The 272,865-nt window shown below is 57.2% G+C and overlaps 11 protein-coding genes across 22 annotated transcripts in view; 6 read left to right on the top strand and 5 right to left on the bottom strand.

The window, feature by feature from the left end:
- Positions 1–17,618, top strand: part of ALKBH5 (alkB homolog 5, RNA demethylase) — a 19,638-nt gene extending 2,020 nt beyond the window's left edge. The window contains exons 2-4 of the mRNA XM_040974511.1: positions 5,311–5,391; positions 15,349–15,504; positions 16,129–17,618. Coding sequence (XP_040830445.1) covers positions 5,311–5,391; positions 15,349–15,504; positions 16,129–16,306 — 415 coding nt within the window. The 3' untranslated portion in view covers positions 16,307–17,618. The remainder of the gene's footprint in view (positions 1–5,310; positions 5,392–15,348; positions 15,505–16,128) is intronic.
- Positions 17,619–27,994: 10,376 nt separating this feature from the next.
- LLGL1 (LLGL scribble cell polarity complex component 1) lies at positions 27,995–41,291 on the top strand. Of its 4 annotated transcripts, XM_040974509.1 has the most exons (23): positions 27,995–28,104; positions 30,352–30,449; positions 31,996–32,077; positions 32,170–32,300; positions 32,857–32,868; positions 32,925–33,071; positions 33,149–33,311; positions 33,393–33,528; positions 33,657–33,711; positions 33,803–33,957; positions 34,037–34,260; positions 34,450–34,517; positions 35,161–35,314; positions 35,388–35,492; positions 35,809–36,101; positions 36,329–36,476; positions 36,575–36,728; positions 38,762–39,057; positions 39,364–39,628; positions 39,918–40,032; positions 40,154–40,260; positions 40,348–40,468; positions 40,547–41,291. In XM_040974509.1, the coding sequence occupies exons 1-23, from the start codon at positions 28,024–28,026 to the stop codon at positions 40,623–40,625; spliced, it is 3,189 nt and encodes a 1,062-aa protein (XP_040830443.1). In that variant the 5' UTR covers positions 27,995–28,023; the 3' UTR covers positions 40,626–41,291. The 4 variants fall into 4 exon arrangements, with proteins under 4 accessions (XP_040830443.1, XP_040830442.1, XP_040830441.1 ...); XM_040974508.1 differs by lacking the exon at positions 32,857–32,868 and having other exon boundaries at positions 32,913–33,071; positions 38,765–39,057; XM_040974507.1 differs by lacking the exon at positions 32,857–32,868 and having other exon boundaries at positions 32,913–33,071.
- A 7-nt stretch (positions 41,292–41,298) lies between these two features.
- On the bottom strand, positions 41,299–52,810 carry FLII (FLII actin remodeling protein). 3 transcript variants are annotated; one of them, XM_040974504.1, is made up of 30 exons: positions 52,680–52,810; positions 51,844–51,954; positions 51,626–51,697; positions 51,145–51,225; positions 50,833–50,918; positions 50,577–50,738; positions 49,961–50,064; positions 49,654–49,829; positions 49,402–49,559; positions 49,204–49,288; positions 48,946–49,096; positions 48,632–48,768; positions 48,305–48,517; positions 47,518–47,697; positions 46,637–46,719; positions 46,456–46,530; positions 46,027–46,110; positions 45,768–45,939; positions 45,376–45,480; positions 45,105–45,296; positions 44,749–44,937; positions 43,780–43,919; positions 43,474–43,708; positions 43,243–43,397; positions 43,103–43,163; positions 42,885–43,013; positions 42,710–42,816; positions 41,817–41,922; positions 41,677–41,742; positions 41,299–41,551 (listed from the first exon to the last, which is right to left on the bottom strand). In XM_040974504.1, exons 1-30 carry the CDS (start codon positions 52,740–52,742, stop codon positions 41,417–41,419), a joined length of 3,813 nt encoding a protein of 1,270 aa, XP_040830438.1. In that variant the 5' UTR covers positions 52,743–52,810; the 3' UTR covers positions 41,299–41,416. The 3 variants fall into 3 exon arrangements, with proteins under 3 accessions (XP_040830438.1, XP_040830439.1, XP_040830440.1); XM_040974505.1 differs by having other exon boundaries at positions 48,632–48,765; positions 52,680–52,762; XM_040974506.1 differs by lacking the exon at positions 50,577–50,738 and having other exon boundaries at positions 48,632–48,765; positions 52,680–52,762.
- Positions 52,811–54,160: 1,350 nt separating this feature from the next.
- Positions 54,161–56,680, top strand: MIEF2 (mitochondrial elongation factor 2). Its single transcript, XM_040974503.1, has 3 exons — positions 54,161–54,851; positions 54,941–55,100; positions 55,188–56,680. The coding sequence occupies exons 1-3, from the start codon at positions 54,708–54,710 to the stop codon at positions 56,222–56,224; spliced, it is 1,341 nt and encodes a 446-aa protein (XP_040830437.1). The 5' UTR covers positions 54,161–54,707; the 3' UTR covers positions 56,225–56,680.
- Positions 56,681–58,716: 2,036 nt separating this feature from the next.
- On the bottom strand, positions 58,717–87,212 carry TOP3A (DNA topoisomerase III alpha). 2 transcript variants are annotated; one of them, XM_040974501.1, is made up of 19 exons: positions 86,812–87,212; positions 78,495–78,554; positions 78,215–78,288; positions 77,798–77,873; positions 77,366–77,474; positions 75,953–76,096; positions 75,697–75,867; positions 75,184–75,284; positions 74,439–74,513; positions 73,368–73,450; positions 70,519–70,726; positions 68,486–68,671; positions 68,254–68,383; positions 63,613–63,726; positions 63,366–63,531; positions 62,493–62,636; positions 60,882–61,004; positions 59,739–60,421; positions 58,717–59,238 (listed from the first exon to the last, which is right to left on the bottom strand). In XM_040974501.1, the coding sequence occupies exons 1-19, from the start codon at positions 86,992–86,994 to the stop codon at positions 59,054–59,056; spliced, it is 3,015 nt and encodes a 1,004-aa protein (XP_040830435.1). In that variant the 5' UTR covers positions 86,995–87,212; the 3' UTR covers positions 58,717–59,053. The 2 variants fall into 2 exon arrangements, with proteins under 2 accessions (XP_040830435.1, XP_040830436.1); XM_040974502.1 differs by having other exon boundaries at positions 58,717–59,261; positions 59,750–60,421.
- A 148-nt stretch (positions 87,213–87,360) lies between these two features.
- SMCR8 (SMCR8-C9orf72 complex subunit) lies at positions 87,361–97,556 on the top strand. Its single transcript, XM_040974498.1, has 2 exons — positions 87,361–90,147; positions 95,319–97,556. Exons 1-2 carry the CDS (start codon positions 87,734–87,736, stop codon positions 95,770–95,772), a joined length of 2,868 nt encoding a protein of 955 aa, XP_040830432.1. The 5' UTR covers positions 87,361–87,733; the 3' UTR covers positions 95,773–97,556.
- Positions 97,557–98,756: 1,200 nt separating this feature from the next.
- SHMT1 (serine hydroxymethyltransferase 1) lies at positions 98,757–120,129 on the bottom strand. Of its 2 annotated transcripts, none has more exons than XM_040974499.1 (12): positions 119,991–120,129; positions 113,651–113,768; positions 113,079–113,224; positions 109,049–109,164; positions 108,661–108,821; positions 105,407–105,488; positions 104,925–105,137; positions 104,480–104,596; positions 103,550–103,672; positions 102,143–102,259; positions 99,634–99,744; positions 98,757–99,416 (listed from the first exon to the last, which is right to left on the bottom strand). In XM_040974499.1, exons 2-12 carry the CDS (start codon positions 113,744–113,746, stop codon positions 99,244–99,246), a joined length of 1,455 nt encoding a protein of 484 aa, XP_040830433.1. In that variant the 5' UTR covers positions 113,747–113,768; positions 119,991–120,129; the 3' UTR covers positions 98,757–99,243. The 2 variants fall into 2 exon arrangements, with proteins under 2 accessions (XP_040830433.1, XP_040830434.1); XM_040974500.1 differs by lacking the exon at positions 119,991–120,129 and adding an exon at positions 119,294–119,341.
- A 21,776-nt stretch (positions 120,130–141,905) lies between these two features.
- PRPSAP2 (phosphoribosyl pyrophosphate synthetase associated protein 2) lies at positions 141,906–176,231 on the top strand. The gene is made up of 12 exons (XM_040974497.1): positions 141,906–142,012; positions 148,469–148,544; positions 148,759–148,908; positions 149,959–150,011; positions 152,881–152,947; positions 155,202–155,374; positions 157,328–157,443; positions 169,082–169,137; positions 170,628–170,776; positions 171,914–171,984; positions 175,409–175,555; positions 176,006–176,231. The coding sequence occupies exons 3-12, from the start codon at positions 148,790–148,792 to the stop codon at positions 176,162–176,164; spliced, it is 1,110 nt and encodes a 369-aa protein (XP_040830431.1). The 5' UTR covers positions 141,906–142,012; positions 148,469–148,544; positions 148,759–148,789; the 3' UTR covers positions 176,165–176,231.
- A 6,778-nt stretch (positions 176,232–183,009) lies between these two features.
- Positions 183,010–228,550, top strand: SLC5A10 (solute carrier family 5 member 10). 2 transcript variants are annotated; one of them, XM_040974490.1, is made up of 15 exons: positions 183,010–183,123; positions 187,727–187,798; positions 188,089–188,193; positions 188,432–188,491; positions 189,220–189,324; positions 193,827–193,932; positions 194,179–194,259; positions 195,215–195,420; positions 197,554–197,689; positions 222,407–222,514; positions 223,851–224,001; positions 226,214–226,382; positions 227,823–228,038; positions 228,192–228,249; positions 228,364–228,550. In XM_040974490.1, the coding sequence occupies exons 1-15, from the start codon at positions 183,010–183,012 to the stop codon at positions 228,468–228,470; spliced, it is 1,794 nt and encodes a 597-aa protein (XP_040830424.1). In that variant the 3' UTR covers positions 228,471–228,550. The 2 variants fall into 2 exon arrangements, with proteins under 2 accessions (XP_040830424.1, XP_040830425.1); XM_040974491.1 differs by lacking the exon at positions 222,407–222,514.
- On the bottom strand, positions 195,336–216,357 carry FAM83G (family with sequence similarity 83 member G). Of its 2 annotated transcripts, none has more exons than XM_040974488.1 (6): positions 216,039–216,357; positions 215,782–215,990; positions 205,348–205,515; positions 199,778–199,902; positions 198,082–199,372; positions 195,336–195,891 (listed from the first exon to the last, which is right to left on the bottom strand). In XM_040974488.1, exons 1-6 carry the CDS (start codon positions 216,352–216,354, stop codon positions 195,496–195,498), a joined length of 2,505 nt encoding a protein of 834 aa, XP_040830422.1. In that variant the 5' UTR covers positions 216,355–216,357; the 3' UTR covers positions 195,336–195,495. The 2 variants fall into 2 exon arrangements, with proteins under 2 accessions (XP_040830422.1, XP_040830423.1); XM_040974489.1 differs by having other exon boundaries at positions 215,782–216,011; positions 216,066–216,357.
- Positions 228,551–229,468: 918 nt separating the features above from the next.
- On the bottom strand, positions 229,469–247,244 carry LOC121152439 (GRB2 related adaptor protein). 3 transcript variants are annotated; one of them, XM_040974494.1, is made up of 5 exons: positions 247,073–247,244; positions 241,613–241,710; positions 238,570–238,692; positions 231,323–231,491; positions 229,469–229,757 (listed from the first exon to the last, which is right to left on the bottom strand). In XM_040974494.1, exons 1-5 carry the CDS (start codon positions 247,148–247,150, stop codon positions 229,569–229,571), a joined length of 657 nt encoding a protein of 218 aa, XP_040830428.1. In that variant the 5' UTR covers positions 247,151–247,244; the 3' UTR covers positions 229,469–229,568. The 3 variants fall into 3 exon arrangements, with proteins under 3 accessions (XP_040830428.1, XP_040830429.1, XP_040830430.1); XM_040974495.1 differs by having other exon boundaries at positions 229,469–229,754; XM_040974496.1 differs by lacking the exon at positions 238,570–238,692 and having other exon boundaries at positions 229,469–229,754.
- Positions 247,245–272,865: the final 25,621 nt, after the last annotated feature.

The raw sequence follows: 272,865 nt of genomic DNA, 5'->3' as shown, positions 1-272,865 counted from the left end.
CAGGGCTTGCCTCCCTCCACACCCACCTAGCACTCCTGGGGCGTCCATCCCGAGCTGCTGAGGGAGGCTCCCCATTGGGCCTCGTCAGCAGTGCTGCTGTGGGCTTTGGGGGCTCAGCTTCCTTGTTGGGGGGCACTGTCCCGGCTTGCTAACATTCCTGGCCTCCGGCCCCCTAGGAGCCCAGGTGTGTGCTGACATTGCTGTGTATCAAGCCGTATCATTCCGCTTGGGAGTTGCTGATCTGGGATTCTAGAAACCCCCAGCTAACTCTCACAGCACCTGCTTGCTCCCTGGGCAGGTGGGTTGACACCTGCTTGTTAGGCGTGCCTCGGGTCAAGTCCTGCCGGTCACCTGCGCTGCCCTCCTCACTTCCTGCTCTGGGTTCTGACCCCAAGGTGGCCACTCTGTACCTGTCCCAGGCCACACGGCAGGAATGCGGCTGGTGAGGCTGCTGGGGGGCAAGGGTTGACTCGGCAGGGTCTGCCCATCTGTGCGAGCAAGGCCTCCCCGATCCTTCTAGAAGCGCTCTGGGCTCCTTCTCTACCCAGCGGTGCAGCTGGTCCTTTTGTAATCTTCCCGTTGGGGGCCTGGGTGTGTGCCCTCTTCCTGGCATCCTTCAGGGACACTACAGCCTCCTCTCCTGTCTGTCAATCCACCCCAGGTCCTTCTGTTTCCTGTGGGGTGGATTGGGTAGATGAAAGCAGACTCCAGTTGGGCTAATTAGAATAATTACCTCAAGACTAATTGCTTACTTGCAGGCAGCTTTAATCACTGCCGTGTCGTGGTCTGTGGTATGGTGGCCACATGCCTGGAGACCTGGGCCCTGGCCACCCGGCAAGGTAGAACTGCCTGATGGTCGAGCCCTGGAGCCGCGACTCTTTGGGGTTGGGTGGGCTGATCTCATTCAGCTGTTTGAAAGCAAAATTTAGCTTCCTGTCTTAAAATAGTTGGGAAAGTAGGGCAGATAGGTCCTGGGCTGCATCGCTCACGTCCATGGGCCAGGGTAGAGCTGCCTCGTCAGGGGGAGCCCTGGGTTGGGGCATTTGCTGCCCTTGGCACTGCCCGGCCTGCTGGGACGGCTAGGGGCCATGAAGTCAGCCCACGGCAGGCAGTCAGCTTAACTCCTGGTGCCCAGAGCCCTCCGGGGAGACGGGCCGTAAAGCATTGCAGGGTGGCTGGCCACTTGGCTGGGCAGTGGTATGCAGCCATGTCTGGGGGCTGGGGTGTGTCCCCCAGGACAGCTTAGACCTTGTGGTCAGGAAGCACAGGTGGCCTTCTAATCCTCGTTACCTACGCCCCATGCCACAGGAGTTTGCTGGCAGGCTTGGTCACAGCTCAGTGCTCCTACCTTCTTTTCTGGGTCTCAGCATCCCTCAGCTGTGAGACAGGCCAGGGATGCCGGCCTGGAGAAGTTGCAAGGTTGAGAAGTGTCACCACACGTGCTTGAAGTTTACCTGGAAGTGTCAGGAGCTGAGCTGCCCTCCCTGGCTAGCTCCTGGCTGCCTTGGTACCTATGGGGTCGGAGCAGGTGGCCTCTGGGTTCGGTAGAACCAAGGGCGTCTTATCCTGTTAATACTGTGTCTTGTGGGAGGCGTTACCCCTCCCTGCTAAGCCCCCGGGAGGCCTGGGAGGGGTGAGCAGGCTAGAGGAGCTCGGGGTGTTTGCATAGGATGGATAGTCCAGCACCCAGTGTGTGGAGGTGAGTGGGTCTGTAAAGAGATTTGTCATGCAGGGAAGAAAGTTCCTAACAAGGTCGAATGTAGTGGCTGAGCTGTGTTGGGGAAACTCAGCTTGGGGCTGGAGTCTGCTCCCCCAAGAGTCGCTGAGGGGCCAGTGTTGCGGTGTGGGGCACTGGGGAGCTTGGTGCCTTTGAGGCTGGCATCCGGTCTGAGGGCCTGTGAACTCTGCCGTCCAGTGCTCCCTGCTCCTGTGCCGGGGGGAGCAGCGCCCCCACGTGGGAGAGCTGAGTGCAGCGTTAGGGCAATCACTGTAGCCATTTGCTGTAGTGAAAGATCTCTCCCTGTCTCTGTCCCTCTCTATCAAACAAGTAAGGTTTTTATTTTTTTTTTTTAATTACTCTGGGGTATAGACCAGTGGGCAGCACACTTGATGCCTGCAGGATGCTGGGCGTCGTTGCTGGTGGCTGGTGGGGGGACTCGGGCCAGGCAGAGCTGGCCAGCTGGCCAGCACGCGCTGTTTCCTCCTCTGCTTGTCCTGTGACAACAGCAGAGCACTGGAACTTTCCTCCCATCCAAGGGTAGGTCTGAAGCCCGGGTGAAGTCAGCTTCCAGCTGGCAGCTGTTGCTCTTGCAGTGAGTGGGTTCCTTAGCCTTGTGCCGGCTGTCAGCTGCCCACAGCTGGGCCTGGAGAGCCACCCTCCGGCAGGAGCGTGATACTCTGGGGAAGAGTATGCTGTGTCACTGCGGCCAGAGAGTTCGAGAAGATCAGTGCTACTGAGCGTGCAGGTGGGGTCAGTGCCAAGGTCGTCTGGGCCTGCGCAGTCCTCCCTCCGGGGTAGTTCCTCCTGGCAGGAATCTGGCAGGCTTGTTATTTATTCTAGAGCCCTTTGGGGGGCGGGGCCGGAGTATGGAGGCAGGCCTCTGGATTTGCTCCAGAATTGCATTGCAAAAAAGAAGTGGCTCCTTGTTGGAGGTGGGAATTCAGGGCCTTTGGTTGTGCCTGTGGCACAGGCCCACACGCTGATAGCTGTTTGTTAACAGCAGGAAACAGCGTGCCTGGAGCCTGGACCAGCTTCTGCAGGTTCGTGCCTAGAAGATCCGATCAGCCTTTAGGGAGGGGATTGGGATCCTTCTTAAGACTGGGTTTGATCCCAGACTCTCACTCTGCCAAGTGTGAAGTGAGAAGAACTTGAGATGAGATTTAGTACTCCGGGCTCTGGAAATCTGCTGCTGGCCAATCCCAGGGGGGCAGGCCGGATCCTGTTTCCTTAGCAGGTGCTAGACTCAATACCCAGCCTGGGCCCAGGGCTGGGTAAGTGGTAGTGAGGTGCCAAACACGCTGCATTATCTTATTTGTTTGTTTATTTTTTTTAAAAAAAGATTTATTTATTTATTTTATTGGAAAGGCGGATATACAGAGAGGAGAGACAGAGAGGAAGATCTTCCGTCCGATGATTCACTCCCCAAGTGAGCACAACGGCCCATGCTATGCTGATCCGAAGCCAGGAGCCTCTTCTGGGTCATATGGGATCCCGGGCGTGCAAGGCGAGGACCTTAACCACTGCGCCATCGCGAGTGGCCCTATCTTATTTAATTTTAAGATTTATTGTTGTTGGAAAGGCAGATTTACGCAGAAACAGAAAGATCTTCCTTTGGATGGTCCACCCCTGAAGTGGCCACAAGGACCAGAGCTGAGCTGATCCAAAGCCAGGAGTCAGGAGCTTCTCCTGGGTCTCCCACGCGGGTGCAGGGTCCCAAGGCTTTGGGCTTCCCAGGCCACAAGCAGGGAGCTGGATGGGAAATGGAATAGCTGGGACAGGAACCTGGTGCCCTCATAGGATCCCAGCGCGGGCAAGGCAAAGATTCAGCCATTGAGCCCTAGTGCCGGTCTCATTTTGATTTTCATAGTGACCCTGGAGGGAGGCCTCCCACTGAAGCCTCTTCTAGGCTCTGCCCTTTCACATTTTGTCAACTTCGGGTGACGGTGGAGAATATTTAAGTTACAAAGCGTGAGACAACAAATGACCCAGAGTCCTCTGCTGCCCATAGCACAGGTGAGCGCACGGAGGCTGCAGCTCTGTGTGAGTGAACGCGTCCCAGCCCAGAGTCCCAACTCCCTCCTGTGCGACACTTGTCGCCTGGTGGATATGAATAGGTGTTACCTGACAAAAGGCCCTTTAGTTACTGCTTAAATGAGGTCAGCGGGTTCCTCGCTGTGGTAGTCTCAGGGTTTTGCAGTTTCAAGAAGTGTCAGTATTCCGTGTTTTCCCAACGGATTGGACTGTGGGCAGTTGTCTCGAGTCTCCTGTGCGATAAATGTTCAGAGGACACGCTTGAAGAACTCTGGGCTCGGAACATCCTGGTCTGTAGAAACCCCTGAAAGCAGTGTACCCCAAAATCCGAGTTTCATGTGCGAGGTGCTTCCCTCCGGCCCCGCTGCCTTGGTTCTTGGGTCTTCCTGGCTCTGAAGTCCCACTCAGCCCTGTAGCCAGATGGCTGGGCCAAGGCCCCGTCCCAGAGCTGCGCAGGTTTGTGGCCCGGGGCAGTCTAGCGTTCCCAGCAGGTGGATGCCTGCCCTCCGCTCCCACGGGAGGTTTGGGAAGTGCAATGTGCCGCCAGCGTTTCTAATCGGAAAGCCCCTAGCTGAGAAGGGGACAGTCATGTACCCGGAACGTTTGTAATCTTGTCACTTGTGGGGGAAAAAAAGTAGATACTGAGTGTGATGGAAATTCTTGAAATATCCCAAACACAGCTGTTCTGAAATTTTGGATCCCCCTTCCAAATGGAGGCATTCGGAGGACTAATTTCCTTTTGGCACAGGGTAGTCCGAGTTCTCTGCGGCGACTGAGTGCTGCCAGCAGCTGCCCTGGCTTCCCACGTGTGCTGAGGGCTGAGAGGGGAGGAGACACGGCCCTCGCCAGTGCTGGCTTCAGTCGCTGCAGGCCCCAACGCCGCTGAAGTTAGACCTTCTTGGAGTCTTCTGTTATTTTTATTTCATTCAAAAGGAAAGGGGTCTTCCATGCATTGGTTCGTTTCTCGAGTTCCTGGCGGCAGCCAGGGTAGGCCTCAGCCAGGTACCGAGAGCTGCCCTGAGGGCTCCCGTGGGCATGGCAGGGGCCTGGGGCCCCAGCCTTCTGGGGTGTGCACGTTCCAGGAAGCCGGCTTGGAAGTGGAGGAGCTGGGACTCCAGCCAGGCCCTCCAACGTGGGATGTGGGTGGCCCAGGGCGCGGCTGCACCTCTCATGGGCCTCTCCCTGGAGAGGCTCATGGTGTCGGTTGGCTTGTTTGCTGACTGGACAGGCGGAGTGACAGGGCCCTCTGTCAGCTAGCTCTTTCCCCACATGGCCATCATGGCTAGGGCTGGACCAGGCTGCATCCGGGAGCCTGAAACTCCGTCTGGGCTCCCGAGTGGCAGGGCATGTTAGTAGGGACGTGGATAGGAAGTGAAGCAGCTGGGACTTGAACTGGCAGAGTCACTGGCAGCATTTTCACACCCTGTGCCACAGCCTGCTTCTTGACGGGTTCTCGGGATAGTTTCCTGGGGCTTCACGTGGTGTTCCCCCTCTGAGGTACCTGAGCTCCTGGGAGCCCTGCTGGGTCTGCATGGTCATGTGTTGTGTGTTCTTTGCAGTGGGTATGCTGCTGATGAGATCACGCACTGCATACGGCCTCAGGACATCAAGGAACGCCGCGCCGTCATCATCCTCAGGAAGTAAGTGCTGCCCGCTGCCCCGGGGCGCCGACGCAGCAGGGTGGGACCCGGGGTGCCCCAGGGCTGGGTGGGACCTGGGATACCACAAGCCTCAAGTCCTCCTGTTTGCTTTCTCTAAAGGTTAAGCTTCCTTGTCTTTTTCATCGGGAATTCGATTCTTTGGCTGTTTGGGGAGATAAGGACTGAGCAAAAACACATCTTGATACTAATGGACATTCTTGAGATCAAATTTGGGGAGCATTTCCACTTTACCCCCTAGCTTTCCTCACCTCTTTGGCTCTTATTTGCCACTGGTCTCTTGGTGATTATTTTTGGACTGTGCCTTAGCAGCTTGCTTCACAAACACCTGGTGGTTCCCTCCTGGGTGGGCGGCCACAAGCCAGGTCTCCGCAGGCTTGCGGTTGTGCCTGTTCTGCCTGAGGAGGAATTGGAGAGGTCCTTCCTTGGCGAGCAGGCACAGCCACCCAGACATGGCATCCAGCAGATCTTGTTCTGAAGGGACTCTGAAAGAGGACAGGCGGCTTCCGGGGTCACACGGAAGGGCCGAATGATGCCTGGCTTGAGCAGTTGTCAGCGTGTGGTCATTCATCCTATTATTTCAGATCTACTTCATCGGATTTCCATACTTTTCCCTGGTTTCTTTTTCCTAAGGATTTACTTATTTTACTTGGAAATCGGAATTGAGGTAGAGAGGAAAAAGACAACAGAGCTTCCAGCTGCCTGTTCACTGTCCAAGTGGCTGATGCGGCCAGAGCTGGGCTGGTCTGAGGCCAAGAGCCAGGAGCGTCTCCCAGGTCTCCCAGGTGTGTGCAGGGCCCGAAGATCTGGGCCATCCCCCGCTGCTGTTCCGGCGCACGAGCAGGAAGCCAGATCTGAAGAGCAGCCAGGACATGAACTGGCCCCCCACGGGATGCTGGAGCCATAGGTGGAGGATTAGCCTGTTGAGCCTCTGCTGGCTCCCGTCTTACCTGCCTTCCTGTGTCGTCCCCCACATTGCCCGCAGATGTTACGTAGATTCTTGGCTTGCCTTATTCTTAAATTGAGCGATGAAGAGTAACAGGCAAGTCAAGAGCTTCCTCCCACTGGCTCTCTTCCTCAGTTGCCTGCAGCAGAAGGCTTATACCAGGCCAGGGTCGGTTCTCTCGACTGCGTGTGAGTTGGTGGCAGCTCGGTAACTCGAGCCACGCCACTGGCTCCCAGGATCTTGGCCTTAGCAAGAAGGAGGCTGAAGGATCCGACACAGGCCGTGGGGTGTGGGGCAAGCATCCTTACTGTGCAGTAACCACTAGGCCAGACACCTGCACCAGTCCTTCTTACTCTTGACATTGGTTGGAATTCTGGCTAACGATTTTTTTCTCGCATGTAAATGGATTATGGGTTTTAGGAGAGAAACCCAGAGATAAAGTGCCATTTTTGTCACGTACCAGGATACATGCTGTCCCGTGGCTTAGCACTGTTGAGGTTGGTGACCAGGGTAATGAAGCGGTTGTCTGGCTTTTCAACATAAAGTTGGGTTTTCCCCTGTCCACAGTGGGCTTCTGGGAAGAAAGCCGGTCCGCCCAGCCCCACAGTTTAAAAAGGAAAGCTGGCTCTACCTTCCCAAGAGAGGAGTATCCACACAAATGACTTGGAGTTCCTCCTGGGGTGTGTTTATTCTCCCCTTATTTAGCAATTTATGCATCATGGGCATTTATTTTACAAATTTTTCTAGCTGTGGCCACTTTGAGCTCTTCTCAGTTTTTCTGGCTTGACTGCAGCTGGGCTAGGCAGAAGCCAGGAGACTGGAAAGCCTTCAGATTTCCCACATGGACGGCAGACTCGGGCTCGGGCCGTCTTCCCTGCAGGGAGCAGGATCAAAAACAGAACACCAAGAACTCCGAGCTAGTGTTCCAGTGTGGGTTGCAGCGTGACCTGCTGTGCCACCAGACCAGCCCCTTGCCATCTTTTTAACTTGAGTCAGTAACTTGCGCATCCTGGCCCCACAGGAAAGTGGTCTGTGAGTATGAGAGACCTTTGGCATGCCTCTACTGCTTGGTCAAGTCCCAGTTTCCCCGGGAGTCTTGTGACAGTCCTGAGGTAGGGCTGCCCTGGGCATGTGGGACCTCCTGACACCTGACACTTGGCGGTTGGCGGTGCCGTCTTCCAGCCTAAGAACATTCGCAAGCAGACAGAGGAACGGTTTTAATGTCCCTTTGTACTGTGTTTCCCGGTACTTTTCGGCCCTGGCCAAGACCGAGTGAGCATCCGGAGTAGAGCTGCCTTCGGATCTCCAACCCCTGGTCGCTCCGTCTCACTAGCCAGGTCCGTGCAGGCCGGGAGCCCGTCTGGAGCTAGAGTGGCCGTTTCCCAGGAATTCCCTTCCAGCCTCACCGCCACTCAGCCCAGACAAACCTGCTGGAGGTGCAAGTGGGGATGGCACAGCTGTCGTGTCCGTCCTGCCCTGGCCGCTGGGCAGGTGGCCCTCGGCTCGGCGTCTGCACTGGCTGGCGGGATTAGCGGTTGTCATGGAGGCTGCTCAGCCATCTGACCTGACTGGGTGCAGCACCCTCCCACTGCTCTCTAGCATGCCCACGTGGCATGGCGTGGCGCAGCCCAAGCATCTGGTGTGAACTTGTCGTATCTTCTACTCTTCATTTTATTTAAAAAAATTTTTTTTAAACATTTTATTATTATTATCATTTTATGATACAGTTCCATAGGCTCCTGGCATTTCCCTTACCCGCTCCCCAATTCCCTCCTCCCCCACCTAGTTCCTCTATATCATTACTAAAATATAGTTCTTCCTACACAGTCATATGTCCATCATTGTGGGTATGGACGATGGCAGAGAGTCCAGCATCCTATTGTCAAGATATAGTGAACAGTTTCATTGTAAGTCCATCTTTGTCTGGAAACAGAAATGCATACCATACTGCATCCTCACATCTGGATGTTAGTCTCCATTTCACAGCTACTGTACATCCCCTTAAACGAGAAGCCACAAAATCAACATCAGGGAGAAAAAAGAAATTAACAACACCAAGAAGTTAAATAACATGCTACTAAATGCCTAACGTGTACCTGAAGAAATTAAAATCAAGAACCTTTTTGAAGAAAATGATGCTACTGTATGTCATTGAATGATTTAATCAGAAGAAAGTGTTTTGAAGAGCTGAAACTAACCAAAAACATCAAAACCCATGCGATATAGTGTCTGCTGATTTTTGTTGGTGAGGGTGTCTCTTCTAGACAGTAAAGAGATGGGTTTTGTTTTTTTTTTTAAATCCAGTCTACTAATCTATGACGTTTGATTTACCTTAAGCCATTTACATTCAGAGTTTAATATGTATGGGTGGTAGTTTGGTGCTGTCATTTTAGGAATGGGTGTTCATTGGTTTAGTCTTCTGTTGTCATTTTACTGGGATGTTCTTCCCATTTGCCTTTGGTTTTGGTAGGTGCTATTCCTCTTCTCTGTCGAGAACATCTTGAAGTATCATTTGTAGGGCAGGTTTGGAAGAGGCAAATTCTTTTAACTTTTCTTTACTGTGGAAGAATTTTATTTCATTTTCAAAGACAAAAGAAAGCTTTGCTGGATATGTTACCCTAGGCCGACAATGTTTTTCTTTTAGAATCTGGAATATGTCACTCCATTCTCTTCTTGCCTGTAGAGTTTCCTGTGAGAGATCTCCTGTGAGCTTAATTGGCCTTCCTTTATATGTCAATTGATTTTATTCATGTGCACATTTAAGGATCTTTTTCTTATGTTCAATTGAAGAGAGCTTGATAATCATGTGTCTTGGTGAAGATCGCTTTTTTTTTAAAGATTTATTATTATTATTATTATTATTATTATTATTATTATTATTATTGGAAAGGCGGATATACAGAGAGGAGAGACAGAGAGGAAGATCTTCCGTCTGATGATTCACTCCCCAAGTGAGCGCTATGGCCGATGCTATGCCGATCCGAAGCCAGGAGCCTCTTCTGGGTCTCCCACACAGGTGCAGGGTCCCAAAGCTTTGGGCCGTCCCTTGACTGCTTTCCCGGGCCACAGGCAGGGAGCTGGAAGGGAAGTGGGGCTGCCGGGATTAGAACCGGTGCTCATATGGGATCCCGGGCGTGCAATGGGAGGACCTTAACCACTGCGCCACTGTGCCGGGCCTGAAGATCGCTTTTGATCAAGCCTGTTGGGAGTTCTGTGCCCCTCCTGGATCGTGTTTCCCAATTCTTTCTCCAGATTAGGGAAATTTTCCTTTATTTCATTCCTTTATTTCCTTTAAATACATTTGCAAACTTGGCTGCTCTTTCTGCACCTTCTGGGACTCTCATAACTCTTATATTTGGCCTCTTAATAGTGTCTTTCAATTCTTGAATACTTTTATTGGCCTGATCCAGCTCTGCTTCTAGCTTTTTGTTTGCTTCTCCCTGATGACAGGAAATATCTTCCAATTCTGAGATTCTTTCTTCTGCTTGCTTCATTCTATTTTGGAGACGCTCCATTGTGCTTTTAATTTGCTCTACTGTGTTCTTAATTTCTGATATACCAGCCTTGATTTGCTTTACTGCTTCCTTAAATTCTTTGAACTCTTGTATGTGCTTCTCATTGTTGATCAGAAGCTTTCAAATGAGTCTTATGGATTCTGTGTCCCCCATTTTCTCAATGTCTTCCTCATTTAACTCTGAGGTTGGCATGGGGGTTTGCTCCTTTGCAGGGGAGTTTTCAGTAATATTCATTGTGCTTTTGTCTCTTCTTTTGCTCTTGGCCATTGTACTTTTGGTTAGCAGAGTCTTCTCCTTGGGGCAGGTTTCCAAGCTGTGACACCCACAGGTCTACAATGCAATTTTACTTGTTGAAGTTATACACAGCTATTTGCTTGTAGACACTTGTGCCACTACCTTCAGCGAGTTCCAGGTCTGGGTTCTTTTGTTATATTTCCACCGTGGTCTCCGTAGCCCCAGCTCCTGGCTCACCACTCTCCACATCCTGTGATACCGTGCTGAGGCTACACCGTTGTTTCTGCAACCTTTCCCCCACTTCTGGTTGGAGCAGGTCCCAGGATTAGAGAGACACCAGGTGTCCTATATAATTAGGTTGTTGGTGGCGCCGATCTTGTCGGAACCTGTTGGACGTTAGGTCTGGGTGCCACACGGACCTATTTTGACCCTTACGATGCCACAGTCGGTATTATTTTCCTGCGGGACCAGTGCAATCCACTGAGCTCAGTGAGTTCTCGCGAGCTCAGCACATGCGCAGCTCACCGTCCTCTGCTGTCTTAAAGCTATTGCCACAGTGTACAAAATGGCACCTGACATACCACTACAGTTCTTGATCTGCTGGCCATCAGATCTGAGGGCTACCCAGACCTGTCTTGGGTGGAACCTGCAGAATGCCACGTCAATGCAGCTCACTGAGTCAGAAATGAGTTCACTCCCAGCTCAGCGTATGCTCAGTCCTTTCCCTTGCCTTTGCCTCCTAACACGAAATGGCGCCCAGTTCAGCTCTGTGGGGCTGACTGGGCTCTGAAATCCACCCTGTTCTCACACTGCCCGTCTGGGATCTGCTGCTCTCTCTGCTCCTGGTCAAGTCAAACGGACCAGCAGGACGGACAGTTCTTTGTCTGGGTTCACCTCCCAAGCTTCCGGTGAAAGTCCCTTCCCACCTGGTTGCTGGTGGAGTTCCGGGTTCAGATCGCCGTGCTGTAGTATTAGTCACTGCTGTGACTACACCACACTGCTGTGGAGTTCAGATCACCGTTAGCTGAATGCTGCTGGAGTATCAGCCACTGCCACACCACACCATTGTGTCCGCTGCTTTCCTGTGTCTGCCAGTCTCCAGGTACCCCTCTGCTGTTGTTCTGTCCTTTTCTATTTCCTGGAATGTGTCCTCTCTGCTTCATCCTGATTAAATGTTTTTCCGTCCGTTTAAACGTGTCCTTACCCTATTCTGCCATCTTGATTCTCCTTATTCTTTTTTTTAAAGACTTATTTTATTTTTATTACAAAGTTAGATATACAGAGAGGAGGAGAGACAGAGAAGATCTTCCTTCCGATGATTCACTCCCCAAGTGAACGCAACAGCCGGTGCTGTGTCGGTCCGAAGCCAGGATCCAGAAACCTCTTCCAGGTCTCCCACGCGGGTGCAGGGTCCCAAAGCTTTGGGCCGTGCTCATCTGGTTTCCCAGGCCACAGGCAGGGAGCTGGATGGGAAGTGGAGCTGCCGGAATTAGAACCAGTGCCCATATGGGATCCCAGTGTGTTGAAGGCGAGGACTTTAGCCGCTAGGCCACGGCGCTGGGCTCTACTCTTCATTTTGTTTAAGCTTCATGTATGTATTGAAAGGCAGAGTAGCGGAGAAGGGAGAGAAGGCAGAGATGGGATTCAGAGAAAAATCTTGCATACAGCTGTCAGGGCTACGCAGGAAACTGGCTTGGAGGTGGAGTGGGCCTGGAACCAGGCGTTGCTGGTGTGAGATGCAGGTGCCCCAGCGCCTGTCCTTCACTCCCAGGACGGCCTGTGGACTTGTGTCCTTGGCTCTGGAGGCTGCATGGCCTCGGGGTGTACCCTCTCAGCCAGCAGGTCTCCAGCTCCTCAGGGGACCTACCTGCTCCCTGCGCACACACACTGATGGTCGGCTGACAGAGCCCTCACACAAGACGCATCCCCAATGCCCCCGCCCTACCTCCCAGCCTAGACACTTCCCTTGGCGCATTCCCCACATCCCCATTCTGTGCAGGTGGAGAGGTCCCTGTGGGGCCCAGGACAGGACCCCGTGCAGTGTGTGTTCAGAGTTCAGATGGCGAGGGACAGAAGGGAGCCTTGTGGCCGCAGCCGTGCCCAGATCACAGCAGGAGAGGCACTGGGGTACCTGGCTGCCGAGTGCCTTCTGCGGCTGTGCTCTGGGCACGGAGCCTGGCCCTGGTGTCGTCATAGGGAGCAGTGCCATTCTTGACTTTACTGGGAATATTTACAAAGAGGAGACACAGAAAGATTTTCCATCTGGCGGTTCACTCCCCAAGTAGCCACAACAGCCAGAGCTGAGCTCATCCGAAGCCAGGCAGGAGCTTCTTCTGGATCTCCCATGCGGATATAGGGTCCCAAGGCTGGACATGAATTGGCACTGTTATGGATCCTGGCGCTTGAAGAGGGAGGATTAGCCGATTGAACCATTTTGTTGTCCTCCCTCCGCCGCCCCACATGCACGTCTTGCCCAGTTGGGACAGTGAGACCGGGGGCAGGTGCTGGGCTTGTGCTTCTGTGTGTCTTCTGCAGCCCTGCGTGCTCGCCTGTGCGTTTGCGATGGTGACTGGCCCTTCCTGGTGCTGGGGCCAGGCCACCATGGGGGCTGAGCTCAGTGGAGTGTAGGGAACTCAGTATGGCATTACATAGCCCAGGGGGAGGTGGGGGCAGACTTGGTATCTGACCCTCTTGCGTCCTGAAGGATGGCATCAACCCCTCATCACTGGGCCTGAGCTGGGAGACCCTGTGTACGTGGGGTGCTGGTCCGTAGAGCCCTGGCTCCTGGGCGTGCTCACGTGTAGTATGTTTGGAGAAAGCCCAGTGCCCTGGATTTGTTACAGGCTGGGGTTCCAGGGAGTCGGCCTGAGTCCAGGACCACGTGTTTGGAACTGTGTCCCTGCTCAGGAGATCGCCTTCCTGTGCTTTGAGGCCCTGCTGACCACAGCAAGCTGCTGCTCTGGGGAGCGGGAGGCCAGAGGGCCTGGGGACTGGCCTGCTCTTCCTGGAAGTCTTGACAGGGGCACTGTGGCCTAGGGGCCCGGGTACTGGGGGAGGGTGGAACCAGGAGTTGGGTAGTGGTTGGCTGTAGGCTGGGGACTGACCTCTCTCTGGCTCCCGTGGCCCGTATGCAGCTGGCTTCCGCCTCCCCAAAGTGGGGGTGTTGCTGCAGTGGAGCACCCCTGCCCCATGTGCATCTTCTCAGGAGCTTGCCCGAGAAGGACGCCAGACACGGACCAATCCCATGCCTTCCAAGTCCGTGTGCTGCTCCTGCAGCATCCTCCCGAGGCCTAGACCCAGGGGCTGCTCTGTCCTGACACCCTGGGGGACGCCTGGAGTGGTGGGGGGGGGCGTCGGCTAGCTGAGCCTCGTTTTGTGTTTCTGGTGTTTGCTAGACACAGGCTCCAGTCTGTAAGATGGATCTTGATTCCATTGCTGGCTGAGGAGCCCCAGCTCCCAAACTTGCTGTTAGAACTCCACACTGGTCTCTGCTGAGCTCCTGGGAGCCTGCTTGTGAAAAGGGGTTTGCTCTCAAGTTAAAGCTCCTGGTGGGCTCTGGCTAGGGTCCAGCTCTGTGGTGAAGGCGGAGTTTCTCCAACTGCTGTGAGGTGGGCTTGTGGCAGTCCCAGGGGATGTGCCGGGGCCTCTGGGCACCAGCGCTTGCGTGGCTCCCACAGTAGGTCAGAAAGACCCTGCCTGAGGTCGCTGCGTGGGAGAGCAGTACCTTTTGCTGCTGTCTGGCAACCAGAGGCCATGTCTTCCAGAGGCCATGTCAGCTGGGCCCACCTGTGTCTTAGCGGTCCTCGGTCTGTGGCAAGGTCCACTTCCGCTGCCTCTTCTGCCCAGGAAGGACTGGGGTCCTCCTTAGGGCTATCTGGGGTAGAATGTACCCCAAAGGTGTGCCATTTGGTTGGAGGCACAGGTTGTCGTCGTGGTGGCTCTGCTGTTCTCTTCCCGCCCACCCCTACCCCAAGGGCACAGCTTTGGGGGAACCCCAGCAGGGCTTCCTGGAGTACCCAGGAGCCATCCTGCCCTGAGCAGGGTTCCTGCACGCACACAGTATGAGGTCCTGGCTCTGGGAGTGCAGGAGGAAGGACCTCCTTGCACAAGGGAGTCCTTCCCAGCAGATGGGATGGCTGATGTGGTGGTTGGGCTCTGCCACCTCCTCCTTGTGGCTCAGGCCACTCGAATTCACAGCCTCATATCTGGGTCTCGCTCCATACCACCTCTACCCAGGTAGCCTAGCTTTGAAGGAGTCCTAGACCTTTAGAGCCGGGCCATCTCCTTGGTTCAGATGGGAAAAATGGCCTGCCCCCAGAGTGGCAGGGCCGAGACCAGGTCCTCAGGCACAGCCCAGGTGGACCGGCTGGTGAGGTCAGAGCAGAGTCAGGGCTAGCTGCCCTTGCAGCCGCTCTGCCCCCCAGCTGGGCCTGAGATCATCAGGTGAGTGATGCCCAGGGACCCCTGCCCATTTTTTCAGGGTGCTTCCTGCCCTTGTAGGTGAAGTTCCGGCCGGGCTTATACTTTCCTCTAGTAAGCTCGAGGCTGTGCGACTTGTCACCTGTTGGACCCAGTTTTCCCATCTGTTCACAGCAGGCCAGCCGGCCGTGGGGAGGTGGGGGGAGGTGGGCAGCTGTGTGGGCCGGCTGCATTGTTACCAAGGATGTTAAGCAGCTTAGCCAGGGCCACCCGGGTTTCCCTCCCGCTTGTCCTCAGCATTGTTGTGAGGGGTGACCTCTAACTGCCCGAACTGCCTGTCCAGGCTCCTCCATCTTGCCCTCTTCTGACCATCCTGAGATCTTCCTTTCCAGGGGTTTGTTCCTTGATCCTTGCACTGGTGTGGGGACAGAAGCCCTTTGACATTGCTTGGTTGGTGTCCTGGAAGGAGCGGTAGCATCCAGGTGGCTGTGGCGGGATGGAGCCAGGCTGGCCGCTGTGGAGTTGGCTTGGGCTACCCCCTTCCATCAGTGTGTCTGCTCCAGCCCTCTGCTGGTGTGCACTGGGCCCTTCCCGCGTGGGTTGAGGAGGGGCTGGGACACAGTGCTGAGAGCCAGCTGGGAGTCTCCAGCAGGAGGGTCCGTGTCCCTGCTCCTCAGCCTGCACTACTGAGGCAGTAGCCCGGCCTCTGGTGGCACCACGGGGAGGCTGGATGGCTGCCACTGGCCTGCCGCCGGGAGGCTTGGTCTGAGGGGGCCCCGAGCGTCACTGGACGCCCATTGGTGACCTACTGTGTTTTCTTTTCAGGACCAGACTAGATGCTCCCCGGCTGGAAACCAAGTCCCTGAGCAGCTCCGCATTGCCACCTAGCTACATCTCGGACCGCCTGTCAGGAAACCACAGGGACCCCTCTCTGAAGCCCAAGCGATCCCACCGCAAGGCAGACCCAGACGCAGCCCACAGGTACGTGGGCCTGGCTGCAGGGGGAGGAGAGCAGGGGCCGGCCCTTGAGGCTGGGTCCCCTGCGTGGATGGGACCCCTTGTCTCGTTCCTGGTGAGTGCCTTTGTCCCACCAGAAAAGGAGTCAGGCAGAAAGCCTGACAGGTGAGAATGTGTCGCGGCTCTCAAGGAACTCACCCAGGCCAGCAGCTCTCCCAGGTGTTGGCGCGGGTGATAGGAGGGTGTCTCGGGACTGGACAAGTGTTGAACCAAGGGCCATGTTCAGAAGTAGTGGAAGGTTCTGAGATAGTTCATGTTTGAGACAACACCGTGGATGGAAAGGACGTGTGGGCAGAGACAGCGGAGGCAGGAAGAGGGCAGGGCTGGCCTTGTGGGCAGAGAAGAGTGGAGTGGTGTTGGCTGTCACGGAACTGCCAAGCTGTGGGGACATGGGGAGCGTTGGGAAGTGTTGGGGGCTTGTGCAGGGTCTTGCTGATGGAATAGGGCAGGGGCCTTCTGTCACAGCCTCAGCGGGCATCCTGGGAGCCAGGCAGATCGCAAGGGGGGTCACTGGGGAGTGTGCCAGAGGACTAGGCTGGCTGCTGGCCTTCCTGCCAGCTGCCCGGTCCTAGCTCTGTCTCCCTGCAGGCCGCGGATCCTGGAGATGGACAAAGAGGAGAACCGCCGCTCGGTGCTGCTGCCCACGCACCGGCGGAGGGGCAGCTTCAGCTCCGAGAACTACTGGCGCCAGTCCTACGAGTCCGCGGAAGACTGCTCGGAGGCAGCGGGCAGCCCTGCCCGCAAGGTGAAGATGCGGAGGCACTGAGGCCCGCCGCCTCCCTGGGAACTCTGGCTCATCCTCACCAAGCTGCCCCTTTGTGTTGAGGGTTTGCTTTATGTTTCTGTTGGTTTTTTTTCCTTCCTTGATCCTATATATTGTTTCCTTGGTTTGTTGCCTGTGAAGGCTGACAGAGCGGAAAGGCCCAGGAGCTGGGCGCTCGTGTTCTTGATTTTCCTCCTTGGCAGAAAGGCTGTTGGTGTGTGTAGGGGATGGAGGCTCGCTGCGCCGGGGGAGCCAGCAGAGGTGTAGGGGCTGTGTCAAACTGGGTTTATTTAAAAGAAACAATGTTTTGGTTCAGAAAATCCTTGTTTTGCTTTCATTGTAAATCTGCAGTTTCTAAAACAGTTGCTCCTCCTGCCCACTCCGTTGTTCCCTGCGCCGGGTGGAGGTGCCCGGGGTGCCCGCCGTCCCCTCCCCTCGCTGCACTCAGGCCCCGGAAGCTCACACACACGCTCTCTCCTCCTGCCATGGCAGAGCTGTTCAGGTTGGCAGGCTGGGGGTGCCCAGTGCCTGCTGCCTGCCCGCGGTCCTCGGGCCGCTCCTCTGCGGCACGTGCGTGCGGTTGTACAGTTAGGGTTGCCACATCGGGTCAGTTTTAGGAGTCGTTTTCTAGCTAGAAAAGACGCGTGTCCTTCCAAGTCTAGCATTTGGGATATGGGAAATTGTTGTGGTGTGTGGTAGGGCTTTGTTTCGAGGGGTTTTTGTTTTTGTTTTGTTTTGTTTTTTCTTTGGTCTCCTTTGCCTTCTCTCTCTCTCTCCTACTCTGGCCAGCTTGGGCCTTGCCCCCCCTTCATCCCTCTCGAAAGGGGCCTGTTCTGCCTGCCTGCCTGCAGCCAGCACAGGGCGATCGCCCAGGCCTGCGAGCGGGGTCGGTGCCCCTTCGCCTCAGGGGCGTGGGAGCTGGGGAGCGGGCTTAGAGAAATAACAGAAGGAAAAAAAACAAGTGCTAGTTCCTCCCACTTAGATCTGCGCAGGTGCAAGGCTTTGCTCTTCCGGATTCATGAGGGACATTTTGGCAGCCGGAGCGGGGACCCTCCTGGCAGCCGGGGGCTCGGCACGGAGGTGGCAGAGTTCCGGGGCAGCCACCCTCACGGAGCCCCTGTCCCGGGGGCCAGAACTCCTTTGCCAGCGTGGATTCCTCATGTCAGGACTGCATCACTAAAGCAGTTGCAGTTTTATTTTTTTTACAGCTTTTTTCCCAAAAAAAAAAAAAAAAAAAAAAAAAAAGGTTTGTAGTTGTGTGTGCAGCACTTTGCCCTGATATGTGTGCTCTACAATAAAAACCAAATCTAATATATTTTGAAACGGTTGTCTGGTGCTGTTGTCAAAGCAGGCTTGCGCTGAGTGCTTCCACGCTCTGGGTTTTTCCTCAGTTTTATCAGTGCCCACCAGCCACCCCCGTGGGTGGTTGAAGCTGGACTTGCCCACTGCTCTGTGTCCACTCCCAGGAGGGCGGGGTTCGTGAGCCCAAAGACCGCTCTCTGCTGACTTCTAGAAGCGTCTCTCCCTGGGCGTGGCCGTAAGGTTCAGCGCCAGAGATGGAAACTTGGGCACGGACTCAACGTGGATGTGCGAGTGGTTGCGCTCAGTAAACAAATCCTTGCTCATCGGCCCAGCCCTCCCGGGGATCCCCACAGAGAGCACAGCAGCTGGGCCCCGCTCTCGGAGCGGACAGCCTGGAGCAGGCTTCTTGAGAGGGGTGAGGGCTTGAGTCCCTCCGCCTCTGTGACCCGCGCATAGGACCCAGACAACGGCTTGGGCCTGGGATCTGCCCCACTGTGTCCTGGCGCTCAGAGGCAGTCTGCTTGGCTGCGTTCCTGCTGTGGGAACCCGCACAAGTTGCTGAAGTGCGTGCTGTGTGACCGAGCAGGCTTGGGCCTGGCATGGGCTCGCTGGCCCAGTGGGCCTGCAGGGTCATCCCTCGGCTGGGCGGGCAGTAGAGCCGGTGCCCTGGAGGGGAGATGGACACCACCTGAGTGTTGGCCACACTGGCTGCTGCGGTGGAGTTGGGCACCCCATCCTGGGCCTAGCCAGTTGTTCCTGGGGCACAGGACAGGGCTCAGTGAATGGCTGTGGGACCTTGGCAACACTGCTTTTATGGCCGTGACAAAGTCAGGCCCACGCTTTGGGCCCAGCACTTCCCGCCCCGTGACTGGCTTTGGCCTGTCCACCCATAGCATGGCTCTGTGGCGCCCAGCTGTGTGAGCCCTCACTGAAGCCAGCTGTAGCTGCCAACTCCATGGCCACCTGGTCGAGAGCCTGCTCCTGCACCCCTGGCTCGTGGAGAAGACGGGCCCAGCTCACTCATCTGGGCAACATCGGAGCCTCTTCACTGTGCCAGCCTCAGCGCTGCGATGCAGACAGTCTGAAAGGCAGGCGTGTCACTGTGAAGGGAGTGCTGGGGCTGGCGTCAGGTGGCGGGTGAGACATGGCCTGGGGAGTCTGTGTTCCCTCGTTGGGCTGCAGCCTGGCACAGTCCTGGCTGGCTGTTAGCAAGCATCCCGAAAGTTATCTTGCAGGTGGAAGATCTGTCTCCATTCTAGGTATCCTGTCTCTCCATAGGATTGGATATAGGGTCCAGCAGGGTTTATTCACAGTAGTCTGCTCTTAAAGATTCGTAAAGGGGATTCAACGCAGTAGCCTAGTGGCTGAAGTCCTCACCGTGTGCACCAGGATCCCATATAGGCACTGGTTAGTGTCCCAGCTGCCCCGCTTCCCATCCAGCTCCCTGCCTGTGGCCTGGGAAAGCAGTGAAGGACGGCCCAAAGCCTTGGGACCCTGCACCCACGTGGGAGACCCGGAAGAGGCTCCTGGCTCCTGGTGTCGGATCTGCTTAGCTCCAGCTGACTTTCCAATAAAAATCTTCAAAAATCGTTCCTCATGCCTCCTGAGACTCCTGGTCCCGGGAGGTGACATCCACAGGTGCCAGTAGTTGGGACCTGATTGCTTTGGGAGCGGAGACACGGCCTACTGCTGCCCTGCTGTTTCTCCCCTGGTGACCCCACTGTCACGTCTGATAATCCTCGAAGATGGGGAGCTCGCCACCTCGGCTCGTCTCCGCCATGCCTGCCAGTGAACGCCGGACGTGTTGGTGAGTGTGGCGTCATGGGCAGGCGTGGCAGCGTGGGTGGGGAGTGCGGCCATGCGTCACAATGCCGTATTGATTCCATTGTGGAAGTGCTACTGTTCTATTGAGTTAAATTTGCTATTTAACTTCACCCGCTTCCCACAGCTACTTTCTTTCTTTTTATTGGAAAGTCAGAAACACAGAGAGCAGGAGAGACAGAGAGAAAGATCTTCCATGCGATGATTCACTCCCCAAGTGACCGCAATGGCTGGTGCTGAGCCAATCCGAAGCCAGTAGCCAGGAGCTCTTCCGGGTCTCCCACGCGGGTGCAGGGTCCCAAGGCTTTGGTTCGTCCTCGACTGCTTTCCCAGGCCACAAGCAGCGAGCTGGGTGGGAAGGGGAGTTGCCGGGATTAGAACCGGTGCCCATATGGGATCCCGGCACTACAGGCCGAGGATGAGCCTGTTGAGCCTCGTGCCAGACCCTCCTGTATATAGTGTTTTAATCCTGATGGGTTTATCCAGTGCCTGAATAACAGTTCTGAGATTTGCCAGCTTGGCTTTAGCGGCCATAGGTTTCCCTGGGAAGACCCAGACCCAGGAGAGGCAAAGCCGAATGGGCATCTGTGTGGGCATCAGTGCCACTGCTGCTGAGGGGCTGCCTGTCGGCGGGGCGGGGCCTGCTGAGAGAAGGATGGCCGGGGCGGGGCCTGCAGAGGGAGGGACGGGCAGGGGCGGGGCCTGCTGAGGGGCTGCCTGTCGGCGGGGCGGGGCCTGCTGAGAGAGGAATGGCTGGGGCGGGGCCTGCTGAGAGAAGGATGGCCGGGGGCGGGACCTGCAGAGGGATGGACGGCCGGGGCGGGGCCTGCTGGGGGGGGACGGCGCAGGGGGCGGGGCCTGCGAAGAGAGGGATGGGCGGGGCGGGGCCCGCTGACGGACGGGCGGGGGCGGGGCCTGAGGCTGCCATGCTGCAGTTCAGTTCCCCTTCCCGTCCACGGTGGGGCAGCAGCGCCCGCGCCCCGTGCCTGGGGCTGTGGGTCAGTGCAGGGTCGCTCAGCTGCCTCCCTCCTTGGATCCCTGGCTCACTTCCACCACTCCTGGCCTCTCAGGCTCCTTTTTAAGGTTTCTTTATTTGATAAGCAGAGAGCTATTTTCTGTCCGGGAGTTCACTCCTGCAAGTGGCCCTCATAGCTGGAACTGCGCCAGGTAATGGCAGTAGCCTGGAACTCAAGCCACACTGCTTCCCCGGGCCAGTCAGCAGGAAGCTGGAGCAGAAGCGGAGCAGCCTTCCTTGCTTTCAGTCTCTTTATGAAATGGGCAGAGGATGGCACAGCAGGTTAAGCTATTGCTTGGGATGCCCCATATTCCGTATCAAAGTTCTGGTTACTCGGCTTCCACTCAAGCTTCCTGTCGCTGTGCCTCGCCTGTGAGTTAATGGACAAGCTGACCCACGGCTAACTACTGCAAGCATTTGGGGAAAGAACCTAAAGCTCGCTCCGACTGTCCCTGTGTGTCTCTCTGTTACTTGATCCTTGAAATAAATGAGCAAGTCTTTAAAATGGGCACAAGGCACTGGTGTTGTGGCTTATCGCGCTAAGCCTCTGGCTGCAATGCCGGGATCCCATGTGGATGCTGGTGTGTATTCCCGCTGCTCTACCTCCAATCCAGGTCCCTGCTTATGACCTGGGAAAGCAGCAAAGGACGGCCCAAAGCCTTGGGACCCTGTGGCCATGTGGGAGACCCAGAAGAAGCTCCTGGCTCCTGGTTTCGGATTGGTGCAGCTCTGGCCTTTGCAGCCACTGGGGGAGTGAACCAACAGATGGAAGCCCTTCCTCTCTGTCTCTCCTCCTCTCTATATATCTGACTTTCCAATATAAATAAAATAAATATTTATAAAAATCAGCATAGGATGAAGGGGATGGATGGCCAAGTTTTCTAGCACAGACTGTTTGGTGGGAACTAATATTTTAATATATGTGTGTGTGTTTTGCTTGTTTTTATTTTTGAAAGAATTAGACCTTGCATCTGCTGGTTCACTCCCTAAATGGTTGTGATGTCCAGGGTGGGGCCAGGCCGAAACCAGGAGCTTCTTCTAGCTCTCCCACAGGGGTACAGGGGCCTCAGCACTTGGGCTGCGCTCTGCTGCTGTCCTCGGACACATGAGCAGGGAGCTGGCTGTGAAGTGGAACAGCCGGGACTTGAACGCTAGCCAGCACTGCCGTGGTAGCTTCCCTTGCTGCAGGGCGGTGCTGGTCCCTAGCCGTGCATGTTAATGGACATTTTGCAAGTGAGAACACTGAGGCCCATTGAGGTGGTGGGGCACAGAAGCAGGACTGCTAAAAGTCCCTGTGCAGGGCAGGGCGAGAGGTGTCCCCTTTCGGGAAGGCTCGTCGGGAGGTCGGGGGGTGGATATCCTTCACCTGTGACCTGAGCCGCAGCTTCCCTCCATTTCAGGATGCCGGTGGACTAGCTCAGCCCCTCTCCTGCCCCCGCCCAACCTATGGGCTCCCTCCTCCAGGCCCCACGCGGGACACGTGCCCTTTGCCTGGGCTCTCTGGTTGGCTCCGGTCCTGCTCTCTGTCCCGGCTCCCCAGGGGTGGCACCAGACTCCCCAGCCACACCCTCTTCTTTCCGCTAAAGCAGCTGCCCATAACCTCCCCCAGGAACCTTTTTCCCTTGTGACTCACTAGCTTGCCCTTCCACCCTCTTCCCTCTGCAGGGAAGCGATCAGGTGACCTGGGGCAACTCACTTCTGTTTTTTTGTTTTGTTTTGCATTAAAGATTTATTTAATCGGAAAGGCAGATCAGATTTATACAGAGACAAAGCTCTTCCATCCACTGGTTCACTTCCCAAGTGGCTGTAATGACTGTGGCTGAGCTGGCCAGGAGCCAGGAGCTTCTTCTGGGTCTCCCACGCGGGTGCAGGGTCCCAAGGCTTTGGGCCGTCCTCCACTGCTTTCCCAGGCCACATGCAGGGAGATAGATGGGAAGTGGAGCAGCTGGAATACAAACCAGCGCCCATATGTTATTCCTGCGTTTGCAAGGTGAGGATTTAACTACTGAGCCATCAAGCTGGACCTTGATTTTACTGTCTATAAAAATGCAACTGGGTCCCAATGCGGTGGCCTAGCAGCTAATGTCCTTTCCTTGAACACACCAGGATCAATGGGCATATGGGCACCGGTTCTAATCCCGGCAGCTCCACTTCCCATCCAGCTCCCTGCTTGTGGTCTGGGAAAGCAGTCGAGGACGGCCCAAAGCCATGGGACCCTGCACCCGTGTGGGAGATCCAGAAGAGTCTCCTGGCTCCTGTCTGTGTATTGGCTCAGCACTGGCCATTGCCATCACTTGGGGAGTGAATCATTGGACAGAAGATCTTCCTCTCTAACTGTCCTCTTTGTATATCTGACTTTCCAATAAAAATAAATAAATCTTAAAAAAACGAAAGTGCAACTCTGCTCCCCTTTCCAGGATTCAAGGAGAAGAAGTGAAATCCAGCGTCCCTGGGGTGCCTCCCTCGAGGGCCTCCTTGGCAGGTGCAGGTCACCCGAGCTGCTCCTTGCAGCATCCTCCGTCACTTCCTGGGCCCTGGGTCCCTGAGCAGGACGTGTGGGTCACCACGATGGCGGTGTATCATTTTTTTTTTGTAATGATATTTTAAATCCTGAAAAATACTGAAGTAAAACCACACACCCACTCTCCACACATGTTTGCTTAAAATATTTGAAACCACACACACGCACACACACTTGAAAATGTGTTGTGAAGGGCTGGCACTGGCACAGCGGGTTAAGCTGCCATCCCACATGGGCAGTGGTTCAGGCCCTGGCCGCACCACTTTGGATCTAGCTTCCTGCTAAGGCACCTCAGGAAGAAGCAGCACCTAATGTGTTCCAGCTGCTGGGCACAGAGGGGTGCACGGTAACATCAAAAGCCCAGCCGGAGGACCTGGCAGCGTGGCCTAGCAGCTAAAGTCCTCGCCTTTCATCGCGCCAGGATCCCATATGGGCGCCAGTTCTAATCCCGGCAGCCCCGCTTCCCTTCCAGCTCCCTGCCTGTGGCCCAGGAAGGCAGTTGAGGACAGCCCAAAGCCTTGGGACCCTGCACCCGCGTGGGAGACCTGGAGAAGAAGCTCCTGGCTCCTGGCTTCGGATTGGCATAGCATCAGCCATTGCGCTCACTTGGGGAGTGAATCATCGCACGGAGGATCTTCCTCTCTGTCTCTCCTCCTCTGTGTATATCTGACTTTCCAATAAATAAATAAAAATCTTAAAAAAAAAAAAAAAAAGAAAGAAACAGCCCAGCTGTAGGGCTGTGCAAGATGTCAGGGACAGCCGCCTGTCTGAATATCAAGCACCGGCTACTCCACTTACAATTCACTTCCCTGCTAATGTGCCCGTGAGGCAGCTGTGCCTGCATCCCTGCCGCCCACCTGGAAGCCCCAGCTGGAGTTGCAGCCCCCTGACCTGAGCCCGCCCCAGCCTTGGGTGTTGGAGCTATTTGGGGAACACACCAGCAATTGGAGGTGTGCTCTCTGTGGCTCAGTCTATTCTTTAAAACATTAACAAAACAAGAAAGCTAAGGCTCAAGCCAGGTAGACCAGCAGGAGGCACATGGAGGCGTGAGGTAGGCAGGCAGCGGCTGGGCCCAGCAGGGAATACGTCCTGAGAGACGTTGAGAGTAGGATGTTCTAGGTGTGGAAGTAACCTCGGGTGGCGGTCCTGACATTGGCCTTGCGTGTTTGACCTTGCCAGGCCCTGAGGTCGCCACTGCCTCTGAATCATCCGGCCCTGACCGCATTTTACAGAAGGGATGGGCCCAGCGTGGACAGGAGCCACCCACCGAGGCCTTGGGATTCCGAGCTGGAGCTGAACTTGGGGTGGCTGAGGAGGAGGGCCGGGAAAGCCATCCCCACCCCGGAAATGCCTGAGATTGCTGAGGACCCTGCGTTCAAGTCCTTGCCTGCGCTCCCGCCAGCCTCCATGTTCTGCCGGAAGCCTCGAACCGACGCAGCCCTGTTCCCGTGGGCTGCGGCACTAATCACAGACCCGGGCTGCCCTGGCACGCAGAACAGGGGACAGGCAGTCATTAGTTCCTCGGGCCCTCCCAGCCTGATGGATGGTGCTTGTCTGGGTGCCATTCCTGACCCCTGCTGGGCCTGAGGGCTGGGCCTGGCTAAGGCTCACTTGTTTGTGTAAAGAAGGGTCCTGAATAGGACCCAGTGCAGTAGCCTGGTGGCTAAAGTCCTCGCCTTGAACGCGTCAGGATCCAATATGGGCACCGGTTCTAATCCAAGTGGCTCCGTTTCCTATGCAGCTCTCTGCTTGTGGCCTGGGAAAGCAGCCGAGGGCAGCCCAAAGCCTTGGGACCCTGCAGCCGTGTGGGAGACCCAGAAGAAGCTCCTGGCTTCAGATCAGCTCAGTCCCAGCTGTTGTGGCCACTTGGGGAATGAATCATCAAACAGAAGATCTTCTTTTCTGTCTCTCCTCCTCTCTGTATATCTGACTTTCCAATAAAAATAATAAATCTTAAAAAAAAAGAAAGAAGAAAGGGCCCAGCGGGGTGGCCTAGTGGCTGAAGTCCTTGCCTTGAACACCCCGGGATCCCATATGGGCGCTGGTTCTAACCCTAGCAGCCCCACTTCCCATCCAGCTCCCTGCTTGTGGCCTGGGAAAGCAGTCGAGGACGGGCCAAAGCCTTGGGACGCTGTACCTGTGTAGGAGACATGGAGAAGCTCCTGGCTCCTGGCTTCGGATCAGTTCAGCTCTGGTAGCTGTGGGCAGTTGTGGGAGTGAACCAGTAGATGGAAGATCGTTCTGTGTCTCCTCTTTTGAAAACTGGCCTTTCCAATCCAAATGATTAAAAAACAACAACAAAAGCAGGCAGATGTTCACCTGCTTGTTTGGTCTCCAGATGTCTGCAGCGGTCAGCGTGGGTGGGAGCCAGGGGCTCCGTCCGGGTCTCCCCCATGACTGGCAGGGTTCTCTCTGCCAGGGTATGCACTCGGCAGGAAGCGGGTGGAAGGTGCAGCGTTAGGGCTAACTAGCAGGGGCCCCCACACCCTGCTTGAGTCCTGCCTGGCCTGCTTCAGTCTAGCGCCCTGCTGATAATGTGTCTAGAAAGACTGCAAAGGGTGGTGCAAGGCCGCGGGCTTCTGCCACTGAAACAAGAGACTTGGCTGGAGCTCCTGGCTTGCCGACTGCCCCACCCTAGGGAATCAACAGGCACTCCTGTCTCTCAAATCAACTTTGAAAGAAGTTTTTATTTATTTATTTTGAAAGATATATTTATTTGTATTGGAAAGATGGATATACAATGGGGAGGAGAGACAGAGAGGAAGATCTTCCGTCTGATGATTCACTCCCCAAGTGAGCACAACGGTCGGTGCTGTGCTGATCTGAAGTCAGGAGTTCTTCCATTCGATGGCTCACTCCCCAAGCGGCCGCAACAGCTGGAGCTGAGCCAATCCCAGAGCCAGGAGCCAGGAGCCAGGAGCCGTGTCTCCCATGTGGGTGCAGGGTCCCAAGACTTTGGGCCGTCCTCGACTGCTTTCCCAGGTTACAAGCAGGGAGCTGAATGGGAAATGGGGCAGCCGGGATTAGAACTGGCACCTATATGGGATTCCGGCACGTGCAAAGCGAAGTCTTTAACCACTACGCTATCGTGCCGGGCCCTGCTTGTGCTTTGTTAAATGCATTTGTAAGGAGCTGAGTGGGACTGGAACTAGTGCCCATATGGGATGCCTGCATCACAGATAGTGGGCCAAATCTATTATTAAGAGAAAAATTTTAAAAGATTTTTATTTGAAAGGCAGTTTTCGAAGAAAGCAGGAGAGACACACAGAGAGGTTTCCCATCTGCCAGATTGCTCCCGAAGAGTCCACAGTGGCTGGAGCTGACTGATCTGAAGCCAGGAGCTTCTTCCAGGTCTCCCCTGGGCCATCAGCAGGAAGCCGGATGAGAAGCGATGCAGCCGGCTCATTTACTGGTGTCCATAAGGGATGCCATGACGCTGGTCCCATCCTTTATAGAAATTCAGAAAATAAAAGTCCTGCCGGAATTCTCACTCGGCCCAGGCTGGGACTGTGCCCGCTTCCTGCATGACATGTCCCCAAAAGTCAGATGGGCGGCCATGGCCTCCACCCTCTCCTCTCTCCGACCCCAAGACCGTGAGCCAGCTGACCCTGGCCACTGGGGGAGAGAACCAGCAGATGGCAGAGGGCGCTGCCTCCCTAACTCTCAAATAAATAATAAGGAAGTTGTGCAGTCAAGATGTGCATGCAGTAGCTAACATTTGCCAGGGTGAGGTTGAGAAGGAGGCCAGGGCGGAGGCACAGACGGCTGAGCTGGGTGTGCAGGAGGGGGCAGACCCCACCGCTGTCCAGCCGCCACTGCCCCCAATTCAAGGCCCTCTAGTCTTTAATCCCCGGACTCCCAGCTGGGCGTGGGGTGGACGTGGGCAGTAGGCTGGGGGAGGTCAGAGGTCAGCCCCTCCTGCCTGGACACAGCTGTCGGGCCGGGCCTCGCCCACCAAGCTTCTGGGACCTCGTCCAGCGGGGCCTCTCCTTAACTTGGCCGGCCGGACGGGTCAGCTTCCCGAGGCCTGGGCGGGGTGGAGGGAGGCGTGCTGGGGTCAGGATGAGTTCCTGGAGGCCGCCTCCTGCCCGACTGCCCTCCCGGGGTCCCCACGCACTGAGGAAGGGGGTCCCCACGCACTGAGGAAGGGGGTCCCCATGCACTGAGGAAGGGGGTCCCCATGCACTGAGGAAGGGGGTCCCCACGCACTGAGGAAGGGGGTCCCACTCACTGAGGAAGGGGGTTCCCACGCACTGAGGGAGGGGTTCCCCACTCACTGAGGGAGGGGATCCCATGCACTGAGGAAGGGGATCCCATGCACTGAGGAAGGGGTTCCCCACGCACTGAGGTCCCCACGAACTGAGGAATGGGGTCCCCACGCACTAAGGGGGTCCCCACGCACTGAAGAAGGGGGTCCCCACGCACTGAGGAAGGGGGTCCCACTCACTGAGGAAGGGGTCCCCACGCACTAAGGGGGTCCCCACGCAGTGAAGAAGCTGGTCCCACGCACTGAGGAAGGGGGTCCCCACTCACTGAGGAAGGGATGCCCTCCTGGCCCCACGAACAGGGCAAAGGCGAGGCTGAGGGGGAACGCCAGAGCAAGCCCTGGCCATCACTCGCCCAAAGACACAATCGGGAAACTGAGTCTGAAAATCGGGACCGGGCTGCCCGCCGCCCGCGGTCAGGTCTACTCCGGAGTTAGGAAAAAGCCGCCTCGAAGCCCGGGACAGGCGCCGCCGGCCCCTGGCAAAGCACGTCCCGTGCAAGCCGAGCTGCTGCTCAGGAGTCGCGGACTACAAGTCCCGACGAGCCCCGCGCCGCGGCGCATGCTCGCCGCTCGCGCCTCCGCTCGTCCTCCCGCATTGTCTGGCCGGCGGGGGCGGGGCGCCGGGCTCAGCGCGCTCGCCCATTGGCTGGGCGGCGCGTCCGTCGCGCGCCGCGCCCGCCCCCTGCAGGCCCCGCCCCGCGGCCCCGCGCCCCGGCCGCCTGGCGCCCCGCCCGCGCCTCCGGACCGGCGGGGCCGCGCGGCGCATCCCGCGGGCGGCGGCGGCCGGGCGCAAGATGATGAAGTTTCGGTTCCGGCGTCAGGGCGCCGACCCGCAGCGCGAGAAGCTCAAGCAGGAACTGTTCGCCTTCAACAAGGTGCGGCGGCCGGCGCCGAGGCGGGAAGGGGCGGGCCGGGGGCCCGGGGTCGGGGCCGCGTCGGGCCCGGGGGAACGGGGCGCCCCTCGCGGCCTACGCCCCCTCGCCGGGGCGCCCACTTTGCAGCCCGCCTCTCCGGCTCGCGGTGGGCCTCGCCGGCTCCGACGCTCTGCGGGTCTCGGGGTCTCGCCGGCGCTGACCGCCCCTCTCCCTGAGTGTGTGTGGGGGGCGAGGGGAGCCTCTCCCCGCGTGCATGTGGGGGGCGAGGGGTGCCTCTCCCTGAGTGTGTGGGGGGCCAGGGGTGCCTCTGTGTGCGTGCATATGGGGGGCGAGGGGGCCTCTCCCTGAGTGTGTGTGGGGGGCGAGGGGTGCTTCTCCCTGAGTATGGGGGGCCAGGGGTGCCTCTCCCTGAGTATGGGGGGCGAGGGGTGCCTCTCCCTGAGTATGTGTGGGGGGCGAGGCGGGCCTTTCCCTGAGTATGTGTGGGGGGTGCGTGTAGGGGGCGAGGGGTGCTTCTCCCTGAGTGTGTGTTGGAGGGCGAGGGGTGCCTCTGTGTGTGTGTCGGGGGTGAGGGGTGCCTCTCCCTGTGTATATGTTGGGCTGCGTGCCTGCTTCCCTCTCTCTCTGGGCTCTCCAGACCTCCCTAGCTCTGTTTCTTTCTCCTTTGCTTTTGGGAGCCCCCCACTTTCCTGCACGTCTTGGAGGACTTGGGGGGCAGTGCACACTCCTGTTTGTTCTGCAGATGCTGGCGTGGGGCTGGGTGAGCTTGGCCCTGCACCTCCCCAAGTCCCTATTTGGCTGTGTCCCTCAATTTGCCTAACTGTGAAATGGGAGTGTGTTGACTTGCCCGTGTGGTCTAGCAGAGCCAGAGCCCGCAGCAGACCCATTTCATTGCTAGGCAAACCGAGGTAGTGCACCTGGGACCAGGGCCAGGCAGTCCTGAGGGCCCAGAAGAGAGGGGGACCTTGCTGGCATCCTGTGTATGGTGTCGGGCCCTGGAAGCCTGGGGTACTTGCTCAGTGGCTGGAAGGGGTGGGCAGTGGTGCTCCCTGGAGGACAGCCCCCTGACGTCCTGACTTTGGTGGAGTGCAAACTCTGACCCACCGATGGCTGTGGAATGTGCTCTCCAACGTGGGGTCCCTCCTGGGGCCTCTTTACTCAGCCGACTGATGCACGCATGGGTGGGATTGGGGCGCCGTGAAAAACCGCAAGCCGAGTTTGGATGGGCATGGATAAGGCAGGGTGTGTGTGGGGTGGATGGGTGGCTTGGAGGAGGTCTGAGACCTCGTGAGGCCTGTGGGGTACAGGGTCCGCTGGTCCCGGGGAGCTGGGTGATGATGCCCTGGTCAGCAGAAGCTTCGGTGGCCAGGAGTGTGCAGTGTGTGAGCAGGTGAATTCTGTGTGCGTGCTGAGCTGAGCTCCGGGGTGGGAGCGAGGCAGAGGCCAGACACACAACTAAGCTCGTCTCTTCCTCCATAAGGTGGGGAGCGGATGGGGTACCCCTGCTGTCTGCCGGGGCCCACGTTGGCAAGGTCAGGTTCAGTGTGTGTCTTGCTGAGCAGGCGGTCAGGAGGCACTGTGTGCGGGTCTGGGATGTGAGTCGGAGCCCCTTGGGTGGGAGGACAGGCAGGGAGTGGGGCAGGACCCCTGACTCTGCCCTTGGCCCTCGAGGGCAGGTGCTGACAGCTTCAGGGCCTGGACAGGAAAGTGGCCTCTCTCCGGAGAGAGTCTAGAAGCCTGGGTAAGCTCGTGGTAGTTGTTAACCCCTGACCTCTGACCTCCCCAAACCCTGTGACTCCTGGCTCTGCTTCAGTCAGTGCCAGTGGGAGCAGGGTGCAGGTGGAGTGCAGGTGGGATCCTGGGCAGTGCCTCTCTGCTCGCTGCTGGGGCCTGACCTGGCTGGCAGAGCGGGCACTGATGGGGGTATCCAGCCCAGTTCAGCAGCACCAAGGCCCAAGATGTGGGGGAGCCCAGCTCCGGGGCCTGAGCGGGCGCTGGTGGGGTATCCAGCCCAGTCCAGCAGCACCAAGGCCCAAGATGTGGGGGAGCCCAGCTCCGGGGCCTGAGCGGGCGCTGGTGGGGTATCCAGCCCAGTCCAGCAGCACCAAGGCCATGGATGTGGGGGACCCCAGCTTCGGGGCCTGAGCGGGCACTGGTGGGGGTATCCAGCCCAGTCCAGCAGTACCGAGGCCCTGGATGTGGGGGACCCCAGCTCCGGGGCCTGAGTGGTCATCTCTTCTCCCATAGACAGTAGAACATGGCTTCCCGAACCAGCCGAGCGCCCTCGCCTTCGACCCTGAGCTCCGCATCATGGCCATCGGCACCAGGTCGGGGGCTGTCAAGATGTATCCTTTGTGGCTTGGTGGTCACGGCCTTGTTGGGGACCGCGCTGGGATCCCTGGGAGACAGGGAGATGGGGGCCGTCGGTTTACAGTGGCCACAGCTGCCCCTTACTGCATTTCAGTCAGCTGGTTATCCCTAGGCAACCCTGCCCCCCTTCCCTGCAGCCGGGACAGCGGTCTGGGCGGCGGTACCTGTTGGGGGTGGCAGGTGGGGCTGGGGGCCCTGGTTGAGTGGACGCACACCACGTGTGTGAATGTGAGGATGCGTGTGTTCAGCGAAGGGGGCTGGGGACAGTGCCAGGCTGGGCATGGTTGACACAGCAGGGCCCCCACCTGGACCCTGGCAGCCGTACAATGGGCTGTGTGAGCTGCACAAAGCCAGCATTTTCCCTGCGGGCCTGGGCTGCGGCTGGGGTGGCGGGGCTGGCCGGCAGCTGGATGCCTCCTTGCCTTCCCTGCAGGATCCCACCGCCGCTGCCCTCAGGGAGGCCGAGGTGTCGGGGGCTGGCAGGCCCTGGCCCACCCAAGGTGGCCCTCTGGGCCTCCTCAACCTGCTTGAGGATATCGGTTGGTAGAAAATGAGGCTGTGCTTTGGGAAGTGGGGTCCCGGGATCTCCTCACCCCGGGGCAAGGCAGGCCAGGCCGGGATGGACATCTGGACCTGCAATTGTGAACTTGCATGCTCTGGGGAGTGTGGCTGAGCTGCAACGGCCCTTCCGCTCCCGTGGACTCCCGTGGCACACACAGGGACCCCACACTTGCCCTCGGAGCACCCACTGTCTGGTTTTGCTACTGGGTGTCTGAAGCGGGGTGCCTTGGGCTTATGGAGCACCTGGGGCCTGCCTGTGCTCTCTGCCCTGCAGAGCCAGGCTGCAGACTGAGCCGCCCCTCCCCCTTTGCATCTCCTTGGTGACCCTGGTTCCCGCCCAGCTGCTCCGGGCCCCTCTTTTGTCCCTTCTGCCAGGCTTCTGCAGGGGACCCAGCTCCGACTCCAGGCAACAGCCTCTGCCCTGTCACCAGGGCAACCGTGCCGACCCCACCCTGGACTCTGTGTGTTGGGGGTGGTGGTGCCCAGGCCCTGCTCTGGCCTGGAGCTGCTGGGGTTGGCCTGCCCCGTGACCTCCCCTGGCTCCTGTCCGGCTGTGAAGCAGCAGGCTGGGGGCTTGCCCCTGCTCCTGGCTACCTGCCCTGGAGTTTGGCCCAAAGCTGAGGCAGAGGCGGCCTGCGCTCTGCTCTGCTCTCTGGCTTCCTTCCTGGGCTGGGCCTTGTCTCTCCGGCCTGCCGAGGACAGCCCGCGGAGCCCGAGGAGCCAAGCCCTTGCTGTGTGCCCGGCTGGGGCCGGCGCCCAACAAAGTGGGAGTCACTTGCCCACTTGACAGATGGGTCCCACTGAGATGAGCTAGGGGATCCCGTGGGCGTACAGGATGGGAGCTGCTTCAGAGAGGGAGGCCTACTGGGGTGCTCCTAAGAAGGAGAGGGGCCCGGAGCCCCTGTGCCATGGCTTCTGGTCTGTGCCTCCTTGTTGTTGCTCTTGACCCGTCCCTCTCAGCTATGGTGCCCCGGGCGTGGAGTTCACGGGCCTGCACCACGATCCAGCCACCGTCACCCAGATGCACTTCCTGCCCGGCCAGGTGAGCCTCTGCCTCCTCCCCGCGACGTCACAGCCCCATGTCCCACCTCGCCGCCCAGGCCAGCCCGGTTTTGATCTGTGCTGCCTGACCAGGGCCGCCTCCTGACCCTGCTGGACGACAGCAGCCTGCACCTCTGGGAGATCACCCACCAGCATGGCTGTGCCCGCCTGGAGGAAGTGCTCAGCTTCCAGCCGCCCAGCCGGGCTGGCTTCGACGGTGCCAGGTACCAGCATCCCTGGCCACGCCAGCTCCTGGCTTGGGGGCGGGGAGAGGGGAGCCGGCTGCGCAGGGGTCTGCCAGCCAGCAGGGACTGGGGTTCAAGCTGAGGCCGACCTGAGGGCGGGGAGTGGCTGCAGAGGCCAGGGCACGGGGCAGGTCTGCGTCCTGGAGACTGGCCCTGTGTCTCCAGGAGAGCTGGCCGGACCCTGTGTTGGAGGGGGGGCTCTCCTTCCCCAGCCCTAACCCTCCCCGGGCCCTTCGTGGGGTCAGATCCCACCTGTGGGCAGGCTGGTGGCAGTGTTCCCGGGGCGCACGGGGAGGGCAATGTCTGCCTGTGGTTCCTGGGCCCGGCCTGGGCCTCCTGGCGGGTGGGTGGAGCCCGGAGTCTGTCTCCAAGACCTGGGAAACCTATTTTTACCCCCCTCTTTGCCGGCATCCTGGTGAATAATTGAGCAGCCTAATTACAGCACACCATCGCCTTCCTGAGGTGCCCGCCTGCCCCCCAAGTAGGCCCTGGGGAGCCTGTAGTGAGCTGAGAGCCGCGGCCCAGCCCCTCCCAGCCTCCCTAGCAGGTGCACTGACCTGCCTCTCACCCCCTTCCCTGCGTCCCGTGCAGCCCTCTGCCCAGCCTCACCCGCATCACCGTGGTCCTGCTGGTGGCTGCCGGCGACACGGCAGCCTTGGGCACCGAGGGCGGCAGTGTCTTCTTCCTCGATGTCCCCACCCTGACGCTGCTTGAGGGGCACACGGTTGGTCCAGACGAGACTCTGCGCAGGTGAGCGCGGGCAGGCGGGCCTCCTGGTGGCCGCAGGGAGCCCCCAGCCGGCCGGCTCACCTGCGCCTTCCCCGCAGTGTGCCTGACGACTACCGCTGTGGAAAGGCACTGGGCCCCGTGGAGTCACTGCAGGCCCACCCTGGGGACCCCACCAAGATCCTCATCGGCTACAGCCGGGGCCTGCTCATCGTCTGGGACCAGGTGGCACGAGGCGTAGACCACATCTTCCTGGGGAACCAGGTAAGTGGGTGAGGCCCGTGCTCCTCGCCCGGGCCCCCATGGGTGCCCGCAGGCAGGCATTCACGCATGTCTTCTACCCAGCAACTGGAAAGCGTGTGCTGGGGCCGCGGCGGCAGCACCGTCGTCAGCTCCCACAGCGACGGCAGCTATGCGGTCTGGACCATGGATGCTGGCAGCCCCCTGAGCCTGCAGCCCACGGTGGCCAGCACGCCGTATGGTGAGCGAGCGCCGGGGAGGACCGTCTGGGCTCAATAGGGAAGGGACGGCCCGTGGGGCAGCAGAGCAGCAGTGGCGCGGCGGGCACGGGGAGGACCTGGCGGCACTGACACGCTGTACCCTGTGCAGGCCCTTTCCCCTGCAAGGCCATCGGCAAGATCCTGTGGCGGAGCTGTGCCACCGGGTAGGTGGGGATGCCCGTCTGCCAGGCCCGGGAGTGTCCCCTGGCGCCCGGGCGGCTCCTGAGTCATGGGACTCTCGACCCCCGCCCGCAGGGGCCACTTCACCATCTTCAGCGGGGGCATGCCCCGGGCCAGCTACGGTGACCGTCACTGTGTGAGTGTGCTGCGGGCCGAGACGCTGGTGACGCTGGACTTTACCTCCCGTGTCATCGACTTCTTCACGGTGCACAGCACGGGCCCTGAGGACGGTACGTGCAGGTCCGCCTCGGTACCCCTGTCGGTACACGGTGCCACCGGGCAGCCCTGACTCGCCTCCCTGTCCTGCAGAATTTGACGAGCCCCAGGCCCTGGCTGTGCTGCTGGAGGAGGAGCTGGTGGTGCTGGACCTGCAGACGCCCGGCTGGCCGGCCGTGCCTGCCCCCTACCTGGCTCCGTTACACTCATCCGCCGTCACCTGCTCAGCTCACGTGGCCGGTGTCCCTGCCAAACTGTGGGCCCGCCTCGTGAGCGCCGGCGAGCAGCAGAACCCCCAGCCTGCCTCCGGTGCCCTGGTGTGTGCTGGGGGAAACGGGGACCTCCGGGGTGGGGTCTAGGGGAGGGTATCTGGAGACCAACCTGGGATGGGATTGCTGGCAGGTGTACCTGTGGGTGCTTGTGCACCACCACCTTATGATGGTGGTGGAGGGGGCAGACTGTGTCCTGATCTTGTGCCCTGCCCTGCCTCTGCCAACTTCTCTTAGAGCTGGCCCATCACCGGGGGTCGGAACCTGGCCCAGGAGCCATCCCAGCGTGGGCTGCTGCTGACTGGGTAGGTGTGTGTGTCCCATGTGTGGGGGTCTGCAAACCCGCATACCCAGGCTGGGAAGGAGGCCATCCCAGGCCTGCTGGGGGCCGACATGCCCCTTGACTCAAGCCTGTCCCCCAGCCCGTGGGGGATTAGGGCGAAAACCCCTGTGGCCCTGCTCTGCCTTTTGGCTGGGAATTGGGCGCTGGCAACCCCAGGGCTCCACCCACTCACCGCCTGCCTGCCCTGGGACCGGAAAATCTAGGCTGGCCCACGCCAGGCTGCCCGGGGCAGGTGCTGGAGAGCTGTACCTGGGCCTGGCGGGCACTGACGTGTCCGATGATTCAGATCTGCTTCCTGTCCCGCCCTCCCGCTCACCCTGCCGGGACCCTCAGGCCCTTGGCTGCAGCATGCACTGCCCTGTGGAGGAACTTGTGCTTTCTATGCTGCTGGCAGCAGCCCCACAAGCTGGCCGCCCTCCATGTCCAGGGCACCCCCAGCCATGCCCTGAGGTCCCCAGTGCCCCTTCCCCCGGCCAGTGGGACCCTGGGCTGGCCACCCTCCATGTCCAGGGGCCCCCCAGCCATGCCCTGAGGCCCCCAGTGCCCCTGCTGCCTGAGCTGGACCCCAGCCCCTGGACCTGCCCTGATGTCCGTGCTGCCCACAGCCATGAGGACGGCACCGTGCGCTTCTGGGATGCCTCTGGGGTGGCCCTGCGGCCCCTGTACAAGCTGAGCACTGCCGGCCTATTCCAGACTGACTGTGAGCACGCTGACAGCCTGGCCCAGGCTCCCGAGGATGACTGGCCGCCCTTCCGCAAAGTAGGTCCCTCTGCCAGCCTCCGGGAGTACCCACAGCTCTGCCGGGTCTCGTCACTCCTCCTGTCATCCCCAGGTGGGCTGCTTTGACCCCTACAGTGATGACCCACGGCTCGGTGTGCAAAAGGTGGCACTCTGCAAGTACACAGGCCAGATGGTGGTGGCTGGCACCGCAGGCCAGGTAGAGCCGGTGTGCCCCCTCAGGGATGCTGGGGTGGGCCTGTGGGCTCTGGGCGGGACAGGCTGGGCTGAGGAGAGATGGGGTGGGCCCCTGGTAGGCCAGGAGTCAGTACCAAGTAGGGGGTGTGTCCTGTGGCATGGGGACCCTTGGGACTTGGTTGCTACCAGCTGATGGCAGGTTCTCGGTGTGTGCTGCCTGCCTGGGAGATGAGGTGCCGGTGCCGGGGAGCGCTTTGGATGGTGGAGAGCAGCAGCTTGTGCTCAGCAGGTGCTTGTCCAGGGGGACCAGGGACAGCCCTGTTGTGCTGTGGCCATAGGTGCTGGTGCTGGAGCTGAGCGACACACCCTCGGAGCAGGCGGTCAGCGTGGCCAGTGTGGACCTGCTTCAGGACCGGGAGGGCTTCACGTGGAAGGGGCACGGACAGCTGAGCCCACATGTGGAGCCTCTGCCCTGGCCGGCTGGTTTCCAGCCACGCGTGCTGGTACAGTGCCTGCCCCCAGCCGCCGTCACCGCTGTCACACTGCACACGGAGTGGAAGCTCGTGGCCTTTGGCACCAGCCACGGCTTCGGTCTCTTTGACTACCAGCGCAAGAGTCCTGTGTTGGCCAGGTGGGTGGGTGGGCAGCTGGAGCCCTCGGGAGATGGGGGCTGGGCCTGTGTCCACACGGGAAGTTTGAGTGTGTTAGATGGGATATTGAAGCTCTGTGAGAAATGACCTGGCGGCTCCAGGAAGGGTGTGCCAAGACCACTGGCTGCTGGGCCAGTGGGGCCCCCCGTTCCCTCGCTCCTGGGCTGGCAGGGGCCAGCATCTGTGTGACCGGCCCTGCTTGCCCCAGGTGTACCCTGCACCCCAGTGACTCCCTGGCCATGGAGGGGCCTCTGTCACGCGTGAAGTCGCTGAAGAAGTCGCTGCGCCAGTCTTTCCGGCGCATCCGCAAAAGCCGTGTCTCGGGCAAGAAGCGGGCTGCCAATGCCAACAGCAAGGTGAGCTGGGACCAGCCGCCACCTGGGAGCCAGGCCCTGGGAGGGTCGCGGGTGGGTAGGGCGTGGGGCGGAGAGCTCAGGGCCCGTCCCGCCTGCAGCTGCAGGAGGCCAATGCGCAGCTGGCGGAGCAGGCCTGCCCGCACGACGTGGAGATGACGCCGGTGCAGCGCCGCATCGAGCCCCGCTCGGCCGACGACTCCCTCTCGGGCGTGGTGCGCTGCCTCTACTTCGCCGACACCTTCCTCCGAGATGGTAGGGCTGTGGCGGGGGCAGCACCCGGGACTGGGGGCCCTCAGCTGGCCATCCGAGACGGGGCAGGGTGTGAACAGGTTGTGTGCCAGGCTGCCCTGGCCACCCACGTGCGCCATGCAAGACCACCTCAGAGCTGAACCAAGCGAAGGGGGCCCAGTGTCCAGGACAACAGCGGCCAGCCTGGGGGGTGCCCTGGCTGCAGTCTTGGGCAGCCAGCAGGCCCTGGGCGACCTGTAATTCTTCGGTTGACTTTTGACTCCCAGGTGGATTTTGAATGTGGACAGAAACAGGTCAGGAAGTCACCCATGTTGAGTGGCTTGCTCCGGACCGTGTCACTCGGCTAGCATTTTAATTTAGTTTTAAAAGTATTTTATTTGAAAGGCAGTTTACACAGAAAAGGAGAGATAGGGAGGTTGGCACGTCCCAAGTGGCCGCAGCGGCTGGAGCTGAGCCCATCTGAAGCCAGGAGCCAGGAGCTTCCAGGTCTCCTACACAGGTACAGGGTCCCAAAGCTTTGGGCTGTCTTTGGTTTCCCAGGCCACAGGGAGCAGGATGGGACGTGGGGCAGCTGGGACAGGGATTGGTGCCCATGTGGGATCCTGGTGCTTGCAGAGGATTAGCCTGTTGAGCCATGGTGCCAGGCTCTGGGCTGGTGCTTTGAGAGAGAGCCAGGTGCAGGCGCTTTTCAGACCTACTCCAAGCTCTGCCCCAAAGTGTCCATCAGGTCGTCCCACCATCTGGGTGTGGCTGACACAGGCTTGCTTTTTGTGTTTTTCTCTTTCGAAAGATACAAGTTTAGGGAGAGCCAGAAAGAGATTTTCCATTGGGCCCGGGGCGGTAGCCTAGTGACTAAATCCTCACCTTACATCCACTGGCATCCCATATGGGTGCTGGTCACTTCACGTCCCATCCAGCAGTCGAGGACGGCCCAAAGCCTTGGGACCCTGCACCCGCATGGGAGACCCAGAAGAAGCTTGTGGCTCTTGGCTTCAGATCGACTCAGCTCTAGCCATTGTATCACTTGGGGAGTGAATCAGTGGATGGAAGATCTGTCTCTTTTCTCTGTAAATCTGACTTTCTAATAAAATTACGTCTTTTAAAAAAAAATCTTTCATTTGCTGGTTCATTCTCCAAATGGCCATGACAGCAGGGCCAGCCAGGTCACAGCCTTGAGTCAGGAGTTCCGTCCAGGTCTCCCACATGGTGCAGGTCCCAGCAGCTTGGGCCATCCTCTGTTGCTTTGCTGGGTGAAGTTGGAGGGCGCTGGACTGGAAGCTACATTCAGCGTGCCTGTGTTGCAGGTGAGGGGCTCAACCCGTGTTTTTTTTTTTTTTTTTTTTGGAAGAGTTATTTTTATTGGAAAGTCAGATATACAGAGAGGAGGAGAGACAGAGAGGAAGATCTTCCGTCCGATGATTCACTCCCCAAGTGGCTGCAATGGTCAGTGCTGTGCCGATCCGGAGCCAGGAGCCTCTTCCAGGTTTCCCATGTGGGTGCAGGGTCCCAAAGCTTTGGGCCGTCTTCTACTGTTTTCCCAGGCCACAAGCAGAGAGCTGGATGGGAAGTGGGACTGCTGGGATTAGAACCGGCGCCCAAATGGGATTCCAGCACTTTCAAGGCAAGGACTTAGCCACTAGGCCACTGTGCCAGGCCCTCAACCTGGTTTTTAACTCAGGTTCACCCTGGCTGGGGCTGTCCCCTGGCACTTCAGGCTGGGCTCCCTGGAGGCTGTTGCTTAGCTGGGTCAGTTCTCCTGGATCCTGTGGCGGCCTGGCTTCTGCCACTGGACTCTGCTACAAGGAGGCTTGGCAGAGCTCTGCTGGTTCATGGGCCTTGGCCTCTGCTAATGGCCTGGGAACATCGGGTGGCATTGCAGGGTCAGGGGCTGAGGGTCCAGTAGGATGGGCCTGGTGGAGCGAGGTCCAGTTTGGGGCTCACGGAGGCACCTGTGCAGGCGTGCTGGCGGCTAGTCTAGGACTGACCTCGCTGTGAGGAGGTGGAGCCCCCTCCTCATGGCTTCCCTGTCCCTACAGCAGGTCATCATGGGCCCACCATGTGGGCCGGCACCAACTCGGGCTCTGTGTTTGCCTACGCGCTGGAGGTGCCAGCGGCCTGCGCGGGCAGCGAGCAGCGGCCTGAGCGAGCAGTGGAGGCCGTGCTGGGCAAGGAGGTGCAGCTGATGCATCGGGCACCCGTGGTGGCCATCGCTGTGCTGGACGGCCGTGGGCGCCCACTGCCTGAGCCCTACGAGGCCTCTCGGGACCTGGCGCAGGCGCCGGACATGCAGGGGGGACACGCTGTGCTCATCGCTTCCGAGGAGCAGTTCAAGGTGAGCCCAGGGCTGCCTAGGCCGTCCCAGCCTCACCACCAGATACCCCCAGGCCTTGAGTCACGGCCTGCTCATGTTGCCAGACTGAGGACCTAACCCAGCCAGCAGGCATCCCCTAGGGATCCAGCTCCCTCGCCTGGACACGCTGCCGTGTCCTGCAGGCTGTCAGGGTGTGGACATGGACACTGTGGTTGTGACCTCCTCCTGGGAGGAGGAAGCAGTGGGCACACCTGGCAGCAGGCAGCTCACATGAGGGCCCTGGCCTGCGACAGGCCAGCCCCTGCTCACTGGCTTCTTTGCTGTTAGGTGTTCACACTGCCCAAGGTGAGCGCCAAGACCAAGTTCAAGTTGACGGCCCATGAGGGCTGTCGTGTGCGCAAGGTGGCCCTGGCCACGTTTGCCAGCGTGGCCTGTGAGGACTATGTGGAGACCTGCTTGGCCTGCCTCACCAACCTGGGAGACGTGCATGTCTTCTCCGTGCCCGGCCTGCGGCCGCAGGTGCACTACCCCTGCATCCGCAAGGAGGACATCAGCGGCATCGCCTCGTGTGTCTTCACACGCCACGGCCAGGGTGAGCTGGTAGGATAACCCCTGCTCAGGGCACGGCCAGGGGGAGCGGGTAGGGCGCCCCCGCTCAGGGCACGGCCAGGGGGAGCGGGTAGGACGCCCCTGCTCAGGGCACGGCCAGGGTGAGTGGGTAGGACGCCCCTGCTCAGGGCATGGCCAGGGCGAGAGGGCAGGCACCCCGGCAAGGCTGTGGCCAGGGTTCGTGTGCACGGCACCAGCAGGCGAGCAGCAGGGCCTGCTGAGGGCAGAGGTGGCGGCGGCTCCCCTGACCGCTGGCTCTGCCACCCGCGCAGGCTTCTACCTGATCTCGCCGTCGGAGTTCGAGCGCTTCTCGCTGAGCGCCCGCAACATCACAGAACCGCTGTGTTCCCTGGATATCCGCTGCCCCCGGGACCCGCTCCGGGCCAGGTGAGTGCCGGGACAGCCCAGGGCCCAGTTCCTGGCAATGTGTATGTGTGTGTAGGGGCTACCTGGCCACCTCTGGCCACCTGCCTACGAGCCTCACTGCAGCCCTCTCCTGCCCCTGTAGGCTCCCGGAGTCCCCCAAGATGAGCCAGGCCAATGGAACCCCAGGCATCATCCTGGCCACCCCAAGTTGCGAAGGAAGCCCTGATCTCGCCTACAACCTGGGAGCTGGTGAGGGGAATGTGAAGTGGGGGGACAGGAGCGGGGAGGTGGGGTGCCAAGGGATCCCAGCAGGGCCTGACCACGTCCTCCTGGCAGATCCCCCAGAGCCCTCCGAGGCCGTGTTGTCACCCACATCCGTGGGCTCGGCCACCAGCGCTGACACGACACTGGACACGACAGGCGATGTGACGGTGGAGGACGTGAAGGAGTTCCTGGGGTGAGGCCCACTGCCTGCCTTGCCAGCCCCTCCCCGCCCCCCTGCCTGGACCCTTCTGATGGCTGCTGCGTCCCCCAGCTTTTCTGAGGAATCGGAGAAGAACTTGAGGACCCTGTCGGAGGACGAGGCCCGGGCCTGCAGTACCCTGATCAAGTGAGGTGTCACGGGCCCTCCCTGCTCCATGGCGCCACCCCGTCCTTGGCCTCCGTGGAGATCGGCTGCCGACTTCCTAGTTAGGGGTCAGGAAAGCAGAGCCAGTGGCAGCACAGCTGAGGTCACTGTGTTGTATGCCTGGCCTGCTGGGAGGCTGGCTGGGGATCACGGCCTGGGGGTCCCCGGGTGCCTGGTCTCTCCTGCGCTGGGCACAGAGGCAGCCAGCACCTTCCTTGCCCATGCTGAGGTCACGCACGGTCCAGCCAGCCCACGCCGTCTGCGACCGAGCACCCTGCCTTGGAGAAGCAGCTGAAGCGTCTCCCGTGATCCTGGCCCCTTAACACAGAGCCACACCTGCTAACCGGGGCCGGGGTGGGTGGCTCTGGCTGCTCGCGGTGGGGCCCCTCGCACAGCAGCTCCCTGCCCCTACAGAGTATTTTTCTAACGCCTGTGCTGGGCTCAGCAGTCATTTCTAAAACTATTTTGGTACTTGCTCCTGGGCCATCCCCCTGCTTGTGTGTGAGAGAGGAGAGGAGGGAGAGAAGCTGGGTGTGTGTGTGTGTGCATGTGCGTGTGCTTGGGGGGCATCAGGATGAGTTTCCCTGTAGACTGTACCCTGGGGTGTCTTTCTGTCAATTTTGTTAAAATTAGTGCTGTTTTAATATTAAAAATACTGATTTTTAATATTGAAAATAAAAGCATTTACTATCTCTTAGCACACCACATGTACTTTGTTCCAGGCAGGGGAGGGGGGCTCCGTGGGCCTGAGGCCCCGGGTGCGGGAGGTGGCGTGGGCTAGGCCGGGGCCTGGCGGAAGCTGCTCCAGGCGTGGAAGCAGCGAGTGAAGGCGTGCTGCTCGTTGCCCTTGCGGACCAGGCGCAGGCGCCGCGGCTGCTCGTTCTCCTTGGAGCGCAGGTGCTGGATGTACACCTGGGGGAGGAGGGCCGTGGGCCTGCTGTCCCCGGGCCGCCCGCGGCCACCCCTGGCCAGCCACAGTCACCCCTGGCCACCCTGGGCTGCCCGCGGCCACCCCTGGCCACCCCGGACCAGCTTACCTGGCAGGCCTTCAGGCTGAGCTTGATCTCCACCTGGCTGGTCTGGGTGCCCACCCACATGTAGACCTGGGGGGACAGCAGGGGATGGAGCACTGCCACGTCCCGCCCACGGGCGACGGCGGGCAGGGCCGGGGTCTCACCTCTCGGCCATTGTCCAGCAACATGATGTCATCGTCTGCCAGGTCATCTTGGCAGAAGTCTGAGCACTTCTCGGTCACGGCAAAGTAGCCCTTCTCGTTGGAGCACCTGCAGGTGGAGGTCAGGCTGAGGTCAGGAGCAGGAGCAGCAGGGCCGGACAGGGGTGGAGCAGGGCGGACAGGGGTGGAGCAGGGCCGGACAGGGGTGGTGCAGGGCCGGACAGGGATGGTGCAGGGGTGGTGCAGGGTGGACAGGGGTGGTGCAGGGCGGTCAGGGGTGGTGCAGGGCGGTCAGGGGTGGTGCAGGGCGGACAGGGGTGGAGCAGGGCGGATGGGGTGGTGCAGGGCGGACAGGGGTGGTGCAGGGCGGACAGGGGTGGAGCAGGGCGGACAGGGGTGGAGCAGGGCCGGACAGGGGTGGTGCAGGGCGGACAGGGGTGGTGCAGGGCGGACGGGGTGGTGCAGGGCGGTCAGGGGCGGACAGGGGTGGTGCAGGGCGGACAGGGGTGGTGCAGGGCGGTCAGGGGTGGTGCAGGGCGGACAGGGGTGCAGGGGCGGCAGGGGGCAGGGGTGGTGCAGGGCGGACGGGGTGGTGCAGGGCGGACAGGGGTGGCAGGCGGACGGGTGGGCAGGGCGGACAGGGGTGGTGCAGGGCGGACAGGGGTGGTGCAGGCGGACGGGGTGGTGCAGGGCGGTCAGGGGCGGACAGGGGTGGTGCAGGGCGGACAGGGGTGGTGCAGGGCGGTCAGGGGTGGTGCAGGGCGGTCAGGGGTGGTGCAGGGTGGACAGGGGTGGTGCAGGGCGGTCAGGGGTGGAGCAGGGCGGACGGGGTGGAGCAGGGCGGACGGGGTGGAGCAGGGCGGACGGGGTGGTGCAGGCCCTGCGCTGGCGCTCACCGGAACAGCCGCGTGTGCTTCATGTACTCGGCGTCGTCGTCGTAGGGCTTCTGGGCCCCGAGGCCCACCCAGAAGAAGTTCTCGGGCTCCTCCCCTTCGTTGATGACCTGTGGGGGCAGGGTCAGCCCCGCCCAGTGCCCCTGCCTGCCAGTCCCACCCACGCCCACGTCCTTACCTGCTTGCTGTAGGTGGCATCAAACATGGTATTGAGGATGTCTTCCGCCAGCTTGGCTTCCTCGGGGTCCGAAGCCCGGCCCACCCAGGCATACACGATGCCTTGGTTATCTTCACTCTCAAAGGGCACCTGTGGGGCACAGCGAGGCGTCCAGCACAGCCTCCCCACGCCCGCCCCGCCGCCTCGGCCCACGCCCACCCTGCCACCCACGCCCCCACCTTGAGGATGAAGCAGAACTCAGAGTTGAGGAGGCTGGAGTCGGTGTTGATCTGGATGCACCTGGGGGCCGTGAGAGGGGCCGTTGGCAAGCAGGCCGGGCAGCTCAGGGCCACCCGTGCCAGGCCAGCTGGCCACCCACCGGGTGCAGAGGGCGCTGCCGTTGGTGCGGATCTGGTAGAGGCTCGGCTGCAGGGCGCCCTGGGCGGCCTTCCTCTTGCCTCGGTGGATGACAAACTTCCTTTTGAAGTGGGACAGGAACTTGGGGTTCTCCTGCTGCTGCGTCATGCGCACCACCTACGGGGCGGGGGCGTCACTGCGGCTGTGCCCCGGCTGCCCGCTCAGGCCCGAGGCCCCAGCTGTGCCGCCTCACCTCCAGCTTGCCAGGAAAGAGGCTCTCGAACTTCTTCTGCAGGCTGAAGGTGAAGGTGAGCCAGCCCATGTTGGAGGCCTCGCGGCCCTGCCAGAAGTACACGGTGCACTGGAAGTCCTCCTCCGGCTGCTTCTCCTCGGCCTCGGCCTCCTCGCCGTCCTTGTCCTCGCCGCCCCTGGCCTTCTCCTCCTCCTGGTCGTCCCTCTTGTCCTCGTACTCCACGGGGACCCAGTACCTGCGCAGGGCCGAGGGGGCTGTGAGCAGGTGCGGAGTCCCCCAGGGAGGGGGGACGGGCCGGGGCGGCACCTGCACAGGAACACGTAGCAGTCCTGCGTGTAGAAGTGGCCGAACTCCTCCTCGGGCAGCCGCGCGAACTTCTTGCCCTCCAGCACGAAGCCCTCCATGCCGTCCAGGTCCTCGTTCCACTCCTCCATCAGCTGCTCGGCCTGCAGGCAGCACAGGCCGGCCCAGCACTGAGGGTGTGGCCAGGGATGGCCACGCCCCCAACACAGGGCAGAGCTAGGACAGCCCCGCCCCTGCATTGAGGGAGGAGCTGACAGCCCCGCCCCTGCACTGAGGGAGGAGCTGTGACAGCCCCGCCCCTGCACTGAGGGAGGAGCTCAGTGAAGGCCACGCCCCTGCATTGAGGGAGCTCAGTGACAGCCCCGCCCCTGCATTGAGGGAGGAGCTCAGTGACAGCCCCGCCCCTGCACTGAGGGAGGAGCTCAGTGACAGCCCCGCCCCTGCACTGAGGGAGGAGCTGTGACAGCCCCGCCCCTGCACTGAGGGAGGAGCTCAGTGAAAGCCAGGCCCCTGCATTGAGGGAGGAGCTGTGACAGCCCCGCCCCTGCACTGAGGGAGGAGCTCAGTGAAGGCCACGCCCCTGCATTGAGGGAGCTCAGTGACAGCCCCGCCCCTGCATTGAGGGAGGAGCTCAGTGACAGCCCCGCCCCTGCACTGAGGGAGGAGCTCAGTGACAGCCCCTCCCCTACACTGAGGGAGGAGCTCAGTGAAGGCCCCGCCCCCATGGTACCAAGGGCAGAGCCCAAGGACGGCCACGCCCCAAGCACACAGAAGGCGGAGCCAAGGACAATCACGCCCCTAGAGCAACGAAGGCGGAACAAACAGCCACGCCTCCCAGAGGGCGGAGCCCAGAGATGACCCCGCCCCCACGGCACCAAGGGCGGAGCCAGGAACAACCACGCCTCCAGAGCACCGAGGGCGGAGCCCGGGGACGCCCCGCCCCTGCATCCCAGCACCCTGCTCTGCCCGCACCTCTGCCAGCGCCATGGGCGGCTGCCGCGGCAGGAAGAGCGCCGTAAGGTCAGCTTTCATCTGGTCTTTTTTCTCAGCGTCCCGCTTCACCTTCCCGGAGAGGCCCGGGCCCTGCAGCACCGACTCGGCATTGCGTGTGTAGTCCACCGTCAACACGTCGTCCCAGTTTTTGAACTTGGCCTTGAAAACCTGCGGGTAGGGGAGGAGCAACAAATGGCCGCCAGCAGCAGGCAGGCCTGGGGTTCCAAGAGGACAGGTGTGGGGCGCAGAGGGGAGTGGGGAGCACAGAGGGCTATGGGGGGAGCACAGAGGGGTGTGGGGCGCAGAGGGGAGTGGGCTCCGGGCAGGCAGCGCACCTGGGCCTCGGTGCCCTCGAGGCTGCGGGTGACCGTGGCGTGGCGCGGCCGGTGCAGCATGCCACACAGCTCCTGGCCCAGCTTGAGCGCAGCTGCCCGCACCAGGCGCGGGGACTTGCGGCCGAGCCAGATGAAGACGTCAGACCCACAGTCCAGGATGTACACGCAGCGCGTGTCCAGGAGGCTCTGCAGCTGTGGGCAGGGTGTGGAGGACGGGTCAAGGCTGGCACCGTGCAGCTCCCACCCCGCCCCTTCCTTCCGGGCACCTCACCAGCCGCATGCTGGGCATCACTTCCACCTTGGGCCGCTGCTTGTGCTCCACTGACAGCTTGTAATTGATCTGCGGCAGCTCCAGGTAGCCCAGGCCCAGGCCCACCTGGCGGGAGGGGAGACACAGCAGAGCGAGATGTCCTGTGTTCTCTCTCAGCCCAAGCCGGGCCAGCTGGATGCCAGGAGCCCAGAACTCCATCCTGGCTTCCCACAACAGCTCGGGGCGGCTTCCGATCGTGCCCTGCCCCCTGCCCCCTCTCTAAGGTGTCCTTTGCAGCACACACGCCCTGGCCCTGCCTCCTGGCCCATCAGTCTCCCGGCCGCATACTCTGGCAGTGGAACAGGGTGCTCTCTCCCCTGCACCCCCGGAGCCAGGGATCCCGGGCGCCTCACCTTGTACAGCTTGGGCTGCGGCGGCCAGAAGTCGTCCGGCACGTGCTGTTTGATCTCCGAGGGCTCCCCGCCCAGCACTTCCCAGAACTCAGGGGGCTCCTGGCCCTGAACTAGCAGACTGATTTCCGCCTTGCCTTTCCGCTCGTTTTTGTTCATTTTCTCTGCAAACAGCCTGAGAGGAGAGGAGAGACCAGACCTTTAAAGTCCACCCTGTGACGCCCCCCCGCCCCGCCTGGAGCACCCCATGGCACCCTCATACCTGGCCTTGGTACTACTGCTCAATGTGGCCTGGCTCCCCCGCCACACGTAGATATCCAGGCCTCGGTCCAGCAGGAACACAAACCTGAAGCGGGCAGCAGGTGGAGGATTGCTCAGGGCTGTGCCGGGCTCACCCCCTGCCCGTGGGAGCTGGTGGAAGATGGGGGGATCCACTCCCTGCCCGTGGGAGTGGGCAGCAGATGGGGGATTGCTCAGGGCTGTGCTGGGCTCACTCCCTGCCCGTGGGAGCTGGTGGAAGATGGGGGGGTCCACCCCCTGCCCGTGGGAGTGGGCAGCAGATGGGGGATTGCTCAGGGCTGTGCCGGGCTCACTCCCTGCCCGTGGGAGCTGGTGGAAGATGGGGGGCTCACCCCCTGCCCGTGGGAGCGGGCGGTGGCCAGGAGGCCCCTGTCCAGGGGTGTGGGCTCACCTCGGGTCCAGCGAGGTCCCTCTCAGAGGCACGGGCTCCAGCTTGACATTTTTCTTCCCATAGACACGGTACATCCTGGGGGCCGGACAGCGAGGGTGGCTCACTGGTGGGCACCCCATGCCCGTGCCCTCTGACCCTTGCCAGCTGACTTGTCTGATGTTGCCCCCCCCCAGCCCCTCACCTGGTGACGTAGTGCGTGTCCTCCACAGTGTAGAAGCCGCTAGCTGTGCCGCCCTCGATATAGGAGATGTCGTTGTCAAACACCTGTGTGAGGGAGCCGTTCTTGAATCGCTGGGGTGTGCCTCCCCCCATCCCCCAGAAAGACCACCTGTCGGGGAAGGTGCAGAGCTATGCCCAGAAAATGCAGGTGCCGCGCGTCCCGGTGACATGATTAAACATCTGGCGTGTGTGGGGCAAGCGAGCTAAGCTCTGCCCGTGACAGGGGCAGCCTCCTGGCCGCAGGTTTGAGTCCAGGCTGCTCTACTTGCATTCCAGTCCCTGCTGTGACTTGGGAAGGCAGTGAAAGATGAGAGAGAAGCTTCTGGCTCTTGGGGAGCCATTTGGGGAGGGAACCAGCGGATGGGAGGTCTCTAACTCTGCCTTGTGAATGAATCGGTCTCTTTTAAAGTCCTGGATGGCAGGCCCGGGGAGGGCTGGGATGCCCCAGCACGCGCGTGCAGCAGGACCACGCAGGGCTGGAAACCTGGGGCATGGGGAAAACCGCTGGGGCTGTGTGCGGCCAGCAGGCAGGGTCCTGGGGCTGTGTGCGGCCAGCGGGCAGGGTCCTGGGGCTGTGTGCGGCCAGCGGGCAGGGTCCTGCGGCTGTGTGCGGCCAGCGGGCAGGGTCCTGGGGCCGTGTGCGGCCAGCGGGCAGGGTCCTGGGGCTGTGTGCGGCCAGCGGGCAGGGTCCTGGGGCTGTGTGCGGCCAGCGGGCAGGGTCCTGCGGCTGTGGTCCTGGCCTTGCCCACACCGCTGGTCCGGGCTCTCGGTCACTCCCCCAGGGTCTGGCTCCCTTGTGTGGAACTGGCACCCCGGCCACCTGGCCCCGCGTCGCCCCCGCACCTGCAGGAATTCCTCGCTCTCGTCCCCCATCTCCTCCCGCACAGTGCGGCACTCGGCGCCCAGGTAGTTGCGCAGGTTGACGGCGTGGATGGCTGAGCAAGCCTTCTTGTCCAGCGTGGCCTCCCCGCCGATCCAGTAGTAGATCTCCCAATTCAGGGAGCCGCTGTCGTCCAGGAATGTCTGCAGGTGGAGGGGACGGTGGGGTCAGCCTTGGGGGTGCGACCAGGTGGAGGGGACGGTGGGGTCAGCCTTGGGGTGCGACCAGGTGGAGGGGACGGTGGGGTCAGCCTTGGGGGTGCGACCAGGTGGAGGGACAGTGGGGTCAGCCTTGGGGGTGCGACCAGGTGGAAGGGACGGTGGGGTCAGCCTTGGGGGTGCGACCAGGTGGAGGGACAGTGGGGTCAGCCTTGGGGGTGCGACCAGGTGGAGGGGACGGTGGGGTCAGCCTTGGGGGTGCGACCAGGTGGAGGGGACGGTGGGGTCAGCCTTGGGGGTGCGACCAGGTGGAGGGGATGGTGGGGTCAGCCTTGGGGGTGCAACCAGGTGGAGGGGACGGTGGGGTCAGCCTTGGGGGTGGGACCAGGTGGAGGGGACGGTGGGGTCAGCTTTGGGGGTGCGACCAGGTGGAGGGGACGGTGGGGTCAGCTTTGGGGGTGCGACCAGGTGGAGGGGACGGTGGGGTCAGCCTTGGGGGTGCGAGCAGGTGGAGGGACGGTGGGGTCAGCCTTGGGGGTGCGATGCAGGGGTGCGGCGGGCCCCCCCTCTCTCCCCTCCTCGCCCCCCTTGCCTTGAGCACGATGTAGCAGTCGGCCTCATAGAACTTGCCGTGGAAGGCCTCCTCCACCAGTGTGGGCACAAAGTTCTCGATCTGCCAGATGGTGAGGCCCGGCAGCTGGCCCACATCCTCCGTGAAGAACTCGGAGTAGTCGAGGCGCGGCTTCTCCAGGCCCTGGTCCCAGCGGCGCGCCTTGGCCGCCGATGCCCGCGCCTCCACGCTCTCCTGCGGGCAAGGGGAGGAGGTGTGTGGGTGGGGGGCTTCAGGGCTCACTTCCACCAGGCCACTGCCCAGGCCCTGGCACACACGGGCCGCTCTTTTCACTGCCACCTGACCCACCTCCTGCTTCTTGTTCTTCTCCTGGGCCACATCCGACATGCCCTTCAGCACCTGCTTGGCCTGGTCGTCCTGGGCCGAGTCCTTGCGTCTCCGCAGCCGCATCTTGCGGGCCAGCGGGTCCTTGGGCCCACTCCCTGCTGTTGGGCAGCGGGGAGCCCTTGAGCCCCCAGCCACCTTCGTCACCCCTCTGCCCTCCCTTCCACCCAGGGTCCCCGGAGCTTCATCCACCCTGTTTCTGGATGGGTAAGTTGAGTCTGGATGGGTAAGTTGAGTCCAGGGCAGGAAGGGGCCTGCCCCCAGTGTCTCCCACTTACCCGCTGCGGCTGCAGCGGCCACCGTGGCCGGGGAGGCTCCTGCCAGCCGCAGCTGGTTCTGCAGCGAGAAGTCGATGTTGTACCACTCGGCAGCGCGGTCGGCAGGCTTGGGTGGCATGACCAGGCTGGGGTTCTCGCGCACATCCAGGACCTGCGTGTGTATGTGTGGGGGCAAGGGCACGTGATGGGGCCCACCTCCCCAAAGACCCAGACCCTGCTCTGCTTCCGCCCACCCCCCGGGGCTGGCTGGGAGCTCACCTCGATCTCCGTCAGGAAGTGGATGGCCTCCGGGAGCGTTACCAGGCGGTTCTTGTTGAGCACAAGCTTCCGTAGCTTGGGGCACCTGCAGGTGCAGAGCCGGGAGGTGGATGGGGTGGCTGTGGGCACCCCCTTGCCCTGCCCCTGCTACGGATGCTCTGGGGGACCCCGCAATCACCCCCCGCCACAGGCCAGCACCTGCAGAGACTTTCCGGAATCAGTTCCAGGTTGTTGTTGGTGGCCATGAACTCCTCCAGGCTGCTCAGCTTGCCGATGCCGGAGGGCAGCCCGTCGAAGTCCAGCTTGTTGGAGTTCAAGTACAGCTTCTTGAGCTTGGTCAGCTTGCAGATGGCAGACTGCATGGGGCAGTGCGGGGGCGGGTGGTCAGGGCCAGGCCAGGTCTCAGGGGCGAGGGAGCCCCCCGCCTTCCCACAGCGGCCCCGCACGCACAGGCAGGGAAGTGAGCTGGTTGCGGGACAGGTTCAGGGTCTCCAGGTGCACCCACTGGTCGATGCACAGGGACAGCTCCGGGATCTGGTTACTGCTGAGGTTGAGGCGCCGCAGGCTGGGGAGGGTGTACAGGCACTCGGGCACCCTGGTCAGCTCGTTGCACGACAGGTCCACATCTGGCACAGCGGGCAACGGGGTGTGACCACAGTGACCCGTTTCCGACATCCGGCCATTCTGGGCCTGAACAGCAGGAGCTGAGATGCCCTGCACCTGCCCGCCCCCCGCCCACCCATCGGGCCTCCCCGACCTGCAAGGTTGCTCAGACTCTCCAGGCTGGTGGGCAGGTTGCTCTGGGTGCGCTGAGTGTCTCGTAGGTGTAGGGTCTGCAGCGCTGTCATGGCCGGGAGCTGCCTGTGGGGGAGGAAGGGACGGGTCAAGGCTGAGGGGGCACCCCGAGTGACCAAGGGGCAGTGCTGTCATGGCCGGGAGCTGCCTGTGGGGGAGGAGGGGACGGGTCAGGGCTGAGGGGGCACCCCGAGTGACCAAGGGGCAGCGCTGTAATGGCGGGAGCTGCCTCGGGGGAGGGTGGTTCAGGGCTGAGGGGGCACCCCGAGTGACCAAGGGGCAGCACTGTCATGGCCGGGAGCTGCCTGTGGGGAGGAGGGGACGGGTCAGGGCTGAGGGGGCACCCCGAGTGACCAAGGGGCAGCGCTGTCATGGCCGGGAGCCACCTTGGGGGAGGGTGGGTCAGGGCTGAGGGGGCACCCCGAGTGACCAAGGGGCAGTGCTGTCATGGCTGGGAGCTGCTTGTGGGGAGGAAGGGGCAGGTCAGGGCTGAGGGGGCACCCCGTGTGCCCTGGGGCAATGCCGTCTTGGCCGGGAGCTGCCTAGGCGGGGGTCAGGGTCTGAGGCCAGGTGCCCACCGGAGCTGGGCATGCATCAGTGGGTTCCCGTTGAGCACGAGTGTCTGCAGGTGCACCAGGCGGCGCATCTGCGGGGGCAGGCTCTCCAGGCGGTTGTGGCTGAGGTCCAGGTACAGCAGGTCCGTGAGGTTGATGAACAGCTGGTTGGGGATGGTGTCGATGCTGTGGGCGGGTGGGCAGGCAGGGCAGTCTGTCAGCGCCTGCACACCCCCACATGCCCGTTCCCCCCCTAACCCCCCCCATGGCAAGCGGGCACCTGTTGTGGCTGAGATTCAGCACCAGCATGTTTTTGGCGTTCTCCAGCTCCCGCGGGCACTCGGTCAGCTGGTTGTAACTCAGGTCCTGGCAAACGGGGACCAGCAGGTCAGGGGCCGTGCCCACCTCCTGCCCATGCCCACAGCTTAGGGTAGGGACGGTGTCAGGGCCACAGAGCCGTGTGGGGGCCTGGGCCGGGGAAGGTCGCTTCCCCACGTGACCTCAGGCCCCAGCTTTGCCCTCTGTAAGTGGGGGCAGACCGTGACGGTGAGTGGGAGCCGACCAGGGCTGGGCAGCCGGGGGGATGACTGACCAGGACGGAGAGGTCCTCCAGCTGGAAAATGTCATCGGGGACTCCAGAATTCTTCAGATTGTTGGCGCGAGCCACAATGGCCTGGTGTGGGGGGGATGTGGGGGGCAGTGAGCCAGCAGTCTATATCTCCTGCCAAGGTCACAGGGCTGCAAGTGGCAGAGCCTGGGGGTGGAAGCCGGGGCATCTGGAGGCCGCCTCCCTGACGGAGGCTCACAGGTTCTGCCCAGTGGGCTGGGGGTGTGGCTGATGTCACAGCCTTGCACTGGACAAAGCGCCCCCCAACCCCGCGGCTACCACTGCCCAGTCCATGGCACCAGCTGGGGTCAGGGCACAAGGCTCTCTGGCACCATTAGGGTCTGTGAGACTGACATGGATGGAGGCAGGCAGAGAAGCTGCCCCAGCCGCGACCCCCGAGGGGACCCATGGCCGCCCTTCCCCCCGGGGGGTGCCATGGTGTCCCTGTGAGCCGGCCGGCACTCACCCGCAGCGAGGGCAGGCTGGACAACTCCCCGTGGAGTGTGGTCAGGTTGTTGTGACTCACAGATAAGTGCTCCTGGACGGGGCACGGAGGAGCAGAGGCTCAGTGGGGGTGGGCGTGGTCCCGGTTCCCCGGCTGCTTGCATACCTCCCAGGACGGGGAGCTCCTTCCCTCCTCTGGGTGAGCCTGGTTCTCCCTGGGCCCCTCCGGCCCTTCCTCACCAGCTTCTGCAAAGCAGCCAGCTCCTCGGGCAGGTAGCAGAGGCCGGTGCGGTTCAGCTTGAGCCATCGCAGGCTGGTCATGGCCTTGACGTTCTCAGGGAAGTACCCGCCCTGGGCGGTGGGAGAGGGTGTGGTGAGGCTGCTGTGAGACACGCAGGCTCCCCTCGACTGCCCTGGGTGGCTCCCAGTCCCTGGGCGGGTGGCAAGCACAGCCTGGCGCCCCAGGAGGGTTTACATCAAACGGGCTTGCTTCGCGGAGGGGGGATCTCCTGGCACCCCCCGGGGTACCCCTGCCCCATCCTGCCAGCGGCACCCAGACAGGCTCCTCTCCCACCTTCCTCGGCACCCCAGAGCCCTGGTGGCGGCCTAGTCCCCAGTGCCCTTGGCCACATTCCCAGCTGCTGACTCAGATGCTCCAGGCACTCCAGGCCGGACACAGCTAAACACGGAGACCCCACGTGCGGACGGGTCAGACCCTCCGCTCCCCACTGCGCCCTCTGCTGCGGCGCACAGCCCAGCGGACCCAGGAGGGGCCCCTCGCCCTGCTGAGGACCCGGCCATCGCCCGGCCAGGCCTGGGTGAGCGCCCTTCCGGCCGTCTACACCACGGCCCGTCTCCGGGAGTGCGTGAGGGTGTGGGGGAAGCGACGGCCCCAGAGGCCGGGCTGGGGCGTGGAGTCCCGGCGCGCCACGCCCGGCCTGCAGGCCCTGCGCCCCCGCGCGGACGCTGGGCGGAGGCCCCGGTTCCGGGCCGGCCGGGGAGGCCCCGGAAAAGGCGATGCCGGCGCGGCTGCCGCCGGACGGGGGTCCCCCCCGCGCACCCCAGGGCCCGCGCACCTTGAAGTCATTGCCGCTGAGGTCCACGCCGCGCACGAACGGCAGCACCCCGGTGGCCTCCATGGCTGCGCCGCCGTCGCTCGCCCGGGGGAGGCCCGTGCGCCGGGGCGGGCTGGGCCAGCGCCGGCTCCGCCCCCTGCGCCCGCCCCTGCGCGCCCTGCCCGCGCCGGGCACCCCGACTTGTGCGGGACCCGGGAGGGCGCAGCGGCGGGGCAGGGGGCGTCCGGGCCCCACTGACCGGGACAGGCAGCCGAGGCCCGGTGGAGGCCCGCACCCCCGAGGGGACGCGAGGCCCGGGTGGGGCAGCCAGGCCCGGGTGGAGACGCGCATCCACAGGGGGACCCGCACCCCCGGGGGGCCAGCAGGTGCAAGGAGGCCGCCCCGCCACTTCGGGGTCCCCCCATGCTACCTGCCTGCGCGCCCACTACAAGGAACATGCGCTCAGGCAGCTTCCCGCACCCCACAGGCCTCCCATGACAGACGCACACGCGTCATCTCCCGGTCCCGCAGCGGGGGAGCCGCGGGTCGCCCTGGGACCCCCAGGCTCCGGGGACGCGGGGGATCCCCAGGCTCCGGGGACCCCCAGGTTCCGGGGACCCCCGGGCTCCGGGGACACGGATGAGCCCCGGGACCGCCAGGCTCCGGGACGCAGGTTGCCCCGGGACCGCCAGGCTCCGGGGACCCCCAGGCTCCGGGGACCCCCCAGGTTCCGGGGACCCCCAGGCTCCGGGGACGCGGATGAGCCCCGGGACCCCCAGCTTGTCGAGGGGATGGTGTGTGGGGGAGGGGCGTCACGAGCGCTACGCCTTTAAATCCGGAACGCAGGGCGAGTCCCGCCCCCGAGGCAGCGACGGGGCGTGGTCGCTCCGTCATTGGCTGAGCCTCCGAAGCCGAGCGCTCCCATTGGCGCTGGGGTCTGCCCGTCTGCGCTCGGGGGCGGGGCCTCGGCTCTCGGGCCCTCGGCGCTCCGTCGCCCGGAGGGGTCCCGGTTCTACGAGCCAGGTAGGGCCGGGGCCCGGCGGGCCCCCCGAGGTGTGGCGCACTTCCGGGGCGCTGGCCGCGCAGCGGGGAGGGGCGGGGCCTGCGAGGATCGCGCGTGGCCCGAGTTCGAGGCCCGGCTCTGCCCTTTCGCGTCCCCGGGCCTGGCCCGCGCCTGGGGGCCTGCAGGGTTGGGGTGAACCCTGTGCGCACCTTGAGCCCAGACAGCTCAGGTGTGTGTGCGCGCGCTGGGGGGCGGGGCGTGTTTACAATGCTTCACCAACGTGGCGAAGTGGGGTGCTGGCAGTGCCCGTCGGGGAGCAGGAGCTGGGGTGCCCCCGCCCCAGCCCAGGGCTGGCCCATGACCTCGCAGGCGCCGAGCCCCGGCTATTTTTGGTCTGGGGCAGAGGGACAGGTGTCCGGCTGGAGTCCCGAGCTGCCCAGGCAGCTGGCGTGTGTGTGCTTGGCAGCACCTGGGGAAGAACTGGGCGCCCTTGGCCTCGGCTCGGGGTCCCACCCCGGTACCGCGACCTCCCCCCGGGCCAGCCCTCCCCGGCCTGCCTGCACGGCCCCTCGTAGTTGTCACTTGAGGGCGGCCCCCTGTACCCCAACCTCGTGCCAAGCCTGCATTTCCTGCTGCCCCATCTTGCTGGACCTGTCCTGAAGCTTGGCCTTGGATTTGGGGGTTACCCTGTTAATATTTGGGGGTGACTCCTTGGGACCACAAGTTGTCGTGGCTCGCCATGTGGCAGTGGCACCTGAGTCGGGTGGCTTTGCTGTCCCCCCATGCCGACAGACCACCTGCTGGGGCTTGGGTGACATGTCTGCGAGGCAGAGGGGGGGATGGGACACTTGAGGTCGGTCCCCTTGGGGCTGCGTTATGCACAGATTTTGGGAGGACCTTAGCTGCTCCCATCTCCTTGCCCTATCTCACAGATTCTCCAGAAGCCCCTCCCTGTGGCTTTGACTCCCAGTTGCCCCACTGCACAGCCCCCACGCACCCCCTCCCCGGCTGCCCCCCATTCCTGGTTCTCTTCCAGGCCAGCCACCATGGCGTTCTCGCAGACGCGGGGCAAGCGGCGTGGTGACGAGGGCCTGGAAGGTGCCGTGGACTTCCTCCTGGCCAATGCCCGCCTGGTGCTGGGGGTGGGTGCTGCTGCCGTGCTGGGCATCGCCACGCTGGCTGTGAAGCGGGTAAGGTTGGGTAAAGCCGGGTGGGTTGGGGGATGGTGGCCTGGGGGCGCCCTGGCCCGGTGCTGGGCTCACTGACACTCTGTCTGCAGCTCATTGACAGGGCCGCCGGACCCCGAGATGAGGATGATGCTAAGGGGGACAGCTGGAAGGAGCTGAATCTGCTCAAGGCCGTGCCTTCCCAGCCCCAGCCACCGCCCGCTGCCCGCAGCCTGCCCGAGACTCGCCCCACCTCCTGCCCGTCTGCCCCAGGTGAGTGGGCGCCCCCCTGGGGACATCCCGGTGCGGGAAGTGGAGGGTGCGAGGGCGAGCTCCTGTGATTTCTGCCACCCTCTGCAGAGGGACCGTCGGATCCTGGTCCTCGCACGCCCAGCCCCCCGGCCCGGCTGTGCCTGACCCTGCAGGAGCGACTGCTGGCCTTCGAGCGGACCCATGTGGCCATCCCGGAGGCCCAGGTGGCCCTGGCCAAGCAGCTGGCTGGTGACATCGCCCTGGAACTGCAGGCCTACCTGAGGAACAAATTTCCAGAACTGCCCTTCGGGGCCCTGGTGCCTGGCGGGCCACTGTATGACGGGCTGCAGGCGGGGGCGGCTGAGCGCGTGCGTCTCTCATTACCTCTGGCGCTGGAGCCGGGTCTCTGGAACCTGGTGCCTGGTGCCGACACGGTGGCCCGGGACCCCCGCTGCTGGGCCGTGCGCAGGACTGGGCTGGAGTTCAGCCCCCGGGGCAGCAGCCCCTGGGACCGCTTCCTCGTGGGGGGCTACCTGTCCTCCCGGCCGCTGCTGCAGCTGCTGCACAAGGCGCTGACGGCCTCCGTCAACTGGCCGGCCATTGGCAGTGTCCTGGGCTGTGCCATCCGGCCCTGCGTGGCCTCGGAGGAGCTGCTGCTAGAGCTGCAGCATGAGTACCTGGAGCTCACCGTGGCCGTGCTCCCGTCCGTCACTGACGCCGACTGCCTCCTCCTGGCCTGGCCCCTTGAAGGCCTGGCAAGCAACCTCTGGCTGCAGGACTTGTATCCACTGGAAGCGGCCAAGCTGCGGGCCCTGGACGGCCGTGATGCCGGTTCTCGGCGGCGGCTGCTGCTGCTGCTCTGTGCTGTGTGCCGTGGCCACCCAGTGCTGTCTCGCCTGGGCCTGGGCCCCCTGACACAGGTGGTGCTGCGGGTCGGAGAGGAGGCCGTGGACTGGGCCGAGGAGGCCCTGGGGGAGCGCTTCTTGCAGGCCCTGGAGCTGCTGCTGTGTGGGCTGGAGCAGGCCAGCCTGCCCTGTCACTTCAGCCCTGCCGTGGACATGCTGGGTGGCTTGCGGGAACAGGACATCGACGACCTGGGCTATGCACTGTACAGGGGCCTGCAGGCACCTGAGACGCTGCTCTAGCCTCTTGGACGGGTCGGGGGTGTGCGGTGGGCTTGGTTTTTGCTTGCTTTTTAGCCGTAAGAGGGAGGCCCGGGCTGTGGCTCACGGTGTGTTTACCAAGCACGGCTCGGCAGGGCACCTGCCATGATCACCAGCAGCGAGTGTAGGGACAGTGGGGCCGGGCGGAGGCCAGTGGACTCTTCCTGTGCCTGAGCAGAGGACTCCATGTCCCCGGCCACCTGGCTCCTGTGAGCCGACTCCATCCGTGCTGTACCTCAGCCAGGCAGGGAGCTTGGTGGGGTCCCCTCGTCTACCACCCAGGGCCATGCCAGGCTGGCTCATCCACACTGGGCCCAGCCGAGCTCTGGGTTGGGACTCTGAAGCTGGCCGGGGTGGCACGGGCTCATTCCGCGTCTGGCAGCCTTCCTGCTGAGCAAAGCTTTGCCTTGAAGAATGTGAATGAAAGAAAAAAAATAATCACATGGGACTTGCTCTGCGTGTACTTTTTAAAATTTTTAGTGGAAAAGCAGATTTACGGAGAGGACAAACAGAAATATCTTGCATCTGTTGGTTCACTCCCCAACTTAACAGCTGGAACTGAGCCCTCTGGGTCTCCCACCCACCTGCAGGATCCCAAGGCCTTGGGGTGCCCTTGACTGCTTTCCCAGGCCACAGGCAGGGAGCTGGATGGGACGTGAGGCAGCTAGAAGTCAAATTGGCACCCGCATGGGGTATGGCGCTGCAAGGGGAGGCTTCTGATGGCCGTGTCCCGCCCCACTGGGCTGCTGGGTACTGCAGCCTGACCAGTGTGCTGAGAGGGCTCCTGTATGGGCACCCACTCAGCTACTGGGATCCCCTCTCAGGGGCCCCCTTCCTGCCACCGTCAGCACCGGAAGGTGGGGGATACACTTCCTTGGACAGGAAGCACGGACACCTGGCTCCTAGCAGGTGTGTTATGTGCAAGGGCAGATGACGTATGGAGGTTTGCAGGGGTGTGTGTGGTGGGGGTCTGGCCATCCTCATGGCCCCACAGTGGGAATAGGGTACAGAGCCTGCCCCCCCCAGTTCAGGGCTCACTTTGGTTAATGCCGCTGAGGCGAGGATGTGGGTCCCGTGAGCAGGTTCTGTGGGCCACTCACCTGCCCTTCACAAAGTTTCCTGAGGGGCTCTAGGGTGATGGGGGGCCGGTGCAGGATGATGGCTGGACAGGTGCCAAGGTCAGGTCCTGCCACTTGGTTCAGCCCAGCCTCCAGCAGCTGCTCCCCACCCCGTCGGGACTACCGGAGGCTGCAGGGGCCTGGCCAGAGGCCGCACGGCTGGCCATTTTCATGTCCCTTAGGTCCATCTGCAGGGAGCAGGAGGGGAAGTGGAGTAGTTGGAACTTGAACCTGTGCTCCTGTGGGATTGCCACTTTCCCTGCTACTCATGCCACAGTGCCAGCCTCTGCCAGCATGACCACAGTGCTGGCCTGACCGGGCCTTCTCTGGGCACCCACCTGCCTCAAGTAGCTCAGAATTTCTTCACACCACAGCCTCAATGGGGAAGGAGAAACCGTAGAGGACCTCCCATGGTCCTAGGCCCTGCCAGCTGCTGCTCTGCCCTCATCCTGCTAACATAGATGCCCCTGGCATCTGCCTGGTGAGCCCAGTGCCTCAACGTGTTAACAGAGCCAGGCCCCGGTGGGGAGGTCAGCTCTGAGGACTGCACCCACTCCTCCCCTGCCTGGGATGCAATGAGAACATAGAAGCAGCTCACCCCGGGGCGGGGGGGCCTGACACTGCTGGCAACACCTGTGGCCCAGGTCCCAGGCCCTCCTTGTACCTGGCTTGCCAGCCTCCTGCTGACGGGCACTCTTGGGAGGTGGCCGAGTTCCCTCCCCAGTCCTGGCTCCAGCAGGTGCAGGCGCTTTGGGAGTGCCTCGCATATGGACACTGCTGTCACCAGCAGAGAATGGGGCCATGGCACTGCCCCCTGAGCCCAGCCCAGCCTTCCTGGGGCCTCAGCCAGCCTAGAGTTCACAGCCTGTAGGCCCCATACCTCTGAGGCTGGTCTCTAAAGCGAGGGGCCTTGAGCCGGCGCCCACCCCAGCATGTAAGCCAGGTGGCCCCCAGGGCAGCTCAGTGGGCACCCTGGGAGTCAGGTCCCCAGTGGCCCTCTTGCAGTGCTAGTCCAGCAAGCCTGGTTCCTGGCCGGGGCTCTTCAGGAAGTTAGTGCTGCAGCCACCAGCAACCCCACTGCCAGGGGCATTATGATGGGTTTAAGGGTTCATGGCTGGGCACACCCGGTGTCTACCTGAGGAGTGGACAAATGGCAGATGGCGCAGCTTGAGCCCCGGGGCTGACGTTGTGGTTATTGTCCCCGAGGGAGAGTCCCATCATGGAGTGGGCGGCAGGGCCCACCTCGGTGGGCTCAGCATGGGCGTGTGTGTGCCTGTCGCAGGGTCTAAGACCACCCCACGGCATCAAGACCAGCTGGCACAGGAGATGGGGACGCAGAGGAGGAGAGCCCGAGGCGAGTGTCAGCCCACATCATCAGTGTGGGGCTGGATTCTTTATTAAGGCACATGAACCAGGGCAGCTCCCAGCTGCTGCAGAGGCGAGGTCAAGGCGGGAGCCAGCTTGGCATACCCCTGCTACCCGCAGGGCTGCGGTGGGAAACCTCCTCGTTCCATCCTCCACGTCCTCCTCCGCAGTGGCTGGCCTTGAACATCCGAGCCACATGCAGGCAGCGGGTCCAGCTGGAAGAGCTGGCTTCCAGTGGGCCATGGGACCTGGCACCCCTTACCTTGGGGGCCAACACTGTGCTCAGTGGGCTGTGTGGGGCAGGTGCCTGCTGCCCGCCCCGTGTTGCTCATCGGTTCTGCGGGCAGAAAGGCCGCGTGTGTCCAGGCTGGTGGCAGAGGCTGCACTTCCGGGGCTTCTTCACCGTGGGCCCTGGTGTGGCATCTGAGGAGTTGGCCCGAGGCCTTTTGCTTCTGGCTTCAGGCCCCTGGGCTCGGCCTCCTGCTCCCGACCAGGGCAGGGCTCCAAACATCCCTGTGGGAAAGCCAGGGGTGGGGCTAGGGGTGAGAACTGAGCAGAGGCGCTGAGAACTGCCCATGTCCCAGTTTCCTGGTCACACCCAGCCCCTGGTAGAGCTGCCGGTGTCCTCACCCAGCCGGCACCTAGTAACTTCTTTCCTGAACTCTGAGCCCACTGTCCTGCTGTGACCAGGGACCCACTGTGGTGAAGCAGGTTCCCGTTCTGCGCCCCTGGGTGAGGTCACAGCCACTCTGGGGTTACACTGGTGAGCCTGCAGGCTTGAGGCACATAAGGGGCAGGGAGGTGCACGCCTTTGTTCCAGTTCTGGCCGTTTCCCAGGGTGACACCAGGCAAGGTCACTTCCTTGGCCTGGGCCCCTAAACCCGTGACCAGAGCAGCTGCTTGGTGTGGTCAAGGACACATGGCCCGCCCGGGAGCACAGCTATGCAGGGCAGGGGAGTGGCACCTGACAGTTCACTTCCAGGCACCCCTCCCTCCTGCAGCTGCTGCCTCACCTGGGGGCAACGGGGCCGAGTTCTCGTCTGCCCACTGGAAGAAGCCACATTGCTGCTCGCGCGGCTTGGCGCATGTGTGGAACTGGCGCCCCTTGTTGGGTCCGTCTTTCTGCACGGTGCGTGTGACGGCAGGCTGGCTGCACAGGCAGGACGTGACGCCACCAGTGCCACCAAGGCCACTCGACCCACCCGGGGGGCCGCTTAAGCCTGGCCGGTGAGGCAGCGAGCCCCCTGGGGCTCTTGGGGCGGCAGGGGGGCTGCTGTCGGCCCACAGGAAGAAGCTGCAGCCACCGCTGGCGCACTTGTAGAACTGGCGGCCCTGGTTGGGGCCCTCCTTGCGCACCGTCAGCAGCACAGCCTCCTGGCCACAGTTGCAGGTCACAGAATTGCTCTCTCCAGCACCGCTGGCAGCGGCGGGCAGCAGGGGCGTTCGGGTCAGAGCCTTGGAAGGTCCAGTGGGCCTGCTGTCGGGGGGCTGGGGTCGGCCGTGCTGCCTACTGTCCATCCTGTTGAGGGCCTGGCTGGCCTGCAGGTGGCCGGAGGGCTGGGCCGCTCGGGGGGCGCCGTGGGAGACGCGCAGGTCCAAGATCTCCCGCAGGGTCTCATCGCAGCCGCCGACGCAGCCAACCATCTCGAGGGGCATGGTTGGGGGGAGGCTCCCGCGCTTGAACTTTAACCTCAACCTGGTCAGGATGCCAGAAAAGGTCACCATGAGCACCCCTCCCCGGTGTGTAGTGCAGGGGGCATTCCCTGCCTGTGAAGTCAGACGGTGGCTGAGCACCCAGATGCCCTGGAGGGGTACAGTTCTCCAATGCCAGGGGTGCTGAGTGGTCCCTGGGCCTGCTGGGGCATCGGAACTCCCCCCTCCCCACAGGCATGCTGCGGGGATGTGTCTACCAGCAATGCCACCCTGCCACCCGTCAGCCTGGCCAAGCTGCAGACCAGTACCACTCCTTCGCTACCCTTCGCTTTGGAAAACGGTTTTGTTTCTGTTGAGTCGGTAGGGTTACCTCCGGCTGCCCCACAGGCACTCGCTGCGAGGAACTATTCTAAAAGCCGTCCCCGCTGCAGAGGGAGGGTGCTCCTGCAGGGTGCGGGTGGGGAGCCTGGCCCCCACTGGACTTCCCACAGTGCCCAGCTCACCTGTACACAGGCTGCGGTTGACATACGGGACACACGCTCTCGTCCCTGCTGGCTTCCAGCACCGAGTCGGGAAACCAGATGGCCGATCGGCATTCGGGGAAGCCCACACAGCTGAGGTAGAACCTGAGGAGGAGGGGGGCAGGGGGTGACCAGGGTCAGAGTGCAGAGGTGGCGGAACCTGCTCGGGCTGCCTGAGGCTGCGGGCCACCTGTCAAGGACCCCCCCCCCCATCCACCAGCTCTACAGTGCCCGGGGTGGAACAGACCTGCTTCTGCTTAAAAGCAGCCAGGGGGCTGGTGCTGTGGCATCGTGAGTTAAGCCTCAGCCTGCAGCGTGGCATCCATACGGATGCTGATTGGAGCTGACTGGAGTTCCCAGCTGCTCCACTGATGATCCAGCTCCCTATTTGCCTGGCAAAGGGGCACAGGATAACCAGGTGCTTGGGACCCTGCACCCACGTGGGAGACCCAGAAGCTCCAGGTTCCTGGCTTCGGATGGGATCAGCTCCGTTCTGGCTGTGATGACCGTTGGGGAGTGAACCAGTAGATGGAAGATTTTCTGTCTCCTCCTCTTAACTCTTTCACTACATTGTTCAAGTAAATTTAAAAAACAAACCAAAGCAAAGACGGCCCTGTCATGTCCTCCGCTCTGTCACACATTCTCATGGCCCTTCCTGCTGACATCCCAGGGAGGTGCCTGAGCGACCCTGCCGTGTGGGGGTCGGCCGAGGCTGCATGACCTGGAAACCTACATGAGGGGCCAGGACAGAGGCCTGCCTGTCTTGGCCAACTTGAGGGTCTGTGTGGCCACACGGCCGGGATTTCAAGCTGAGGCTAAACTCCAATGATCTCAGTACAAACCCACAAACGCACAAGCAAGAGCTGGCTCAATAAGCACTGGAGGGGTAAACCCCATCCTTCCCGAGGGAGGCCCAGGACAGCAGGTGGCAACAGAGCTCAGGAACCAAGCCTCCCACAGCCGAGTACTGGCTTTGAGTGCTGGCTCCCCTCCGTGCCACCTCCCTGCTAACGCACTTCCTGGGAAGGAGCAAAAAATGGCGACCCGGGATGAGATCGGGGCTCCTGGCTTCAGTGTGGCCTGGCACCAGCCTGTCAGGGGTGTTTGGGGAGGGAACCCATAGAGCAGTGACTACTCTCTTTCACATTAACACCAACAATATAGAACTGAAAACAGAAGCATTTCTTCCTGTCATGGTTCAAGCACTCAGGCCACTGTCTGTTGCCTCCCCAGGCGGGCGCATTAGCAGGGAGCTGGCCTGGAATGGAACAGCCGGGAGCAAGCTGACCCTCAGACATGGAACTCCAGTGCTGCAAGCAGTGGCTTCACCCGCTCTGCCACAGCACTGCTCTGGGGAGACACTGCTGAAGAATTACCTGGGTCGTACAGCTCATCCGTGACGAGACAGATGTGGGCCCACAAACATCTGGACCTGACACCCAGCCCCCGTCACCCCCCCACACAAGGATACTGGCGTTCTATCCATAGGGGACACAAGAATTCCGGCCATGACTTAGTCCCCCACCTCATCGGAGGCCACACCCACTCCAGTGTCCTGCCAGCTCCAGCAAGCCGAGAGGGAGGGTCACTAACCCGCCATTCTTCTTGGCTTTAAGGACCATGTCCCTGTTGCACTGTGGGCACTTCCGGATTGGCTCAGGCAGGGATGGGTAGAGCTCTTCTGGCTGGGCCACTTCTGCCCCTTCTCCGAAGTACTGGGAGAGGGCCTCGTCCAACCTGGGGAAACGGCAAGGACATACCCCCTCACTGGATGCCAAACACCCAGGCACATCCCATGTGGGCCCCTGGGGCCAGCTGGAGCGTGAGGCGGGCACCTCCATTGCGGATCCCAGGCTGTGACCAGTGCTCCTGGCCACCTGCCGTAGCGTGGGCTCTGGAGTCTGAATCACGTGCTGTGTGGCTTCCACACACCCATGAGGAATGCTTTACAAAGGGTGGCACAGCCGGCCAGGCCTGCGGGAGGGGCCCCAGGTGCTCCGGGCTTCCGGAGGTCCAGGTTCCGTCATTCAGGCACCAATGTACATCCTCAGCTCAGCCCGTGGCCATCGGATTAGCCTCTGCTTGGGAGCCAGCATTCTTGAGATTCCATGTGTCAGAGGGGAAACGGGCCAGGACACAATGACCAAATGCTTATCTTGTGATAAGGCACGGCAGTGCCGCTGGAACGCGCTCCACACGGTACACGCTGCCCGCTCAAAGACCATCTGCAAATGTGCCCAAGAACAAACGGCTCACACGCAGCACTCGGGCTTGTGGGTTCCCATGCCAGGGGCACAGCCTGCTGGGGCAGGGCAGTGCGTGGGATGAGAGGAGGGCAGGGAGCCACAGCGGGAAGCGCGGCGGGAGGGGCCGCTGCTGGCTGAGGGGACCCCGACGGGGCTCACCCCTAGGAGCTCCGCCAGCCGTCCTTTTGACAGGAGGGCAGGCTCTGGCCCTCTCACTCACTTCTTGGCTTTGGCCACGGCTTCGATGAACACCTGCTTGTACTTCTGCACCTGCTGCCGTAGAACCACCGATTTGTCCTTCTTGCCCTCGCAGATCAGCTTCAGGTCGGCCTCCAGCTCGGCCCGGAGGTCAGGTTTGGACATCTCATAGCCCATGGAATCGTAGCCTGCGGCGCAAGAGCGGGCACTTCAGGAGATTCTGGGGAGCCCCACCACCGCCCCCACCAGCCACCTCCCTGGTCGCTCACCTTCCACGAGCCCCATGCCCAGGTGTCCGGGGAGGAAGCGCTTGTCTGGGGTGAGGCCAACGTACATGCGGGCTTTGATGGTCTCGATATGCTCCGCGTGCGTGGCATCCGTACCTGAAAGCCATGTCCCACCTCCTCTAAGACTCCGCAGCTTGTGGGTGCCTGGGTCACCCCAGAACCGATGGCAGCTACTCCAGGGCTGCATGAGCAGTCCCTGTGAGCCACTAGATAGAATGCCCACCCCCACATCTGCCAACCCAAACTCCCCCTCTCCCAGGATATATCTGCTTCCTTCAGAACCTAAAATACGGACACAACCAGTCGAGGCCCTCGGATGCCACTTCAAAAGACAGAGAAAGGCCAGTGATTTCTCAGTGTGCCAATGACGCTGTGGGACATAGCCGCTGGCACTGGATGGCAGCTCTCTGGCTTATGGGATGGGTAGGTTAGTTGAGATAGGGACATGCAAGGCCTACGCCCCTAACCAGCAGGAAGCAGCTACAGAAGAGAAGAACCGACATTCTTCAGCAACCCTGAACAGTGCTAAGTGTGTGTGTGTGTGTGTGTGTGTGTGTGTGTGAGAGAGAGAGAGAGACAGTGGTGCTGGCATCCCAGATAGGCACAGGTTCACATCCTGACCACTCCACTTTTGATCCGGCTCCCTGCTTATGGCCTGGGAAAGCAGCGGAGAATGGCCAAGTGCTTGGGACCCTGCACCCGTGTGGGAGGTTTGGAAGAAGCTCCTGGCTCTGCTTTGGCCACTGCGGTAGCCATTTGGGCATGGGAGACCTCTCTCAGTAGATCTGCCTTCCCAATTAAACAAACAAAAAAAAGAGCTTAAAAAGCAAACAGATAAATCAATCTCAGAAGGGGGACATGAACTAGGACAGGAAAGTATTAAGTTTAGAGTCTCTCATGGAAGCATACCTCCCCTGCCTTGTGTAATTCACTGTTACCTGTCCATCAAAGGACCCCTTCCCAGGATGCACTTCCCCTCACCTGGGACTTGGGGTGGGATCCTGTAACCCCTCCCCGTCCCAGGCTCCTGAGAAGCCCGGCAGCAGGGAGGGGCACTCTCTCTCTCTCTCTCTCCTGCGGACACAAGATGAAAGCAGAAACATCGCTCTCCCACCTTCCTCCTCCCTGCTCACTCTATCCCTGAATGTATGTCTGATATGGTCTCATAAAAAATTATTTTTATTGCAAAGTCAGATTTACAGAGAGGAAATAGAAAGATCTTTTTCATCTGCTGGTTCACTCCGCAGATGGCTGCAAAGGCTGGAGCTAAGCTGATCTGAAGCCAGGAACTTCTTCCGGGTCTCCCACGCGGCTGCAGGGTCCCAAGGCTTTGGGCCGTCCTCAACTGCTTTCCCAGGCCACAGGCAGGGAGCTGGATGGGAAGCGGGGCCGCCGGGATTAGAACCAGTGCCCATATGGGATCCCAGTGCACGTAAGGTGAGGACTTTAGCAACTAGGCTACCTCACAGGGCCTATATTCTCACTTTTTACACAAACTACAAAAACCAGAAAAATTTAAAACAACAAAAGCAAACAAACAGAACTCCAGAAAAAAGGGATCCTGAGTTCTGTTGCAACTTGTGAAGGCAGCAGAGTTTGTAGGTGGTCGCAGATCACCGTGACCTCACACTGCCAGAGCCCTTCCTGGCAGACAATAGCCGAGGGCCACACTGTGCCCTCCCGTCTCCCCGGCCCACTCCTCACGCCAGCCCTGCTTTCTTCCCCTGTTGCTGTTTGTGCACCAACATCAGTGGTGGCACCCAGAAACCTTAGCTCTGTGGGAGGCAAGGACACAGAACGAAAGCCACCTGCCCTCGCCCACACGGCCTTCACACCACTCAGGGCCCCTTGCCTCCCCTGCGCCCCCACACGGGTGTCACACCCCCGCTCAGGTCCCCTCAGCTCCCCTGCTTCCCACACTTGATTATTCCTCTCACCTGCACCACCCCAACACCCAACCTGTCCTCTGCTGTGGCCAAGGGGCTCTGCCCCCAGGGAAAGCGGGACAGAACGCAGCCCAGCATCAACAGGGACGTTCTGAGAAGACAGCAAGTGCTGGGGAGAAGGGGCCTTCCTCCTGGCAAGCAAAGCAGCAGCTCCTCTGAAGCCCCTGCGGGCCCTGGGGACTGTGCTCCCAGCACAACTGGGAGCGCTGATGACACACAACTGCGGGCACAACCGCACGTTCCAGCGGTGCCCACCGTGTGATGCCCACCGTGTGACGCGGGGATCAACGGCACGAGGTTGCTCGCCCACACGCTGAGACATGGCCCCGGGGTGGGCGAGCCTTGAGGCCATTACACCAGGAAAGGCAGTCAGTCGCAGCAGAAGCCATCTTGCACAATTCCATCCACGGAAGTGTCGAAAACAACCCAGTCTACTGTATCCAGAGAGGCGGCCTGGGGCTGGGAGGGCTGTCGGGGAGTCACTGCTGGAGGAGCCAGTTCTTTTCCGCAGGTGCGAAAACATCCTGACCAACTCTGTGAATGACGAGTCAAGCTGTGCGTTTTAGTGGATGAGTTGTGTGGCAGACAGATTATGTGGCTGTCCGTGCACCAGTGTTCAAACCCTCAGCCAGGCATGCAAATTGGGCTAGACATCTTTCCAGCCGCCCTTCGTCACAGCGGCCCTGAGCGTCCCTGCTTCGGGGCCCTGCTTGAGGCCCACCAAGGTGTGGGGGACATCTCACCATCTCTGAAGCCCAACTCCCCGGGCCTTTTCTCCACTAGCTCCCTACACAGCCCTCTGGGCTGGATTCAAGCTGCTGCTTTGGTGTGGCTCTTCCACAGACCAAGTCTGACAGCACAGACTAGGTCACACGTCTGTCCATGGTCCCTGTGTCACATGCCTGCCCACGGCCCATGGTCACACGCCTGTCCACAGCCCATGGTCATACACCTGTCCACGGCCGATGGTCACACGCCTGCCCACTGCCCCTGGTTACACGCCTGTTCTTGGCCCCTACATTACACGCCTGTCCACGGCCCATGGTCACACACCTGCCCAATGCCCCTAGGTCACATGCCTGTTCTTGGCCCCTACGTTACACGCCTGTCCACGGTCCATGGTCACACACCTGTCCATGGACCTTCACGTATTTCTAGTGCTCCAGTCACGGGGTGTGAATCCCCTGGGTGTGGCCTGTCTGTGCAGGCAGGGTTCCCGGATCTCCCACAAGTGGCCTGCAAGCTAAGAATCTGGGCTTGACGCTGCAGCAGGAAGCTGCTGCTCACAATGCCAGGCTGGAGTGCTGGCTGCTGTCATTCAGCATCTAAAAGGCAGCAGGTGACAGCCCCGGTGTTCGGGCCTTTGCTATCCACATGAGACGCAGCGTTTCCGGCTCCCAGCTTCAGCCTGGCGAGGCCCCAGCCGGAAGGATCGTCGAGGGCCAGCAGTGGACAATTCTCTCTCTGATGATCTGCTCCCTTCCCTGTCCATTTTTGTAAGATCTAGTTTAATTTGAAATACAGATTTACAGTGGGGGTAGGGGGAGGCAGAGCGAGAGAAAGATCTTCCTGGTTCATCAAATGGCTGCAATAGCTGGAGCTAGGATGGTCTGAAGTCAGGAGCTTCTTCTGAGTCTCCCTTGTGGGTACAGGGGCCCAAGGGTGGGCCATGTTCCACTGCTTTCCCAGGCCATTACTAGGGAGCTGGACTGGAGGTAGGAGCAGCTGGGACGTGAACTGGTGCCCACAGGGGACGCTGGTGTGGCAAGAGGCAGCCACAGTGCCAGCCCTCAAACTCTGCTTTTTGAGTAAATAAATAAATCTTTTAAAAGTAAGAATGGGGCCTAGTGTGGTGGCCCATTGGCTAAATCCTTGCCTTATATGCGCTGGGCACTGGTTAGTGTCCTGTCTGCTCCACTTCCCATCCAGCTCCCTGCTTGTGGCCTGGGAAAGCAGTAGAGGACGGCCCAAAGCCTTGGCACCCTGCACCCATGTGGGAGGCCTGGAAGAAGCTCCTGGCTTCGGATTGGCTCAACTCTGGCCGTCGTGGCTAGGTGGGGAGAGAACAAGCGGATGGAAGATCTTTCTTTCTCTCTGTAAATTTCTTTCCAATAAAATAAACAAACAAACAAACAAAAGTCAAAATGTAGCTGCTCATGGCTAGTACCACAGTCCCGCCTTATCCATACAGGGTGTGGGGAGGGAAGGGGACTCTGCTCCGCTCGGAAGGGCAGGGTGTCCACGGCTGTCACTTCAGAACGCAGACACACAGACCATGATGCTGACTCTCCCGGGTGTCAACTGTAGGTATCTGACTAGTTATTATTCAATAAGAGTAACATGGGGCCCCTTGAGCACCGTAGGCCTAAGTGCTCAGCTGAGCCCGAGCTGTGGGGACAGGATGGGAACAAGGGCAAGGCTACTGGTGTCAGCTGTGCCAGGAGACCTGGCAGGAGACCTCGGGCAGGTCCTTGTCTCTCTAACCCTGTCTGCCAGTATACAGTTTGGCCAGAGTAATAGCACAGGCAGGCAGAGAGCTGCGGCAGGGCTGGCAGGAGACTCCGTGCCTGTGTGCAGGGAAGCTCCCTGGCTGAGCTACTCCCTGACGCCAGGCCGCCCTGCTCGGGCTGAGCCGCTGCCCAATGCCAGGCCGCCCTGCTGGGGCTAAGCCACTCACCGATGCCATGCTTCTCCATGAGTGCGATCAGGTCAGCCTCGGTGAGCAGCTGGGGAGGACTGGTCTCCCCATCCACCATCTCCACGGTGCTGGGCTGGAAGCAGGTCCCACGCTCGTAGATGGGCAGCAGCTACAGGAAGCGACAGGTGCCGTCGTCAGGCCATTCCCTCCCACACGCTCAGACACAAGCTGGCCTGTAGTTCTCAGAGCCTCACGCCCGCTGCCCTTTCACCTTGTCGCTCCAGTGGTCGTAGGGATACACGTCCAGGTAGTTGCGGGCCAGGATCATGAGGCCGTGGGCCACGAAGCGCTCCTGGGCAATGTCAATCTCCACGGTGGTCTCCTGGCCCTGGGCATCTTGGGAGCAGCAGGCCAGGAAATGGCGAACGATGAACTCGTAGAGCCGCTGGTCGTCTCCCTGGGAGGAAGTGGAGTCTGACAGGTCCCTTCTCTGGGACAGCGGGCCCCTGCACCCACACGGGAGACCCAGATGAAGCTCACTGCTCTCACCTGGCCCAGCCCTGGCTGCTTCAACCATCTGGGGAGTGAACCAGTGGACAGATGAACTCTCTTTCTTTCAAAGAAAACATAGACTTGGCAGCAAAACACATCACTTCACACCGATAGGACCAGTCGGCAGCAAGAGGCCTAGCTGCCACATCCAAGCACAGATACAAGAGTGGGCTCTACCTTCTGACTCCAGCTTCTTGCGCGAGGACCACGGGAGGCAGCAGGGGAAGGCTGGGTAATGTGCTTCTGGCCCCTGACGTGCGAGACCTGGCTAATGTTTCCAGGGTCTGGCTCCAGGCCCCACCACTGCAGACAGCTGGGGTAGGTCCAAGGGCTGGGGACACATAACCTCTCCAACCATCTATTTTTAGGCTCATCAGATATAGAGACATCTTCCATCTGCTGATTCACTCCTCATATCCCATAGTATCCAGGACTGGGCCAGGCACAGGGTTTCACCCAAGCATCCTGACTTCAAGTCTGGTCTCCCACATGGGTAGGCGGGGGCCCAAGTACTTGAGCTAAGAACTTGACGCCCCCCCAGGGTGCACACTGGCAAGATGGACTAGAAGCAGAGGAGCCAGGATACACACCAGGCTCTCCAGCACTGCGTGTGGGCGTCCCAAGTGTGAATTCACCGTTGTAGCAGACACTTGTTTTTTTAAAAAAATGTATTCATATGAAAGGCAGAGATAGAGAAAAAGGGAGGAGAGGAGGGAGAAGAATGGAAGGGAGAGAGAGAAACAGCTTCCGTTCCCGGTTCATTTCCTTGATGGCTGCAATGGGTCCACCTGGGTCTCCCACACGGTGGGTGCCCAAGCATCTAGGCACACCAAAAGGGAGCACCCACACGGGATGCCAGTCATGTAGCCATCATCTCAATCAGCCATGCTACCACGCTGGCTCCCTGTTTTTTTTTTTTTTTTTTTTTATTTAACTAAATTTTAAGTTAGAAGCTTTTAACTTATTTCAAAGGCGGCGGGGGGAGGGGAGGCAGTAAGAGAGATGTATTTCCCATCTCTAAGAGTTCACTCCCCAAATGCCTGCAACAGCTAGGGCTGGGCCAGGCCGAAGCCAGCTGCCAGGAACTCCACCAGGGCCCCCTTGAGCCATCCCCTGCTGCCTCGGAGGACAGAAGGGAACTGGAGCTTGAATCCAGGCATGGCGAGCAGTGGCTTGACCTGCTGTGCCGAACAGCTCCTCTTAAAGAAGGTAACTTTACGAAGCTAGTGGGGCTACAGAAATGTGGTTCTCCGAGGCTGGTCAGCGGGACGCTGCAGGTTAAGTTACTGCTTGCAACGCTGGCATCCGAAACAGGCACCTGTTTAAACCCTGGCCACTCCACTTCTGACCTGGCTCCCTGCCAGCGGGCCTGGGAAATAAGAGCAGCATGGCCCAGATGCGAGGGCCTTGTTGCCACATGGGAAGCCCTGATGAGGCGTGCCTAGCTCACTTCTATCTCCCTTTTCTCTTTTTAAATACTTATTTCTTTGTAAGAATTAGGGTCCTTTCACCCGCTGGTTCACTCCCCAGATGGCCACGGAGGGTCCTTCACGCGGATAGTAGGCACCCCAATACCCGGGCCATGAGCAAGGAGCCGCACAGAAAGGTGAGTAGCTGGGAACTGAACCAGCACCAGATGGGTCGCTGGCTCTGTAGACAGCAGCTTAACTCGCTGAATCCCACTCCTGGCGTATCCTGCCAAGCCCAGAGAGCCTCCTGGGTCCTGTGGTCAGCACCTTTGGGGGAACCAACCTGTAGGCCGGTGGTGTGTTTTGTGGGGTGAATGGGAGGGTGCGCCTGGTCAGACTTGTTCCCGTTGCGGGGGGTGGGGCCGCCCCGTTCTAGGATGCTCTGGGCAAAGGCCCCCCAGCGGGGATCCTGGGTCTGCTGCTCCACCAATGCCGTCAGGTTTAGGTCTTTGGGGAAAATGTTTGTTTCTGTTCGGGGATAGCTGATGTACCTACAATACAGAGGAGCAAAGAGAAAAAACCAAATAGCTCCCTTCCTAACCTTAACGCTAACTCCTAACCCCGAACCCCAGCCTTCATCTACAAACAAGGCCCTGCAGACACCACCGCACAGGCTGCAGGTGAGAACTTCCCCCAGGGGAGCAGAGCTGAGCAAAGCGCTGCGACGAGGCAGGGAACGGGCAGCCCTGGGCCGGCTAAGGCCCAGGACTCAGCAGTGACCTCACGGCCCGCCCTAACCCTGGCCTCTCATGGGTTCGGTCTGCCAAACTGGCCCAGGGTGAAGGCCCAGGGCAGCATCACCCTGTCCTAACAGTAAGTGCTTCTAATACTGTCTTTCTTCTCATTTCTTTTTCTTAAAGGCTTAGTTACACAGCCAGTGCTGAGGCAGGTCATGCCAGGCTGCTGCCTGCGACACCTGCACTTCACTGGGTGCTGCCAGTTTGAGTCACAGATTGGACACTCTACTTTTTTTTCCTAGGATTTTATTTATTTTTTTTTTTTACTTGAAAAGCAGACTGACAAAGTCAGGATCTTCTACCAGCTGGTTCACTCCCCAGGTGTCTGCGATGGCCAGAGCCAGGAGGATGCTCCGCTTCTGTTCCAGTTCCTAGCTAATGGGCCTGGGAAAGCAGCAGCCGACCCAAGGGGCTTGAGCCCTGGATGAGAGCCCTGGATGGCGGTCTAGTTCCCTGCTCTAACCTGGCCCAGTTCTGGCTGTGGCAGCCATATGGTAAGAGAACCAGCAGACAGAAGACTTCTCCCTCTCTGTGTAACTCCATCTTTCAAATAAAGTAAATCATAAAAAAATATTTATATATTTACTTGAAAGGGAGAGCAATGGGGAGAAACGCACACACACATACACACACACAGATCTTCCATCACTAGTCCCCTCCTAGAACGGCAGCCACAACAGGGGCTAGGCCAAGCTGAACCAGTGTGGGTCTCCCATGTGGGTGGCGACGGCTATCCCTCACTGCCCCACAGGTGCACCAGCAGGGGGCTGCACCCCTTACTGCCTCTCACTGCCTCATAGATGTACTGGCAGGGGGCTGCACCCCTCTCTGCTTTGCGGATGCACTGGCATGGAGCTGGATTGTAAGCAGAGCACCTGGTACCTGAAGCAGGGCTCTGATACCACAAGGGGGCTTAACATGCGGTACCACAATGCTGGCCTCCTCAACATTTTTAAGGTGAATTTGATTCATTTAAAAAGCAATGTCACAGAGGGGGGAGAGAGACAGAAGTCTTTCACCTGCTTGTTCATGCCACCAAGGCCAGGCAGAAGGCAGAGCCTGGAGCGCCAGCTTTTCATCCAACATGGGTGGCAGGGACCCAAGCCCTCGGGCCATGTCCCGCTGCTGCTGCCCGAGGCACACGCCCCAGGAGCTGCTTAGAGGTGCCGTGGGAACCTGAACCAGTGGCCACACAGGACAGCGGTGCTGCGAGGCAGCGTGACCCTCCGCAGCCCACTGCAGCCCTTCACTGTCCTTGGCGGATGGGAAAGGGACCGCAGGAGGACAGTGTATTAGATCTGTAAACAGCTGTTTACAGAGAGGACACTGGAAGCCTTGTCAGTGTGGAGCCATGGCTAGTTGCAATCCTGTTCGTTAGGAAGGCTCCGGGAGCCAATATGGAAATGACCATGCCAGGAACTCCCCAACCCTCGGATTTAGATAACAGACCAAGGCAGAGGTGCTGGCAACTCCCTCTTGTTGCTGATACGTCAATGCCTCAAATCCTCCTCTCGACGCCTACATGGCCATCTGTCCTTAAAAGTCTGATGCTGGGCCCGGCATGATAGCGTAGTGGTTAAAGTCCTCGCCTTCTAAGCATCGGGATCCCATATGGGTGCCAGTTCTAATCCTGGCAGCCCTACTTCCTATCCAGCTCCCTGCTTGCGGCCTGGGAAAGCAGTTGAGGACGGCCCAAAGCCTTGGGATCCTGTACCCGCATGCGAGAACCAGAAGAGGCTCCTGGTTCCTAGCTTTGGGATGACTCAGCCCTGGCTGTTGTGGCCACTTGGGGAGTGAACCATCGGATGGAAGATCTTCCTCTCTGTCTCTCCTCCTCTCTGTATATCTAACTTTCCAATTAAAAAAAAAAAAAGGTCTGATGCTGTTAGTACATTTTGGCTATTGACCATCAGTCAGCAGTCCACGTGTGTGACTATCAGCTTCGTGCATCAAGGCCGTCGCAGCTGGACAGCGAACAGAAGACTCAGTCCAGTAAGACCACGCTGTGCACCTCAGCGACGTGCTGGCCGCTCAGACACTGAGACCGTGTGCCTTCACACAGCTCTCCCAAACGCAGCGGCCGCTGCACTTACAGCACAGCCCAACCTGGACAAGCCAAGGCGCAGATGCTCAGAGACACGTGTACCTAGTGGGGCCTCTCACGGCCCCGGGGACTCCCAGCTCTCGTCTGGCCCACGCCAGGACCTCGGGAGGGAAGAGTGTGGGTTCTTATGCTGAAGCACGCTTTCCGTGTAAGAACACAGCAATCCATGGCGAGCAAAGCTTTCCGTTTCAGGGCTGCAGTGCTAGCTATGAAGTCTTTTTTTCTCATGTCCGGTGTGTTTCATATTGTCAACACATTCCCAGTTTCTCCTCCCACACCCAGCACATTTACCCTTGCGTGTAGAGTTTTTCGGCAATCCTCATGGTCTCTTTGGCATTTATCCTCAGCTTGCGAGAGGCCAGCTTCTCAAGTTCCTGTGAACAGGTCAGCAGGCACGTGAGGCCCAGAGGACAGACACGGACAGCACCGATCCCTGCCACCCCGGCTGCCGCCAGACGCTGAAGGGGACAGACTCCTGGGTCAGCTGCAAGGTGCCAGACCCCAGCCTCTGCTTCCCACCAACTGAGGCGAGGCGGAATTTGCTGGGAAGCCGGCCACTCACGGGCCTGAGCACTGGGGAGTCTGACGAGGGAGGTGGGGACTGAGGCAAGAAGCCGCATTCTCCGCGGGCACTCTGCCCTGTTGCTACCGAGGCGCTGTGATAGCCACACCTAGGGGACGCCACCCGTGTCCTGCTAAATCCCTGGATGTAGCAGCCTGTCCTGTGGGGCCTCTTTGGTGGCCGAAGATGCTGGTGACTGCGTGTCAAGGCATACCTGGGCACTGAGAAGTGCTCTCTGCCTCCCCTGGGAGGGCAGCCCGGGACACAATAAAGGTGGCTCGGCAGGGCAGCCTGGGACACGCCGACAGTGGGGCTTAGCAGCACTTTCTAACCCACGGGTCCTCTTTGCTCAGCCTCCGATGTTACCCCTCCACAGGCCTCCTGCTGAGGCGCTGACTGGGGAGGCGCACCCCGGTAGGATTTACTCAGCTTTGAGAGTTTAAACAAAAAAAAAAATTCGAGGAATCCCATTCTAAGGTGGGTTCATATGAGATACTCAAAATGACATTTACAGATTACACAACTTGAGACAACAAGAAAAAAACAGGAAGACTCCAAAGCCGTGTCAGCAATTACGTAAGGACAGAGAAGTTGCAGGTCATCTGTCTTCCTCTTCTTGTTTCCTAACTGTCACACAGCAGTTACAGTTCACGTTAAAAAAAAAAAAACCAAGCCATCAGGAGAGCGTGCAAAGGCCCAGCTGTAGGCGGCGCGGCCAGCGTTTCCTTCCGGTGCTCCAGTGTGCACCGCAGAAGCCCAGGCCCAGGAACAGGAAACGATTCTCCCTCGTGCCTACATACCACAGTGTCCAGAGCTTGAGGCCGCCACTTGCTCTTCGGCTTGGACTTGACCTCCACCACAGTTGCTGTGGGATCCTAGAACACCCAAAACCGAGACACATCACAGCGTGCCAGTGGGGTCACCGCCAGACCCCACAGTCCATCCGGCGTCCCCTGGAGAGCCAGCACCGCAGGGAACGCCCGTGGCCCCCTTCCCAGCAGACCAAGATTTGAACAGTCCAGCGTTAGACAGGAAAGACTGCCTGTCTACTGCTTCACTCTGCCCAGAGCTGCAAAAGCAGCGGCTGGTGCAGGCTGGCCAAGGCTGGGCACACCCCCGTGAACAGGCACTGCGCCCACCATCTGTGGCCCTCTCCAGCACATCCGCAGGACACTGGGCCAGAGAAACAGCGGCTAAGGTCTGAGCTGCAACTTGACTCGCTGCTCAGCAATGCTGGCCCTTCAAACCACGACTGCCAGGGCTGCCTGGGTCGATGGTGCAGGGCAGGCTGTGTGCTGCCTGCTGATGACAGAGCTGCTTCAGGCAGGGGTGTCAGTCACGTGCTTCTCGAAGCTTCTGACTCCATCTCCGAGTTCTCTCCACAATCTGAGTGTTGCTTTTTTGCTTTCGGGACAGGGAGTGGGGGTGTTCTAACCTGCTACTCCTCCCAAATGGATGCCCTGAGACACAAACCCAACGCCAGCGATGCCCAGCATGGGTGTGCCAGGCGCTGCCCGGGTTGCCCAGGTCTCGGCCGTTTCTCACCTCCATACACAGCTGGTAGAGCACGAGGCACGCAGTGTGGTTGAACAGCCGGTGCCTTTTCCAGTGGAATTCTACAACACCATCTTCATGGTCGTGAGTGACTGTGTCGGGGGGGAGGGGAGACAAACAGCAAGGCCGTGACCAGACAGGAACAGGTCTGTGACAGCACAGGCCAGAGGAACAGGAAGCAAGGGAACGTCTCCGGGTAGCCACAGGAAAGAGTTGGTCTGGAATGCTGTGATGCTGTGGGACGCAGGGCAGCAGGACGAAAAGCAAATCGCATTTACATGACTCCTACCCGCGAGGGCAGTCCCCGGCCAGGAGCCTGGGACTCCGTTACGGGGTCCAGGACTAGAGCCACCCGCTGCTGCCTCCCGGGGTACGCCCTGGCAGGAAGCTGCACTCAGCGGTAGGGCCAGGACACAACCCCTAGGCCTCCAGCACCGAATCTCCAGGTATGCTCCCACAAAGCACGCTCCTCCCTTCGGGCTGTTGGCGGCACCCTGGGCATACCCTTAATCCTGTGGAAGACTTCGGGCACGAAGGCCTGGATGGCTTTGAACCTCTCCACCACGAAGCCCAGGGTCGGGAACTGGCAGCTGCCGTAACTGATGAGCTGCTCGGCCAGCACTTGGGGGAAGATCTTCTGCAGCCGCAGGGTCTGGAACCTGGTGAAGGCAGCTCCTAGGGGCCGGGGGACAGGCAAGGCGGGTGTGAGGACGCGGTGGCGGAGGAGGGCAGGGCTGGCCGCAGGCACGGTCCAGCTCACCGATCCTCAGGTCCAGCTCCTGCCGCACATCCACCGCTTCGCTCACCCGGCGGTCGGGCTCAGTCAGGTTTTCGCAGGCCATCCGCACGGCCCGGGGTGTGATCTCCGAGAAACGGGCTCTCAGCACTTGCAGGCTGGGCTTCACTGCGAACAACACAGAAGCAAACAGTACTGCCCTCCCTGTCCTGAAGCACTCAGGGCGTGGAAGCCAGCGGGAGGCCAACCAGCTCAAGAAGCTGTGTGAGCTGTTAGGGTTACGTGAAAGGAATGCAAGGTCTAAGCAGGAAAGACCACTATAACCTTTACACTGAGTGTTGGAAATGACAGTTGAGCAAGCTGGCACCATGCTGTGGCACATAAAGCTGCTGCCTGCAATGGCAGTATGCCGTACGGGCACCAGTTCGAGTCCCGGATGCTCCACTTCTGATTCAGCTCCCTGTCAATGTGCCTGGGAAAGCAGTAGAAGACGGGCCAAGTGCTTGGGCCGCTGCACCCATGTGGGAGACCCAGTGAAGATTCTAGCTTCGGCCTGGCCCGGACAGCCCTGGCTGCTTTGCAACCATCTGGGCAATGAACCAGAGAATGAAAGATCTCTTCCGGCCCCTCCAGCCCTTCTCTGTAATTCTCTCTCTCTCTTTTTTTTTTTTCCTTTTTAATGATTTATTTATTGGAAAGGCATATTTATAGAGAAGAAAGAGAAAAAGATCTTTCATCTGCTGGCTCACTCCCTAAGTGGTTAAAATGGCTGGAGCATATCCAAAGCCAGGAGCCAGGAGCTTCTTCTGGGTCTCCCACACGGGTACAGGGTCCCAAGGCTTTGGGCCGTCCTCGACTGCTTTCCCAGGCCACAAGCAGGGAGCTGGACGGGAAGCAGAGCAGCTGGGACATGGGCCCCAGGAGTCAGCAAGGTGAGGATTTTAGCCACTAAGCCGTTGCGTCAGGTCCTGTAATTCTGCTTTTCAAAGAAAAACAGCTTCAAGAGGACATTTTAGAATTGCTCCTTGTACTTGAGTTATAGTATCTGAGGGTGCCTCAAAGGAAGTTAGGCAGAATTAAAAGATAAACTTATTTGCGTGCTTAGCTGTTTCTGAAATGCATCGACACACGCACATCCCACTTGCAGGGAACCGCACGCGCCACCTTGAACTCACTGAACCCTCCCGGCAGGACCCAACCATGGGGAAGCCGAGGCTCTCGGGGGCCTGGTGATGGCAGCAGGACCGCAGATGACTCAAGAGGGAGACGGCGTGCGGGGCAGCCCAGCCACAGCCTGCGGTTGTGGACGCATCAAACACAGGAGGGATGCACAGAGGGGTAGCTTGGCCCCGGTCCACGGCCACGGGTGCATAAAGCACAGGAGGCCGCGCTCTCCACGGGCTCCCCAGGAGGGACGTGTAGTGGGGCAGCACTCACCGGCCTTACACACGTGGATGATCTCAAACCCAATGTTTTCACCTTCTCTGTCACAGTCAGTCCAGATCACCAGAGCTTGGCACTGCCTTGTCTCTCGTTCCAGAGTTTTCTGACGTGCCCGGTGGAGAAAGAGCAGTGAGAGAAGAATCCAGAGCGCCTAGGTGTCATGTCTACACTAGGGAGAGAGCTGACTGAAGAGCAGTGCGTGCCTGAGAGCGTGAGAAGCAGCCTCAGGCCGCGGGCTGCTGCAAGATGGGGGGCTAACACGACCACACCCACGGCGGGGGGGCAGGGGACCCCCAGCCACCTGGGCCTCACCCACTCAGCGCGGCCCCAGATAAGAACTCCACCAAGCTTCTCTCTAAATTCCCATGAGTTATAAACGGCTGCTGCAGCTACTCCAGCGTCAGGGTTGTCCCAAAAGACCCCTACCTTGATGTCCACAAAATTCTCCGGGCAGTATTTCTCGATCTCTGCTTCAAAGAGGACGAGAGGGTTGCAGCTCTGCCTGGGAGAGAATACATGGGGGGGGGTCCCTCACAGCTGCCCCTCCGCCACCTGAGAGAGGGCCTTGCCTCCCCACGGACTGCCCGTGGCCCCGCCGTGCTTGCCTGTTCGGGACAAATGCAACCCAGCGAAACCAAGCCCGGGCAAAGGTCTGGTGTCCTGGGGGGCGAGACGGACATCTCAACCCACCGTCTAGTCCAAAGGCAAGACCACCAAGCACACGGAGCCAGGGCAGCCCGGGCTCACGGATCACAGTTAAGAGCCACTCGCCTCCCTAAGACCAGGAGAGCACCTGGCTCCCGGGAGGAACAGGGAAGCCCTGTCCCCAGGAGCGGTACTGACCACTTCCGGAACCGCATCTGGAAATCGTGAGCCAGCAGGTGCCCGGAGACCGAAGTCATGACCATGGTGACATTCTGCATTAAAACAACAACAACGACAATAATAATAATAATTCGACTTGGTCTTTTTGCAGCGACATTTTGCCAAATCACACACATGACAGGGAGGACCATTGTAGCAGAGACAACACAACACTTGACCAGGAAGAAACACCCCCAGCTCGTCAGAGCCGAAGGCCTTGCCTCGCCCCAGGGTTACGAACAAACACTGCGGCACCCACCTGGCCATACAGATGATAATCAAATTCATAGATCTTGTTGAATTTAGAAAGTCCTTCCCTCTGTAAAAACAAACAAAACAACAGAGATGAAACAGCAAGTTAGAAAACGAACACATCTTCAACACGGGGATCAGGCAAAATCCCGTCAAATGGAGCATTCAAAGTGTAAGCGTGGGCCTGGTGCTGATGTAGTAGGTTAAGCTTCCATCTGTGCTGCCGGCATCCCGTAGGAGCACCGGTTCGAGGCCTGGCTGCTCCACCTCATCCAGCTCCCTGCTAAGGGGCCTGTGAGAGCAGTGGAGGGTGGCCCGAGTTCTTAGGACCCAGCACCCACATGTGAGACCAGCATATGCAAGATCTCTTTCTGTCTTTCCTTCGCTCTATATCCTTGCCTTTCAAATAAAAACATCTTTTTCCAAATGCAAAATAATTCCTACAGGTAAGGAGACAAAATTATCAAGCTCCTTTATTACGTAGTCTTCCCAAACTTAGTCACCAAGACAGATTTGACAGAATCTATGCCATTTGTAAACATTATTTTATTTTGATAATCTTTACATAGTTGATTAGGGCACAATGGGTCAAGGGCTACAGGGAAGTGGGCAAAACCATTGTTTCCAATTTTCTTTTTGTTCTGTATTGGGGTGAGGTGGGAGATAAAGGGAGAGGCCCCACCTAGTATGCCATTTTTTTTAAAGGTTTATTTATTTTTGTTGGAAAGCCAGATATACAGAGAAGAGAGAGACAGAGAGGAAGATCTTCTGTCCATTGATTCACTGCTGAACTGGCCACAATGACCAGAGCTGAGCTGATCTGAACCCAGGAGCCAGGAACTTCCTCTGGGTCTCCCACATGGGTGCAGGGTCCCAAGGCTTTGGGCAGTCCTCAACTGCTTTCCCAGGCCACAAGCAGGGAGCTGGATGGGAAGCGGAGCTGACGGGATACAAACTGGTGCCTCTATGGGATTCCGGCGCGTTCAAGACGAGGACTTTAGCTGCTAGGCTACCGCACTGGGCCTATTTTTTCCCTTAAACACTGTAAGATCAGCCTTGAGATCAGCTGACAGAATTGTTTTGATGGAGACTGCACTTGTTTGAGGTCACAGAATCACCCAGCGGCAGAGAAAGGATTAGGGCAAGGCCCTCTTGGTCACCTCCTGCCTCCCCACACGTCACTTCCTGACCACAGACCTCCACTGGGCAAGTCCCTCCGCTTTCAGAGCCTCAACTGACTCTGGAATGAAGTGTTCTGTTCTCTCTCAAGTCGCTTTGGCTCTGAAAGCAACGATCCAAAGAGCCTGATCAGAACCGGAAGCCAAGGCACACTACAGACCAGCTCTACCGTAGACAAATGGGGACTCACACTCAACGCACACCCAGGGAACCCTCCCTCCCCCGCCCAACACACTCAGGACACCCTCCCCTCACTCACACACACACACACACACACACACAGACGAAGCCTCCTTTTCTCTCACAAACACACCCAGGAGTCCCTTCCTTTCTCTCTCTCACACACCCAGGAGTCCCTTCCTTTCTCTCTCTCTCTTTCTCTCTCTCTCACACACACACACACACACCCAGGAGTCCCTTTCTCCCTCCCTCCCTCTCTCTCTCTCACATCCCCAGGAGACCCTTCCTTTCTCTCTCTCTCTCTCTCTCTCTTTCTTTCACACACACACACACACCCAGGAGACCCTTCCTTTCTCCCTCCCTCCCTCTCTCTCTCACATCCCCAGGAGACCCTCCTTCTTCACCATGCCCCCACGCCCCCCCTCTTTCTCACAGAGCCATTAGAAGCAGTCTAAGCCTGTGAGTTTCACAACAGAACACAGGACAAGGCGAAGGCTTCCCGGAACCCAGGAAGTGCTGGAAGGCAAGAAGGACCCGCAGGCTCACAGAGATAACCTTCCTCCCTGAAACATCCAAGATAACTCTGTGAAACACCTAAGGCTCTCCTGGAGGCAGAGCGGCACCTTTTAAGAGGAAAATCTTTATTATTATTATTAAGATTTCTTTCTTTTTATTGGAAAGGCAGATTTACATTGAGAAGGAGATAGAATGATTTTCCATCTGCTCCCCATGTAGCTGCAACAGCTAGAGCTGAGCCGATCTGAAGCCAGGAGTCAGGAGCTTCTTCTGGGTCTCCCACACGGGTGCAGGGTCCCAAAGCTTTGGGCCGTCCTCCACTGCTTTCCCAAGCCACAAGCAGGGAGCTGGGAGGGAAGTGGAGTAGCAGACACAGGATCCAGCACACATATGGGATCCTGGTTCATGTAAGGCAAGGATTTAACCACTAGGCTACTGCACTGGGTGCAGGGAAATTCTTTGGTAGCTGATAATTAAGAGTTTAGCTGGGCTTGACACTGTAGCCTGGTAGCTAAAGTCTTCACATCTTATGCATGCTAGGATCCCGTATTAGAACCAGTGCCCATATGGGATCCTGGTGCATTCAAGGCGAGGATCTTAGCTGTTAGGCCACCGTTCTGGGTCCTAAATAAAAAAATAAAATCTTAAAAAGTAAAAAAGTTCAGTTGATGATTCAGCATGAAGAAGAGTAAACCAGGATGGCTAAAGTTCTGGCCTTGAGAATGCTGGGATCCCATATGGGCAGTGGTTCTAATCCCGGCTGCTCCACTTCCCATCCAGCTCCCTGCTTGTGGCCTGGGAAAGCAGTTGAGGACGGCCCAAAGCCTTGGGACCTTGCACCCATGTGGGAGACCCGGAAGAAGTTCATGGCTCCTGGCTTTGAATCAGTTCAGCTCCGGCCATTGTAGCCATTTGGGTAGTGAAACATCGGACGGAAGATCTTCCTCTCTGTCTCTGTTCCTCTCTGTATATTTGAGTTTCCAATAAAAATCAATATATAAAGAAAATATTGGAAAAAGATTTCTCCCCATGGATTAAAAATGACAAAAAAATGGCACATGAGGGGCACAAGGCAATGGCTCCATTTGCAAGTGCCAAGATCCCATATGGGCACTGGTTCCCGAATCAGCTGTCCCACTTCCCATCCAGCTCCCTGCCTGTGGCCTGGGAAAGCAGTCGAGGACGGCCCAAAGCCTTGGGACCCTGTACCCATGTGGGAGACCCGGGGGAAGCTCCTGGCTCCTGGCTCCAGATCAGCTCAGCTGCCTCTATTGTGGCCATGTGGGGAGTGAACCAGTAAATGGAAGATCTCTGCCTCTCCTTTTCTGTGTAAACCTGCTGTTCCAATACAAATAAATAAATTCTTTAAAAAAAAAAAAAAGAGGGGCCTGGCGCCGTGGCCTAGCGGCTAAAGTCCTCGCCTTGAACGCGCCAGGATCCCATATTGGCGCCGGTTCTAGTCCCGGCAGCTCCACTTCCCATCCAGCTCCCTGCTTGTGGCCTGGGAAAGCAGTTGAGGACAGCCCAAAGCTTTGGGACCCTGCACCCGTGTGGGAGACCCGGAAGAAGTTCCTGGATCCTGGCTTCGGATCAGCATAGCATCGGCCGTTGCGCTCACTTGGGGAGTGAATCATCGGACGGAAGATCTTCCTCTCTGTCTCTCCTCTCTGTATATCCGCCTTTCCAATAAAAAAAAAATAATAAAAATAAATCTTTAAAAAAAAAAAAAAAAAAGAAAAGAAAAGAAAAGAAAAAAGGAAACGCACACGTGTAACAAGGTTCGCAAACATCTTTGAGTTCTGGTCTCACACACGCACACACCCCTGCAGCTCAGGCCCTGGTCACACACACTGGTGCCATAAGGGATCCCGGTACATGCAAGGTGAGGACTTAAGCTCAGTTACCATTCCAGGACTAGCTTCTTCATAAAAATTCATAAGAACACAAACATGACCCAATCCAACACTTAAAGGCCTACATGGCTTATCTCTGTCAATGAAGAAGGAAAAAAGTATCTGACCAAAATCCTATCCTTTCACAATAAAAGCTCAATAAACTAAGGATACAAAGGAATTATTTCCCATGAGATTGGGAACAACGCAAACAGGGTCCTGCGGGGCCAGTGCCGTGGTGCGGCAGATTAGGCTGGCACGCTGGCATCCCTTCTGCAGCCCTGGCCGCCCGACTTGCCATCCAGCTCCCTGCTGGTCAGCCCGGGAAAGCAGTTCAATATGGCCTGAGTACAAGGGTCCCTGTACCCACACAGCAGACCGGGAAGGAGCTCCTGGCTTCGGCCTGGCCCAGTCTGAGCTGCTGTGGCTTTTGGTGAGGGAAGCAGCGGAAGAAAAACCTCTTTCTTCTCTCTGTAACTCTGCCTTCCAAATAAATAGCACAAAACTTTTCTTTTAAAATGTTCATTTTGGGGCCCAGTGCAGTGGCCCAGTGGCTCAAGTCCTGGCCTTGAGAATGCTGGGATCCCATATGGGCACTGGTTCTAATCCCAGCGGTTCCACTTTCTAGTCAGCTCCCTGCTTGTGGCCCGGGAAAGCAGTCGAAGACGGCCCAAGGCTTTGGGACCCTGCACCCGTGTGGGAGACCTGAAAAATAATAAAAATAAATCTTTAAAAAAAAGATTTATTTTATTGGAAAGGCGGATATACAGAGAGGAGAGACAGAGAGGAAGACCTTCCATCCGATGATTCACTCCCCAAGTGGCTGCAACAGCCGATGCTATGACGATCTGAAGCCAGGAGCCTCTTCCAGGTCTCCCACGAGGGTGCAGGGTTCCAAGGCTTTGGGCCGTCCTTGACTGTTTTCCCGGGCCACAGGCAGGGAGCTGGAAGGGAAGCGGGGCTGCCAGGATTAGAACTGGCACCCATATGGGATCCCGGGTGTGCAAGGCGAGGACCTTAACCACTGCGCCACCGCACCGGGCCCAAAATAAATCTTTAAAAAAAAATCCTATGAAAAAAAACAAACTGAAAAATTCTTAGTACAAATAAACAAATCCAGCAAACTGGCTGGATACAAGAACGACACACAAGAACCAGTTTTTCCACAAACTAGCCATTAACTACTTCAGAGGAATTAAAAAAATAATAATTCTGCTTACAATAACAGCCCAAGTAACATATTTAGGAATAAGTTTTACCAAGAAAATACAATATATACACAACGAAAACTACAACACACTGCGGAAGAAATTTAAAGATGAGAGAAAGTAGAAGACATGCCGGGCTGGACCAGAGGACTTGAGGATGCGACAGTGTTAAGATGGCCACACTCCCCAAAGCGACAAAGACTCTATGCAGTCATGGTCCAACCCCTGCTTTTCAGAAACGGAAACGGAGATCCTAAAATTCACCTGCAATTGCTAGGAGCCCCAAATAGCCAAAAGAATTCTTCTTCTTAAGACATTTATTTATTTTTATTGAAAAGACAGATATACTGAGAGAAGGAGAGATAGAGAGGAAGATCTTCCTTCCATGGGTTCACTGCCCAAGTGAGCTGAGCCAATCTGAAGCCAGGAGCCAGGAGCTTCCTCTGGGTCTCCCACGTGGGTGCAGGGTCCCACAGCTTTGGGCCGTCCTCGACTGCTTTCCCAGGCCACAGGCAGGGAGCTGGATGGGAAGTAGAGCAACCGGGATCTGAACTGGCGCCCATATGGGATCCTGGTGCATGCAAGGTGAGGACATTAGCCACTAGGTTACTGTGCCAGGCCCGGCAAAAGGATCTCAAAGAAGAACCAAGCGAGAGACATTTACAAGAGTGTAAAAAGTTAGCAGAAAGCTACAGCCATTGCATCAGTGAGAGGTGAAAACAGTGTATTGGGAGAGACCAAGAGTAAACTCCAACAGCTAACCTCAACTGAGTTTACCAAGTTTTCAATACTGCTGCGTCAACTACACACACACACACACACAGACACACACACACACAGCAGAACACAGCTGCCATCTGACCTCACATCAGACAGAAAACTCAACGCAAAAGCAGCAGGGCAGGGATCGCGACAGGCAACGTGCTGAGCTGAGCCAGAGCAACCAGTGGCATGCTTAACACTAGCTGTGATCAGGCCCAGTTGGGGAGCTCGGGGAGACCCTGGCTGGGTGGAGGTTCCCACCAAGGGACGCACACGCTGGAATGGGGCTGCGTTCTGGTCAGGACACAGATGTAGCTTCCCTTGGCACAAGTGTGGATTGGGAATTGGCGCACCGGGCCGGGTTAGACTGCAACACCTTCTGGTGTTGTGGAGGACCAGGGTAGATGTGGGACGGACTAGGCTGGGTTTCAACCCCTACTGAGCCATGTATGTGCTATGTGTGGGTATGGATGAGCCGTGGCTGGGCTGAAACATCCAGCAGCAAGAGCCGGAAAGGGTTGAAGGCCAGTTAGGAAAAGCCGTTGCTCCTACTAGGACAGGAGATGAACTGGGTGGTGCTGGCCCACGGACCCACTGGTATGCGCGAAACCTGGCATCAGGAGGGGTTCTGAGGGAGGAGCCTGGGCAACTCCTCTGACAGGACACGGATCCTACAAATAAGCACAAGAAGCACGGAAGGAAACAGCCCAGAAAAAGTGCACACTGGCATACATTTGGCATGGGTTGGGGGCGGACCAGGCTGAGTCAGTTTGCGTCGTCCACTGGCAAACCCGAATGCCAGAGCAGAGTGTGGGTCGAGCCAGGTTCAGTTGCGACAAAAACAGGATACAACACAAAATACCAAGGTGAGGCTGCCTAGGCCAGATGAGAATGCAGCACCCAACTAACATACATGAGAATCAGGAAGGGAGGGACAGAGCTGATAGGGGAATAAGGGGTGGTTCCCGTGCTGGATAGCTACTCCCATTGGAGAGCATGAGCTGGGACCAGACTAGGCAGGGCGGCAGTACCCATACACCTCATATGGACCAGATCAGGGAAAAGCCAGGACGGGTGGACTATTCCTACTAGTGTCAACAAAACTGGAGGGCGTGAGAGCTGTCAGGGCTTAGCCGTAGCAGAAGCTGGCACTAGGGGCCATTACTGTCAAGTTCAACCACAGGGCCGCCTGGAGAGAGCCCAACGGAGAGAGCGACCTGGGAGGCAAGTAGTGGGCCCCCCACTCTTGGGTTAATACTCCCATGGGAGGGCACAATAACAACTAGGACAGGGGCTGGGTTGGCTAGACAGAGAGGCACTCAACAACACCCGTGAGGGCTGGACAGTTGAGCTGGTTGGATGGAACTAGGCTCCAATACCCTTTGACATTTACGAGAGCCCAATGGGATATGGGGCAGACTGAACTAGTCCGTTACACATGCTGGTGAATCAGGGTAGGGAGCGGGCCTGGTGGGGGGTATTGGGGGTTGCTCTCACTGGGCTGCAGCTCCCACTGGTTGGTGTGATGGCTGAGTACGTGATGAGCAGAACCAGGACGGACTGCGACACCCATTGATTCAGTGGAAGTTGAGGCTCAAGACGGAACCAACCCAGCAACTGCAACCACCAGCTGAACGGGGAGACGGACTATGCCAGGTCCTGTACTTGCTAGTACGCATAGGACTCTGGTCTGGGAACACCTCAAATTTCTTTGGGGACCCCCTCAACCGAAATGGCAGACTTAGAACCTTAACCAAGAGGGGACGGAAGATAGAACAGGTCAGTAAACCACCACAGCTATATGTTGGCAGCGAAACACCGGACAAAGGACGACTCTACGATGGATTATGTCAATCAGTAGATTATTCAACAGCCTCATCGTGCCTCGAGTGGCGAAATTGGCAGCAATGCATAACTGGTGAACTACCGGGACCACTTGAGCAAGGATCTCGGAGCATGCCCCACATCCGGGACCTGGGATGGGTGGAAGACTGGGTGGGAGGCAGCACCAGCATTTCTCCAGAGAAGAGACAACGTGCCCACAGGCACAAGAGACGCTCAGGAAAGTGCAGATGGAGACCCCGGCCCCACACCACCTTGGACGAAGGTGATAAAGTCCCCCCAGAGCCATCACTCCGCTCCTGTGGATCTGCCGCCAGGAACTCAGACCCAGACTCCAAACACAAGCTGGCACGTGTGAAGTGTTCACAGGGGCCTGACATGATGGCTAAATCCTTGCCTTCCACGCACAGGGATCCCATATGGGCACCAATTCAAGTCCCGGCTGCTTCACTTCCCATCCAGCCCTGGCTCATGTACGTGGGAAGGCAAGGGAGCTCGGACCCCTGCATCCGCGTAGGGGACCTGAAGCAGCTCCTGGCTCCTGGCCTAAGCCCAGGGACACCAATGCAAGCAGGTGCTTTCACACACAGCCCCCTTGAGCATCGCGAAGCATCCTCCCCGCGTAGCTGCCCCCGTGTGCCACGTCGCCTCCTATTGCACGAGGCCGGTTACGGGTCCAGCGTCCTGCTAATGCCCCTGGGCTCCTTGCCACCCCACGGGACGCAGTGCCAACCTGCCTTCTTACCCTGCGCATCCGACCGCTGGACAGCAGGTCGGCGATGCCCTTGGCCGCGTCGTTCTTCTCCGCCACACACAGGACTTTGCGCACGCCTCGGAAGGCCACCTCCATGGCGGCGCGGGACAGGGCACGGTGCCCGGGCCGCCTTTGCAGCAATCGCAGCGCGCAGCGGGCGACCGGGAAGAACATTCCCTCAGGCCCCGCACGCGCAGCGCCACAGCCGGAGCCCGCGCATGCCGGAGGAGCGGGGGGCGGCGGCCGCCCGCCCGGCGTCCCCCGTCAGGAAAGTGCGGGGCTCCCGGGACACGTCCGGGAGCTCTCCGCTCAGTCGCCCCCGCTGCCCGGCAGCGTCACCCTCCTCCGGGCCGCCGCTTCTACCTAGATCCCGCACGTCGCCGTGGCCGCTTCCGCCCGCCTTCCCGGGCCACTTCCGTCCCCACAGCGAGCGCGAACTACAACTCCCAGAAGGCCCCGCGCGCCGGGACGTCCCCCAAGCCGCGCCGCTCCTTCCGCTGCGGGTCATGTGACGCCAAGATGGCGGCGCCGCGGTAGATGTCCGTGGGTTGCAGCGCGTCGGGAGAACCGCGGCGGTTTCTGCGCTCGGAGCGTCGGGGGCCACGACGCCTGCCTTGTCCCCGCTGCGGCCCGGAGCCCGCGTTAGGCACTCGTTCCGCCCCGGGGCGAGGGCCGAGGGGGCCGGCTTCGGAGGAGGAGTGCGCGTGACCTCACTGCAGGTGCCTTGCGCTCGGCGGAGGAGGCGGGCGGCCGGCCTCCCTGGTCCTGGGAGGGTGTTCCTCCGGGGCAGCCGCACCTCCGAGGGGCCCTCTGAGGGAGCTGTGGCCCTCCTAACCTTCCAGGAGCCTCCAGAGGCTTTGGCTTCGGCGTGTCGTTTTAACCCTCTCCATGTGCTCCCCATCCATTGGAAAATATGATCAGCGCCCCTGACGTGGTGGCCTACACCAAAGAGGACGGGTACGAGGAAGAGCCTTACCATGAGCCGGCCCTGCCCGAGGAGTACTCCGTGCCGCTGTATCCCTTTGCCAGCCAGGAAGCCCATCCCTGGTCCAAGCTGTCCGGGGCCAAGTTCTCGAGGGACTTCATCCTGATTTCCGAGTTCTCGGAACAGGTGGGCCCCCAGCCCTTGCTGACCATCCCCAATGACGCCAGGGTCTTTGGCACTTTCGACCTTAATTACTTCTCGCTGCGCATCATGTCTGTGGACTACCAGGCTTCCTTCGTGGGCCACCCTCCGGGCTCCGCCTACCCCAAGCTCAACTTCGTGGAGGACTCCAAGGTGGTGCTGGGGGACTCCAAAGAGGGAGCCTTCGCCTACGTGCATCACCTCACCCTGTACGACCTGGAGGCCCGCGGCTTCGTGAGGCCCTTCTGCATGGCTTACATCTCTGCCGACCAGCACAAGATCATGCAGCAGTTCCAGGAGCTGTCCGCCGAATTTTCCAGAGCCTCCGAGTGCCTGAAGACGGGCAACAGGAAGGCCTTTGCCACGGAGCTCGAGAAGAAGCTGAGGGACCTGGATTACACTCGCACGGTGCTGCACACGGAGACGGAGATCCAGAAGAAGGCCAACGACAGAGGCTTTTACTCGTCTCAGGCCATCGAGAAGGCCAATGAGCTGGCCAGCGTGGAGAAGTCCATCATCGAGCATCAGGACCTGCTGCGGCAGATCCGCTCCTACCCTCACCGCAAGCTGAAGGGGACCGGGGCGAGCGCTCCGGGTGAGACGGAACGCGGCCAGGATGAGGCCGAGCAGCACGCCACCGCTGCTCCTCACACCCACGTCGATGCGGATGCTGACACCCAGCCGGCGGCCGACCCGGAACTCTATGCCTGTAGACCCGCCTACACCCCGAAGCTCATCAAGGCCAAGTCCACCAAGTGTTTTGACAAGAAGCTGAAGACGCTGGAGGAGCTGTGTGACACCGAGTACTTCACCCAGACCCTGGCTCAGCTCAGCCACATCGAGCACATGTTCCGGGGCGACCTGTGTTACCTGCTGACCAGCCAGATCGACAGAGCACTTCTCCGGCAACAGCACGTGACCAGCTTCCTCTTCGAGGACCTGGTGGAGGTTTCTGACAAGGTGCTGGAAAAGCAGGAGAGCCTGCCCTCTCAGACCAGCCAAGACCGACCACCTGCCCGGGCTCCGGAAGAATGCCGCGTGCCCCAAGTATTGGTCAGCGCCAGCTCTTACAAGTCTAGCGTGGAGGCAGTGCCCATCAGGATGGAACAGGACCTAGGAGATGAGGAGGACAAGGAGGCCGAGGCGCCGGAATCGGGCAGCTTCGACCGGCAGGAGCACCTGGACTACCTGGACATGGACATGAAGGGTAGCATTAGCAGCGGGGAGAGCATCGAGGTGCTGGGCACCGAGAGGTCCGCCTGCCTGCTCTCCAAGTCCGACAGCCAGGCCAGCCTCACGGTGCCGCTGAGCCCCCAGGTGGTCCGCAGCAAAGCCGTCAGCCACCGGACCATTAGCGAGGACAGCATCGAGGTGCTGGGCACCTGCCCCTCGGAGGCCCTCATCCCAGATGACTTCAAGGCCAGCTACCCAAGTGCCATTAATGAGGAAGAAACCTGTGCGGACAGCGAGGGAGCCATCCACTTCCAGGCTGGCCCCAGCCCGTCAGAGCTGGCTGAGGCTGGGGAGGAGGATGACGAGGAGGGTGTGAGGCGCGGTTTGGACCAGACCCCATCACACATAGATGCATCTTGCTGTATCGGCAAGGAGAGCAGCGCTCAGCTGCCGCCCCTCCCTGCTGTGGCTCACTCGCTCTCTGACGAGGACGGGGTGGTGAGCGTCTGCCCGCAGCCACTGCGGCACATGGAGCAGGCGTGCCACATGGACCTGGCCACGGAGAACGCCAGCCCATCCCTCCGAGACAACAGCTCTGAAGGGTTTCCTGTGTACGAGTTGGACCCAAACCACCTGCTGGCCAGCCGGGATACCAGTAAGAACAGCCTGGACAGCTGCTCGGACACCCACAGCTACGTGGGCAGCATTGCCTCCACCAGCTCTGACAGGACCCCCACCTCTGCTCAGCCCCCTGGCCCGTCTTCCGAGAGGCATAAAAAGAAGGCTGGTCAGAATGCCTTAAAGTTCATCCGCCAGTACCCCTTTGCCCACCCGGCCATCTACTCCCTGCTCAGCGGGAGGACGCTGGTGGTCCTCGGGGAGGACGAGGCCATTGTCAGGAAGTTGGTGACCGCGCTGTCCATCTTCGTCCCCAACTACAGCCGCCACGCCAAGCCCGTGAAGCACTGGGTCGCCCCACCTCTGCACATCACAGATTTTCAGAAGTGGAAGCTCATTGGCTTGCAGAGGTACCCGGGTGCAGGGGAGGGCCCCACAGGTTAGGGAATGAGACCAGTTGCTGTGGCCTTTGGACTGGGAGACCCCCAATTCTAGTCAAGCTCTGCTGCAAACCCATAACCCCCCCCCCCCCTTCCCTGACTTGCAGTCCCTTTATTCTGGGTGGAGGTCGCAGTTCCTAAGGAGTTGGCAACCAAAGTCTGTCTCCTTGGGGTCAGAATTATTTTTGGGTGGAGAGTGGATTTTTCGTGGTCACTAACTCATAAGCCCATCCCAGATATCTTGACCAGGTCAGTATGGGGGTGTGGCACGGGGAATGTGGGCACGGCTAGACTCCAAGACCTCAGGTCCTCGCTCACTGTCCAGTGAACACCATGGTGTCCTTGGCAGAGGTGAGATCTGCTTCAGGGAAAACGCTGTAATGGTGATGGGTGGGGTTAGGGATGCCAGGGAGTCCAGATGGCAGAGAGCTGCAATGCCAGGCTGAACTCCGTCCGGGGCTGTTGCTGCTGCTTTCCCAGGCATCTTAGCAGAGCGCTGGATCACAAGCAGGGCAGCCAGGACTTGAACTCTTGTTCATCTAGGACACCAGCCTTGCGGGTGATGGCCCAGCCCCCAGTGGTTTGTCCTGCTTGTCTTAACAGGGCAGAGTGCCTGCCCTCCCTCCCTGGCTTGTGTCTAGCAAACCACGTCTGTCCCAGTCATACTGGGCGATTCCGGCCGGAGCCCTGCCCCTTCGCTCTGTCCCTGCTCCATTTCCTCTGTGACTTCCTTTTGGACCCTTGGCAAGTCACTTCCCTTCTCTGTACCTCATCAGCCTGCCTTTCCGTCTACACTCTGCTCCTGCAGCCCGCTGCCGTGGGAGCAGGGCCTTGCGTGGGCTCCTGGCATCAGTGATGCCATCATCTCAGTCTACTGGTGTCTGTGCCTCTGGCCATGCCAGGCTGTCCCAGGGAGCTCAAAGCACTGCAGCTGCCCCACGGCTTTACCACCTCAAGGTACAGCCATAAAGACGTGAGGTGGCGGTGTTGCGGGGAGCAGCTTGGCCAGGCGTATCTCCACATGCTGACCTGAGGAACCATCCCGGCCTTGCTGGGTGCCAGGTGGCAGCCCCTGAGCTACTCCAAGACAGGTGACCCGAGCCTGCCTCTGTGGGGGGACAGGATTGCTGACTGCTGGATACCCCTGTGTTCACAGACAGCCAGTGTGGTGACACACTGCAAGTAACAGGTTTCTTTCTTTGTACTTTATTATTATTTTATTTTTGATGATCTTTACATAGTTGATTAGGGTACAAAGGGACAAGGACTAGAGGAAACTGGGTAAGACCATTGTTTTCACATTCTCTTTTTTTCCACCCTATATCTGGGGGAAGGGGAGAGATAAGGGGAGAAGCCACCCCAGCCTCCCACCCATCCCAGGTCCCCGATGTGGGGCATGTTCCAAGGGTCTTGCTCAAGTGGTTTTGATAGTTCAGCAGTTCTGAATCGCTGCCGATCTTGCCACTCCAAGCACGATGAAGTTGCTGCAGAATCCACTGGCTGACATAGTCCACCTTAGAGTCTCTATTTGCCCAGATTTTCACTGTCAACACCCGGCTGGGGTAGATGATTAATTTGTTCTGTCCTGCATCTTTTGTTATGGTACCAGGTGTCCTCTGCAGGTTCTAATGTACCGTCATATCCTCCCTGTGCATCTGGATTTGCTGTCCACTGTTAAATCCAAGGCACTGAGGAGGCCCAGCTCTGACATTTGCACTTCATGGTCAAACCATGGAACCTGCAATTTTCTCCACGGTTGGAGTTCTGAGTCCAGCGGTTCAGTTGGGGGATCCCCAAAGAAACCTCATCTGAGGTGATCCCAGACTGGATTCTTGTGTGTGCTTGCCAATACAGTGTCCACCATGGTCTGTCATCCCAATCAGCCTATGCGTACACTGTTAGTTGCAATTACTGGGTCACTTCTGTCTCCAGCCTTGTCCTCTATGCAAACCAATGGGTGTTGCTGCCCAGCCCTGTCCTGCCCACCACACACTTGGCCACGCAAACCAACCAGTGGGAGCTGCAGCTTAGTTGGGGGGACCCGTGATAACCCCCACTAGGTCCGCCCCCTGCCCCGGTTCCCATGCTAGCCAGTGTGTACAGCCGACTTGTCCAATCTGTCCCATATCCCATTCAGCTCTCTTACATGTCAGTGGGCCTTGAAGCCTAGTTCAGCCCAACCAGCCCCACTCTAGCCCACACTTGTCAGCAGGTGCCACTCTCTGTCTAGCCATGGCCTGCCCCAGTCCTGGTTCTCATGCTCACCAGACGAAGTGGCAACCCAAGAGAGAGGTGCCCACTGTTTCCCTCCTGGGCCCGTTCCCACTCCCGGTTCTTAGACTCTCTGGATAGTTCTGCAGTTTAGCTTAACAGAATTAGCACCTAGTGCCAGCATCTGCCAGCCAACGCATACCCACTCTAGCTTGTGCTTATGCCAGTAGGAATAGTCAACCCAGCCTGGTTGCAGACCTGCACTCACCAGTGGGAGTAACGGTCCAGCAGGGGAGGCCCTTGCAGCCCCTCTATTGTGTTCACTCCCCTCCACCTCCGCTGGGTCTCATGTGTGTTAGTTGGGTGTTGTGGCTCATTCTGGGATGCCTCACCTTGGCATTTGCCAGTGGGTGCCTGGCCTGACCTGGCCCCACCCCCCAATTCTGGCTCATACTGGTCGTGGGGGCCACAACCTAGCCCAGCCCAAACTAGGCAGCCCCAAGTCCCGGCCCTAATGTAAACCACTTAGTATTGTGGTCTGACCCGGCCTGACCTACACACCATTCTGGCTCTCAGATTTGCCAGTGGGTGATACGAACTGGCTTAGCCTGGCTCACCCAGACTTGAGCCAAATGCATGTTGATAGGTACCGTTCCCTGGCCTGGTCTTGGCTGCTCCCTGTCTTGGTTCTTGTGCTCATCTGCAGGGACTGTGTCCCAACAGAGGAGTTGCCAAGCTCCTCCATCATACCGACAGACAGGTTTCACCTTGAGGGTACTAGGCTGGGGAGGTGGCCGGGGCCCACTCCCAGGGTTTCATCTTGCCAGGGCCCTGGGCCTCTCTGGACCAATGCCACCTGCCCCTTGTTGTCCATTGGACCCAGTGGTTGTTCTTTCTGCAATGACAGGCGAGCCTGGCTCAGGTTGCCGGGTGAGGGGCAGGGCTAGGGATGCTGGCCTGTGGGCCTGGGTTTGGGCTGAGCGGGGGAGTGGGGTGCTGTGAGCCCTGGGACTGCTTTGCCACGGCTCGCTGCCAGTGGGCACCAGGCAAATCACTCCTCCATCTAGGAAAACAAGAGGCTTGGATTGCCACATGGGCCTTTGCCAAATACTTATGCAAGCTGCCTGAGTGCCAGACGCTGCCCAGCACCGTGTCTGGCCCTGCTCTGTCACTATGCCCCAGGCAGCCTGGGAGGACACACATGCATTGGCCCGCATGGCTGGTGCTCCATCAGAGGCCTTTGGAGAGGACGGCTGAAGTCTACACAGACCCTCTTACCCCAATGTTTCTCCTTCCATATGTGGGGTGTCGGGAGCATCTGTGCGCCCCAGGGGAGACATCCCTGGGGAATCGGCTGTGAAAGGGTGGTGTGGGAATAGGCTTGCCACAGCCAGCCTGGGCGAGGTGGTAAGGCCGTCAGGGAGCCGCTAGTCTGTTGGGCTGACCTCCAGAGCCTGTTGGTTCACCTGCTCGAACACCTCTGGAACGGTGGGCATGGCTGACAGGATGTGCCAGACCGCTGGCTCTGCGGGGGGCTCTGGGTGGACTGCTGGTGGTCGGGCCGGGGATATACCTCCCATGGGCTGGCCCCTCAGTCCTTGGACCATCTCCCAAAGAAAAGTACAAATAAGCAGCCCCCGTGACTAACTATCTCAAGGACTCCTCCTTCAGACTGCCAGTGCTGCCCAGACGTGCAGCTGGGTCGTCTGGTTGGTTTTCAGAATTGTTAGCAACATCAGAGATAATTCTATTGCCAAGTGGCTGTAACAGACCCCGCGCTGTGTGCTGGCAGGGAGAGGGCCAGGGTGGGTCAGAAGGCGAGGGTCAAGTCCTGGCCTGACTGCCGACTAGCTGGATGATGTTCAGCACACACCAGTGGCTGCCATTGCAGTGAGAGTAGAGACATGGAGCTGGTCTCGCCCCTGGCATCCCAAGAGGCCGTCTGGGACACAGGAGTGAAGGGGTTGTCGGAAGTAGCAGCACTCAGGCTGGGTGGGATGGGGTTGAGTCGCTGCTTGGGTTCAAGTCCCACCTCTGCTTTCTAAACAGGTGTCCCCGCAATGACTAGGAACAGCGTTGGGGTCTTGCCACACGGTGGCAGGGGCCCAGGCACTTGGGCCATCACCCGCTGTCCTCCAGATTCCGGCAGAGGCGGGCCCTGAAGGCCAGGCACTCCCCTAGAATTGTGGGTAGCTCAAGGGGCAGGCTAATCAACTTGCCACAAGTGTCCACCCCAGAGCAGCGGAGCCTCCAGAGGCCGAGTGGCAGGACGGTCTTCCCTTCTGGCCTGTGCCAGATGTGCCAGGTGGCAGATCAAGGCAGAGGGGACATGAGAACAAACAAGACCTGAGCTTTCGATGCCCCTCATGCTGTGGGAGAGGCGGACAGCCAGTCATCACCTGGGCCAGTGTTTGGCCGACTCTGCTGGGAGCAGGTGCAGCTGGAGCATAGCTGTCTCGTCTCCACACAGCCCATGCCTAGGGAGTTCTGTGGTTGGAATGGCTGTTCTCCAGTCAGAGGGGAGGCCCAGCGAGGCTAGGGAGCTGGCCCCGGGGTACAGCAGGAAGACCGGCTGAGGTTCACAGCAGCCTGGTGCAGGGGGGCGAGCAGGTGGGGCCACACTGCGGTGCTGTAGGGTAGCTTCCAGCAGGTGGGACACTGAGGACCCCTGGGGAGGAGCTCTCAGCCAAGAGCCCATTGTGGGCAACCATGGGTGAACTGCCAGGCCCGGCTAGCTGGCATCTAGTGGGGAGGGAGGGCCCTATGGCCAGTTCATTGCAGTGGGTCTTGCTGATGAGCAGGGGCGAGGAGCCCCTTGGAGAAGCCAGTGAATTGTGTTTGCCTCCCAGGTTTCCGGTGGATTTGGGGGTGGGGGAGCAGTCCTGGGGACAGAGCCTCCCAGCCTCCTGAGCTTCACCCATGTGTTGCAGGCTGGCCTCTCCTGCCGGTGCTGGGACCTTGCACGCCCTGAGCCGCTACAGCCGTTACACAAGCATCCTGGACCTGGACAATAAAACCCTGCGCTGCCCACTCTACAGAGGTGCCCTGGTGCCCCGCCTAGCTGACCACCGCACGCAGATCAAGCGGGGCAGCACCTACGCCCTGCACGTCCAGAGCGTGCTCACGCAGCTCTGTGCCAAGGCCTTCCTCTACACCTTCTGCCACCACCTGCACTTGCCCGCCCACGACCAAGAGACAGAGGAGCTGGTTGCCAGCCGCCGGGCCAACTTCCTGAGGCTGAACCTGGGCCTGGTGAATGAAGACGTCAGGGTGGTCCAGTACCTGGCCGAGCTGCTGCGGCTGCACTACCTGCAGGAGTGCCCCGGGAACAGCCCCCCCAGGCTCAGGTCCGACTACGTCCCCAGTTTCCTGTACAAAATCTGAGAAGGCACCCAGCTGACCAGGCCTCTGTAACTGGGGAGGGGATTCGAGGACTGGCCCGAACTGAACGATCCCGCCTGCTGGTGTCGTCCTTGGTTGGCTGGTGTGGCATGTGGGACTGGGGCAGAGGCGGGGGTGTAGCTGCCTCTGAAACACCTGGGAGGACCGTGGTAGCTGCTCTGGGCTCCTGGGCAGGAGGTGGCCCCTGGCATGGGGACAGGGGTGGTTGGAACTTGGCCTTTCCAGAACTGACAGCCCCCTGGGGTAGGGGGAGCCAAAGCCAGATGGCTGGAGCATGCTGGTCACATCCAACCCTTAGAGGATGCTGTGACAAAACCAGCCAGGGAGGCAGTGAAAAACAGGCAGGACATCCCATACCCCATGCAGATCGTCCATGGCCACACGATAGCCCCAACGGTCCATCACCCCTCTGCCCCCTCCCCACACCAGGCCCAGCCTGACTTCTTCCCAGGCTCTCTAAAGTCACTCTCCCTGGTGGGTTCCGGGTTCACACAGGAGGCGGGCAGCAAAGGCCCAGCGAGTGAAGAGAAAGGCCTTCTGGTCTGGGAGCCGGGGATGCGGCAGATAGAATGGACCCCGCTTCTCCGACAGCTAAACCTTCACAACCACTTCGCTACCTCTCCCGGACTGGCATGGTGATGGTCCAGCACTCAGCCCGGTGGCAAGAGCCCAGACCGGGATGTCCTGGAGAAGCTACTGAGTCGAGGGTCCCTGTGGGTGTGCCTCCACTCCCCCTGCTTTGGAGGGCGTTTGGGATCAGGAAGGAGACACCCTCTCGCCCCCGCCCCCCATACTTCACCATCTTAGTTGGGGCCAGCATGGCCTCCAGAGGTACCCTGCCCAGATGCCACTGTTGTGCTACTGATTCCTTTTCTAAGGTGACCCACAGCTTTGTGGAGCAGCTGGCACAGCCTCTGGAGATGGCCTGCCCTGATGCCACTGCTGTGCTGCTTGCGGTTCTGAGGTGACACACGGCTCTGCGGGGCAGCTGGCATGGCCCGTGGCAACAGCCTGCCTAGATGCCACTGTTCTAGCTTCCCTGCTGAGGTGACGCAGGGCAGCTGTTCAGACCGACAGGCTGCCGGGAGCCCTTGGCGGCTGCTAATGTGAAACGCTCCAAGCTATCTGCTTCCTTCCCCTTCGCCACCATCTGTTGCCATGCCCCACCTGCCTTGTGTGTTCCACGCTGCCTCGTCTTCCAGCTGGGCAACTGATTGCCATGTGCTCTGGTGACCTTTGTCTCAGAGGAAAGGGAGGGTGACTGCGTGGGTCCTCCCACGACAAGTGGAAGGTGGGCATTGGCCGCTGTGGAAGCAGGGCAGGTGGGTACTGCTGTCCCTTGGAAGAGCCTCGGGCAGCTGCTGGCCAGACAGGCAGATGTGGCCTCCTGGAAGCCAAAGGCCAGCACCGTAGTGGCACTGAGGAGTCGCCCCCCCTTCCCCGACACACACACCCCGGAGTCATCTGTGTGCTACTGCAAAGGGCCTGAGCAGGCAGGAGACGGGGGAAGGGAGCCAGCCAGATGTGGCCAAGAGGGCACCTCACAGTGCAGGTAACCTCGCCAACTGCTGGCCAGCACCAGAAAGGACCTAGACCTGGACCACGGTGTCAGGATTCCACAGATGCCAAAATCTTTCCTTCCAAAGGGCTCTTCAAGGTGTGGGGGCCTCTGGGCAACCCTGTCCCTCTGCATGGCTCCCCTGTAGCCAGAGTCTCGCGTGTCTGACCTGGAGTTGGCAGGGTCCCAGTCCCCTCATGTCAGGGATTCCTCACCCAGCATGCTCTGCTGAACCACCACTGTCTGCAGCACACAGTGGCTTCCCACCCGCTGCTGGTATGCCCCAGCCTTGACCTCCAGCCCATCTTGTCGGTCTCATTGGGCTCACAGCAGCTGCCACAAAGGCAGGTGGCAGTCTGAACTGCCCATGGCACCTTGCTGGATGAATCCTCCCTGTCAGGGTGAGACCCCACCCGCTGGCTTAAGAAAAACCCATCCCAAAGCCTGCCATCATCACCCGTGGCAGACCAGTACAGGGCTCAGTTCCAACTCCCAGGAGGGCCACTCCCATGTCCCCCAGAATGCCCACTGTCAACTGCATGGCAGTGGGCGTGAGGAAGTGAGCCCACCTGCCCAAAGAACTTGGGAGACTGGCTCCTTTGTGCTTGCAAACAAACCAGCAGGCAGCTTTCTGGCTCTGCCGAGTGCTGGGAGTGAAAGAAAATGGAAATTTTCTGAGAGATCTAGCACGGACAGGCTTCAGGGAGCAGATGAGCTCAGCTCCCCCCTCATGCCTAAAAGGCAAACCCAGTCACAGCTGGCCACATCTGGGTGCAGACCTAGCCTGGGCCTGCCTTACCAAGGTTGTGGTTAATGTGCCGGGACAGAGGCAGGAACACAGTGCAGCGGCGTAGGGGGAGTGGGTGCTGGGCCCCCAATTCAGGACTGCTCTGGTGGCCACAGCAGCATGCAAGGCAGAGGCAAAGAGCAGGGACAAGGCCGTGTCACACGGTGCTGGAAGCCACAGCAGGCTGGGCCCCAGGGCGGCAGGGGGCACCATCTGCAAGGCCTGCCAGAGTCACAGGTCAGACTGAGAAATGACCCGGCTGCCATGGCAAACAGTCCATGATAAACTCCTACCTGTTGTTTGTGAAGAAGCTATTTTATTACTGCATGTCCATCTGGTGGAAGCGAGGCCAGCCAGTGCAGCCCACTGGTGACCAGCACCTGCCTCCTGTTAAAAGTGTGGCTGCAAAGGAGTTTAACCAGAGTTAAACACCAAACCAATAATAGTATGAGAAGTGTACTTTTCCAGGAATTAATTTATTTGAGTTAAGATATTTTTTGGAAATATTTAAAAATTAGTTGTATTTTCTAAAGCTATAATTCTTGTAGACATTCTGTGGTTATGAATTTGGTTGTGCTAACTAAACACAGTGAGCTATGTTTTGCACTTGAGCTAAGAGAAAAATAAAGTCTCTTTGGGAGGTGACGCGTGACTTCCTGTTGGCAGGGGGACGTGTGGGAGCAGAGCTGGTTCTCTTAGATGTCACCCCAGGGTGCTTCCCAGCAGGCAGACACCTGAGGCCTGGGACACCCAGCCTCCGACTGACCTGGTTAGGAAGACTGTCCTGACTCACCTGTAAAGGGCTGAACCTTGTTCTCCCTAACATCCCAAGCTGTGAGCCTGGGTTCTCACTGGCTGCTGGCGGTGCCAGCCTCTAGTGGCTGTGGCCCGCACCCCTGCACTCATTAAGCCAAAGGACTCCATGTTGGCTTGTTTTCCTGTGAGCACAAGACACTGTTGAGCACACGATGTTCCGGGCAGATCTCTTGACCAATCGGGGACCTGATGCAAGTCCATGGCAACTCCTCCCCTATCCCCTAGAGCACAGAAGCTACACTTGGGTCCTCCCCGTTGGTAGCACTGCCAGGCGGGGAGCAGGCTGGCACCTTCAGAAGCCAGGCACACCGGGCAGAGGGAAAAGGGACGCAAAGCTCTCGACTTCCTCCCGCAGCGCCCGCACCGCCCTCTGGTGCTTCTCATCCCCAGCCAGCTTCTCCTTGAACTCCTTCAGAGTGGCCTTCGGGCCCACAGCGTCCTGGATCTGCACGGTCAGCTCAATGCCTGCGCACAGGATACTGGGGTTCATTCTGGGCCTGCGACCCTCCGCCCGACACGCCCTGGAGGTCATCAGCTCTGGGGTTGGACAGGCTGGGGAGCAGTTGTGCTGGACACGGCAATGCCCTGGCGCGGCGGGCATCTCCGCCAGCCATGCCGTGCATACACACTGCTGTGCCGCCGCCGCGCTTCCCCACCCGAGCCCGCAAAGCCTCATCCTCACCTCTGTGAATGAAGTGTGCGACTTGCTGGAAGTCTTTTTCCAAAAGTCCTCGCGACGTCAATGCTGGGGTCCCCAGTCTCAGGCCACTGGGCCGCAGTGCACTTTTATCTCCTTCGAGACGGAAAAAATTATAAATCAATTTGAAAAAAATCAGATGGGCTGGCATTGTGGCGAACAGCACGTTAAGCCACCACCTATGAGGCTTGCATCGCAGTGGCCTGGCTGCTCCACTTGGGAGCTCCTTGTGGATGCACCCAGAACGCAGTGTCCACCCACATGGGAGACTGTGGTCTGGGCTCCTGACCCAGCCCTGGCCATTGCAGCCACTTGTACGGGGAACCAGTGAAGGAACCAAAGATTTTCTGTCTCTCCTCTGTAACTCAGCCTTGCAAATAAATACTATCAAAACGAGACTAACAAAGCTGCCTAGATCACACACGGCCTACTGTCTTTTTTGTTGTTGTTACTTTCTTTTGTTTTTTAGAAATAAATACAGTCAACTCACATTTATTGGAAAGACAGATATACAGAGAGGAGGAAAGACAGAGAGATCTTCCTTCTGCTGGTTCACTCCCCAGATAACCACAATGGCCAGAGCTGAGCCAATCTGAAGCTAGGAGCCAGGAGCTTCTTCTGGGTCTCCATGCAGGTGCAGGGTCCCAAGGCTTTGGGCCGTCCTTGACTGCTTTCCCAGGCCACAGGAAGGGGGAGCTGGATGGGAAGCAGGGCTGACCGGGAGAACTGGTGTCCATATGGGATCCTGGCGCAGGCAAGGCAAGGACTTTAGCTGCTAGGCTACCTTTTGGTTACACTTAAATGACAGCGAGATCTTCCACCTGCTGGTTCACTGGTCAAGTGCCTGCAGCAGCCAGAGTGGGACCCAGAGGGGGACCCCAGAGCAAAGCCAGGAACCTGGAATTCTCATCTGGATCTCCCCTACGGGTGTCAGGGGCCCAAGAGCCTGAACCATCATCATCTGTTACCACCCAGGATGCTTTAGCAGGACCGGAAGTGGAACAGTTGAAACTCTAGCGCAGCACACTGCGATACAACCCACTGCTACTGCTATGCATTTAAAAAGGGACCTGGGCAAACAAAAAGACAAAACAAAACAAAACAAAAAACAAACAAACAAACAAAACCCTAGGCCTGAGCATATTGACTCAATGTAACAGGAAAGGTACAATTGATTTAAAAATGAAAGAGAGGGCCTGGCGAGGTGGCCTAGTGGCTAAATCCCTCGTCTTGAAAGTGCCAGGATCCCATATGGGTGCCAGTTCTAATCCTGGCAGCTCCACTTCCCATCCAGCTCCCTGCTTGTGGCCTGGGAAAGCAATCAAGGACGGCCCAGAGCCTTGGGACCCTGCACCCACGTGCGAAACCCGGAAGAAGCTCCTGGTTCCTGGTTTTGGATCGGCTCAGCCCTGGCCATTGCAGCCACTTGGGGAGTGAATCATCGGATGGAAGATCTTCCTTTCTGTATATCTGACTTACCAATAAATAATAATAATAAATTTTTTAAAAAGACAGGGGCTGGTGCTGTGGTGTATGTAGCTGGTTAAGCCACTGGCATCCCATATGACTCCTGACTGCCCTAGTTCAAATCCAGCTCCCTGCCAATGAATTTAGAAAAGCGGCAGCAGATGACCCAAGTGCTCGGGGCCCTTGCTCCCACATGGGAGACCTGGATGAAGCTCCAGGCTCCTGGCTAGGGCCTGGCCCAGTCCTAGCTGTTGACACCCATTTGGGGGGAGTGATCCAGCAAACAGAAGACCTCTGCCCCTAATTCTACCTTCCCAATAAATAGATAAGCCTTCAAGGATGTAAAAATCAGGGACTGGCGGCGTGGCCTAGCGGCTAAAGTCCTCGCCTTGAACGCGCCACGATCCCATATGGGAGCCGGTTCTAATCCCGGCAGCTCCACTTCCCTTCTAGCTCCCTGCTTGTGGCCTGGGAAAGCAGTTGAAGATGGCCCAAAGCCTTGGGACCCTGCACCCGCGTGGGAGACCTGGAAGAAGTTTCTAGATCCTGCTTTCGGATCGGCATAGCAGCGGCCATTGTGCTCATCGGACGGAAGATCTTCCTCTCTGTCTCTCCTCCTCTCTGTATATCTGACTTTCCAATAAATAAATAAATCTTAAAAAAAAAAAAAGACTGTAAAAACCTGAGTGCCCAAGGCACTAGATGGCAGAATCATTCTGGGTAAGACTTCAGTAGTGTACAAAGGAGCTTCTGTGACATGGGACACGGCCCCTGCTGCAGAAGCTCAGGTAAGCATGTCAAGGTCTGAGATGCATCAGCCAGAGGCACCTGGCTCCCCATCACTCCCTTTCTGCTCCCCAGGGTGTGGTGTGCTGGCAGAGAGCCAAGGTTTAACCCCGCGGTGCCCTACTGTGACGAGAGCCCGGTCTCAGAGCTCATGGCAGTTGCCAAATGGCAGCTACAACCCTGACCATGAGGAAAGCAGACAGGAGAGAAGTTGGAAAAGCAGCCCCACGGGGAGCCTTACCTGGGCAGGTGTTCTTGTTGCAGGCAATGGAACAGGCTTCTAGCACCTTCTCTGCCCTCCCACCATCTGTGCCTTTGGAGCGCAGATCCACAAGGATCAGATGGTTGTCAGAACCCCCTGGAAGCAGAAACGGAGGGGCTGCTTGAGTGCTGGGGGGAGGAGGGGAGCGGAAGTCAGGCACTCCAGCAGGGGTCTTTGAATTAAGCTTGGAGGGGGGCAGCGTGGGGAAGTGATGTAGGGAGACTGGGGACCAAACCCTCCACCAGGGACCCTTTGAATGCTGGGGGCAGGTTGGGGAGAGTGAGGGAGAATCAGACACTCTAGCAGGGGCCGTTTGAATGCTGGGGCAGGGAGGGGGAAATCAGACATCCAGCAGGGGGCCCAAGGCATTAAAGCAATGGAAGTCAGGAAAGGGGGCACAGTCTAGAATGTTCACCACCCATAAGCACAAAGACACTGGAAACCTGAGAGCTAGAGAAGGGGGCCTCGGAGAGGACCAGATGTTCACAGCATGTTCACAGCAGGTGTCTGCTTCGGCCATCAGCATTTAACCAGTGGCATCCCCAGAGAATGGGGGAGCCCGCTGGGGGTCTTGCCACCTGGCCTGAGAAGCAGCGCAGTCTAAATCCCAGCAGCTCCAGGGCCTGGGGTGTGACTCCCATGAGTTCATTTCCAATATCGGTACCAGTTCAAGGCCCTGGACAGCTGCTCCACCGGCAAAGCAGCTCCCTGCCAGTGGCCTGGGGAAGGCTAGTGGTTCACTCCCCAAATGGCTGCAACAGTCTGAGGGCAGGCTAGGCTGCAGCCAGGAGCCGGGACCCAAATACTTGGGCCATCCTCTGCTGCCTTCCCAGGCCCACTTGCAGGAAGCAGGATTGAATGTGAAGCAGCCAAGACTCGAACTGATGTCCATATGGGATGCTGATGCTGCTGTAGATGGGGGCTTAACCCACTGCACCATGTGACTGGCCCTTAAGCCCCTAGAGGGGTTAGCGTGCACCTCCAGGTCAGTGACCTCAGGGACCTGGAGGCTTTGTCCCAGAGGTGGGGGAGCCATGGAGGACACGAGAGGAAGGGAAGCGGAACATAGAGGAGGGGTGCTGTGCAGCTTAGCTTCTGCCGCCCCTCCTGCCCCCCACACCGCATCCCCCAGTCTAGGCCTGTGACTGCTGGCAAACGCAGGAACACTGGAGTTCATGCAGTCCCCTGTGGGGCAGGGTCACCCTGACGTGGGCAGTGCCAGGTGTCATTCTAACCTGCCATCTCCCAGGTGGGTGACCCCCCACATCCCAGGCACTTCCGCCACAAGCAGCTGTGAGGACAGACATCAGGTGACCACTGGCTGGCCACACTCCAAGGCAGGCGGAAGTGGGAGAGGGGCTCCTGGCTCCCCGCTGCCACCAGTACCTGTCACTATGTCGTAGCCCAGCTCCACGAGGGCCTTTGCCAGAGCCCTGCAGTTGGCCACCACCTGCCGCTGGTACAGCTTGAACTCCGGAGTCATGGCTTGTTTCAAGGCCACGGCCACCCCTGGACAGGGCAGAAGGGGACCAAAAGCACACAGGGGTCAGAGGGCACCATGGACAGGTGACCTGCCCTCACCTATGACAGATGTTTTTTTTCTAAATTGAAGACACCTGTGGACAAGCCTTCCCTGGGTCTGGACACCCAGTGCTCACAGTCAATGTATGAGGGCTGCTCTCCAAGCAGATGCATTTCCGGGGATTTTTTACGCCCCACTGGCAGTGGGGTGGGGAATGTCAGCAGCACAAAAGCTAAGCCGATGGCCAACCACACGGCTCTATCCCACGACAGTATTGAAGAAACGGTTGGTTCCCAGGGCTGCTGAAACGGACACAAGTGGGGCAGAAAAAGAAAAGAAAAGAAAAAAAAAAAATGCCAACCCATCGCCTCACAGCCCCAGCACAGTGGCCCTGGCCCAGACAGCAGCCCTGAGGTCCACAAGGAGGCCGAGACAGGTGCGACCACAGTCCCCAGCAGTAGTATGGCCAGCATCCCATACTGTGAACTCCGGGACAGCAGCAGTGGGTCAGTGGGAGCCCACCAGGGTGGCTGATCATGGGACTCAAGCTCCCAAGCCTTGGTCAGCAGGTGGCCCCTGAGTGGGGAAGTCTGGGGTCAGACACAGGTGCTTCCACCCCACAGATGGCTTATCCCACGAGGATCGGACCCTTTACAGCACCCTCTTGGCCACAGCCTTCCCTGCTGGTTCTCAAAGTGGATGTCCGTGTGAGCGAGGACAGCACACGTCTCGCCTCCCCAGTCCCACCCGACCTCAGCCTCCACTGCCAGGGGCCGGATATGAGGACACCGTACCGGCAATGGCGTGGTTGTGGGGCCCGCCCTGCAGGCCTGGGAACACGGCAGAGTTGATGAGTGGCTCCAGGTTGTACAGCACCTCTTTGCCGGTCTTGGCGTCTACACTGCGCACTCCTGGATGAAGAGAAACATGACAATGGGCGCGTATAAGCTGTTCCTGTTTTTCCCCTTCCCCTGCTACTGTGGCTCCTGAACCCGGGTCCTGCGTGAGTAATACAAGGAAGGCAGGAAGAGAATCCACTGATGGTCGGAGGTTCCCCATTCAACAGAAACAGGGCTGTTGGGTCAGCCCCTCATTATCCCTCCTGGCTCACCATACACCCTGTTATTAACCACAAGATGCCATATTGATCCTGGACTTGAATATCCACCCCCCTGACACCAGCATCCTGCTGACCCCTCTGCTCTGCAGGAGACAGCATGAGCCCCCTCGAGTACAAACCTTTTCTGTAGAAGATGAGGCCGGCCCGGCAGCCTCGCAGCGTCTTGTGGGTCGTGGTGGTGACCACGTGGCAGTGCTCGAACGGGGAGGGGACGACGCCGGCCGCCACCAGCCCGCTGATGTGCGCCATGTCCGCCATGAGGTAGGCCCCGTTCTCGTCGGCGATCTTGCGCAGGCGCTGGTAGTCCAGGTTCCTGGAGTAGCAGCTGGTGCCTGGGGTGCAGTAGGCATGATGGTCAGGCCGGTGGAAGGACTGACAGCCCACAGAGCTGTCCCCCTGGCAATCTCGGGGAACAGAAGGGAGAGAAGGCCCCGAGCCCCATTTTCAATGTCATGGTCCATGAGGCCAGGGCTCCATGCTCCCAGAAACTTGCTGGGCTGGTGCCCTCATCTCTCCATGGCACGAGCGGGCGCCAGGGTGGTGGAAGATGGTTGTGCCGCTCCTAGGCCCGTGCCCCCACCCCTCATCACCAACGCCTCACCTGCGATGATGAGTTTGGGATGAAAGAGGCGGGCATTCTCCTCCAGCTGGTCATAATTGATGTACCCAGTGTCCGGGTGCACCTGGGAAGTGTCGGGGAGACACAGGATCAGGCTGGCACTCCTGCAACCCCCAACCGCATCCCATTCACAGTTTGGGGGTGGTGGGTGCAATGGAGAAAGGAGAACAGGAACACATCCAGAGGATGGGCTTGAGGGTGAGGCAGATCCAGGGTGTGTGGCACCCCAAAGCTCCACTCATACATCCCAGGGGTGCCCCTATTTCCCCCAGGGGAGAAAGCGAGGCCCCCCCTGGCCCTTGGCTCGCCAGCTCCCCGGGAACTGGAACAGATGTGACAAGCAGATCCTGCACAGTGCTCGTACTGAAACACCTTGACCTTGAGGAGGGAGGCAGAAATGCACGCTGCGATCAGGGCTGTTCCCCCAAAAGTTTTGCAGGAGGAAGCAAAGCAGAGACAAAAGCACTGGGAACGCAGAACTAACACTGTAGGAATGCAGAACTACCACCACGTGCCCTCACGGACACCATGACTACCAAGAGTTTCCGGAGGCAACCCGTTAGGGAACTCACACCCAGATGTAGCTGGGTCACCGGCTGGTTCACTCCCCAAATGGCCGTAACAACCAGTGACTGGAACTGCATCCAGGCCTCCCGCGTGGGTACAGGGTTCCAAGGCCTTGGGCCGTCCTCCACTGCCTTCCAGGCACATCAGCAGGGAGCTGGATCGGAAGTAGAGCAGCTGGGACTTGAATCGGCATCCATCGGGGATGCCGATATCACAGGCAGTGGCCTAACATGATACACCACAGTGCTGGCCCCCTGCGGGGGGAGGTTTTGCTTTTCCAAGGACAGCCTCGTAGCACAGCGGACCAGGCCACAGCTTGTGACGCTGGCATTCTGGATCAGAGCCCCGGCTGGAGCGTCAGCTGACCCAACGAATGCACCCAGGAACGTACTCAGGTTCCTGCGAACCCCATGCGAGACCCGCTGGAGTTGCAACCCCAGGCTTCAGCTGCTGCAGCCAGGTGGGGAATGAACCAAAGATTGCCTCACTCTGCCTTTCCTATAAACGTTTTGAAAATGTTGCTTTGCACCGTCTTAACTCTTTTTGCATTTAATTTACTTGAAAGAGAGAGGAAAAATGAATAGAAATTTCCCATCCTCTGGTACACTCCTCAGAATGCCCCGACAACAGCCAGGACTGGTGAGGTCAGAGCCAGCAGCTGGGAGCCAGGAGCTCCCTCTGGCCTTCCTCTGGGTGCAGGGACCCGCACCTGAACCATGACCTGCTGCCTGCCGTGGTGCACGCCAGCAGGACGCTGGAGTTGGCAGTAGAGCCAGGACCCCAACCCCAGGCACTCCAGTCTGAGAAATGTGGACTCCAAGGAGTGTCTTGATTGCTAAGCCAAAAGCTCAGCCCATTTTTCTTTTTTATTCAACAAAGCCACCTCCAGAATTCCTCAGCAAATGGTTGCAGGACTGGAGCAGTTTAGAGGTGACAGACAGGACATTAGTACCCTCAGGCACTTCGTACAGGAGCCGGCAGGGCTGGGGTGGCTTGGGAACACAGGGGCTGAGTGCCAGGCCTGGGCTGGCATGGTGGCCCCAAAGGAGAGGCGGTCAGGCTGGACAAGACTGCGTCCTTGCTACGGCCCCTGACCCCAACTCCACAGCCCAGCAGGGCAGAGGGGAGGCCACATGATAGCCGGTGGAGGCCAATGAGGCCTGTTCTCCACCTCTCAGCCCATGGAAGGGAGAGCAGTGGCTGCTGCTGCTGCTGCTGCCCCATCTGACCACAGGGCGCCAGGCTCAGGCCCTGCCCCCCTCCATTGCCTGGCAGTGCGATGGGGCTGAGGCCTTGCCCCAGAAGTCCAGGACAGGAGTAGCTGGCAAGAACTGGGTGCACAGGGCAGGATTGCCCCACACCAGGGATCAAGGACCTTGGCTCAGAAGGTTCTGGAAGATTCTGGAAAACAAGTCAATAATACTTGCCACAACAGTGAAAGAAACAGCAGGCACTGGCTTCAAGTCCAAAGACAAAGTACATGCCGAGTGCTTGGGTTAGGACAGGGTTCCGATTTTGGATTCTTCCAGCTCTTGAAAGATCAGCAGAGGTACCATGAGGGGCCTTGAGTTGGGACCACAATCTCCCTGAATAGGAAGTTCCTGTCTGATTTTGTATGCAGCACGCCTATAGCCTGAAAGTGGTTCATTCAGTACCTTTAGCATACCCAGGTTTCTGCTGGCATTTGTCACATGGGATCAGGAATATAATTCTCCACTCAGAGCTGGTATAGCATAGTAAGTTAATCTTCAACCCATAGGGGCGCCAGTAAGAGTCCCAGCTGTTCCACTTCCCACCCAGTTCCCTGCTGGTGGCCTGGAAAGCAGTGGAGGATGGCCCAAGACCGTGGGCCCCTGTACCCACAAAGCTCCTAACTTGTAGCTTCACTATTGCAACCATTTGGGGAGTGAACCATTAAAGATCTCCTTGTCTCTCACACTTTCAAGAAACAACAGCAGAAAGTCCTCTTACATAACAGGGCCCAGGGACAAGGAGAGAACTGAGCTACAAGCCCAGTTCTCAGAACAGCCAACTCCTCACCCCACAGACCCGGGTGCCCACGCACAAGCCGGGCTCAGGTGTGTGTCCAACAGCAAGCCAAGCGGAAAGACATGCCCCATGCTTGTGGTGGCTGCTATGACAGACCCATAACAACACACTCACCAATGAACACAGAAGGATGATTGCTGGCACCACCTTGGACAGCAAGACAAGGCTCAGGTGGCTTTCCCACCCAATGAAGCCCAGGCACCTCACAGGCTTGTAGCATTGAGCCCCTGCATGCCCCAGCTCCAAGGGCTTGGCCCCACTACTAATACTAGTGTGGCCAGCTGGACCCAGGTCCAAGGGCAACAGCGGGGTGCGAGGGGACTGGGCTGCACCTGTTAGAGCCACCCGGGAGCATGTGCAGTGTTCGTACCAGGGCTCCTGAGCAAGGATGGCACTTGCTCACGGCCAAGTTCGGGTGACATCACCATGACACCCGTGCTGTGTCCACACCCTCCCAAGGTGCTGCCTCCTCTCATACCCCTAGTGAGGTCTCAGAGCCCAGGCAAGGAGAAGAGAAGTGGGTGGAGACGGGGCCCTGCCCCAGGTAGGGGCAGCCCCCATGAGCTTCTCTGGGGGTAAAGCCAAGCTGGGGGAGTGGTGCCTCCCTCTGCCCATGTCACCTTATAGGCCATGGATTCAAAGAAGATGGATGTGGCTGAGATCTTCTTCTTGTCTGTCATGAACCCGTGGGTCAGGTGGCCCCCGTCTGGCAGGTCTAGTCCCATGATGCGCCCGTGGGGCTCCGCTAGGGCGGTGTACACAGCGAAGTTGGCAGGGGAGCCTGAACCGGGGAGACCAGGAGGGCAGGGCGTTGGTGCTGGAAGGTCGAAGCCCCAGGGGGCATCCACCGGGGTTCAGGGGCAGGGCATCGCCTGGAAGGGGCCTGCAGGGAGACTGCCCTACCCACCCTCCTTATCCCCCAGCCCCAGGTACACCTGCTGCTACCCCGCCCTGGAGGCGGCTTTCAGAGAACTGGCGCCTGAGGTCCCTTCAGGACTGGGCGATCACCTGAGTAGGGCTGGACATTGACCCCCCAGCTCTGGGGGTCCAGGCTGTAGGCCTGCAGTGCCCGTTTCTGACACAGCAACTCGAGCTCATCAATGTACTCAGTGCCGCCATAATACCTGCCAAGGAGAGAGAGAGAGAGAGAGCGAGAGAGAGAAAGAGAGAGAGAGAGAGAGAGGAAGGGTTCAGTTCTGTGCTAGGGACAGGCCCGGAGCAGCTCAGGCCTGGGGAGGGTGGATGGCAAAGGGGTGGGTGGGATGAATCGTCCCCCCCGCATAAGAACCTCGGGTATCTGGGAGATCATGACAATGGAGTGTTGGGTGTAGCACTCGCCTAGGGAGGGGCTGGTGGGGGGAGGGGAGGACCTCCAGTGTCAGCAAGAGATGAAATTGCAGTGCACCCTACAGTGAGCAGGGACAAAGGGCAGGCGCCCCAGGAGGCAGTGAAGGTTCTTAGAGGCTCCCTACGGTACTAAAATAAAACAGTGTGCAATGTTGGGTCTCCCAGGGGAAAGGTGTTTTTTTTTTTTAAATTTTGCATTTCTACTGACATGTGTTTCTCACACGTACTTGCCCAATTGGACCACACGGTGGTGTTGGGGGGGTTGCTAGGCTCAGACAGTGCTTAAGCCAGGAAGCATTCACACAAGATTGTAAGGACATATGTGGACATGTAGAAAACATGTAACATTAGATGTGGCCCAATGGCCACGCGTGGGGCCTGCCTAGTGGCCCGCGCGTGGACGCTGTTGCTCAGGCCTCCCGACCACATCCACTGAGTGGTAACAGCTCCCACCTCCTCCCCCACAGGCCACAGCAAGTTCCTGTCCCACTTCCGGTTCCTAACAGTCGCCGGCTGCACACACTTCCTGTAAGGGGGAGCACGCAGTAAGAGCACACTCCTAAAAACGTCGTGGAGGACCAGCCCTCTGCTGGAACAGGTTAAGCATCTGCCTGTGGTGCCCCCAAAGGACGCCAGCTGCGAGTCCCAGCTGCTCTACTTCCCATCCAGCTCCCTGCTGGTGTGCCTGGGGAGGCAATGACAGATGGCTCAAAGCCTTCACCCAGGTGGGAGACCGGGAAGAAGCTCGTGGCTTCAGATAGGCTCAGCTCCAGCCGCTGTGCCCATGCTGGGGAGAAAGACTGGTGGAGGGAAGATCCCTCTCTTTCCTTCTCTGTAAATCTGCCTTTCAGAAAAAAAAAAATAAACAAATAGATGAAGTGCATGGAAAATGGAATAAAAGTATAACTTTGTTTTGGTTTTTTAAGATCTATTTCTTTTTATTGGAAAGTCAGATATATAGAGAGGAGAGACAGAGAGGAAGATCTTCCATCCGATGATTCACTCCCCAAGTGGCCACAACAGTCAGAGCTGAGCTGATCCTCTTCCGGGTCTCCCACACAGGTGCAGGGTCCCAAGGCTTTGGGCCGTCCTCCACTGCTTTCCCAGGCCACAGGCAGGGAGCTGGATGGGAAGTGGAGCAACTGGGAAATGAACCGGCGCCCATATGGGATCCCAGTGCTTTTAAGGGGAGGGTTTAGCCACTCAGCCATTGTGCTGGGCCCTTGAAAAAATTCTTACAAAATTGTTTCAAAGGTGGAGTTACAGAAAGAAGCAAAGACAGAGGTCCTTCATCCACTGGTCCACCCCTCAAATGGCTACAACAGCCAGAGCTGAGCTGATCCAAAGCCAAGGGCTTCTTCCAGGTCTCCCATGTGGGTGCAGGGGCCCAAAGACGTGGTCCATCCTCTGCTGCTTTCCCAGGCACATCAGCAGGAAGCTGGATTGGAAATGGGGCAGTGGGACTGGAACTGGCACCCATATGGAATGCTGGCACTGTAGGCAGACATTTAGCCTACCACGCCATGGTGCTGGTACCAACTCTTTTTTGGAAATGCAATAGAGAGAGGTCCCACCTACTGATTGTGGCCATGCTAAACGTTTAGTAATAGGTCATGGGAGCTTTGCTTTGTGGGGATGAGTAATTGTGTATATGCTTGTTGAAAGGCAGTGAGCGTCTAATGGATAGGAAAGTCTGATCTGTGCAAGATGAAAGCATTCTAGAGACGCGGTAGTGATGGCTGCACAATGGCGTGAACGTGCCGGGGGCTGGCGCTGTGGCACAGCAAGTCAAACCACCAGCTGTCTGTGAGAGCTGGCTGCTCCACTTCCAATCCAGGTCTCTGCTTCTGTGCCTGGGAAAGCAGAAGATGGCCTAAACACTTGGGCCCTGCTACTCCAGTGGACACATGAATGGAGTTCCAGGCTCCCAGCTTTACCCTGCACAGCACCAGCCATCGTGGCCATTTGAGGACGAAGTGGCAGATCTCTCTTTCTAACTCTACCTTTCAAATAAAGAGGCAGGGCCTGGCGCGATAGTGTAGTGGTTAAAGTCCTCGCCTTGAATGCACCGGGATCCCATATGGGCGCCGGTTCTAATCCCAGGGGCCCTGCTTTCCATTCAGGTCCCTGCCTGTGGCCTGGGAAAGCAGTCGAGGATGGCCCAAGGCCTTGGGACCCTGCACCCCCTTGGGAGACCCGAAGGAAGCTCCTGGCTTCGGATTGGCTCAGCTCCAGGCGTTGCACTCACTTGGGGAGTGAACCATTGGACGGAAGATCTTCCTCTCTGTCTCTCCTCTCTGTAGATTTGTCTTTCCAATAATAAATAAATAAATCTTTAAAAAAAAACACAAACACACAGACACCAATAAACAGGTAAATGTCCTCCCCACCCCCGGAAAAAAAAAATTGTAAATGTTACATTCAAAAGAAGTTTTCCATTGAATTGTTACTGACTTAAACGAATACATCGATACATCTCCAAGTGATTAAGAAAATAAACACCAGGAATTTTGTTTTTCAGGTTTGTGTTAAGTCATTATTTGATCAGTACTGCTATCAAATATTAACTTTGGTATACCGGGTTAAGCCTCCATCTGGGGACACCCACACGTCGGGGTGCCTGGAGCCTGTCTCTCTGTTCTAGCTTCTGGCCCAGGTGGCTGAGAGACAGCGAGCCATGGCCATGAATGTACCAGCAGGCACAACATTTTCTATCATTCTGCCTTTGGGATAAACGAGTAAACAAATGCATAGGCACAGAATAAACAGGGCCGGCTTTGTGATGCAGCGGGTAAAGCTACTGCCTACAGTGTCAGCATCCCATATGGGCACTGGTTCGATTCCCAGCTGTTCCACTTCCGATCTGGTTCCCTGCTGACAGCCTGGGAAAGCAGTGGAAGATGACTGAGTGCTTAGGATTGAGGCACACACACCGAGCACGGGGATCATGTCCCTGCTGTGCGCCTCGGCCTTGTTGCTGGAAATCGGCTCTGGGCAAGGGGTTCCCAGCCACGGTCTCCACGTGGACCGCACTTCACCTTGAGGGCACTCCTCAGCCTGAGGCTACCCACCCAGCCTCCCACGGCTGTCCCACTTCAGACACAACCCACAAGGTCCAGACTTGGGGGGTCCTCTGTGCTGCTGCCCATCATGGCTACAGACTCAGGGGTTCCTGTACCCCTCTCAGATTCATGACTCCCTGGCCTTGAAGCCACCTGTGTCCACTGTCTGATTCTCAAGGGGAGAGCGCATGGGGGAAGGACAGAAGACACGTGGGGGTGGTGAACAGCTGGATTTCTGGGTGTTCTCCTGTGGGGAGAACCACCCCCCTCAAAGCTCTGCAGGCCTTGTGGCGAAGTGGGCTAAGCCCCTCACGGCATCGCAGGTGGGTGTGCCAGAGCTAGTCCAGTTTCCTGATGGGGGAGTGGGGTTGGGTGTGGACCGGGGAATGGGGCAACAGGTGATGGAGGCTCAAGTGTTCCAACAGACCGCAAGTGCTCCACAGTGGCACCTGGGATTCTGAGCCCTGAGCATTTCAGATTAGGGATATACCACCGGAAGTAGCGAGTAAGCCCAGAGACCCTCAGGCTGGCCTGTGTTTCTGGAAGGCCGCCAGCAGCAGCCCCGGGGCGGGGGAAGGGCCTCAAGGTTACCCCAGGTGGGAGCCTGCATTCTGCAGATACCCACTCACCTCTGGCCCGGGTACCCCTCCGAGTACTTGTTATTCAGGCAGGAGCCTAGAGCTTCCAGAACTGCCCGGCTGGCGAAATTCTCCGAGGCAATGAGCTCCAGGCCGAGCCTCTGCCGCTGGCTCTCCTTCTTGATGATGTCGTAAACCTTGGGAGAGAAAAGCAGGTGGTCAGCAGAGAAGAGATTAAGAAAAAACAAAGTGATGGAGGAGTCTCTTTAAAACGAGCATCTCTGGGGAGACACAGGGGCTGAGTGTGCTAAACCTCTGCATACAGCTCTGGTATTCCGTACGGGCGCTGGTTCAAGTCCTGGCTGCTCCACTTCCCCTCCAGCTACCAGCCTAAGGTAGTGGAGGATGAACCAAGTACCTGGACCCTTCACCCAAGAAGGAGACCAGGAAGAAGTTCCTGCATCCTGGCTTTAGCCTGGTCCAGCCCTGGCTGCTGCCGCCATGTGCAGAGTGAACCAGACCTCTGACTCTCAATCTGCCTTTCAAATAAACAAAATACAACTTGACAAAAAGACACAGAGCACAGGTTTAGAATCCTTGGTGAAGACCCCAGCCTCACTCACCTCGGCGTCGCTGTCTTGGAGGGGCTGCATCAGCATGCGCTCGTGGGAGGACCACAGCGCGGCATCGTGGGCGGCCCCGTTCACAGGGTTCGCCATCACCCTGGGTCAAGGCTGCCTTCTAAGCAAAAAAAAAAAAAAGGAAAATAATAGCAAGACATGCTAAGGCAACATTAAATGTAGGCGACGAAGTTCATCACCGTCTGTTGGCGGCTCTGCCAAGTGGCTGAGGCTGCCCCACCTCCCCCAAAACTGCCTTAGATGAGCTGGACTGCAAAACGACCGCGTGGAACTTTTGGTAGTTATTTGATTTGAAAGGCAGTGTTATAGAGAAGGAGAGGAAGATAGGGACGTCTTCCATCTACTGATTGCTTCCTTAAATGGTAGCAACAGCTGGAGTCAGGAGACCTCCGGGGGTCTCCCACAAGGATGCAGGGTCCCAAGGCTTTGGGCCATCGTCCACTGCTTTCCCAGGCCATAAACAGGGAGCCTGATCAGAAATGGAATAGCCGGGACTTGAACCGGTGCCCAAATGGGATGTGGCCATGCCACAGGCAGAGGCTCAACCTGTTATGCTACAACGCCAACCCAAGATAAACTGATTTATAATTTATTGGCATGAGAGACAGGACAGAGGTCTCATCTGCTGGCTCATTTCCGCCAATGCCTACAGGGATTCTGGGGGGACTCCAGCCCAGAGCTAGCAACTCAATCCAGCTCTCCCATGGGAATGTCGGACAGCCAGCCTCTTGAGCCATCCCAGCTGGAGCTGAGCCTTGAACTCAGGCTTTCTCGGGAGGACGCGGCTGTCCTAACTGCAAACCTTCTGGATGTCTAAAACGATGCTGTGCTTGTGTCAAAATCCTGGCTCCTTGTAATAACCCAGTCAGGAACATCGTGGTTAAAGTGGACTGATGGCGGGGCTGCGGGCACAGTGCTGTGGCGCAGCAGGTTAATCCTCAGCCTGTGTGCTGGCTTCCTAAATGTACACTGTTTTGAGTCCCGGCTGTTCCACTTCTGATCCTGCTGCTTCCTAATACCCCTGGGAAAGCAGCGGAGGATGGTTCAAGTCCTTAGACCCCTGCATCCACACTGAAGACCCAGGAACAAGCTTCTGCTTTGGATCGGCTCAGCTCCAGTTATGGCAGCCACTTGGGAGTGAACCAGTGGATGGAGGATCTCGTCCCCCCTCTCTCTGTAACTCTGCCTTTCAAATAAAAATAAGTATTTTGGAAAAGAAAAAATATACATATATATATATAAAGAAAGAAGAGACAGAGTAGCACTGTAGCTTCTTTCCCTTAGAGAATATATTTTCAGACCTGGGCAATAGTCTAGCGGCTAGAGTCCCCGTCTTGCACACACCAGGATCCCATATGGCCACCGATTCTAATCTGGGTGACCCTGCTTACCCATCCAGCTTCCTGCCTGTGGCCTGCGAAAGCAGTCGAGGATAGCCCAAAGCCTTGGGACCCTGCACCCATGTAGGAGACCCGGAAGAATCTCCTGGCTTCTGGCTTCAGATTGGCTCAGCTCCAGCCGTTGTGGCTGCTTGTGGAGTGAACCATCGGATGGAAGATCTTCCTCTCTGTTTCCTCCTTTCTATATATTTGTCTTTCCAATAAAAATGAATAAATATTTTTAAAATACATATATTCTCTTTTCACTAAATGACTTTTGCCTTCTCCATACCTGGAAGGTACCACTTGGGGTACTTGCTGTTCAGCTCCCATGGAAGATGGCCCCAAGGACCCCCTGCATCTGACACAGAGTATCACATCCAATTTGGCAGGTGACACCTGGCACCAATGGGGGGGAGTGGGGAACCCATCAACGGGCACAACAGACTGGCAGGCCTAGAATGCCAGAGAGAGTGGTTCCTTTAAATATTAACTGCTCAAGGTCGGAGAGGACTCAAGGGTGGCCAGGCACAGCCGAGGGGACACTTGTTAACCTCTGAGAGCTAAGTCCGCCTGGAAAGCCGCCTTCTCGGACGAGTGGGCATCTGCCCAGGCATGCAGGATCCTACCGTGCCCCCACCGCCCCAGCCCCACTCTGCAGACGGACCCAGGTTGGCCCTCACACCCTTAGTGCAAACCTTTCTTGACCTAAGATGCTACTTCCAATCTACAGTTGCATCTCACTGGCTGAGAGCAGCCGCCACCTCGGGGCTTCTGCCATCTGTCCTGTGCTTTTTGGCAACAAGGGCAAACATGGGCAAGATTCTGTATTGCAAGCAAACGTACTACACCCAAGGGAATTCTTAACTGGCATAAGGAAGGCCACTGTCCTGACGCTATATATGCTTATAAGTATGTGGGAGAGGAGGTTGGTTCTGTGGCATAGTTGATTAAGCCTCAGCCTGTGACACTGGCATCCAATACGGATACCTGTTCAAACCCCAACTGCTCTGCTTCCAACCCAGCTCCCTGCTAATGTGGCGAGGAAAGCAGCAGAGCATGGCCCAAGTCTTTGGACCCCTACGCCGATGTGGGAAATCCAAAAGGAACTCCTGGCTCCTGGCTCTGGGCACTTGGGGGTAAAGTAGATGGGAGATCTCTCTGTAAATATTTTAAATCAATCAATCAGATACGTTGCTCAGGACTTCCACATCTATATTGAAGGGAGCTCCTGCGTTGGGGCCATTGGAGGAGGGAATCAAAGATCTCTCTCTGTTAACTCTTTCAAATAAACAAATATTAATAAAGGTCATGTGATCTTCATTAAAAAAAAAAAAGATGCATTTAGTTATTTTAAAAGGCAGAGTTGCCAAAAGAGAGGGAAAAACAGAGAGAGGTTTCATTGCTGCGATGGCCAGGGCTGGGTCAGGCGGAAGCCAGGAGCTTCACTGGGCTTCCCTTACGGGGCTACAGGGGCCCAAGGACTTGCACGATCCTTTGCTGCTTTGCCAAGGCCCCTTAGCAGGGAGCTGGGTGGGAAAGAGAGCAGCCAGGACTCGAACCAGTCTCCAGACAGGATGCCAACATCTCAAGTGTTAACAGCAACACTTCAGTCTATGGTGTAAGATAGACCACGCTGTGAGTGCTGTTTTATAGACCCTCATTTGTAAGATTTATTTTATTTTTATTGGAAAGGTGGATATACAGAGAGGAGAGACAGAGAGGAAGATCTTCCGTCCGATGATCCACTCCCCAAGTGAGCGCAACGGCCAATACTATGCCGATCCGAAGCCAGGAGCCTCTTCTGGGTCTCCCACGTGGGTGCAGGGTCCCAAAGCTTTGGGCCGTCCTCGACTGCCTTCCCAGGCCACAGGCAGGGAGCTGGATGGGAAGCGGGGCTGCCGGGATTAGAACCGGCGCCCATATGGGATCCCGGGCGTGCAAGGCGAGGACCTTAACCACTTGCGCCACCGCGCCGGGCCCTAGACCCTCAGTTTTGTTAAGCAATAAACTACATGCCTGCCATCACTGTTTACACAAGCATCTTAAACTTCATGGAGCTTATGCCGAAAAATAAAGCTCCCATGCGTTATGCCCATCTACACATATGTACTATTGATGTTCACTTTGTCAAGGGGTAAAGCAACAGAGAAAGGGGCAGTAAGACCTTCTACTGGCTGACTCACTCCCTAAATGCCCCCAACAGCCAAGCCTGGGCCAGGCCAGAGCTCGGTGCACAGAACTGCATCTGGGTCTCCCACACGGATGGCAGAGGCATGCCAAGGCTCTGGGCCTCCCTCAACTGCTTTCCGAGGCCACAGCAGCGAGCTGGATGGGAAATGGGGCCACTGGGACATAAACTGGTACCCATATGAGATCCTGGTACGTGCAAGGTGAGGACTTTTGCCACCAAGCTACTGCACAGGGCCCTCAAAGAAATAAATTTTAAAAGAAATAGGAGGAGGAGAAAGAGCAGGTTCAGATGGTAGTGGCCACCTGAAGGTAGTGACTGCTGAAGACCATCACTGGGTTCGAGGGCCTACTTTGGCCTGGGCCCTCCAATCTAGACACTCAACGGCGAGGCACAGCCAAGGTCATGAGGCCTGGAGGAAGAGCTGCGGAGGCAGCGCAAACACCACGGGCAAAGCTCTGAGACAGGAAGGGGTCCGACTTCCTGAAAATCAGGCAGCAGGCTCACGAGGCTGCAGCCTGTGGAGAACGTGGAGCCACAGGACACGAGATGTCCAGGGTCAGGATGGACATCTGTTCGTTTTAAAAAAGATTTGTCTTATCGGGCCTGGTGTGGTAGCCTAGTGGCTAAAGTCTTCCTTTTGTGTGCGCCACGATCCCATATGGGCAGCAGTTCATGTCCCGCCAGCCCCGCTTCCCATCCAGCTCCCTGCTTGTGGCCTGGGAAAGCAGTCGAGGATGGCCCAAAGCCTTGGGACCCTGCACCTGTGTGGGAGACCCGGAAGGCGCTCCTGGCTCCTGCTTTCGGATCGGCTCAGCTTTTGGCCACTGCGGTCACTTGAATCAACGGATGGAAAATCTTTTTCTCTGTCTCTCCTCTCCGTATACCTGACTTTCCAACATGCTGGGGTCTATGTGATGGGTGTGGAAGACAGGAAGGTGTGAAGAGTGTTGTTCCATTGCAGGCAGAGCTGCAAGGAATTTCCTGCTGCATAGCAGGGCCGGGCGGATGTCCCTACAACCACCTGAATGCAGCCCCGCCTCCCTTCGCATGGACACTGGACAATCCAGCTGAGAATTCTGTAATCTACGTAGGCATGGTCTGCCTCTGCGGAGTTCATGTTTACTACCAATGCGAGCTTGGAAGTTGATGTTGCTGATACCGTTTTAGCCAAAGGGCCTTTTATTACTGCTGTCTCCATTGACCATATACTAATCAAGGGTGTTACCCCAGGTGTAGTGGGAATCTGTTCTTTCCCTCTTTCTTTGATTTTTAGGTCCTCCCTTCTGTGATGCATTTCCTCCCTCTTTTTTAAAATCCTCATTAAACATGGGGGGAGGGGTATGGGAGGGGTGGGGGGAATCCCCAGTGCCTATAAAACTGTATCACATAATGCAATGTTAATAACAATAAAAAAAATCCTCATTAAAAATGTGTTTTATTGATCTGAGAGGCAGGCAGGTTCACTCCCCAAGTGGTCCCGGCAGCCAGGGCAGGGCCAGGTGTCGGCCCATCCTCTGCTGCTTACCCAGGCCAGTTAGCAGATAGCTGGATGGGAAGCAGAGCAGGGTGGGGGCAAGGCCTCAAATCTCCACCGCTGCTTGCAAACCGGATGGGGTGTTCCCAGCTGCGGTCTAACCACCAGGCTGGCTTCCGGGGACATAATTGGGATTTTTTTTTTCCCCCTTGAGGTTACCTATCTTACAAGTCTCAAACTGTTCCCCCAGAAACCTGATTTCAGCCACTTCTGGCTGTGAAACTTGAAACCAGAGAAGCTCAACCAGAGATGAAAATCGCCCTGGGTGGAAGAGCGGGTGGACTCAGTCCCAGGTGTGGGGGGTTGTCTTCCGCCTGCGGACACCTCAGTACAGGCTGGGTCAGGAGGGTAACATTGTGGCGGACTGCTCTCCACTCCCTCACCCCTCCCTGGACCACTGTCACACAGGAGGATGCAGCTGGCACCTCCTAGTCCGGGCACGTGTCTCTCGTACACACGGGTACCTGCTGTATTCTCCATTTCACAGGGGAAGGAAAGCAGCGGACGGAGCCACCCACCTCTCCCAAGGTCCTAAGAAGTAAAGGTCTCGACTTCCGGAAGCTTCTCTAAAGAACACGACCACATCAACCCAAACACCTGCGTGCTCCCACAAGTTTAAAACCGCCTCCAACCCGACCCTGCAAGAACCGGAACCGGTGTTTCCACTCCCGCTACTGACTTGGCCTGTTTGCCTTTAAGCAGCTTCACCAAACGGTCACCGAAGGGCCAGAACCTCCGACCAAGCCCGGGCACCAAGCCAAGGGCCCTACAGTGGGCCGCTTGTTTTCTACAACAGGGGATGCCAGGCTGCCCACAACAGGTGCAGGCGCTTCCCCTCCCCTCCCTCCCCTCCCCCGCCCCCCGCCTTAGGAGCACAACCAGCAAGTGACTGCATGCGTGCCCCCAGTAGTGCAAGAAACCTCCGCCCCTCCCTCCCCATGGGGATTCAACGACTGATCGGGTCGGCCACCTGGGATGTCTCTCTGTCTCCAGGCCTCGCTTTCCGCCTTTGCTAACAGCTCTCCACCTAGGGCTCAGCGGAGAGGATGCCAGGGCGAGATGCTGGCGGGGATCTTCTCCTCGCGCGCACCAGCCTGGCTCGGCCTGCGTATCTCAGGACCCGGTCCGTGCTCCTCAGCCCCGCGGCAAAGCCAGGCCACCCGAGCGCACCGCGAGCGCGCAGGCCCTGAGACCCGAACCAGTCCCCTAGCTTACCCGAACGCGGACTGGTGCGAGTGCCCAGCGACACCTCGGTGCCCCGCCGCCGCCGCCGCCGCTCCCACTAGGATCCGAAGCAGCCGAGCGGAGCTAGACCGTCCGCCCGCCACGTGACGCGCAGAACCGGCCCGTGCCCGAACTTGGCGCGCGGGAGCTCGCGCTCCAGTCAATGCGCTCCGATCGGACCGCCCTCACCCTGGTCCCGCCCCGGGAGGAGCCGGCCACGGTTGGACGCAGGCGAGGGGCGGGCGTGGCTTGGCTCCCCCTGGGCCCAGGTGGTGCCGCGTGGTGCAGCCGCCTAGCAAGAGGGCAAGGGCAGGTACTGGCCCGGGCTCCAGACCAGCCCGGGCTCCAGGCCAGGGCAGGGGGTGGAATCTCCAGGAAAACCGGCTGGTAGCCACGAGGGGCCGCACCACTGAGCTTGCATGGGCTGTCCGGACCAGGAGATTGTGGGTGAATTTTGTGTGTGTTCTACTTGCCAGGGGTAATATCTGCTATTAGCACAGTGACCATTTAAACAGGAGACACGTGCGTTCGCACCGTGACGCTCTTACTCTGTAGATGGAGAAGCACGGAGAGGCACTGAACTTTGCACTTCTGCATTTTACTTCTCTCCGGTTTTGTCCACAAGGATATCTGACTCTGGGAGCCGGGAGGGGCAGAGAAGGGAGAATTAATAGACTGGCTAGGGACCAGCGGTGAGGGCCCTATGCCCACTATCTCTCACTAAAGAACAACGGCCGCGAGGCGAACAAGCCTAAGCCTAAAGTGCCAGCATCATGTATGGCTGCTGTTTCAAGTCCCAGCTACTCCACTTCTGATCCAGCTCCCTGCTTGTGGCTTGGAAAAGCAGGGAGAATGGCCCTAAATCCACGTGGGAGACTGGGAAGCAGCTCCTGGCTCCTGGCTTTGGATCAGCGCAGCCCTGGCCATTGTGAATGGTGGCCTTTTGGGAAGTGAACCAGTGGATGGAAGGTCTGTATTTTATTAGACAGGCAGATTTACAGAGAGAAGGAGAAACAGAGAGATCTTCCATCTGCTGCTTCATCCCCCAAGTGAGCCGGTCTGAAGCCATCCCTGCCAGGCATGCGCCCAGTCCTACATCGTGCGCCTGCCAGGCAGTACTGTGGTCCAGCAGAGATGACCTGTACCCAGTCCTGACACTTGCCAGCTGGTGCTGTGGTCTGGTCCACCTTGTCTGCACCCATTCAGATTCTCATGCATGCCAATGAGTACGGGGTTTAGCCCAGCCTGACCCACCCCCAGTCCCAGCCCTTAACATTCACCGGTAGGAGAGCGGTCCAGCAGGTGCAGCAGGCTTAGTAGGCCTACTCGGGCCCAGCCCCAGTCTCCCACATGGGCAGGTGTCTTCACCTGACCCAGATTTGTCCTCCAGGGTCCCCCCTGCAATCCACTGCATCTGAACTCCCTTGCCTACCTGCAAGTGCAATGGCCCAGTCCCTGGGAGACCACAGAAGTCATTTCTCGGCTGTGAAAGATGCCCTCAGCCACTCCACTCCAGTATGTCCCCAGGGCCTTCCCCGGGCAATCAGCAGCACCATGGGGGCTAGGGTGGCATGTCCTGGCTTGGTGTTCTCCACTTACAAAAAAAAAAAAAAAAAAGAAGAGAAAAGAAAAGAAAGAAAGAAAAAAAGAGTCCGGTGGTGGCCTAGTGGCTAAAGCCCTCACCTTGCATGCGCCACTGGGATCCCATATTTGCACCGGTTCTAATCCTGGCAGCTCCACTTCCCATCCAGCTCCCTGCTTGTGGCCTGAGAAAGCAGTCAAGGATGGCCCAAAGTCTTTGGACCCTACACCCATATGGGAAACCCGGAAGAGGTTCTGGCTCCTGGCTTCAGATCGGCTCAGCTCCGGCCGTTGTGGTCACTTGGGGAGTGACCAGTACATCTTCCTCTCTGTCTCTCCTCCTCTCTGTTTTTCTGGCTTTGCAATAAAAATAAATAAATCTTTTTAAAAAAAGAATAAGAAAAGAATAAGCATCTATGCTGGCGTATTGGTATAGTTAACACAGAGTTGGTCTTAACCAGTCCCAGGATGCCTGCCGGCTAGTGGCTGCTCTTCTGCCAGCACTGTGACACTTTGCTAGGTACAAGATAACTTAGGCAGCTGCCTACAGCTGGGGGGGGGCGTTTCTTCTCTTTTCTCCTCCCCCACCAGTGCCTAGGTTGCTGAGTGCAGGGACTTTGTGGGAGTGAAATTCATGAAATTCCTTCCCCAGGACTTGAGTGGCTTCAGGGCTTGCTGTTCTGGGGCTGAAGGTCGTCTGGTCTCAGGCTAGGAGGAGTTCCCTGGTGGGTGTGGCTTTGGCTGGGGGGAGATTAGGAACCTCCCTACCGGGCAATGGGACCTGGAACAAAACCTGTTGTTCTCTCAGTCGTTTCCCCAAAGGACTGATGGGAGTGGGGAGCGTGAAAAACAGCCGAACAGCTTCTCTTTGCTTTGGGCTCTGCCTTCTCTTCCTTGAGGCTCTGGGGATGGGAGGTGAGCAGCGGCAGCCAGCCAGCACTGGGGCTGGGGCTCACGAACACCAGTCCACCTGGAGAGTGTCCTGCTCAGGGAGGGCGTGAACTGACAGGGCAGTGAGCACATGGATGATCAGTTCTAGGATCTTCCACAGAGAATGAGAAGGGCCGAACCACCAGCAGTCCGCACCAGCCAGCTGGTACCAAGCTTGACTCTGCCACCAAGGTGAGGGGCGTGAAACCTGTGTGGCGTTGAGGAAGCCCCTGTGCCAGAGTCCAGCTCCAGTCGAGTTCGAAACTTGAGAAGGGTGCGTGGAGTACACGCAGAGAGAAAAGAAACAGATGACTACAGTTTCAGGATCATAATGGACCATGCAAGAAAGCTGTCCTCTTTATTTATACAGAAGCCATCACAAACTCTCGCACAGACTTTTCCCATAACTCTGCCCTTTGTTTCACTCTAAGGCAGAATGTTATCTATCCAGACCCTGCGGTCAGGAAGTTCTTTTTTTTTTTTTTTTTAATAAAGATTTATTTATTTTATCGCAAAGTCAGATATACAGAGAGGAGGAGAGACAGAGAGGAAGACCTTCCATCCGATGATTCACTCCCCAAGTGAGTGCAACCACCGATGCCAAGCCAATCCAGGATCCAGGAACCTTTTCCGGGTCTCCCACATGGGTGAAGGGTCCCAAAGCTTTGGGCCGTCCTCGACTGCTTTCCCAGGCCACAAGCAGGGAGCTGGATGGGAAGTGGTGCTGCCGGGACCAGAACTGGCGCCCATATGGGATCGTGGCGCGTTCAAGGCGAGGACTTTAGCCGCTAGGCCACGCCGCCGAGCCCAGGAAGTTCTGCAATAGATGGCGCATATCGGTCAGAAACACATTCCTGCTACAACCCTCATTCTACAACTTAATCTTAAATCAGTTTAAAGGAAGAAAGGCTTCACGGAAGGAGAAACCTAAAGATCAAGGAAAGAAAACCCTAAATGTAGATTCCCACTACACCCATGGACTAAGCACCCTACGGTAGCATGTTTTACGATGTTAGTATAAGCATCCTTGAGCTCTCCCCGCCATGTGGTCAGTGGGGGCAGCAGAGACAGCATGAATTGTAAAAGACCCTTTTGTTGCCAAGATGTTATCAGCAAAATCAACTTCCAGGCTCACAGCGATAGTAACACCAACTCCACAGAGGCAAACAGCGCCTCAAGAGGTGACAGAACTCTCGGTGGGTTTGTCAGGTGTCCACGCAGAGGGGGTGGAACTGCCTTGAGGTGGTTGCAGAACGGACCTTGCCTTGCAAGTGAGTGGGGGGATGCGTGGGGAGAGATGTGCTCCTCGTGGCCTTGCCAGTGGGGGAGCGACTCAGACCTTCATGTTCTCCACACCCACTGCACGGACCTCAGCACCCCCAGCTTTGTCTTCCCCTGGGCTCCCTGGGCTTTGGGATGCCTGTACCCCGTGTGGGCCCTGTTCATCTTCCTACATGCTGGGCTCAGGTGGTTCATCTGCTCCCAAGCATTATGAGTCTTGGAAGAAAACTGTAGAGATGAAGTCTGGGACTCCCGAGACGTTGGCAACGGAGTGCAGTGGGCAGTGAGAAGGCGGGAGGGGTGGATGCGTGGGCGCAGGTGTGTTGCCGTTCTGTCCACCATTCTTCCAATCACGTGGCTGCCTCTTTTCTTTCCTTGTTCAACAAAACTAAAGAAGCTGCAAAGAAAAGGAACTTGAAACTCCTAATGTCAGCATTTGCCCATGGCACCCTGTCAGAGCATTAAACTGAGAGTGCTAAAAAAAAGAGAGAGAGAGAGAGAGAGAGAGAGAGAGAGAGAGAGAAAGCCAACTTCTTCTGCTCACTGTGCACCAGAAAGGGCTCACCCTTATCTTCCTCCATTCTGGACAAAACCTAGCAATCTCAGCCTCAAGACATCGTACTTGATGCTTGCCTGGGAAGGGACTCCCGAGAAGGTAGGGAAATCAGACGAAGCATCCCTTCTCCCTGACTTGGCAGTGCGGGTTACTGACCAGCCTTGGGGGCAGAGAGGGCTTCACACAGACGGTGCTGGCTGAAGATGGCAGGGTTGGGATGACTGTGGTAACTGGGAACTGTGGAACGTTCCAAAGAAGCAGGGAGATAAGCAGAGAAAGAGCTCTGAGAAGCTGCTTAGGGCTCCTCTGAGAGGGGAGAGTACTGGAAGTGCCCTGTCCAGGCCCGCCCTCAGACCCGGCTCTCGCACATGCCGGCAGGTGCGGCAGCTTGGCCCTGCTTGCTCCCCTGAGTGTCGGTGAGTTCCGTGGTTTTCCTTGTTCGGCCCATCGCCAGCCAATCTCTCATGTACACCAGCTGGTGCTGCAGCCCCGCAGAGACAAGCCACAGGTCCTCTACAGATTCTGCCCCCAGTGCCAATGAGTGCTGCAGCCCAGCCTGATGTGTCCCACCCCCTGCCTTGCCATTTCTGGGAACCTTATTGTGTGCCTACCCATTGCCCTGAAATCTGGCCCAGCATGCCTTCTCAGAAATTGATTGATAAGAATCTTACAAACTAATGGAAGTCATGGGAATATTAGCTAAAACTGCTATGGCAAAAAAATATGGTTACTGTGACCTAAAGGTTAGCCTGTCCTTGCAATTCTTCTACTTTTTAAAAAAATAATCTTACATAGTTGATTAGGGTACAAAGGGTCACGGGTTAGAGGAAAGTGGATAAGTCCTGTTTCCAGCCCTGTCTTCCACACGAACCAATGGGTGTTGCAGTCCAGCCTGATCCTGCCCACTCCATACTCACTTGGCTCTCACATAAACCAGTAAGAGCTGCAGGCTAGTCAAGGCATCTCCCCATAACCCCCACCAGGTCTGTTCCCTAATCTGATTCCCATGCTTGCTAGTATGTCCAGTCTTGTCCAGTCTGTCCCACATCCCATTCAGTTCTCATACATGTTAATGGGCATTGAAGCCTAGTTCAACCCAACCAACCCTACTATCCAGCCCACACACACACACTGGCTGGTGGGTGCCATTCTTTTTAGCCTGCCTGCCACAGTCCTGGTATTCATGCTCTCCAGTGAGAGTGGTAACCCAAGAGGGAGGTGCCCACTATTTCCCTACTAGGCCACTCCCACTCCCGGATTTTGCACTCTCCAGGTGGTTCTGAAGTTTAACTTGACAGAATTAGCCCCCAGTGCCAGCCTGTGCCAGCTGATGGTGCGGCAAGGTTTAACCAACCCTCACCCACTCTAATTTTTGTTGCACCAGTAGGAACAGTCAGCCCAACCTGGCTTTTCCCTGATGCATGTCACATGAGGCTCACAGGTTTTGTAGCCCTTCCTGGTCTGGTCTGCTCCCATCCCAGCTGATGCTCTCCAGTGGGAGTGGTAGTCCAGCAGGGGAGCCCACATTCCCCCTGCTGGCTCCGCCTCCTCCCTCCCTCCCTGGTTCTCACATGTGCTGTTTGGGCACCTCGGCCATATTTGGTACAGCTCACCTCACCTTGGCATTCTGTAATGTGTACTGGTATGTGTCACTGAACCTGGCCCAACCCACACTCTGTTCTGGTACTGGATTCACCAGCAAGTGATGTGAACTGATTCAGCCTGGTCTGCCCCCAACCTATGCCAAATGCATGCTGCTGGGTATCTTTCTCTGGCCGGCTATGGGTTGCTCCCTATCGTGGTTCTTATGCTCACCTGGAGTTCCCCAAGCTCCTCCATCAGACCTCTCCCTATGCCAGATCTTGTGTGTACTAGTGGGTCCATGGGCCAGCCCTAGTGAGTCCACCTCCTGTCCTGGTAGGAACAGTGCCCTTTCCTTGCTGGCCTTCAATCCATTCTGGTTATTACTGTTGGATGTTTCAGTCCAGCCAACGCTCATACGTATACAGACACTGCTCACACATGGCTCAGTAGGAGCAGAGACCTAGCCTAGTCCATCCTACATCTACCCAGGTTCTCCCGAGCACCAGATGGTGCTGGCGTCTAGCCCTGTTAGGTGCGCATCCAGCCCAGTTCACACTTGCACCAAGGGAAACTGCAGCCATATCCAGACCAGAACGCAGCCCCCACTCCGTCCCCTGCACTCTCCCATGGGAACTCCAACCCAGCAAGGGTGTACTCTCACAGCTCCCCAACTGAGCCTATTCCCAACTCTAGATTATGCGCGTGCCAGTAGTTGCTCTGACCCAGTTGGCATAGCCCTTCACCTGATTTAGCCTTTGCCTTTGAAATGACAGAAGTAGTGTCCAAAAACATGGGTGAGGAAGAGTCCACAGACTCTTGTCAAAATATCTTGTAAAAGATGATATTGTTTGATATACACAGTTGCTATATATGTTTGTTTTTTGCTTGTTTGAGAAGGAGAGATATTTCATCTGTGGCCCTGATGCCCACAGTGGGCCAGGCTGGGTCAAGGCTGAGGCTGACAACCGGGAATGCAAAGTTCAGCATGTGGATGTCAGCAGAGCAGTTCCTGCAGCTGTCCTCACTGCCTCCCAGGGTGGGCATCAGCAGGAGGCGGGTCAGAAGCCCAGCCCAGGACTGCCACAGGGGCTCTGGGGCTGACCACAGATGCCTTCACAGCATCTCCGTCCTTCCTTCCTTCCTTCCTTCCTTCCTTCCTTCCTTCCTTCCTTCCTTCCTTCCTTCCTCTCTCTCTCTTTCTTTCCCATAGCCCCATTGAGGCCATCCCATACTGCCTTCCAGGGTGTATATTCACAGGACACTGGACCAGAAGTGCAACTGGAAACAAACAAACAAAAGGCTTGGCTCAATAGCCTCAAATCCTCACTTGCATGTACCAGGATCCCATATATGGGTGCTAGTTCGTACCCCAGCTGCTGCAATTCCCATCCATCTCTCTGCTTGTGGTCTGGGAAAAGCAGTAGAGGATGGCTCAAAGCCTTAGGACCCTGCACCTGCATGGGAGCCCCAGAAGAAGCTCCTGGCTTCTGCTTTTGGGTCGACTCAGATGTTTCTTGTCTCTCCTCTCCCTAAATCTGCCTTTCCAGTAAAAATAAAATAAATCTTTAAAAATGTGGAGCTGTGCTCAAGCCAGGGAGTCTGCGCTGGGATGGAGATGCGTCAAGTGACAGCTGCTGAGCCTAACGCTCGCCCCATCCATCTTTCATCCTGACTCTGTGTGTGTGCCAGTGTTAAAGTCTACCTAGCATAGAATGTATCATTTAAACCCTGCGAGGCTCACAGTTCATCAGCACTCAGTGGATCCCTTGCTGTGCAGCCATGGCCATTACCTGCCCACAACTCCTTCAACATGACACAATGTAACTTTGTGTGCATTAAATGGAGACGCCACACTGTCTGGCCCCAGTGCTGCGAACCCCCCTTGCAGTCATCATTTGGTCTTTAGCATCTGCTTTGATTGTTATTTTTGACGATGTTTACATGTTGATCAGGGTGGCTGAGGCCATTGTTTCCTCTTTTCTGGGCATGCTTGTGGTTCTGTGTGTCTCTCTCACGCGCCTGGCAGGTGCAGCAGCCTCACTCAGCAGCCTGCAGACCCCACAAAGGTGCTCCTCCACCACCTCGTCCTTCCTAGACCTTTCCAGGCTCTGCTTGCTGTCCCTTGTGTCACATGGTCCAGGGAGGGCACCTCTTCCAGTGTTTTCCACTGGAACGCTGTGTACCCTGAGCCGGGCAGCTCAAGGGCAAGCTTCCACGTGGCACCACAGGGAACAGCCAGCAAAATGCCCAGGCACAGTTTTTGAGAAGAAAGTCCATGTTGACTCTTAGCACCAGTGAGCACCGCAGGAACAAGGCAGGCTGTGGGCCGTGTCCCTGGAAATGAGAAGTGGCAGGGGGAATGGGCCACAGGCCACGCCTTCTTACTGGGATGTAGTCACTGCTATTTTAAACAGCCAAGTTGGCCCCCTGATAGCTTAGCAGCTAAAGTCCTTGCCTTGAACATGCCAGCATCCCATATGGGCGCTGGCTCTGATCCCAGCAGCCCCACTTCCCATCCAGCTCCCTGCTTGTGGCCTGGGAAAACAGTTGAGGATGGCCCAAAGCCTTGGGACCCTGCACCCACATGGAAGAAGGTCCTGACTCCTGGCTTCAGATTGGCACAGCTCTGGCTGCTGTGGCTGTTTGGGGAGTGAATCATTGGACAGAAGATCTTCCTCTCTGTCTCTCCTCCTCTCTGTATATCTGACTTTACAATAAACATAAATAAATTTTTTTTTTTTTAAAGAGGCAGAACTCAGAAAATGACAGAGAACCCCTTTTGGGCTCCTATGTGAGTGTTGGGGTGCCAGCACTTGGGTCATCCCCTGCTGCTGTCCCACATGCATTTACAGGATCTGGGTCAGAAATGGAGCGGTGGGACTGGTACCACGGCATAGCAGAGCAAGTCCTCCACCTGCAGTGCCAGCATCCCACACGGGCGCCACTGTGAGTCCCAGCCGCTGCACCCAAGTGTGAGCATCCCTGAAGAAGCTCCTGCTGCCCAGCGTCAGATGAGTTCAGCTCTAGACACTGTGGCCGTTCTGGGGAGTGAACAAGCAGATGGACATGGGATGCTGGTGATACACGCAGCAATTTTTTTTTCATTTTTTTCTTTATTTTTGACAATCTTTACATAGTTAATTAGGGCAAAATAGGTTCAAGGGCTACAGGGAAGTGGATAAGACTATTATTTCCACATTGTTTTTTTCCTGTATCTGGGGTAAATTGGGAAATAAAGGGAGAAGCCCTACCCAGCCTCCCACCCATCCCAGGTCCCCGATGGGGGGCATGCTCTGAGGGTCTTGCTGAAGTGGTTTTGGTAGTTCAACAGTTCTGAATTGCTGCCAGTCTCTCCATTCCAAGCACGATGAAGTCGCTGCAGAATCCACTGGCTGACATAGTCCACATTAGAGTCTCTGTTTGCCCAGTTTTTCATTGCCAACATATGGCTGGGGTAGTTGATTGATTTGTTCTGTCCTCTGTTGTGGTGCCAGGCATCCTCTGCGGGTTCCGATGGACTGCCATATTCTCCCTGTGCATCTGGATTTGCTCTCCACTGCTGCATCTGAGTCTCTGAGGAGGCTCTGCTCTGGCACTTGCACTCCATGGCAGACCATGGGTTCTGAGTCTGGCAGCTTGATTGGGGAGATCTCCAAAGAAACTTTGAGGTGATCCCAGACCAGATTCTTGTGTGTACATGCAAGTATAGGGTCTGGCACAGTCCATCACCCCGATCAGCTGGTGGTTGAAATTTCTGGGTCAATTCTGATTCCAGCACTATTTTCCACTGGAACCAATGGGTGTTGCAGTCCAGCCTGATCCTGCCCACTCCATACTTGGCTCGCATGCAAACCAGTGGGAGCTGCAGGCTAGTCAGGGTATCTCCCCATAGCCCCCACCAGGCCCTCCCCCTGCCCTCGTTCCCATGCTTGCCAGTTTGTGTAGCAGACTAGTCCAGTCTGTCCCACATCCCATTCAGCTCTCATACATGTCAATGGGCATTGAAGCCTAGTTCAGCCCAACCAACCCTACTATCCGGGCCACACACACACATGCTGGTGGGTGCCATTCTTTGTAGCCATGCCTGCCACAGTCCTGGTTTTCATGCTCTCCAGTGGGAGTGGTAACCTAAGAGGGAGGTGCCCACTATTTCCCTACTAGGCCACTCCCATTCCTGGATTTTGCACTCTCCAGGTGGTTCTGAAGTTTAACTTGATAGAATTAGCCCCCAGTGCCAGCCTGTTCCAGCTGATGGTGTGGCAAAGTTTAACCAACCCTCACCCACTCTAATTTTTGTTACACCAGTAGGAACAGTCAGCCCAACCTGGCTTTTCCCTGATGCATGTCACATGAGGCCTACAGGTTTTGTAGCCCTTCCTGGTCTGGTCTGCTCCCATCCCAGCTGATGCTCTCCAGTGGGAGTGGTGGTCCAGCAGGGGAGCCCACATTCCCCCTGCTGGCTCCGCCTCCTCCCTCCCTGGTTCTCGCTGCAGCCACATCTGGTACGGCTCACCTCACCTTGGCATTCCGTAATGTGCACTGATTTTTGTTGCGACTGAACCTGGTCTAACCCACACTCTGTTCTGGGGCTTGGATTCGCCAGCGGGTGATGTGAGCGCACGCAGCAACTTAACCTGCTGTGTCTACCTCCACTTTTTTGCCTACCTCCTCTGCTTTTTCAAGACTTTTTTTCAAGACTTTTCTGTGTAGCTGTTTTTCTTCCAATCACTTCCCCACACAAGTAGCTCTATTAAAAACCTCAGTCAAGGGCCTGGTATGATAGTGTAGCAGTTAAAGTCCATGCACTGGGATCCCATGTGGGCACTGGTTCTAATCCCGGTGGCCCCGCTTCCCATCCAGCTCCCTGCTTGTGGCCCGGGAAAGCAGTCGAGGACGGCCCAAAGCCTTGGGACCCTGTGCTTGCATGGGAGACCCAGAAGAAGCTCCTGGCTTCAGATTGGCTCAGTTCTGGTCGTTGTGGCTGCCTGGAGAGTGAACCATTGGACGGAAGATCTTTCTCTCCATCTCTCCTCCTCTCTGTATATCTGCCTTTCCAATAAAAATAAATAAACCTTAAAAAAAGAAAAAAAAAAAACCCTCAGTCAAGAAGTTGGCATGTTTTTCTTGGAATATATTCCTGGATGGGGCGATTCCAGGCCAGAGAGGAGCAGCTCTGCCTTCCGGTTAAACATTACCAGTTACTGGCCTTTCTAATTCGGGTTTTTCTCCTTCAATGGCTGGCAGTTCATTTGTTTTCCTCATGTTTGATAAGTGGCAGATATGTTTATCTGCTGTCCCAGAAGTATCTCTTCAAAGTGAACTTTAAAAAATTATTTTTTTAGTTTTTGCATCAGTGCTGGGCATAGGCTTTAATGACTAAATCCTCACTTTGCAAGCGCAGGGATCACAAATGGGCACCGGTTTGTGTCCTGGTAGCCCCATTTTCCATCCAACCCCCTGCTTGTAGCCTGGGAAAGCAGTTGAGGGTGGCCCAAACGCTTTGGGACCCTGCACCTGCATGGGAGACCCAAAAGAAGCTCCTGGCTCCTGGTTTTGGATCAGTTCAGCTCTGGCTGTTGCAGCTGCTTGGGAAGTGAATCAGAAAATCTTCCTTTCTGTATATCTGGCTTTCCAGTAAAAATAAATAAGTCTTGGGCCCGGCGGTGTGGCCTAGTGGCTAAAGGCCTCACCTTGAACGCCCGGGATCCCATATGGGCGCCGGTTCTAATCCCAGCAGCTCCACTTCCCATCCAGCTCCCTGCTTGTGGCCTGGGAAAGCAGTGGAGGACGGCCCAAAGCCTTGGGATCCTGCACCCATGTGGGATACCTGGAAGAAGTTCCTGGCTCCTGGCTTCGGATAGGCATAGCATCGGCCGTTGCGTTCACTTGGGGAGTGAATCGGAAGGAAGATCTTCCTCTCTGTCTTTCCTCCTCTCTGTATATCTGACTTTCCAATAAATAAATAAGTCTTAAAAAATAAATAAAAATAAATAAGTCTTAAAAAAAGAAGAAGAAAAAAGAAAGTTCAGAGCTACAGGAGCCACATAGGTACAGAAGCCCAAGCAGTTGAGCCTTCATCTGTAGCTTTTCAGGAGCGCAGTCGCAGGGAGCTGGTCCGAAGTGGAGCAGTTGGGACAGGAACCAGCAAAAGCTGTGCCACCAGCTGAGCCCGAGGGAACACTCTGACCTTCAAATGAAGATGCTCAGAACGTTGCAGGCACCTGAAGGCCCATGGCCAAAGGCAAATGAAGGCTAACTGGCCAGAACCCTCTCACCCCTATGCACCCAATGGCTTGCCCACAAAGTGACGACAATCCTAGGAGTTAAATTTATACACAGAGGTAGGAATTGGGGGCAGCTGCCACAGGGTCACCCGCATCAGATAAGAGACTCTCAGAGTTCAAGTGCTAAGTCCAAGGCCGATTCTACTCCTGGATAAAGCGTAACCCAGGGTCGGAGGGAGGGGGCAGCAGATGACACCCCGGCACTCCTTCCTTCTCCTGTCCAACTACATGGAATTCCAAGTGCCTAGCTTTGGCCTGGTCTAGCCCTGCTTGTTGCAGGCACTGCGGAATGAACCCACGGATGGAAGATTTCTGCCTTTGTTAATTTCTCTGTCCTTCCAAATAAGTGAAATATTTTAAAAATACGTTTTTTACTCATTAACTTGAAAGGCAGAGATCCAGAGACAACACACGCAGACATGGGTGGACCACACACAAACAGAGCTTCCATCTGCTGGTGGTTTTTTTTTTTTTTAAAGATTTATTTTTATTATTTTTTCATTGGAAAGGTGGATATACAGAGAGGAGAGACAGAGAGGAAGATCTTCCGTCCGATGATTCACTCCCCAGGTGAGCGCAACGGGCCGATACTATGCCGATCCGAACCCAGGAGCCTCTTCCGGGTCTCCCACGCGGGTGCAGGTTCCCAAAGCTTTGGGCCGTCCTTGACTGCTTTCCCAGGCCACAGGCAGGGAGCTGGATGGGAAGCGGGGTCGCCGAGATTAGAACCGGTGCCCATATGGGATCCCGGGCGTGCAAGGCGAGGACCTTAACCACTTGCGCCACCGTGCCTGGCCCTGCTGGTGGTTTTGACATAGTTGATCAGGGTGAGAAGGCTTGAGGATTAGGGAAAAGTGAGTGTGATCATTGGTTTCAAATTTGCTCTTTCTTCTTCCTGTATTTGGGAGGGGGGAAAGGGAAGATTAGGGGAGAAGGCACACCCAGCCTCCCAACCACCCCAGCACCTGGGGAAGGGGCACGACCACCTGATATCAACCCAGGGTCCCCGAGGTGGAGCATGTTCCCAGGTCCCCAAGTGGTTTGGATAGTTCTGAAGCGCTGTTGATCCTGCTGATCCAAGGGTGAGGAAATCCTTCCAACGTCCATTGGCTGACAGAGTCCACCTTACAGTCTCTATTCGCCCAGATGTTGTCATTGTTTGGCTGTTCTTTGTTCTGTTCTCCTTCCTCCGCTATGGGACAGATGTCCTCCGCGGGCCCCAGTGGAATACCGTATCCTCCGTGTGCATTTGAGCCAGCTGTCTACTGCTCCGACTTTCCACCGAGGAGGCCCAGGTCTGACACATGAACGCCATGGTCATGGTCAGACCACCAATTCTGGACGTAAGATCCCAGGCTCCCTTACGCCCCCACCTGTGCCATCCCCAGACCCTTGTAAGCCCACACACCAAGTCCCTATAAGCGTGCTTCCAGGCTGCTAGTGAGCACCCTCCCAGTGCCATTGGCACCCCAGGCCACCCAGCCAGGGCCCCACAGGGCCACTGGGGCTCATGGATCCAGCATCCAATGCGCAGAGTGGGCCCAAGGACCCGGGCCAGGCTACCTGGACCCCCTCCACAGCCCCCTCTCCTGGGGCTCAATAGCCCAGCACCCACCACACAGGTGGACCAAGGACCTGGGCCAGGTGATCCAGGGCCCACTAGATCCTCCACCCCCGAGGCAAGGACACTGTTTCTGCCAGGAGAAGAGGCGGACTGAGTCAACTTCAGCCAAGGATCCACTGGTGTGCGTGAGATCTGCCACAGGGACATCTGATAGAGGAGCTTGGGGAACCCCTTTGTTAGGCCCTAGTCCGTACAGGTGAGCACAAAAACCAACACAAGGACCAGCCCAGACCAGGCCAGGTTAGAGAACCCACTGGCATACATGTGGGTCAGATTTGGGGTGGGCTAGGCTGGGCCAGTTCTTAATACCCACTGGCAGATCTGAGAACCAGAATGTGGCATAGGACAGGCCAAGTTGGGCCATAACACCGGCCAGTTCACCTAAAGTGCTGGGCTGGGACTGGGAACTGGCTGGGCTGGGCTATCCTGCGGTACACACCAGCAGGAGCTGGAATGCGAGGCAGGCTGGACCAAGTAAGGCTGCAATAGTGGATGCCACAGTGAGGTGAGCCATGCCAGTCTCGGTGTGACAGGTCCAAGAACCCCGGGGGCAGGGGTCTGGTGGAACCCAGGTTGCCTGGCCCAGCTCCTTGGGCCCACCTACACTGTGGGTGCTGGGTCCATGAGCGCTGGGGGCAGAGGCCAGTGGGGCTGGGTTGACCCTCTCCTTTTCTACCAGACGGTCCACGAGAGTCTATAGTCCCCATGCCCTCATCTCCATAAAGAGTATTTTACAAATTAATTCTTTTGTGATGAAAGGGAGGAAGGAGGGAAGGAAGGGAGTGAGAATAAAAAGCAGCAGCTGGCAGCGTTTACATCCCGTGACTGACCGCACTCACTCAGGGTCGGGTAGGCGATGGGGAGATGGCTGTCAATGTGGGAAGTCAGAATATCTTGGTAAGGGGCAGGTGCCTTGGCTCAAGTGGCTAATCCTCTGTCCACACGTGCCAGCATCTGTCCACACATGCCAGCATCCCACACGGGTGTCGGTTCCTGTCCTGGCTGCTCTGCCTCTGGCCAGGCTCCCTGCTTATGGCTTGGGAAAGCAGTAGAGGTTGGCCTAAAGCCTTGGGACTCCTGCTTCTGGCTCCTGACTTAGGATCAGCACTGCTCTGACCATTGCAGTTATTTGGGGAGTGAGCCAGATCTCTCTGTAATTCTGCCTTTCAAATTAGAAATAAATACTTTTTTAAAAAGATATATTTATTTTTATTACAAATTCAGATATACTAAGAGGAGGAGAGACAGAGAGGAAGATCTTCCGTCCGATGATTCACTCCCCAAGTGGCAACAACAGCCAGAGCTGAGCCGATCTGAAGCCAAGAGCCAGGAACTTCTTCCGGGTCAGGTCACCTTGGTACAGAGACTTCTTCCCCTTGAAACAGTCTGGGGTGGGGGGCTGCACTGTAAGCATGGGCTCACATTGACCCTGGCCGTGACTATGGGGCTGCAAAGCCACACTGAGTTTTTCCTTTTCTTGCTGTGTTGCAGTGTTTCCCACACTGTGTTTTGTGAAGCTGTAAGTCCCATATTATAATTCACCTTAAGATTTTTTATTTCCTTTTTTTTTAATTGAAAGGAAGATTTATTGAGACAGACAGAATCTTCCACCCACTGGTTTACTCTCCAAATGGCTGCAATGGCCTGAGCTGGGCTGGTCCAAAGCCCTCAGGATGCTGAGCTTCCTCTGGGTCTCCCACATGAGTGCAGGGGCCCAAGCACTCGGGCCACCTTCTGGTGCTTTTGCAGTCACCAGCACGGAGATGGATGGGAAGTTAAACAACTGGGACAGCAACTGACACTCCCTACCCTCCCAGCTGGCTCTCAGGGGCCAGTGAGCCAAGCACAGGGGACCACCTTGTTCTGTTCAGCGAGGTTGGGAATGGGGTGGGGAGGAACCTTGCTGTGTTTGCCAGTAGTACGTTTTGCGCAGCCTGTGCAGGGCCTTCTGCGCTCAGAACCCGAGACCTTCCCGACTGCCCTGGCTCACCTCCCGAGTCCCCTGTGAGGGGGCAGTGGGAAGCTGCAGCGACCAAAGGCCCACACCTGTCCCCGCGCGAGCTTGCAGACATGCGTCTCACGGGTCTGGCCAGTCACGATGCCTGTTTTGCATGACTTGGAAACCAAACACAAGATGGGCCCTTGGCACTCCTGGAAATGGTGTCAACTTAGACCAGCCTGTAAGTTCCCTAAGAATCACTGGCATTTAATGCTTCAAGTGAATTTTTTTTTAAAGATTTATTTTTATTATTTTTTCATTGGAAAGGCGGATATACAGAGAGGAGAGACAGAGAGGAAGATCTTCCATCCGATGATTCACTTCCCAAGTGAGCACAATGGCCGATGCTATGCCGATCAGAACCCAGGAGCCTCTTCTGGGTCTCCCACGCGGGTGCAGGGACCCAAAGCTTTGGGCCGTCCTCCACTGCTTTCCCGGGCCACAGGCAGGGAGCTGGATGGGAAGCGGGGCTGCCGGGACTAGAACCAGCGCCCATATGGGATCCCGGGCGTGCAAGGCGAGGACCTTAACCACTTGCGCCACTGCACCGGGCCCCTCAAGTGAATTTTTTTATTGCAAAGTCAGATATACAGAGAGGAAGATTTTCCACCCAATGATTCACCCCCCAAGTGGCTGCAACAACCAGAGCTGAGCCAATTTGAAGCCAGGAGCCGGGAACTTCCTCCAGGTCTCCCACGCTGGTGCAGGGTCCCAAGGCTTTGTGCCATCCTCGACTGCTTTCCCAGGCCACAGGCAGGGAGCTGGATGGGAGAGGGAACAGTTGGGACATGAACTGGCACGCTACCACATGGGACCCTGGTGCTTGCAAGTGGAGGACCAGCCAATTGAGTCATTGTGCCAGGCCCATAAATAAAACTTTCTTTTCTTTTTTGGAAAAAAAAAATTATTTATTTTTACTGGAAAGGCAGACATACAGAGAGAAGGAGATACAGAAAGGAAGATCTTCAGTCCGCTGGTTCACTCCCCAAGTGAGCGCAATGGCCAGAGCTGAGTCTATCTGAAACCAGGAGCCTAGAGTTTTTTCTGGGCCTCCTACCCAGGTTCAGGGTCCCAAGGCTTTGGGCCATCTTCTACTACTTTCCCAAATACGGGCCGGGAGCTGGAAGAGAAGTGGAGCAGCCCATGTGATCCTGGCGCATGAAAGGCAAGGATTTAGCCAATCAATTTAGCCCTCATTTAGCCATCATTTAGCCCGGCCCCACACCCAAATCTTAAAAAAAAAAAAAAAAGTATGCAGACTGGTTCTTACACCTCTGTCTCCCCTTGGTGGTCACTCTGTGAACTACAACACCCAAGGATTGTCCTAGAAGATGAATCCAGCTAACCAGCTGTGCCCTTTTCAGTTCAGGAACTGCACTACCAGGCGAGACACGGGAACCTGGCTTCTTTTCCCTCTTTGGTTTCTATTGTTTGTTTAAACAGTTATGTGTTTTTAGTTGAGAAGCAGAAGGATGCCATGTAAATAGGGTTTAGATTCACGTGGCATTTTCTCAGTCCCCAGCCCACAGCGCCCTCTTGGCCGTGCTGGCACTGGGAGGGGTCAGGCCTGGGACAGCTGGCAATTTCGCTGCTTTTTGGTTTAACCTCTGTGTGACTACACGGGAGTTAGGCTGAGGGTCCCTGTCCCCTAAGCTAGCGTCTCATTGCAGACGGGGCCTGCCGCTGGAACACCACCGGGATGCACGGGCTGAGGACGAAGGCTGGTGCAGGGAAGGCTTGCCCTGCCGGCCCCACAGGCCCTTCTCCGGGGCGAGGGGACACGGTGACTCCAGTGAGCCTGCCCAGGAGGCACCCACACACCCACCGCGTCCAAAGACCTTATATGCCAGGTCGGTTTGGAATCCTATGACCACTTCTCTTATCCAGATATATTATTTATTTGCTTTTTCAAAAAAGATTGATTTATTTTTATTGGAAAGGTAGATGTACAGAGAGGAGGAGAGACAGAGAGGAAGATCTTCCATCCGATGATTCACTCCCCAAGTGGCCGCAACGGCCGGTGCTGTGCCGATCCAAAGCCAGGAGCCGGGAACTTCTATTCAGGTCCCCAGTGTGAGTGCAAAGTCCCAGTGCTCTGGGCCACCCTAGGCTGTCTTCCCAGGCCACAAGCAGAGAGCTGGATGGGAAGTGGAGCTGCCGGGATTAGAACCGGCGCCCATATGGGATCCCGGGTCACGTTCAAGGCGAGGACCTTAAGCACCACGCTATCACGCCAGGCCCCATTATTTATTTGCAAGGCAGAGAGAAAGAAAGAGAATTTCCCATCTGCTGGTTCATTCCCCAAATGCCACCAACAGCTGGTTCTGAATGAGGCTGAAGCCCAAAGCATAGAATTCCACCCAAATCTGCCACGTGGGTGCAGGGGCCCAAGCACTAGAGCCATCTCCCGCTGCTTCCCCAGGCCCATTAGCACAGAGCTGGATTCCAACTGGAGCAACCAGGATTCGAACCTGCACCCATATGGGACGCTGACATGGCAGAGGACAGCTTGACCTGATGTGCCAACCACAATGGTTACAGGTTTTTTTTTTTAATATTTATTTATTTTTATTGTAAAGTCAGATATACAGAGAAGAGAAGAGACAGAGAGGAAGATCTTCCGCCTGATGATTCACTCCCCAAGTGATTGCAACGGCCGGTGCTGCGCCGATCTGAAGCCAGACGCCAGGGACCTCCTCCAGGTCTCCCACACGGGTGCAGGGTCGCAAGGCTCTGGGCTGTCCTCCACTGCTTTCCCAGGTCACAGGCAGGGAGCTGGATGGGAAGTAGAGCTGCCGGGATTAGAACCGGCGCCCAGATGGGATCCCAGTGCGTTCAAGGTGAGGACTTTAACCACTACACTATTGCACCGGACCCAATGGTTACAGTTTTTATAACCCCCAGGGAACTGGGACCAGCTCTGGGTATGGCTGTTACATGGACAGTGGGAGCCTGTGCAACAGGGGTTGTGCCAGGAGGCACCACCCCTCCTGGGGCCTCACACCATAATCTCCTTGTCACCCTCCTACCAGGCCCTCCTATCTTCCTTGGGCCCAGCGCAGTAGCCTAGCAGCGAACATGCTGTGAACATGCTGGGATCCCATATGGGCCCCAGTTCAGATCCCGGCTGCTCCACTTCCCATCCAGCTCCCTGCCTGTGGCCTGGGAAAGCAGCCGAGGACGGCCCAAAGCCTTGGGACCCTGCACTCACGTGGGAGAGAATTGAGAGGATGACAAACCCGAGAGTGACTGCCTCGGGCCTGGTGTAGGTTATGTTCTGCCAGTGACACTGACATCACATTTAGGTCCCAGCTGCTCTGTCTCCAATCCAGCTCCCTGCCAATGTGCCTGGGAGATCAACAGAGGTCGGCCCAAGCACTTGGGACCCTTCACCCTTCTGGGAAACCTGGTTGGAGTTCCAGGCTCCTGGCCTCAGACTGGCCTAGCTCTGGCCGTCCTGCCATTTGGGGAGTGAACTGTTACGGGGTGCAAGCGAGATCACACCAGACATGTCTAAGGTTTATTTAGAAGTCTTTATTAACCAACCTTGGTGATAATAGAGTACACTAGAAATAGCAAATCAAAATTCCATATGGCAGGGCCTGGCACTCTCATAGCCTAGTGGTTAAGGTCTGCGCCTTGCACACCGGGATCCCATATGGGCTCAGGTTCTAATCCTGGCAGCCCCACTTCCCATCCAGCTCCCTGCTTGTGGCCTGGGAAAGCAGTTGAGGACGGCCCAAAGCCTTGGGACTCTGCACCTGCATGGGAGACCTGGAAGAAGCTCCTGGCTTCAGATCGGCAAAGCACCGGCCGTTGCGGTCACTTGGGGAGTGAATCATCGGATGGAAGATCTTCCTCTCTGTCTCTCCTCTTCTCTGTATATCTGACTTCACAATAAAAATAAATAACTCTTAAAAAAAAAAAACCTCTACGTGGCAACCCAACGGATCTTAATCCAACCAAACATAACCCCAAGAGTAACCTGGACACACTTCCAAAGCTGCAGACATTCACCTTTCCCTGGCTTCTCTGCCCACATTCCATCACTGCTAGGCCTCCCCTCTGCTAGAACTGCAGACGGTACACAAACCAGACACAAGATTGCTATATCCATTGTCCCATCCAAGCAGTACACAGGCCCCACCTTCAGGACACAGCCACCTTCCATCCGCCCAATGGCAACGGGTGCCTGCTGTCACTGACTGCACCCCAGAGCATGAGCCAGCGGATGCAAGATCTCCGTGTTTCCCTTTTGCTCTTTGTAACTCCGCCTTTCAAATCAATCTCAAAACAAACAAAAACAAACCCACCACAGAGGAAGAGTTACAATGTTGCATCCACTCAACCTCTGAAACACAGAATGTTACATTCACCAGGGACAGTCACAACAAAGGTTTATTATAAACTAACAGTAATGACCGTCGGGGACCAACATCCCTTACCAGAGTGTGACCCCGAATTGCACACTCACGGGGCTCTCTAGGGACAGTCCACAATAGCTTGACAAGGGGCAACTCACAATAGCCTGCCAGGGGAGGGGGAAATATCAGACATTCCCTACCTATCTCAGCTGCACAGCCCGTGCCTGCCTCTTCTCTGCTTCAGCAATTGAGGTAGCCACCCATTTCATTACTCGGAGCCACCTGCGAGATCACCAGCCCCGGGCCTTGATTCAGGAGAGCTGGAGCCCATGGGTGCTAAAGGCCGTTCGGCCTGCGAGCTCACACAGTTTCTTAGTAGCAATGAGCCACGTTTCCTCCATTTTGCTTTCAACTGCAACAGATGCTGGTGTGAGATCTGCTGGGTTGAGTTTATCTCGCTTTGTCCTCGGGATGTGATTTGATGTCTGTGTCTCAGTTCCCGTGATTAAAAGTTAGATAATAATAGTCTTCTTGTCCTGTGAGGGTTCAACAAGGTGCCATTAACTATATGCAAAACATATATATTAAAAGAGGACCTAGACGGGTGCCTGCCAAGTGCTACTTCTGATTATTTTATACGCAGGGTAGAGATGCACGCGGTGGGGAGGGTGTTGGGACACATGCAGCTGTCATTTGGGGTACTCTGCTTCCTGCGAGGAGGCAGGGGATGGACTGGGGTGCCTGCCACCCATGGGGGAAGCCCTGGCACTGGGGTCTGGTCCAGAGGGGCTGTCTCCTTTATTATTTTTTTAATTGGAAAGGCAGATTTACAGAGAAGGAGACAGAAAGATCTTCCATCTGCTGGTCCACTCCCCAGATGGCTGCAAAGGCTGGAGCTGAGCTGATCTGAAGCCAGAAGCCAGGAACCTCTTCAGGGTCTCCCATACCAGTGCAGGGATCCGGGGCTTTGGGCTGTCCTCGACTACTTTCCCAGACCACAAGCAGGGAGTGCAAAGGGGGAAGTGGAGTAGACGGGATTGGAACCGTCACCCATATGGGATCCCTGCACGTGCAGGTGGAGGATTAAGTAGCTGAGCTATTGCACCAGGCCCATCATGGGTTTCTTTACAAATAAAAGGAGAAAAGCAACCAAGCGACTCTGCGATAGAAGGTTGCCCTTACTCTTTCCTGCATTCTGAGGAGGAACTTGGAGAGATGAAACGACAGGGCCGCAGTCATATGGCGGGTCAGGATTTAAACTCAGACTTGAGCCATTCATGCTTAGTCTACACCTGCCTCTACCTGCTAACAAGCCCCTCCCTTCGAACACCGACTCCGCCCCTGCCACTGGCCCCGCCCTATGCCACGCCTCTTCGCCGCCAGGGCCTATCCGGAACCTCCTCGGCGGGCCAGGCCTCCCAGCCCTGCCCCCCCAGCCCCGCCCCCTTCCCCGCCCCTGCCATCAGGGCCTATCCGCAGCCTTCCCGCCGGACACGCCCCTGGGCAGGGGCGGACCCTGCCGCCTCTAGTTCCGCCCCCGAACCACGCCCCTGCCCAGGATCCTCACCTGGGGCGGGCCTTCCCCTCTCCAGCCCCGCCCCCTTGCCGCCGGGGCCTATCGGTAGCCTCCCCGGCGGGCCACGCCCCCGGCCCGCTTCAGCAGCCCCGCCCCCTTGCCTCGCAGTCGCCGCGGTCGCCGTCCTGCTGCCTCGAGTCGCCATTTTGCTCGTGGAGACGTCGCCTGCAGGCCCGGCGCCTTCTTCCTCCGGCAGCGGCGGCTGCGGCGGGGCCGGGCTGGGGTCGGGGCCAGGTAGGCGGGCGGCAGGCGGCGGCGGGGACCCGGGGACGACCCGGGCTGGTGCGGGCTTCCGGGTGGGCCTGCGCGCGGCCCGGGGCTGCACGCCGGCTGGGAAGGTCGGGCCCGACGGATGGGGCAGGGGACGTGGTGCATTAGGGCTGTTATTTATCACGTGCAGCAGGAAGATGGAGATGCCGCTGAGGGCGTGAGGGAATGTGATTGCTAGTGTTGGGCCATTTACCACGGCGAGCACGCCCTTGGGGTCCTCCTGCCTCGCTCTCTGGCACCCCGGAGCAGAGCAGGAAGCTTTTATTTTATTTATTTATTTTTTTCCATCTGAGAATACATTTGCGGAAGTGCACGTGCGGAATCCAAGTTCTCTCTCTCTTTGGGCAGAGATTTCTCCGCAGATCTGGGTGGCTGATGGTGGGATTCAGCAGGGCGCGGGTGTGTGGGCTGGCATCGCCGCCTGCAGCTGTAAACCCTTCTTTCCTTGGTGGAAGGCGCTCGGAGGGGCAGAGAGCTCTTCCGTCTGCTGATTCACTCCCCACAGGGCTGCGAATGACCAGGCGGGGCAGGAGCCAGGCGCTTCATCCCTGTGGTACCCAGGCGCCTGGGCCATCCTCTGCTGCTCTCAGGGAACTGGATCGGAAGTGGAGCAGCCAGATCCTGAGTCAGCGGCCATATGGGATAATCACCAGCGTGGCGGGCAGAGGCTTAACACTCTGCTGCAAATTCTTCTCCTAAGCAAACAAAAAAATTGCCTTTTCCAAACGACTTGCGGCTGGCTCTGTGAGGTTGGCGTTACACCGTGTGCTGCTTGCTGCTCTAGGCTGTTAGACAAGAACCTGCTGTCCAAACCGGAAGTTCTGGGTTATGGGCGGAGTCGCCTGAGCCTGCAGGTGGCTGGAGACCCAGCAGCTTTTCAAGCCCCTAGTCAGGGTGTGCTGCTGCTGCATGGGGAATCCTTCCCCCACAGCCCCCCCTGCCAGGGGCTGTGTGGCCCTTCATAACTTCATTCCTGGCTTTGAAAACGACTAAGAAACGAGCCTGGGCCCAGTGCAATGGCTCAGTGTCTAAGTCCTTGCATTGCAAGCTTTGGGATCCTGTCTGTTCCACTCCCCATCCAGCTCCCTGCTTGTGGCCTGGGAAAGCAGTGGAGGACGGCCCAAAGCCTTGGGACCCTGCACCCGCGTGGGAGAAGCTCCTGACTCCTGGCTTTGGATGGGCTCCGCTCCAGCTGTTGCAGCTGTTTGGTGAGTGGACCAGCAGATGGAAGATTATGCTGTGTCTCTTCTTCCCACTAGAAGTTTGCCTTTCAATAAGAGAAAAATAGAAAGAAAAGCAAGGAACATGCTGCAGATGTATTGCTGTTGAGTCCTGCCTGCTGCCTGGCTGTGGTTGCCCAGTCTTGTTTAAAGCTGGAGCCTAAGGTGCGGTCATGGGTGACCTAACAGGAGTGTCATTTGTCCTTTTTTCCCTTGTTCTTTATCTATTTGAAAGGCATGATTAAACAGAGATTCACAGATTGCAAATGGCTGCCAGGATGGGGTAGGGCGAGAGCGGAGCCAGGATCTTCTTCCGGGTCTCTCAGATGGGTCCAGGGGCCAAGCACTTGGGTCATCCTCCACTGCTTTCCAAGAACGCTTTGTAGGGAGCAGGTTAGAACCGGAGCAGCCGGGACTCGAACCAGCTTCCATGTGGGATGCCACTCATAGGCTTTAGCCACCTCACCACAGCGCCAGGCCTGTGATTTGTCCTTGAAAAAGGCGCTCTGGAGAGGAAATGTTAGGAATCTCGCACGCTGGACAGTCAGCCTAGGGTGAGCATAGAAGCCACCGTGGCTCATGGGAAAAAATGTGGGGCGGATGGTGTCTTCTGCTTAGCCTTGTGCCTGTGCACTTCTGGCTGGCCAGTCTGGTTGTCTGGTAGGAGTGTTATTTATTTAATATCATTTCATGGCACAGTTTCATAGGCTGTAGGATTTCCCCCCAGCCCCTCCCCGAACCCTCCCCCCAGATTGAATTCCTCCATATTGTTGCAGTAGTACAGTTCATAACCAGTCCTAATTCCTTCATTGCGGGCATGGACCATACAGAGTCCAGCACCTTATTGTCCAGATATAAGTTCAACAGTTTCATTGGGAGAGCATCCTCGGTCTGAAAGTAGAGCTGGCAGAATATCATCTCCTCCAATGAGATGTCACTACGCAACTTCAACAACAGGAAGAGACATCGAAATTAACATCATGAAGTTGATTAACATGGTATTGAGTGATCAGTATGTTAGAAAAGGCAAGTTCTGAACCACATCCTGTGACGACTTGACATCTCAATTTTAGTATATACACAACTGACTGCTATCAACATCTTTTTTTCTCCCAAGCTAACGTGTTTTTGAGTGGCACAGGAACAGTGGAAGCATCGACATTAACATCCGTCAGATAGAGCAGCTGAGTACAAACTTAACATTGAAGTTTCTATGCAGTTACATCTTGTTCAGCATTAGCAGTCATAAACTGATAAAGTTTTGGGGGAGAATCTTAAAGCCACAACGTAAACTTTGCGGTCTATAGTGATTAAGCATGGTTTTACAGCACTTTGCATTTTAACAATTGAAGAATAGCAAAGTTTTAGGCAGGTGAGCAGGGAAATCCCCAACAACCTAGTGAGTGAGGAAGAATTTAACTCTACATCCTACTTAGTAAAGTCCAGGAGAAGCAAATAAGGAGCCTGACCACTGAGTACAGGCTAGCGATTATAGGCTAGTTGGCCTTTTCCCTGGCTGTTCCAGACTTTATTTTCTTTTTCTTTTTTTTTTTTTTTTGAGATTTATCTATTTATATTGGAAAAGCAGATATATAGAGAGAAGGAGAGAGGAAGATTCTCTGTCCAATGATTCACTCCCGGAGCGGCTGCAATGGTTGGAGCTGAGCCAATCCGAAGCCAGGAGCCTCCTCTGGCTCTCCCACATGGATGCAGGATCCCAAAGCTTTTTGGGCCGTCCTCAACTGCATTCCTAGGCCACAAGCAGGGAGCTGGATGGGAAATGGGGCCGCCAGGGCTAGAACTGGCGCCCATATGGGATCGTGGCGTGTTTGAGGCGAGGACCTTAACCATTACGCTATCGTGCCGGGCCCTGTTCCAGACTTTCTGTATCAGTGTCTCTCTCTGTCTGTCTGAAAAGCCAGATGGGAAGCCTGATCAGTAAGGTACAAGCTTATCAACTAGCTGATTATCAACTAGCTGATCTTTATTAGTCTATCTATCTGAACTAATTTTGGGTCTCACAAGCAAGCAACCCTGATGGTCGGTGTAAGAGAGGGCTGGGAGCCAAGGCTGGAACTAGATAAGGACCAGAGAAAGCTCCTCTCCTGAGTCCAGAAGGAAATTTACAGTCCTTTGATTTCTGAGTGCCACCTGGAGCTCCTGGCTGCAGTTATAGGGGCGTCTGTAGAACTGGATTTTCTTGGAGCTTAGTGAAGGCCACAGCAGGAGAAAGGAGAAGCAAAGCACACCCTTGGGTTTGCGCAGTGAGCAAAATGAGCCATCTCAGACTGGGAGTGTCCACGGTCACTTCCGGCTGGTTAGCATTGGATTGGTGAAGCCTGGCACATGAGCTCCCTCGGTTAGCCTGGGGCAGCGTGAGGGCCAGAGAGCTGCCAGGATGGAGTGGGGGCTCCTCTGTGGAAGCAGCTGGCGTGTAGAGGCATTAGGGCAGTACTGGGAGCATGGGCCCACTCAGGCCCTGGGCTGTGGCTGCTCGCTGGGAACTGCAGGTGGGCCTTGACCCGACTCGGGGCTTGGGGGGGTGGGGATTGTCTGCTGAACTGCCTACCTGTCCTCCTGCCTGCCTCCCCCCACCCGCCCGGCCCCCTAGCATCCTGAGCCTTCTCAAGGCCAGCCGTGAACTCTGTGTAGCTTGTTTGAGGGTGAGCGACTGTAAAACATGTTCCCCTACTCTCACTGCTCTGGGGGGTCACCAAGAAGCTGGATGTGTGATGTACTTGGCAGAGTTTGATGGTAGCCCTGGGAAAGTGTCACCGTTGTGGGTGAGAGAACCGGAGCCAAGGCCTGGTGACTATCAGTGGCAAGGCCTTGCAGCCAGCCCAGGGCGAGCGGGAGCCGATGCTGTGGCTTCTGTTGCAGCTACAGGGAATTTGGCTGGCTTCCGTTTTCTTCCCTTGGACCTGGACTTGCTGTTCCTAAACAGAAAGGATGAGTACAGAGTATCAACTAGGGGCCATCTGAGAGCAATTCGTTTCTTTTTGTTTGTTTTAAGATTTATTTTTATTGAAAAGGCAGATCTACAGAGAGATGGAGAGAGAGAAAGATCTTCCACCTGCTGGTTCATTCCCCAAATGGCTGCAGTGACTGGAGATGAGCCAACCGAAAGACTTTCTCCAGGTCTCCCACGCGGGTGCAGGGTCTCAAGGCTATGGGTGGTTCTCTTTTTATTTTTTTTAATTTTTAACTTAGTGTTTACATTGTATTATGGGATACAGTTCCATAGGTACTGGGATTCCCTCCTATGCCTCCCCCGGTGGTGGAATCCTCCACCCTGTTGTGAGACCTCAGTTCAAGATCAGTTGAGACACCTTCACCGCAAGCATATACCAAGCTTAGAGTCTAGCATCTTATTATCCAGATAATTTATCCGCTTCTTGGGGAGACCTTCCCTGGTCTGAAGGTATGGCCAAGAGAGCAAGATCCCGATCTATTAAGAGCCCCAGCAGCAACAGTATATTTCGTTATGGAGTTAATTGTCATAGTATTGAGTAAACAATATGTTAAAATTACATGTAAGTTCTTAATAGCCTCCTGCGACTATTACAATGACATTTTAACAATTGAGGTACATAATGGGTTTGGGGGGGTTATGGGTGGTTCTCAACTGCTTTCCCAGGCCACAAGCGGGGAGCTGCATGAGAAGTGGGGCCACCAGGACATAAACTAGTGCCCATATGGGATCCCGGCACTTGCAGGGATCAACCAATTGTCACGCTCAGATTCTGAGACCACTTTGAATTGGGCATTGCTAAAATGTACTATTTCTCCCCACCAACTCCACCTTCAAGATTTATTTGAAAGGCCAGAAATGACACAGAGAAAGTTTTATATATATATATATATGAAACACATACACACACACATATATATGAAACATGCACACACATATATTTATGGAGGATGGAGGTGGGGGGGTTCTTCCATTTGTGGTTTTGCTCCGCAAGTGTCACAGCAGCTGGGAGCTCCATCCGGGTCTCCCACATGGGCACCTTAGCCAGGAGCTGGATCAGAAAGCGGAGCCACCTAGACCTGGACGTGTGCTCCTGTGGGCTATTGGTGTCAAGTCACAAGGAGGCTGACCATGTTTCGCATTCTACCCCAGCAGTCCTCGTCAACCTCCACAGATGTTGTTTTTGCCCCCAGAGCAGGGACCAGCCACCTTGTTCTGTGAAGGGCAGCCCCACCATTGTATCCAGTATCGTTTGCAAATCATGTGAGCTTGTGGTGGGGGTCGGGTGGGGTCGGGTGGTGTGTGTGTTATTTGCCCATCTGTGTGTGTGTGTGTGTGTGTGTGTGTGTGTGAGAGAGAGAGAGAGAGAGAGAGAGAGTTATTTGCCCATTCCTGTCTGAGGTTCAAAGCCACTGGTCTTGATAGGCCCCAGCACCCCTGCCCCCGCCCCCAGCCGGGGTCTCCAGGGCTCAGTCATGGCTTCTGTCTGTAATTCATGTTAGATTTGTATTCCACTGTGGAATCCTGGGTGTTCCCAGCTGGAATGTCCCTGGGGAGGCTGGCTGCGGGGGGTGTGGCTCCCGTGCCCGCTGCTGGGACCCTGCACATGCACCCAGGGTGACCACCTCAGAAGACAGGCTACTGTTAGGTCATTGGGTAATAAGGTGACCTCAAAGCGGATGCAAGGGGTCTCTGGAGGACGATGCTGTGCTGTCTTGGAAACATTGCAAATCTTTGTGATACCTTCTTTTTCCCTTGCTGCCTGCGGCGGTGAGGATGCACAGGAAAAGTGGCGGAAGTGCTGGTTCCAGACTGACCAGGGCCTCTGGATTCCACGGAAGCTGGGAGGTGGGGGTGGGGAAGGAGCCTGCCGTGGGCTCACGCCCTCCAATTTCCCAGCATGCTTTGGGGTATTTTTTTTTTTCCAATGGAGGATGTTTGTCAGTACTCCTTCCATCATTAGGGTATAAAGACAACAAACAAAACCAGCGCAGCATCTTCCTGTTGCTGACCTGTGCCACCCTCCCCTGAGCCATCCCAAATGGTCACGCAGCCAAGGAGGCAGAAGGGGCCTGCTGGGGAGTTGGCCCCAGGGCTCTGCAAGGCCAGGAGGGATTGTATGGCCAACGGGTTTTGGAGGAGAAGCTGGGCATAGCTGGTCCTTACTCTGTAAAGATCGGTACGTGTGTCTTGCTAATGGCTCCGCCATCTCTCTGTGTGTTAATCCAGGAGGAATTTTGTCGCCGGAGAATAAGCAGAGGCTGTCTCGGATCGACTTTAAGCAGCACACAGCTCCGCCTTTCTTGTAAGTCGTCTGGCTTCTCCCCGCGTGTGATCACTCGGACCCACACGTGCTTTGTGTCGGCCAATCCCCACCCCAGATCCGCGCGCTATAAAAAGACGCCACCGGGTATAAGCTCATGGCCTTGAGCTGGAGCTGTGTGCTGTTAAATCCTGTCCGTTCAGGCGTGTTTGCTGGCACACAGCAGTTCTGAGTAATGTGGGTTGTAACCTTCCAGGCTCTGAGCATTGGACAACCAAGAAGGGTTGATGTTTTGTGTGGCGACACCTGACCCAGAAACCAAGATGAACATAACCAAAGGAGGCTTGGTGTTGTTTTCAGCAAATTCCAACTCGTCGTGCCAGGAACTGTCCAGGAGGATTGCTGAGTGAGTTCTGATGGTCCCATCCCATGCTCTTCGCCAACCATGCCTTTTTTTTAAAAGATTTATTTATTTTGATTGGAAAGGCAGATATACAGAGAGGAGAGACAGAGAGGAAGATCTTCCATCCGATGATTCACAACCCAAGTGGCCGCAATGGCTGCTGCTGCGCCGATCCGAAGCCAGGAGCCTCTTCCAGGCCTCCCACGCGGGTGCAGGGTCCCAAGGCTTTGGGCCGTCCTCGACTGCTTTCCCGGGCCACAAGCAGGGAGCTGGATGGGAAGTGGGGCTTCCGGGATTAGAATCAGTGCCCATATGGGATCCCGGTGCGTTCTGGGGAGGGCTTTAGCTGCTAGGCTACTGCGCTGGGTTCCAGCCATGCCTTAAATTGGGTAGTTGGATTAATAATTTTTTAAACCTGAAGGGTTGGCTCTTTTTTTTTTTTTAAGATTTTTTTTTTTTGGAAAGGCAGATTTACAGAGAGAATGAGAGACCAAGATCTTCCAGCTGCTGGGTCACTCCCCAAATGGCCAAAATGGCCAGATCTGAGCTGTTCCGAAACCAGGAACCAGGAGCCAGGAGCTTCTTCCGGGTCTCCCATGTGGGTGCAGGGTCCCAAGGCTTTGGGCTGTCTTCTAGGCCACAAGCAGGGAGCTGGATGGGAAGTGCAGCAGCTGGGACTTGAACCAGTAACTATATGGGATCCCAGTGCAAACAAGGCAAGGATTAGCCGCTAGGGCATCGTGCCAGACTCGGATCCTTCCTTCTTAACTAAAATTTGCATCTTAGTGTTGGGTTAGACAGAGAGTGAGTCAGTTTCAGCGATGAGATAATTCTGGTGACGCTAAATAAGTTATGTGAAGGCCATGTGGGGATCGTGATGGGGCGTGTGAATGGATGAGCCAGAGTGGGCCACCAGACAGAGAATCCAAGGCCCTGTGGTGCGTGTGGGAGGAAGTGTGTGTGTGTGTGGTGGGGGCTGTGCAGGCCCCCCTTGGGTGGTGTGGGGGTGACATGAAAATTCTCCACTTCCCCCCCTCCCTCTGTCTTGTCCAGGCGGCTGGGGCTAGAGATGGGCAAAGTGCTGGTCTACCAGGAGCCGAACCGAGGTGAGCCATGGTGCACTACGCGTGGGGCGGGCAGGTGGAGGGGTGGTTTGTAGCTCCCCCCTGCGGTGTGCTGGTGCAGGTCCCGGCTAAAGGCTGGAGCTCTGGCGTGTGTGGTCCTCGTTGGTCCACCAGCCGGCTGATCGGCTGAGTGAGAAGCGTGGATGAACCTGATGCTTTTGTTGCCTGATGCGGGATGAATGTATCCCGCAGGGCCTCAGTTCCTGAGCTTATTTTTGCCTGCAAAATATGTGTGCTGTATAATCTTGGTAATTTCTTCCGAAATGGTGGCTGTTTGAAATGGTTGCAGCAGGAGCACTGGGCAGCTTGCAGGGTCTTGCGAGTCAGCCGCCTTTGCCCTTGGTGAGGTGTGTCTTCTTTCTAGGTCGTAGGCAGCAGCGGTGATTTGAGGAGTGTTTGGGATGAACTGGGTGCCTCACACAGCCCTCACCTAGCCAGTGCTCTGTGGAAACTCAGTACTTGTTCCCTTGCCTTTCCCGGAGAAGGAGGGAGGAAGGAGAGAGAGAGAGAGAGAGAGAGAGAGAGAGAGAGAGAATCTTCTATCTGCTGGTTCACTTTCCAAATATCCGCCACAGTCAGGGCTGGGCCAGGCTGAAGCCAGGAACCAGGAGCTCCGTCCGGGTCTCCCACGTGGGTACAGGGCCCCAAGGACTTGGGCCGTCCTCCGCTGCCTTTCTAGGTGCATTACCAGGGAGCAGGATGTGACAGAGAACAACCGCGACTCCTGCTGGCCCTCGTTCGGGATGTTGGCACCCCGGGCAGTGGCTTAACCCGATGTGCCATCATGCTGGCCCCAGTCTTGTGCACGGATCTATGCCAGAGCTTGCAGGAGGCTTTGGTAATGAAGACAGGAGTTTGGGCAGGCAGACAGGTGCTGAGCTTACTGGTGGCAGGCAGCTGAGCTCACCACTGCCCCACCAACGCTGACTTCAACAGCTGGCTCTGAAGGCCCTGGAGGATGCACGGTGTGCGAGGCAGTGGTGATGGCGGAAGCCAGCCGCGTGGGAGACCCACATTCCCACGGCCCGAGCCTAGCCCCGGCCACGGCGGGCATTTGGGGAGTGGCCTAGCGTGTGGACACTCTCTCTCTTTTGGTCTGTCACATAAATCTTCAACACACACGTGTGCTCCTGTTTGGATCTCCACCGCTGCCTGTGGCTTCAGCAGGGAACGGAGGGAACTAGGCTAGGGGCAGGTTGTTGAGGGCTTTGCCCCCAAACGTAGCAGGGTGAGATTTAATCTGGGTGTCCCCGATGCTCAAGTCTACGTTTCTCAGCATCCTGTCACGTTTTGTAAATGTGCATTCTGAATTATTTCCACCCACCCCCCGCCCAAGTTACTTAAAAGACCATGTTCAAACATGGAAAAGAATTGAAAGGCTATTGCCACGAGGGCAGATGCACGCTGGGCACCTCCGTGCCACACGTGGCACCTTACCCTGAGATTCTGCGCGTGGGGCCGTCTGAAAGGCAGTTGCAGAATACGGGCACTTAAGCCAGATTATCCAAGAATAAGCACTCGCTCCTGCACATCCACAGTCCCTCTGGGACACTCAGAAAATAAAGGATTCCTCAGTTTTCCATTGTCTAATCTATACTCAGGTTTCTCCAGTTGGTCTTAAAAGGCGGTTTGATTGTTTTAAGATTTAATTACTTCTTTTTAATATTGGAAAGTTAGATTTACAGAGAGAAGGAGAGGGGAAGATCTTCCGTCTGACGGTTCACCCTCCAAGTGGCCGCAATGGAGCTAAGTCAATCTGAAGCTAGGAACCAGGAGTCTCTTCCGGGTCTCCCACACGGGTGCAGGGTATCAAGGCTTTGGGCTGACCTTGACTGCTTTCCCAGACCACAAGCAGGGAGCTGGATGGGAATATGAACCCGTGTCCACATAGGATTCTGGCTCTTGCAAGGCGAGGACTTTGGCCACTAGGCTACCGCACTGGGCCCAAGATCATTTTTATTTGGAAGGCAGAATTACAGAGAGAGGAGGCGAGATGGAGAGAGAGTTCTTCCATCTACTGGTTCACTTTCCAAGTGGCTGCAATGGCCAGAGCTGAGCTGATCCGGAACCAGGAGGCAGGAGCTTCTTTTGGGCCTCCCACATGGGTGCAGGGGGCCTAAGGACTTTTTTTTTCCCCAAGGAACATTAGCAAGGAGCTTGGTGGAAAGTAGGGGAACCAGGACATGAACTGGCATCCATGTGGGATGTCGGCACCTGCAGTGGAGCCTTAACCCTCTGCACCATGGTGCCAGCCCCTTATAAGGGTTGTTCAGTGGCTCTTTTTTTTCAGAGCAGAATTCTTTGTTGAATGCTGAAGCTGTGTGCTTTTCATGCCTCTTTTATTCTCATCCAGGAACAGACCCCTCACCTTCTCTTTTTCCCTCCCTGTGACATTGACAGTTGCAATGGTTGTGTTCTGGAATGTTCCATGTCTGTTTCCTTACAGCCGAGGCCACATTTTTGGGAAGATTTCCTGTCTCACTTATCTTTGCTGCAGTGACGTATGCGTATCGCATCTTCCTCCTCATGCATTCTTCTTCAGTCGGTGCCGCCCCGGTGCCAGAGTGCGCGAATCCCCCACTGCTCCAAGGCGGTGGGAAGCGTAGATCCGACCCGAGTCCCAAGTGTAACTCCCTCGCAGGAATGCGAATAGCAGTGACGAATAAGAGTGATTTGAGAAGGCGCCTGTCACCTCCTGGGGCGCGTGGAGCCCGACAAGACTGACTCCATCACTGCCCACGGTTTTTGACATTGAGGAGGGATGCACATTTTTTGTGTGTTTTTTAAAAACTTGCAATCATATGCCTTCCCCTTTTTTTTTTTTTCTTTTCCCTGTCTCTGTTCCTGCCAGAAACAAGAGTACAAATTCAGGAGTCTGTGCGAGGGAAAGATGTGTTTATTATCCAGACCGTGTCCAAGTGAGTATCCATCCGGCAGAGGGACCGTTGTCTGGGCGTACGTGGGTGTGCAGGGGACCTGTGGGGCATGGGTGGGCGCAGCAAGAGGCGTGAGGGGTGTGGAATGTGTGTGGGTGTCCATGGGTGAGCGTGGGACCTGTGGGGCATGGGTGGGCACGTGGGAGTGTGGCGTGGCCGTGGGTGTGCACAGGTGTGTGTGCGTGTGGCTTAGTGGGCATGTGTGAAGGTGCTTGGGCGTGTATGCTTACAGTGATAATGGTTCTCTAGACAGAAGGTTCTGAGATGACCTTCGACTGCTGCTGGTTCTGTGGTCTGGGTGTTCGGACTCACTGGGTATTGGAGAAGAGGCCCTGAGGGGGACGTGGGTGACCCCCTGTCGAAGAGAGAGGGAGAGAATTTTTCATCTGCTGGTTCGCTCCCCAATGGCTGCAGCATCCCTTCCCCCAGGATGAGTGCTGTTTCAAGACCTGACTGACCCACTTCCCATCCGGCAGCCTGCTAATGCACGTGGGAAAGCACAAGAAGGCAACCCGAGTGCTTGGGCCTCTGCGCCCACATGGGCTTGTTCCAAGCCGGAACAAGCCTCCTGGCTTCAGCTCCGTCAGCTGCAGCTGTTTTGAGAGTGAGCTAGTGGATGGAAGATCTCGGTCTCTTTTTCTTTCTCTGCGAAGTTGACTCTCAGATACAGTCAAGGAGAGTCCTTGTATGGTGGTTCGCTGCCCAAAAGCCCGCAATGTCCCGGCTGGGTCAGCCCCAAGCTGGGCGCCACGGGGGGGGGGGGACAGGGACTGGGCTTGAGAAGGGACACCTGGATCCTGGCCCTTGCTGGCCGTGAGTAGCCTGACCACACTAGCCAGGTTCCAGAGTGGCTGGGCTGAGATGGGGATGGAGGAACAGGACCAGGGCAGGGTGGGGCAGGGATAGAGTCGGAACTTGATAAGTCCAAGAATCCTTGTACGGCCTTGGGCTTTTTGCTGGTGGCAGTGTGAGGGGGCGAGCTGGGATCCTAAGTAGAATCCTGCCTGCTCTGGCCTTCACTTAGGGCCAGTGCCCCGGGGCACCCTGTGTCGGCTACTGGCAGCGTGGTTACCTGGTACCCGGGGTAGGAGCTGGGAGGCTGGCAGAGAGATAAACTCCCAGGGTGGGCAAGGAGCTTTGAGGAGCCCTGTGGTTTTTACCCCGAGGTTTTCCAGAGAGATGGTTCTTTTGGGGGGAAGTGCAGTTCTGTGGGGGTGGGTTAGGTCTCAGTAGTCTTAGTGGATTTTGCAGGTCAGTGGCCTGGCAGCGGGGAAAGCCCGTTAGGCTGGAGTGCACGGGCAGTCCCGGGCTGGGATCCGAGAAGGCCTTGGAGTTGGGCGGGAGGGAGTGGACAAGTCAGAGGGCAGCGGTTGGCAGGACAGGAACCTAGGGAAGGCAGACAGGAGAGATGGCACAGGAAGAGAGTGTCCTGGCCGCCAAGTAAAGAAGGGACGGGGTGAGCAGCGGAGCAAGGGGGTCGTGGGAGAGAAGGACTAGAACTGGCCGGTGGTGTGGGGCACCAGAGGCCGGGGAGGAAGGGTTATGGAGGTGTGGATGGGTGGGAGAGGGTGAGATGGGATGGGTCAGTGGGCGGAGGCAGCCCTGTGTTGGACTGCTGGGACTGTGCCTCTGAGTTGCAGAGTTTTTTTTTTTTTTTTTATTATTATTCTTTTTTAAAGTTATTTTCATTTGATTAGAGAGAGAGAGAGACAGAGAGATCTTCTATCCGTTGATTTCCCCAAATGCTTGCAACAAGCAGGGCTGGGTCTGGCCTCAAACCAGGAACCTGAAACTCCCGTCTGGGGCTCCTAACACGGTAGCCAGGCACCTCCCAGGGTGCAGTGCATCAACAGGGAGCTGGATCAGAAGTGGCGCTGCCAATGAGAACCAGTGTCCCAAGTGGCGATACCACTGCTTGGGCCCAAACACCTGTGCCCCGTGTCTGGGTAAAGTTGCTGAATGTGTATAGGCTGATGTGAGCTGGGACTTAGAGGCCACGGTGGTTTGTGGCCTGCAGAGGCTGGCGAGGGAAGGTGTGCTGAGTGTGTGCCTGGAGGGGCAGTCCGCCCTGGGTGGAAGGCTGTGGGCGGATAGTTGCGGGGTCGGGGCGGGGAGAGTGTTCCTCTGCTCACCTCCCAGCCCCGAGTGCAGCGAGCGGTGGCTCTGCCTGGAGCCCTTGGACGCAGCCGTCACTGAGCGCTGTTCCCCACGTGGGCTTTCTGTGTGTGGGCCACAGGGACGTGAACACCACCATCATGGAGCTGCTCATCATGGTGTATGCGTGTAAGACGTCCTGCGCCAAGAGCATCACGGGCGTCCTCCCCTACTTCCCCTACAGCAAGCAGTGCAAGATGAGGAAGCGGGGCTCCATCGTCTCCAAGCTGCTGGCCTCCATGATGTGCAAAGCCGGTGAGCTGCAGACACAGCCCCAGCCCCTTGTTCCCTCCCCACGTGCCTGCAATGGCCAGGGCTGAATCCAGCGCTCGGCCCAGGGCTCCCCACTGGGGATGACAGGGGGCCAGTGGTACCTCCTCCCAGGATGCTCCTGGGCAGGAAGCCGGAGTCGGGAACTGGGCTCAGTGTCAGACCCATGCATTCTGATATGGGATGCCAGCATCTTTTTGTTCTTTAAGGGATTTTATTCTTTATTGGAAAGACAAATGACAGAGAGAGAGATAGTGGAATCTATTGGCTTACTGTCTAATGGCGTAGTGGCCGGGGGGCTGGGCCAGGAGCTACATCCAGGTCACCCACATGGGTGCAGGGCTCCAAGGCCTTGCGCCATTTTCCACTATTTTCCGGGCCATAAGCAAGGAACTGATAGGAAATGGAGCACTTGAGACATGAACTGGCACTCTTATGGGATGCCAGCACTACAGGCCAAAGATTAGCCTGTCTGCTCTATTTTTTTTTTTAAGATATAATTATTTTTATTTGAAGGGTAGATTCACAGAGAGAAGGACAGAGAAGAGAGATCTTCCATCTGCCGGTTCACTTAATAGCTGCAACAGCTGGAACTGAGCCGATCTGAAGCCAGAAGCAAGGAGCCTCTTCTGGGTCTCCTTGTTTTTTGTTCTTTTTTTTTAAGATTTATTTTTATTATTTTTTTTATTGGAAAGGCGGATATACAGAGAGGAAGATCTTCCGTCCGATGATCCACTCCCCAAGTGAGCACAACGGCCAATGCTATGCCGGTCCAAAGCCAGGAGCCTCTTCCGGGTCTCCCACGCGGGTGCAGGGTCCCAAAGTCTTGGGCCGTCCTTGACTGCTTTCCTAGGTCACAGGCAGGGAGCTGGAAGGGAAGCAGGGCTGCCGGGATTAGAACCGGTGCCCACATGGGATCCCGGGCGTGCAAGGCGAGGACGTTAACCACTTGCGCCACCACGCTGGGCCCGCACTTGTATCATCCTCTGCTTCTTTCCCAGTCCATAATTAGGAACTGGGTGGGAAGTGGAGCTTCTGGGACTAGATAGAACCAGTGTCCATGTGGGATGCTGGCACTGTAGGCAGAGGATTAACCCATTGAGCCGCTGTGCCTGCCTTGCAAATAAATACGTATTTTTTAAAGATTTTATTTTATTTTATTTTTTAAAGATTTATTTATTTTATTTTAAAGGCAGATTTTTACAGAGAGATCTTCCATCCTGTGGTTCACTTCCCAAATGGCCACAGTGGCCGGAGCTGAGCCGATCTAAAGCCAGGGGCCAGAAGCTTCCTCCGGATTTTCCATGTGGGTGCAGGGGTCCAAGCACTTGGACCATCCTCTGCTGCTTTCCCATCTGGGTTGGAAGTGGATCAGCTGGGACTCAACGTGGTACCCATGGTGGCAGCTTCTCCCCCTGCCCCCCCCGCCTTTTTTTTTCCTTTTAATAAACTTTAGTCTCAGAATAGATTCAAACTTGGAAGACAAAAATTGTGATGTTTCCACTCCCCCATCCACGCACAGTCAGCCACTTAATTGCTCACAGCTCGTGTTTGTCACTGCCTGCTTTTCCTACTTTCCGTTCTTATTGTTGTCTAAACTCCCTCTGTCCTTCCCAACCTCCCAGTCAGGTGATCACCCTTCTGTGTTCCGATAGTTAAAAAAAAAAAGTCTCCCATGTAGGAGGGATCCCAGGCGGCGGCCCCCGTGTCTGGCCTGGGTCACTGTACAGGACGTTGAGCCCAGCAGCACTCCGTGGTGTATGCCATAGGTGTGTGCTGCTGCCGGCTGGCTCTCTCGGCTCTCAGGCTGTGGGGCTCCTGAGCCGTGGCCGGGGCTGGGGCTCCGTGGCGGGGTGGGGGGGACCGTGTTTGCACAGCCGGTCATCACCATCCGGGGCTCCTAGCCTGGGCTGTGCGATGTGTCTGCTCTATCTGAAGGCCTCAGCCATCTCATCACCATGGACCTGCACCAGAAGGAGATCCAGGGCTTCTTTAACATCCCCGTGGATAACCTGCGCGCCTCTCCCTTCCTGCTGCAGTACATTCAAGAAGAGGTGAGCTCGCCCTGCCTGGCCGGATGCCAACACTGGGCTTGAGGTGTGTCTTCGTGTCTCCCCAGGGGAATGTAAACTTGGTGTATTCTGCCCGAAGGCCCGTGGACTTGGTACATGTTCTTAGATGCTTCTCTGCGTGAGTGTACATGTGTGTGCCGTGAGTGTGTGAGTTGGACCTCAGAAACCCAGGATTAATCCCGACTGTACATCCTCCATCCATCCCTCTCTTCATTGTTCCAGCTGTGCCCTGTCCATCTGTCCATCTCTCCGCCCTGCCTCTGCCCATCTGCCTGCAGGGCTCAGCGCCCTGGGCCCCCTGTCATCTGTGGTTCACTCCTCAAATGGCCACGGTGAGCGAGCTGAGCCAATTCAAAGCTAGGAGCCAGGAGGTTCTTCCAGGTCTCCCATGTAGGTGCAGGCCTAAGCCTTTGAGCCCTTTCTTCTGCTTTCCCAGGCCGCAAGCAGGGAGTTGGGACTTGAACCAGTGCCCATATGGGATGCTGGTGCCACGAGCAGGGGAGGCTCCGCCTACCTGCCTGTTTTACAATTTTAGCTTCTCTGAACTTGGTGGCAAATGCATACCCTGAAAACACTGTGCATTTCAAAAGATGTTTTTCATCAAAATAGAGATCCTTTAATTCTATTTTCCATAAACATCTGAACTGCCTGTCAGGAAGGCAGGCTGTGTCATCCTCTGGGCCTTGTCCCCTTTGCTGGGGCGGGCAGTGAGGTCCCCCCTTGCGGCTGTCACGTGTGTCCTTCCTTTGGGCCATTGGGGTGGTGACAGTGGGCACTCGTGGTATCTCCAGCAGCTTGAGGTTATGCACCTGCCAAAGCACTGCTGACTCCCCCACAACAGCCACACCAGTGTCTGCCCCCAGCAGTGGTGAGATTGAGTGTCAGACCTGGCGTCATCACTTTGATGAGTCTGTGACACTGGCTGAGCTGAGGAGGGGTGCCGGGTGCCCTGTGAGCGTCTGCCAGCTCATTGACATTGGCTGAGCTGAGGAGGGGTGCCCGGTGCCCTGTGAGCATCTGCCAGCTCACTGACACTGGCTGAGCTGAGGAGGGGTGCCGGGTGCCCCGTGAGCATCTGCCAGCTCACTGACACTGGCTGAGCTGAGGAGGGGTGCCTGGTGCCCCGTGAGCGTCTGCCAGCTCACTGACACTGGCTGAGCTGAGGAGGGGGTGCCCGGTGCCCCGTGAGCATCTGCTAGCTCACTGACACTGGCTGAGCTGAGGAGGGGTGCCCGGTGCCCCGTGAGCGTCTGCCAGCTCACTGACATGGCAGAGCTGAGGAGGGGTGCTGGGTGCTCCTTGAGTGTCTGCTGTCAGAGACCAGCTCCAGCCGAGTTCAGAACTCGAGAAGGGTGCATGGAGTAGGTGTGTACAGAGAGAAAAGAAATGGAGCACTACAATTTCTTTATACTATACAGAAACTCTCCTGCAGACTCTTCTTCATGGTCAAGCTAAAGATAACTCTGCCCTTTGTTTCACTGTAAGGCAGGACATTATCCATCCAGACCCTGCGGTCAGATTCTGCAATGGATGGCGCATATCAGTCAGAAACACATTCCTGCTGCAACCCTCATTCTACAACTTAATCTTAAATCAGTTTAAAGGAAGAAAGGCTTCAAAGAAGGAGAAACCTAAAGATCAAGGAAAGAAAACCCTAAACGTAGATTCCCACTACACCCATGGACTAAGCACCCTACGGTAGCATGTTTTACGATGTTAGTATAAGCATCCTCGAGCTCTCCCTGCCATGTGGTCAGTGGGGGCAGCAGAGACAGCATGAATTGTAAAAGGCCTTTTTGTTGCCAAGCCATTATCAGCAACATCAACTTCCAGGCTCACAGTGATAGGAACACCAACTCCACAGAGGCAAACAGCGCCTCAAGAGGTGACAGAACTCTCGGTGGGTTTGTCAGGTGTCCATGCAGAGGGGGTGGAACTGCCTTGAGGTGGTTGCAGAGACATCCCCCGGGGGCCTGGCCTTGCAGCGGGGAGCTCCTCCTGGCCTTGCCACACCCACTGCACGGACCCCTGCGATGGGCAGCTCACTGACACTGGCTGAGCTGAGGCTTGCTGTTTTACCTTCTTGATTCCGGCCTGGTCTTCTGCTGATGGTTAACATCACATCTGCCCCTAAGCTTGGAGCTTGGGTGTTTGAGTTCCACAAGTCTTGTTTTCATGAAGATGACATAACATGAACGATCCACTGGTATTGACTGTCCTCACAGCGTGGTGCGAGGCCTACTCACCGCTGTCCATGCCTCTGCCCGGCAGCTGCCAGTCAGCCTGGCCTCTGCACCTGCCCAGTCTAGATGCTTCATCAGCAGAATCCGGCCGTACTCATCCTTCATGCGTGGCTTCTTCCATTTAAGGTTAGGGTTGGAAGTTCTCAGTGTCATAGCATGGGTTAGCAACTCATTCTTTTTTTTTTTTTATAGATGTATTTATTTATTGGAAAGTCAGATATACAGAGAGGAGGAGAGACAGAGAGGAAGATCTTCCGTCCGATGATTCACTCCCCAAGTGAGCCCATGCTATGTCGATCCGAAGCCAGGAACCAGGAACTTCTTCCAGGTGTCCCACACGGGTGCAGGGTCTCAAAGCTTTGGGCCATCCTTGACTGCTCTCCCGGGTCACAGGCAGAGAGCTGGATGGGAAGCGGGGCTGCCGGGGTTAAAACTGGCACCCATATGGGATCCGGGCTTGCAAGGTAAGGACCCTAACCACTGCGCCATCGCGCCGGGCCCACCTGTGATTGTTTTTAAGCTGGATTGTTTTGCTTATTTATTTATTTATTTATTTTTAGCATCTTTTTTTTAATCATTTTTTACAGAATTATTTATTTTTATCGCAAAGTCAGATAAATATAGAGGAGGAGAGATGGAGAGGAAGATCTTCCATCTGATGAGTCACTCCCCAAGTGAGTGCAACAGCCAGTGCTGTGCCAATCTGAAGCCAGGAACCAGAACTTCCTGCAGGTCTCCCATGTGGGTGCAGAGTCCCAAGGCTTTGGGCTGTCTTCAACTGCTTTCCCAGGCCACAGGCAGGGAGCTGGATGGGAAGTGGAACTGCCGGGATTAGAACCGGCGCCCATATGGGATCCTGGCGCGTTCAAGGCAAGGACTTCAGCTGCTAGGCCACGGTGCCAGGCCCGTATTTTTAGCATCTTAATGTATTTTTATTTTGCTTGAAAAACGGGGAGAGAGAGATGCATAGAGGAAAAGAGAGATCTTCCATCTGTGGGTCAGCCCCCAAATACCTGTCGCAATTTAGGGGCTGGGCAGCCCAAAGCCAGGAACCCAGAATTCCTTCCTTCGGTCCCACACGGGTGGCAGGGGCCCAGTGCTTGAACCATCACCCACTGCCCCAAGGATGTGCAGCTACAGTTTGGAGTAGAAATGGGACTTGAATCCAGGCACTTTCTTTTTTTTTTTTTTTTTTTTTAATTTAAAGATTTATTTTATTTTTATTGGAAAGGTGGATATACAGAGAGGAGAGACAGAGAGGAAGATCTTCCGTCCAATGATTCATTCCCCAAGTGAGCGCAACGGCCGATGCTATGCCGATCCAAAGCCAGGAGCCAGGAGCTTCTTCCAGGTCTCCCACACAGGTGCAGGGTCCCAAAGCTTTGGGCGGTCCTTGACTGCTTTTCCAGGCCACAAGCAGGGAGCTGGATGGGAAGTGGAGCTGCCGGGATTAGAACCAGTGCCCATATGGGATTCTAGTGCATTCAAGGTGAGGAATTTAGCTGCTAGACCACTGTGCTGGACCCATCTTTTTATTTTATTTTCTTTTAAGATTTATTTATTTTTATTGGAAAATCAGATATTCAAAGAGGAAGAGAGACAGAGAGGAAAGATTTTCTATCTGCTGATTCATTCCCCAAGAAGCTACAATGGCTGGAGCTACGCCTATCCAAAGCCATGAGCCAGGACCCTATTCTGGGTCTCCCTCGCAAGTGCAGGGTCCAAAGGCTTTGGGCTATCCTTAGCTACTTTTCCAGGCTACAAGCAGGGAGCTGGATGGGAAGTGGGGCCGCCAGGAATAGGACCGGTGTCCATATAGGATCCAGGTGTGCGCAAGGTGAAGACTTTAGCGACTAGGCTACTGCACTGGGCCTGGATTTTATAGTCTTAAAGCTCTTATATTTAGGTCACTGTTCCAGTTTGGTGACTTTTTTTTTTCCCAAAGATTTATTTTAATCTTTTTTGAAAGGCACAGTTGCAGAGAGATAAGGAGAGAGATCTTTGATATGGTGGTTCACTGTCTAGGTGGCAGGCAGAGGCTGGAGCTGAGCCACTCAGAAACCAGGAGTTGTTTTTATTCTTCTCCTGGGTCTTCTGTGTGGGGGTGCGGCAGCCCAAGAACTTCTACCGCTTGTCCAGGAAACTGGATTGTAAGTGCAGCAGCTGGGACCCGAATCGGTGCCCATGTGAGATGCTGGCCCCAAGGAGGGAGGCAGGGGTGCGCTTTGATTCTTCAGTGCATAGCTAGCTGGTTGTGCAGTTCCTCTTCTCATTGAATTGCTCCAGCACCCTCGTGTCCAAAGCCACTTGCGTAAGGTCGGAGGTCACGTTCAGAACCAGAAATCCACACAGAATAGAGGTCAGCTTCAAGCAAGCTTCATCGGAAGCGTTCCTGGGTGAGGTTCACTGGTCCGGCAGAGACAGTGGGCCGGGAAAGTTGTGCCCCCGGGATGAGAGTGGTTGTTTTTATTTGGGGGGCTGTAGAAGTGGGAGATGGGGGACAAAGGAATGTCGCTGTGGACTGCTGGAGGAAGCTGCCTTCTCCTGGTGTGGCCTTATCAGCCGCCCTTCTGGGCCTCCTCCCAGGCGCCCCTCACCCATCCCGGCCGGGCCTTACATTGCAACCCTTTTGTGGATCTCTCGGCTGCTTCCTGCTGAGTTGGCATTGAGGGGAAGGGTGGCTGGCCCACTGGGCTGGAAGGCGCCGGGAGGAGGTGGGGAGTTGAGCACGTCAGGGCAGCCGCATTTGACTGATGGCCACACGGGAGATCTCCTGCATACATGAACGAATGAAGCCGAGGAGACAAGACATGACATGAGTAGGGGACATGTAACAAACAAGGTCACCCTGCTGGGACGAAGCGAGCACGTAGGGAGGAGCGACGCCATTCAGGGCGTGGGAGAAGGTCTGCGCATATAGAACTCCTCTTGGAGTCCTTGGAGGGTGTGGACGGTCTCCGCTATCAGGCCAGATTCTCTAATGTATAAGTGGCCTTCCACCCGTGGGTTCCTCCCCATCCGCCATCAGGAGGTCCAGAGCCCAGCAACTTTGAAGGGCTGTTCATATTATTTTTAAAAAGTCTTATTGGATGGGCCCGGCATGATAAAAAAAAATTATTGGAAAATCAGATATACAGAAAGGAGAGACAGAGAGAAAGATCTTCCATCCGATGATTCACAACCCAAGTGACCGCAGCGGTTGGTACTGAGCTGATCCGAAACCAGGAGCTCCTTCCGGGTCTCCCACGCAGGTGCCAGGTCCCAAGGCTTTGGGCCATCCTTGACTGCTTTCCCAGGCCACAAACAGGGAGCTGGATGGGAAGTGGAGCCACCGGGATTAGAACTGGCACCCATATGGGATTCCAGCACGTTCAAGGCGAGGACTTTAGGCGCCAGGCCACGCCGCCGGGCCCTAGATTTAACTTTTTTTTTTTTTAAGATTTATTTATTTTTATTACAAAGTCAGATATACAGAGAGGAGGAGAGGCAGAGGGGAAGATCTTGTGTCTGATGATTCACTCCCCAAGTGAGCGCAATGGCCGGTGCTGTGCCGATCCGAAGCCAGGAGCCAGGAACTTCTTCCAGGTCTCCCACATGGGTGCAGGGTCCAAGGCCCTGGGCTGTGCTCCACTGCTTTCCCAGGCCACATGCAGGGAGCTGGATGGGAAGCAGGGCTTCCAGGATTAGAACCGGCTCCCATATGGGATCTCAGTGTGTGCAAGGTGAGGACTTTAGCCGCTAGGCTACCGCGCTAGGCTTTAGATTTAACTTTTAGAGTAATTTATCCTTGAGAAGCACTTCATATTCTTGAGAGGCTAGTTTAGGAGTTATATTGAATCATGTACCAACATTTCCCATAGGGCACAAGAGGCTAGGTATTTTTCTGTTGGCATTGGTTAGTTGATCTCCCACCCCGCCCTTTGGCAAAAGGGAGGGGAGCTTGACAAAGAGAGACGGAAGAGAAGTTAACATAAGCGTGGAGCAGCTGTGGGGAGTGTGGATTTTCCTGGGGTGAATGTTTGGGAGTCAGGTTGGTTAGGGGGATGTGAATTAAGAAATCTGAGGGCTCAGAGTATTAGAAGAACTTGAGGAGGAAAGCAGGAATCACAGAGTGAGAATGGAGGAAGACTTAAACATAGGAAATCTCTAACTATTTGCCATTGCAGCAATAGAAGTTATCTAGGCCATGGAGAATTTGGAGGTCAAATTGAGTCATTGGAGAATTAGTGTTGAGTCCAGCCACGTTGTAGAGGAAAATGAGGTGGCGTGGACAGAGATCAGAGAATGATAGGGCTCTGAGATTTTTTTTTTTTTTGGAGGCGGCCAAGTGGTGGCGACTCTAGGGGGCTTGAACTCTCCAGCCTGGCTGGAATGCCCAGAGCCCAAGGGGGTGGGATTAGCATAACCTCAGATTTGCGTGGAGGGTGAAGTTTGTTTTTCCACAAGCAGCCCGTGTTGGAGTCCGAGAGGGCATGGGAGGCGGAGGAAGGTCCAGTTTAGGGCCAGGAGGCAGGCGTGATGAGAGGAGGAGTAGTGACTGAGGCAGTGCAGCCCTGGGATCCAAGGCCACAGCTGGCCAGATGGGCGGCCTAACAGGTGGGGGTGATGATACTGTGTTTGGAGAGGGAGGGAGGGGCAGTTGGAGCGACTGGAGAACCAACGGGCTGAGGCAAGGCAGGCGCCAGTTCCGGGGTGGGGGTGACCGGGGTAGTAGCGAGAGAAATGGTGGATGGGGGGACCGTCGCGACCATTGGGGAGTCTGTAGGCTGGTGCTGAGCAGGCACGGAATCTGGGGGTGCAGGAAGGATCTCTGGATAGGAAGTGGGTTGAGGGGGAAGAGACAGACCCTCTAGAGGGTCGGTGAAGAGGGGAGGGTTGCTTATCGATAGAAAGGGAGGCCTTACAAGTGTCCTGATTGACGTCTGCGCTGTCTGGCTCATTTCTGGTAATTAAAGCTGGGAGGTAAAACAGGAAACGGAGGGAGGGGAGTGCAATATTTAGAAAGCCTTGGACATACTGGGCCTCTGACCCTCTTTCTGTCCTGCGGCAATAGTTATCTAGGTTACAGAGGATATTAAAATCCAAAGTCCCCATCCAGTGCCCAGGGCGACCAGTTATCCAATACATATTATGGCCAGGCCACTGTGGAATAGTTAAGCGTTCTTTTTGTTTTACGGAGGTCCTGGGACAGTACCAAGGGGCCAAAGTTAGCCAGAAGACAACACTAAAGGTGTCTGAAGATCAATTTTAGTCTCGGAGTTTCCCATTGTTTTTCCTGCTGAGGCTTCTGACTGGACAGGCACAGACCGCAGGTGTCCCCACGGGTCAGCTGCCTGGAGACCAGCGAGTGACAGCCGTCACCGGTGGGATGTCTGCCCGACTGAGTGAGGCCCCGAAACCTGTGTGTGTGTGTGTGTGTGTGTGCCAAGGAGCGCTGTGCCTGTGTGCGCAGTGTGGAACCCCCGACGCAGCTACGATTTTCAGAGTGCAGGGACACACAAAAGCCAGAGAAGTCTCAGAAGGATGGGAGGGAGGACTCGTGTCTGCCGGGCTAATTGGAGGGTGAGGTTGGATGCCCCATCCTGGAGCTTGTCTGGTCCACGCCAGGGGTGTTCTTTTAGTGTGACGGGCGGCTGCAAGGCTACACACCGCCCCTGGGTCAGAACCACTCCAGTACCTTCGTGTCCACAGAGTCGATTGTGTACGGTCGGAGGTCACGTTCAGAACCAGAAATCCACACAGAATAGAGGTCAGCTTCAAGTAAGCTTCATTGGGAGCGTTCCTGGGTGAGGTTCACTGGTCCGGCAGAGACAGTGGGCCGGGGAAGTTGTGCCCCCCGGGACGTGAGTGGTTGTTTTTATTTGGGGGGCTGTAGAGGTGGGGGCTGGGGGACAAAGGACTTTACCTTTATGAGTGTCATTGGCCCCCTGCGACCTTGGTGGATCCGCATGTCACTGCTGGCCGAGGAGGAAGCTGCCTTCTCCCGGTGTGGCCTTAGCAGCTGCCCTTCTCGGCTGCCTCCCAGGCGCCTCTCACCCATCCGGCTGGGCCTTACCTGTGTGTTTGCGTTCATTATGGACTCTATAGCTGTAAAAGTTTTTCTCAGTTCCACATTCTATTTTGATTGAGTCCCCCGACTTTTGATCTTTTTTGGGGGGGTTTCTGTCTCATTGAATTTAGGAACTGGCTTTTCCTTTTTTTTTTTAATTAATTTATTTTTTCTTGTTATATGTTTGACAATCTTTACAGAGTCAATTAGGGTAAAAAGGTTCAAGGGCTATAGGGAAGTGGGTAAGACTATGATTTCCATATTGTTTTCTTCATGTTTAAAGGGGGGTAGTAAGGGAGTTTCTTTGGGGATCTCCCCAATCGAAATGCTGGACTCAGAGCCCTAACCAAGAAAAGAGAGAAGACAGAACAGGTCAATCAACCATCTCAGCTATATGTTGGCAGCAAAATGCGGGGCAAACGGAGACTCTATGATGGACTATGTCAATCAGTGGATTCTTCAAAGACCTCATAGTGCTTGAGTGGCAAGATTGGCACGATTTATAACTGGTGAACTGTCAAAACCACTTGGTCAGAACCTTGGAGGATACTCTACATCCAGGACCTGGGGAGGGTGGGAAATTGGGTGGGCCTTCTCCCTTAATACCTTTTTCTTTTTTTTTTTTTAATTGGGAAGTCAGGTATACATAGAGGAGGAGAGACAGAGAGGAAGATCTTCCATCCAATGATTCACTCCCCAAGTGAGCACAATGGCTGCTGCTGCTGCGCCAATCCGAAGCCGGGTACCAGGAACCTCCTCCAGGTCTCCCACGCAGGTGCAGGGTCCCAAGGCTTTAGGCTGTCCTCGACTGCTTTCCCAGGCCACAAGCAGGGAGCTGGATGGGAAGTGGAGCCACCGGGATTAGAACTGGCGCCCGTATGGGATCCTGGCACGTTCAAGGTGAGGGCTTTAGCCGCTACGCTCCGGGCCCTCTTTTGCGTGTCTTAACAGCCCTGGCCAGTATGTAGTCTTGATGCTGAGTAGCAGCTGTGAGCGTGGGCTGGGTGTCCTGCTCCTGGCCCTAACCTGTTTGGTGGTGGCCTTTCTCTTTCACCTTGAACTCTCATGTTGTGTCACGAAAGAAGATTGAATGGTCTAGTGATTTTTTTTTTCAATTTGGTTGAAGTGGTCACGCTTTCCTCTTTATTCGATTTTCTCAAAGATTTACTTATTTTGAATGCAATGGCACGTTTACAGAGGAGAATCAGAGAGAAAGATCTGTCTGTTGGTTCACTCCTGAAGTATCCTCAGTGGCTGAAGCTGAGCTGATCAAGAGCTAGGAGCCAGGAACTTCTTCCAGGTCTCCCACGAGGGTGCAGCATCCCAAGGCTTTGGGCCGTCCTCCACTGCTTTCCCAGGCCACAAAGCAGGGAGCTGGATGGGCAGTGGATCAGCTGGGACATCAACTGGTGCCCACATGGGATCCCGGAGCTTGAAGGGGGAGAATTAGTGGATTGAGCCATTGTGCAAGACTGCTACATCTGGTTTCCTGTAAGGACACTGTGTGGGCGCTTGCTCCTCCACAGGAATCTGTTGTATTTTATGGTGTGCTTGCCCATGGTCTGTACTGTGCTGGAGCATCTTCGCTTTTGAGAGAGAGAATGTCAGACAGACAGCGGACCAAGCAACAATGAGATCTTCCTTCTGCTGGTCAGCTGCCCACATGCCCACGCAGCTGGGTAAGGCTTAGCTAGGATGTCCCCGGTGGGTGGCAGGGATGCAGGGCACGCCCCACCCCTCACCTGGTTTTTCAGATAGGGTGTTCTGGGGTTGACACCACCCCCAGGTTGTTGCCTTGTCACAGTCACTGTTGGGGATGAGCTGTGTTGTGTGTTGGTGTGAGTGTGCAATGCGGCTGGCATGCCCTGTGCTGTGTGTGTGAGTGTGCAATACGGCTGGCATGCCCTGTGCTGTGTGTGTGAGTGTGCAATATGGCTGGCATGCCCTGTGCTGCGTGTCTGTGTGAGTGTGCGATGCAGCTGGCATGCCCTGTGCTGTGTGTAGGTGTGAGTGTACAATGCGGCTGGCATGCCCTGTGCTGCGTGTCGGTGTGAGTGTACAATGCGGCTGGCATGCCCTCTGTGCTACATGCTGGCCTGAGTGTGTGGTGCGTCTGGCACACCCTGTGAGCCGCATGCCTTCTCATCTTCATGTTGGGACACTGCGACATGTATGGGATCTTCAGAGAGCCTGACTCCGGTGAGGCTGGCATCTGACCCTGCTTTCCTTTGGGGACAGGGGACGAAGACTGCCCACCTCCAGCTAGACTTTCTGTCTTTATTGCTTTTTTCCTTTTCCTTTGGAACTGGTAGAGTCTGAACATTTTGAGAGGAGCTTCATGTTGTAACTGGAAACTGAATCTTTGTAGGTGTTCTGGGAGAGTCCCTCAGGGACTGTGCATAGCCCTCAGCAAATTAAGATGCTGCTGGGGGCTTGTGCCATGCCTCTGCCCGTGCCGCCGAGTACCGCTTCCCATCCAGCTTGCTGCTGGTGGCCTGGGGAAGTAGAGGAGGACGGCCCAAGTGCTTGGATCCCTGTACCTGTGTGGGATACCTGGAAGAGACTCCTGGCTCCTGGCTGCGTATCAGCTCAGCTCGTGCTTCTGCGACTGCTTGGGGAGTGAACCAGCAGGTGGAAGATCTCTCGGTCTCTCCTTCTCTGTGTAGATCTGCCTTTCCAATAAAAATGATAAATAAATCTTTAAAAAAATATATGCACTAATTTTTATTGGACAGGAAGATCTACAGAGAGGAGAGTCAGAGGTCTTCTTTCACTTCCATCATCTACTTCCCAGCCAGACTGGAGCCAGGAGCCAGGAGCTCCATCCGGGTCTCCCATGCGCTGAGCCAGACTGGAGCCAGGAGCCAGGAGCTCCATCCGGGTCTCCCATGCAGGTGCAGGTGCCCAAGGACCTTAGCCATCTTCCTTTGCTTTCCCAGGCCATTAGCTGGATGGGAAGTAGAACAGCCAGGACCAAACTGCTGCCCATATGGGATGCTGGTGCGACAGGCAGAGTCTTACCAAGCTGGTCCACTGTGTCTGCCCCTCTTCCTTTTGTTGCCAACTTTGAGAGTAACTAGATGCTACTTTTTGAGTCTGCTGGCTCACCCCCATTTGTGGCTGTCCTCCATCTGCTGGCCCCCATCTGTTCCCTGTCTGTGGCTATACCCTGTCTGCTGGCTGTCCCCTTTCTGTGGATGTCCCACATCTGCTGGCTGTCCCCTGTCTGCTGGCTGTCCCCCGTCTGTGACTGTCCCCCGTCTGCTAATTGTGGACACAGACGACCTCACGACTCGAGCAGTGACCGTCCACGTTCTGTCTGTTTCAGATCCCAGATTACAGGAATGCGGTGATTGTGGCCAAGTCTCCAGCCTCGGCCAAGAGGTAGGGGCCCTTCCCCCAAGCCTGTCTGGGTCTTCCTGAGGGGAGGGGGGACCCCTCCCGGAAGCACATCTGGGGTGACCTTGGTCCCTGGGCCAGAGTGGAAGTTGTGATCTCATTGAGGATTTCCTACGAGTGTGTCTGGGTGGGAAGCAGGGCTGTGTGCCCCCAGCCCTGGGAGGTGAGTGCCCAGTCACTGATGCCCATTCTCTGGGGCATCATGAGCTCTGGGGCGTGAACGCCAGCCCTCTGAGCTCCCCGGGCCAAGCTCTGAGCGAGGAAGGATGTGGGCGCTGGCACCCAGCGAGCCTGTCAACATCTGGTACAGATATGAAGTCACGCATTGAGAGGAACTGGGTGCGTAGGTTTTTGGAGGTGGCCAAACCTCTGCCCACTTCATGTGCTTCGGGGAGCCGTGCCCTTGATGTGCCTGGTGTCATTTGATAAAGGCATGAGGAAAAACAGCTTTATGGGGAGAAAAGAAAAAAAAAGGTTTCTATATTTATTTGAAAGGCGGAGTGAGAGAGAAAAGAGAGAGAGGGTGATCTTTATTTTTGATTCACTTCCAAATGTGCTCAACAGCCGGGGCTGGGCCAGACCCAAGCCAGGAGTCAGGAGCTCTGTCTGGGTCTCCCACATGGCTGGCAGGAGCCAAGAACTGGGGTCTGTCTTCTCACTGCTTTCCCAGGAGTGTTAACAGGGAGCCGGATACCAAGTGGAGCAGCCAGGACTTGGATTGGTGTTCTGACAAGATGGTGGTACCCTGGGGACCTACCATTACCCCACAACACTGGCCCAGCTGGTGACTGTTTTAAAGGTTTATTTATGGGCCTCTCTCAATGGCTCAACTGGCTAATCCTCCATCTCCAAGCTCTGGGATCCCATATGAGCCACTGGTTTATATCCTGGCTGTTCCACTTTCCATGGCCTGGGAAAGCAGTGGAGGAATGCCCAAAGCCTTGGGACCCTGCACTCAAATGGCAGACCCGGAAGATGCTCCTGGCTTCAGAAGGGCTTGGCTCTGGCCATCAGGGTCTTTTGGGGAGTGAACCAGCAGAGGGAAGATCTTTCTCTCTGTCTCTCCTTTTTCTCTGTAAATCTGTCTTTCAAGTAAGAATAAATAAATCTTTTTAAAAGTCCTTTCTTTTAAGATTTATTTATTTTTATTAAAAAGGTCATATTTATGAAGCTGAGCCTATCTGAAGCCAGGAGCTTCTTCTGGATCTCCCACACGGGTGCAGGGTCCTAAGGCTTTGGGCCGTCCTCCACTGCTTTCCCAGGCCACAAGCAGGGAGTTGGATGGGAAGTGGAGCTGCCGGGATTAGAACCGGCTCCCATATGTGATCCCCATGCTTGTGAGGCCTGGTTGGACTAGCTAGTAGAGGCCCCGTGCAGGCCCTCTGAGGTAGTTCTGTCCGGCTTGCTCGCATTCCCTCACCTACACCATCAGCAGGACCGCGGGGTGCTGACCGGTGTCTTGTGCTTCCCCGCAGGGCACAGTCTTTCGCCGAGCGCCTGCGCCTGGGAATCGCCGTGATCCACGGAGAAGCACAGGACGCCGAGTCGGACTTGGTGGACGGCCGGCACTCGCCGCCCATGGTCAGGAGCGCGGCTGCCATCCACCCGAGCCTGGAGATCCCGAGTGAGTGGGCGGCTCGCTCTGTGGCGTGGGCTGTGAACTCATGCTGGGCTGTTGAAAACTGCATTCCCTCTGTACTCTGTGGTTTGTTTATGTGTTTGTTTTTTTTTTTTTTAAGATTTATTTATTTTTATTGGAAAGCCAGGTATATAGAGAGGAGGAGAGACAGAGAGGAAGATCTTCCATCCGATGAGTCACTCCCCAAGTGGCCGCAATAGCCGATGCTGTACTGATTCAAAGCCAGGAGCCAGGAACTTCTTTCTGGGTCTCCCATGTGGGTGGAGGGTCGCAATACTTCCTCAGGCCACAAGCAGGGAGCTGGATGGGAAGCGGGGCTGTTGGGATTAGAACCAGCAGCCCATATGGGATCCCAGTGTGTTCAAGGCGAGGCCTTTAGCCGCTAGGTCACGGCGCTGGGCCCATATTTATGTAGTTATTTTTAAAGCTCTGTTTTATTTATTTGAAAAATGGAGTTACAGATTTTGTCTGCTGGTTCACTCCCCAAAATGGCCACCATGGCCAGGTCTGGGACCTGGCTTGAAGCCTTGGAGCCAAGAGCTTCCTCCAAGTCTCCCCCGTGGGTGCAGGAACTCGAGCACTCACTTGGACCATCTGCCATGGCTTTCCCATGCACAGTGGCAGGAAGCTGGATCAGAAGCAACTGGGAGTTGAACCGGGCCTGTCTGGGAGCCTGCTGCTGCAGGCAGAGGGTTAGCCTGATGAGCTACCACACTGGCCCCAGGCAGGTGTTTCTGGATCCAGCTAGCCTCCTGCCGTGTTCTAGCATCCCCGGGTCGGCTCTGGGAGTCATTTTGCTGTCAGGAGGCGCATGTCCTCCGCTCTGAGAAAGGCCATTTGCTTCTTTTTGATCTGGATGCCATTTCTTCCTACTTTTTGCCCAGAGTCTGGCCAGCACGGCGGGGAGTGGAGGAAGAGCATGGTGTGGCTGGCGTCCTGGGCTTGCCCTGGCCCAAGGCGTGAGGGGTGGTGGAGGGTGTTGTGGGCTGTGCATAGCGGGCTCTGACGCAGGCTGTCCCCCACCCCCTTGTGGGTGGGGTGCTGCTGTCAGGACACGTTGGCGTCTCCAAGCTTCCTGTTTAACATATGGACTTCTGCGTGTGTGTGTTTTATCCCGAACAGTGTTGATCCCCAAGGAGAAGCCCCCGATCACGGTGGTTGGGGACGTGGGTGGCCGGATCGCCATCATTGTGGTATGTACCCGTGCTGCCGTTACTGGTGCTGGCACCTGCCATTGCTGCCTCCTTTCCTCGTTACCTGTGTCACACCAGAGGCCCGGCGCCAGCAGCCCCGTGCTCTGATAGGCGGGAAAGTGCTGTCATGCGTGCATTTAAAACATGGCTTACTAATGGATGATTGAAAAATGTATGGGAATCAAAAGACGTGTTTGTTATTTTCAGATTTGTGTATTTAAGGGGGGGGGATATTTCCCATTCTCTGGATCGCTAACCTGGATAGTTAGGGCTGGACCAGGTCAGAGCCAGGCGCCTGGAACCTCCCCAGGGTCTCCCACAGGGCACAGGACCCAAGGCGTGGGCCATTTTCTACTGCTTTCCTGGGCACAGTTACAGGGAGCGGATTAAAAGTGGAGTAGCTGGGACTTGCACTGACACACAGGACCAGCCCAATGGAAAAATTTTGAAAGCCATGCTTATTATGGGTCTTTAGAGAGTTCATAGAGAAGGTATATTGGGAAAAAAAGGCTACAACATTTGTGTTTTTTTTTTTTTTTTATTTTGGCATCAAAATCGGGTTATTTGTAGTCTCATTTCCCCACAAACTTTCCCTCGTGTGTGTTAAACAGGAGCAGAACAAATACGTGGGTGCTCTGGACCTGCCGCTGGGGTTTTCCTGCGTCTCTTCTTATTTTTATTTTATTTAATGAATTACTTTTTTTTAAAGATTAATTTTTATTGGAAAGGCAGATATGCAGAGAGGAGGAGAGACAGAGAGGAAGATCCTCTGTCTGATGGTTCACTCCCCAAGTGACTACAATGGCCGGTGCTGAGCCAATCCGAAGCCAGGAGCCAGGAGCTCTTCTGGGTCTCCCATGCAGGTGCAGGGTCCCACGGCTTTGGGCCATCCTTAACTGCCTTCCCAGGCCACAAGCAGGGAATTGGATGGGAAGTGGGGCCGCTGGAATTAGAACCAGCGTCTGCCTGGGATCCCAGGGCGTTCAAGGTGAGGACCCTAACCACTATGCTATTGTGCTGGGCCCTCTCTCCTTATTTTTAAAACAAAATTTTTATTTATTTGCTCTCTCTTATTGCAAAGAGAGAGAGAGATCGATGCTCCATCTGCTAGTTCACTCCCCAGTGCCCATGTGGCCTGGAAGCCATTACCTGCTGGCCCCAGTGGCACCTGAGCAGAACTCCGGAGTGGAAGCCGAGTAGCCTAGCTGGGGCTTGAACCAGGCATTCCAGCATGGACTGCGGTGATCCAGTGGTTTAACTGCTGAGCCAGATGTACCACCACCCCACCGCGCCTTGGGCTTTGCTTCCATCTTCTGCCTGAACTTTTATCCTTAGCCTGAAAGTCATCCATCCATGCCCTGACTTTTCTTTCCGGCCTGCCATGGGTGTGTGGTCTCTCTCATTTTTGCTGTTTATAAATAATGACCACATTTTTTCCCTCTCACTGTTGTGTGGTGTGACTGTCACTCCTGTTCTTATAGCTGTGTGCATTCTTTTTTTTTTTAAGATTTGTTTTTATTGGATAGGCAGATTTACAGAAAAAAGGAAAGACAGAAAGATTTTTGCATCCACTGGTTCACATCCCAAATGGTCACAGTAGTTGGAGCGGAGCTGATCCAAAGCCAGGAGCCAGGAGTTTCTTCCGGGTCTCCCATGCAGGTGTAGGGTCCCAAGGCTTTGGGCCGTCCTCTACTGCTTTCCCAGGCCACAGGCAGGGAGCTGGATGGAAAGTAGAGCAGCCGGGACATGAACCTGTGTCCCTGTGGGATCCCAGGCCTTGGAAGTGGAGCAGAGATATAGGGGCTGGAAGTTCAAGACCAAGGTGCCAGCTCTGGGTCCCTGGGTGCCAGCTCTGGGTCGCTGGCCGCCTGTCACACAGTGAGGAGCTGACTGTTGTTACAGGGTCGGCTCTCCCTCCAGGGCAGCCCCAGTCTCAGCCTGTGAGTGTCACATGCATGACACCCAGGGGCTGATCTGTCACCCAGCATGGGCCACTACCCACTACCATGGCAGGTGGGTTCAGGTAGCAGTCGCAGACGGCGGCCTCACGTCCAGCTGTGGGCTTCACCCTCACCACTGGCCCGCATGTTCACATACGGGTCTCTGTGTGAAGAGAGGTTGAATTCCTCTGCATTAAAGTCCAAAAACGTAGTCGTTGGTCTGTGTGGCAGTTCCACGTTCTGAAAAGTCCTTAGAAGTTCAGGTCCTTCAAAGGAACCATGGGACCCATGCCATGGCATAGTACGCTAATATACCACGTGCAGTGCCAGCATCCCTATGGAAGCCAGTTCAAGTCCTGGTGGCTCCACTCCCCAACCAGCTCCCTGCTTCTTTTAGGAAAGTAACGGGATGGCCCTAATGTTTGTATGCACATGGGAGAGCCAGAGGAAGCTCCTGGCTCCTGGCTTTGGACTGGCCCAGCTCCGGCCGCAGTGGCCATTTTGGGAGAGAACCAACGGATAAAAGATCTCTCTCTCTTCTGTCGCTGTAAATCTTTGTAAATAAATAACTAAAAGCAGGCACCCTGTCATGCTGCAGAGTGACTGCCCCAGCTTGCCAGCAGCATTTTTTCCCAAAGGGGGAGCCTGAGCTCTCCGAGCTGTTGGTTCACTCCCCAAACGCTCCAGCCAGCCAGGACAGGGCCAGGAGCTCACTGCGGGACTGCTCCTAGGGTGTGCGTGGTCGGAAGCTGGAGTCGGCAGCAGAGCCGGGGTGGGGGGGGGCGGGGACCTTCACGCCAAGCCCTGGTTTGAGTTGTGGTCACGCCAGCACACAGATGAGGCGGTGAGACCCCCAGGTCTGCAGCATATAACGCTAGGCACTGTTGCCCACCGCTGCGCGGTTTGATGCTATAAATGGGCCGTCTGCGGGAACTCTGGGCCGTGGATCCGACAGCGCTGGCCTTGCCATCAAGAGCAGGAGCCACCCCTGTCTCCCACTGTGAGAACATTTGCACAATGCATTTTGCCCATAAAGAAAAACCTGGAATATAAGGAGGGGTGGAAGAAGCATGTGAGGGGGCATGTGGTGGGAGCAGGGGGAGCCCTCCATGATCTCCCGTTTCCCAGAGGAAAAGTGTCTTTGTGATGAGTTTTTTGTGCATTTAGAAGCCAACAGCCCGCATTCCACAAACATTCCTGGAGCCGCCTGGGGGCTGCAGTGGGGGTGGGGAGGGGCCACGGGGAAGCCTGCAGGACCACCTGGGAGCTGTCCATGTCCCCACACTGCCCCATCCTGGGATCCGTCCCCGGGGCTGCCCAGTCCTGCGGGGCGGCCTGGGAGCCATCCATGTGCCCACACTGCCCCATCCTGGGATCCGTCCCCGGGGCTGCCCTGTCCTGCGGGGCTGCCTGGGAGCCATCCTGGGCGCCCGAGCTGCGTTTGCAAAGCTGCTCACCTGCCCTCCACTCTGCTGACTTGACAGGATGACATCATCGATGACGTTGACAGTTTTCTTGCTGCCGCAGAGACCCTGAAGGAAAGAGGTGCCTATAAAATCTTCGTGATGGCGACTCATGGCTTGCTGTCTTCTGACGCCCCCCGGCTGATTGAGGAATCAGCCATCGACGAGGTAACGGCCCCCGGCCCTCGGCAGGAAGAAAGGGCCCTAACGCCACGCAGCAGCCAGGGCTGGGCCTGGCGGAGCAGGGCCTGGAACTCCACCTGGGTCTCCACATGCGTGGCTGTCCTTGGCGCCGTCACCCACGGAGCTTGGCTTGTCTGTCTGCTCCTTTCAGATTTACACTTTTCAGGGGAGGAGTCAGCTGGCCCTGTGGTGACCCTGTGCTTCTAGACTTTTCCTAAGCAGCTGAGCTGTCTTACCAGAGGTGGCTGATGTCTCCTCATCCTTGGCTTCTGTTAGTGGGGACTAACTGTCTTAGTGGTGGCCTGCTGTCCCTCCCCCAAGCCTCAGTGAGGGGTGCACAGCTTGTTGACCCCCAGGTGGCCTGCTGTCCCTCCCCCAGAACCTCAGTGAGGGGTGCACAGCTTGCTGACCCCCGTGTCCCCTGCTGACCCCCAGGTGGTTGTGACCAACACGATCCCCCACGAGGTGCAGAAGCTGCAGTGCCCCAAGATCAAGACGGTGGACATCAGCCTGATCCTGTCAGAAGCCATCCGCCGCATCCACAATGGGGAGTCCATGTCCTACCTCTTCCGGAACATTGGCCTGGACGACTGACGGCCCTCCCCCACCCAGGGCCACACTGGACCACTGCCCCCTCCCCACCCAGGGCCATGCCGGACCCCCATCTCCATACCCCCTCCCCCACCCAGGGCCATGCCGGACCCCCATCTCCATACCCCCTCCCCCACCCAGGGCCATGCCAGACCCCCATCTCCATACCCCCTCCCCCACCCAGGGCCATGCCGGACCCCCATCTCCATACCCCCTCCCCCACCCAGGGCCATGCTGGACCCCTGTCTCCATACCCCCTCCCCCACCCAGGGCCATGCTGGACCCCTGTCTCCATACCCCCTCCCCCACCCATGGGCCACGCTGGACCCTCCCCCCGTCTCTGTGCCCCCTCCCCTGCCCAGGGGCCACTGGACCGCTCGGCCCCTCCCCCTGCACCCTCTCCCCTGCATCCCTTGGACCACAGAGCAGCTTTTTGTGTCACTTTGGGTATTTGTGAATTTTTTTGGAGGGGCAATTTTGATAAAAGAAAAACTTTATTCTCTGGATTATTTTTAGTTGAACTATTTAAAAAGCAACAACAACTTGTAGAATATGATTTTGGAGCTCACTGTCTAGTCTCCCTCTCCTCACCCCCCAAGTGCTTAGTAAAGCAATGAAAAAAAGGCCATGAGTCGCGTGCACCTGCTGTTGGAAGGCCAGAAAGGTGGCCCTGTGCACGGCGGGCAGAGGGGACACGCTGGCGGTTGCTATTTATTTTCTGCAAGAGAAGAAGGGAGGTTTAAAGCCTTAACCTCTGTGCTGTGTGTTTTTAAAAAACTGTTTCTTGGTAATTGTTTTATAACAAATAAAAATAAAAACCAAAGGAATATTTGCGTGGTGGACATCGAAGCACTCCTCAGCCGGCCCCTTCTCTAACTTTTGGGGTGCAGTCCCTCTAGGGGGGTTGTGTAACACCTGACCTGGTCACCAGGCTGTGGACCGAGTGGTGAGTTCCCGGCCCAGACTGAGAGGGAGGCGGAGGAGGTGCCCCATGGGACAGCTCTGGGAGGACGGGGCGTGCGGCCCCCGTGGCCATCAGCAGCCTATGGATCCGGGTTGGAGGGGACAGGCCCTGGCTGCGTGGCCTTGTGCTGGGGCCTGCCCGCTGGCCGTGCGGGAACAGCCGAGCTCCTGTTGCTTGGGAGCTGGGGTCGGGGAGGAGGGAGACTGCATGGCGGGTGGAAGCTGTGTGTTCTGCGTGATGGGGCTCCAGTCACCTGCGGTGTGTGCTCCACCACCTGCGAGCTTAAAGGGATTACATGGAACCACGCTCTGAGAACCAGCAGAGGTCACTGCCTCACTGCAGCCTCCCAGCCCCTCCCTGGGAGACCGAGGGGCCCTGCTCTCTCACGGTGTGGTGGCCAGCGCCATCGGGAAGGGGCGAGCCTGGAGTGGCTACAGCCATCACTGTCACTGCCTGGTGGCAATGCCATCACCCGTCCACACATGTGGGCTGGAGCTGGTTGGTGGTGACAACATGCAAGCGCCAAGAGCTGGTGGTGACGTCATCCACCTTAGGGTGGGGACACCTGCCTGTCACCATCTCTTCTCCAGGGCAAGGTCCCGCGGCCGAGCTGGGATCAGGAAGAGCTGCCTGCCTTACAGGCCTGTGGGCTGGCCAGTCCCAGCCGACCACCTGGACTCGGGTGGATGGCAGGGCTGGGCGAGGGCCCAGGCTGAGGTGGGAGGCTTTGGCTCGGCTTTTCTGGCCTGCAGTCAGCGTGGCTGGGTGGTAACCTGCCTGGTCGGCCTCCTGGCAGTCTGAGTGCCAGGCTGGTTGGGGCTGTGGGCCCTCACTGCCCCGCACTGTCCCTCTGTGCTGTGCCTGGCATGAGTTAACAACCGCCAACGGGAGGGGTGCAGGCTGGGCCCGGCAGCGTGGCCTAGCGGCTTAAGTCTTCGCTTTGAACACGCCGGGATCCCATATGGGTGCCGGTTCTAATCCTGGTTGCTCCACTTCCCATCCAACTCCCTGCTTGTGGCCTGGGAAAAAGCAGTTGAGGACGGCCCAGAGCCTTGGGACCCTGCACCCGTGTAGGAGACCTGGAGGAAGATCTTCCATCCATGGATTCACTCCCCAAGTAGGTGCAACTGCCCGTGCTGAGCCAATCTGAAACGAGGAGCCAGGAGCCCCTTCCTGGCCTCCCATGTAAGTGCAGGGTCCCAGGCTTTGGACCATCCTCCAGTGCTTTCCCAGGCCACAAGCAGGCAGCTGGATGGATGGGAGGTGGAGCTGCCGGGATTAGAACCGGCACCCTTATGCTATCCTGAAGTGTTCAAGAAGAGGACTTTGGCTGCTAGGCTATTGCGCTGGACCCAAGTAAATTAAGAACCTTCTTGAAGAAAATGATGCTACTGTATGATCTATGAGTCAGTGAAGAATTTAATGAGAAAGTGTTTTGAAGAGATGCAACTAAACAAACAAAAAGAACCACATCAAAATGTAGGAGATACAGTTTCCACTTTGTTGGTGAGTTATGTCTCCTATAGGCAATACATAGATGAGTTTTATTTTTTTTAATTCAATCTACTAATCTGTGATGTTTGATTGATGAGTTTAAGCCATTTACATTCAGTATTAATAGGAATGGGTTATTAACTGACTTAGTCTTCTGTTGTCATTTTACTGGGATGTTCTTCCCATTTGCCTTTGGTTTTGGTAGGTGCTATTCCTCTTCTCTGTCGAGAACATCTTAAAGTATCATTTGTAGGGCAGGTTTGGAAGAGGCAAATATTTTTTAACTTTTTCTTTACTGTGGAAGAATTTTATTTCGTTTTCAAAGACACAGGGAAGCTTTGCTGGGCATGCTATCCTGGGCCGACAATTTTTTGCTTTTAGGATCTGAATATGTCGATCCATTCTCTTCTGGCCTGTAGAGTTTCCTGTGAGAGATCTCCTGTGAGCTTAATTGGCCTTCCTTTATATGTGAACTGATTTTTTTCATGTGCACATTTAAGGATCTTTTCCTTATGTTCGATTGAAGAGAGAGCTTGATTATCGTGTGTCATGAAGAACACTTTTGGTCAATCCTGTTGGGAGTTTTGTGCCCCTCCTGGATGTTGTTTCCCAATTATTTCTCTAGATTAGGGAAATTTCCTCTTATTATTTCATTGAATACATTTTTTTTTAAGATTTTATTTTTATTATTTTTTTATTGGAAAGGCGGATATACAGAGAGGAGAGACAGAGAGGAAGATCTTCCGTCCGATGATTCACTCCCCAAGTGAGTGCAACGGGCCGATACTATGCCGATCCGAAGCCAGGAGCCTCTTCCGGGTCTCCCACATGGGCACAGGGTCCCAAGGCTTTGGGCCATCCTTGACTGCTTTCCCAGGCCACAGGCAGGGAGCTGGATGGGAAGCGGGGCTGCCAGGATTAGAACCGGCGCCCATATGGGATCCCGGGCGTGCAAGGCGAGGACCTTTAACCACTTGCGCCACCGCGCCGGGCCCTGAATACATTTTTAAACCCAGCTTCTCCTTCTGTACCTTTGACTCCCGTAAGTCTTATACCTGACCTTTTAACAGTGTCTTTCAATTCTTGAATACTTTTTTTCGCCTGATCCAGCTCTGCTTCCAGCTTTTTGTTTGTTTCCCCCTGGTGACAGGAAATGTCTTCCAATTCTGAGATTCTTTCTTTCCAGCTCAGCGCATGCGCAGCTCACTGCTGTCTGCAATATTAGTCTTTCCACACTGTACAAAACGGCGCTTGATGTGCTACTACTGGAGTTCTTGATCTGCTGGCCGTCAGGTCTGAGGGCTACTCAGATCTATCTTGGGTGGAACCTGTTGGATGCCACATTGATGCAGTTCACTGAGCCATACATTAATTCACTCCCAGCTCAGTGCATACGCAGTCCTGCCCCATAGCTTTTGCCTCTCTGCACAAAGTGGTGCCTGATTCGGCTCTTAGGGGGTAGACTGGGCTGTGAAACCCACCCTGTTCCCGCGCCGCCTCTCTGGGACCTGCTGCTCTGTCTCTGCTCCTGGTTAAACCAAACAGACAGAAGGACAGGCAGGTTTTTTTTTTTTTTTTTTTTTTTTTTTTGTCTAGGTTCACCTCCTGAGCTCCCAGTGAATGCCCCTTCCCATTTTGTTGCTGGTGGAGTTCCAGCCGCTGGTGCAGTTCAGAATGCTGATGGGGTGTTGGTCACTGCAACACCACATTGTTGTGTCCGCTGCTTTCCCGTGTCTGTCAGTCTCCAGGTGCCCCTCTGCTCTTGTTCTGTCCTCTTCTCTCTCCTGGAATGTGCCCTCTCTGCTTCACACCTATTAATGTTTCTCTGCTTAAACGTGTCCTTACCCTATTCCGCCATCTTGATTCTGTCGCTGCTTCACTTCTAATCGAGCTTCCTGCCAGAGCACCTGGGAAAGAAACAGAGGACGGTCTGGGTGTTTGGACCCCTGCATCCTGGAAGAAGCTCCTGGTCTCAAGCTGGAAGAGCTCTGGCCATTGCAGTCATTTGCATAGAAAACTAGCAGATTGAAGATGTCTCTCTCTCTCTCTCTCTGTAACTCTGCCTTTCAAATAAATCAAGGCAGGCTGGAGAGAAGCGGAGAGGGCTGGGAGGGGCTTGCAGGCTGGAGCACCAGGCAGGGCCTAGGGAGCTCACTAGCTGAGGCTGGCGGGGGTGGAGCAGCTGGAGCCGGTCCTCCGGCACCACCGAGCGGTCATCACTGTGAACCACAGCATCCACCAAGGCCTGATTCTTCCCTGGAGGCCGCGGGCTGCCCTGGCCCAGGGTTCCCCACCTGCTCTGTTCTCAGGTGCTTGTCTGAGAGCTTCCACGAGCTGGTGCGTTCCCCAGACGCCTGCAGCTGCAGAGCTGGGCCAGGCCACGGCCAGGAGCGGGAGCTGCATCCGCGTCTCCCAGGTGGGTGCAGGGGCCCGAGCATCCAGAGAGGGGCGGGCACTGGGCCTGGTGGTGAAGACCCCTGTGAGTGTCAGGGTTCCAGACCCAGCGCCCGCTCCTGGCCTTGAAGGCCGTGGTGTTGGGTCTGGGGTTTCACTCTCTGGCACCCACAGGGCACGCATGGACTGAGCCCCCAACTCGCAGTTTCAGCGCAGCCCAGCCCTGGCACTGCAGGCATTTGGGAAGTGTACAGCAATTGGGAATTCTCTCTCTCTCTCTCCTCTTCCTCTTGAACACATTTCTCAAATAAATGGTTGGGGCCAGTGCTATGGTATAGCAGGCTAAGCCACTATCTACGGTGCTGGCATCCGTTATGGGCACCAATCTGAGCCCTGACTGCTCCCCTTCAGATATCGCTCCTTGCTTATGGCCTGGGAAAGCAACAGAGGATGTATTTCTTTGGGATCTTGCTTTGGGACCATGTGGGAGATCCAGAAGGAGCTCCTGGCTCTTAGTTTTGGCATGGCCTAGTTGTGGCCATCTGCGGAGGGAACCAGCAGATGGAAGATTCCTCTCTCTCCCTGTCTTTGCCACTCAGTCTTTCAAATGAATAAAGCTCTCATTTTACAAAGCATCGATGGAGCCGGTGCTATGTGCGGATACATGGCTGACGTGTCCTCCACGCTGGGCTGCCTGCACCGCCACCTCCAACCGGAGCAGCACCACGTCTGTGCAGCCTGACACACGGCTTGCAGCTGCAACAAGGATGCCACCGTCACCCACTGCAGGGAGTTGCACGCGCCCGTGTGTGTGTGTGTGTGTGTGTGTGTGTGTGTGTGTGTGTGAGTCCTTGGTGTTCAGAGGTGGGACCTAGCCCAACCGTGGCCACCACTGAAACAACACTGGAGATAGTCAACTTCGGAGGGCAGATGCTAGGCGGCGAGTTGGCGAGGGCATTGCCCGGAGAATCAAGGGCATTGGTGTGAATGTCGGGGATTTGGGTTGCTGAGGTTGTCTGCCAGGCTGGGTTGGGTCCCAGGGTGCCTAACAGGTGTCTGTTAGCTGCCATGCGTGCTCACTTCGGCTGGGTCCTTGGTGGTACACAGCGAGTTTTGCTTGGGGGAGGTGAACAGGCAAGGTGAGTTGGGTAAGGGGGCTGGTCTGAGCCTGCCTGAGCTGCTCTGGCAATGGCTCCAGGCTCTCCTCCAACGCCTAGCCCTGGCGAGCGAGGGTTAATCTTTGGCCCCATGTCTCAGAGTCACTGAGTAACAGCCGTGTCTCAGGCCAGCGCCTCCCCGGCATGGCTGCTCACACGTGGACGCTTCTGGGAAGACAGCGTGTCCGGTTAAACTCCACAGGTGTTGTGATAGTGAGAGCAAGCGAGCGAGCGAGCGAGCAAGCGAGCGAGGGAGAGGCTGCCCTGCAGAGCCCCCGAACCTGTGACCCTGTGCTGAGACGCACACCTCAGCTTAGGTGGTGAGCGGACAGCAGCCCTGCCTGCTGGGCCCCACATGAGGCCAGAGCTGTTGCGGTCATTTGTGGAGGAGACCCCAGAGCCTGCTGCCGTGCCCCTCTGCGTGGGATGGATCCTTCAGCCATGCGGTGGCCTTATGGGAATCTGGCATTGCAGACCACGGCTTTACTCACTGTACTGGACCCTCCATATTTCTCAGACAAATTAAATACAAGTGAATCTATCCAGCCTTTTTTTTTTCCCCTCTGGGACTGCTCCTGTTCCTCTGGGCCTACTGAGCCCCTTTTATGTCTTCCCCCCAGATCTCTCCAAGTTCGATAGCGCCCTGCCTCTGCTCCTGAGGGCACCTGCACTCCCCCACCCAGAGCCCTAGCTCTGGCTCTGTGCGCAGCTGTGCCCTGGGTTGGAGGTGCCCCGTTCTACTCGGTTTAATGATCAATGAGTGCCCCAGTGGAAGCCCTTCCCGACTCGGCTTCCCTCAGCCACTCCAGCTCAGACAGGGCACCTGTGGTATGGGCAGGATGACGGCTGTCAACTCCACTGGCGACCTCCATGCTCCGGGGCCACAGCTGAGCGTGACCGACATCATCGCCATCACCGTGTATTTTGCCCTCAACGTGGCCGTGGGCATCTGGGTGAGAGGTCCTGCGCGGTGACGGTGGCCAGCTGGAGCTCTGGTGTGGGTGCTGGGAGGGTCGGGGGGAGCCGTGCCTGGGGCTCGGGGTTCAGCCTCGGATGCTCCTGATCCCAGCGCAGTGAGGGTGTACAGGCAGCAGACAGCCCACCTTGCAAAGCTTTCTGGCTTTGGCTCCTCCAACGTCTAGCCCTGGTGAGCGAGGGTTAATCTTTGGCCCCATGTCTCAGAGTCACTGAGTAACAGCCGTGTCTCAGGCCAGCGCCTCCCCGGCATGGCTGCTCACACGTGGACGCTTCTGGGAAGACAGCGTGTCCGGTTAAACTCCACAGGTGTTGAGATAGCGAGAGCAAGCGAGGGAGAGGCTGCCCTGCAGAGCCCCGAACCTGTGACCCTGTGCTGAGACGCACACCTCAGCTTAGGTGACCCTCTTAGGTCACCCTGGTAAGGTGACCCTCCCCTGGCCAGCCCCTGTTGCCCAGGGGATCGAAGAGGTTATGGTGACAGCAGCAGCAGCAGCAGCGACTGCCACGAACGTTTATGCAATAAAATGTGAAGTCGCAGGTGGCTCAGTGCTGGCCTCGGCTCTGCCCTGGGAGCAGGCACTTGTGGCCCTCAGGGGTCTCTGGCTGTGATCGGGCCAGGTCTCCCACGTGGGTACACGGCCTGAGCGCTCGGGCCATCCTCTGCTGCTTTCCCAGGCACTTTAACAGGGAGCTAGGTCAGAAGTGGAGCAGCCGGGACCTGAACTGGCATTCTGAGATGGGATCACAGGATACAGCTTAACTTGCTGGCTCCAGCATCTTAGCCACCATGCTGAAGATCCCCTCCCGCATGTTTTGTAATTGTCACTGCTTTGGGGGCACCGTGGGATCACGCCCACAAGAGACGGAACCGTCTGCCACGCTGGACCAGCTGCTCCTCCCTCCTTCTCTCTGCCCATCTCCTTACACCAAAAGCTGGAAATGATTAAATGCCTGCAGAGGGAGGCATGTGGAAAGCTGAGCGAGTCCTGTGCTGCCCAGGGGTGAGCCAAGGTGCGGAGGCAAAGCCAAGGTCGCCTGAGAATCTCCCAGGAGGCGCCCGCGGGTGTGAGGAAGCCCACGGCTTGTGAGAACATTGGGGTGATCAGTGGTGACTTCAGCCCCATGTCTAACCTGGATGACATAGAATCCGGCTCCCTTCCATTCTCTGAAGCTGATGGAGGTCAGGAAGCTGCAGAGGAAACATTTAAAGATGAAAAAAAAACCAATTTTTTTTTTTTGTTATTTTACTGGAAGGGCAGATTTAAAGAGAGACAGAGAGAATGATTTTCTGTCTGCTGGTTCACCCCCAAAGTGGCCACAACGGCCAGAGCTGAGCTGATCTGGATCCGGAGCTTCTTCTGGGTCTCCGACACGGGTGCAGGGTCCCAAGGCTTTGGGCCGTCCTCTGCTGTTTTCCCAGGCCACAAGCAGGGAGCTGGGTGGGAAGTAGAGCAGCCGGGACACAGACTGGTGCTCCGTGGGATGGCTGCAGGTGGCTGGCTTCACACCGCAGCGGTTTGCCCAAGCTCTGTTGAGGGAGGAGCCGCGGTCGTGTGCCCGTATATCATATGCCCGTACACAGGATCCTGGAGCCTGTGATTCTCGGGGTCCCCAGCCCTGGCGTGACTGTGACTGTAGCTCCCTGGGGTTCTCGCAGCTTCTGCTACAAGTGGCATGGCCCATGGCCAGGTGCCCTCATGCTCTGGGAACTGCCAAGTGCATGCAAGCCTTGGCTCCGTTCCTGGCCAGCAGATGGCAGTCCTCAGGGATCAAGTAGCACATCCAGGCAACACAGCCGGGACCACCTGTGGCCCCTGGTGGGCATCGGCTCCCTGGTTGCCCTCAGCTAAGGCCAGGAGGCAGTCCTGGCAGGCTCTGGCCTCGCGCTCACCAGTCGCTGACCATCCTGGGACCAGGCACGAGCAGCTAAGGACTGTCACAGGCTCTGCGGCTTCCATGTCTCCGGTTCCTTAGAATTTGGAGATTGGATAGATTTGGGACCACCCAAGCCATTGGCCGGGAAAAATGAGACCCCCTTTAGGAAGGAACAAAGTGGGCAGCTGGCAGTGTCCTCTTGGAACTCTGAGCAAAGAAAAGCGTTAGGGAGAAAGCCCAGGTTGGGGGTTACAGTGCACAGCCTACACAGCTAGACACGGCTAGTCCGGCCGGGAGCGTGAGGGTCTTGACTGTCAGTACGCTGAGGGCACCGCACATGTTGCGGGTCTGGGTTGAACTCCTGGTGCAAGCTTCTGATGGCTGCAGTGGTGGATCCCTGCCGCCTTCATGAGGGAGGTACTGGGTAGGCAGCTGCCAGCGGAGGTCTTCCTGAGACGAACGCCAGGTGGCAGCATTGCCCCTGCCCGCCGCTGGGGCAGACGTCACTGGCTGCATTGCAGACCTGGAAGTACAAGGATTAACCATATGGGCTAATCCTCCCCCTTCAAGTGCCGGGATCTCATAGGGGCGCCAGTTTGTATTCTGGCTGCTCCACTTCCCTTCCAGCTCCCTGCCTGTGGCCTGGGAAAGCAGTTGAGGACGGCCCAGAGTCTTGGGACCCTGCACCTGTGTGGGAGACCTGGTAAAGGCTCCTGGCTTCAGATTGGCCCTTGCAGTCATTGGAAGTTTGAACCAGAGGATGGAAGCGCTCTCTGTCTCATCTCTGCAAAATCTGCCTTTCCAAAAAAAAAATTATAGATAGATCTTAAAAACGAACAAACAAAAAGAATAAATGGGGCCCGGTGGCGTGGCCTAGAGGCTTAAGTCCTCGCCTTGAACACGCCGGGATCCCATATGGGCGCTGGTTCTAATCCCGGCAGCTCCACTTCCCTTCCAGCTCCCTGCTTGTGGCCTGGGAAAGCAGTCGAGGACGGCCCAGAACCTTGGGACCCTGCACCCTGTGGGAGACCTAGAAGTTCCTGGCTCCTGGCTTCAGATTGCCACAGCACTGGCCGTTGCGCTCACTTGGGGAGTGAATCATCAGATGGAAGATCTTCCTCTCTGTCTCTCCTCCTCTCTGTATATCTGACTTTCCAATAAATAAATAAATCTTAAAAAAAAAAAAGAAGAAATGAACTAAGGGGTCAGGTGGCCCGACAGTTTAATCCAGCGTGCCATATGGGCTCTGGTTTGAGTTCTGGCTGCTTCACTTCCCGCCCAGCTCCCTGCTCAGCTCTGGGAGCTCAGCTCTGACCATTGAGGCTATTTGGGGGGTGAATCAGTGGATGGAAAAATCTTTCTGCCTCTCCTTTCAAATAAATAAATGATTTAAAAAAAAATTAGTAAGGAGAAATGCAAGTTCCAGGTGCCCGGCTCTCCATGGGAAGTGAGTCGGTGAGGCAGTGGCTGGGAGCTCCGGCCCCCTGTCCGACCCTGCCTCTCTACTTTGTAAATATATAATAATAAATAAATAAACAAAAATTCTGAACTACCCTAGTGCAATGACCAAGGCTGTGGGCACCAAGAGAACAAGCTACACACCCAAAAGGGGCCATTCCTGTCAGGTTCCATGTCACCCATTTGAGACCTAGTGTTCTATCTGCATTTCTCTTCTTTCTTTTTTTTTTTTTTCTTCTTATTTTTATTGGGAAGTCAGATATACAGAGAGGAGGAGAGACAGACGGGAAGATTTTCTGTCCCTTGATTCACTCCCCAAGTGGCTACAGCGGCTGGAGCTGAGCCGATCCGAAGCCAGGAGCCTGGAACTTCCTCCAGGTCTCCCACGCAGGTGCAGGGTCCCAAGGCTTTGGGCCGTCCTTGATTGCTCTCTCAGGCCACAAACAGGGAGCTGGATGGGGAGCAGGGCTGCTGGGATTAGAACCGGCGCCTAGTGAGTATGCAAGCTGAGGACATTAGCCGCTAGGCTACCATGCCAGGCCCTCCAGCTCTATTTCTGAGAAGTCGAAACCTGAGCCCTCGTAGCCCGGGGCGTTGGGCCTGACCCTAAGGTCCCCTCTGCCCTTGTCCTCATAGCAGAACGGGCATGTGAGATTAGCCCAGTCTCCTTGTCAGCACGTCACCGGGAAGGTGACTTTGAAATGGCCAGTCGGCCTTGTGGCTTGCTGTTGTTCTGTCTTCTCCGGTCTGTCTGCAACACCACCCTTCTCTGCTTGCTTACCCCATTAACGGAGGCTGAGAATGAGGCTGGGATTGTCCAGCTGCTGTGGGGTGGAGGGTGGTGGTGTCCTGGCACAGTGGGTTGGGCTGCTGCTTGACATACCTCCAGATCCGACGCTCTGCTGCTGTACCCGGGAGGGTGGTGGGGGGCTTGAGTGCTTGGGCCCCTGACACTCAGCGGGGGCGGATTCTGGTGAAGCTCCTGGCTCCTGGCTTTAACATGGCCCAGCTCTACTTGTTGCAAGATTTGGGGAGAGAGAATCAACAGATGGAAGAGCTCCTGTCTCACACAGACGATAATGAAACCTCACTGGTCTGTCTGCTGTTTTGGAGGCGCATCCGACTTGAGACGTGTGTCAGAACTCCAATCCTTTTTCATGGCTGCATACTATCTCACCAGCGATGTTTTATGTCCCCACCGGCCATACGCAAAGTTCTCTTGATGTCTCCCTTCTGTCCTTGCAGTCTTCTTGCCGGGCCAGCAGGAACACGGTGAGCGGCTACTTCCTGGCAGGCCGGGACATGACCTGGTGGCCGGTGAGTGTACCCTGGCTCCTCCCCGAGGTGTCTTCCTTATCCAAGGTCACTGCCCAGGTGGACTCAGCGGAGCAGGCCTGAGGCGGTGGGACCCACCCATCGCTGGGGCTGGAGAAGAGGGATAAGCTCCTGGGACCCCTGAACCAGCTGAGCCCACGCCTGTTCCAGCTCTGTGTTCTTGGCCATGGTGCATCAGGGTGACAGCTGAAGATGCAGGAGTTGTGGGGGGCCCGAGGATGTGGCCCCGACCTGGGACCTGCTCTCCACCGGTCTCCCCGCCTCTCTTCCAGATCGGAGCCTCCCTCTTTGCCAGCAGCGAGGGCTCTGGCCTCTTCATTGGACTGGCGGGCTCGGGTGCTGCTGGAGGCTTGGCTGTGGCCGGCTTCGAGTGGAATGTGAGTGCCCAGGACCTGCACCCCCGGGTGGGGGCGGTTCCTGCTGAGTGCCCTGCTGAGCGCTGAGCAGGATGCACGGGACCACCGGAAGGCGGCTGTGGGCCTGGCCTGCAGCAGGGAGGCTGCGTCGGGGCAGGCAGGCCGGCAGACTGCTGGTCCCCGTGGCCGGCTGCGGCTTGGGGCGGGCTTCGTGGAGGCCTGCCCCTGCAGACCTGCATACTCCCCCTCTGTCCTGCAGGCCACGTACGTGCTGCTGGCTCTGGCCTGGGTGTTTGTGCCCATCTACATCTCCTCAGAGGTGAGTCTGCTGCTGGGATCTCAGCCCCCATGGGAGCTGAACTTGGGTCAGGTTAGCCGTGGTGACGGGCAGGACCCCCATGGCCTCGTGCGTGCAAGGGGCGGGCTCTTGGCGATGGAGGTGTTATTAGTTCAGGTTACATTTCTGTCCTTAGTTCAGGCAAGCCCATCTGCCCTCAGCCTCAGGGGACCTAGGCATACCTGGGCTTCATACAGCCCACACACCTGTTCTGTACACTTGAACTACACACCTGTACTGTTAAGCCGAACATCACACCTGGGATGTGTACCTGGCTTGCTCACCAGGACCGCACACCTTGGTGGCACGTCTGTTTGCACCGTCCTTGCCTCTGGTCCCGTCAGTCCCAGCCCTGCCATCACTACGCTGAGTGGATTCTGTCCCCTGGGCGTCTCTGCCTGTTCCCCGGCTCTGCTGCTCACAGCCACCTCCCCCTGCAGCTCCCACACCCATAGCGTTTCTCTCGCAGCCCCGTCCCAGCAGTGGCTCCTCCAAGCCATTCCCCACCTTCAGCTCTCAAGAAGAAACCTCAGCGCCCCCCAGCATCCCAGCACCCCCAAACTCTCACAGTGCAGCTGAGAACATGCAGTCAAGGCCCAGGGCTGGGGGGAGTAGCAAGCAGGTGGCGTGGTGGGGAGTATCCTGTCCCGGATGCCAGATGGCGACTCAGGGGACGAGTGCTTAGCCCAGCTGCTGTGCCCCCCCCCCAGATCGTCACCCTGCCCGAGTACATCCAGAAGCGCTTCGGAGGCCAGCGAATTCGCATCTACCTGTCCGTCCTCTCCCTGCTGCTCTCTGTCTTCACCAAGATCTCGGTGAGCTGCCCCCTGGTTCCCCGGCTTCCACCTCAGTGCTTGTCACGGCTCGCGGGGGGCTCGGGGCTACAGGATAACAGCAGCTGGCCTAGCCTCAGCCTCTCCCAGGTGGTGGCTGGGGGCTTCAGCTGGGGGCTGGGCGGGCGGCGCGCAGGAGACCTTGTGGCTACTGCTTGGGCCCAGCTTCTAGGAGGGGTTGGGGTGTCTGCCCTGGGTGTAGCACGCAAGTGGTTCAAAGGTGTATGGTCCTGCTTAGCTCCGGATCAGGCTCTCAGCTGGGGTGTGGGTGCTGTGGTGACGGTGGGTGGCGCGGGGGACCTGTGATGCTCCTAAAATCTTTGGACGTAGGAGTCTGAGGGAGCGTGGACTTCCCTCCAGCTCTGGCTTCTGAGAGGAGCTTGGTCCTTGAGCATCTGTGTGAGGCAGGTGTGAGGCAGGTGTGAGGCAGGTGTGTGGCAGGGTCCAAGTTTCTCCTTGATGGTGAAGGTGCCCCTCTGGGCCTCCTCCTGTAGCTTGTGGAAGGAAATGGCAGAGCTCGCAAGGGGAGGCATACACGCCGCTTTCCACAGCGAAGGACATGGGTGCCCTGGGCGAGAGGTGGACAGTAGTAGGCCGTGCTTTGGGATGCGCAGGGGTCCCTGATTAGGTGCTCGGGGTCCAGGCAGGAAACAGCATTAGGAAAACCAAGAGAGGCAGCGGAGCGCTGGGGACCAGGGCTGCAGTGTTTCCGGATGTGAAAGCGTGTGCTGGAGGCTCCAGGCACTCAAGATGAACAAGGCGCTCTGGGGGTGGGCTGTCCTGGGGGAGGCCAAGTCTGTAGGCCCCCCCGAGCTCGAAGCCTAAAGCAGGAAATTTGGGTGGGACTCCCATGATGAGTAGAGCAAGACGCCATAGAGAGGGAAGGTTGTCCTGGCCACGGCCTGGAGCAGCTGCTTACTCGGTCAGAAGCCAGGGCCCTGCTCCTCTCTGCCCTTGCCCCAGGGGGACAGCCATCCAGTAGCAGCCAGGATGTGGCCACTCCAACTCCACTTGTGACTCAGCGCCCCCCCGCAGACTGTAAAACGGGGAGCGAGCGCTCACATCAAGGCTGGGCTTGCGCGCCAACGCCGGCACTGCCTTCCAGAAGCCGAGGGGGGAAGCTCCAGGATGCTAATTGCCAGGCTGGGTCTGGGAGGGCACCGTGCCGCCCTGGCCGGCGGCTGCGTCTGTGCAGTGAGCCCTGTCTGGAGTGAATCCTGTCCCTGAGCTCATGGAGAAACCTCGGGGACCTGCTGCTGTCCTCCTGGCTGGCAGGGAGGCACTGGGCTAGCAAGGTGCACAGCTGCAAGGAACCGAGGTCCAGGACCATGCCTGGGGATGCCGGAGCCCTCTGGGAGCCAGGGGAAGAAGGCAGGATACAGCCAAGGACTGCTGGGTCCAGGGTGGGATCCTCTGTGTTATGGCCCCACCACCTTCCTGCTCTGGCTGCAAGCCAGTCTAGCCACCTAACCAGCCGTGCTCCAGGCGGAGTTCCTTAACCTCAGCTTACATTGTCCGCAGGCTCCCTCCCTCTCATTTACTGTCGTTGTTGCTGTTGTTTTACGTTTTATTTATTTTTATGGGAAGGGCAGATTAAATTTACAGAGAGAAGGAGAGACGGAGAAAAATCTTCCATTGTCAGCTTCAGTTCCCCAAAAGGCCTCAACAAGCCTGAGCTGAGCCGATCCAAAGCCAGGAGCCAAGAGCTTCTTCTAGGTCTCCCATGTGGGTGAAAGGGCCCAAGGACTCGGGCCGTCCTCTGCTCCTTCTCAGGTGCCTTAGCAGGGAGCTGGGCTCAAACCAGTGTCCACAGGGGATGCCAGCATGTAGGTGGAGGCTTACCTTGTGAGCCACGGCTGGCCCTTCCCTTCTGCACACTCCGTGTCTGCACACTGATTGCACCTGTCCTGCTGTTTGCTTCCCCTCTCCATCCCAGGCATGTTGGTCCCCGGGGCTCCCTTCTGTGGGCTCAGGAGCAAAGTCAGGGCCGAGATAGGGAGCTCTGAGGCAGCAGATGGCCAACGGAGGGGGTTCAAGCCTTGCTTCCCAGGCAGGAAAAGGGAGTGGCAAGGCCCAAGAGGCGGGAAAGTGGGGGTAGCGGCTGCATCCTGCTGAGAAGGGGAGTGACATCCCCCAGAGCCACCCAACAGCTGCAGGTGGGTTGTGAAGACAAGAAGTTCTACCTCTGTGGAAATAAGCTCAACTGGAGGGCAGGTGCCTTTGGGGACAGTGCTGCTCAACCATGGTAAACATCACAGAACGGACCAAGCAGGCAGGGAGGAAGGTGGCTTGGGCAGTGGGCACCAGCATGGACCCCGGCATCCTTCAGCCCGGGATGCATTGCAGCCGGTGGCGTCCAATGCTTGCTGACTGCCCGCAGGCTGGGTGAGCCCTGTGGGTCAGCCACAGCCCGTGCCAGTCAGCCCCATGCGGCACAGCCTTCTCCCTGGGCCCTGGGCTCGGATACTGCTCCAGCCTTGGGTGCTCTGGGTGGGTGTGGCTTCAGAGCCCTATCCCAAGGACTGCTGGCGGTTAGATCTCTCCGTGCCTGAATATCCCGCAAGGGTCAGCACTGGGTGTCACACACGATTGGGTGTGACCCTGTGTGCAAAGGGTGGGGAATCAGGGTGGGTGGATGGGGGGAACAGCACAGGCCCTGGGAGGACCCAGCAGACACAGAAGGCAGGAGCAGGGCAGCTGAGGTGAGCAGGGACCAGACCACAGGGCAGGAATGGGCAGGTTGCTGGGCTGAGCATGGCACCATGGCCAGGCCCTGCTGGGTGGCCAGGAGGGCGGCCCTGGCTCACCCTTCTTGGGACATGCTGTTCCCTGGAGCAGCCCCGGGGTTTCGCCACTGTGGACAAGTTTCTTCTGTTCTCTTGGGCTTGCCTGCCCTGTCTGGGCCTTCAGGGGGGGGTTTGCTGTGCTCTGGGCCTCCTGGGAACGAGGTGAAGCTGCGAGTCAGCCACCTCTGGATCCCAAATAGGTGTATTGTAGGTGGTGGTGGAGGGGCCAAGTGCTGCTGTTGCAATTGCTCCAAGTGAGTGTGTTGGCTCCATTTCACAGCTAAGGGCTACTGAGGCCCGGGGGTGGAAGGGACTGACACATGGCAGAACAGAGACATGGAGCTGGGTCCTCACTTCTCCTTAGCTGCCTGAACCCAAGGGAATGGGAACTGTGACTGCAGAAGGAAGGGGTGATCTCACTCGGGGTTCTTCCTGGACTTGCCAAGTCCAATGCCTGGGCCTTCACTTGTGCTGTCTGCACGTGGCAGGCTGTTCAGCTCTCTGGGGCTGTAGGGGTGAGAGCAGTGGGCGAGGGGAGTGGGGTCCGAGAGAGCTGGCAACTGCACAGTGACAGGCCTGGAGTGGAAGGGGAGGCTTGGGCTCTGCCTTGCTGAGGGGGGAAGCTGGGACGCAGGGAGGGTCTTCCTTAGTGGCCAGAGGTGGAGCCGCTGGCTTCCTAGAAGCTCCATGCCTGGCTTGCTCTGCCCTGGAGTGTCCTGGTAATTCCTTCCTTTGATAGCTGCCAGGCACCTTCCTCGGACAGCCGGGGGATTTTTCACCCCCTGCTTGGGCCTCAGTTTCCCCTCCAGCCAGATGGAGAGGTGAGAGTAGACGCTTGAAGAATGCTCCCTGCGCTAATGTTGAGCCCACAGGCTTCCCTGCAACGAGGAGTGGGTCTTATGCCTCCTGAGCTCCAGGAAGGAGGGAGCCTTGTGCAATCCCAGGCCAGCCCCAACCTTCTTAGGAACCTGTTGGCCCCCAGGGACACACCTTTTTCTGGGTCCCTCAGCCTTGCATGGCCTTCCCCTGCAACTCTTTTTTTTTTTTTTAATTAATTCATTTATTTAAAAGTTGGAGTTACACCATGGAGAGAGGGAGAGATCTTTCATAGCTGGTTCACGTTTAAAGTTACAACAGCTGAGACCAGGCCATTCCAAAACCAGGTGCCAGGAGCTTCCTCCAAGTCTGCCTCTTATGTTTAGGGGCCCAAGCGCTTGGGCCATCTTCCGCTGCTTTCCCAGGCACCTCAGCAGGGAGCTGGATTAGAAGTTGTTCTGCCGGGATTTGAACCGGCGCTCGTATGGGATGCCGGCATTGCAGCTGGCAACTTCCACCTGCTGTGTCATATAGCCAGACCTTACAGCTCCTGGCTTCTGCCCGAGGCCCCCCTGGCATGGAGGGGGTTGGGCTTCACTTCTGCCCAACCCGCTCCCAGGTTCAGTAACAACGCAACATCAGGGGAGCATCGGCCACTGCGGACTTTATTGAGAACGGAAGCGATCCTGTGCATGCCGACACGGCACAAATAGCTGCTCACACAGCGTCTGCGTGCATGTGTGTGTGTGTGTGTAGGGAGGACAGTGTGCCCCCCAGCTCTTCCCCTGTGGGGCATGGAGGTGCAGAGAGAGGACCTTGGCCAAGCCTGGCCCCGCAGCAACTCCGACCTGGGGCTTCACACAAGGCTTGCTCTCTCCCCAGTTGGACCTGTACGCAGGTGCTCTGTTTGTACACATCTGCCTGGGCTGGAATTTCTACCTGTCCACCATCCTCACGCTCACCGTCGCCGCCCTGTACACCATCACAGGTAGGACGCCCTGTGGCAGGGTTGAGGCGGGGACCTGCACGTGGCTGACCCAACGGGGTGGTTGGGGAAGGCAGGCTGCTTGGGATATGGCACCTGGGAGGTGGCCCAGTCGGAGTGGGATGGGCAGGAGGTTGGAGGTCAGCAGCTCGGCCACCTGCAAAGCACCTGGGCACGGCAGGGCTGTGACGGCCCAGTCGGATGCTGCAGGGTCCAGCCCACCTTGCAATGCCTCGTTCCCACCTACAGGGGGCCTCACCGCGGTGATCTACACGGACGCCCTGCAGACGGTCATCATGGTGGTGGGGGCTGTGGTCCTGGCCGTCAAAGGTGAGGATGAGGCTATCTCTGGTCTCAGCAGGGTCCAGGCTGGCTGGGTCCTGCCATTGCACACTGCCCAGCTGTCACCGGCTTGTGGCCTTTTTGCTGGCCGGCCAGGAGCTGACTCAGGAACACAGGGTGGGGCCGCGGCCCCGAGGGCTTGGCAGCTAGGTGGGGCGGAGGTGTGGGTGTGGAGACACAATTAGGAGACCACGGAAGTGTCCCAGGCGCCTCCTCCCATTGTCTAAAGATCCCGTGCAAAAGCCCAGGAGGTGCCACCGCTGCTGCCAGACAAGCAGGGAGGAGCAGCCAAGAGCTCAGCTCAGTGAAAACCCGGTGGAAATCTGGACCGGTCTGGGGACCCAGCCAGCTAGGCCCAGGGTGGATGGGAGTGGAGGGACCAGGCTGGGCAGGGCCTGGCTGCGAGGTAGAATAAACTGAGATGGGACAGGTGTATGGGGGAGAGAGACCCCCGCCTAGTGCCCCATGCCAGCCCTGGTCCTGGGAGACTCCATTTTCCTTCTCTATGCCTGTGGAGGCTGGGGCCACATCAGCACTGGCCAGGTCAGCTCTGTAGAAGCCAGGTCCCTCAGAGACCACCACTCCCCTCCTCCCCCCAAAAAAACACTTCTGCTGCTTCTTGAGGGAGCAGCACCCCTTCCCCCACTGCCTGGGGCTGGCAGGAAGCCCCTCCCTCACCCAACGCCAGCAGGACACGGGAAGGGAGAGTGCCCGGGTGCAAAACGCTCATTTAATAGCATTTATCTTAAATACGATAAAATATACATTCAAGTGCACCCCCTTGAGACCTTTCCTTCAGCCAGGAAAGGGGAGAACCCGAGTCAGGTGGGTGCAGGGGGAGTGAGCTGTGACACAAGGCCCGGGGGTGTGTGGAGTGTGCGCGATCGGGCCACCCACCCACTCAGCCTGCGCTGTCTCCCCCTCTCCCACCCCTCCACTGTAGCTTTCAACCAGATTGGCGGTTACGAGCAGCTGGAGGCAGCCTACGCCCAGGCCGTTCCCTCCAGGACGGTCCCCAACACCACCTGTCACCTGCCTCGCGCTGACGCCATGCACATGTTTCGGGACCCTCGCACGGGGGACCTGCCATGGACTGGGATGACCTTTGGCCTGACCATCATGGCCACCTGGTACTGGTGCACTGACCAGGTGAGTGCCAGTGCCACCTACCCACCCCTGCCCTCCTGTCCTCTCGGTGGGTCCAGAGGCTTGGGCTGGGAACAGCTAGGGGTCCTTGTGGTCCCGGGGGGCCTGGGCCCTCCGCCTGGAGTCGTTTGAGCCCCATGGGGGCCCGCCCGTTCTGGCCTTCAGGTGCTTGGCCTGGGACAGTTTGGAGTAGGGGATGCCAAAGGGGCTTGTGTGCTCCTGGGTGGCCCTGCCATCGGCCAGCGTGGGGGTGTTCCGGGCCGGCCTCGGGCTCCCGGACTCGGGCAGTGGGCGGGATATGGGGCCAGCCTTGGGCTGCCAGTGGTGGGGGCCGGTGGGGGCCAGGCCGGCCTGCCTGGGAGAGCTCTGGGCGCCATCAGCAGCTGCAGGGCGGAACTGGGGAGCTCCTGGGGTCCTCGACGGCCGTGCGAAGCCATCTTTATCCCTGGTCCCAGAGCGGTGCAGCTGCTGGCTCTGGGTGGAGGGAAGGAGAGGAGAGTAAAGGGTGGGCAGTGCTGCAGGAGGGGCCCTCACCAGCGCACGGGCTGTCCTCTGGGCCCTGCCTCAGCCTCCCCTCCTGTCATGCAGATGGTTCTGAGGCAGGCTCTTGTGGCCACCTGCTCCTCAGGCTCCTCCTTTAGCTGCATGTGGGGACCTGAGATGGGGCTTTTGAGGGCCAGGTCTCCTTTCTGCTGAGGGAACGGGGTAGTGGTTTCGACTATCCCCCATACACTCTGACTGCCCTTGGCCTTGTCCAGCGGTCTTTGCCAAGCCTCCCGTCCTCTCTGGGCAGCACAGCATGATGCTACTGGCCCGCCTGCAGGTGGCTCCAAGCAGGATGCGCGGGTAGGCCTGTGAGGCAGCACAGTTGCCCTGGCCCAGGCCCTGCTGGTTCGTGTGGCTGCCGTGCCCAAGCACAAGCTGTGACCTGCAGGTGTGAGTGAGGTGCACCTGAGCTTTGTCCATGTTCTGGTGGGCCCACAGTGGGCGGTCACCTGGGAAGGGAGGGGTTGGCAGCCCTGGGGGCTGGGTCTCGGTTTCTGCATCTGTGACACGCTGACCTGTGTGGCACACCTCCCTGCCCCCGTAGGCTGTCCAGGGCACACATTTGCCTGGGGTGATGAGAAGCCGGGGAGGGGACCCGGCGCTTTGGACGCCCCCGCTGGGCTGAGTCCCTTTGCCCGGCTGCCTCCCGCCCCCACGAGGCTGCCTGGCCCAGGTGTATGTGGGTGGAACGCTATTCGGGAGCTTTTCCCATGAAGAGCAAATGAGTCACCGTATCTGTCCTCGGGGTCAGGGTTGGACGGAGCAGAGCAGGAGGAGGGGACCCTGTTGGCCCCCCAGGATCCAGAGCATCTGCTGGCAACTTGGGGTCAGGGCTGGGCCTCAGTCTTACTTTCTGGTCCCCCTCACATACCCTGCTTGGGGCTTTGCCCTAAGGGGAGACTGAAACCCCATCGAAAGGGACCCCCAAGGGCTTGGGGGTCTACCATACCCATCATCATGGTCACTCCTATGGGTCAGTGGTAATTAGGGAGACAGTACCTCTGCTAAGTCTTGGATATCTGGATGGGGACAACGAGGCACAGGCTCATTGGTACATGCCAGTTGAGGCGGGATGGCCCTGGCATCCATCTCTCTAACTGTCAGAGCCAGAGCTGCAGAACCCGGTGGCATCTTGCAAACCACCAGGGTGTGCACCTGGCAGGGTGAGCACAGTGTGCCAATCATGCCTCCCCAGGGGTGTTATTTTAAAGGGAGCAGGGGCAGGTGTCTGGCTCGATAGCTAACACAGCAGGGGCCTCTGCATCCCACATCACACTGCATGAATTCAAGCTCCAGTTCCCGCTCCCAGCTGTAGCTTCCTACCAGCATGCAATCTCAGGAGGTGACAGGTGACGGCTCAAACCACTAAGTCCATTCCACCCCAGGTTTTGGGACTCCGGACCCCTGCCAGTGGTACCTAGGTCAATGTTTGTTCCTGGTGCGTGTGGGGTCCAGCCACAGTGGGGGTGACGGTGGCATCCCCGACACCATCCTACCTAGAGGGACACCTGCCAGGCGTTGCAGGCTGCGCAGGTTTCACCCTGCCTGTGGGACGCATGGCCATTCATTCTCTCCCTATGGCCTCTGCAGGTCATTGTGCAGCGGTCCTTGTCTGCCCGGAACTTGAACCATGCCAAGGCGGGCAGCATCCTCGCCAGCTACCTCAAGATGCTGCCCATGGGCCTGATGATCATGCCGGGCATGATCAGCCGGGTGCTCTTCCCAGGTAGGACGGGTGAGCCACGGGCGCCCAGGAACCGCGTCATTTGTGGGGCAGTGGGAGGGCAGGCAGAGGATGGGATGAGCAGGTGCATTAGGCTGGGATGGACAGACACGGACGTGGTGTAGTCTGGGTCTGGAGAAGGGTCTGTGTGTTGCTGTGTAACTTCCAGGGTTCCTGTGACACAGGGACTGCATGGCCAGCAGGCAGGTATCTGGGACTCTGGGTGTGGACATACGCATTTCCTGAGGTTGCCTGTTGGGGGCTACTGGGATCCTGAATCCCAGCCCTGATGGGAGATGGGGGTGCAGTATATTGTGTGGCTCCTACCCTGCCTGCTGTCAGTCTTCCTGGGTGCGCTGCTGGGGTTATGGGAGCCCTCAGGGACCCCGACCCACCTGTGCCTCCTTGTCCGTAGGGCGTGGGGCCTGCGTCCTCCGCGGGGCATCTGTTTCTTCTCTCCCCCGACCCTGGGCCAAGGGCCCGGTGTAGGTCCCTCGGGTCACATGGGGGGCGCTGAGCTGTCGGCGTGGCGGCTGGGATGGCCCGTTGGCCAGCTGCTCTGAATGCTGCCTCCGGAGGGGGGCCGAGTGGTCCCTTGACTCGAAGTACTCACCGGACATGGAGGAGGCTGCTGAGGGCCGCCGGGTGTCTGGGCCAGGGCCGGGGCCATGGGTGGAGCTGCCTGATAGGCTGTCCTGGTCGCTGAGGGTCACGTAGTCGTCATCATCTTCCTCCTCCTCCCCGTCCAGCCCGTTGGGGAGCCCTGGCCGCAGGCCGCTGGGGTTGTCCTGGGTCACAGACAGCTGCCGCTGCAGGGGACTGTGTGGCTCTGCTGTCCTGTGGCTGGTCCCGTTCTGGGAATGTTCTTCCCCCTGCACGGCGTCGGAGGCCCAGCCATTGCCTCCACCGCTGCCACCATCTTGGGCAAGCAGGTGTGCCACGGGAACTGTCCGGGGCTTGGGCACTGGGGGCTGCGGTTCAGGATGTGCTTGGTGGAGGCCGTTGGTGGTCGGCAGCTCATGGTGGAGGGCGTTGGACTCGGTGGTGGGCTGGAGCCCATCGTTGGGGGTGCTGGTCTCTGTGGCAGGTCGACCATCCTGGCACTGCTTCCAGAGCTGGTGCTGGGAGCCAGCATGGGATGTATCTCGGATCTTGATGCGGTTCATCTGGCTGGGCTGCGGGTTCCAGATGTTGGGGTCGATGATGTTGATATAGCCCAGGATGTCACTGCCGGGTTCGGGGTCCGGCTCCACCCACGTGGGCAGGTAGTCGAACATATTGGCCCTCTCCAGGTTGACCAGTCCCGGATGCACAACGGGTGGGGGTGGTGGCTCGGGGACGTCCCCTGGCCGCTCGGCAGGCACCTGGCCTGGTGGCCCCGGCGGCTGCTTGGCCTCCTGTGTCTCCGACGAGGTCTTGGCTAGCTCGTCCACACTCTTGGCCTTGACCAGTGCGTACTTGGGGTTGACGAGTTTCTTGGCCACGGTGCCCGTGGGCGCCAGCGGGGCCACGGAAGGCAGCACGACGGGCTCTGGCTCTGGCTCCTTGTCCATCGGGATGCCTTTCAGGCTGACACTGTGTGACACGAGGTAGAGTTCCTGGAACTGCCGATCAAACACCTCCACCACCTGGCCCGACAGCACGGAGATCACGTTTCGATCCGTCCTCGCTGCTGACCACGTGAAGCTGCGATACGGGGGAGGGGAGGCACAGCACCCATCAGGCTCATGGGAGCGGAGGAGAGGGTCAGACGCTGGGCTCCCATGGCAGCCCAGGAACCCCAAGGTCACCTGACTTGGGCTGGGCAGCCCTGCATGGGAGAGCCCGCACGGCTGGCTCTTGTCCGCACCCTCACCTCGTCCCAGGGATGGCCACCCATGGGCTCAGCATACCCACGCCCTTCTGCTCCTCCGGGGGTGACACCCGGAGGCTGAGGCGGGCGGGTGTGGCTCAGCCCTGCAACACACCTCCACGCTTTTTGTTTTTCTGAGCTCTGGAATAACCGTGGTGTCACAATGGAGATTAAAGGCAGAAATGAGCCCCTCATCTCCCGCCCAGCCTGCGGGGTCCCCACAGAACCAAGGGAGTCACCTGTAGGAGCCACACACGGCCCGGTCTCCATCGACGAACATGAACTTCTGGGCTAGAGTGCCTCTGAACTTGGTGGATGACCGCGTGAAGAACTCCGTGCCTCCGCTGCTGCGCACTCGGAGATTCTGCACCGGGGTTGGGGGGAGAGGCAAGAGCTACAGAACCACAGCCTTGGCCTGCAGGTCAGGAGGCTGGAGACCGGGGGCCTGGGCCCGGCTTGGGGCAGGACCGGACCTGTGCGGCTGGGCCTGCTAGGTGGAGGCGGCACTGCAGGGAACAGGTAGGGGGGCTTCCTGAGGGGCTTGGGCTGTTGCACTCCCAAGATGAGAATGTCTGGTGTGGGAGCAGGCTCAGAGAGGTCTTAGGAGACCTTGGAAATTGGGGGGGCATTCTCAATCACGTGCAGTACAGTATGGATCATAGCTGGCGATGGTGTGGGGAGCCAGGGGGCTCCCCTCAACGGAGGGCCCTAGTGCTGGGGGCAAGGGAGGTGGCCGAGAGACCCCAGGCAGGGTGGCTGAGTCGTAGGCATGCTGCAGCGGCTCACCAAGGCAGGGCGCCAGGGTGCCCCAGGGAGAGGCTGACTCAGGAGGTTATGTGGTCAGGCTGGGCATTTCCATTTCACACCAGCCTTGGCTAGGGCACCAACCTCTGCCTTGGGGGCAGTCTGGCTGGGGTGTGCACGCCCTCTTCCTATGACGGGGCATCTCACGGCGTCCTGGGGGGCTCCGTGGCTCAGCGCTGACACATTCCTGGTCAGACTGGGCTGTTATGGGCTCGTCTGTCCCTACCCACTCATTTTTAAACTGCCCACGCGTGCCCTTATTCACAGACCCCCCCCCCCCCCCCCCAGTGACCGACAGGCAGACAGACACACAGAGAGGTGTCTATGCCAACCAGGGGCTTGCTGGAAAGGTGAGAAGCAGATGGCAGACGAGTTAGTGCAAGCAATCAAGAATCCCACAGGTGTCTCTCCCGCCGTGGGGGTGTCCAGGGGGCGGTTCCCAGGAAGGATGGCGTGGGTGGACAGCTGCAAAGAGGGTCAGGGACTCTAGGCGGGACATGAGAGCACCTGCGGGGAGAGGTGGGCGAGATGCAACCCGTAGAGCCGAGGGGTTTGGGCTGGGTACCCTCCAGCACCGCCATGCCCTGGGGGAGGACTCAGAGTGGGCAGGGGAAGAGGCTGTTATGGGCCAGCCCTACTTCTGCCATCCCATACCCTCATCCTTTCACCCACTCACCAGGACTTCAACCACAGAGGTGCCCAACAGGCACCCACCCAGCCACGCACACGGTGGACAGCTGTGTCCTGGGGCCCAGCCCAGAAGGCAGATAAAGCCAGGGCTCCTCCCACTCGCAGGCCTGGCAACACAGCAGGAACTGGCCCAGGCCCAGGACAATTAGCGCTCGCTCGTGACTTTGTACCGAGCTCCTGGGAGGAGCCCGCTTGGGGACAAGAAGTTGGAACAGAGCTCTTGTGGGCGCTGTGAGGCCTAGCTGGCACCTGTGCCGACCACAGAGCAGCTCCGTGGTCTCAGCGCTGGGACCGTATGCACACACACATGCACACACACACACGGCCTCAGCCGACCACAGACCAGCCCCATGCTCTCCGTGCTGGGAACACACACATACACACACACACACACACACACACGCACACACGGCCTCAGCCGACCACAGACCAGCCCCGTGCTCTCCGTGCTGGGAACACACACATACACACACACACACGCACACACGGCCTCAGCCGACCACAGACCAGCCCCATGCTCTCCGTGCTGGGAACACACACACACACACACACACACACACACACACACACACACACACACGTGCACGCACTGGGCCTCGGCCTGGGAGGCCAGCTTCTGGCCTCCACACCCCTCCTACCAGGCTCAGGTCCCACCCACCTGAACCCTGGTCCTGGTGAAGCACCACCATGGCTCACGGTGACTCAGCCTCAGTTCAAAGCATGACTCTGTGGCCTTCTCTAGGACTCCGTTTACCAGGCTTCACGCTGGTGAAGGCGGGGAGGGGGCTTGTCCTTTTCAGCCCTGGGGGTGAGGCAGCATGGGGGGGGGCAGCAGAGTCCCTCCCTCCCTCCCTCCCCCAACACCGCCTGCTCCGCGGGCTGTCCCCACCCATGGGGCCTGGATGAGGTCATGTCTCAGGAGGCTGGGCCCACGTGAGCAGGGGTGGAGAGTCCCACAAAGCCGCATTGTTTCTGGGATACTTGGACCTCCCAAGCTGGGGTCCCGAGGAGGGGGGGAATACCTGTGCTGGCCTGAGCGGGGTGACCTGGGCATGTCCTCAGACCCCTGTGGACCTCGGAAGGTCAAGGGTGAAGGCCAGGCATGGCTTCCTCGGTTCACAGAGGGCAGCTGTGAGCAAGGGGTGGGGAGATGGGGTACCAAGGGTCAGTGCTTGGGCCTCTGGGATCCCTGAGCTTGCCCAGGCCATCTGAGGGCAGAATGGGGCTCCAGTCCTGGTGATAAGTAGATGCGCTTATGCCTCTCCTGCCTCAGTTCTTCCTCCTGTGAAATGGGTTCCCAGTGAGAATTGAGTAGAACTCCAGGGTGGAACCAGGAGGCGGTAAGGTATGGGGCCCTCAGAATCTCCAGGAGGCTGCTCCCCCCCACCAACAACGTAGGGGCCTCCAGGCACCTCTGAGCCAGAGGTGGCCTGAGCTGGGAGCAGCAAGGGGAGGCCAGGTGCTGGAAGGCAGCTGTTATTGCCCCCAAGATGCTGGGGCCCTGAGCACACATCTGGCTCCCTGGGCTACTGTGACCCATTCACTGGTGGTCTCAGATTGGTGATGGAGGGTTGTGGAGGAGTGGGTCCAGGTGGCCAGGGCAGGGGCAGGCCAACCTCAGTCCAAGGCCCTGGGGCCAGGGCTGCTATGTGTCAGTACTGCCTGATGTCTCACTGCCCGTGGGAGCTCTCTCTGGCCCTGCAGGCTGGTCAGACTCACCCTTGGCCTCTGCCCACCACCAGATGCCCGCGTTACTGCCTGCCCCTCCTCCATTCGTGACAATGGAAATATATCTCCAGCAGCAGGCACTGGCCCAGCAGTTAAGGCATTCTTTGGATAACCCAGAATGGGGTCCCTGGGTTTATGCCCAGCTCTGCCGCTGCAGACTGTGAAGGGCACAGGCGATGGCCAGGTGGTTTGAGAACTTGTCACCCATGTGGGAGACCAGGCAGGCATTTGGGGAGTAAGCCAGTGAATGGGGAGAGCTCACTCATCTCTGTCTTTGGACACTGTGAAGACAAGCCTCTGTGGCTGAGGAACCCAGCCCTACAGCCTGGTTCTATGGCAAACCCAGGATTCCCGGGCTCCAGTGGCCTGACCCCGCATCCTCACCGGATACCCTCCCACGGCTACTGTCTCTTTGTTCATCAGAAATGGGTCCGGCCCCTTGCCCGGATACCTGCTGGTTTTTCCAGTTTGGGCTACACAAAGCCAGGTCGTTTTGTAGCCCGGCCAGATACCTCACTGCTCCCGTTCTGTTTGAGCTGCAGCTTCTGGGTGACTTGGAGACTACTCCTGCATAACTGGGGTCACACGGCTGGCTCCTGGAAGTGACAGGCTGGGTCCTTTCCTGTGCTCGATTTGAAACACAGTGCGTGGGCTCCTGGGGCAGCTGGGCACCTCCATCTGGAGGGACACTCAGGATTAAAGGGGCAAGTGAGATGGGTCTACCAGACCCTGAATCGGAGGTCTGGCAGAGCTGGGGGTCTCCCGTATGGACCTCCACCAAAGGCAGGAGGAAGAGTTCGCTCTCTACAATGACCTCTTCACATTGGGGCTACCGAATAGCCAATGCTGAGCAAACAGCTGAGGCCCACACAGGGACAGAGCAACCCTGCACAAGAGGACCGTACAGGTGGCTCTGAGCTGAACCTCAAACTGGCACCTACACTGTCATGAAAGGGCACCACCAGGCCTCAATGACACCTCTGTGCCCTGTGGCCCTGGGGGCAGGTCTGTGCAGAACTAGGCAGGGGCTGTCCCAGGCAACACCAGGGCTCCTGGGACAGGTCCGGACTCAGCCAGCTCCAGGCGGGGTGCAGGCAGGTGGGGTGATACAGGTTAGGGAAGGGCCCACAGGGATCTCAGAGGGGCTCAGGGTGAGCCTGAGCAAGCTGGGGTCATACCGTCGCAAGGGGTCCTGTCACCTCCCCCAACAGGAACACCAGCCCCAGGACCCACAGTGCAGGTGGTCTCAGGCCAGGACTGAGGGTGGCCAGGGTCTGGGGCTGGTCACTACTGCCAGTTCCCAGAACGCCTTTATCACCATGCCTCTACCTCTCACGCCAGGGATGTGTGACATGGGGGGACCTGTGTGACACGGGCTGGTGACATGGCGGGATGCACAGCAGGTACACAGGTGTCGGAGGACCCGTCGGGGTCTCTGCCAGGCAACAGAGGAGGGCTGGACGAGGAACCCTGAGGTTCTCCAACCTGCTGCTCACAGGGCCAGGACAGTGTTAAACCCAGGTGCCAACTACAGAACAGGTGAGCAGATGGACAGGGAGACCACATGGACATGTCGGAAGAGTGAGAGACTTGCCGAGGGGAGATCACAACCAACTGGGCAGGACTCAGCCGGTAGGAGGGGAAGGGATGCCCGGCAGGCACTGGCCAAGGACGGGAGTAGGAGTCTGTGCCCTTCCCCTCCCCCCGTCTCCTGCCACTTTCTCCTGGGGTCTCTGTGCAGATCACAGTCCTGAGGCACAGGGTACCCATCCAAGCTCTGCTGCTGGGCCCCTCCCCTCCTCTCTGACTTGGGGCAGCTACCCCACCTGTACAGCGTGGGTAATTGCCCTAACCCACTTCCAACCCTACCTGCACGATCTCTGTTTAGGGAAACAGCAGGTGCTACACAATGGCTGCGGCGGAAGGAGGGCTCTGTCTGCCCCCAGGGAAAGCCTCCCAATGCCACGGGGTCTGCGTTTGTCCCTAGGGAAAGCCTCCCAGTGCCACGGGGTCTGCCCACACCAGCTTATCTGCCCCGTCTCTGCTTGACCGATGGGTGGTAACAGGCTCAACAGGTGCACAGCACAGCAATGCCCACACATCCAGTCCCTTCTCTGATCTACCTCTCCACCGCCCACGTCCTCCAGCCTCAAAACCATCTCAATCTTCCCTGGCCACAGCCCCAGGGGGCTCCGTCTACCTGAGCCTGGATTAACTCCTCCAAAGACCAACTTCCTGGGTGTGAGGGGCACTGCCCATGGAGGAGGCGGCCAGGGAACATTTCAGCTGTCACAGACAGGTGGCCTCTGTGGCAAAGGGTGGCCTTGAAGCAACAGGTGATGCAGCGCATGGTGGGACCTCCAGCCCAGGCTGAATCAGTGTTTATCTTATCTCTGCCTGGGGAGGGCAGTGAGGATCCTGTCCCTTGGGGCATTGGCACAGGAGCTGTGGCTGCTTTGGCAAGGAGGCTCCGGGAATTCAGAGCACTGTGTGCCCCCCCGAGGGCTCTCCCTCCAGTGTGGGCGGCCACACGAGGCGGCTGGCGATGACTCCTGCTCCCGGCTGTCCGGGCATGTGCCTCACTCACCTTGAGGTGCCCCAGGTGCATGTGAGCCCGCTCACACATGTGCAGGAAGTGCTTGACGCTGCTCTCCTCCACAATGATGTACACGGCCACCTTCCTCTTGAAGCCGGCGTCTAGCAGGTCCTTGAAGATGTCCACGTCGGTGAACATGTCCATGACTATGGCTATGACCTTGGATGTGGGAATGAAGGCACATCAGAGGGCATGGTGATGGAGGATGGGGGAGATCCTACCCCACTCCAGGGGCCCACTGTGCCCCTCCTATCCCCCGATCCTGGCTGGCACCCCGAAACTGAGAAGCCAGGGGTCCTGGTGCTCTTAGGGTTGGGATTTGTACTCAGGATATAGATTCTTGATCTGAACACACAGTGGTGGGGGAGGTCCCCGTGGGGAATGCCGGAGTGGCACAGCTGCCTGCCCGCTGCTTCCGGAACACGAGACCGCAGGGAGCAAAGCCAAGCTCAGCCGGGCCTGAGGAATGGGGAGGGGACGTTGAGGAAGCTTTAATAGGGAGGCGCCTGGGGCCAAGGGTCGGCCCAAGAAGAGCGAGGACAAGCGAGGACTAAGCTGCCGGTCTGTGCCCGAGTCATCGGCCCTGGCGCCGCTGTGGCCTGCCTCCCTGGTCACTTGCAGCGCCACCTCTGCTTGTCCACCCTGGGCAGCAGTGTGGCACTGCCCAGGCATGAACACGGAGGCATGCACCCAGCCTGGCAGGGGTTTTCTCAGTGTCGGCTCCCTGTCTTGCTAGGCAGCATGGGGGGAGCAGCCAGACTGGGGCTTGAGGCTGCCTGCTCCTCCCCTCACCCACCAGGAGGGACCCTTGCCCAGAGAAGCCAGGGCTGAACAGTAGGCCACATGGTGAAGCCGGGTAAGGGGTGGGCGATTGTGGTCAAGCTGGGATCTCCCCAGACTTTGCCCTACAGTGGAGGGTGGTCTGGCAGGTGCTTCTCACTGGGCGCCAGGAGGCAGCCAGGATCCTGCTGGGGGTGGGGTGGGGAGGGGCTTCTGTGCACGCCCCACGGTGAGCTCATCGGGCTGGCCTCTGCAGGCCCAGCCTGGTTCCTCCTGGGCCTCAGGCCCCTGCTCATGCCTGTTGCTCATCTGGCAGCGAAATCTCTGCTCTGTGCCTGCCCTGCCGACCCCGGGCGACCCTGAGCCAGAGGCCCAGCCACTCTGGACCATCTGCTCATGGTCCCCACAGGCTCCGTCTATCTCATAGATGCTGTGAACTGTCTTGCCTTGCCACCCCCTCCCTGCTGCCCAGGGCTGTCCTGTGGCCAGGGAGGGTCTGGAGCTGGAGTAGTGGAGCTTTCTATTGCAGGTGTCCAGGCAAAAAAAGGGTTAGAGGGGTGGTCTCACAGCAACCTTTGCTTTCGCTGAAGAGGCTCAGGGTTGGGGGTGGCAAGCGGGGACCTCCTTCCCTGGGATCCCACAGCTCCAGGGCCACTCCTGAGCCAGGCAGCAGGGTCAAGGCTGGCAGAAGGGGCTGGGTCCCAGTAGGACTGTGCGTTCCATCCCTGTGTGGCTGGCTGTGGGTTTGGTTCCCCTTGGGCCTGCCTGCCCTCTCTCCTACTCAACCCACAGGCTTCTAGCCTTCCGGGGTCCTGGGACTGAGTGTGGGTTTTGTCCCTGGGGGGTGCTCAGCAGCTGCCACTGTCTGCAGATGAGCAGGCTGGGAAGCAGAGGGAGTGACAGAAGCCATGGTTGGGGACTGCTCCCTGCCCCTATGTAGCTCAATGGGTCTCGGGAACGCTGTTCTGATTTGGTCCTTATGTCACATTTTGCAGATGAGGGAACTGAGGCCCAGCTCACCTGCCCGTGACATTTTGAGCTTATCAAGGGCAGAGTTCGGCATGGGATGTTATCTCTAGAAAGACTAAGAGCCCAGGCAGGAGCACCTGCAGGTCACAGCCCCTCCTGGACCTTCCGTTTCTCTCATGCTACCTCGGGTCCTGACCCTGCGTGGGGAACGGCAGCAGCCCTGAGCCGTACCCTTTGGGGTCCAGGGGTCCACATGGGAGGCAGGCCCAGGCAACGGGGCATGGCACCTAGGCCTGTGTGTCCCTTGTGCCAGCCTCATCAGCCTCAAGCCTGCACAGTCTGCTGCACAGCCCAGTATTCAGGATGGAGACCCAGTGAGGACAGATCCTGCTGAGTCCCGCCCATCTTGCCGACCAGGGATGCCTCTGCTGCTTGGCCCAGGTCTGTGGCTCCTAGCCAGGGCAGCCAGCATGGGCTGGCTATGCTGGGGAAGGGACCAATGTAGGCCAGGGGCAGAAGGGGGATGGGCTGCACAGAGTGGGTATGGCAGTGGCATTGGGCTCTAGTGTCCTCTCGAGCTGGCGGGGGCAGAGGGCAGGATCCCAGCTCCAGTCTAGTCCACCTGTACTTCTCTCCAGGTGGTGTGAATATGGGTAAGTCCCCAAGGTAGGCTCTTCCTCCAACACTTGTGCCAACACATGGACCCGCCGGCTGCCAGGCTAACTCCTTCGGCAGAGTCCACCAGCCCTGTCCTATGCCCCTTCTCCCCATCCTCTTCTTGATAGCTACTGAATCCTCAGGATATCCTCCGGACAGGGCCACACTGGCCTTCCACGTGAGACACGCGGATGCTGTGGCCCAGAGCGGGGACAGGGACCTGCCCCAGGTGCCCCTGAGCCCATAGGGATGCACATGGGCCCCCCCCAATGCCAGGAGCACACCCCAAACCCCGAAGAGGTTCGTGTTGGTGGGGGGAGTTTCTGGGCCATACGGGAGCAGCTTCCACCTGTGGCTGGCACAGGCTCCTGTGTATGTGTGTGGGTCATTAGGTGCTGGGCAAGAGCTCTGCAGGCATCGTCCCGAGCCCGTTGGGCAAGGGCAGAGCCAGCCTGGGAATCTGGCTGGCCCTCGATGCCTCCGTGGCCTTCCATCTCTGACATCCGGACTCTTTGTGTCCTGCTAGTAGCCAGGGGCCAGGCTGGGGGTTCCTGCCTGCTGGGCTGGGTGCTGGCACCTGCAGGAGGCTTTGGCATAGAAGTTCCCGGGTTCAGACGGGACTCTGCGGAAGCACTGGCCAGGAGGGGCTTGACTCACAGAGGCGAACCGCTGGGATGGGCCCTGAGCTGCCCATAGTCTCTCTCTGATCCCTTACCCCAGAACACCCTGCCCCAAGTCTGCGGCTCATAGGCTACTGTCACGGGGCTGCCTGTCGGCTTTGCCTCTACCCAGCTAAAACTCCTGCTTGTTCTCAAGCCCCACGCAAGGCATGTGCCCGGCCCCTCCTTTGGTCACCGCTCTAGTTGGTGTATTCTGGAGCCGTCATGGTGGTGTGATCACCCAGAGACAGGGTCAGTGGGGAATGTTCCCTTTCTGAAGTGGTCCTGCTGACCCCCTCCAGGCCTGGGGTGGGGGGTTCTCGAAGGTGCCTAGACAGCCATGGAATCTCTGTTCAGTGTTTCAGGGAGTGTTCCCACCCTGACAGGGCCTCATCGACCCCACCTGGGAGGTGGGCTGGGCAGATCTTGCATCTCCGAGCCTGTCCTCCTCCGGCCCTGCTGATGGACATCCGACTGGTGGCAGTGTGGGCTCTGCTCCACTCAAGCTCCCACCCTAGTTCCTCCTGGGGAGTGGTGGCGTGATCGCGTCGCCTTGGTTTCTTCATAACAATCTCCACCCACAAGGTCCAAGGTCACTGGAGCATAAAGTGAATTCCTGCAGGTGATGGACCTCGAGGGCTGCCATCCTCCCCTCCTCCTCCTCCTCTTCCTCTTCACCTGCTCAGACCCACAGCATGCCTCGGGTGCACAGGCCTGGAAGGATCACTGCCCATCTCCCACACGTGAAAGGCCACAAGGAGACCCAGGCCATGGAGTGACACACCGACCTCGGCTGTCCCTAAGCTCGCGACCATAGTCACGAAGACTCTGAATTCAGCTTCCACTACTTCTGCTCACCCGGGGACAGGAATATCTGTATGTCCTCCAACAGCCACAGCAGAAGCCCTGCTACCACACAGGCCTTGCAGGGGACAGTTGTCAGGCAAGGCTAGGCCCACGCAAACTTAATCTAAAAAGGGCCAGAAAATAAACGTGGAGGCAGCCTTGGCTGGCCATTGTGTGCTATGTGGGAGAGGGACTCCAATCCACAATGCAGATATAGCCGGTACAGAAGTAGGGCTTGGCTTGGTTTGGCTTGTGGCCCATGGCTGTCAACCGTCAGTCTGGACTGAAGTCAGCTCTGGTCCCGCCTAATAAACTTTAAGTGCGAGTATACAATTGCTTCCAGCTAACCGAACTGCATCCCAGGACACGGCAATAAGATCCTTAAAGAGAAAAAATGAAAACAAAGACAGGAAAACAGCAGCCACCCACAACATAAAATCTAGGATATCTGGTGGCCAATAGGAAGTTACCAGACACAGAAACAAAGACCCAAACTGATACAGATGTGAGAACTCACAGAGGTGAAAACAGCTATAACTGTACTCTATAGGATCAAAAAAGGTAAGTGTTATGGAAGACACTTTGTTAAACCAATTGAGGTAAAGATTGCTACGTGTAAGACCAAAAAATACAAAAAATACTACGGAGTAGGGCCCGGGATCCCATATGGGCACCAGTTCTAATCCTGGCAGCCCCACTTCCCATCCAGCTCCCTGCTTGTGGCCTGGGAAAGCAGTCGAGGACGGCCCAAAGCTTTGGGACCCTGCACCCGTGTGGGAGACCCGGAAGAGGTTCCTGGTTCTCGGGTTCGGATTGGCACAGCACTGGCTGTTGCGCTCACTTGGGGAGTGAATCATCGGACGGAAGATCTTCCTCTCTGTCTCTCCTCCTCTCCGTATATCTGACTTTGTAATAAAAATGAATAAATCTTAAAAAAAAAAAACACACTGAGTGGAAGAGCAGATTAGACACTGTAGCAAAGAAGATGGGTGAACTTGAAGACACTGTTAAGAGAAACCAAGCAAAATTGCAAAGATTTTAGACAACCAGGATCTGACACCCGCGGGCCAAGTCCAACGAGTGTGTAATTGGAGTCTCAGACCACTCAGGGCTGGGGGTGGCAGAAAGACCGCAGAATGACTGAGAGAATAATGGCTAAACCCGTGGGTCCAAGAAATACAAGTATTTCCAAGCAGGGGCAACAAGCGGAGAATGACGCCTAGGCACATCCTCACCAAAGCACGCTTAAGAGCAGCCGCTGAGAAGATGGCTGTTCTCTGCCAAGAAACCTGATCAGCAGACTCACAGGAGTTTGGGCCCAGGAGCAGCACCTGCACGGAGAACTTGACACTTCCGGCGGAGTCATCTTTTCAATGTATAAGAGTGCTGAACAAGCTCACTCCGAGCAAAACTGCCATTCTTCCCACCCAGACGCAGAAGCTGAGGCTCCAGGGGTCATAGCTGCTCCCTAAGTGGGAGTCTCGGGGGTGGGGGGGCGGGTCACAGGTGCTAAGTCAGACAGCATGGCTTGGTCAGGTTCTCTGGAGGCCTCCCAGGGTCCCCACATTTGGAAGCTGGGCACCGCGAGAGGACTGGAGCCAGTGGTCATGCACGGGGGGAAGTAGAGACAGAGCAAGAGAGCCCAGCGTTCTCACACTGTCTCCAGGCTCTTCTCCCACGGGCCGGGCGCTCTGGGTCTATTCCTGGCTCCACCTGGTGCTTCCCAAAGGCCACCTGGGATCCCAAGGCAAACAACGGCGGCCTCAGCGCTGACCTGGAGGTCAATGCCACAGGTGCCACACCTCTGCCACGAGTGACTTCCCCACCATTCTCCGAGCTCTAAGGCCCCATCAGCTGGTGAACACCTTGTTTACCACCTAGGAGGAGCCCAACTGAAGCAGGCTCAGGTCTCCTCAGCCCCAGATGGCCGCGGCGAGTGGGTCACCTGTTCCTGGCTCCCCTGAGGGACAGCAGCAGGGCTGGGGGTGCAGGTGGGAGGAGGCACTGTGCCTGAGGCCACAGGACCTCCCAGCTGGACACAAGGGCCTGCACGTTGAGCTCTCCCACCATGTTTCGTTTCGCAAAGCCCCTCCCCAGACCTCTCTACAGGAGCCTCTGCAGGACTTGAGGAAGCAATGTCCGTATCACCTTGGCCGTGAGGAGGGTGGACAGGAAGGCCGGCCAAGTGGAGCGGTTGACTTAGACAACAACACCTAGCTTTGTCTCAGGCCAGGGCCTGTGCGTCTGATAGCCACGTGCCATTTAACCTGGGAAGACGCCCTGTCGTCCCAACTGGGAGTTGGTGCAGCCGAGGACAGGGCCTGTCAGGCTTGGTGCCAGGGTCCTGGCATGACCCCACATGCCCCTGCTGTCAGAGCACTCAGGGACTTTCCGGACAATCCCCAGTCCATAGGTGGAGAAACTGAGGCACGTGGTCACACAGCATGGGAATGGCTGATCAAGGCAAGTGACCCAGGGCCTCTGTTTGGGACTGGGTCTTTACGCTGGCCCTGAACCTCCTAAAGCTGGGACATGGGGACTGGGGACTCCCTCACCTTTTGGGAACGAGAGGAGGGGGTGGGGCTGCTGGCCTGAGTGTGCCTGCTTCCTTGCAGGGCAGCTCCCACAGGCCCCTAAACTCCTAATTAAGACACAAGCAAGTGCCGTGGGGTAGGGAGCCTGTTCAGGAGACGGGAGCGCCAACACCTGGGATTATGTTATCAGATGGTTCCCCACCCTGACAGCTCCTGGCCTGGGAACTGCCACGGCAAGCATCCTGCTGCTGTGTGAGCCCCGGGTTGGGGGTTGGGGAGGTCCTGTGGCTGGCCCACTCTGGGCTCCAGCTGTGTCACCCCTGGGGCTATCCTGGTACTGTCTTGGCAAAGGCATGGGAGCAGACCCTCCTACCTGCTCTTCCAGGAAGTTGCTGCCCATTTCTGGGCCCCAGGGACCTGCGGTGGCCAGTTCCCAGGGTGACCCAGTGCCTCCTGGGAATGCATTGGTCATCCTAAGTCCCTCAGTCCAACTGCCACACTCCCCCGAGGAGCACCTGCTCCTGGACAGATGTGGGGGCAGGGAGCTCAGAGCTGCAGACGTGGGGTTCAAGGCTAAGTTCTCCCTCCCGAGCCCCACCTAATCTCGGTTGCCTCCTCTGGACAATGGAGCTGTCCTACCGGATGGGGCTGCCAGGAGGATTACATGGAGCAGCAGCAGGTCAGTGCCCGCTCAGCACTTGGCATCAGCACTGGCATTGAATAAACGCCTCATTAAGCCACTCTTATTCTCCCAGTGCCAAGCTGTGGGCCAGGACCCGACCCGAGCTTGTAAAGGCGGGGCCCCTGATGGCAAAAACAAGGGTTCATCAGGCAGCCTGCAAAGCCCAGGGCTCAAGTCCTTTCCCATTGAGCAAGAAACTCAACTGCTCTGAAAATCTCCCGTTCCCAAGCTCTGGTCTGGCAGGCAGAGAGCCCCGGGCTCCTGTCCAGCCATCACCTCTGGCTCCTTGCCGTCTGCCTCAGTCTGTGTAACTGTGAAGTGGGGCCAGGTATGCATGTGCCTGAGCTGGTGGGTGGCTAGTGGGAAGGATACCGGCAGGAGCCTGGCTCCATGTTGCATGCATGGTTGCATTGCGATTTGGAACCCTTTTTCAGCTGCAGCAGGCCCAACCCAACAACCTGGCCTAACCTCACCTCTCCTGGGCGTGATTCTACAAGCCCAGCCTTTGGTATGCATGTAACTGGGGAGCCCACGCAGGGGTTTTTTTTCCCCCCCATCCCCCGACTTTGTGTAAATTACTGGCCCCAGGGGCACATGGGTAACCTCCTGTTTTTTTTGCAACAGCAGCCCACTGAGGCTGCAGGGCACTAGGAACACACAGCCGGGGCAGTGACGCTGAAGACCTGAATCCATTTTACAGATGGGCAGGCTAGGAGCTCAGGTGCTAGGGCTTTGCTGGGTGTCATGGCCAGGGTGGGGGCAGCCCCCAGTCCCCACGGCTGCTGGAGTCCAGCCTTGGGAAGGGGGCGTGGCGGGAGCCCTGCCGGGAACAGCCACTCCCGGCGGGCCCAGGCGGCGTGGGCTGAGTGTGCTGCGCTGTATCACTTCCCTGCCCCAGGCTCTGCCCGCCGTGCTGACGACAGGGCAGGGTGAGTTTGCAGGTGGTGGGCGGGCCACGGCTGCCCTGACTCAGCGCTAGCAGGGACCTAGCCCCGGATTCCCCCTCCCCAACAGTAAGAGAAGAGCCGGGCTGCTGTGGAAGGCAGGCGAGCTCCCCAGGCACAGGGCTCAGGGCTGCGCAGCAAGCTTGAGGGGAGAGGGGCGGGTAAGGTAGGTGATTGGCGGAACAGATAAGCAGAGTGGTGGGCGGGGTCAGCAGCATCAGACTAGTGGCATCCTGGCCCAGCCCAGGAGCCTGGGAAGCAGCTGGGGGGAAGGGGGTGGGCAATGCAGGTCACCTGGTCCAGCTGCTCCTCCCAGCTGCTGGGCTCTGCCAGGGCACGAGGGGGGCAGGTCCTGGGGTGTGAGGGCAACCCAGGCCCAGTGCCCATCCCTCCACCCAAGAACTAGCTGGGTGACCTTGGGGGTGGGGGGCCTAAGCCGGTCGGGCCTCAGCTTCTGCATCTGGGAAATGGGACTAGATAACGCGGTCTGAGATTAGAAAGCATCTCAAACTATGTGCACAGTGGCCACTGTCATTACCAGCTGCCCACGCAGGCATGGATGTGGCAGGACTGCCGGCAACTCTGTTCTCTGGTCTGAGGTTTCTGTCTGAGGTCCCACACCTTGGGACACTGGTCGGGGGGGGTGCCCCATCTTTGGGTGGGGGGTGAGGCAGAGCTCACATGCTGGGGATGGCAGGTCTACCTGGGGTAACCAGCCACACAGAACAGCTCCTGTAATGTTAAGGGGGAGGCTGCTGCTGACGGTCACCTTAGGGGGATGCCAGTCACTTTTGTGTGGTTCTGGCCAGGAGTGAGGGAGCCTTCCCACAGAATGGGAGGGGAGGGGGCTCATGGGTCTCCCCAGACTGGATCTCAGACATGGGCAGGGGAAGAGGAGGGTTTGGGGAGCACTCCTATCTGGCCCCGTCACCAGGCTAGGCTGTCTGGCTCACTGTCTGCAGCAGGTGAGACTCAGGCTCTGTTGGCCCAGCTAGAAGGTGGTGTGTGTGTCCTTCTGTGCTGGGGGTGAGGGACAGGGCAGGGGTCAAGACCTTTCCCTGCCCCCCCACCACCCTGGCCTGTTTCCCCACATGCACGCTGGGTTAGGGGGTCGCAGTGCGCTCTCGCTGGCCACTGGTTCTGTCACTTCCAGCCCACCTGGCGCTGATGTTGAGGGCAATACCCTGCTACTTTCTCTTGCTCCCTCCTTACACCCCACCCCCATGGCAAGTGTAGGCCGGTTAATTCAGCATGAAAATGACAAGGGCTCCTTCTTCCTCCTCTTCCTCCAGCTCCTTCCTTGTTCTATCATCTGATAGCTACAGGTGCGGGGGACAGAGAATGGGCAGGCAGGGAGCCTCCTCCATGGAAACCCAAGCTGGGGCCACCTGGTCAGCGGCCACCCAAGGCCTCCTTTCCCAGGCTGCCCCTTGTCAGCCAGGCCTAGCTTCCCTGCCATCAGCTGCCCAGCTGTGGGACTAGATCCCAGCCATGTTAACGGTCAGGAATCTCTCGTCCTAGGACCCGAAGCCATTCCGGCCCTCCAACTCCTCCACACAGAACACAAACTTTACCGATTGCATCAGGGCGTGCTTTGGGAGTGGGACAAGGCACTTCCGCTCAGCAAGAGGCAGCCGGTGCTAGGGCGGGGTTGTAGCTGTGCAGCCGTTGCCTGCCTCCACAAGCGACTAGCACCCCCTCTCGGGATGGACATCAGTGAGTCAGCCAAGAGTGGTCCCTACCAACAGGGCCCTGTGACTGCCCGGCAGAGGGCTCAGGAATCCGGCCAGGCCTGGGCTGGACTCCCTTGGTTTCCACTAGGACCACGCCACTCACTCCCACCTGTGCATCCGGCTGCCCTGGGAAGCTTGGGTCACTGCCAAGCTCACAGGGAAGCTCAGAGAGTACGAACGGATTTGAACTCAGGCCAGCAAGCCAATCTCGGCCTCCAAACCCCTTGGTCCACAACAGACGGTCCCCACCCCCCTGCCCCCCGCCCCCCGCCAGCAGAGAGCTCGTGCTGTGTGTGAGAGCCACCTCCTCCTCCCTCTCCTCGGGGTGAGTGAGAGACACCCCAAGAGACAATAAGAGAAGGCTCCCCTCCCCACCCTGCCCCACCGGCTGCAGCGCCTTCCTCTGGGGAACCTGCTGGCCAGGTCCTGGGAAACCGGATACACCCTCGCATGGAGCACAAAGGCCCTTGGACTTGGAAGGGGCGGCCCACCAACACCTGCCAGGAGCAGCGGGGCTCCAGCAAAGCGGAAAGGGCCCCTCCCAAGGGAGGGGGCTGGGTACTCAGCAGCTAGCCCTCCAGCACCCACCCCAAGGGGGAATCATGGGCCCGATGCCCTCACCTTCTGGGCCTGGCTGATCATCTTGCGTACCACCTCCTTGATATGGACCTGGCCGTCCAGGGGCGGCTGCATGTAGACATTGGCCCGGGTCACGCCGCGGTAGGCGATGGTGTCAGGCCAGCCCAGGTCCAGCTGCGGGATGGAGCGGTCGGATTTCTGGGGCCAGTACTCCAGCGAGGGCAGTGGCTCCGGCTCCGCGGGGTCGCCTCCTTCCTCATCACCGGCTGTGGCTTCCTTGCCCTCGGGGACCCCAACGCCACTGCCGCCTCCATCACCGCCAGCACCACCCCCGTCGTCCTGCGCTGCCTGGGAGCAGCGGCCTGCACCCCGCGGGTCCTCCGAGCCAGGGTCGTACACCTCGATGGTCTCCAGGACGCGCCTGAGCTCCAGCTCCGACAGGAAGTCGCGGATGCTCTCTCGCTTCAGCACCTCATAATAGGCGTCGGGACCCCCGGCCGCCAGGGCCTCCAGCGCCAGCCGCTGCTCCTCGCTGTAGAAGAATTCGGGCTTGGACTCGCTGGAGCGCCAGTTCACATGGTTGTCGTCCAGGCACTGCACCTGGGAGAAGGCCATGGTGCCACCTTCTGCGGGGCTGGGGATGACTGGAGGGTGACAGCCGGCTCCGCCAGGGCGGGATCCTGAGGCTGGGCGTGCTCTGGGGCCTCGCCGGCTCCTCTGCCCATAAGGAACCTGCAGGGAAGGCGCTGATGAATGCAGGGTGCAGGTCAGAGGGCAGGCGGCGGGGAGGGGCGACTGCGGAGGCCTGGGGGGTGTGGCCGGGTGAAGGGAGGGGCGGCAGTGGGGGGGGACCCCCGGCGAGGGACAGGGGCTGGCCCTGAGATGAGGGATCCGGGGTGCGGGAAGGGTGGGCCACGTCCCAAGATTCCCCCGTCCCCCGGCACACTACGGGCGCTTGAAGGGGGCCAGCAGGGGATTCCACCCCTCGCCACTCCCCGCCCCCCGAAATTTCCCAGAGCTGTCTCAAGTTCTAGGCGACTTCTAAGAGGAGAAACTGAGACAGGCCAGGACGTTTCCTACAAGTTTCCGCAAGTGGGAGGGAGGCGCGAGACAAAACGGGGGCATGCGGGCCGCTGCTCCGCGGCACCCCGCATTCCCGAGAGCTTCCGGGAAGGGCGAGGGTCCGGAAAAAAAAAAAAAAAAAGAAAGAAAAAGAAAAACAAACCAACCAACCCGGGCGATGGGCAACCCCAAAGGCCTGCGCGGAGGAGGCCGGTGGCGCGGGCCGGGGTCTCCGGCGGGGACGGGAGGATCGGCTGCGCTTACCGGGCGGACGCGGGCGCAGCGCGCAGCCGGCGAGGGAGGCGCACGGCCAGCGGCGGGAGCCGGCGAGGGAGGCGCACGGCCAGCGGCGGGCGCCGGGAGGGGCCGGTCCGGTGACTAAGTGCCGTCCCGCCCACCTCGCCGCCGCCAACACCACCTGCGGTCACGTGCGCCAGGGGCGGGCCCGGAAACTGAGTCAGCCGGGACGGCGCGGACCGACGCCGACCAACGCGCGCTAGGTGCACGGGCCCCTCTGCTGCGCGCGCTAGTTCAGGGGCCAAAGCCCAGGAGCGCCTGGCACGCTGTAGCCCAGAGAGGGACAGTGGGGTGGCTGGGGTCGTGCAGCACGGACACAGCCTTGGCATACCCCTCTGCCTCCCCAGGGCGCGTTGTGGGCTCCTGGCTGTCTCTAGCTGTATTTGCCTGACGGGCGGGGCTGCAAAGATCCCGCGCTTCGGTTTCCCCACTCTGTCCTGTGGTGGAAAAAACGGTGGAGAAAGACCATCCTTGGCTGGGGACTCCTGGCAGGGGTAGGGCACCGCATGACTCCCAGCTAGGGTCTTGCGCGGAGCCCCGCGTGCTGGCAGCCCAATGTGGCCACTTGTTAGCCCTCCACCTAAGCCCTGGGGCGGCAGAGGCTTGAAGAGGCGGGCTGTGGGCTGAGGTCAGGCCGGGCTCTGCATGCTGCAGCGGCGTCCCTGGGGCCTGAGACCCTGGTTATGGGGAGTGTGGGGACCACATCTGAAGGCAGGACATCTCAGGGCGGGTCGGCAAAGCCCATTAAACCCGATGCCACAAACAGTCTGAGTCCCTGAGTGCGTCAGCCAGTCCACCAAGGCTCTGGGCAGCCCTTTCCTCCCCTCTGTCCCTTTGTCACCACTCATTCGGGCTGCCCACTGCCTGCCCTGTGCTGTGCAGGGCTGCCTGGCTTTGATGTTGCCAGACCTTGTGCACGGATGTCCTGCTGTCACTCCTCTGCCTGTGGCCGTGGCTCTCAGCTTGCCCGAGCTTCAGCCGCCCTGGGCACCAGTTCCCGTGCTCTGCGCTCTGCGCTCTGCGCTCTGCACAGCCTGACCCCTGGTTTTTCTCCAGGTCAGGCCCATCCACCTGCCTCCTCCACCGAACCAGGCCCCGGAATAGGAAGGGGGTCCCAGGAGTGAGCCATGCCCTGGCTCTCCTGGAGTCCCTTTTGCAGGCTTGCCAAGGAAAGACCCTCTCTGAAGGTGTCCAGACGACGGGAACCCCAGCTATCGGGACTGGAAGGCCTGGAGTCTCTGCAGTTCCCTGTGTGTGATCACCCATGGGCTAGAAATGACAAACAGAATGGGCTCTGGCACTCACCCTGCATCCAGCTTCCCCTGGTGGTGACAGCAGTGAGGGGAGGGCTCTGGCAGGGGGTGCTGCAGCCTGAGGGTGGATCCCAAGCTGCCCACACTGCTTCATGCAGTCAACCATGTTTGTGTGTGTGGCTGCTGAAGGCAGCCTTACTCCTGGGATGCCACCATTGCAGTCAAGGTCTGGGACTGGCCCGTCAGCAAGCAGAACTCTTGTCCTTAGCCAAACCTCACTCCGGCAAGTGGGAAACTGCTTGTCGTCTCTGTGATGTTTCAAGAATGCCATATCAGTGGGCAGTGTTGGTGCAGGGGCTCATAAAACAATTCATAGAAAACAGAATTTGAGGATAAGCGTAGGGGCTGACACTGAGGTGTAGTGGGTTAAGCCTGCATTCTGTGTGGGCACTGATACCCCACTTTTTTTTTTGAAAGATTTATTTATTTTTATCGGAAAGTCAGATATACAGAGAGGAGGAGAGACAGAGAGGAAGATCTTCCGTCCGATCATTCAGTCCCCAAATGACCGCAATGGCCGGTGCTGCGCTGATCCAAAGCCAGGAAACAGGAACCTCTTCCGGGTCTCCCACGAGGGTGCAGGGTCCCAAGGCTTTGGGCCGTCCTCGACTGCTTTCCCAGGCCACAAGCAGGGAGCTGGATGGGAAGCAGTCTAGATTAGAACTGGCATATGGGATCCCAGCATGCGTAAGGTGAGGCTTTTAGCTGCTAGGCTATCGTGCCAGGCCTTCCATGAGCTTTTTGAAATCTCTTTCTAGATTAAGCTTCTGGGGCTGGCTTCTCTCCCCGCCGAGCCTAATTCTCTGATTGTTGTTGGTGTCAGCGCAGCACCCCTTGCCTTACAAAGCCCTTTCCTGGAGAAGCCCATGTCAAGCTGAAAGAACCCCAAGTTGAAGATGTGTGGGCTGCACCTGCTTCACCAACAGCGGTGTGTGTCACGGCCCCTTGTGATGGAGGGGCTGCCCAGCACTTCCGGGGGAGCTGGACCGTGTGCTGCTGGGCTGGGAAAAGTTGCATTCAGCATGTGTAAGGCCATATTTATGGCAGTGTGTGCCCACAGACCATGAGTGAAGCATTGTGACATTGGGGAATGACATGGCATTGCATCTCATGACTGAGTAACCCACAGTGTTTTGCTGATGCTACCTGCTGTCTCTTCTTTTCTAAAAGATGATTTGTTTGAAAGGCAGAGTTATGCACATCTGTTGGCTTGCTTTCCAAATGGCTATAAGCGCTAGGGCTGAGGCAAGCTGAAGCCAGGAGCCTGGAACTCCATCTGGGTCTCCCATGCGGATGGCAGGGGCCCAGGCACTTAGGTCATCCTGTGCTGCTTTCCCAGATGCGTCAGCAAGGAGCTAGGTCAGAAGTGGAACAGCCGGGACTTGAACCGGTGGCCACATGGGATGCTGGCATCGCAGGTAGTGGCTTAACCCCCTATGCCACAACTCTGGCCCTGCACTGTTGGTGTGAACGTGGACGGGCGCATGGTTTGTTACAGGTAAAGCTGCTGTGGCCATCCGTGTATGGACCTCAGTGTGGAAGCCCGAGGCTGCACTGCTCTAGGCTCAGAGTCTCAGAGTGCAGCCCCGAGCCCAGGGGCATCTCTGCCTTACCAGCAGCCCTGTTGGCTACAGCACTCCGTGTTGCCTCAACAGGGTGGCTCCACACCCTGGCCAACATGGGCTGTCCCCACAGCCTTTTTATCTGGGCCAGGCTGGCGGCTGCACTTGGCTGATGTCAGCAAGTGTCTGGCCTGTGCTGCTGGGCCACTTGAAGGTCCCTCACCTTGTGGGAAAAGGCTTGCTCAGGGCTTTGGTCCATTTTTTTTTTTATCGGCTGGCTTATTTTTCATTCTTCTTTCTTATGTCTTATTCTCTTATTTATTTGAAAGTCAAAGCTACAAAGAAAGAAAGGGCGAGACATACAAGGGAGACGGCTCTTCTGTCACTCTCCAGATGGCTGCAGTACCTGGAGCTAGAGCCAGGAGCCTCTATGGGTCTGCCACGTGAAGCCAGGGGCCCGAGAAAGCTGTCCTCTGCTGCTTTCCCAGGTGCATTAGTAGGGAATTGGATGGGAAATGGAGCAACTGGGACTCGAACCAGTGCCTGTAGGCAGTGCCAGCGCTGCAGGCAAAGTGCCCAAGAGAGCTCACGAAGCTCTCTTGGGAAGCCCAGTGCCTGGGCCACAGAGCCAGGCATCGCAGAGCTGCCCTCAAGCCAGGTCTGTGTGCCTCCCCACCTGCTCTCTGGGTGAGGCGACAGCGGCTGTGTCGGCCATGGCTTCCTGCAGCGGGTTGCTTAGTTAGGCAGAACCCCCAACAGGTTGGCCTGGTCTGGCTTCTCCGGGGGTCAGAGCCTGATGAGGGGGCCTGGTGCACCTGACCTTGGCCGTGAGGGGCAAGGACATGGAGGCAGCTACTAGGGTATGGTGTGAGGGGGTGCAGCGTGTGTTTGGGGCAAGCCAGGACATTGAGGGGCAATGGTTTGAGCTGCTGTTCAGCTCCAGAGGAGCCAGCAGTGTCCGGAGGCTGCGCCCAGGCCTGGAGCCTGGTCTGGGCTGAATAAACTCGGGAGGAATCTCCTGACTCGGGCTTTTTCAACCATTAAGTGTCTGTGACACCTCCCGGTGCCTCCCAGGAGGGATGGGCCCTATGAGTGCCAGAGCCGGCCCAGTGGGGCAAGAGCCCATGGGAACCATGAGAATCCTCTTGGGGGCTCCTGAGCTGTTGTGTCCAGGGGAATATTTGGCGGGCAGCTGGATCACGCTGTGCCTGAATTCCTTTCTTGCTATTTCTGAACGCCTTCTTCTCAGGCCGCCTCCTCCTGTCTGCATGCTGCCTTTCCCTTGCCCCACTCACTTGCTGCCTCCTGCATACATTCAGCACAAGTTCAGTCTCCTGTGGGCCCAGCCCCTGGGCTGGGTGATACTTGAAATGACTCAACTCCAGTGTCTGCCTGGGTGGTGGTGGCGGTGAGGGGAGAGCTCTCGGTCCAATGGGGGAAACAGAATATGTAAACAAACTACTGTGATGCAATCTTTGGCTTTCCTGGGATCTTCCCGCCCCACCTCTGGCCCTGGTGGTAGAAGCTGGGGGGTGATGGTGATGTGTGTGGGGTCAGGGCCCTCTGCAGGGAGCCTTGAGGCCTGTACAGACAGGGAGTGGGGCGGGTGCGTGCTGGGAGAGGCGACAGAGTGCTGGGCGGGTGTGAGACGATTCAGGCAGGTTGGGCGGCAGGTGCACAGGCGCCACCGTGGTGTCCACATGGGAGGATCTGGGGCCTGGAATGCTGTAGGAAGGATTTCTGTTACTGTTTTTCCCCCCAGGATGTCTCTGCTCCAGGGTGAGGGCAGGGAGGAGTTCCCGGAAACAGCGGTGGTGTGTTGAGAGGGCATGGGGAACGGTGGGAGGCTCAGGGAAGGGGAAGCCATGAGCATGCTGGGGAGGGGGCAGGTGGGAGGGGCTGTCCCCTAGAGGCTGGGGCGGGGGATGGGGCTGGTAGAGGATCTGGGGTCTACCCCACACACCCAGTAGGAGGGCACAGGGCCAAGCCCAGGGAGCTCGTTGGTTCCTTTGTGGGGTTGCACATCTGTCCAGGGTGGGCAGCTGCAGGCCCAAGGCAGTAGGGAGAAAAGCAGAAACTGCAGGAGCAAGCCCAGGTCAGCCCAGGGCTGACAGGGCCAGGGGGCAGGCCTGGGAGAGGCAGGGAAGATCTGGCAGAGCCAGCTGAGGCCTCAGACATGGGGCGAGCTGGGTGCTGGAGACAGTAGCGAGATCTGCCTGGCAGCAGCTTGGGGCATGGTGTGAGCATCTGGTCTGCCCACCATAGCAGCTGGAAATGGTCTGACCTAAGCCTTGACTGCAAGAGTGGGGACAGAGCCCTGGATGGGTATGGATCCCATACCGTGTGTGTGTGTGTGTGTGTGTGTGTGTGTGTGTGTGTGTGTCTGACGGGGGGGGGCGGGCATGGTGCTCACGCTCTCTCCCTCTCCTGCAGATGACGTGGGCTGTGTGGTACCCAGTGAGTGCCTGCGGGCCTGCGGAGCTGAGATTGGCTGCTCCAACATTGCCTACCCCAAGCTGGTGATGGAGCTGATGCCCGTAGGTGAGGTGGAGGTGGGGTGGAGCAGGGCAAGGGGCTGGGTCTCAGGCCCCACGAGGGTCTTAAGAGGCCAGAGTGCAGCCTAGAGGGATACAGAGGGTCGGAGGAGTGGGGGGGGGGGGTGGGGGCTGGCCAGGACAATCCACGGAGGCTTCCCGGCAGAAGACTCCTGGTTACCCTGCAGAGCCTTCAGTGCTGTTAGCATCATTCCCACTGTAAAGATGGGGAAACTGAGACCTGCCAGGCACAAGGGTGCTTCCAAAGTGCGTGTGGGTCAAAAATCCAGGCAGAGATGAGAAGTTCACAGAAAATGCGTGCTATGAGAAATCCATGAATGAATTAAAAAAAAAAAAACCCATTTATTTATTTTTGCTTGAAAGGTAGAGTCCCAGGGAGAGAGGGACAGAGACAGACGGAGTGAGAGAGAGAAAGGGAGGTAGAGACACAGGGAGGGTGAGGAGGGAGGGAGAGAGATTTTGCATCTGCTGGTTTACTCGCCAAATGGCTGCAATGGCCAGAGCCGGGCTAATCTGAAGTCAGGATTAGCCTAGGTGAAGAGCTCCAAGCACTTGGGCTACCTTCTCCTGCCCTCCCAGGTGCATCGACAGGGAGCTGGCTGGGAAGCGGAGCAGCAGGGACTCGAATCAGAGCGCCTGTATGGCATGCTGGCCCCTGTGCATGGGTTAACAGCAGGTTTTGCCCCATGATGCATTTGCCTTTGAATTCCATTTCCCTGCACATGCTCAGAAGTTACTTGCTGAGCTGGCAAGCTGAGCGCTGAGCTCGGTGCTTCTGCTCGCTCAGCCTGCCCTACACCGCACCCTTACCCCGGGGGGTGGGGCACTTTTTCTTCTCTCATGCCTCCCGGGTCCCAGGCTTTCTAAGTCCCAGCTGCTTTCCAAGTCAGGCTCTCTGACTGAGGTTCCAGGGCCACACTGAGACCGAGACCCCAGGCACCTGCTAGGGGGCCCCCCGTGTGCATGGTCCTATCTGCCTTCTCCATGGAGCCCTGCCTGCTGTGCCTCTCCCACCCCACTCGTATAATGCAACAGCAAGTGGCGGGAAATTCCGAGACTAGGCTGGGACATGCTGGAGGCAGGCACGCATGCTCCCTGCTTAGGTTTGGGATAACCGTGGAGAGGTCGGCGCCCCAAACCTTGCTCGCCTCCCCGCCCACCCCCAGAGCTCAGGCCTTCAGGGTCTGCTGCTGCAAGCCTTACCTCTCTGAGCCCACCAGTCACCCAGGCAGTGTCCTGGATTTGCTCTCAGGACAGCAGGGCATGGCAGGCAGAGAGTCCGGGCCAGGCCAGGGTCCCAGCCAGTCCCCGCCCGCCCGCAGGTCTGCGTGGGCTCATGATCGCCGTGATGATGGCTGCACTCATGTCCTCCCTGACGTCCATCTTCAACAGCAGCAGCACGCTGTTCACCATGGACATCTGGAGGCGGCTGCGGCCCCGTGCCAGTGAGCGCGAGCTGCTCCTGGTGGGACGGTACGGGGTGGGCTCTGAGGGATGCGGAGGAGTTGGTTGGAGAGTCCCATGTGTCCCACCTCCCATGTAGCTCCTGTGACCTCATCATCTGGGGGATCCCCCTGAAGTGGGGGAGCAGCCCTGCCTTCCCCAGCCACAGGGCTCCCTAGAGAGGGGCACCCCACACCCCTGCTGAGCCTCAGAGGAGCCCCAAACTGGCATCCCATGCCCCTCTGAGCCTCAGAGGAGCCCCAAGCTGGCACCTATACCCCTGCTGGACCTCAGAGGAGCCCCAAGCTGGCACCTATGCCCCTGCTGAGCCTCAGAGGAGCCCCAAGCTGGCATCTATACCCCTGCTGGACCTCAGAGGAGCCCCAAGCTGGCACCTATGCCCCTGCTGGGCCTCAGAGGAGCCCCAAGCTGGCACCTATGCCCCTGCTGAGCCTCAGAGGAGCCCCAAGCCGGCATCCCACACCCATGCTGAGCCTTTCTTTGCTCCTAGCTGTTTGTCCTCCACTTCTTGATTTTCCAGGATTGTCCACATGTCACCTCCCCCAGGAAGTCCTCTCTGATGCCCTCCACCAAGGCATAAGCCCTTTTCTTTCTTCCTGTGTGATCCTGGGGGGGTCATTACCAGGTCTGCCTTTGCATCACAGAAAGACAGGGGCTGTTTCTGGGACCATCCCTCCCCTCCCCGTCTGAAGGGGACTGGATCTCTGGGCGCATGCCCGCGTCTCCTGGGCCCTGTCTCCCTCAGAGCCTCGTGGCCTTCCCTGTGCCAGCAGAGGGACCTGGCCTCTCTCTGGAGCTGACTTGGCTACCGTCGCAGCCTGCAGTGGCCGGGAGCCCAGGGTGCCCATCCTTGGGGTGGGGTCGGCCAGGAGCTGCAGGCGGTTGTTCTGGGGATGTAAAACAGCAGGGCCTCTGTCAGACGGGCCGTGTTGGGACCTGCCAGGCGGCCGTGAGGGTGAGCTCATCCCAAACAGGAGCCTCCTGCCTCCCCACATGGCCACGTGGCCTGTGCCCTTAGCTCCTTGACTGTTTCCTCCTTTTGGTCCTCCTGCTCTGCGGGCCGCCCCGTGGCCTGTCACTGGCTGTGACCTTTCCTCCATGGCCAGGGCCCTCTCTGCTCCTGCATCCTGGGGTGCCCTGGGTGTCTGTCCCCTGGCTGTCCACTCTGGCCTGGGACATGGCGGCTCCAGCACCTGTCCCATGGCCTTCCTGTGCCCTGCCTGTGATTCTTTGCTCACGCTCCTAATCCACCCTCACGTTTGTTTCACGTTTGTTTCATGTTTGTTTCCCTGACCTTTCTTTCCACCTGTTAGCCAAGTTGAGTCAGTTGTCCAGCTCAGGCCCTGTGGGGCAGGGGAGGGGGCTGTGTGGCCCAGGCAAGGTAGCCCACCCTCTCTGGGCCTGACTTTCTTAGCTGCCTGTTTAGCAGAATGGGGAAGTTCCACTGCCAGGCATCAGACTGGGCAATACTGGGGTTGGGGAACTGAACCACAAACCAGATTCCCCCGCCCTGGGCATCCCTGCACCTTCAACCTGTGAGCATGGCTGCAACCAAGGGAGACAAAACAGGGATCTGATCCCTAGGTTGGTATGGACTTGGGAAGGGTATTCAGTGCCCAGGCTTGGAAGTCACCATGGCAACCCTGGGTGGGAGGTGGTCAGAGGCCAGGACCCTGTCCCGGGCTGTGCTTGGAGCCCTGGGGGCTCCAGAGGATGTAGAGACGGGGTGTTGCAGGGTGGGGCAGGCCGGGTGCTAATGGAGGCTCTCCAGTGGCTTTGAAGAGACAGCGCCCACCTGCTCGCCTGCCAGGCGAAGGGTTAATTAGCCTTAATCAAGGTGTCACCTTTTTCCTCCGCCCTCTGCCTCAGGCTTGGAAAGGCGGGCAGGCAGTGGCAGCGGCAGCAGGTGCTGTGGTGGTGGTGGTGGGACCTGGCCCAGCTGCACGTACAGCCCCTGCTGTCCTGGCATGCGTCCCCGTGGGTCTCACCCACCTTGGGAAGAGGATGAGGACACTCTGCTGACCAGAGGGGGTGGGCAGGAGGGGTGTCTGAGAGCCGGGAGCTGTGCCCACAGGAGTCACAGGATGTGTGGGCGCCTGGGCAGGAGTGTGGGGGCAGTGCTGGGGCTGGCTGGGAGGGACTCAGCTGGCACAGCCAGGCTCAGTGGCCTGGAGGAGGAGGGTCTCATGGTGGCATCCACCTCCGCCCTTGCTGCCCGCAGGCTGGTCATCGTGGCACTCATTGGTCTGAGCGTGGCCTGGATCCCCATCCTGCAGGGCTCCAATGGTGGGCAGCTCTTCATCTACATGCAGTCGGTCACCAGCTCCCTGGCACCCCCTGTGACCGCTGTCTTCCTTTTGGGCATCTTCTGGCAGCGTGCCAATGAGCAGGTGCATGACTCCCACCAGCCAGGCTCCCTCTGTGTGTGTGTGTGTGTCTCCAGCCTGCCTGCCTGCATGTGTGTGTGTGTGTGTGTGTGTCCTGCCAGCCAGGCTCCCTCTGTGTGTGTGTCTCCAGCCAGCCAGGCTCCCCCTGTGTGTGTGTGTGTGTGTGTGTCCTGCCAGCCAGCCTGCCTGCCTGTGTGTGTGTGTGTGTGTCTCCAGCCTGCCTGCCTCTGTGTGTGTGTGTGTGTGTCTCCAGCCTGCCAGGTTCCCCCTGTGTGTGTGTGTGTGTGTGTGTGTGTGTGTCCAGCCAGCCACGCTCCCCCTGTGTGTGTGTGTGTGTGTCTCCAGCCAGGCTCCCTCTGTGTGTGTGTGTGTGTGTGTCCTGCCAGCCAGGCTCCCCCGTGTGTGTGTGTGTGTGTCTCCAGCCTGCCTGCCTGCCTGTGTGTGTGTCTCCAGCCTGCCTGCCTGTGTGTGTGTGTGTGTGTGTCCTGCCAGCCAGGCTCCCTCTGTGTGTGTGTGTCTCCAGCCAGCCACGCTCCCCCTGTGTGTGTGTGTGTGTGTGTCTCCAGCCAGGCTCCCTCTGTGTGTGTGTGTGTGTGTGTCCTGCCAGCCAGGCTCCCCCGTGTGTGTGTGTGTGTGTGTCTCCAGCCTGCCTGCCTGCCTGTGTGTGTGTGTGTGTGTGTGTCCTGCCAGCCAGGCTCCCTCTGTGTGTGTGTGTCTCCAGCCAGCCAGGCTCCCCCTGTGTGTGTGTCTGTGTGTGTCTCCAGCCAGGCTCCCTCTGTGTGTGTGTGTGTGTGTGTGTGTGTGTGTGTCCTGCCAGCCAGGCTCCCTCTGTGTGTGTGTGTCTCCAGCCAGCCACGCTCCCCCTGTGTGTGTGTCTGTGTGTGTCTCCAGCCAGGCTCCCTCTGTGTGTGTGTGTGTGTGTGTGTGTCCTGCCAGCCAGGCTCCCTCTGTGTGTGTGTGTCTCCAGCCAGCCACACTCCCCCTGTGTGTGTGTGTGTGTGTGTGTCTCCAGCCAGCCAGGCTCGCCCTGTGTGTGTGTGTGTCCTGCCAGCCAGCCAGGCTCCCTCTGTGTGTGTGTGTCTCCAGCCAGCCAGGTTCCCCCTGTGTGTGTGTGTGTGTGTGTGTGTGTGTGTGTCTCCAGCCTGCCTGCCTGCGTGTGTGTGTGTGTGTCCTGCCAGCCAGGCTCCCTCTGTGTGTGTGTGTCTCCAGCCAGCCAGGTTCCCCCTGTGTGTGTGTGTGTGTGTGTGTGTGTGTGTGTCCTGCCAGCCAGGCTCCCTCTGTGTGTGTGTGTCTCCAGCCAGCCAGGTTCCCCCTGTGTGTGTGTGTGTGTGTGTGTGTCCTGCCAGCCAGGCTCCCTCTGTGTGTGTATACTTTGGCCTCTCCTCTTGGTCCCCTCCTCCCATGCTCCCTGGAAGTTCCTCCGACCCTGCCTCTCTCCCTCAGGGGGCTTTCTGGGGCCTGCTCGTGGGGCTGGTGCTGGGCGCCACGAGGCTGACTCTGGAGTTCCTGCACCCAGCACCCCCCTGCGGGGAGGCAGACACACGGCCGGCTATCCTGGGCAGCCTGCACTACCTGCACTTGGCTGTGGTCCTCTTCCTTGTCACCGGCGCCATCACAGTGGTCGGGAGCTTGCTGACCCCTCCGCCTCGGCGCCACCAGGTGAGCCTTCCTTGACCCGGGACCCTCTCTCTCCTTGAGCTTCCCCACTGCCCTGCTCTGGCAGCCACCGTGCTTGCATCAACCGCCCCCTGGGGTGTCTGGGTTCATGTCGCCTGCCCTGCCATGGCCCTGTCCCCTCTTCGTTCTCTGCAGATTGAGAACCTCACATGGTGGACCCTGACTCGGGACCTGTCCTTGGGGGTCAAAACAGGTCAGTGGGTAGCCCTGGATGCTGCCCGCGCCTAGCTCCCCACCTGAGGCTGGGGTTGTTGGTTCCATGGGTGAGGGGCGCTGCATCCCCCCTCTGCCCTCCCGTTTCCTGCAGGTGCCGGTCACACGCCACAGAGATACGTTTTCTGGTCCCGCGTCTGCAGCTTCAATGCCATCCTTCTCCTGTGTGTCAACATCTTCTTCTATGCCTACTTTGCCTGAGGCCGTCGGCTGAATCTTCAAGGATCCCCTCCCCCCCCCCCCCCCCCCCCGCTTTTTTCCTTTTGTTGAAGACCCAACAGAGCCCCCAAAGCTAAAGCTAGGGTATGGTGGTGGGAGGGGTGGGGGAAGAACGTGGGATTTCAGAAGCATCACCATCCAAGTCGTGTATGTCTTAACTGGGAAGAAAACGAAGACTCCCAATGGACATTCTTCCACTGCTGTCTCGGCTTTTATTTTGCACGCACAGCCCCTGGTCAGGGCAGGGCTCAGGAAGGAAGGCCAGCCTGGAAGGAGGCAAGACCTCCTAGGGGTATGGAGGCCTCCTGCTCCATCCCACCTGCTCCCGGCAGCCAGGCGAGTGCTGCCTGGGACACCTTCCGGGTACACATCCCAGCAGCGCGGCTGCCCAGGCTGTCTGTCCCCGTCTCCCCTCCCCAGAATCCTGCTGGGTCCTCTGACACCCAGCTCTGGCCCCCAGCTTACCCCGTGGTGTGTGCTGGTTTGGACAGAACCTGGGCCCGAGGCAGACAGGAGTCAGCGCAGTTTGGGGCCTCCCACATGGCTGGGCACAGGGCTCCTATGTCCAGCAGATGAACAATTTTCATTACCACCAACCGGTTCCTTCCTCGGGCTCTCGGGCCCCTCCCCATGGGGTCTGTGGTAGCGGTGGGGTGCTGGATTACTCCCTCGATAGGGCCTGAAGTCATTGGTGTCCACTGGAATCTTTCTCAAGTCCAGCTTAGCAGGTGTGCCGCCGGCCGGCGGCTCGGGGCAGCCTGTACAATGGGAGGGGTCTCTGGAGAGAGAAGAGGCGGGGCAGAGGCTGGCCCAGCACGTGGTTAGTCCAGGCTATCCCAAGCCCTGCGTTCCTCGCAGGACGCGGATCCTAGGAGCCTGGGAGCTTGCCCGGGTGGAGGTGAGGCCTCTGCGTCACCCGTCCCATGGCGTCACGCACATGGCGAGCTGACCTCCGTGTGGTCACCGCGCCGAAGGCAGTCAGGAGCCAGGTCCAGGCCGAGGACGTGTGTGACCCGGTGGGCAGGCGTGTCCGTGTCCTCAGTTCCCCGTGTAATGGTCCGTGGGCCGCCCGCGCGTGGGTCACAGGTGCACGGGCTGCACGTAGCTCCGCGGGAAGAAGCCCACGCGCCCGCAGGCTCGGCCCCGCCACCAGTGCGGGTCCGGGCGCTCCACAACTTCGATGATGTCCCCGCGGCGGAAGCTGAGCTGGGAGGGGTCTTGGGCAGAGAAATCAAACTGGGCCTGCACAAAGGAGGCGCGGGGCGACTGCTAGGGAGGGGCGGGCAGAGAGAGAGAGAGAAATAAGTTAGCGAGGACACCTGCAGGACGCGCTGCCTGCCCCCCACCCTCTCCCACCAAGGAAGTGATTTGCTGCAGCTGTGGGGAGGGGCGGTCTTGGGGCTGAACCCTAGCCAATTGCAAGTCCAGATTTGGGGCCCTCGGGCTTCAGGGGCCTATGGCTGCCCCTTGGATAGAAGGGACCCTCTCCTGGTGGTCTAGCTGGAGGCACAGGGCTAGTGGGTCCCTGTTTCTGCAACAGTAGGCCCCACAGGAATGTGCCTTGTCAAGGGTGGAGTGTGGAGGCCTGTGGACCCTCCCTCCCAAGGGGCTAGGGCCTGGCTTCCAGGTCTTGTCCTGTCCCAGCATCAGGCACCTGGACAGCAGGCTTCTGCGTGGTGCCCCGGGCCTGCCTGCTCTGCCTGGGTCACAGCTTTAAGCCTACATACCCTCCTCCTCCCCCAGGACTGCAGGTGGCAGGAGAGAGGGGGCAGGCCGTCATTAGCGGTTCTCTACCAAGTGAAGACTGAACCAACTCCTAGTCGTGCTCCCCAGGGTGGGTGAACTCAAGGACCCAGGCTGGAGCTGGGGTGCAGGGGAGCCCTTTTGGGGCCCCTAGCTCCACCCTGGCTTCCTGTTTACCCTGGCCTGGGCAGCAGCAAGCAGGTGTTCTGTGTGGGGAGGACCAGCTGCGCAGACGGGTCCCCAGGAGCTCACAGCTGACCATGGTTCACAGTGGTGACCGAGAACGCGCTGGATAAGGGCTGACCGTTGTTGGTTACTTAGTTCTCTCCCCAGGCCTCGGCCTTGCTCCCCCACATCCTCTGCAGAGCCCAAGTTCATTGTCATAAGATCTTGACCTTTCCGCCCCAGGCCCTGCCAACACCCCCTTTACTGGGAAGAAAGAGCATGTTGGGGCTAATAACCCTGTTGATGTTGACTGGTGTCGTCACCCTAATGAGACAGGGCTGATGAAAAGGCTGGGCGGCAAAATTGCTGTTATTGTGAGTTCCAGGGCTGACAGGTCCCCTCCCCCTCCACACACACACACCATGGGCATGGCCAGGCCCTCACCCACAGGCATGCATGTTGCCCCACACTACGCTCGAGGCCAGCCCCTCGGGGAACGCATACCAGGACTGAGCCTACTGGGCAGGAGGCCACGGATGAGTCATCGTTCGTCTCCAAGCCTCGGTTTACCCATCCAGGCAGTGGGAACGGTGAGGCTCCCAGAGTCCAGCTGGGTGACCCCGTCTTGGGAGGAGGTGGGGACTCAACAGGTGTCTCTCTGCAGTCCACAGCAAGCATGAGTGACCCCCTGCCATGCTCACCCAGCACTTACGGAGTGCCTACTGTATACACACACGACCCTGCCAGAATTCCCTTCCTCCCGTTTTGCTTTCCCTGACTCTGCTTGTCCCAGTTTGCAGCTTGGCCACCCGGGTAGGAAGCTCTGTCTCCGTGACACCGAGGGAGTGCTGGTGTGGGCATCTGTCCTATGGGGGTGGGGATGGGGAGGAGGAAGTGGCCCTAGCCCCCCCTCTGGCCCTGCTCACCTGCAGCAGCGGCTCCTCATCCCGCAGGAAGATCTGGCGCTTCTTGGCGATGGTCGTGGTGCGGTAGAAATCCACCAGCTCGTTGAGGGAGTTGAACTTCTCCTCCCAGAGGAAGTACTTCCCTGAGGCCTCGCGCAGTACCTTGAAGTGTTGTACTTGGTCCCCATAGCTAAGGGAGAGGATGCAGGATGAGACCCTGGCCCTGCACCTGTCCTCCTGCAGCCTCCCACAAGCTGGACCTTCCTGTGTGGGGGTTCCCTGTGGGCCAGGGTGTGTGTGGGAGACCCCACTGACCCACAGAGCACAACCCCGGGCAGTGCAAGATGCGGTTAAAGACGTACCGCTTTCTCCCCTGCTGGATGACCATAAGCAGGTGGCTTCATGTCTCTGAATCCTGTGTGTTCCCACTGATGACTGCTCCCTTACAGGAAAGCATTGCACACACTGCTGGCTGTGCCATCCTGGTGGCCTTGCCCGGCCTCAGACCCCAGCCAATCCTGCCATTACTCCTCTCCACCGTCCCAGGCCTAACTGCAGGGCTGCTGTGCCCTTCGTGCAAACAGGTGGCAGGGGTGGGAGGGGGAACTGAGACTGCGTGTGGAGCTGTCATCTCATGCAAGGCTGGGGCAGGGCCCCTCTGTGCTCCGGTATTCAGCTGTCACTCCATGCACTCCCTAATTGATTATCATTATTTAACAATGGAAATAATTACTCCAATTAAGGAGTGCACAATGCCTCAGATTGTATCCGTGCAGGTGCGTCTCTTGCTGCCTGTCGCTGCCTGGGCCCCTCTCCACCCCAGGAGGCCCCCTCTTGCTCCGGCTCACTGACCGCTCACTGACCGGCACTCTTTCCACTTCCTGTCAGCCAGGGTTTCCTGCTCTCCCGGGGGGCAGGAGGTGGCGTGTGCGGTGAGGGGAGGCCAGGGACAGGATGGGGGTGCTGGGGACGAGCAGGTGCCACTGTCAGGGCCAGGCAGGGCTGGTGAGGCACCTGGCAGCCGGTGGGGCTGAAAGTGGGCAAGCCTGGGCACCTGTGGTTAGGGCTGAGGGGTGATCAGATGACACATGAGACATATGAGCCACAGCTTGTCCACATCTGGGGCTTGGAGGAGCCCCGGCTGCCAATCCGGAGACTTGGTGATTCTGACATTGAAAGTCTGTTTTGGAGCTGGCTTTGTGGCATAGCAGCACTGGCAGCCTGTGTGGGTGCCTCTGTGGGTCCCAGCTGCTCTACTTCCAATACAGCTCGCTGCTAACACACCCGAGGAAGCAGCAGAGGATGGGTCCAGTCCTGGGACCCCTGCCAATGTGGGAGACCCTAAACAGCTTCTGGCTCCTGGCTGCAGCCTGGCCCAGGCCTGGCTGCTGCAGCCATGTGGGAACTGAACCAGCAGATGGAAGATCTGTTTCTCTCTCTCTTTGTAATGCTGCCTTCATATATGTATATAAAAAATAATTCTTTTGGGCCCGGCGCGGTGGCACAGTGGTTAAGGTCCTCGCCTTGCACGCCCAGGATCCCATATGGGCGCCGGTTCTATCCCGGCAGCCCTGCTTCCCTTCCAGCTCCCTGCCTGTGGCCCGGGAAAGCAGTGGAGGATGGCCCAAAGCTTTGGGACCCTGCACCCGCGTGGGAGACCCGGAAGAGGCTCCTGGCTTCGGATCGGCATAGCACCAGCCGTTGTGGTCACTTGGGGAGTGAATCATCGGACGGAAGATCTTCCTCTCTGTCTCTCCTCTCTGTATATCTGCCTTTCCAATTAAAAAAAAAATTCTTTTACTCTGGGCGGGTTGGGAGGAAGGTACACATGAGCCTGGGCCAGCCCGCCCCGCCCCTCAGTGTCCCTTCCTCTCAGTCTTGGGGCTGGGGTGCTGCTGGGTTAGAGGGTTCGTACAAAACGGATCAGACCCATATCAACGCAAGGTCACGGACAGCCCTCTGTATTGGGGAGGGGGGACCAGGTGAGAGTCTCCTGATGCTGCCAAGGGGTCCAGGACCCTGTCTCTTTCCATTTCAACACACAACACTGCCCTTGCCCACAGTCTAGCATGCCTAGGTAAAATGGCCCATCTCTGAGAGCTGCCCCAGGCCCCCTTAGCCAGAGCCACACGCCTCCTTGGGTCTCTTTAGCCCAAAGACACAAGGAGGCAGGATTAGCCCTCCAAAAGCCCAATCAGCTGTTGGCTTCCTCCCAGGGGTTCTGAGTGGGGGCTGGGGGTGGCTCCCAGCCCTCCAGGGGTCCTGCCTTCTGAGCTGGGGCTGAGCTGGGGTTGCAGGTGCACCTGGTAGCAGGGCATCCAGGGCTCAGGGTGGTGGGGGTGTTCAGCTCAACATGGAGCCCACCCTTCCTGTGGGCAGGACGTGTGTGTCCCACTCAGCCTTCCGGAGGCCACGCCCCCACCCCAGGGCAGCCTCTTGCGCCCCACCACTCCTTGGGGCCCTGCCCGGACGAACTTGGGAGTTTTACTGAACTTTGGCCCGGTACACAGTGAATAATGGCTGGCCTGAGTGAGAAGCTGAAAAGTGGGGAATCCTAGCTGCGACTGGGGCGTTGGGTGAACCCAGAGAAGAGCCAGAGGGGGCCCTGTAGGAGGAGACTGGGGACAGGCAGTCCCACCCTCTGCTCCAGGTCAGCGGCCAGAAGAGCAGGCAGTAGGCTTGAAGATTTCAGTCCCCAAAGACGATGACTTTGAGTGCTTTAGTGTTTGAAGCTCAGCTCCCATAACCTGGAAAGTCAACCCAGAATGATGGAGACAAGAGGAGGGCAAGCAGGAATTCTAGAACTTTCCAAGTGGCAGTCTGAGAATTCTCAGATCTGGGAACACGTGTTGCGGGGCACAGCAAGTCCCAGGTTTGTCTTCCCTCACGTGTGATGGGTTGGACTTGGTTTGAGGCTTTTGAGCATTGGATTTTAGTGCCCACTGCAGGTGGGAGGTGCTGCTGTGGCACAGCCCATAATGGGTGCTGGTTCAAGTCCCAGCTGCTCCACTTGTGAGGACGGCTCGTGTGTGTGTGTGTGTGTGTGTGTGTGTGTGTGTGTGTGTGTGTTGTGTTGTGTGTGCTGTATGCGTTGTAGCCATTTGGGGAGTGAACTAGCAGATGGATGATCTTTCTCTTAATCTCTCCCTCTGCCTTTCAAACAAATACAGAAGTGAGTGCCACGCCTAGGCATTAAATGACAGACTCAGGTGATGGGGGGGTGTCATAAGGAAGGAGCCCCCCCCCCCACCCCTGGACTCCCTGAGCTGAGGCACGGGGCACAAGAGAAAGATGAATGGTTCCTGTCTCAGTGGCAGCCCTGGGTTTCCTGGGTGAAGCACCAGCACAGAGGTGGGGGTGGGGAACTGCACGCCCTTAACCGTGTGGCTGCAGAGAGCTGAGTGCAGCGAGCCTGTGCCCACCCGTGTGTACGCGTGTCCATGCGTGTGTGAGCATGCGTGTCTGTCCGTGTGTATGCGTGCAGGTCTGTGTGTGTCTGTGATTTCAGCACACAGTCTTTGGCTGATTCCCAGGTTTACAGACCTGAGAGGAGAAGGCGGTGGGCTGCCCTGTCCATCCCTGGCCTGGCCATCAGTATCATGCAGTCCTGCCCCCTTCTCCTTCCCCAGCTGCCCTCGGAGGCCTGAATATCACCCTCCCCCCACAGCCGGCCCTGTCCTCTGCAGGCCTCCTCCCCACCCCCACTGCCACCCACAGGCCCAGGGCAGCTAAGCCTGGGTCCTAGTGGGACCCTGGGTGGGGGATATGAACAGCCTCTGCCTCGAGGTACGGAGGAGCAGGTCTGGCTGGGGCCTGTGCGCTGTGATGGGCACAACCCTGATACCTGGCCTGGTGCCTCCCATTCTTGCGGGGGGGGGGGAGGTCACTGAGCAGTCCTGGAGGTGCTTGCCCTGTGTGTGACCCCCACACCCGCCTCTGCAGGGGGAGGGGCTGGGCCAGGCCTCCTGGGCTGCCAGGAAAGGCCCAGGGTCCAAGTGCAGACTCTAAGGCTTCCAGCAGCAGCAGCAGCAGCAGCTGCCACAGCTGGTCTTGCCCAGCGGGTTTTTCTGGCCTGGTGGCGGTGGCAGCAGTAGCAGCAAAGGTGACAACAGAAGCCTCGGGAGGAAAAACAAGGCCCCAGGACTCCCCCAAAGCTGGGGTCTCCCCCAGGCCAGGGGTCCTGCCTGACCCCAGCCTGGCCATCTGTCCTGTAGCACACAGGAAGTTGAATGACTTGGACTGTGTGTGTACAGTGGCTGGAGACGGATTCCTACCGAGGCTCTGGGGCTCAGGGGGAAGTGGCCTGGGCCATGCTGGGCACTCGGTGACTGGCAGGGTCCCAGCTGCTGTGCCAGCTTGCCCTGGCTCCAGGACGCCTCTGCCATCCACGGAAAGGGAGCAAAGACACCGTTCTGGGGGACAGAGTGTCAGCCAGGGCTGTAGTCCACGTCCCACATGGTCTGGAGTGCAGGGTGGCCTCGCAAGCGAAGCCTGGCCTGCCCACGGCCTGCTGGCCACCAGCACACTGGGTGTTCTCTGGTGGTGGCGGAGGGAAGGAGGTGTGTGAGTGAGGGGGCGGGAGTGGGGACAGCCCTTTGTAAACTTGTAAAGTGCAGCTTGCCGCGGCCGGCCGCTGTTTCTCTGTGAGGCTGCACGAGGCCCATAAATCCCACCTCTGACAGCTTTATGGGGCTTGGCCTGTGCTTGTGGGAGATGCCAGGGTTCCCGAGAGCCGGCGAGGGCCAGGGGAGCTTGCCCACGTGGGGCTGCTGGGCCGTCACTGGCTGGCAGGATGCTGTCTCCGAGTCTGAGACGAGGGTCACACGACAGGTGCGGGGCCAAAGCCCCATCCTGTGCCACCCTCTTGTCTCTGACAGCCCCAGTCTTATGGGCCAGGACAGGCTGCCCCCAGCCCCCTGTGAGCCTGTCCTGTGGCCCCCAGGGAGAAATGTTACATAGTACAATTGTATGTGCTAATCATCTCCCATCCAAGTACTAACCAGGCCCGACCCTGCTTAGCTTCTGAGATCAGACGAGATCTGGTGCGTTCAGGGTGGTATGGCCACAGGCCTCCTCCTCTGGCCAGTCCCATCCAGGAACTCCCGGCTCTGCCTGGAGGAGAAACCCAGGGTCCAGCCTGCCCCCTGCTGCTCGCATGCACTAACTACATCCAACTGAACACAGGAAGCTTTTGTAGGTTCTGACCTTGCAGCACTTAGCAGGGACGCCTGGAGGCCACCTACCGGGGAGCCCTCTTACTGGGACACTTCCAGGTCCCTGTATGGCTAATATTCCCTCCTGGCCAACTTCTCCGTTGCTATTCAGACACCCAACGCTTCATACTCCACCTCTGGCTGTCTGCAATTCCTGCTGCTGGGACATTTTCTCCTCTCACTGTGCACCAAGTTCCTACTTGTCTTATGGGCCCCAGCTCAGACACGCCTCCTGCTGACTTGTGTCCACTGCCTTGGAACTTCCTCTCAGAGCCCTGCAGACGGCTGAGCCTATCTTCCCATCTCTTCCTGCCCAGCCCTCTCCTCGGCCCTGCTCTCTCTCTCTCTCTCTCTCTCTCTCTCTCTCTCTCTCTCTCTCTCACACACACACACACACACACACACACACACACACACGCAGCTGGGGCTCAAGACCCCTGGCAGGTGCAGCGCACTTCCACAGAGACGTCGGCAGAGGGCAGTGCAGCAACAGCAGCGGTGGCTTGGGGCCCCCCTGCTTTGCGGGGTGACCTCCCATGTCGGGTCTCATTCCAGGAGACTCTCCAAGATGGATCAGCCCGCCGGCCAGGCGCCGTTCCCAGGAAACGACCAGGCCCTTGGGAAAGCAGCCACTTCCTGCCGCTAGAGAAAAATGCAGGAGGGGCTCCCTGGGTCGGCAGGAGAGCTGGGACCTGGGCTGGGGCTGGGGGCCGGAGCAGCACCCTTGCCAGCATTCAGACAACCTCCCCCATTTCTCAGATCAAAACGTGCAGCCTGGTTCCTCCGGAAGAGAAGGAAGTGAGCTAGGCTGGAGGCCAGAGGTGAAGTGGGTGGGGTGGATCAGGAGCAGCCCCGGAGTGTGTGTGTGACTTTTGTGACACCAGCTCTGCCCCCAGAACTGCTTCCCACACTCCCAAGGCGCAGTGAGGGCGAGGGCCAGTTCGCAGGGCTGTCTGCGCATGCGCCGAACCTAGTGGCCATCAGGCCCCTGCCAAGCACACTGATGCTACACAGGCAGGGCCCATGCAGGGCTGGGCTGCAGCCCGGGACCTCACAAAGCCCTTGTGGCCTGCTGGAAGCCACCAGCTGTCCTATGTCAATCTGTCTCTGCTTCTTTTGTTTTGGGCCCCTCCAGCTCTGTGCCCCATGCACTGGAGTCTCACCCCCCAGTCCCAGCGTTAGGCAATGCACCCATCGGTGTATTTGTTGTTCCCCTGGAAAGCACAGGGTTGCTGACTGGGGGTCCAGCTGTCCCAGGGAAGTGGATGGACACCCGGCAGAGCTGAGCCACCCTGAGGCCCACCCCTGCCTTCCCTCCACGCCCCATCCTGCCTCCAGGACTCCGTGTCCAGCACCAGCTGTGTGCCAGCCTGTATGCCAATGCCCACGGCAACTGTTGAGAGCTGGTTGTCCCCACGGCACGTAGCCACGCCCTTTCTGGGGTCTGGGCGGTTCGGATGGGGCTACCTCCTCCGTCGGGCCCCCTGGCTTCCTTCCACATCCTTTGTGGAGCATTCCTTTCTCCTAGCTCCTGGCGTGTGGCTCAGAGCTCAGGAAATTGTCGTTGGGTTTACGTACCTGGACAATCCGCTCTGTCCGGGGGACTGACCCTCTAGCCCAGGTCATCTCTGCGACACTTCCCGCCCCTACCTCTTTCCTGCCACACTGGGACTCGAGTGTGTGTCCTGTCCCCGCACCATTCAGTCTGTGGACCCACGGACTCCTCGCCGTCATCATCTGTTTTACATGAGGAGGAAACAGGCCCCCCACAGAAGTGGGGTCACGGGCCAGGAAGCGCGGCCTGTCTGCTGCATATCCTGGCCACCTGCTGCCTGCGCCCCGCTGCCCCTGCCTCCCCCTGGAGACACGACCCAGCAGTCAGGAGCCCCCCAGGCCAGCCTCCTTCTAGTACAGCCCCATCACTGCTCTGGCAGCACCTGCCACCTCGGACGACTGCCACCTGTTCCTGCCATGCTGATTCCCTACCAGGTCTCCCTAGGCCCTGAGGCTCAGCTGGGACGCGGCCTCTTCTACCCCACGCAGGCCCCGGCTCACTTCACGGACACGGAGAACTCGCCCGGGGAGCTCTCGCTCTCGCGGATCAGGAAGGCTCCCAGCTGGTTCCGCTTCATCAGAATCTCTTCGGCCAGCTGCCGGGAAATCCTGCCGGAGTACCACCTGCAGGGAGAAGGCCTCTGAGGATGCTGGGGGAGGCCAGGCCCTCGCCAGCTGTTACCCTCCACTGCCACGAACTGGGCTCAGAACGTGCCCAGGCCTCATGACAAAGCAGTCCTGGGAATGAGGGAGAGGTGGCTGTACCCACTGTGCGGATGGGGAAACCAAGGCACAGAGAGGCGAAGGGAGTCAGCCAAGGTCGCACAGCCACCAAAGCGGCTGGGGGTGGGGACACAGCCCCAACGTTTTGGCTCCTGAGTCCAGCCGGTCCTGCCAGGCCAGGGCCCCTACCATGATGTACATGGGAGGACTGGGCTCTGATGTGAACAGCTCAGCCAGGTTCAGCCTAACCACGGAACATCATCTCCCGTGTGCCTTGCAACTGTGTCTTCATGAACTTTAACACATTTATTGATGAGAGAGACAGTGAGAGTCTGCAATAGCCAGGCCCGGGTCGGAAGGCAGGGACCCGACTGTGGAGCCGTCACGCTGCCTCCCAGAGTGTGTCTGAGCAGGAAGTGGGAGCGGGGACTTGAACCCTGGCACTCTCAGAGGGGATGCAGGGTAACTGTTCTCATTTCAGCGGTGGACTCTTCCAAGTCCACAAGCGGAAAATAAGGAGCAGGCCTTTAAGGGGAGCAGTTGAGACACCCCCATCCTGCATCACAGAGTGGGGGTTCCATTCCTGGCTGCCAGGCCCGACTCCAGCCAGACCCTGGCAGGCAGCACTGATGGCGGAGTTCCCAGCTGCTGGTGGCTTCAGGTGGGCCCAGCCCTGGCTCCCACAGGTATTTGAGAACTTTCTCTCTCTGTCCCTCTGTCTCTTACATAAAAGAAAATTCTGAGGGCCTTGGGGGCAAAAGGCTGGCTTCCAAGTTCTCTCTCTCCAAGTTCCTGAAGCCTCCCTCGTGGCTTTAGACCAACAATCTAGCTCCTCTTCCCCAATTCTGTGTGTCACCTTCCGTCGTGCTGTGGTCCCCGAGGGGCACCCTCCCTTCCTGTTTACCTCCTTGCTTGCTTCCCCTGGGAGGGAGGCCAGGGAAGTGGGTGCAGGAGTGGGGCGTCTGGGGGACCCCTGAGGCCGGTACCCTGCTGCCTGCATGAGACTGGAGGTCAGAGGTGAACAGGAGCCATGGCACGCCCAGCTGGGGTGACCAGGAACTGCTGTGAGCACCTCCACCAGGAAGCCCCCCAGGGTCAGCCCAGTGCATGGGAGTTTCCCCGGGGAGTTAGGTGTTTCTGTAGAACCCACAAAACCCCACAGGAGGCATCGGTGGGGGGTGTCCCAGTAGCAGTCTTTACAGGATATGTCCCCGATGGGGTTCTATGAGTGACAAACCCTTTGTGGGGCCATGCGCCTTGTGCTACCCCACACCCCGGTCTCACTCACATGGAAATTGAGCCCCTAGGAGCTGGCACAGCAAGTCCATGGCCTTGGAGCGTCCAGGTTCACAGCTGCTCCCACGGGCACCACCACAGCCTCCCCCCCCCCCACCTAGCAGCAGCCCTGTGTCACCTGCAGATAATGAGGACAGCCCCTTGGGAGATGAGCTCCCAGGGGTCTGGGTGTGGGGTTCCCTATTGCTACGTTCCCCTTCCTTGGGGAATTTCCCCTCAAACCTCCAGATCCAGTGCGCCATGCCCTTCCTCCAGGGAACCCTCCTTGAGGCCCCTCTGGCCTTGCAGTGGCTTAGATACATCATGGTCCATGTTGGAGATTGGGGTCTGCATTGCGCCTCTCCCAAGGGGCGGGTGGGCGGGTGGTGGGGTTGTCCAAGAATGCACCTGGGCAAGATCTCAGGCAGGTGGGCTGGCGGGGGACAGCGGCTGGCTCCAGTCCTGCTGTGTGCTGTGCACAGATGGCCAGAGCGGACTCCGGGGGCACCAGAGGCTGGAGCCCTCTAAGGCTCCCCAGTGCCCTCCAGGCATCTTGCCCTGTCCCCAGCAGGTGGAGACCTCTGCTGAGCCTTCCTAAGCAGCTTCAATCTTTACCAGGCTGTCTTTGGTCACCCAGACGGGTCTGCCTGGAGCCCTTTCCTTGGGCAACTCTGAGGGGCCCAGCAGGGATAGGGCAGGTCTGGACCCTGTCTCCGGAGAGGCTGGGAGATCCGGAGGGAGCCCCAGCAGGGAGGCGGGCTGGGGACCAGGGTGGGGGCGGGGGCCGTGCCCAGCTCAGGAAGCTGGAGGCGGTGGCACAGCATTGGAAATAGCTGCGTGAGAGGTAAAGAGGAAGCACCCCTCGGGCCTCACCCTGGCCCGCCCACACCTCCTTCCCCTGCCACCCACTGCTGCACGCACGCATGCGTCATCCCTGAGCTGTCATTGGCCTTCCTTTCCTAACAGCTCCACGGCCATCACCCCAAGCCCCCGCCCTGGGTTCTACCTTGTCGCTCTCGCCTCTGCTCTTCCCCGGGTCTGCTAGGCACACGTTTCACCTTGCAACTCCTGCACGTCCTTCAAAGCCTCAGCTGTCCCTGGTCAGTCCCTCAGTGCTGCCTCTCTGCCACAGTGCAGAGCTGTGCAGACCCCTCTGTGTCTCTGGCATCGCCCCCGCTGGCCTCCCTGGAGCCACGGCTGCTGTTGGGTGGCCTGCTGTGTCCTGTGGGTGGCCACAGGCATCTTTGAAGCAACGTCATCTGGTTTCAGACATGCTGAACTCTGTCTCCCTCAGTCACAGGACAGCCGTGCTGGTTGCCACCTGCTGACCCTGGCACAGCAGGTGCCAGGTCCCCAGCAGACCAAGGCCCACACGTGGCTCGCAATCCACCCTGGGCCCAGATGGCTCAGCCAACGTCCCGCTCTCCTGACAAGGGAGTGAGGTGTCCATGCGAGGTTCCATGTGCTGGGCCAGGCTGGAGCTGGGGTGGTGGGGAGCGAAGGGGAGCCCACAGAACCCCAGGACTGGGGGACAGAAGACACCTACGGGTGAGGCTTGACTCGAATGTAGTTTTTGGGCACAAATCCCTCGGCACCTCGGAGCTCTGCCTTGTACCAGTTCTGGTCGTCTTCCATGTTCAGGATCTGTGGAGAAAAGGGACACACAACTCTTGAGGCCCCAAGGAGTGACAGGTGTCACCTGCGTAGCTCCTGCATACCAGATCCCATGCGGGCTGACCTGCCACAGCGCCAGCCCCTTTGTCCACTCTGGATGACGGCTGGGGTGCCCTGCCGGGGTCTTCCCAAGACAAGGGACCCATAGGGGCAGGTTTCTCTCTTTCTTTAAAGGATCCCGGCCTCCCGTGGTAGGACAGCTGGGGAGCAGAGGGGCTTGGAGTCGAGGTTTTGGGCAGGTGGAGGTGGGCTCTTTGGCTCTGTCACCTAGACCTCCAGCTGCTCCTGACCCCGAGGCACCCATAAGTCCCGCAGATGGGCCCAGAGGAACTGAAAGTGCCCGAGTGGGTGTGGGGAGGCACCGCAGGTGAGTGACCAAGCATGCAAGCGAGAGGAGGAGCCAGCTGGGCCTGGGCAGAGGGGAACGCATGAAACTTGGGGTTCCTCTTCCATCCTCGTCCACCATCCCACGCAGCCCTCCAAAGTCTCTCTGACGCTGTGGCCCAGAGGGAGTGGGGTGTGGTGGGGAGGTGGGCCTTGGCCGAGGTCACATGGCCAGGAAGAGGCAGGCTGTGTGCTCAGTCAGGACTGAGGCCTGGGGTCTGAGTTGGGGGGGGGGGATGGGTGTCCTGGGCCACCAGCATGACCCCCACGCCATCCCCCATTTTTGGCCCTGTTGCTAAGCTTGGGCAGGCAGTTCTCCTGTCTGTTCTATAGCAGGCTCAGACGTCCGGGCAGTCCCAGGTGAGGGCTGGAGGTAAGGGTGGAGGATACTTATGGAGAGAACACTGGGTTGCTCAAGGCTTGCGGGCGTGCCGAGGCAGCCTTGATGCTTTGCTGAGTCCCTGGAATCGACTCCCACAGGCCTGGGTTGAGTCTCTCTTCCTTCCTGTCCCTGCAGCCTGGGGTAAGGTCAGCAACCCCAGAGGGAGCCGGAAGCAGGTGGCTGAATCAGGAAAACTATTGCTTTCAACACAAAATTCCTCCACTGCCACCTGCCACCCCAGCCTCGGGCACAGACGAGGCCCTGTGAGCTGCCTGCCACGACCACGGGCCGAATGCTGTGCTGGGGTCGGGGGCCCTGCTGTGACCCATGGGCAGCCCACACGGGACATAGCAGTGTCTTGGGGACTGAGATTGCCCCGGGAGTGTGACTGTAGCTTGTTTAGCCTAACCCTTGTCTTGCTTTGTCTCGCTTGTCATCTCCACTGAGACCCAGCAATGGTCTCGTTGGTTCTGCTTGCTGGGTTCTTGTTTGTTTATTTTCAGGCTTTTATTTAATTATTCACCTATTGTTTTTGAAAAGCAGATGTACAGAGAGAAGGAGAGGCACAGAGTGAGAAAGAGGTCCTCTATCTGCTAGTTCACTCCCCAGATGCCACAACAGCTGGACCTAGGCCAGTCTGAAGCCAGGAGCTTCTTCCAGGTCTCGCATGTGGGTGCAGGGGCGCAAGGACCTGGGCCGTCCTCTGCTGCTCTCCCAGGTCATAAGCAGTGAGCTGGATCAGCAGTAGAGTAGCTGGGTATAGATCTGGTGCCCATAGGAGATGCTGGCACCACATGCTGTGCCAGCCCCTATTGGCTGAGTTCTTACCATTGTTGCTATTCACAAACCTCCCCCAGCCACGACCTGGCTGCTGCCTGTGCGGAAGGAACCTCCAACAGCCCGGTTCAAGCCTGCTGTTCCGCCTCTGATCTAGCTCCTTCCAAACGTGTGTGGGGAAAGCTTGGCCTGCTGCCACCCCCATGAGAGACCCGGATGGAATTCCAAGCTCCTTGGCTTCCGTTTGATCCCGTCTTATTTGGGGAGTGAACCACCAGGTGGAAGATCTCTCACTGTGCATGTCCCTCTCTTTGTGACTTTGCCTTTCGAATAAATAGGTAAACCTTTACAAAAGGTCCATCAAAGGGCCCGGCGCGGTGGTGCAAGTGGTTAAGGTCTTCGCCTTGCACGCCCGGGATCCCATATGGGCGCTGGTTCTAATCCCGGCGGCCCCTCTTCCCATCCGGCTCCCTGCTTGTGGCCTGGGAAAGCAGTCGAGGACAGCCCAAGGCTTTGGGACCCTGCACCCGCGTGGGAGACCCGGAAGAGGCTCCTGGCTTCGGGTCGGCATAGCATCGGCCACTGCACTCACTTGGGGAGCGAATCATCGGACGGAAGATCTTCCTCTCTGTCTCTCCTCTCTGTATATCCGCCTTTCCAATAAAAAAAAAAAAAAAAAAAAAAAGGTCCATCAAAGTCTTAGGATTTAACCTTGACCTTGCACAACCCTGAGGCAATCTCACTGCCTCCTCAGGAATGCTTGCTTTTCTGTTCTGCAGAGCTCTTGCAAGAGGCAGAAAAAAAGAAAGAAGGAATGAAAGAAAGAAAGAGAGAAAGAAACCACGAATTCCTACCTACCTCCTGTGTCTTCCCCCACATTTGTCAGAATAGTGCTTTCTGGTTTTTTTTTTTTTTCCCTCTGTGTACAAATCCAGAGCATGGATAATCTGTTTCCCCACCACGAAACGAGCCTGGAGCATTGTCTGCGTATAAGCGAGTGGTGGTGTGGATGTGTTTACATTCTGCCACTCAGCGTTGCGTCCCGTGCGGTTCTGGGTCATTAATTAGGCACTCAGAAGCTGTCTGGCATTTTGCAGCATTTGAGTAGGAGGGTTCCGGCTCTCACCGGCATGCCCAAGAGGCTGCTGGCATTTTGCAGCATCTGGACTGAGAGCCCTGGCTCTCACCGACATGCACAGCCTCCCCACTGCTTGCTTTTTCTCTGGCACTGTCCTCCTCCAGCTCTGGCCAACTGGGTTCCTCCTGTGCACCAGGTGCGTGCTCAGCGTGGCCAGCGGGAGGAGGTGGGCAGCAGGGCTTGGGGCTGTCACTTCCCTGAGGATTTCCTGGGGGCCCAGCCTAGGTCCTGGGACACGCTGGGAGCTCCCTAAGTCCTTTTGAAAAAGTTACTTATCTGATTAGGAGGGAGGGACTCGGGCAGGGGTGGGTGAGATCTTATCCACTGGCTCACTTCCCAAACGGCCACCGGGGTCAGGGCTGGGCCAGGCTGATGGGTTCCCATGCGGGGAGACCCGCCAACTTGAGTCTTTACCTGCTCCCTCCTCAAGTCTGCACAGCAGGCAGCTGGGATCAACACTCTGGTATGGACAATACTGAGCCACCGGGTCAGACACCTGCTCCCCCAAGGCCTTGGTGCTGGAAGGTGTCTGGGTTACAGGGTGTAGCTGCCTTTCGGGTTGTCTACGTGTTTCCCAAATACACATCACAAGGCTCGTGTCCGTTGACCTGTTTGTGGCCTATACAGAAGAGTGTCCACTTCCCCACATCCTCAACCCCTTTTGGAGATTCTTGTTTACATAAAAATTTGCCGCAGGGGCCAGTTGTCAAGCCACCGCCTGCAATGCCATCATCTTATATGGGCACTGGTTCAAGTGTTGGTGGTTCCTCTTTCTATCCAGCTCCCTACTGACGTGTCTGGGAAAGCAGTGGAAGACAGCTCAAGTGCTTGGGACCCTGCTGCCATGCGGGCGACCTGGAAGGTTCCCAATGTCCTTATAGCAGAAGCTGAAAGTACCCCCGCCCCCCTTTTGAGTTCTGCTGACTTTCAAATAAATAAACCTTTTAACCCTGCAGCACAGGCAACCGTGACGCAATGCCATCACTGGGCTTTTGGGAATGTCAGCTCCAGGAAGCACTTAGAACCATGAAGCTTGGTCTGGGGCAGGTGTCCGAGGAGCTGTCTGCTGACAGAGCAGGGACGAGGCAGGCCTCTCACGGCCTCTTGTTCCTCCGTCAGTCCTTGAGCTTGAAACACCTGCCTCGTTTGGGCAGTTTCCACCGACATTTCTCCCTCTGCCTGCCCACCTGCCTTCTCTCTGCCGATATTCCCCACATTGGCAAGAGTCCGCTGTGCGCCCATCACTTGCCACTCCAGCCTGGGGCTTGCTGGGACAGGGGCTGCTCCCACTGTTTTGTCAGACAACACCTCTGTTCCATAGGAACTCCCCAGGAGTCAAGGTTAGTTGGCAGGGGGTGGTGGGAGGAAGACAGCATGCCACCGTTGCCTGAGGGCACCCCTACCCCACTGGGTTTTTTGGGAATATTTATTTTTTTAAGGCTTCCTCTCTCTTTCTCTGTCTTCCCATCCCCCACTTGCCTTTGTCTATGTCCAGTTCAGTCCTCTGAGCTGAGGTCACAGCCCCCTGCTGGCCCATTCCTTCCCACTCCCTAGACCTGCGTCTATAGACCAGAACACCCTCAGGCCGGCAGCCAAGCTCAAGGCGCTCAACAACGCGGGCCCTGGCTGCCCCGTCCTCCTGCCCAACCTGCCTCTGGCCCCAGCGCCTACATGTGCACGGGACCCAGAGTCAGCAGCTCGATGCCAGCGTCCTGGCACAGGGGAGGGGGAATTCCCCAAGGCCATGTGGCTACTCTTGTCCCCGGAGGCAGTTCTGCACACCCTAATCTGGTTGCTCAGGTTCCCGGACCAAAGGGATGCGGGTTCCCATTTGACTCCCTTTGCAGGCAAGTCACATCACCTTGCTGCCTGGGCCTTAATTTTAGTTGCCTGTGAAATGGGAGTGCTAACCCCCCACCTTTGTTCTCAGCAGCTTATTGGAGACAATGTTGCCGAGTTTGGAACCAGCCGCAAGAGTCCCTGTCCGTTTTGTGAGATAGTGAGGCTCCATGGTGGGACACAGAGGGAACTGTCCACTGCTCCAGGTGCCAGACTGAGGCCCGGGAAGGGGCAGCTCTGATGTCCAAGGTTGGGCAAAGGGGCATTGCCCAAACCCTCAGTCCGGCTCCTGGCTTCTAAGCAAGGATGCTTTGAGAGAGTGAGCGAGCGAGAGTTTTCATAGGCTCATGTGCCTGGATATCTTTGAGAGGCCATGGTGTTCACCAGAAGGGGCCCCAGACAAAAAGTGGATTGGAGTGGGAACATGGTTCTATTTTCCTGTTTTTCCAAACGCCTGGGAAGCTCACCTCTGACGCTTACAGCGTGGCTGCTTTGGCCCCACTGGGTTAGTGGCTTTTATTTTATTCTTTGCTTAGATGTTGTTCTCGCTCTTTCTCTCTCTCTCTGTCTCCCCCAGCCATCACCTTTTCAATTTGTTTCCTCCTGGGAAACTGAGGCACTATAGTGACGCCTTACATGTTTACAACGACCTTCTGCCTTCAGCTCAAGAAAACATCACCCATAGCCCCCATCCCCCTGGTGGGACCACTGAAGCTCAGAGGGAATAGACAGCCTGTCCGAGAAGTCAGGCCTGTCCGCCAGGGACCCGACTTTGCTTGGGGTGTCCCCCCCCCGGCCTCCAGCCCACCTACCTTCAGTGTGTCACCCTTGTGGAAGGCCAGCTCATCGCTCTCTGTGGCCTGAAAGCTGTACAGGGCCACGGACTCCATCCCGCTGTCCCTGGGCTCCGGCAGCTGGGCTCAGAGCGGGGCCCAGCAGCTTCCTGCTTCCTCCGTGGTGGAGGACCGGCTTCCTTTGTTTGACACTGAGACTGAAACTGCCCTTGACTGGGTTGGGTGAGGGGAGAGACAGGAAGCAGAGACGTGTCACAGAACGGGGAGCTCCCATGAGTTGGCCCACCCCACATCCCACCTCCAAGAGGCCAGGGCTGGCTCTCGGGGAGTTACCTCTGTGGTCTTGGGAGTGGGTCCCCCATGGTACCCATGCTGCAGATGGTAACATTGAGGTGTCTGGCTGGAGAAATGCCACAAAGGCATCTTGCTGTTGCTGCGGCCTCAGCGTTTCTAAGCCTGGACGCCTCTCATGATTCCCTGGTGTCAGCTGCCTCAATCCCAAGACTCTTGCCTGGCACTGAGGCGCCTCTGAACCCCTCCCCTGCACCACACACACACACACACACACACACACACACACACACACACACACACACACACGCACACATCGTTATTGCTCCTCTTCACCCTAAACCAATCCACAAACTCCACTGTCATCAGGGGCTCCGGCCTTTGCACCTGTGTCTCCTTACCACTCCTCCACCACCCAGAACACCCCTGGTAACCTCTCAATGCCTGCACTCAAAAGCGTCCTCCTCTGGTCCAAAATCTGGCCACCTTTGGCGGGAGGCACAGGAACATTTCTGGAAGTTTGCGGAAAAGGGCTGGGCAGGCATCTAGTGGTCAGGATGCCCAGTGCCTAGGTTCCCCTCCCGGCTCCAGCTTCCAGCTTCCAGCTTCCTGCCAGTGTGTGGGCCCAGGCAGGCAACAGGTGCTAGCTCAGGCCTGTGTCCCTGTGAGCCACATGGAGGACCTGGCTTTGATCCACCCAGCCTTGATCACTGAGGAGGGAGCTGGGCGTTGGGAATTCCTTTCTCCTCTTTCTTTCTGTCTCCCTTTCTGTCTCTCAAATGGATAAACAAAAATACTTTTTAAAGTTCATTTATATTTTAAAGGCACACACACACACACAGTGAGACCTTCCATCAGTTGTTTTACTCCCCAAATGGTCATAAAGGCTAGAGCTGAGCTGGTCTGAAGCCAGGGGCCTAGAACCTCATCTGGGTTTCCCACATGGGTAGCAGAGGCTCCAAGCACTTGGGCCATTTTGGCTGTTTTCTCAGGCGATCAACAGGGAGCTGGATCGGAGGTGGAACAGCTGGGACCTGAACCAGAACCCACATGGGATACTAGTACTGCAAGTAGAGTATCATCCGGTGGCTCCACTGAGCTGGTCCCTACAGTTTATTTTATTATTATTATTTTTTAAAGATTTATTATTATTTTTTTTATTGGAAAGGCAGATATACAGAGAGGAGAGACAGAGAGGAAGATCTTCTGTCTGATGAATCACTCCCCAAGTGAGCGCAACAGCCGATGCTATGCCAGTCCAAAGCCAGGAGCCTCTTCCGGGTCTCCCACGCGGGTGCAGGGTCCCAAAGCTTTGGACCGTCCTCTGCTGCTTTCCCGGGCCACAGGCAGGGAGCTGGATGGGAAATGGGCTGCGGGGGTAGAACTGGCGCCCATATGGGATCCTGGGGCGTGCAAGGCGAGGACCTTAACCACTGCGCCATCGCGCCGGGCCCCCTACAGTTTATTTTTGAAGACCACACATACACATTTATCACGAGCCTTTCAAAAAACCTTGCATGCTTGGGCCTTCAAATATCTTTTTCTGCGTTGAAACAAACTTACCCTTTCATTTCATTTCCACAAACTTCTTGAAATACCTTCATGTAACACATTTAATACAAATTGTAAAGATTTTTTTTTTTATCATTTAAAGCTACTACTCACAGATTTCAAAAACTTTTGCATCAAAATAAAGGTTTTAAAATCATTTTATTAATTTAATTGATTATGTTTATTTGAGAGAGAGAGAGAGACTCCAGCGATTCACTCTTCTAGTACCTTCCACGGCTGAGGTGGGGTAGCATCAAGCCTAGAGCCGTGAACTTAATCCAAGACCCTTCCGTGGGCAGCAGGAACGACACTGCTCAAGTGCCACCTGTTGTCGTCGTCTCCCGGGCGTGCACCTGCAGGAGGTGGGTGTCAGGAGTGCAGCCGGACTTAGACTCCACCCTGATGTGGGAGGTGGGCATGCCAGGGGTGTCTTAACCACTGTGCCAAATGAATAAATAAAAATAAAGCCACAAACTCATCTGTTAGGTCCATTTTCCCTTAAACTCCTTGATGCATATATAGCAAACATATATCAAACGTTATATTAGCTGTCAAGTATGTATTTGACAAGATATAGCAAGCATCGGTAACTAAGAAAATATATATGTATTTGCATTTATAGGAATCCCAATGCGTGTTTCTGAGCTTTTGGCGATGAGTTTCTAAAGCAGAGTGTGTCTGTAGTTTCGCATCTCCTTCCGCATCTGTGCAGACACAGATAATACAGCAGAACCATGAGCCCCATCAAGTGCAAGCCAGCGGCTGTAGGTCAGGAGGGTGCAGAATCCTGCCATTCTCATGATTGCATGAAGGGTTGATTCTTCTATATCAAAGGTGGAGATGAATGGCCATCTACAGTTATCTCAAAATAAAATATTGACTTCAAAACAAAACAAAAAATTGAGGAGGGATCGGGTGCTACCATGGGTCCAACTGTTGATCAACCGATTAGTGTCCCGGCTGCTCCACTTCCCATCCAGTTCCCTGCTAATGCCCTGGGAAGGCAGTGGAGGTTGGACCAGGTGTTTGGGTTCCTGCACCCACATGGGAGGCCTGGTTGGGGTTCTAGGCTCCTGGCTTCAGCCTGGCCCACCTCCTGGTGTTGCTGCCACTTGGGGACTGAACCAGAGGGTGGGAGATTTCTCTCTCTGCCTTCCGAGGTTGTAAACATGTACAGCTTTAAGAAAGAAATTGAGGAGAAAGAATAAGCGAACTGTCAGAAGCCGGTGGCCTGCTCTGGCTGTCCCTGGGCTGCTGAGCAGCAGGTAAGTTCCGCAGGCCTCCCCTGCTACCCTTCCCCCTGGCAGCCCTCCACCAGGGCGACAGGAAGTTATGCTGTGGGCTCCGGGCTCCTTCCGGCTCTGTCTCAGCTCAGGTTTCTAATCCTCAGAGACAGGGGAGGGGCGGAGGTGTTGGAGTTGATTCCTCCGTAGCCTGAGGAGACCTGAAGTCAAGGTGGGGGACCCTTTTAGGGACCGGGGTTGGGGTCTTGTGGCCCTGATGCCTGCTTTCTTTAATTTTTTTTTTTTTAAGACTTATTTTGTTTTTATTACAAAGTCAGATATACAGACAGGACGAGAGGCAGAGATAAAGATCTTCCGTCTGATGATTCACTCCCCAAGTGACCACAACGGCTGGTGCTGTGCCAATCTGGAGCCAGGAGCCAGGAACCTCCTTCAGGTCTCCCACACGGGTGTAGGGTCCCAAAGCTATGGGCCGTCCTCGACTGCTTTCCCAGGCCACAAAAGCAGGGAGCTGGATGGAAAGTGGAGCTGCTGGGACTAGAACCAGCGCCCATATGGGATCCCGGCGCGTTCAAGGTGAGGACTTTAGCTGCTAGGCCACAGTGCCAGGCCCTCTTTTAACTTTTAAGTTCATTTTATTCATTTATTTATTGGAAAGGCAGAGCGCACACACACACACACACACACACACACACACACACACACACACACACATGTCTTCCATCTGCTGGTTCACTCTACCCAATGACTGTAACAGCCAGTTCTGGGCCAGGCCAAAGCCAGGAGACAGCTCTGTCTAGCTCGCCCACGTGGGACGCAGGGACCCCAGGACTAGAGTCATTTGCTCTGCTGCCTTACCAGGGACATTAGCAAGGGAGTTAGATCGAATTTGCGGAGCTGGCACTCCGATATGGGATACTGGTATCCTAAGTGGTTACACCACCTGATGTACCATGATGCCAGCTTTGTTTTTCTAAAGTTATTTATTTACCGCTAAGCTGTGTCAGTGTGTGCGTAAGGCCCACAACCTGTCAGTCACCTGCCAGGGGGCAGCACTGAGCCTCCCTGCTGGGCTGAGCCAGGTTCTTGACCGAACAGTCTAAGCTGAGTGGCCTCAGCCCAGGGAATCCTTGGGCGGGGAGCTCGGGCTACGCTGGCTGAGAAATGTTCCAGTTATGGTGTGCAGGCTTGGGTGGAGCATAAATGCACCCCGATTCTCAGAGAGACCGGACGGTCACCCACAGCGGGAGTTGGGGGAGAGTCCCCCCCAACGGAGGACAATAGGAAGCCTGGAAGGGGGAGAGTTTAGGCAGTGGCAGCTGAGAAGACACCCCACCCCGTCCACCATGGAGGGCGCAGCTGAGTTTCCAAGGAAGGCCCCTCAAAAACCGCCAAAGGAGGAGCTGTCGAGGGCGCAGGTGGAGGTGCTGATTGCGAGGTCATGTCCTGGCTGCCCCCACTTCTGATGTCCTGGAGAGCAGTGCAGGATGGAACAAGTGCCTGCATCCCTGCCGCCCGAGAGAGCCCCCCGGATGAAGCTCCCGGCTTTGGCCTGGGCCAGTGCTGGCTGTCGTGGCCGTCTGGGGAGTGAACCACTGACGGAAGAACTCTGTCTCCTTCTCTGTGGCTTTCTTCTTTGTTTTTCATTTCAATATATTTCCTTCTTCCTGTTTTTCATGATACGGTTCCATAGGCACAGGGATCACCTCTCAACCACCTCCATCCCCCAGTCACCTCCCACCGTTTACTCCCATATTATTACAATAATATAGTCCCTCATCATCAGCCACACATCCAACATTCTGCTATTTAGTGTATCATGGTATTATAGAGACTGACATTCAAATAAGATAAATAGCTTTAAAAATCTTTTTTTTTTTTATAGGAGGCCGGCACCAGGCTTGGCAGAGCACCTGTCTGGGTATGTAGCCCCAAAGACCCCACACTTTAATGCCTGGGGCCTGTGGCGCTTCTCTTGCAGGAGGAGAGGATGGTGTGAGTGGGATTGAGTGAGCACGTTGAGAAGGGAGGGTTTCCTGGTTTATCTGGGTGGCTCTGAACAGCATCATACGTGTCCTTGCACACAGGATGAGGCAGCGGGATGGTGGGGGCGGGGGGAGAGAGAGCTGGGAGCCAGAAACCGCAGCCAGGTCTTCCAGCAGTGGGAGATACTTAGCCACTGGGCCAAGCGCCGGGAGATGGGAACCCCCCCCCCAAAGGAAGGAGTGTCCCGTTGGAGCAAAGAGGCTGTAGGGAGGGGGCACGGCCCAAGGAATGTGGGGGTACTGGTCTCCTTTAGAGGCTGTGGAACCAAGGGGACCAGCCCACAACTGGAGTTGAACCTCCCTGCAACTGGTGTAGGACGCAAACCGTGCCTGGGCCCCTCCCCCACTGCCTTTGATGGAGACTTAGTCAAGCGCCGGTTCCCCTTCTCAGAGTGCAGTTCCTCCGCCTTCACTTTGATGGTTTTTGGTCAACTCCTTGCCGAAGATGAAGTCACGGAAACAAGGGATGTCCCCAGGGTCTGAGCGACTTTGTGAAAACCCCATGTCGTCGTGACTCAGTGATTGCCTGATAGCCAACACTCTAACGTAGTAGGCTCGGCTCTGAGGTGCCGCCCGGGTACTGCAGATCCTGCTCAAATGCCAGGGACAGCCAGTCTAAGCCGCACCACACGCTAGCCTCCTGTGACTCAGTCATCTCAGAAACATCCCGAGCACCGTGGACCCACTGGAGAACCGCTCTGACCTAACTGCCTGTGGATCAAGCCGGTTCCTTGAAATCCACTGCACCTAAACCCTGAGGCGGGTCTGGGCATTGAGTGCCAGCTGCCTGACCCCTTGCTCTGCTCACTGGAAAAAGAAGTTCTTGCTTTCTTCCCCCAACCTGTGTGTTGGAGGGGATGAGGGTGGGTGTTCATTTCACTCCAGACTCTTGTGCAGAAGTATGCAAAGTGCTGACAGCTACAAAGTGCACGGAGTGATAAAATGTGTCTAAAAGTGAGTGCCCACATGAGCATGGGTTGTCCCACACCGGAAAAGACCTGTCTTGAGTAGGCAGTGGGTCAGAAGGTTGTCAGAAAGCAGAAGGGACAGAGGAGGAGGAGGGGGAGACACAGCTGTGATCTTTGGCAGAAGGGAGACAGAGAGAGCCCCTCCAAGTCTTTTGCCTCTTTTATGAGGTTGGGGGATAATGCCCCCAGACGCACATCTGGGAATTATTCGGCACCCATGATTTCCATGTGGAGACCAATATCCACATATCAATGGCACCTTCTCTTAGGTCCCAGGTGAAGCAGGTATATCCTAGGAAAGAGGATGCTTTGATTGACAAGTGGGAAGATGGGATTACGTGGGGCTTGTAACTTCCATTTTATCAGTCCTTGCTAGCTGCCTGCCTGCCTGTCCTGTATCCGGCAGATTTGAGGTTTTTTTTGTTTTGTTATCTGCTGCTGAGTTACAACGACCACAAAAGCAGGGGGGGGGGGAACCGTACTTTCATTCTCTGTTAAGATTTATTTATTTTTATTACAAAGTCAGATATACAGAGAGGAGGAGAGACGGAGAGGAAGATCTTCTGTTTTATGATTCACTCCCCAAGTGGCTGCTACGGCCTGTGCTGTGCCAATCCGAAGCCAGGAACCAGGAACCTCCTTCAGATCTCCCACACAGGTGCACGGCCCCAAGGCTTTGGGACTCCACTGCTTTCCCAGGCCACAAGCAGGGAGCTGGATGGAAAGTGGGGCTGCCGGGGTTAGAACTTGCGCCCATATGGGATCCTGGCGCATTCAAGGTGAGGACTTTAGCTGCTAGGCCACAGCACCGGGCCTGGAACTGTACTTTCAATGGAGTTCGGAGTTCAATGATTTTAGACTTGACCCTGGACAAGCCAGGAGCGTGAGTTGGGGACTCTGAATCATTAGAGATTGACTGAAACATCTGAGGCAGCCCCTCCTGAATTTCTAGGTTCTATCTCGGGATGGCAGGAAAGTGCTTGCCAGGGAAAGTTCCAATCAAAGTGGAAAGGCTCAGGTTGTCTTCCTTCATTCAAGAAACAACTAACTTTCTCTCTTCGACTCTCTCTCTTTCTCTCTTCTTCCTTCCTTCCAAATATTGATTTTTTTTTTAAAAGGCAATTGTCTAGAGATACAGAGACAGATCCAGAACTTTCATTTGCTTTATTCATTCTCAAATACCTGGGTCAAGCTGAAGCCAGGAACCCACAGCTCCATCTGGGTGTCCCACTTGGGTGGCAGGGACCCAAGCATTCAGGTGTCGTTTGCTGCCTCCCAGGTGTATTAGCGGGAAGCTGGATAGGAAGTATGGAGTAGCTGGGGTTCAACGAGGCATTCTGACATGAGATGCAGGCGTCTGAAACGGTGACATAAGCGATTGCATCCCAATGTGCTTGCCCCTCCCTGCAACCCACAAAAATGTTTCTGGAGCCTACAGTCTTGGCCAGCCTCTGTGTGAGGTTTTGTGCATGTAGCAAGTCTCCACCTTCAGAGATGAACTCTTGAGTCATAGGATGGGGAGGACTTGGAGGCCACTGGGACACAAGGAGTTCAGCACAAGTAGCTAACTCTGCAATAACGTGGAGGATTTTTACTGCCCGAGATCCCTGCTGGTCCCACTAACTTATGCTGCAGATAACCAGCTTCATATGCAAATGTCAAGGGGGGGGTCTCCTGCCTGTCTGGATCCACCTTCTCATAGTGGACAAGTGTCTTAGCATGTATCCAAGATGACCCCTCCCAAGAAACAGTTCTAAAGGCACTCTGCCTGCTGCCCCAGCAGGACTTCAGACACCCCTCACCTTCTATCCAAGGGGGCTGAACACTCCTTTCTCTAAAAAGATTTATTTACTTATTTGAAAGACTTAGGAAGGAATTGGGTAAAGAAAGGGAAAGATATGTCATCCATATACTGGCTCACTCTCCACATGGCTACAACAACCAGCGTTGGGCCAGGCCAAAGCCGGAAACCAGGAGCTGGGTGTCCCATGTGGGTGCAAGGCTCCAAGCGCTTGGGCCATTTTCTGTTGCCTTTCCAGATGCATTAGCAGGGAGCTGTATTGGAAGTGGAGCAGCCAGACTCGAATTGGTACCCACATGGAATGCTGGCGTTCCCGATGACGGCTTCACCCACTGCACCACAATGCCAAACCCCCACACTCACCCACTATTCTGTCCCTCCTGAAAGAAAATATTTTCTGCCTTAATCAGTCACTTCTGTTATGACCTCTGAACTGTACAAATCCTAAAACTGCACAGGTGTGAAGAGTCAGAGAGGGTGCTTCCTGGTCAAAAGTACTAAGTAGACAGGCATTTATAACCCCATAGTCCTCAGCATGAACTAAAAGGTAGAGAAAACGGCTACGGATACTTTTCCCCCTGCGACAGAGCTCTGTTCCTAAGCCCAGTGCAAGTTGAACAGGGCTGACCGGGAGCTGCACTTGTTGCAGCTGCCCGCCATGACCAGAGAGGACGGGGTCATATCTCCCCAGGCCCAACTCAGTTCTCGCTGAGTGCAGGGTGCATGGGTGCCACTGGAAAGCTCCCCAGTATTGAGAGTGGGACCATCCTAAACTGGGACATCTGATCTGAACAACCCCCCAAACTGCTGGAGGAGCGCCACAGACTCCTCCACCTTCTGAAGCAGGTCCCCTGGTGCAGAAAGCCAAGAACTGACATGGGGTTTAGTGTAGAGCACAGGGCAAGGAGCCAGGCAGTGACCATTTAACTCCTGGGGTCCCCACAGGATTAAGCTAAAGGTTCTTGCACACCGAAGTTCGAACTAAGAGGTTTGTGTTTGGCTCCCGTCTAAGTTCCTGGTTGGTCTGTGCTGCTTGTGGCTGTCTTCTGATTGGTCAGCAATATGATATCGCTTAGGGAGTTTGGGTGGTGGCAAGGTGGGCCTCAGGTTATCTGGGAGCTACAGGCAGGTAGTGGTCACTTTTTGTTTGGGGCCTGGAGTTCCTTGAGAAGGAAACCCCTCAAGACAAGACATCAAGATGTTATTCACAGGGGCGCAGTGCGATGGCTCAAGTGGCTAATACTCTGCCCCCAGTTGTCAGGATCCCATTTGGGGGCTAGTTCCTCTCTTGGTTGTTCCACTTCCTGTCCAGCTTCCTGCTTGTGGTCTGGGAAGCAGTTGAGGACGGCCCAATGCTTTGGGACCCTGCACTTGCATGGGAGACCCAGAAGAGGCTCCTGACTCCTGGCTTCAGATCGGCTCAGCTTTGGCCATTGTGGATATTTGGGGAATGAACCAGTGGTTGGAAGATCTTCTTCTCTCTCCCCTTCTCCCTATAGATCTGCCTTTACAATTAAAAAAGAAATAAGTCTGTTTAAAAAAAAGATGTTATTCACGGTAGAAAACAAATAACTTTGGCAAGGGTTGGGGGCATCTGATGACCAAAGATGTGGCACCATTCCTCATCCACTGAGTTGATGCTAGCACGGCTCCTGCTTGCACCCAGCATCTGCATGCAATGCATGGTGTTATTTAAAGGCTTGGTTTCACGTCCACAGACAGTCTGTAAGAAAGGCAAGGTTGCGGCTCTTGAATCAAGACTGGGGCTCCGTGTCTTTGCCTTCAGCCTGGCTCAGGGTGGCAGAGACTGTTCCAGATGGCTGTAGCCAGGAACCTAGAGCCTCCTCTCCCCACAGCTCCCAGCAGGAGGGCCCTCTTGGTAGGAGAGCAGGGCACCACTTCCATGGAACTGACACTGTACCTTGGGTAATGCTGCTTGCTGCCCATACCAGGTCCCTGATCACCCTGTGGCCCTGGTCATGGGGACTGCAGGTCACCTCCATCAGCCTTTTGTCCTGGAGCTGTTTCTACCCTCAGCTCCAGCACACTGGTTCAGAAAGAGGTTTTACTTAGGAGATAGGAACAGACATCTTAAGCCAGCCATCTCCCAATTGCTTCCCAAAGGAACTGGCCTCGTTTGCTGCAGTGAATTGAGGAAATTCAAGTTTCTAAAGATGTTCTCAAGAGCCAGTGGGGATTATGGTGAAAGACAGTAAGGAGGAGAATCAAAAGCATGCCAAGCTGGAGGGCCGGCCAGCTGGTTTGCAGGAGAGAATCAGGAATAATAGAGCAATATGGGTGAGCGGGTATTCATTTTTTTTCACTCCAGGCTTTTGTCATGCACAAAGACACATTCCAAGTGCTGATACAAAGAAGATGTATGCCATGATCAAACGTATTTATAAGGTAAGAAAATGAGTATGCAGGGGCCCGGCGCGGTGGCGCAAGTGGTTAAGTCCTCGCCTTGCACGCCCGGGATCCCATATGGGCGCCGGTTCTAATCCCGGCAGCCCCGCTTCCCTTCCAGCTCCCTGCCTGTGGCCTGGGAAAGCAGTCGAGGACGGCCCAAAGCTTTGGGACCCTGCACCCGCGTGGGAGACCCGGAAGAGGCTCCTGGCTTCGGATCGGCATAGTATCGGCCCGTTGCGGCTCACTTGGGGAGTGAATCATCGGATGGAAGATCTTCCTCTCTGTCTCTCCTCTCTGTATATCCGCCTTTCCAATAAAAAATAATAAAAATAAATCTTTAAAAAAAAAAAAAGAAAATGAGTATGCAGGCACGTGCATGTGCAAGCTTCGGTTGCCCCACACAAAGAAATACCAGCCATGGGTGGACAGTCGGCTGGGAGATTTACTTGAAAGGGAAAAGGGGGCAATAGACAGGACTCCTCACAGTGCCTCTGGCTGTGGTCTGTGGTGGATGGGAACCCCTGTCCTCTTCCTTACGGTGCTTGGGGGAGGGGAGCCTTTGCAGGGGTGAAGTCACCTGGGAATCATACAGCGCCTCCACAAGCCCCGCGTGGAGTTCAATGTCCATATTTTCCTGGCATCAAAGGCAGCAGACGCCTTTCAGGAAAGATGCTGTCTCGATTTACAGAGGGAGGATACCCCTTCAAGAGAGTCGTTATCGGCTGGATTAGTCTGTGAGGCAAAAAACAGTGATAGCTCAGGACATCACAGCGAATGGAGTTCAACAGCAGAGTGTGTTCAGCGCAAGAGAGGAAGAGAGTCTTATGTGTGCGCTGGCATCCTGGGTGATGACAAACATGGAAAAGGCTCTGCCACTTCCTGTGAGCAAAATCAAAGCCAAATCGTGCAGGCAGGAAATAGACTTGATGAAAGTCATACAGCTAGGCACTCAGCAAATACATTAGGAGATAAAAACAGCAAGTCTCAGGGGCTGGTGGGGAAGCAAGACAGGCAAGTCCTCTGCCTGGAGCAAAGGCATCCGCTACGGGCTCCCCTACCCCCAAACCAGCTCCCTGCTAATGGCCTGGGGAAGCAGTGGAGGATAGCCTGAGTCCTTGGGACCCTTCACCTTTGTGGGAGATCCAGAAAAAAGCTCCTGGCTCCTGGCTTCGGATCAGCTCCAGCCATTGCAGCCGCTTGGGGAGTGAACCAATGGATGGAAGCTATCTCTTTGTCTCTTCCTCTCTCTCTTTCTGTAACTCCTTCAAATAAAATAAAGAAATCTTTAAAAAGCCCCTGAAAGCTTTAGGCTGGAGAGAATCATATCTAGGATTGCTACCATAAAAAAATGTCTGGTTTCTACAAGAAAAGCATGTCAAAGCTCCCAGGAGACACACGACTCCAAGAAGGCATGACCTCCAAACTGGATGACAACAGGCCTGGAAACTGCTGGTGAGAGAGCTTACATGTTGGACTTACCGGAAAGGGCATGCAGTGTGTACATTCTAGAATAAAAAAAGAATGCATCAGCCACAAGGAAGCTGAGTTGGTTGCCGTGAAATCGGGCAAAATAGATGTCAACACACACATGTGCACACACACTCACACAGAGGTTATTAGAGAGAAACAGGAACGTCCTAGACTGAGAAAAGGGTCCAGATGTCAAGCACATAGCACAGTCTCCCATAAATACACAGCTGAAGGCAGAGCACCAAAATACACTGACCCAAACTGACAAGATGAAGGGAAAAACAGGTCGCCAAAATGGGGGATATGCATGCGGCCTGCTTCAATATGCAATGACAATGCAAGCAAAGATCAACAGGGAAGTAGAAGGCTTGGGCAACACCATAAACCAATTATACCTAACAGACATCTGTGGGATGCCTCGTCCAACAACGGCATGGTACACTCTTATCAAGTGCAAATACAACGTTTCCTAGAATAGAGATGAAACCAAGCCTTAGAGTGAATCATTAAAAACAAAAACTGAACGAAAGTGAAAGAAACCGCATAAAGTTCATCTTCAACATGGAATGAGACGAAAAATCAGCAGTAAAAAATGGAGGAAATGAACAAATATATAAAACCTAACACATATTTAAAGAAAGACTCATTTATGCATTTGAGATTTAGAGTTGTAGAGAGACAGTAAGAGTCAAAGGAAAGAAGATCTTCTGCCCTCTGGCTCATTCCACCCCCTCTCCCGATGGCAACAAGAGTTGGGGCTGGGCCAGGTCGAAATTAGGAACCTGGAACTCCATTTGAGTTTGCCATGGGAGTGCAGGGACCCCAGCACTAGGCCCATTTTTTTTTTTGCTGCTCTCCCAGGCAGATTAACAGGGAGCTGGATCAGCAGTGCAACAGTGGGGACTCAGACCAGCTGTCCTACGGGATGCCGATGTTGCAGGCAGCAGCTTAACCCTCTGAACCACGATGGTGACTCCCAGCAACGCATTCTAAAAAGTAGCAATCACAAAAATACTGTGAGTGGAATGAAAAGAAAGACTGAAGAGTCTAAAATTGGCAGGATACAGTTAAAAAGTCCTAATCAGAGGGAACTTTTTCTTTATTAGAAGTTCATGGCTGAGACAGCTTTTATGAAGGTTTCAGGACTGGCATTGTGTTGACAGGAAAAGCCACCAGCTGCAACACCTTCTCCCCATTCCCCACTTGCACTCTTCCCAGCCTGCTCCCTGCTACCGAACACCGGAAAACAGCAGAGGATGACTCAGGACACCTCTAGCACTGACAGGATGAACCTCTTGGCTCCTAACTTGGGCCACCCATGGCCATTTTTGACACGAACAAGCAGATGGAAGATCTCCCTCTCTGCTCTTTCTCGCTGTAACCATTTCAAGTAAAAATTAAAAAATTAAAAAAATCAAATCAAATATTTAAAAAAAAATCACCAACAAAAGGCTATAAACCAACCTAGCAACAGAAAGAATCTGAAAGAATCTGATATCACGATCAAGCAAGACTTATTTGAGAAGTGCAAGGTTGATTCATGATCTGAAATCAATTGACACACTACATAGTGTCAATAGCTGAGCAACAAAACTCACAGATGACTTTACCAGTTGTAAAAATAGCATTTTTTTATTGAGAAAAGCACACTGCAAGCAAGGAATAGGAGGGAATTTTCTCCATGTTATGAAGTGCATTATGAAAAATTCATCGCTAACATCACCCTGGGTAGTGTGAGCTTGGCTGCCCTTCATGGAAGGCCAATGGCAAGAAGGCTCAACGTTCACCATTGTCTCAGGGTTCACACAGTTAAGGCGGAGAAAGGAACAAAAAGGAGCAACGTTTGGCTTGAGCTTGTTTCTGGAACATCTTAAGGAACCTACCAAAAAATAACTAGGAAGAGTAATAAACTGAGAAAAGTTATGGGAAATAAGATAAATCTATCGGGCCCAGCGCCGTGGCGCAAGTGGTTAAGGTCCTCGCCTTGCACGCCCGGGATCCTATATGGGCGCCAGTTCTATCCCTGCAGCCCCACTTCCCATCCAGCTCCCTGCTTGTGGTCTGGGAAAGCAGTCGAGGACGGCCCAAAGCTTTGGGACCCTGCACAAGTGTGGGAGACCCGGAAGAGGTTCCTGGCTTCGGATCGGCATAGTATCGGCCGTTGTGCTCACTTGGGGAGTGAATCATCGGACGGAAGATCTTCCTCTCTGTCTCTCCTCTCTGTATATCCGCCTTTCCAATAAAAAAAAAATAAAAATAAATCTTTAAAAATATATATATTTATAAAAAAAAGGATAAATCTATCAAATGAACCTGAGCTTTGTCCGTGTGCAGCGAGCAACGTGAGAGCGAAATTAAGGACCACTTGCAGTAGCAAGCACAGAAACACTTAGGAAAAGATCAGCAATGTGTAAAACTTGCATGCTATGAAGGATCAGGCATCGTGGTGCGCCAGGCTAAGCCCCTGCGAGGACACCCCTGCCCCTCCACCACTGGGAGGGCTGACCCGAGACCGGCTGCTTCCTCCTCTGCTAGCACTTCCTGTTAAAGCAGGCCCAGAAGTGGTGGTTGATGCATCAAATCCTGAGTCCTTCCCAACTGGCCCTGCGTTGCCTTTCAACTACACAAAAAATAAGCACTTCAACTATACAATGCTGTTGAAGGAAGTTAAATTGAAACCCATGCTTCGGAACCAGAATTTTGACATGTGCTAAAGGTCTGACTTTTCCTGATTTCCGGCAGGGGGACGGCGATCAAGCACGATGGTGCTGACACAGTGACACAGTGTCAACAGGTTAGGAACACACCTAGACATTTTTGATCAAGTGACTTTACAATTTCTGTTTATATATTTGAGATTTTTTAAAAAAAATATTTATTTATTTTTATTGGGAAAGGCGGATAGACAGAGAGGAAGATCTTCTGTCTGATGATTCACTCCCCACGTGGCCGCAATGGCTGGAGCTGAGCTGATCTGAAGCCAGGAGCCTCTTCTGGGTCTCCCACGTGGGCGCAGGGTTCCAAAGCTTTGGGTCATCCTTGACTGCTTTCCCGGGCCACAAGCAGGGAGCTGGGTGGGAAGCGGGGCTGCCGGGATAAGAATCAGCGCCCATATGGGATCCTGGTGCAAGGCAAGGACTTTAACCACCACACTACCACGCTGGGCCCTATATTTGAGATTTATATGTTTGTTATATATGCCTATGTATGTGTACATCTGTATTTATATATAGCAATACATATATACAGAGAGAGAGAGAGCGCACAAAAGAGATCTTTAGTAGCTAGCTTGCTTCCAGGCACCAGGATCCAGGAGTTGCCCAAGGTGGCAGAAACCCAAGTACTTGGGCATTTTCTGCCCAGGCACAGGAGCTAGAAGCTGGGACTCTGATTGGCACTCTGAAATGGGATTCCAGCGTTGGCATCTTCATCCACCGTGCCACAGTGCTGGCTCCTTGATTGGCTTTTGCCCACCGTGTCAGCCATCCTCTGCTACTTTTCCAGGTGCAATAGCAGTGGGAAAGTGGAGCAGCTGGAATGCCAGCATTACAGACGGGGGCTTAACTGGCTGTGCCATAACCCTGGTCCCTGCTTTCGATGTTTCTGATCAGCAGTTCCTAAGTACTTCCAAGAGGTCTCAGGTGAGTCACTTGACTATGGGGAGGGCAGCCTCCCAATGATGTGAGGCCACACAGCGGTTAATTCCTCTTACAGAAGTCCAAAATGAACCCTGAGAACAAGGAGGGAGGGAAGGTCCCCAGGACAGGGCCACGCCAATATCCAGGGATGTCCTTCTGGTGGCCAGCTCTGCACTGAGCGTGCGGTCCCTGTTGGTGGTCTCTGTGACTGGTGTGAGCCAAGGGTCCCTGGGGCTGCCAGTGAAGGGTCTTGGTATTGATTCTCTGCACTTGCTGGCTGGGGAGGGGAGGGCCAAGTGGCACCTGGCCAGAGATATTAGCTGTATATGTATTTGATGGTGTGTATTTCCCTGGGTTATATGTACATTACATTTATTTGTCTATGGATACATTTGTTTACAAGCTCGTGTTATTGAGTCATCGGTTTGTTTCTGTGCTGTTTCTGAGACACCTGTGCTCAACTGGATGTGTGTCTCTGTATATTTATAGAAATAATGGCAGTGGTGAATTCCTAATTCCCGGGATGATGAGACATTCTGGAAGCTTGAGTATAGTGAAATAGCTAAAAACGATTTCCTATATGGTGTAGACACATGTGAGTTTTATGAAATTTAAACATTTTTCTTTCTCTCTTTCTCTCCTTTCTTTCTTTCTCTCTCTTTCTTTTTTCTTTCTCTCTCTCTCTCCCTTCCTTCTCTCTCTTTCTCTTTCTTTCTTTCTCTCTCTCTTTCTTTCTTTCCTTTTTTCTTTCTTCCTTCCTTCTTTCTCTCTTTTTTCTTTCTTCCTTTCTTCTTTTTTTCTTTCTTCCTTTCTTCTTTCTTTCTTTCTTTCTTCCTTCCTTCCTTCCTTCCTTCCTTCCTTCCTTTCTTTCTTTCTTTCTTTCTTTCTTTCTTTCTTTCTTTCTTTCTTTCTTTCTTTCTTTCTTTCTTTCTTTCTTTCTTTCTTTCTTTCTTTCTTTCTTTCTTTCTTTCTTTCTTTCTTTCTTTCTCAGATTCTCATCTACCTGTGTGATAGCATTGCTGAGTACTAGCACCCCACATGGACCCTGCTTTGACTCCTCACCGCTCCACTTCTGATCCAGCTTCCTGTGAATGGCTGCAAGATAGCCCAAGTGCTTGGGACCCTGCCACCCCACGGGATACCTGGTAGAAATTCCTGATTGCCGGCTTCAGTTTCACACTATACTGGCTGTTGTTTTGAAATAACTAAGACATGGATAATACATGAATTAATGGTTTTCTTTGGAAAAAAAAAAAGGTACTGTCTTTAAAGTACAGAGTACTAAAAAATCCTTAAAAAAAAAAATAACAAAAAAACAACGGAGTCCAACATGCTCCGCAGTCAACATTCGCAGCTGTTTGTTGCCATTGATGTGTGTGTTCAGGGCCGCCCCGGGCAGGCTGAGCTCAGCACACACTGGGTGGGGCCCCTCTGACCGGCGTGCCCCTGTGCTGTGTGCTGGGAAGGGGCAGGTTCTGCCTGGATCCGGAACTGGGGTCTTGGCCCAAGTTCCTCTGTTCCCTTCGCAGTTAAGAGACACAAGAACGGAGACGTGGCTCGTTTGATCTTTCTAGGCCTGATCAGCGGAGAAGCGGAGGAAGGCGACGCACCTGTGCTGGAGTCGCTTCTCCAGGCTGTGGCTGACCTGTGTGGATGCTTTCTGGTAAGACCGCGGGTCAGTCCTGTGTTTACGCGGGCGAGCCATGCAAGGGCACTGGCAGATTTGTACTGTCAGGAACGGACGGGAAAGTCATTAAAATGCTTCCTGCGCTTTTCAAGAGGAAAACCTTATCGTTAGGTTGCATAAACCACCAACTCCTGGCCAGCCAGCACTTACGACACTGACGACACCGGTGTCCCCATCAGCTAGCTGCCTGCTGGTGTGCCCGGAAAGCAGCGGAAGATGCTTCATTTCCCTTACAAAGAGCAATTCATTATGCAAATAAAGTTAATTCCACCATCTAATAATGAGTCCCCCGAGTTGCTTTGCAGCAAATTGTGGTCTTTGATGTCGACAGAGAAGTGAAATAACTTTGACCTTGGGAGAATAGTTAGATCGCAGCAGGAAGGAAGGAGATGGGTATTGTAAAGTGAAAACAAACGTGTTAGGCTCGGGCGTATTTCCTCACTTACTACAAGAAAGATTTAAAAATGCTAGCATTTTGCTACTTACTGCAGCTTTTAAGAAGTAAAAAATGTTGAGCCTGGTGTGTTGGCTCAAGGGTTAATTCCTCACCTTGCAAGCACCTGGATCCCACATGGGTGCCACTTCGTATCCTGGCTGCTCTACTTTCGTTCCAGCTCCCTGCTTGTGACCTGGGAAAACAGCAGAGGATGTCTCTTGGGACCCTGCACCTGTGTGGGAGATCCAGAAGAAGCTGGTTCCTGGCTTTGGGTTGATTCAGCTCCAGCAGTTGTGGACACTTGGGGAGTGAACCAGTAGATAGAAGATTAAAGAATCTGGGGCCCGGCAGCGTAGCCTAGTGGCTTAAGTCCTCGCCTTGAACATGCCAGCATCCCAAATGGGCGCCGGTTCTAATCCAGGCAGCCCCACTTCCCATCCAGCTCCCTGCTTGTGGCCTGGGAAAGCAGTTGAGGACGGCTCAAAGCCTTGGGACCCTGCACCCGCGTGGGAGACCCGGAAGAGGTTCCTGGCTCCTGGCTTCGGATCGGCATAGCATCGGCCATTGCGCTCACTTGGGGAGTGAATCATCGGATGGAAGATCTTCCTCTCTGTCTCTCCTCCTCTCTGTATATCTGATTTTCCAGTAAGTAAAAAGAATAAATCTTTAAAAAAAGAGAAGATCTTTCTGTTTCTGCTTTCTATCTCATCCATCTTTCCAGAAAAATAAATAAATCTTTCAAAACAAACAAGCAAAAGAAGTAAAATGTTAAGGGCAGACACATTTAGCTTCGTGGTTACAGCACTGGTACTGGTCCCACGCTGGGCAACTTCCATACAGTTCTGGCTCCCAACTCCAGCTTCCTGCTAAGAAGGCCTCTGGGAGGCAGCATCGTTGATGCAAGTGGTGCCAAGTCCCTGTCACAAACCCAAGACGCCAGACACAGCAAGTGAGCCACCTGAGAGATCTTATTTCAGTGGGAGAGGTAGCTGTGGGGCAGAGAGAAAGCAGGAGCAGAGAGAGACGGAGAGAAGAGCAGAGAGAGAGGAGACCAAAGGGAAGTGACACCTCTAGAGCTTTGAGGAGGGTGTGGGGAGGGCAGGTCAGGGATTGCCAGGGGCAGCTGTAGGTGGACACCAGGGATGAATGCCTCAGGGGATTGATTGAACCTGAAAGTTGCTAAGTTTACTCGGGCAAGTGGGCTTTGAGGGGGTTGAGAGCTAGGGGATTTACGGTAGTGCTGGGTAACCAGGTCTTCAAGGGGGCCACTGGGTTCAGTCTTGGGGTCGCCGTTTGAGTCGCTCCTTACATGATCTACACAGGAGATCTGGGTTGAGTTCCTGGCTCCCCGCTTCAGCACACAGCTCAGTTCTTGCTATTGCAGGCACTCGAGGTCCGATGGAGCAGATTGGAGCTTACCCACGTGTCTTTCCTCTTGTTAGAGCATCAGTGTCTGCTTGTGTGTGCTGGGTCTTTTCTGGTTTCTAAGATCTTACACCTGATTTACAACCTCACCCCGCACCCCCTTCCCTGTAGGGAGCACAGAGGAAGTGGCACAACGCTGGCGAGCTGTTTCTAGTTGCTTGACCGCCTCTGAGACTCCAGTGATTTAAAGGAACAGAAACAATTCCTAGCACACCTGCTCTTAGCACTCCCTCTCTGCCCCCTCCTTCCCAGCTCTCTGAACGGTTGTGCGTTTTCAGACCACACTTCCTCCCCTCCACCCACCCTGCCGGCCCCGCCAAGGCAGAATCCAGCGCCCCACAGCCTCTGTGTGGGCACATCTCACAGCCTTGTGGCTCACTCAGCCTCGTCACCTCTGCACCCTTCTCCCAAGGATGGTTCTTCTGGGTTCCTGGACCTGACACAGTCCGGTTTTTCCTCATAGATTCTCAGCCTTAACCCTGACCCCGTGAATCCCTGACTGAACTTGGCACATGAACTTATTTTTTTTTATAAAGAATTTGTGTATATATATTTCATTGAGAGGGAGGAACAGAGAGCGCGAGCATTTGCTGGGCCAGTCTGCAATATTCACTGTTACAGGCAACCAAGATGTTAAAAGGGGTTAGAAGTGGGTTGAGTAAGTCAAAAGCAACTTGGAATTTTAAGTAAAAAGAAGTTTCTACAAATAACTTGGGCCACACTCCCAGGCTTAGGCTGTGAGGGTCAGTGGGTCTTCTGCAGGCACTGATAAGAGTAAGAGCAAGAGCCCATTGTCCCCCGCACCCAGGCTCAGGATGTAAGTAAGGGTCAGTGGCCCTCATAAGGGTGAAATAGCCCCATGGTCTGTAAGTCACAGATATCTTACCTATTGCTTTGCATCTGTAACCCCTTAGCTTAGAACAGTTTTGTCTTGTCATGATGAATAGGGACTTGAGGCATTTCGCAGGCTTTTGGTTGATTGGAGTGTTTCATATTTGCTTTAAAATGATTGGAGTGCTTTTCGCGGGCGCGGGCTTTGCTGTAACGGCCAAACTGGCCTCTAAGAAACTGGCTCGTCCCTAGCTTGGGGTCTTGCTTCATCCACCGGTCCTGCGTGACCGTGTGAGGAGCTTGACCCTGGCTAGCCAGCTCAATAAACTCTGCATACCAATTGCATCCAAGGCCTGGTTCTTTGCTATTCAATGGAGGGGCGATTTTGGACCTTAACATTCACAACCACCAGGGTTTTGTCTGGGATGATGCCAACAGTTGGAAACACAACCCAGGCCTCTCTCAAAGTGATTTCCAGCCGCCATCTGCTGCCTCCCTGTGCCTGGAACGAGCTCCAGGGGCAGGACACAAACCCTGTTCAATGCAGGACACAGGTGCCAGGCTTTAACCCTAGGCCAAATGCCCACTATGAACGCAGATTCTTCTTGAAAACATTTAATTAAAAAAAATTTTTAAACTTTTAAAAAGTATTTATTTTATTTTTTATCGCAAAGTCAAATATTCCGAGAGCAGGAGAGAGAGAGAGAGGAAGATCTTTCATCCATTGATTTGGTCCCCAAGCGAACGCAATAGCTGAAGCTGAGCCCATCTAAAGCCAGGAGCCAAGAGCCTCTTCTGGGTCTCCCATGTGGGTGCCAGGTACCAAGCCTTTGGGCCATCCTCTACACCTTTCCCAGACCATAAGCAGGAAGATGAATGGGAAGCAGGGCAGCCGGAATCAGAACCAGAGCCTATATGGGATCCCGGTGTGTGCAAGGCAAGGACTTTAGCCGCTAGGCTACCATGCCAGGCCCAAAGCATTTCTAAGTTTACTTATTTACTTTGGTTTGAAATGTGGAGGGGAGAGAGAGAAATCGATTCTGCCCGTCTGTTAGTTTACTCCCTGAATGCCTACAACTGCAGGGACCAGCTGAACCCAGGAACCAGAACTGAGCCTGGGTCTCACACGCGGAAGGCAGGGAGCCAAGGGCTTGAACCATCACCTGCTACCTTAGCCGCGAGCTGACATTCTAAGAGCAGCCAGGAGGCAGATGGGATGCAGGTACCCCAAGAGCTTCCACCATGCCAAACACTGGCCCTGGGCAACCTGGATTCTCAGCGAACCTCTGAAAGTCTCATGGTCAAAGGACAAATTCTGATTTCCTGTCCATTCTCCAGGGTCACTGAAAGCAAAGCCAGGGACAACGCTAGCGAGGATCCCTCTAATCCCCCTCTAATCCCCTTCTAATTTTCCTTCCCGGTTAAGACCTCCAAGGACCAAAATTCTGTCCTAGGCTGTGTTTCACCATTGCTTGCCAGGCCTGAGTGCCACCAGAAGTTTCCTACCCTGCCATTGTCTTTTTTTCTAACTCTGAAAAAAATATTTGTCTATTTGTTCAAAACGCAGAGTTGCAGGAAGGGGAGAGCAAGAGTGAGACAGGAGAGAGAGAGAGAGAGAGAGATGGACGACAGATTGATTTCCCATCTGTGGGTCCCCTGACTAAATGTCTGTAGTAACTGACTAGCGCTGGTTCTGGGCGAAGCTTCCCTCAGGTCTCCCACTTGGGCCGGGACACACATGGGCGCTACTATGGGATGTTGGCGTCGCAGGTGTAGGCTTGATGTGCCAAGCCACATCGAGGGTCCATTCTTCGTTTTCTGACTGGCTGGGGCCCCTCCCTCGCGCTCCAGTCAGGATGAAGGTCCAGGCGGTGGGTGAACATCCTGCTTTCGTTCTCCAGTCCCAACCCTTCTGCCATCTTGTCTTCTGGGCCTGGATGTCTGTATCTCCTCACATCCTGTCTGTTAACCTGAGGGGCGCCCTCAGCTGCCGGTCCTGGTGTAGGAGGCCAGCCTCGGAGGTGTCCAAGGTGAGGGGCAGGGGGCCCTGTGGGAGTGTCCGACGTGAGAGACGGGGCCTGCAGGCGGTGTCCTGGTGTCCTGGTGTCCTGGTGTCCTGGTGTCCTGGTGTCCTGGTGTCCTGGTGTCCTGGTGTCTTGGTGAGGGGCAGGGCCTGCAGGCGGTGTCCTGGTGTCCCAGTGCCCTGGTGTCCTGGTGTCCTGGTGTCCTGGTGTCCCAGGTGAGGGGCAGGGCCTGCAGGCGTGTCCTGGTGTCCTGGTGTCCTGGTGTCCTGGTGTCTTGGTGTCTTGGTGTCCTGGTGAGGGGCAGGGCCTGCAGGTGGTGTCCTGGTGTCCTGGTGTCCCGGTGTCCCAGGTGAGGGGCAGGGCCTGCAGGTGTGTCCTGGTGTCCTGGTGTCCTGGTGTCCCGGTGTCCTGGTGTCCTAGTGTCCTGGTGTCTTGGTGTCCTGGTGAGGGGCAGGGGCTGCAGGTGGTGTCCTGGTGTCCTGGTGTCCTGGTGTCTTGGTGAGGGGCAGGGCCTGCAGGCGGTGTCCTGGTGTCCTGGTGTCCCAGATGAGGGGCAGGGCCTCCCCGTGAGGACCTTCCCGCCCGCGCCCCGCCGTCCTCAGGCTGAGGAGTGACCACGGGCAGGGACCCGGGGCGCCAGGCCGAGGGCCGAGGGCCGCACGGGCAGAGCGCGGTCTGCCCACATCCCTGCGTGTCTTCTCGGACCAGCCCGGGCCTGCAGGACCTGCTGCAGACGCCGCCTGCGGCCTCGGCCGCTGTGCAAGGGGAGGCCCGGCAGCCCTGCCCCTGGCTCCCCAGGCTCGGGATCTGCGCCCGGGGGTCCTGCTGGGGATCTGCTCCTGCGCATTGGGGTCGCCCGACCTCAGAGCGGTCAGGTGGATTCCAGGAGGAGGGGCCCTGCCTGGCAGTAGTCGGGGACCAGCTGGTGGGTCTGGTTCTGTAAAGTGGGGTTCCGGTGCCCGCGCTGTGCTGTGGGTGCTCCCGCAGCCCACAGTTCTCTAGGTGTGTCTGGGGGGGCTTCCAGGGTTTATGGTCGTACTTGGTGGACAGGAGCTGCAGACAGTTCTGGTCCCTTGCTCCGACACACTGTGCACTGACACGCGTGTCTGTGTCTCGGCGTTCTTCCTAGTTGGTCTGTAACTCTAGAAGACCATCCTGCACAGCCCAAGTACGTCTCACTGGATTCTGCCTCGGAGCTCTGCAGCGTTCTCGCTCCTTTGTTGTTTATTCACATTGTGAGGGTGGTTATGCAAAAAAGAGAACTTTCTAAAAATCTTTAGATGTTCCATTCGTGTTTCTGTGCTAGCCAGGACTGTCACGGCACTGTTGGGCAACAGACGCAACTTGATTTTTTTTTTTTTTAAAAGAACTATAACTATGCAAAAAATTTGAAGAATTGATCATGTTACTTAGTATCTTTATTGCTGACAGGTATGTTATCAAATGACTGCCTAATTTGATGTTGCTATTTTTTTTCCCTTTAAAATAAGGTGTTTTAAAATCTTGAGATAGTTTGAGTTGCAATGTTTTTAAGGGGTGAGTAAATGCGATGGAGGACAGGCTGTTGTTTTCTCATGGTTGTCTTCATGGTGGGTTTCTTAACATGGTGACGAATATATTCGTGGATGGAAAGAGAGTCCTCGTGTGTGATTTTGGGGTTAAGAACCCAGCAGCCGATCACTGCCGGGGTGGTAGGTATTCCTCAGAGCCCCCTCGTAGACATGTGAGACACTCCTGGGTTCTGCTGGCTCAGCAGGGTCTGCCCGGCTCTGCCCCGGGGACATTAGTCTTCACTTCCGGCCCCTCAGGGACCTCTCTGAAGAATCTAGTTCCCAGTGCTCTGGAGCCTCTTGTCCTGCCTCGCTCTTCCTTTCAATCCACGCCCAGAAGTTGAGATGACCCCATGCCAGAATTTGACGTTCATTGGCTCTGGTCTTTTTCTCTGAGACAGTCCTTCTCCTTGCACAGCTTCACGTTGGTCCTGGTTTTCTCTCATCAGCTAGAGCAGTGCTGTCGGATGTCATCAGGAGATAGACACCGGGTGTTCTCTGATTGATTTGGGTGTGATGAGCTGTACTAGCAGGGTTTAGAGTGAGCAGTGGCTTAGAGGGAAGAATGTTGTGTTTCACTGTGTTGATAGGAGTAATGGGTAGAATTAGGGTTGAGGCCACTAGAGCGAGGGTTCACACCTCCTGGCTTGTCAGGAGCCGTGTACTACAGCCACACTGAAGCCATTTTGAATATAGAACTACGGGCCAGTGGAAAACCCCCGGCTGGCTAGATGCTTGGGAAAGAAGTTATGAAACTAATCACACGCTTAGCTTCAATTGTTTGTAGCAACTGTTTTAGAATGTGATTTATGCTGTACCTGCCGACATCTTGTTACTGATTACCTATGCTACTGTTGATATGCTGGTTACTATTGTGGATATGGTGGCTGCTCAAGAACAATCGGTCTGGAGACCATGGCTTGCGTCCTAGTTTCTCCTTTCCTCCCTGAGCCTTAGTTACTGAAGAGTATAAAAACCCTCAATTAAAATCAATAAACTGACAGCTTGATCAGACACCCTGTCTTGCTGTCCATTCTTCGTGTCTCTTGTCCCCCAATCTCTCCTAGGTGGTTGCGACCCCCATTGACTGTCCTGCTGGACAGGACACTGGCTTTTTTGGGATGGGTCATAGAATTGCAGAGGTGCACCTGGTTTAATGTGGGAAGGGGTTTAAGGAGGTTTTCTGGGGGGTGTTATCAGGGTCTTCCAACAAGCCTGGAAAGGAGAACTAGGGTGAGGAGGACAAGGAGAAATTCTAGGGTCTATTAAATTTTATTATAAGGGCGAAATGGGCTTTCATCCTAATTGGTGGAGAGCGCTGGTGGAAGAGTCAGTGCTATTTCACGTAGGCATAAGAAGTGATTAATTCCTAGGCCTGGACTGATAAGAGGTGGAGTGGAAAGAAGTGAGAGCTTTTCTGGGAATATTCCACTAGATTTGGACCAGTGTATTGGATAGCTGGTGGAGATTGCCATCCATGTTGTGCCTCCCCGAAACGTTTCTCTGTTGTAGTACAGAGTTGATGAATGCGTTAGCTGTAAACAACACAGCCCTGGATGCCAGGTTTCTAGGTGTAAGTCGGAGCCATCGTACACACTTTGGCCTGTAAGGATACCCAGGCCAAGAAAGGGCAGGAGTGAGCCTTTGCAGTATGTTGACAATTCACCTGTCGTTTATGTCATTTCAAACAGCGGTCATTGAGGAAAATGCAGTGCTTGTGTCTGAGGAATTGTGTATGTCTATAAGTCATCTTAGAATGTTTTGTAGTGTTAGGCATAGCTTAAATTTCATGATGTGGAGATGTTGAGGGGGGGGGACTGGGAGGTCAGTGATAATTTTAATTATTAGTATTTATTTGCATTTTTGGATGTTGGCTGTTTCTGTGCTTGAAGTATAAGGATCACCTTTCATGTGTTTGGTAATGGTTTAATTCCGCGTGATAACTATGACACATACATGTTTTAGAAGATTGTTTTTAGGGCCAAGAGTAATTCTGATTTGTTTACAGTGAGCCCTTGTGATATTTAGTTCTGTAATTATGATCGATACTGAAGAGTATCCTAAAACTTAAAATTTTAGATTTATTAATTTTTATTGGAAAGTCAGATGTACAGAAAGAAGGAAGCCAGAGAGGAAGGTCTTCCATCCACTGGTTCACTCCCCAAGTGAGCGCAACAGCCGGTGCTGCACCGATCCGAAACCAGGAGCCAGGAGCTTCCCCAGGGTCTCCCAAGCAGGTGCAGGGTCTCAAAGCTTTGGGCCGTCCTCGGCTGCTTTCCCAGGCCACAAGCAGGGAGCTGGATGGGAAGTGGAGCAGCCGGGACACGAACCTGCTCTCCGGGTCTCCCACATGGGTGCAGGGTCTCAAGGCTGGGTGCAGGGTCTCAAGGGTCTCAAGCCGTCCTTCGGCTGCTTTCCCAGGCCACAAGCAGGGAGCTGGA

This window comes from Ochotona curzoniae, unplaced genomic scaffold (genome assembly GCF_017591425.1).
Source record: "Ochotona curzoniae isolate NIBS_2020 unplaced genomic scaffold, NIBS_Ocur_1.0 contig_2456, whole genome shotgun sequence".
Taxonomy (NCBI): domain Eukaryota; kingdom Metazoa; phylum Chordata; class Mammalia; order Lagomorpha; family Ochotonidae; genus Ochotona; species Ochotona curzoniae.
Note: the sequence above shows the minus strand (reverse complement) of the source record. Positions and strands in the feature narration are given on the sequence as shown.

What these genes read in the sequence shown, in the direction of transcription:
- LLGL1 (XM_040974507.1), top strand. Translation starts at nt 28,024, where the DNA reads ATGATGAAGTTTCGGTTCCGGCGTCAGGGCGCCGACCCGCAGCGCGAG. An exon ending in GCTGGCTTCGACGGTGCCAG is followed by an intron (nt 32,301 to 32,912) that starts GTACCAGCATCC and finishes CGTCCCGTGCAG; the next exon opens with CCCTCTGCCCAGCCTCACCC. An exon ending in CGCCTACAACCTGGGAGCTG is followed by an intron (nt 40,261 to 40,347) that starts GTGAGGGGAATG and finishes TCCTCCTGGCAG; the next exon opens with ATCCCCCAGAGCCCTCCGAG.
- FLII (XM_040974504.1), bottom strand. Translation starts at nt 52,742, where the DNA reads ATGGAGGCCACCGGGGTGCTGCCGTTCGTGCGCGGCGTGGACCTCAGC. An exon ending in AGAGCGAGGAATTCCTGCAG is followed by an intron (nt 46,720 to 47,517) that starts GTGCGGGGGCGA and finishes TCCCTCACACAG; the next exon opens with GTGTTTGACAACGACATCTC. An exon ending in TGCTGGACAATGGCCGAGAG is followed by an intron (nt 41,743 to 41,816) that starts GTGAGACCCCGG and finishes CTGTCCCCCCAG; the next exon opens with GTCTACATGTGGGTGGGCAC.
- MIEF2 (XM_040974503.1), top strand. Translation starts at nt 54,708, where the DNA reads ATGGCGTTCTCGCAGACGCGGGGCAAGCGGCGTGGTGACGAGGGCCTG. An exon ending in CCACGCTGGCTGTGAAGCGG is followed by an intron (nt 54,852 to 54,940) that starts GTAAGGTTGGGT and finishes CTCTGTCTGCAG; the next exon opens with CTCATTGACAGGGCCGCCGG. An exon ending in CTCCTGCCCGTCTGCCCCAG is followed by an intron (nt 55,101 to 55,187) that starts GTGAGTGGGCGC and finishes CACCCTCTGCAG; the next exon opens with AGGGACCGTCGGATCCTGGT.
- TOP3A (XM_040974502.1), bottom strand. Translation starts at nt 86,994, where the DNA reads ATGTTCTTCCCGGTCGCCCGCTGCGCGCTGCGATTGCTGCAAAGGCGG. An exon ending in CAGATGCGGTTCCGGAAGTG is followed by an intron (nt 77,874 to 78,214) that starts GTCAGTACCGCT and finishes ATTCTCTCCCAG; the next exon opens with GCAGAGCTGCAACCCTCTCG. An exon ending in AACACACCACCGGCCTACAG is followed by an intron (nt 68,672 to 70,518) that starts GTTGGTTCCCCC and finishes ACTTCCTCCCAG; the next exon opens with GGAGACGACCAGCGGCTCTA.
- SMCR8 (XM_040974498.1), top strand. Translation starts at nt 87,734, where the DNA reads ATGATCAGCGCCCCTGACGTGGTGGCCTACACCAAAGAGGACGGGTAC. An exon ending in AAGCTCATTGGCTTGCAGAG is followed by an intron (nt 90,148 to 95,318) that starts GTACCCGGGTGC and finishes CATGTGTTGCAG; the next exon opens with GCTGGCCTCTCCTGCCGGTG.
- SHMT1 (XM_040974499.1), bottom strand. Translation starts at nt 113,746, where the DNA reads ATGGCGAACCCTGTGAACGGGGCCGCCCACGATGCCGCGCTGTGGTCC. An exon ending in CAATGTCCAGCCCTACTCAG is followed by an intron (nt 108,822 to 109,048) that starts GTGATCGCCCAG and finishes TCCCCGGTTCAG; the next exon opens with GCTCCCCTGCCAACTTCGCT. An exon ending in CCTCATCTTCTACAGAAAAG is followed by an intron (nt 104,597 to 104,924) that starts GTTTGTACTCGA and finishes CTCTTCATCCAG; the next exon opens with GAGTGCGCAGTGTAGACGCC.
- PRPSAP2 (XM_040974497.1), top strand. Translation starts at nt 148,790, where the DNA reads ATGTTTTGTGTGGCGACACCTGACCCAGAAACCAAGATGAACATAACC. An exon ending in CTGTCCAGGAGGATTGCTGA is followed by an intron (nt 148,909 to 149,958) that starts GTGAGTTCTGAT and finishes TGTCTTGTCCAG; the next exon opens with GCGGCTGGGGCTAGAGATGG. An exon ending in TGCAGTACATTCAAGAAGAG is followed by an intron (nt 157,444 to 169,081) that starts GTGAGCTCGCCC and finishes TGTCTGTTTCAG; the next exon opens with ATCCCAGATTACAGGAATGC.
- SLC5A10 (XM_040974490.1), top strand. Translation starts at nt 183,010, where the DNA reads ATGACGGCTGTCAACTCCACTGGCGACCTCCATGCTCCGGGGCCACAG. An exon ending in ACGTGGCCGTGGGCATCTGG is followed by an intron (nt 183,124 to 187,726) that starts GTGAGAGGTCCT and finishes CTGTCCTTGCAG; the next exon opens with TCTTCTTGCCGGGCCAGCAG. An exon ending in GGTACTGGTGCACTGACCAG is followed by an intron (nt 195,421 to 197,553) that starts GTGAGTGCCAGT and finishes TGGCCTCTGCAG; the next exon opens with GTCATTGTGCAGCGGTCCTT.
- FAM83G (XM_040974488.1), bottom strand. Translation starts at nt 216,354, where the DNA reads ATGGCCTTCTCCCAGGTGCAGTGCCTGGACGACAACCATGTGAACTGG. An exon ending in CGGTGATGGAGGCGGCAGTG is followed by an intron (nt 215,991 to 216,038) that starts GCGTTGGGGTCC and finishes GTGATGAGGAAG; the next exon opens with GAGGCGACCCCGCGGAGCCG. An exon ending in TGCACCTGGGGCACCTCAAG is followed by an intron (nt 199,903 to 205,347) that starts GTGAGTGAGGCA and finishes ACCCCGGTGCAG; the next exon opens with AATCTCCGAGTGCGCAGCAG.
- LOC121152439 (XM_040974494.1), bottom strand. Translation starts at nt 247,150, where the DNA reads ATGGAGTCCGTGGCCCTGTACAGCTTTCAGGCCACAGAGAGCGATGAG. An exon ending in ATTCGAGTCAAGCCTCACCC is followed by an intron (nt 238,693 to 241,612) that starts GTAGGTGTCTTC and finishes TTCTCCCTGCAG; the next exon opens with GTGGTACTCCGGCAGGATTT. An exon ending in ATGAGGAGCCGCTGCTGCAG is followed by an intron (nt 229,758 to 231,322) that starts GTGAGCAGGGCC and finishes GCCCCTCCCTAG; the next exon opens with CAGTCGCCCCGCGCCTCCTT.